Source organism: Dermacentor silvarum, chromosome 3 (assembly GCF_013339745.2).
Source record: "Dermacentor silvarum isolate Dsil-2018 chromosome 3, BIME_Dsil_1.4, whole genome shotgun sequence".
Lineage (NCBI taxonomy): Eukaryota > Metazoa > Arthropoda > Arachnida > Ixodida > Ixodidae > Dermacentor > Dermacentor silvarum.
In genome coordinates this window covers 229,423,830-229,712,187 of record NC_051156.1, presented here as the reverse complement: position 1 = coordinate 229,712,187, position 288,358 = coordinate 229,423,830, and the positions used below count along the sequence as shown (strand labels likewise).

At 49.1% G+C, this 288,358-nt stretch overlaps 2 protein-coding genes across 2 annotated transcripts; both read left to right on the top strand.

Annotated features, from left to right (window-relative positions):
- The first annotated feature begins 77,546 nt into the window (after positions 1-77,546).
- On the top strand, positions 77,547-89,475 carry LOC125944454 (uncharacterized). The gene is made up of 2 exons (XM_049664969.1): positions 77,547-78,021; positions 89,287-89,475. Exons 1-2 carry the CDS (start codon positions 77,599-77,601, stop codon positions 89,401-89,403), a joined length of 540 nt encoding a protein of 179 aa, XP_049520926.1. The 5' UTR covers positions 77,547-77,598; the 3' UTR covers positions 89,404-89,475.
- Positions 89,476-139,157: 49,682 nt separating this feature from the next.
- Positions 139,158-288,032, top strand: LOC119445253 (uncharacterized). Its single transcript, XM_049664964.1, has 8 exons — positions 139,158-139,584; positions 187,485-187,588; positions 187,648-187,706; positions 195,215-195,281; positions 220,216-220,283; positions 227,262-227,345; positions 262,339-262,415; positions 287,816-288,032. Exons 1-8 carry the CDS (start codon positions 139,360-139,362, stop codon positions 287,996-287,998), a joined length of 867 nt encoding a protein of 288 aa, XP_049520921.1. The 5' UTR covers positions 139,158-139,359; the 3' UTR covers positions 287,999-288,032.
- Positions 288,033-288,358: the final 326 nt, after the last annotated feature.

Sequence of the window (288,358 nt, the reverse complement as noted above, 5' to 3'; positions counted from 1 at the left end):
TAGGTCGTCGTATTTGTCGTTAAACAGTGCCAGTAGCCTCTGTGAGCTTACCCCCCTGAAGTGAGTTGTCGCTAGGCCTGCGTTTGGCAGACTTTCCGAACCGCCACTGTTGCTTGCGCAATCGCTCTTCGCACGCAGTAACTCCTTGTTCGAGGCGCCGGTCAGTCCGCGCCTTGTCGCGCTCATCGTCCTCGTGCTTTCGGTCCCTCTCGCGTTCCTCCTCCTCGCGCTGTTCTTTCAGGGGCTCGCGATGCGCAGAAACTCCTGAAGCGCTGCTGTCGCATGGCCCAGCTGCTTCCAGACAGCAACAGAACCGCTCCACTTCCTCGGCCCTTTTATGCTTTTTAGCGGAACGCGTCTGCTCTGCCCTGTATACCCCGTGGTCACGGAAGATCGTGGTCAGCAAGTCCTGTCGTGCGGACGCCAGTTGTCAAAGATTGGTGGTTACCTTACCGCACTCTCTGTTCCGGAGGGGATGGGGTGACAATGAATCCACCCCGCGTGCGTTTAATGGGTGGTTCGACTGCCTGACCGGCGATAATGCCCACGCCTGATCAACCGTGGACCAGGGGATCGATACGAGAGATGGCCGAGGAGGAAGAAAGCCGTTTAATTAAACTAAAATCGTACCAGAACATATGAACATACAATGCACAGACTATACACAAACGAGGCAAGCGTACCTGGCCGACTAGGAGTTACCCACATTACGTATAAACTCTTCCGCGACGCGTACAGGCCGACTCCGGGGGGAGCTACAGCTGTTAACAATTAATAATACAAAAATAACGCGCCAAAGTGAAAAATAAACGCGTCAATACCCGCGCTCAAACTGTAATCAACGCAAATATAACAAAAGCTACGTGCGAGTTCACAGAAACACGTCATTACAACAGATTAGAAAGAAGTCCCGATGGAAGGTGTGAGAGACGCCGAACACGTAGGCTTATCTGCGGAGTGTTGAGTCGGACGTCCGAGCTGGAGAGGCGCCGGGCTGCTGGGTTCGTCGCTCCACAACACCGCTACCGAAGATGGGAATGGACTCGGGCCGCTTCCACGGGGCCCCGGCTATGAGAACTCACGCCACCGGCCACAACTTACTTTGTCAGATGGAAGAGAGGCCAGCTCAAATAAGTGCTGTCCCCTAGTGAGAATTCAGATCTCAGCCGACCATCATCATCCGTACAACCGCCTTTTGCCTGACGTCCGATACCCGTGCCTCGACGGTTCAAAAACTCTGCCCGCCCGCCGCGGTTCGATTCGCCCGACACTCTCTCGCTCTCGGCGCGCGCCATGGGAGGGCTTGCGGGAACCAAGGCAGGCGCTCCCCACAGCCACGCACGCAACTGCGGGATCTCCTGGCGGCGGTGCGGTGACGCCGAGGCGTACACGCACTTTGTGACACACCCACCACTCGGATGACGCGGGTACCCCGTGTCCAACCACGCACAGCCCAGGATAGAGTATCCGTTGTGGGCGTGGGAGGCGTTCATAAAGGTGACCGCAGTATACAATGGCAATACGGGCCCACAGAATTACGTAGAAAGGAAACTGGTAAGAACGTTGGCTAGTTGGTTTGTCATAACTTGCAAACGGCGCCCGAGTTAACAGTACTTTTGCTGGAATTATGACATATCTAGCGATTAAAAGATAGGGAAGGTCTTGTGTTGACATGCCCTCATTATTGGCGAAAGATATGTGCTTCCTATCGCAAGGATGGCATCAAAGTACTGGTTTTGGTTTTATCTTTTTGTGCTATTGGGTACTTGTGAATTATCTTCCCCTTACTGCATGTAAGCCAGCACTCATTGTGCGCGATCAAGAATTAAACTTTCAGTTATTAGCGCGCCTAATTGCGATCGTCGTGCTGTGTGCTTGTATCATTCGTGTTCTCTGCCATGCCGCTTTAAATTAGAGTGAACGGTTGTAATGGAAAGCTTCGGATCAATTTTTACCAGGCCATAGGGTTGTTTAAGCAGCACGTAAACAGAGATGTGGGAAGAACGTTTCTTGAATTCCGCCGCCACTTGAATGCTACTGCCGGAATCGAACCCTCGTGGTCAGCAGCCCCTAAGTCACTGAGCATTTGGCATAAGAAACGGCATAATACAACCTAACTGAACATAATAAAAGGCGTAAGAAAGGGGGCCAAGGACAAGTGCTACTCAGAACTGTTTAATGGCAGGGAAGGATTCTACATATACATCCTCTTGTTAAGCATGCGCATACAAAATATGAACGGGCACGTGTACATCAAAGGCGGTTGCGCAAGAAGTCGACTTCAGAATCAGGCAATGCGATAGACGGCACACTTACACATCGATCTCTGTTCTTGATAAAGAAGGCCATCAGTGCAAGTCTAGAAGAAGCGTTACCGCTCCTGCCAAGAATGGTTGTCACCGACAATCAAACGTCACACCCACACGCGGTAACATGGGCCACCACGTGTGCACCCTTATTCTCCTCTGTTTATTAAGCCTTAGATGGCTCATGGGTTGAAACATACGACGACCATCCGGCGTTATGGCACCGAAATTCAAGTGACGTCTCAGGTGACGTTGTAGATACATTAAAGAAACTTATCATGAGTAAAAGTTCGAAATGACTGTGGAAGCTACGAACATAGCCACATTTGTTGACGCATGCGCCACTGAGCCATCAAATTCTTTATCAATAAAAGAGCTCGATTACCTGTGTCGCGTTGAACCGACACCCTTCTAAATAATCAACATGGCCACAAAAGTGTCGGCGTGTGGTTCTCCCGGTTTTGTTCATATTTGCCTAGTGATGTACCACGTGTCTTATGACGTTTTGACGAGTGTAAATACGCCTGCGACAACTGGAAATAAATCTTTTGTTGAAAGTTAGCGCCGTGTGTTTGTCTAATAAGCCCTTCCATGTCCCTCTAATTCTGCCTGCGCTACAAAAAAAAAGTAGACAAACGAAAAAGAAATCGAAAAGCCACGACTGTTATAACGTGCCATTAACCACCCAGAAGCAGTGGCGATGTCTAGGCGACCGAAAAAAAGAACAAGAGAAAACAATAGGAAGTAACAACGCATTCGAATGAGAATGTCAAAGTAATTTAATGAGTGTCTCGTGAGCGCGCAGGCTTTCGCCTTCATCTTATTTAGTGTATGCTAAAGTGACTTTGTCTATGCGCATGTTCCCTTAGGCGGTCGTTCACAAAACGTTCCATTTGGCCGATATACAACTGCCCACAAGTTAAGGGGATGGCATGAGAACCCCTACAGAGCACTTAACAAAGGACTTCTCATGCCTAGTGTGGCAGCCCCGTCTACTTTCACAGCAAACTCGAAGGCACAGTTTAGAAAGCTTGTTGGGCGCGAAAAAAACGAGGTATAACATGATGGTTGCAACCTTTTAACAGCAGAGCTGTTCTTGGTCGACCCTGTGCCGTCATGCTGTTTGGAGTCACGCTGGCCACGTGACCAGGGAGCGAGAGGGGCGAGAGTGAGACAGGCAGCTGCGCAGCGCCGAGAGGGGCGAGAGTGAGGCAGACAGATGCGCCGCGGCTAGAAGGGCCGAGTGAGTCAGGCAGCTAATAAGCGTTTGCGAAAAGTAGGTCAGTGAGAGGCTCGGTGGGGTATAAACAAAAGCAGTCAGTTCTTGCTCCGTGTTCGTTCTACGAGAATGGCCAAGACTGCTTAAACGCCCGAGGAAGAAGCCGCTCGACGTGAGCGCCAGCGAGAGCTTGCTCACGTCGTGAGGAACGCGCTAGGAACGCCGTCGCCCGGGGACGCCGACGCGTCCCATCCCTCGCAAGTAGCGCCGTTCGGGCCAGCCAAGCGGCCGCGAATGCACAGCTTCGCTGTTCGACCATCTTCACGGAGTGGAAGGGGCAGTGATTTTTAAGGTTGTGTCACACTTAGTGCAGATATGGTATGACCTCTGGCCTCAACTTCGGTCGTTGGATCTCTGCTCTTACTCTTCGTGCTCCAAGCTTTACTTTTTTTTGTGGCAGAGACTTTGCTAGAGCGTTGACGACCGTCAAAGGGAAAGCAGCTGTCAAAAGGCGGCCTACTTGGCTTGAGAAACTAAACCGCATTTCGTGCGTGCACGATTTGCGGAGAGCAGATTACAAGTAAAGCATGCCTACTGCTCGGTTCGCCACCTTAGAATGTGCAGAATCACAAGGCAGTAATGGTTTCAAGGCAAGTGGTTGATAAGCCCAGCAGACGTGACCAACATCAAAAGAGAGCTGTAGAAACGTCTTCCTCGCTGACCTGCTATCGTCATCGGCACTGTTGTTCCATTAAAACGCCATGTTTGCTCATCGATCGCTCTTCCTGGGTGGTCCTTCGCGAGTTTCTACAAAATGGTGCTGAAACCCGGGAGCTGTATTAATCAACGACAGAACAAGGACTGACTGCTGACGGCGAGCCCACGCATGGATTCGCCGGGAAGAGCGGAGTCAACGGAAGCGACTGGCCTCATCCATCCACCGACAGCCGCATGCTACAGGGAGGCCGAGCTGACCATGGATAGGGCACTTATCAGAACGATGGTAAGGCTCGTCTTCGATGATATCGACGCGGCTCTCTCTGAAGCCACAACGCTCTCTCTGAAGCACAACTGCACCTCATGAGCAGCCGGCTCGAAATGCTTCATGAGAGGCTTTGTTTCCTAGATGAAAATATATTTTTTTTTCAATTCAATTCATTAGGTAGGTTACATAGGAATACTGGTTACACTGAAGTTTAAAATGAAACTATTGAGATGAGACAGAGTGTTAACAGTGAAGACGCGTTACAGATCTCTGGAAGCGGAATGACCATCTTATTACTCTTGTGCCGTGAAGCGTTGCAAAAATACAACCGGTAAAAGGTAAAGACCGAAGCTAAAAGCCATGACCGCATTGAAAAAGGTAAAAGAAAAGGACGTGAAAACTTGTCAACGTTGAAGTTCGGGCTTGTTGGTATAGCGTACTAGAGGTTGGATTGCGCAACATTTAGACGGGACACACAGAAGAGAAGCGCTCTGCTGTGTGTGTTTCTCTTCTGTGTGTTTCATCGAAATGCTGCGCAGTCCAACCTCTAGTAGGAGTAAAAACAGAAATCTTAAATGACACGGAAGTACCTACTGAATTGTCTTTTCTAAAACCGGTAGTAACATGGTTAGTGACGTGGATGACGGAACGGAAGATAGCTATCAACCGATGTCATCATATTGAACTTTAGAGACGCATCAACAGCACAAGGATCGATGAACAAGAAGTAGCTCTCTTAGCCACAGGAATACCGAAAGAACCTTCGTACAGTGTGCAGGACATCCGAACGGTTCAAGCAGCAACACGCGGTTCGACAACGTCCCTGATGAACAAACATGCCAGTAGTCCGCGAACGCCTAATTTTCACCGAAAAGTCACAGTGCCGTCCAGGCAAAGGAACGCATACTCATTGTACTGATGACCCCGAAGGCGCACGCATACGCCGAAGCGAAATGAATTCCAACCAGTACAGGTGCCGACAATGGGAGTCCCTTCGTCACTGCGCAAACTGAGTAGAAGAGCGCCTGGCCACTGCCCTGTTTCCCGCTTTCAGAACTGCTTAACTTTTAAAGAATCCTACAGGGCACAAAGAACCAACTTCCGACCATTAAGACTGGCACAGATATCCAGTAAAGCAAGGATAATGATGTATCCGAGACCGGATATCATCTGCGCAATATCAAAGCAGTGCAAAGACTGAAAAGGTGTCAGTTTCGCTGAGTGCTTTGCCGACGCTGCACATCTCTTTCAAGGAAGATCAAGCAACGACCACAGAATACTAAGCGCTAGCTTCTGATGTTCAACGTTGAGCAACGTCGTCTAACACCACTACGTGTGCACACTAGAATTGACACTAAGAAACAAAGTAGAACTGTGTATTCGGTAATACAAAAAGGACAGGGCGCAGATCCTGGTGAATACCCATCACAATGGGAATTTACACGAACCAATAAACAACGCCCCCCTTGCGATGTTTCCTTCGCATTCTCTGGCCTACTGGAACTTCACGGTTGCTATTATGTGGTGTAACTGGACAGTCTCTTTGCCAAGGACACGAAAATAACCCTTCATGTCTGGGTGGGGAGCGTGTAGAAACTTCTTCCTCGCTAACCTGCTATCTTCGTAGTCACTGTTGTTCCATTAAAATGCCATGTTTGCTCATAAACCGCTCTTCATGTTGTGGGGATGCGCGACTCCCACGCATCCCCTGATGTTGTTTTCCCCGCAGAGCTCGCGTCTCCTGTAATCCGGCTTCTTCGCGTGGCTAAGCGCCGGCGGCGGCGGTCGTAGTGGTTGCGGCGCATAGCGAGAGATGGCGCGAGTGTCGCGATGCTAACACCACCGAGCGAAGGGGTGACTTGGGAGAAAAAGGTTGAAGGCGCTTCCTCTTCGGGTTGGGATCGGTGAGCGATGAGGACGTCCCGCGCGTGCGCCGATCCACGCTTCGCGAGACCGTCTCGCGTGGCTAGGGCACCGGTATGCACCAACACGGATCGTTCGAACGCGCCACCGTTCATGTGACCGTACACGTGAACGACTAGGCGATGGTGTCATAGCATGGGGCGAACATATTCGCTCGCTATCCGGTCGCGGTGAGTCGGACTTCCTTGATTTGTCGCGTGCCCATATAAATGTTCTATGCGTAGTAATTCGGCTAGAATGCAATATTGTATGAAAGGTGCAATAAATGCCCTTTTGATTGTTTGCACTACTGTGTAGTTGTTCCTTTGTCACAAGAGCATGTGTGAGACCCCACACTGTGTGGTCGTTCGCGGGTTTCTACAAAAACAGCTTTAAATCTAAGAACTGCAGGCCTGTGGCGTCAGGGAGTTCATGCGTAAAAAAAGAATAAAGCCTTGGCCTTCGTTGTTAAAATCTTCTAAAATCATAGAAGGGGGTGTATGTTCACCTTGTTGGTTCATAAGTACTAAAAAATCACCAACATACCTAAAAACCTTTCCGCGTGAAAAGTTAATCGGAGGTTGTGCAATTATTTAAGTGCAATGACGGCATTACTAACGGTTTCTTTGTTGATGTAGATATTTTCTGCTCTATTCCTCAGGATAAGCTTCTGGTTTCCTTGAAAGAATGTATTGAGTATAATGAAGTGGCCGACTTTCAGAATTCAGCGGGCCTGTCAGTGGACAATTTTTAACTGTGAAACTGTTCTAGCTAACCGTAAAAAGTGGCGCCTGCTGTCACAAAACCTCGCCGAGCTATGTCGTCACTGCGTTGCCTAGCAACCATCTCGCAGAGCGGCGTGTGCCTCACCTCCTCTCCGTGCCGTGCACATGTTGCCTTGACATGGGACGTTAAGGAGACGGAAGGAGAGCATGCGCGCGGCGCGCGCAATGCTTGGGAGAGGGAAAGAGAAAATGAGAGCGAGATAGAGGAATAAATTGTAGCAGCACCAACGAGGCAACGCGCAGAGCTGCTGCCGACGCCGCCCGCGTTGCCTAGCCGCGCATGCGCCGAATCACTAGCGATGACGTCACCTCGCGTTGCCTAGTAATCGCCGGCGCAGGTGCGCGCTCGCTTCGCCCGACACAGGCATGCCAGGAACGCTGTCGCTCGTAGGCGCCGACGCGTCCAACGCTAGTCACGCGAAATGTCGCGAAAGGGAAGGTACCTCCGAAAATGATCGCTCGAGAATACCTTTCCTACATGCGTAGTAAAGTTAAACCAAGTTAAAACCTAGCAAGAGCCAAGTTAATACCTAGCAGTAGCAGCCAGTAAGATTTGAGGATTGACACTTTCGCTCTGCCTAAGCTTTTCACGACCGAGTGTAAACTTGCCCGCTTTTATTTAAACTTTACTTGAGCTTTATTTTAGTGTAACTTTTATACTTTTAACGAGCAGCCGTATCTGCAACGTCGGGGAGTGTGTATAATTATGACATTTGTTTATATTTTATTGATAGGCCTTTCGGCACCCGCTTTTGATGTACATGGTCGACCACATCTGAGGTGAACACCTCATTAGTATTCAAGCCGGTAAAACTACAGCGTTTATCCCACTTCACGAGTGAAATGTTCGTTATACGATGTGTAATCATGGTGTCGATAAATACAATAATAATTTTTTGAATTATGTACTGAACATCAGTTTCTTTGATGTCTTGAATACTAATGAGGTGTTCACCTTAGATGTGGTCGACCCTGTACACGTGCCCTTTCATAATGTTCTGTATGCGCATGCGTGACAAGATGATAAAATCCTTCTCTGCCATTAAACAGTTGCGAGTAGCGCTCGTCTGCCTTTCTTTTATCGCGCTAATTTATTCGGTCAGCTATGCTAAACCAACTAGCCGAGCAGTGAATTCTGCTCGGCCACTGAGTCAGCGCGGCGGAACCACTGCGGCTTCGTGGCCCTTTCTCTCTGCGATTTGATTTGTTGTTCATAAGCGGAAAATGTCTATAACTCCGTACGAATACAGTTGAATAACTGTTTATCATTACTTTTCTCGTACTCCAGACTCTGACACGGACTCATCGTTCTCCTTATCGACCGAGTAAGTAACGCACCGCGTTCGAGCATTTCAGTGCGAACCGGAGAGCATATTTCACCGCATTTTGTAAAATCGCCCTTTATGGCGAATGTGAAACAAAATGATTGTTATCCCTAATTTATTTTCTGATCGGCAAGGGTTTGTCCGGAGAGGAAAGTACAATGCGCTGACTAGCAGTAACCTTATTGAACGAATAGGACACCGCTGTGTAGTACGCGGGCTAATAGCATGAAATGTTAAAGTGTAGGAAAAAGAAGAGAATTACGCTGTCTCGATTCACTGTAGGAAAGCGGCTCTGTTTCGAACAGTTCGAACAGCGAAGTTGGAGGTGCACTGTGGCGTGTATCCCCAGTTCTGATATAAGGTGCACATAACGTCCAGCGCCGTTTCCTGTAGGTAATTTCTGAGCACGCGGCAGGGTCCTATGGATGAGGCGCGCAACATCGCTTACGGGGCGAGGGGAGACCTGAACCGCAACTCCTCCCTCCGCCAGAGAGATACTGAAAGTGCAGCGCGAGAAGACTGCGTGGCGGAAACCATTTTATTGCGATAGCAATTATATGGACATTTCAACCGGATTTCTGCCGTCGGTGTCGCCGTAGCCGTCGCCGTGAGGTTCCGTCTAAAGTCCAAGGGCGATAAAATCGTCGCCGCGCGCCGTATGCGCGAGTGAAAGCGCGCTATCACGAAGAGCGAACGCACGGCGGAAAGCAAACGCGCGCGAAAGGCCTTGAGGGTATGGGAGGGAGGGAGGGAGGGAGGGAGGCGGGGCGACGCTGTGCTGCTTCACCAAATGCTTATCTTGCAACCGGGCGCCAGGGGAACTGGTCACTCAATCTCCCACGCGAAAGCAAGACAGCGGGAAGGCAGCGCGGGGAGGGAGGCGGCAGCTTCTCCTCTGCCAACAACTTCTCCTCTGCACAACTCCTCTGCACTTTGCCCGGCGGTGGCGGTAACCCGCACCGTCTCTTATCTCCACACGGCTCTGACCTTTGTATGCGTTGTGCATTCGCCGCTCAATTTCCGCTGAAGCGATAGAGCACGCGAACCTTCGCCCGCTGTGGCGGCTGCGCTTGCTGCCAGCGTTTTGACAGTCGTTGTCTGCGGTCATTCAGTGTGATCTATTCATGTTTGCTTGTGCGCGCTGACACCACGCTTGTTAATTCAGTTAGTAAGCGAATGTTTCCAAGTTTATGCAGCCGATAAAACTACTATCCCTACTCCGAACAGCTCTCTACTAATTTGCTATCGCAATTGATGCTTCGTCTTTCGGGCGAAACTGCGACATTTTTTTGTGGTCTCCTTTTGCGCAGATTTACTCGGCCACGTTTATGTAAGCTCGTGCAGATGTATCTATATGCTTGAGCGTCGTTTGTTTGGACGTCAAGTGAAATAGCGCTACGGTTACAGCGTCGGATCACTAACAAGTCTGAATGCAAAGGCTTAGGGGAGATCACGTTGTTCCAAAGCTATCCTATAGTGGAAAACACGCTTGCACAAGAAAAGTGTCAAAGAAGAAATGCATTTTGTAAAGGGGATGGTTATTTGCGATCGCGAAGCTGTAGTTGTCCCACGCCTTGGTACCACCTCGAAGTGGCCCGCAGCAACCAGCCATATCGTTTTGTCTGTCAAGGCATGGCGTGCCCCGAGTGCGTTGGCTGGTTGCACCCACAGAATAAGGCCATTCGGAAATCCCCGGAACTCGGGTAGTTCCAAGGCAGCCGGTGATGTTAAGGCTGCTAGCGGGAAACCGGAGGTGGTCGAAACGATGTGGTGTGGCTGCTGCAAACAGCAGCGAGATGGCTCGCATGGCGTCCGTCAAGCTGCCGGCTGAGCCGCCCGTTGAGCCAGGGGTGGAATCCGCGCACCCTGAGGGGGCTTCAACGGCCGCAGTACTCGGGCCAGCCGGACCAGTGGCCAAGGGAACGTGAACGGCATCCGTTGAGCCAGGACTGGTGGCAGTGCCGGTACTCACTGCCGCCGGAAGCATGGCCAAGGGAGCGTGAACGGCATCTGTTGAGCCAGGACTGGTGGCGGCGGCGGTACTCACTGCAGTCGGAAGCATGGCCAGGAGAGCGTAAACGGCATCCGTTGAGCCAGGACTGGTGGCGGCGGCGGTACTCACTGCAGTCGGAAGCATGGCCAGGAGGGCGTGAACGGCATCCGTTGAGCCAGGACTGGTGGCGGTGGCGGTACTCACTGCAGCCGGAAGCACGGCGAAGGGAGCGTAAACGGCATCCGTTGAGCCAGGACTGGTGGTGGCGGCGGTACTGACTGCAGCCGGAAGCATGGCCAGGAGAGCGTGAAATGCATCCGTTGAGCCAGGACTGGTGGCGGCGGCGGTACTCACTGCAGCCGGAAGCATGGTCAAGGGAGCGTGAACGGCATCCGTTGAGCCAGGACTGGTGGCGGCGGCGGTACTCACTGCAGCCGAAAGCATGGCCAGGGGAGCGTGAACGGCATCCGTTTAGCCAGGACTGGTGGCGGCGGCGGTACTCACTGCAGCCGAAAACATGGCCAGGGGAGCGTGAACGGCATCCGTTGAGCCAGGACTGGTGGCGGCGGCGGTACTCACTGCAGCCGGAAGCATGGCCAAGGGAGCGTGAACGGCATCCGTTGAGCCAGGACTGGTGGCAGTGGTGGTACTCACTGCAGCCGGAAGCATGGCCAAGGGAGCGTGAACGGCATCCGTTGAGCCAGGACTGGTGGCAGTGGCGGTACTCACTGCAGTCGGAAGCATGGCCAAGGGAGCGTGAACGACATCTGTTGAGCCAGGACTGGTGGCAGTGGCGGTACTCACTGCAGCCGGAAGCATTGCCAAGGGAGCGTGAACGGCATCTGTTGAGCCAGGACTGGTGGCGGCGGCGGTACTGACTGCAGCCGGAAGCATGGCCAGGAGAGCGTGAACGGCATCTGTTGAGCCAGGACTGGTGGCGGCGGTACTCACTGCAGTCGGAAGCATGGCCAGGAGAGCGTGAACGGCATCCGTTGAGCCAGGACTGGTGGCGGTGGCGGTACTCACTGCAGCCGGAAGCATGGCCAAGGGAGCGTAGATGGCATCCGTTGAGCCAGGACTGGTGGCGGCGGCGGTACTGACTGCAGCCGGAAGCATGGCCAGGAGAGCGTGAACGGCATCCGTTGAGCCAGGACTGGTGGCAGTGGCGGTACTCACTCCAGCCGGAAGCTTGGCCAGGGGAGCGTGAACGGCATCTGTTGAGCCAGGACTGGTGGCGGTGGCGGTACTCACTGCAGCCGGAAGCATGGCCAAGGGAGCGTGAACGGCATCCGTTGAGCCAGGACTGGAAGTATCGGGGTAATCTTTGGTCCACGAAGGTCACCACCGCAACATTTGAGGAGCCCAATTTCCTGACGAAAGCGATTTCGCCCTCCCTCCAGCGGAGTCTGGGCCTAAGTGAAGCAGAGGTTTCGTCCTCGCGGACGCAGATGAAGCCTCTGCAACACTCACCGTTGATTTTCAGATGGCCATGGCAGGAGTACGTCTGTTCGCCAACCATGAGGTCGAATTCCTTGATAAGCTTGTCCGCCACGGGTGTGGTCTGTGTGCCGCAGACGATCACGTTCTGTTCCCAGATGGGCCAGACGCTGTGGTCTCTGGATGCCAGGTCAGCCACGCAGTTAGCTACCGCGGAGCCCACATCACCGTGCTTGCACACCGTCTTCAAATCGAGGGTCCCTCGGGGCTTCAGGACCACGATGAGGTCTTCCGAGCACAAAAGTGGCGTCTGTTTCGGGCGCCACTGCTGTGCCATATTCGTACTTCCCTTTAGCGTCTCAGCACGATCACCGCCAGGAACCCCGCAGCGGGAAATCCCCGCCTGCGTCAGCGCACCGCGTTGGGGTCTCCCTTGGTTGCGTATTCTCTTGTTGCCTGCGTTGCCGTAGTCGCGCTAGGGCTCGCAAACACTCATTTTCGGTGAGCGGAACATCTTCAATTTGGTTCTTGGCGTCGATTTCAGTCCATTACATGGTGGCCGGGTCATACCCGGCGATTTTGGTCGCCGCCACGCCCGCGGAATCCCGGCGCCGGCTACGGTGAGCCTATAGCCGTCGTTAGGGCTAGCTCAGCTGCGGCGTTGCGGAAGCTTCAGGTTGGCGTAGAAGTGCCGAAAATTAGCCCACCTGTAAAAAATAGGTTTCCACAGATTCCTTGTCATGTTAGGCGTCCGATGGCATCAATTTCGTTGGGGTTCAGCTTATAGGTCCGCGGTTTCAGTGGAAAATCGACGGAGCCGATGCACCGCACATCTGATCATTCCGCGCGCTCGCAGCGTTCCCGTGTTTCTTGTGGACGATGCGCGCGGGCGCCCCGACGAAGACGAACTGCCTCTTGCTCTCGCGCTGTCGGCTGAACTAGCCAGCGCTGCAGTTGTCTTGTGCAAATATACTCTCCAGGGCTTAATCCTTCGTTCGTGTAACAGTATCGATGGTCGTGACGCCATGAGCAAGACTTTGAGTTGGCGGTGGAGTCTCTGAACTATGCCATTAGACATCAAGTGGCATTAGAGTATAGGTCGCGGGAATCAGGAGGCCTGAATTGTACCGAGGAGGCCTGAAGGTTTAGCGGGAATCAGGACGCCTGAAGGTACCGAGCGGACTCACTGTGTGGTATTGAGCTTTGGTTTGCTGGCACTTGAGACAAGTACGTGTCCAGCGGCGGACGTCAATGTTCATGCTTGGCCACAGTTATCGTGCAGTGACGAGGTGTTGAGTCGCACGGATGCCAGGGTGCGACAAGGAATGCAAGGCATCGAAGACGCTGCGGCAAAATGATGGTGGAACATAGGGGCGAGGGAAACCGGTGGAGATGTCGCAAACCAACGGTATAGCGCAGCCTGGAAGTTGCACGTCTTTGAATTCGAGGGAGTTGTTTTTCAGTCGTAGGGCCTGAAGTTCATTGTCCTCTCGCTGTGCTGTCGCCATGGCTGTGAAATCCACTGGTGGCCGCTCATCGACAATTACGTTGACTTCTATTCGGAATAGTGCGTCAGCAACGGGGTTGTCTTTGCTGCTCATATGTCGTATGTCGCTCGTGAATTCCAAAATGTAGGCAAGCTGGCGGATCTCCCGTGGAGTGTGGGCAGAGTTGGCAGTGGTCGGTGAGAATGTAGAATTCCCGACCTTCGAGGAAGTGGCGGAAATGTTTCATAGCCAAGTAGGTCACCAGCATTTCGCGACCGAAAGTGCTGTAACAGCGCTCGGATTGCGAGAGCTTCCTGGAGAAGCACGCAACCGGCTGCCCCCCTCCATCGACCAATTGCTGCAGTACTGCTCCGACGGCGACGTCTGAGGCGTCCAATGTGAGTGACGGGGGGGGGGGGGGGGGGGCTTGGGACTTTGGATGCGCGAGGAGTGTCGCGTTGGCGAGAGCTTCCTTGATGGAGCTGAAAGCTGTCTCGGCATCGTCTGGCCAGGAGGTGGAAGCGTTCGGTTTCGTTTGACCGGACGGGAGTGCGTTGAGTGGTTACGAGATGACAGTGCAATGAGGACTGAAGCTCCGGTAATAGTTGGCAAGGCCAAGGAATTCGCGCAGTTTCTTCGTAGTCGATGGTTCTGGAAACTGTATTACGGCTTCCACACGAACTGCAGGAGGAGAGATCCCGCGGGAATCCACGCGATGACTAAGGAAGTCTAATGCAGAAACACCAAACTCGCTCTTCGGTCTGTTTACCACTAGTCCATATTTGCGGAGTCGTGCGTAAACCTGGCGCAGGTGAAGCTCGTCATCTGCTGAACACGAGGCTATCGTCGATGTATGCGAAGCAGCAGGTCAAACAACCTGGTCAACAAATCGTTGAAACGTTTGTGCAGCTTTTCGTAGACCGAATGGCATACGTAGGTATTCATGCATGCCAAATGGTGTTATAATGGCAGTCTTCGCTACGTCGGAAGGCTCAACAGGTATTTGGTGGTATGCCTTGACTAAATATATTTTGCTGAATACGGCGCAACCGTGCGGTAAAGTCCTGGATGTGTGGTATGGGTTAGTGGTCCGGCACAGTCACTGTTAAGAGCGCGGTAGCTCCAGTCACCTGATGGCTTCGGCACCATGTGTAGCGGTGATGACCAAGGACCAGATGAAGGGCGTACGTACCCGAGCTCAAACATATGCTCGAACTTGCCACACAATCTTAAAGCGGGAAGGAGCGAGGCGACGAGGACGTGCAAAAACCGGCGCTCCCACAGTCAGTGTGATGGGTGACATTATGACGTACTGGGTCTTCGAGCGAAGGAGCGCGGAACAGATCGGAAAGTTCCTCGAGAAGCGTAGACCATGGTGGGGAGACTTTGGCATTAGCTTGCACCAGACGCAAGGGTTGTAAACGTGATGTTACGCCTTGAACCGTTAGGCGCGTCTCGGAATCCAGAAGACGGCTGTGTCAGAGGTCTGCCACAAACTTGAAATGCCAAAGAAAATCCACAGCTATAATTGGCACGCGTACATCGGCGATTAAGAAAATCAATCAAGCCAATGTCAAGTGTGACAGACTTCTGTCCATATATCCGTATGGCCGAACCGTTAACAGCAGTGACAAGTGGCGTGGTGTGGCGACGTCGACGGTCCTCCAGCGTGGGAGGAATAACGTACACTTCAGCACCAGTTTTGATGAGATATCGGACCTTTGTGACACGGTCGGTGACGTGGAATAAGCGGCTTGATGTTGTGCCGAAAGCACTGGCCGCCTTCAGTGCGTGGCCCGAGCGTTTCCCGCAAATGCACAAGGCTGATAGCACTGGCGAGTCCGTGCTCCGTAACGGTGGTGGTAGCAACGTACGTTGCGAGAAATACTTGGCGACCTCTTGCGGGTGCGACTGTGGCGCTGGTGTGGGGACGCGCTGCGTCGTTGGTCTACTTTGAGCAAGTTGAGCTCGGCGGTCAGCTGCTCTACTTTTCGGTCGAGTTGCTGATTAGCTTCAAGAAGCCGGCCCGTCGTATGATTAAATGCGTGGTATCTCGGTGGAAGATATCATGGACGCGCCGACATCCATGATATTGTCGGCCATCTGTGCCAAGGAGTCGAGGGATTCGGAGGAGAACACACATAATCATCCGCACCTGCTGAGGCAGCCGCTGCAGCAAGAGTTCGCGTAGAATCGGTGCGTCCAGTGCAGACTTCGATGAGATGCCGCATGCGACGCAGAAGCTCTGTGGGCTTTAGCCTTTCGGTCACCGAGTTCCTCCGCGGTGAGCAGCTGCTGCAGTCTACGCTGTTCTGACTCAGTCTGATGATCCTGCCAAGAAAGGGCGCGACTCTTTTCTGGCGATCTCTATACACTGGCAAACAGGTTACCTTCCAGCCGCCGCTCTTGGTGAAACCTGTTTTGAAGTTCGGTGAGTTGATTGTTCGCCTCTCCCAGGCTCCCATTTCAGGCTTTCAGTATATGCGCGAGAGCCCCGTACAACACACATGTAAATGGGACCGGCCTGTAATCTCGGAGCAATCCGGGGTCATCACCGCCTCTCTTGCGAATGAAGGTGACCTTCCTCTGGAGCCATTCGGATAGTATGTCGTCAACGGCGAGAATTTCACTGAAAAATTTCGCCACCTGTTCCCTCGAGTCTGGCCCCAGATTCTTGACGACTACGGCCAGTAAGCCATCCAGACTAGAGCAATGCACGGGCTCGGGCTTACCCGAAAGCCCGGCCTGGCCCGTGGGCCGGGTCGGTGCGGGTAGGGCAGTTCTTTCACGGGCTCGGGCCGGGCTCGGGCATGGCATGGGCTTTTTGACCCGGGCCCGGGCCGGACTCGGACTTTCTGGTGGTGTGCATGTAACGTGCAGCGAGTTATCCTCGCGCTTCTCGACTCTGAAAAACCTGTTGCCCCAGCGCAGCTGGAAGCTAACAGTGCTACTCCTGTGTACTCCCCTTTTCTTCTTCCGTCGTATTTTGCGCTGTTTGAACAGAATGTAAAAGTCCAGAAAGATCGAAGTCGCCTCAAACCAAAGGATGTCATTGTATTCATTAGCTAATTCAATATAATTAATTCCTTCGGCGCGGTGTAAGCGCGTTCGCGACTTGCTGATTCTTCAAAGGCGAATTGGTAAAACGATTACTGGTAAGATAAGATAATTCGTCACGCGGCTCAAATGTGGCACTGCGTCCATCTATGATTGCACGCATGTTCTCAACCGGCCGCCTAGCAGCAGCGCATTACGCTGCACCATGGAGGAACGAGAACCTTTCTTTCTCCATTTACTCCATCCATGCGCTGCGCTCAGGACCTGTCGTGGCGTGGAGATCAGTGGTCGTGGCTGCGCTTCGGCTAGAGTGTACTAGAATACGGTCGAGTGGGACGAGTGGCTGGGGCGGCGCATGCTTTGCAGTGAGGCGCCCGACGTGGAAAAATACTGTGGCGGCGTGGCGATAGAAGTGGATTCGGCCGCATCAAAGTCGCGCCGTTGGAAAGTGCTGGCGATACTGCTCGGCAGGGTCATTCGTACTACTTCTCGCGCTGGTGTTCGCGTTCAGACCGCTCAAATGGTGTTCATAATTGCATATGACATTTATGCCTTAAGAATAAATTCCTTTCATTCTCTTCTTTATTTTATTTTTTCAATGCCACTCGGTGGTCTTTTACGGTCTCGGGCCGGGCTCGGGCCGGTTTCGAGCCGGGCTCGGGCCTAAGGTATAGGGGTTGCGGACCGGGCCGGGCGGGTAACGTATATTATTTCCGGGCCCGGGCTGGGCCCGGGTCTCGCCATAAAACATTTGGTCGGGCCCGGGCGGGTAGCCCGACGTAAAATCGGGCCCGGGCCGGGCTTGGGCTGAAAAAAATCACAGCATATCCACGAAGTGAATGACGATGAGTGGGCGAAGCACCGGGGGATCATTCGGGTAAACCACAGCTACGGACGAGAGATAGAGCGCGCGTCGGGAACGAGACTCAAGGTAGTTTTATCAGCTGTATAAACTTGGACATGCAGCAGTACCAGCAACGCGCAGAACTTTTGTCGACGCCGTCGGCGTTTTGCCCGCGTTCGCACCGAACGCTCGCAAAGTGGAACCGGAAGTGGAAGCGGAACCGGAACGCCATCTAGTGAACACTTCATAAAACTACAGGTGGCTACATACTACTACTGCTGCTGCTGCTGCTACTACTACTACTACTACTACTACTACTACTACTACTACTACTACTACTACTACTACTACTACTACCACTACTACCACTACTACCACTACTACTACTACTACTACTACTACTACTACTACTACTACTACTACTACTACTACTACTACTACTACTACAACGGAGGGAACGACCCACACCCTAAGGATAAGGAGCTTCGCAGTGCTCTAATCCAGACCACAGGCAGTGCGTGTGTTTATGCGACCAATCGCCCTATCCACAGGCATTCGGCGTACTTGCCAGTCGGTATCTCCTTCTGCAAGCGTACGCGCAGAGATACCAGTGCTGTCCTCTCGCGCTGGTTGTGGCGTTCCGGACATTTGACGCAGGTGAGCAGTCAGCGCCAGCTGAAGACTTGGCGTGCCCTCCCCGGTCTCCTCGTCGCGAATCGTGGGCTCCCTTGGTCTGCTGCCGAGGGATACCACATATGCCCCCAATTTAGGTCCCGCCTTTCTCTTATCCTTATTATTGCGATAGCAATTACATGGACACTCCAAGCGCATTTCTGCCGTCGTCGTCGTCGCTGTGATGTTCCGTATAAAGTCCAACGATGATAAAATCATCGCCGCGCCGTGCATTGTGTGTGCGACTGAAGGCGTGCGAGGGTGAGCCGGCAACCGCAGCTTAATCTCGCGCACGCGACAGAGGAAGGCGGCCGGAAGTGCACGCTCTTCGTTCACGCGCGTGGAACGGGGAGGAGGGGGGAGGGGGGTGTGTTACGCGGCTGCTGCTCACGGAGCTATCTTGAAAGCGATCTGCGACGCGGCTGAAGTGTGCGCCCGCGGCGGCCTCATCTTCAAAGCGATCTGCGATGGGCCAAAGGGTATTCGCCGAGTGCCGGTAGCTTCGTGTATGTGCTGCGCTTAGTTCGCGTTGAAGCGAGAGCCAGCGCGAAGGTCAGTTTGCTCGCTGCCACTGGCGCGATTTCTCACTCCAGCGTTTTGACGAGCTCCCGCGGTCATCGAGCGAGATGTGTTCATGTTTACCTGTGCGCGCGTGACACTGTGCTTGTTTATTATTGAGATAGCAATTATATGAACACTTCAACCGGATTTCTGCCGTCGCCGTCGCCGTGAGGTTCCGTATAGATAAAATCTTCGCCGCGCGCCGTATGCCCGAGTGGAAGCCTGCGGGGACGCGCGCTATCACGGAGAGCGAACCCACTCAATCTCCCACGCGCGAGCAAGGAAGCGGGAAGCCAGCGCCGGAGGGAGCGGGGGGGGGGGGGGGGGGCGCACTTCTACTCTGCCAACAACCGCGCTCGTCGCTCGCCCGCACCGTCTCATATCTCCACACGGCCCTGACCTTTGTATGCGCTGTGCATTCGCCGCTCAGTTTCCGTTGAAGCGATAGACCGCACGTACCTTCGCCCGCCGCGGCGTATGCGCTTTCTGCCAGCGTTTTGACAGTCGTTGTCTGCAGTCATTCAGTGTGATCTATTCGTGTTTGTTTGTACGCGCTCACACCACGGTTGTTCATTCAGTTAGTAATAGTCGGGCCACGTTTTCCAACGCACGCTACACATGCAATGCTGCCCGGATCGGCAGTGCAGCCCTGCAGGTGTGTCCCTTCTTACGCGCTGCCCACGGGATGCGCTTCTCATCAACACCACCGTTTCGCACGCGCCTTCTCCTGGTCATCGAGTCTCTCTTCATGTCGGTCTACTTACGCCGCAGCACACCCGCTTACTTAGTAAGCTAATGTTTACTACAATTCATATTTCTACCAAAGCCGCTCACCTTACTTCGTATGACATTGCTGTGTTGCTATCGCATTCATTGCTTCGCCCTTAGGGCAAAACTGTGACATTTTTTTAGTTAGTAAGCGAATATTTACAAGTTTATATGGCCGATAAAACTACTATCCTTACTTCGTATAGCTGTCTACTAATTTGCGATTGCAATCGATGCTTCGCCTTTCGGGCGAAACTGCGACTTTTTTATGTCAATGAGCATTTTGCGGTCGTCTTCGGGTATTTTGCGTTGCGTAATGGCTTGTGTGTGTTGTTTTCGACGAATATACTCATCCTAAGCCGCCTGAACAGCATCGATATCACCTGCCTTAACTGCATGACAGTGAATGGGATTGGCGGCCTGTCGAGCCTGCAACGCTGCCCGAATGTCGCCATCCCGCCCGCTTTTTCTGGCAGACTGCACCGTTCATGTCTCCGCATGATTAGCTCCGAACATAGCGTATGTGAATGCTGTTTCCCGTCGGTGACTGGTTTCAAGTTCTTGCGCCACAGCTTCGAGCGCCCAGACTAGTAGGATTTTCCGGGCGCATAATCCTTTCGCTCGCACTGGCCTGCACCAAGATGACGAGGCGAAATCCAGTCTTTCGCTGTTGTGGTCGCCGTCAATGCCGTATGCTCCCTCCTCATAAACATTGAAGCTCCGCAGCCCAACATTCCGGTCTTCGGACAGCAGTGCATAGTCAATACTTGTACGACTACCTCAGGCAGAAGTGAGTACACAAATGCACTCTCCTCGCATGTTGGCAATACACAGTGAGTGGTCATCCGAACTCGGGCACTTCGTGCCGTCTCATGGAGGGCGTGACACTTAAGTTAGAGGCGCACCGCCTTCCATCTTGCCCACAAGGCCCCGAAGCGGGGCGGTGCGTTCTACTCCGGGTCGGCTGCGTATGGCACGGCTGCGCGGGCCTAATCTTGAAAGCGATCTGCGATGGGGACAGAGTTTATATCTTCGTGTGCGCAGTTTTATTGCTGCTTAGTTTGCGTTGAAGCGAGAGGCAGCACGAAGGGCACTTCGCTCGCTGCTGCTGCCGTGCTTTCTCACGTCAGCGTAATCTAATGAGTAAGCGAATTGTTACGTTTATACAGCCGATAAAACTACTTTCCTTACTTCGTATAGCTGTGTAATAGTGTGCTATCGCAATTGATGCTTCGCCTTTCTTTATTAAACTTTCGTATATGGTTATTTTCGCGTCTTGACAAGGCTCGCAAATTTGAGCCCTCGTTTCCGCTTTGTGCAGTGGCTTCTGGGAGCGGCGGTCTACGTTTGAGCAGTGGCTGCTGGTGCTGTGCGCCTCGGTTGTCCTGATGACGTGCATAACCCTTACGTATACCTTCTACTATGCGCGTGAGTACGGGAAAGGTCAGTGACCGACAAGTCCATTGGCCCAGGACCCACTGGGTTGAAGTGCATGTTTTCTACGCAGCGGAACGTTTGAAACAGGTCGGCATAGAGTACTACGATTGCCAGACACAGGTGTGCAAAGACGCAGGTGAGAGCGCTGCACTTCTTTGTGCCGTAACGTGGTGATTGCCCCCCGCATAAGGGTCTGGATTCAAGTACACAAGTGATGTGCCCGGACCATGCCTCTTCGCAGCGATCGAGCTGAAAGATACTCTGAACCTAAACCGGGACCCGTGCAAGAACTTCTACGAGTACGCGTGCAGCCTCTGGCCCAGTCGGTACCCGGTACCCGACGATATGGGACATTATTCGGTTCACGATTTCGTCCGAGATGAAGTCGCCAAGAGGATTATTGGTACGCCCCGCAAGCCGTGACCTTTGAATGTGCTTCTGAATGTTGCCGACCATTTTTTTTTCTTGGGATGGCCGGTGCTCGCTTCTTCGCTGTTTCATCGATGCTGCTATAACAATTCTAGGGATGTGCGAAACTTATCAGTATCGAATCGAATAGTATACTATTCGAATCGGTCTTTGAACCGAATAGTTATTATTCGCAAATACGAACAGTTATTGAATATTTGGAAGCGTCAAATGAGTGCAAGTAAAGATAAAATCGGAGCAACAGTACAATAAATTTTAACCTCACGGGCGTAATATAGGCATAAAATTTTATAACTTTGCTATAGTGGGGCAGGCTACGTAGATCAGGGAGCCAGATTTTATCGACTGTATCATTCGCACTTTCTGAAGAGTTTTTTATATGCGAATGATAGATAGATAGAACAACTTTACTGAAGAATAAAACGCTCAATGGGTGGAGCCCCTAGGCAAGGGCCCCACTGGCTTCCGCGCGCCGTCTTGCTTGTCGGATGATGGCCCTTTGGACCTCTTCCTGTGAGCTGGACAGCGCCGCCTCCCATTGTATATGCTCCGTAATTTCTGTGTTTGTCATTTCTGTATATACCGTGCATGCCCACGAGATGTGGTCTAAGGTTGGCGTGGCCCCGCACCATGGGCATGTGTCCGTATATCTTTCGGGATGAATTTTATGGAGAATGTGCAGGTTGTTATATGTATAGGTTTGCAGCTTTCTCCATATAACCTGTTCTTCCTTACTGAGATTTTTATGTGGGGGTGGTAGTTTGATTCTATTTCCTCTGTGATAGTTTAAAATTGCAGAGTAGTTCTGGTCAATCGGGATCAGGTCGTCAGAGGCTGCCTGTGAGCACCCGTGGTGTGTAGAATGCGCACGAGCTACTCTGTCAGCCTCTTCGCTTCCCCTGATTCCCTCATGATTGGGTACCCATAAAAGGTGAAATCTGGCTCGGGGCTTTATATCTCGTATAATCCCATAGGCTGCGGTGCATACTCGTCCCCTGAGGTAGCTTCTGCATGCCGCTTGAGAGTCTGATAGGATGGTTATTTGTTGTTGGTTTGGTTCCGTCGCTTTGATAGCAAGGGCTATTGCAATTTCTTCTGCTTCCACGATAGTGGCGTTGTGAGTGGAGGCGCTAGTGATTTCTCTGCCCAAGTAGTCAGTGACAGCAGCTTCCGCTCTTTTCTGCCTGACTGGATATCTTGCCGCGTCCACGAAGCGCGAGTTTGGTTTGTCTCCGTGCGTTTTCTCAATGTATGCAGCTCTGGCTTCTCTTCTGTCTGCATGTGTAGAGTTGGGTCCATATTTCAGGGTATGGGCGCCACTTTGATGCTGTTTCTGATTCTTGTGGGGATAGGTTTACCTTGGTTGTGTTTTTCTCGGAGCTCGTGATACCCGAGTCTGCCAAGGAGTTTCCTACCCGTGGTCGTTTGTGCGAGTCTGTTTCTTTGAATTATCAGTTGAGCTTCTGCCAGTTCCTCGAATGTATTATGAATCCCGAGAGACATGAGTTTTTCGGTTGAGGCGCATTGCGGAATTTTTAGGGCGATCTTGTATGCCTTCCTTAAGCACGAATTGATCGCATCCTTCTCTGTTTTCGTTGGGTGGTAATACGCTGTAAATGAAGCGGCTAACCGACTTTTTATTAGGCGAAGGGTGTCTGATGCCTTCATCCCCGAATGAACTGCTTATTTGTTCCTAACCCAGGCAGCACAACCAGGCTGGCCCCAGCACGGCAATACCGTGGCAAACACCAGCACAGATATAGACCTCAGCAGCGGCTCATCGCGAGCATGCCACTAAAGGGCCTATTTCGGCCAGCGAGTGGCGGCGCCAATACAGGAAGATAGCCTGCTCTGCCGTTCGTAGCCATTCTAGTGTCCCACCTTGCCTACTGGCAGCGTCGCTATTGGTCAATAGCCGGCTTTGCCGCTTTTAGCCAGTTTAGCGTCCCGCCATACCCACTGGCATGGCCATGTTGGCAGATTGTGATGTACGGTGGTGATGCCGTTATATCCTGTTATATCCTACGATTTTAAATTGCGCAAATATTGCACGGTATCGTGATTCAACATGGCATGCTCTACTATGAAATCAACAAATAATGATACATAGTTTCTTTATTGATCTTAAAATAGGTTTATACAGATTTTCGCGTGTATCCCCAGTCTTAGTAAAACTTTCTGCTGGGCGAGTTGGTTCATACTTGCAAAGGAGATGGTTATGCGCAAAAACAAAAAAACACGGACACAGAAGTAGACGGGGACGAGCGCAAACTTTCAACTGACTTTATTTTTTCCTGCGTTGTCAATATATACTCTGAGCGACGTAGGTACAACAACGGTGATCACATGACACACTTACAACGTGCCGCGCAAGAACATCTCAGTTTCTTTGATACTTCAATTTCTTTGAAAGAAACTGAGATGATGTTCTTGCACGGCACGTTGTAAGTGTGTCATGTGATCACCGTTGTTGTACCTACGTCGCTCAGAGTATATATTGACAACGCAGGAAAAAATAAAGTCAGTTGAAAGTTTGCGCTCGTCCCCGTCTACTTCTGTGTCCGTGTTTTTTTTTTTTTGTTTTTTGTTTTTGCGCATAACCATCTCCTTTGCATCCCCAGTCTTGCCGGTCACCTACGAAAGCTCTGTTTATGACGGCACAGGGGTTGAGGCTGGGCTCGCAGGAGATGCACTTGGAAGATGCTGAACGGGTTGAGCCGCTTCGGCGTAACGCCGCCTTCTGCTATTAGCACAGTCGACAGCGCCTGGCAGCCACATTCTTATGAAGTCTTGCGCTTGATTGATGTCGACCTCTGCGTCTCACAGGCATCATCTGCATACAATACATATACCTTTATTATCCAAACACTGCCAGCAGTGCAGAATATAAGCAAGGGGCACAAAAGTGAGAAATTAAATACGTATCACCAGTTCCCACTCTGCATAGCCGCATATTAAACAGTCTCTTGCTTTTCTTCCCATGCAGGCCGTACGGCAGTTGAACTGCATGGCCCATGATGCCGTTCATTATATTGAAGGCAAACTCCCACACACATGATCCCTCCGTTCAAACAAGTTGTTTACGCTGAAAAAGAAGCACAAATACGCAAAAATTAGGTGGAAAACGCCGCTGCATCAAAATATGCGATTTTTTTAACTAGCCAATTATCGTGAATTATGCCTTCATCACAAGACTTCTCGTAAGTGCTTGTGGCTAGCTGTGCTCAGCCTTTTGCAATGCTTTGTTGTTGCTGTTGCGAAGTTCGCAAACAATGTGCGAACACGTGTTACTACCTTCCTCGGGTGCAAAATTAGGAGGTCTCGGATTGACTTTAGCGCTGCATCCAAAAATGCAATAGAATTAACAGACGCAAACAAAAGCATGTCAACACTACACTGCTTGGTTGGGAAATGATGCAACCAAGGTGAGTGCAACTTTCACTGAAAATTTAATTCCGCGGCCGCTACGATGTTCATGCTCGACTTGAAGGGTGGAATTTATTTGCGTGCATTGTGCGAGAGAATGTTTAACCACTGGGACAATTTTACGCTGCAAAAGTCTCGCCGGTCACCGTAGTGTGTGAAAATAGCGCGAAGAACCTGAAGCTGCATCGACGGAAATTAGATCATCAGAACGAGTGAATGGCCGACTATATATCGAACAGATATATCAAAGAAAGGGTGAATTATTTCATGATAAATACCCAAGCTAAAAAACAACATTCTAGTGATGCAGGAAGTTCTGAACACCAGTCAGCTCGCAAAATGTACTTCCCGAGTAAGGAATTACGGCAATACAACTTTGATCTTCTTGAGTGTCCCAGCCGAAATGTGCCCTGTTGCGTGTTTTCGAATAGATAGTGCGTTTCAGCTTACGCTGAGGCACCCAATTCTTTTTGTGGGCAGGAATTTGCCCCTACTGAGCCAGTTGGTCTGAAAAAATTATCTGACATAAAAAAAAAGAAAATAAAACCGCAAGACAGTGCTTTCCGGGAAAGGCACCTAAGATTATAATAAAGCTGGCCGCAAGAGACATTACTACACTGTTTGATATGCTCTTTATGCAGAAAAATAATATATAGGGAGCAGTCATCCAAAATTATTTGTATTGTGCTAGTAATAACATTTACAGCTGCTACAGAAGTTCAGCTAGCAACGGCATTACTGGCAAGTGGTACAGATGGTTGCACCATAAAGTTATGCACTCTTTTGAAATTCACTACCGGCAACACTATTTAAGCGACGCACATGTAAGCGCACAAGCTTTTTAATTCTATGCCCCCTTGAATTTGTTATTGCGCCTATCGAGGATGCACACGGCAAGTGCACGTTGATGCGTTATAACGCAGTGCCCTTGCGCCGCTTGTAAACAATCTCTGATCGAATTATTCAACACAATAAATACAATGACGGGAAAGTTAACAGCCTTCGCAATAAAACAATAAAATATACAGAAAATCCATAATAATTCAGTGAGAAACAAAAAAATTACCATAGTGATCTCGTTGCAGTTGGCGTGATCGGTAAAAAAATCAAATAAATATTGCGTGCTGTACAAAATATATACTAAGGAATGGCCAGTGAATGTTGCGTGAAGACTAATATTGAAATGTGGTTCTGTTTGACAGGCCGATATTGACGGGCCTATCAGAACTGCTAAACAATGTGGCAATGCCTATAGCTTCGAGCGGACATTGTTAACCAATGTTCAGAGATGAACAGCCAATGACGACACTCTAATGACAAAGCAGGCCCGGGATAGCCAGTTGCGTCGCCTGGCTTTGCCGTTAACGGGCCTTCACCGGCAAGGCAGGGCCAGCGCTGGATGTCTGCTACAGTGGCTTTGCCAGCACTGGCATTATGGAGGCAACGGCGGGCCATCGCGGCCCAGCCAGTGCCGGCTGAAAACCATCGGCCCTCGTTGTCCCCATGTGCTGCCTGGGCATGCTCAATTTGGACGTTTATTAATATACGCCTCATAACGTGGAATAAAGTGACAGAAACTTGCTAACGTCATGAATACTAGTCTAGGATGTGAACTTCACTTTATAATAATTGTGAAAACGGCTGTTTAGTATTCGAAAGCTGTTAGAAAAAGTATTGGATTTGCTTCTGCACTATTTGATTCGTATTCGATATGGTATCAATCATGGCACACCCCTACACAGGTATTTGTCGAAGTGAGGTGCTCTCCTCCAACTGTGACGTTGCAAACTAAAGCGTTGCGCAACGACCAGAGCTTGCTTCTGGAGCGTGGTGTCGCAAGAAGTATCGCTTGAGGCACGGTAAATCCCACGTTCTGATCACGAATGTCACCGCGGAATATCAGCACCTAAACAAGGGCGCTTCTATGGCGCTAATCGAAGAAATTAAGTAAGAAAGTGACGTGATCGCCGTCGCCGACTTTCAGCGCAAATCGGACGACGCCTCCAAGCCTGCTCACTTCTTCGACGTGAACCCGGCGCTACCGCAAGAAAAACAGGAAACGCTAAGGGCTTTGCTATGCCACTACAGCGACTGATTTTCGTCGACTTCAAAGCTACATCAGACGCCCATTGCAAAGCACCGGATAATCACCGAAGATGGCGCGCCCGACCAACGCGACAGTGACCTTACCGCGTGTCTGCCCGCGAGGGCGAAGCGATCAGGAAACAAGTTGAAGACATGCTCGGCGACGACATCATACGGTATATATAAGAGGCCGCCTGCGGCGCAAAAAAGAAGACGCACGGGAAGCACGGCGCAGTCCGAACGGCACGAGCCCTCGAGGCGCGAGCTGTAATCAAGGGAAGAACGGCGCTGTCCGGGTATTATCGGCGTGGCTCTGGGCCTGGAAGGTCGCATCGTCAGCTACGCTCTGGCGACGGGAGACTTGGGGGCCCGGCTGAGTCCGTGACGTTGGCCGTCCAAGGTGTGGCCGTCGACCTCGGCGAAGTTCGAGCGAGGATCCTGGGACTGGCTGCAGCATCTCACGGCGGGACCGGGCACCCCAGAGAGGATCCCCCTTCTGCGGCAGACCGGCACGTTCGATAGTCCTTGGGACGCCATGTCGGCACTCACGAACAAGCTGCGACACACCCCGACGTTAAGCCTATCCAGATGGGCCTAGGCAATACCGTGCCACGTCACCGACGAAGTGCGAGACGCCGGCATCTAAGATGAACGAGGCGACGGGACGACGGAAAGGCAGCAACGATTACAGCATTGACAAGAATACTGACTTCTTCGAAGAAGAGCCGGCAAGCTTCGGACTGGGAAATACGTACGACGACAAGCGCAGTAAGACGACTCCTCTTTGTAGCACCGCAGACGTAGGTCAGGGTTGCCTGACTTTTGAGGATTAGACGCCACAGGCTAACGTGGGCGGAAATTGGAACACGTTTAATGTTTGCTAAGTAGTTTTGATGGTGTGGAGTAGAGGTAGAACACCCGACTTCAAATCTGAAGGTCGTAAGTTCGAATCCTGCTCGATCCCACCACATTTTCAGGCATGGAGTAGTGCCTGACACCGGCTAAAAAAAAATAAAAAGAAAATACATATTGCCGAGAGCTACTGGGGCTGTACTAGTGCAGGTGCAACCAAACTAGGCAGGCCCACTAAGCTTCATCAAAGTCACTCCCTCACCAGAACAGGAATTGGCCTCCCTGGTGCAGTATTCGGCCACTACCTCCCTGATGACTCCGACAATTAACCCATGGCCCTCAGTCCCCAGTGGCTGCGGAGCACCTGACCAAGGCGGCGGTCAGACCTGCGACGTGGCGGAGGGTGCTAAGAATCTCTGGGTCCGGACAGGCCGCCAATGGAAACTTAACCTGGCAACGTTCAACACGCGCACCCTCTCGAGTGAGGCTAGCTTAGCAGGACTATTTGAGGAATTATCAGGCATTGCCTGGGATATTATTGGCCTTAGTGAGGTTAGAAGAACTGGTGAAGCTTACACAGTGCTGACTAACGGCCACGTCCTCTGCTACAGAGGTCTTCCAGATAAGAGAGAACCAGGGGTAGGATTTCTAGTCCATAACAACATAGCGGGCAACATTGATGAATTCTACAGCATTAGTAAGAGGGTAGCAGTCGTCGTAATAAAGCTGAATAGGAGGTACAAAATGAAGGTAGTACAAGCCTACGCCCCAACTTCCAGTCACGATGATGAAGAGATAGAACAGCTTTATGAAGATGTGGAATTAGCAATGAGAAAGGTGCAAACTCAGTATACTGTAGTCATGGGCGACTTCAATGCAAAAGTGGGCAAAAAGCAGGTTGGCGAAAAAGCAATTGGCAACTACGGCATCGATTCTAGGAATGCAAGAGGAGAGATGCTTGTAGAATTCGCGGAAAGGAATAGGCTCCGAATAATGAATACATTCTTCAGGAAGCGCACCAACAAGAAGTGGACCTGGAAAAGCCCTAATGGAGAAACAAGGAATGAAATAAATTTCATACTCTCTGCCGAGCCAAGCATAGTGCAGAATGTAGAAGTGTTAGGTAAGGTAAAGTGCAGTGACCATAGGTTAGTGAGGTCTAGGATTTCTCTCAATTTGAAGAGAGAAAGAGTGAAATTAGTCAAGAGGAAACAGGCCAATCTAGACGCAGTAAGGGCGAAAGCAGACCAATTCAGGCTGGTGCTCGCAAACAAATATGCAGCTTTAGAACAGGAAGATGAAGATAACATAGAGGTAATGAACGAAACCGTAACTAGGCTGATCTCAGAAGCAGCAATTGAAGTGGGACGTAAGGCACCAAAGCAACCTGTAGGGAAGCTCTCCCAAGAAACAAATGACCTAATAAAGAAACGACAAAACATGAAAGTGTCCAACTCAAGAGATCAGATAGAATTCGCTGAACTGTCAAAACTCATAAACAAGAAGAAAGTAAGGGATATTCGAAATTATAACATCGGAAAGATTGAGGAAGCCGTAAAATATGGACGCAGCATGAAATCAGTAAGAAGAAAACTAGGCATAGGACAAGGCAAGATGTATGCACTGAAAGATAAGCATGGTAATATCATCAGCAATTTAGATCACATAGTGAAAGCAGCGGAATAATTCTATACTGACCTGTACAGTTCCCAAAACAGCCAAGCTACTTTCATTCGAAATAGTGATGAACCGGATACAGAAGCTCCTTCTATAACTAGCGATGAAGTTAGAAGGGCCTTGAAAGGCATGATCAAGGGAAAAGCGCCTGGAGAAGATGGAATAACAGTAGATTTAATCAAAGATGGAGGAGATATCATACTTGAAAAGCTTGCGGCCCTCTATACGCAATGCCTCACAACTTCAAGTGTACCAGATGGCTGGAAGAACGCCAACATTATACTTATCCATAAGAAGGGAGACGTTAAAGAATTGAAGAATTACAGACCCATTAGCTTGCTTTCAGTATTGTATAAAATATTCACCAAGATAATTTCCAATAGAATCAGGGCAACACGACTTCAGCCAACCAAGAGAACAGGCTGGCTTCAGGAAGGGATATTCTACGATGGACCATATCCATGTCATCAATCAGGTAATCGAGAAATCTGCGGAGTACAATCAACCTCTCTATATGTCTTTCATAGATTATGAAAAGGCATTCGATTCAGTAGAGATACCAGCAGTCATAGAGGCATTGCGTAATCAAGGAGTACAGGAGGCATACGTGAATATCTTAGCAAATATCTACAAGGATTCCACAGCTACCTTGGTTCTCCACAAGAAAAGCAGAAAGTTGCCTATCAAGAAAGGGGTCAGGCAAGGAGACACAATCTCTCCAATGCTATTCACTACATGCTTAGAAGAAGTATTCAAGCTCTTAGACTGGGAAGGATTAGGAGTGAGGATCGACGGCGAATATCTCAGCAACCTTCGGTTTGCAGATGACATTGTCCTATTGAGCAACAATGGAGACGAATTACAACAAGTGATTGAGGACCAATCGAGAAAGTGTAAGAATTGGGTTGAAGATGAATATGCAGAAGACAAAGATAATGTTCAATAGCCTAGCAAGGGAACAAGAATTCAGGATCGCCAGTCAGCCTCTAGAGTCTGTAAAGGAGTACGTTTATCTAGGTCAGTTACTCACAGGGGACCCTGATCATGAGAAAGAAATTTACAGAATAAAATTGGGTTGGAGTGCATACGGCAGGCATTGCCAAATCATGACTGGGAGTTTACCACTGTCGTTGAAAAGAAAAGTGTACAATCATTGCATTCTACCGGTGCTAACATATGGGCCAGAAACTTGGAGGTTAACAAAGAAGCTCGAGAACAAGTTAAGGACCGCACAAAGAGCGATGGAATGAAAAATCTTAGGAGTAACGTTAAGAGACAGGAAGAGAGTGGTGTGGATCCGAGAACAAACGGGGGCAGACGATATTCTAGTTGACATTAAGCGGAAGAAATGGAGCTGGGCAGGCCATGTAATGCGTAGGATGGATAAGCGGTGGACCGTTAGGGTTACAGAATGGAAACCAAGAGAAGGGAAACGCAGTCGAGGACGGCAGAAAGTCAGGTGGGATGATGAAGTTAGGAAATTCGCAGGCGCAAGTTGGAATACGCTAGCACAATACAGGAGTAATTGGAAATCGCAGGGAGAGGCCTTCGTCCTGCAGTGGACATAAATATAGGCTGATGATGATGATGATGATGATGATGAAGTAGTTTTAGGTTGTACAAGTGTTAGTATTTATTCACTGTGTTTTAGCGTGATCGAGTTTTGTTGAAAGTTTGGGGTTTTGGTCATAATTAAATATCTGTTTGCTGTGTCACCATGCCTCCTTCAGCCCCTTCTGTCGTTACACCTGCACGCCCCCGAGATCGGTGACACCGTAGAAAAGTCCCTGGGCTGCCCCAGTTGTGCTCGTGAAGAAAAAAAGACGGCACTCTGAGGTTCTGCGTCGACTACCGACGACTGAACAAAATCACAAAAAAGACGTATACCCACTCCCACGAATCGACGACGCCTTCGACCACCTTTGCCACGCGAAGCACTTCTCTTCGATGGACCTGACAACCGAGTCAGGTTGCAGATTCGTAACAGTGAGGTGGCAGATTGAGGTGGACGAGAGGGACCGTGAGAAGACAGCGTTTATAACGCCGGATGGATTGGATGAGTTCAAGGTGATGCCGTTTGTACTGTACACGGCACCAGAAACATTCAAAAGAGTCATGGACACCTTGCTAGCCGGCCTAAAATGACACACCTGCCTCGTCTACCTCGCTGACGTCGTCGTATTTGCCCGTAATTTCGACGAAGGCCTTGCGAGGTTAGAGTCTGTGATCGAAGCCGTCCGTACGTCGGAGTTAACACTGAAACCTGAAAAGTGCCACTTCGCGTACGAGCAACTGAATTTTTTGGGTCACGTCGTCAACGCCGAGGGAGTACTGCCTGACCCCACGAAAACTTCAGCCATAGTTAACTTTCCTAGACCGAAAGACAAGAAAGGCGTGCGAAGATTCCTCGGAATGTGCGCGTGCTACCGGCGCTTCCTCGAAAACTTCACAAAAATCGCCGCACAACTCACGCGCTTGACGAAAGACAGCATTCAGTTCTGCTGGGAGGAAGCGCAGCAGAACGCGTTCTGTGAACTGCAAAATCGCCTACAGCGCCCGCCTGTGCTTGCACATTTCAACGAGTCCGCCGAGACAAATGCACACGGACGCAAGTGACGTAAGCTTGGGTGCTGTCCTCGTCCAAAAGCAGAATGACTGCGAAAAAGTAATCGCTTACGCCAGCCGCGGCCTATCAAAAGAAGAAAGAAACTATTCGGCCTCTGAAAAAGACTGCCTTGCCATAATATATATGGGCCATTTCAATGTTTCGCCCGTACGTCTACGGCAGGTCGTTCAAGGTGGTCACAGACCACCATGCGCTGTGTTGGCTCGCGAACTTGAAGAATCCTTCGGGCCGCCTGGGGCGATGGCGCCTGCGCCTGCAGGAATACGATGTCACTATCGTTTACAAATCCGGCAGGAAGCATTCGGACGCCGACTGCCTATCACGCGCTTCTGGGGACCCGCCGCCACAGGACTCCGATGAAGACGCCGCATTTTATTGCGATAGCAATTATATGGACACTGCAAAGCAGATTTCTGCCGTCGGCGTCGCCGTCGTCGTCGCCGTCGCCGTCGATGTGAGGTTCCGTATGACGTCAATGGGGATGAAATCGTCGCCGCGCGCCGCCAAACGCTGTATGTGCGAGTGAAAGGGCGCGAGGGACGCGCGCTTTCACGGGGAGTGAACCCACGGTGGAGAACAAACGCGCGTTCTGCGCCGTGATAAGTGGTTCTTGAGGGAAAGGGAAAGGTTGGCGCTATCTTCTGCAGCCCTTGAGGGAGCACGGCTCAGCGCCAACGGGGAGGGGTAAGTGGGAGCGAAAGAAGGGCCGTGCTCCCTTAAGGGCTGCAGAAGTAGGCTCTCTTTCCTCCTTTACAATCACCATATATGTAGAGCAAACGCGCCTTCTTCCGACGTGCGAAAGGCCGTGTGGGGGGGGGGGGGAGAGGGGGTAGGGAAGGGAGGCGACGTTTAGCTGCGGCACCAAGTGCCTATTATTGCGATAGCAATTATATGGACACCTCAACCGGATTTCTGCCGTCGGCGTCGCCGTCGTCGTCGCCGTCGCCGTGAGGTTCCGTATAGATAAAATCTTCGCCGCGCGCCGTATGCCCCAGCGGAAGCGTGCGGGGACGCGCGCTATCGCGGAGAGCGAACGCACTAAATCTCCCACGCGCAAGCAAGGAAGCGGAAAGCCAGTGCCGGAGGGAGAGGGGGGGGGGGGCACTTCTCTGCCAACAACCGCGCTCGTCGCTCGTCGGCACAGTCTCTTATCTCTCCCACGCGCAAGCAAGGAAGTGGGAAGCCAGCGCCGGAGGGAGCGGGGGGGGGGGGGGGCGCACTTCTACTCTGCCAACAACCGCGCTCGTCGCTCGACCGCACCGTCTCTTATCTCCACACGGCTCTGACATTTATGCACTGTGCATTCGCCGCTCAGTTTCTCTTGAAGCGATAGACCGCACGTACCTTCGCCCGCTGCAGCGTATAGGCTTGCTGCCAGCGTTTTGACAGTCGTTGTCTGCAGTCATTCAGTGTGATCTATTCATGTTTGTTTGTGCGCGCTCACACCACGCTTGTTCATTCAGTTAGTAATAGTCGGGCCACATTTTCCAACGCACGCTACACATGTAATGCTGCCCGGATCGGCAGTGCAGCGCTACAGGTGTGTCCCTTCGCACGCGCTGCCCACGGGAAGCGCTTCTCATCAACACCACCGTTTCACACGCGCCTTCTCGTGGTCATCGAGTCTCTCTTCATGTCGATCTACTTACGCCGCAGCACACCTGCTTACTTAATCAGCTCATGTTTACTACAATTTATATTGCTACCAAAGCCGCTCACCTTACATCGTATGACATTGCTGTGTTGCTATCGCATTCATTGCTTCGCCCTTAGGGCGAAACTGTGACATTTTTTTATATCAGAGGCTCCGGCAACAGTCACCAACGCCGCACGCATTTTGTGCAAACGCGGGCAAAACGCCGATGGCGTCGACAACAGTTCTGCGTGTTGCCGGTGCTGCTGCATGTCCAAGTTTATACAGCTGATAAAGCTACTATCATTACTCCGTATAGCTCTCTACAAATTTGCTATCGCAATTGATGCTTCGCCTTTCAGGTGAAACTGTGACAACTTTTTTCGGCATCATGACGGAAAGCGACCTAGCCGCCCAGCAGCGTGCCGACCCCGAGTTACGCGTCATGATCGACCACCTCGAAGAATGCAACGTCACCGTGCCCAGAGCTTTTAAGCGCAACTCCGCTGCATTCTGCTTGAAAAAATCGGTGCTGGTGAAGAAGAACATCGACCCTACAACGCGAACGAAGTACCTTCTTGTCATACCCGCTGGCGTCCGCGACGAAATCTTGCAAGCGTGCCACGACGAACCAGCATCAGGGCACCTTGGCACGGCACGCACGCTCGGAAAGATCAAGACGAAATATTACTGGCCCCGTCTTACAACCAATGTCACCCACTACGTCAGGAGCTGCCGTGACTGCCAGTGGCGGAAAACGCCGTTGACTAGACCCGCCGGACTTCAGCAGCGGATCGCCGTACCATCGAGGCCCTTCCAACAGATCGGAATGGACCTTCTTGGCCCGTTCCCCACGTCACGAGCCGGGAACAAGTGGATTGTCGTACCCACAGACTACACGACGCGCTACGCAGAGACCGCCGCACTCCCCAGAGGGACTGCGGAAGAAGTTGTCAAATTGTTCATCCACCAAGTGGTGCTACGACATGGAGCCCCTGAAGTCCTAATCACGGACCGCGGAACAAAATTCACTGCAGAGCTTGTGCAAGGGGTCTTGCGCTACAGCAACACGGATCACTGAAAGACCACGGCGTACCACCCCCAGACGAACGGACTAACCGAACGCCTCAATAAGACGATCGCGGATATGCTGTCTATGTACGTCGACGTTGAACATAAGACGTCGGACAAAGTTCCCCCTTATGTCACGTTCGCGTACAATACAGCTATCCAGGAAACTACGCAAATGACTCTGTTCGAGCTTGTCTACGGACGACGGCCGACGATGATGCTCGACGCCATGCTGCCACACGTAGAAAACGACGACCTTAACGCCGACGTCCAAGGGTACCGTGCGGAATAAGCCCGCCAGCTTGCTCGAGTGCGTTTAACGGACCAGCACCTCGTGGATGCCGGACGCTACAACTTCCGACACCGAGTCGCCGATTATCACCCAGGTGATCTTGTGTGGTTTTGGACTCCAATTCGACGACGCAGACTCAGTGAGAAGCTCCTGCGACGGTATTTCGGACCCTACACAATTCATACGACGTGTTGTCTAACTCGTCTACGCGGTCGTCCCCGACGGTGACTCCGGCACATCACGACGACGCACGCGGCCAGAAGTCGTCCACGTGGTTCGCCTTAAGCCTTACTACGCGAGCTGACGGACTCTTTATTGATTGGATTACCGTTTTAGCATCGGGTCGATGCCCCTTTAAGGGGGGGGGGGGGTAATGCCGCGAACCATGCCTTCTGGATTGTTTCCTTATGTGTTTTGTTGCCAGCGTCTGGCCGCGCCGGGTTGTCCTGTCTGTGTTCGAAGCGAGGTACGTGTTTTCCTCCCTTTCTTTTGTATGCCGCACAGGCTGTCTGGTTTGGTAGTAGGAATGTTCCGCCCTGTAGTCACTGGCACGCAGCGGGCCGAGACGCTGACTAGTTTCTCGGCGAACGCTGGCGGCGTCTCGGACACTGGAACGCAGCGGATAGTGGGAGAGGATGCTTCTTCGCCGCTTGTATTTTGACAGCCTTTAATGGCTCATAAGTCGCGGCGTCCGACCGTCCGTCCGTCCGTGCCCTGGAACGGTGCCAGCTGTGGCTGTGGACTCTTCCTCTCACACTTTCTCAGGAATCACGTGTTGGCACAGCGGCGCATAGCAACAGTTGCGCCGCCACAGCTGTGGCCTCTCCCCCTTACTCTCTCAGCAATCACGTGATGGCACAGAGGCGCGCGTGGTAACGCTCCTTCGTCAGACGTCTCGTTGCAGCAGTCGAGTTAGTCGGATGGCTCCCACGCGGCCCGGTGATGATTCCGCGGCAAGCGGTTCGGAGAAGCGCCCCAAGAATGTCGATTCCCCGGATACCAAACGCCAGAAGAAGAATGAGCAAATGCGCATGCGGCGATAATCAGTCGAATGGGCACAGGCTTTCGCCGAACACACTTCGGAATTTACAAAGTGTCCTTCAATTTTTCTTTGAGTTTCTGAGGAGCACAAGTTCGCTCCAATAAACCTTGAGTACCTTTATTCTATGGTTTTCATCGGAGACCGCTCCCGAAGAATTCGCACTATTCTGGCAATGGACATCCGCAAAGCGTATGACCATGTGAGTCACGAAGCAACTGTTTGAATTCTCCATTGGCTTCATTTCCCAAACCGTGTCTGATCATTCGTCCAAGCCTTCCTGCACGCTCGCACCTTCTCCATTCGCCTGGCTGGCCACGCAGCAGGTCAGTTTGTCGCACATCGGGGTGTCCCACAGGATCTGTGCTCGCACCAGTCCTTTTCAACATCTCCCTCCTTCCTCTAGCTTGGAAGCTAGCGACGATACGTAACGCACAATACGTAATGTATGCAGATGACATCACCGTTTGGTCAGTTCATCCTGAAATCTGCCGCCAAGAACAAGTGCTTCAAGAGGCCCTGAACGTAACACATAACTGGTGTGCTCAGATAGGGCTTGAAATTTGCAAGGACAAGACAACGTACATGTCAGTAGCGAACAAGTATGGGCGCCGTCTACTGGTACTCCGGCCTCTTCTGTTAAATCTTGATCAGCAGCCACTACACGAGGCTTCAACTCTCCGTGTACTCGGCCTTGAAATGGATGCCTCCGGATCTGCGGGACCATGGGTCAAGAAGGCAAAGCAACAAACCGCAGAAACGATACAGTTGATACGTCGGATTGCGAAGAAATCTGGCGGAGTGCGCACCGACATGGCTCGCCTTGTCCGTTCCGTACTGCAACCACGACTCGTCTACGGAGCCCAGTTTCAACACTTCTCGAAAACAGAATGGGCTCGCCTTGAGGCCATTAGTCACGAAGCAATGCGTGCCATAACGGGACTGCCACGTGTAACTCCGCTGCCAACCTCACAGGCCGAGTCCCAACTCAACACTCTTGACGAACTGGTGCACCAGCGTCGATGCGCGCGCGCCCTTAAGCCATCGAAGCTATGCTTAGCTGCTGCACTTGCCCGGTACATGGGACATGAAATAGACAACCCAGCTTCTACGACATCCGATGTAGCTCCCTGGAACAGGATACAATTAAGAGACAATAAGCCTCTTGGTCGTCTGCATAGCCCGGTTCCTCGCCAGGCGAACGCTCAAGTTTCCCGACTTCGTCGCACCGATGATAATCAAGACGATTCGACTCTCGTAGCATACACTGATGTCAGTGTTAATGGTACCACGATTCACACAGCTCTCGTGTGCCCATTGATACCAGAGGCAGGCCAGACGGGCTCGTATGTTGCCGATCCTGCACCGCCAGCCAGCTTGCCGAGCTTGCCGCCATACGGAGCGGCTTGGCCGCGTTGCTCCCTTTTGTTCAAGCTGCTGGATATTCTCAGCTCATCATTCGCACGGACTCGACTCAAGCCATCCACGACATACGTAGGGTATCTCGGTCCTCTTTTCTCTCGGATATCGTTCACCGTATTGCTGCCACTACGAATTTAGTGATACGCGTTCAGTGTGTGCCTCGAGCAGCCCTGCCGGGTCTACTTGAAGCTGATTTGGCAACCCACCCTGAGATCATAACGTACCCACTTCCGCATTTTCCTGAAGACGCCTGCGGACAACTGCTCTGGGAAAAAGAAAACCTCCGACGTACCACACGAGCTCTTATACCTCCGTGTGGGTCAGACCTCGCTGGTGGATTAACCCGCCGAGAGGAGGTTAGGTTACGGAGGCTGCGTTTCGGGGTCGCACTCACCCCGTCTGTGAGCGCTCTCTGGGCTATAACAGTACCACGGTCCCTATGATACATCGTGCCCATTTTGTGACACTACGATTCAAAATGTGACAGTGACACACCTATTATGGACGTGCCCAGGACTTCACCTAAGCCGTCTCCGCCACCTACGGGCAATAGGCCTTCGGCCTGGCTGCCCACCCGACCTTGAACGTTGGATTCATGGACCGTATCATCGTTCACTTCTAGATTTTTTTGCATGAATCTAGTCTGTTCGTGTATTTTTGATATGCTTTGTATTATGCCTAAGGGCAAGCTTTCGAAAAAAAAAAAACCTTGTTTACTGAAGGAACCCTGAATTGTCCTTGGCTCCGTGACAATATAATTGATTCATTTCTTAGTGTCCATGAATATCTGTATGCATTGATGTTGAAGTGCTTGTGCAATGTAAGGACTGGGCAAAATAATAGGGGGGAAAAGAAACACTAAAAAGTAGTACAAGTAGCCTAACATAATATCGAATTAGATGCTGAGAAATGGGTAAACATGTCAACAGTGCACTGAAGACGCGCATGCATTGCTGGTTCAGGCACAGCAGTGGGCAGATTCGCAGTTGTGTCATCTATCTGATATTCCAGGATATTTTTCATCGCTTCGAACGACTCAACATGAGCAGCTTCTTGTCATTTTAAACGAATTTCCTGCGTTTTGCATTAAGCTTTATTAGGCCTAACGACCACCGTCACGCACCTTTGCTCCCGTGCCATGTGTCAGCTATACCGAGCGTCGCGTCATCGAGCGAGCAAGTTGAGAACATGCTGACCATCCTGCGGTCCTTCGTCGTCCCCGTTGGTATACTCGTTACGGCTCATTTCGATTCTGCGTCGAATATCGTTGCCTCAACAAGACGACGGGAAAAAATGTCTACCCTTTCCCCTATATTGATGACAATTGTCTGCATGCTGCTGAATTTGTTTTTCTCCCTCGGACTTGCAATCTGGCTGTTGCCAGCTTAGATGGATACGAGTACGATTGTTCGTAAACAGCTTTCAGCACTTTTTATGGCCCGTGTATGGATTTGCATTTAAGACGTTCGGCCTCGGCGACGTGCCCGCGCCATCGGAAATATTGTTACGTGAACGAAGGATTATGCACTGGAGACTATTTACAATGTATATTTTTAAAAAAAGGCAACTGCAGTGCTGGCCAGTTCAGCCGACATCTCGAGAGCAAGGAGCAGTTTGTCTTCTTTGTCGGGGCGCCTGCATGCATTGTCCACAAGAAACACGCAATATGCATGTAGCATTATCCCCGGCGGCAGAAGCACCGTCCCGGTGCGTCTAAGTATCGGTGGTAACAGGATGGTAGTACGGATTTAGACGTGCGACATGCGCAACTCCAGTGGATCCGAATTTGGGGCAGTTGATGCTGTGGTACTGACTGGGGCGATTTCATACGTAACTGGAGTCACGGCACGCAGAACTCGATATGGGCCTGTGTACCGAGACGGGAGTTTTTCTGACAAGCCAACGTGGCGAGTCGGGGACCACAGGGGTACCAGAGATCCAGGCGAAAAGTGGACGTCTCTGTGTTGGCGACCGTACAAACGCCGTTGGTTCTCTTGGGAGGTCAGGAGGCGAGCGCGGGCAATTTCGCGTGCTTCGGCTGCCCTGGTGATGGCGTCAAGTGCATATTCGCTGGTCTCTGCTGCGGCGGATGGAAGGGATGTGTCCAGTGGCAATGTGGGTTCTCGGCCGAACAACAGAAAGAACGGGGAATAACCGGCAGTGTCGTGACGCGAAAATTGTATGCACATGTGACATAAGGTAGGGCAAGGTGCCAATCAGTATGGTCGGACGAGAAATACTTTGCAAGCATGTCTGTCAGGATTCGATTCAGACGCTCCGTGAGACCATTAGTCTGTGGATGGTAAGACGTAGTCAGCTTGTGCCTGGTTGAGCAGGACTGTAGGATTTCGGCGATGACTTTAGAAAGGAATGTCCGACCACGGTCAGTGAGCAGTTGGTGTGGAGCTCCATGCTGGAGAATCACGTCGCGTAAAAGAAAATCGGCGACATCTGTGGCGCAGCTTGTTGGAAGCGCTATGGTGATGGCGTAGAACGTGGCGTAATCTGTCGCCACAACGACCCACTTATTGCCAGACGTTGATAGAGGGAAAGGGCCAAGTAGGTCCAAGCCAACGCTAAAGAAGGGCTCCGAAGGAATGTCGAGTGGTTGAAGGCACCCGGCAGGGAGCGTCGATGGTGTTTTTCGGCGCTGGAATTTCTCACACGCCGCAACGTATTTCCGGACGGAGCGAGCAAGGCCTGGCCCAAAAGAAGCGTCGGCGAATCCGGTCGTAGGTGTGGGAGACGCCGAGGTGACCTGCCGTTGGTAAGTCATGAAGTTCTTGGAGAACAGCTGAACGGAGGTGCTTAGTAACGACGAGGAGTAGGGCAGGACCGTCTGGGCGTGCATTGTGGCGGTATAACACACCATCCCGGAGAACAAACAAGTGAAGGGACGAATCAGAGGGCGAAGATTCCAAGCGATCAATGACGGCGCGCAAGATGGCATCACGGCGTTGCTCGTCGGCGACGTGTAACAGCGGAGAAACGGAGAAAACTCAAGCGTCTGCATCGGTGTCAGGGGCTGGTGGTTCGTCCACTGGATAGCGTGACAAACAGTCTGCGTCCTGATGTAGGCGGCCCGACTTGTATACTACTGCATAGGAATATTCTTGTAGCCGCAGAGCCCAGCGACCAAGCCGGCCGGTGTGACTTGAGTGAGGAAAGCCAGCAGAGCGCGTGGCTGTCCGTGATTACAGAGAAGAGCGGGCCATACAAGTACGGTCGGAATTTGGAAACCACCCAGATGAGAGCCAGGCATTCACTATCTGTAATCGAATAGTTGCGCTCCGCTGCTATGAGGAGGCGGCTAGCGTAGGCGATGTCCCTGTTGGCGTTGGCCTAAGACGGCTCCGATACCGTGACCACTGGCAACGGTACGGACCCCTGTAGGAGAGGACGGGTCAAAGTGGGCCAGTATAGGTGGCGTAGTGAGAATATTGGTCAGGTGAGCAAACGCGGCAGTTTCAGCGGGAATAGAATGTACTAGATTGGAGGAGTGGGTCCAACATGGGCTCCCCGCTGAGGCTTTTTTTATTGAAAAGTTGGTGGCGCGACCGTCGCTTTCTCCCGAATGAGCTAAAGTCCGTAGATATTTTTTTTGCTTGCTTAATAAAAAGAGCAGAAAATCTAGGGACTTTAGAATGAGCGGCCCCACGCACCGGCCGGACGCTTGTCGCGTCGGTGACCCTACCGGAGCTGCATGGAGCTTTGACAGGCGGATACTCGGTGGCGGTAACACTGCTATTCTGCCCCACCGAACTATTGTAAATAAAATGGAAAAAGAGCGACGGAAAGAATGCAAACGACGCAACAACGACGGTGCGTCGAGCAGACGACAGCTACTCGGCCCGTGAGCTCGTCTCAGCCAATGAGCGCTGCCGAAACAGCCGGAGCCAACGTTTATTGGCCGGAGATTAAGAATAAGGCGATGGCAGCGCCGCCACAATTTCAACGTTTTTTGCTTCACCCTCGGCGCTTGCCCAGGCGTCAGCTGCACCCACTAGTACACTCAAGCGGGACCCCACGTAAACGGCACGCCCTTCTTCAGAAGATCAGTAAGTGGTCGGGTAATCGCTGCGAAGTCTTTAACGAACCGTCGAAAGTACGAGCAGAGTCCTACAAAACTTTGGACGTCTTTGACAGACTGAAGTACAGGAAAAGGCGTGACAGCACGAATTTTCTCCGGGTCTGGTTGAATACCTGAAGCGTCGACGAGGTGGCCCAGCACTGTAATCTGCCGACAACCGAACACTTTGAGGAATTTGGTTAGAGCTCAGCCTCGCGGAAGACTTGAAGAACAGCTGATAAGCGCTCAAGGTGTGACTCAAATGTAAGCGAAAATACGAGAACGTCGTCTAGGTAGCAGAGGCATGTTGACCATTTGAACCCTTGAAGCAAAGAGTCCATCATACGTTTGAACGTGGCTGGGACGTTGCAAAGACTGAATGGCATAACATTGAATTGATATAGACCATCAGGGGTGACGAACGCGGTCTTCTCTTGGTAACTTTCATCCACAGAAATTTGCCAATAACCAGACCGAAGGTCTATTGATGAAAAGTAGTTGGCACCGTGGAGACAATCGAGGGCGTCGTCAATACTTGGCAAGGAGTACACGTCTTTGTTGGTAATTCGGTTTAGATGACGATAATCTACGCAGAAGGACCACGTGCCATCTTTCCTTTAGCACAGCGGGCGACGCCCAAGGGCTCGACGAGGGTTCAACAATGCCTTTGGCAAGCATCTTGTTCACTTCATCTTGAATAACCTTACGCTCTGAAGCAGAAACTCGATATGGCCGGCGCTGAATAGGACTTCCATCACCAGTATTTATGTGATGCTTAACAATTCAAGTCTGGCCCAATTGTCGATTGTTGAGGTCGAAGATAACGTGGTAGGAAACCAAAAGGTGACACAGAGCTGCTGCTTTTTTAGGCAATAGGTCCACAGCAATCATGGGACTAAATGTTGGGTCAGGGCAAATAGCATCCTGTGGACATGAAGAATCGCAGCAGACGCCTACGGAAAACGCCGTAACGTGGTCATCTCCTATAGCACGCAGCGTTGCAACCGATATGCCTTGTAGTAGAACTTGCTTTGTCAGACCAAAATTGACGACGGGGAGGCATGTCCGGTTATCAGCGACGGTTACGACTGAGTGGGCACAGTTATATCGTGCATCAAAAGGACCTCAAGAACAGGTTTGGCGACGTAATCACCGTCGGGCGCAGGGAAAGATGGTAGCAAATCGACGAAAGTCAAGGCTTTAGGCGGCAGGCGGACGAAGGCGGTCGTACTAAAGTTGTTCGGCAGTTCGGCACGAATATGCGCGAGTAAGGGAAGTTCGAGGTGAAGAGTAGCGGCAGAACAGTCGATCAAAGCTGAATGTACCGTAAGAAAGTCTAGTCCAAGAAAGAACCCCAGGTGGTCAAAATTAATCCGGAGCCCTCCACTACGGCGTGCCTCATAATCAGAACTGGTTTTGGCACGTAAAACCCCAGAAAAAAAAAGGTCATGGGTCAGCACTGTAAAAAGAACTGGAACGTAGCGGTCGGCGATACTTTTACGGGAAGTACACATTCCAGTGACCGCAACAGTGCTGCCATCGGCGACGCGTACAGCTCGTGTAGCAGCAGGCGTGAGAATCTTCTTCAGTCGACGACGGAGGTTAGAACTCATTATGGACACCTGGGCTCCAGTATATATTAACGCCGTCAAAGGGACGCCGTCGATGTGAATATCAAGTAAGTTCTCGTTCGTTGGGAACGTCAAAGGAGGATTTCGACACGATGAAGATAACGCAGCACTACCCCCAGGAGCTGCATGGCCTAGTTTTTCGTCCAGGAGGGGCCATAATTGGTCGGCGAAGAATAGCGGCGTGGCTGGGGCGACGGGGACGGACGGCGCTCAGGTGAAGGCGAGCGAGCCGGACGACTGTCATCGACGGATACGTCAGAGGTAGCAGGCATACGGTGAGGCGACTAGCGGCGAGGGTCGGCATATGGCGAGCATACGGGGAAAGGTAGCTCGATTGCGGGGACATCCAGGTCGTGCAGCCTACTTTGTCAACCTCGACCATGTTCTCGCCGACTTTCTGGCAACGAGCGAGCACGTCTTGTATGCACGAAACATACGATTCAGTGAAAGACTGTACTCGGGTAGCAAGCTCTTTTCTTGCAGCCAGCTGCCCACCGGTCGGATTTCCAAAGAGGTCGCGGAGCTTCTCCTTGAAAGTATCCCAGCTAGAGATCTCGTCCTCTCGTGTCCGGAACCGGACACGAGGTGTTCCGCCCGAATAAAAGAGGACATTCGCTAGCATTATGGAAGGGTCCTAGCGGTTGTTTCGGCAAACACGTTCATACAAGCTGAGCCAGTCGTCAACGTCTACATCATCTTGGCCGGAGAATATGCCATGATCGCGGGGAGTGGCAACCGTGACGTGCGTTGTTGTTGGAGGCGCAGGATGAGGTGTCGTCACCGGGAGCCATGGTGGAAAGCTGGACGGTGCGGCCGCTGCGGAGCTCCGTGGCGAGGACGGGGAACGGCACTCTCCACCAAAATGTTACGCGAACGAAGGATTAAGCATTGGAAACGATTCACAATGTATGTTTACAAAAGGCAACTGCAGCGCTGACCAGTTCAGCCGACAGCTCGAGAGCAAGGAGGAGTTTGTCTTCTTCGTCGGGGCGCCCGCGCGCATCGTCCACAAGAAACACGCAATATGCATGTAGCAATATGGTCGCGACAATAATTAACATTGGAGGACTCAAGAGGGAAGGTTAGATGTTCGGGCTATTCAGACGAGATGACCGTCACTCGTCTGCGCCAAATTCTTAGCTGCCTTGCCACCACCGTCCTTCAATTGACTTAAATGAAAAGTGTCGCTCCGGGGCCTCACGATCAATGGCTCTGCACTCGTTTCCAAAGATGGCATCCTTCCTGAAAAGTTTGGGTGCTGTCGCCAAACTTGTAATAAAGTTCATTGTCTGTCTGTTGCCAAATTTTCGTAGCTGATTGCAGTTCCGAATTTTCGGTTGCGTTGTGCGTAAACGTGCCTCCATCACAGCGCATGCCGCTGGCGACCTTCGTGACGCAGTCTGCTTGCCTGGCCGCCCGCTTGGCGTCACTTAAGAAGACCACAGTGCTCACACCGAAGCCCCCCGAATGCGTTGCCGCCCTGTGCGACTCGTGCCCTCACCAAGGCCGACAGAGCGTTTTGGGATTATTGCGCTCCTACGTTTAATCGCTCGATCCACAAACGGCGATTTTCTGCTTGAAACGCACAAACACCGGTGAGGGGCCTGCGCTTTCTTTATTTCTCATCGACCCCTTGCGCGACCACACCGGCCGCAGTTTGTCCGATGTGTATTTAGGCACGTTAGCGGAATTTGGTTGACAGTTGTTACTGCACACTCGACGTACAGGGCATTTATAATAATAATAATAATAATAATAATAATAATAATAATAATAATAATAATAATAATAATAATAATAATAATAATAATAATAATAATAATAATAATAATAATAATAAGAACCTTTATTGCGAGTTCTTAGGCACATGCATTTCTTGTGAGGTCTGCCGAAGCCTTCCAAGGGCTTGTGTGACAGAGACTTGACAGTCGCGGCAAAATCACATTAACAGGTTCTCGAGCATAACTAATGCTCCAAAATATAAAATAAAGCTCTTCACCATTTTTAATAACATTTACAAAACAAACTACCAAGAAAGCGCAAAACTGAGTGAAAAAGGTGCTACATGTCATCGTCAAACAAAACACATCACACTATAACATGAATATACACTGTATTAGCACATGTTCTAAACGAAAACCGCGAAATAGACATAGACATAATGTCTAAACCAATCACAATGCTCATACAGACACAAATAAAAGTTAGCTTCATACGAGAATATATTTTATATCCCCTTTTTTAAGGCGTTCTTTAAGCCGGATAAGCTTCGTTGCTCTTAGTACTGAAGTGGGGAGTTCATTAAACAAATTCGGAATATCATAGTGTCGTTGTCCTTTACCATAATTAGTTCTTGTCCGAGGAACAACTTACTTGGAGTGATTGCGTAGATTCATGTGTTTTGTAGCAGGTACGCAAAATTTTGCGTTCCAGAAATATCGCGGCACAACAGAAAGAAACACTTAATCAAAGTTTGGCATTTCCATAGACGTGAACAAGTTAGCCGTATCAATGTTCGTGCTGTAGGCTACGTTTTTAGAATATGTTGTAATAACCTGTTTACCTTGGCTTTCCAAAAGCTGCTGCAATTAAAGAAACAGCAGATACCATATCTTATATGCGAATAAGCTAGCGCATGAACGATCATTTTCTTTATTTTAATAGGAGCATAGCTTCGGACGCCGTAAAGTAAGCACGCAGCTCGTCGAAGTTTTGCACAAATGGAAGCCATATGAATGTTCCATGACAAAGCATTTTCAAAGTGAACTCCTAAATATTTATCACTATCAACATATTCAATCGGTGTGCAGTCACAATTCAAACAATCGGAGCCATGCAAAATGACAGGCAAATTGGCATGAATAACTTTTAAGGGATTTCTAAAACATACTAATTGCGTTTTTCACGAATTACCTCTTATTTTGTTACTTTTACACCAGTCTATGACAAATAACTGCGTCAATTTGAAGCAGAGCAACAGCCCTTTCATATTGTTACGCTGCGCGGCGGAGCCGAAGAAGAGGAGATGAAAGAAGTGCACGCGGTGTAGAAAAATACCTGACTGCTGCCCGCGATCTCGTCTCTACGCCCCCTCGATCATCTTGTAAATAAACTCATCTCACCCGAAACAACTTTGGTGGAGGTGCTGGGTAATCGCTCTGGACAACCTTCTTCTCCGCACCCTCCGACGAAGCCGGCGCTTGGTCGGACTACCACCTGAAGACACGAACATGAACGAACCGCAAGCAGCAGGCGGCAGCCACGACACAAGCATGCAAGAGGATAGTGAGCGCCCCAGACAAGTCATCTGCTGGATCCCTCAGAAAGAACCGCGCACCTTTTCCGGTAATGCTGCTGAGGATGTCGACGACTGGCTGAAGTATTATAAAGGGGTAAGCGGTCACAATGGATGGAGCTCTACGGCGCGACTTGCTTACGTCGTTTTCTTTCCCGCCATTCTCTGGTTCGATAAAACGACAGCTCGATGACTACGTGGGAAAGTTTCGTTGAGGAAATCAAGTGCTGCTTCGGGGACTCACTTTCAAAAAGAAAGAAAGCTGAGCATACGCTTGCGCGAAGAGCACAGTTGCCCGGTGAAATATGCAGAACTTACATTGAAGAAGTATTGAAACTGTGCAGAATTGTGAACACGGGCATGTCGGATGAAGATAAGGTTGGAGATCTCCTGAAGGGCATCGCTGAAGATGTCTACAATTTTCTCATTTCAAAGGAAGACCTGCGTACCCCTTCAGATTTAAGACGTCCCTGCCGTGCTTTTGAGGCGCTGAAGACGCGACGAGTATTGCCAAAATTTGGAAGACTTGACAACGTGACTACTGTCGCAAGCGTGGACATCTCTACCTCCCACGACATCGCCTTGTTAGTACGTCAACTCGTTAAAGAAGAACTGGCTCACTTTCAAGCACAAGGTGGAGGAAGAGACGCACGACGGAAATACCAGCAATCCACGCTTGAAGTGCGCTGTCCTGAACAGCCGGTACTTTGCCAACTTCGAAAATCGGCCCTTGAGTGATGAACGCGTCCAACTTTGAACGCCGCCAAGCCGCACCATCCCAACGCCTTTCTCCTCGATGCAGCCAGCCTCAGACCCTGTGTACCGGGAGCCACCTATTTGCTTTAGCTGCAGAATCCGTGGACATATTGCCAGGTATTGTCGCAGGCGGCAGCAGCAAGTGTCGGCCTTCCCCGATTATCCATCTGGAGGGCACTACAGTGCTCCTCTTCGACGACATACGCGTGAACATTGTATCCCGGCGTGAGTCTCCGGCTTCCGACCGCAGTCTTACTCCACCTCCGACCGCGCCGCTCGCCATCGCCTCGCCGTCGCTCCACCATCACAGCTGGGAAACTAGCTGGTGCCACCGATGGAGGTGAGGTCGCGGGACGGTCGCGTAGTCCTCCCGCCATGCTCAAAAACAAAGTGTGTGTCTGTGTTGATGGTTTAAATACTGATGCCTTAGTGTATACCGGTGCTACAGTTTCAGTAATTAGTGTTTTGTTTAAAAATCGTCTTGGACACTAGGTTATGTTCGCGTGGGACCGAAAGACTACTTTTCGTGGAGTTGGGGGTGAAACCCTGCGGCCCGTTGGTGTTTGCTCTGCTATAGTGAGTGTTGCTGGACAAGATTTTCCATACTCCCCTACCATGTTTAAGAAAAATATTCTGGTTCCTCGATCCATTATAGAATGTTTAGATGGTCGTGCTCAAGTGTGGACGGTGAATCCGTCTATGCAACAAGTGTTACTGCCGACTGGACTGAAGCTGTCCACCTTTGACTCCGAAGCGACTGTCCGTATTGCTGCCGTTGAGGCTTCCCCTGACGCGAGCACAGCAAATCGCGACTACACCTTGGAGTTGTACCGTATGACTACTAACAAGTCGCTGTCCTCTTCACAGCGGGAAGAATTGCAAAGAGTCCGCTATGCGCCAGTATTCGATTTCGCTCAAGACGGGCGACCAATATCGCTTCCTGACTCGCGAACGCAACACCGCATAAACACGGGCCAAGCGACGCCTATTCGCCAAAAGCCGTATCGCGTCTCTCCTGCAGAAAAAAAAAGTAATCGACGAGCAAATTCAAGAAATGCTGCGGAAAGGTGTTCTCCAGGAGTCTTGCAGTCCCTGGGCAGCTCCAAATCAAATCAAATCAGTTTATTTTCATCTCAAGGATGAGGGCAGGCTCGGGATAAAAGTGACATTAGTCACTTGAGGGGAACCCGAGCCTCCCTGATACATGGAAAGCATTGAGGACAGACGAACAAAAATTCATTCATAGCAAGAAAGGGTTAATATTTTACAACTTGTAATACACATAGATTCATCACGAACTGAAAACATAGATACATAGATTCCTTTACACAGTACAATACATGAAGACAAGTTACAATATACGCTGAAAGTTTTATTAGTGATAAATAATATTGCGTTGATTTCATGATAAAAGTGCTTCCCTAATAGCACGTGCGCCACATTCTTCAATTTTTATTCTTTTTTGAATTAATTTGTTTAATAAAACAGGAACAGTGAAGCGAAGCATTTGTCGGCCGAGGTGTGTTCTGCAGAATGGAATGATCCAGTGTTGTTGGTGACGAGTAGGGTATGGGATAATGTATGGTTCTAGTTGAAAAATATCCAAAAAAGCGCGATTGCTATTGAGCAGGGATTTTTTATATCTTATTGCTAGGTAATACTCGTAAAGCTGATGAATTGGAATAATGTTAAACCGTTTAAATAATTCACCCGTGTGCGCATAATAGTCAACATTAGCAATGTGCCTAATCGCTTTTTTCTGTAGTTTGTATAGTCTATTAATGTTCGTTACTGTTGTGCTTCCCCATACCAGAAAACAATAACTGACATGCGATAAAAACAAGCTGTTATAAAGTGTTATCTTAACGGAAACTGGAAGCAAGGAACGCAGTCGTGCAAGTATACCTACACATTTGGAAATATTAGTTATTAACTTACTAATTTGTGCTTCCCATGACATTCTACAATTAAAAAACACTCCTAAAGTTTTAACCGTCTCTACAATTTCAATCGTCGCACTACCTAAGCGTAAGGCATCACCTGGAGAAGTACTCTGCATCCGCGAGTGAAAAATTACAGCTTTTGTTTTGGATGCGTTAATGACTAATGAATTTTGCTCACTCCATGCATTTAGGCTCTCTAATGTAGTGTTGATAAGTGTAGTCAATGCACCCATATCATTACCAGTGAAGAAAATGCTAGTGTCATCGGCATAGATTATATAATTAGGTTTATCACTAATTTTTACAATATCGTTGATGTACAGGTTAAAAAGCAGCGGCCCTAAAATGCTACCCTGTGGTACCCCAGTGGTTATCGGCTGAAGAGAAGTAATTGTTAATTTTTACACATTGCGATCGGCACTTGAGGTATGATTTCAAGAGTGAAAGTGGGATGCCACGAATACCATACATTTCTAGTTTTTCAATTAAAGTGTAATGACAGAGACGATCAAAGGCCTTGGAAAAATCTACAAAGATTCCAATGCAGAGTTTCTTATCTTCAAAAGATTTTATAATTATTTCTTTTTGGGCTAGTAAAGCAGTCTCAGTCGACCTGCCTTTCATGAAACCATACTGTGATTTTGTTATTATGTGAAATTTGGTGCAAAAGTTTATGACTCTCTTAAAAATAATTTTTTCAAAGCCTTTTGAAAATATCGGTAATATAGAAATGGGTCGGTAGTTCGTAAGGTCATTTCTGTCTCCTTTTTTATATAGCACAGTGACAACAGACGTTTGCATTTGTTTTGGAAAACAACCTGTCGATAAACACAGGTTATAAATGTGAGTGAGCACGGGAGCTATAATATGGATTACATGCTTGATCGGAGATATCTGAAAGCCGTCTATGTCACGCGCGCTGGTGTTCTTTAGCGCAGAGAACGTTAAGGCTATTTCTTGATCGTCGGTTGGTTCTAAAAAGATGCTGTTTGTTTCTGTCGTCTCTGCACGAGTTAGCGTTGGCTGTAATTTTTGCGTTGGCTTTACAACGTTTATGAGAAAGTGGTTAAATTTTTCAGCAAGCTCTAGATCTTTAACAATCTGGCCATCTATTTTTATTTCCGTAATTCCTGAGCAAATAGGTGTCCGGTGAAGTAACGTATTAAGCTTCCTCCAGATGTTTGCACTCTCATTGCAGCAGTCTGGATTAAATTGTTGACTTAAATAATCTCTTTTTTCTTTCCTAATAAACGCATTTACTTTGTTGCGGAATTCTTTAAATCTTTGTAGGTCTGACAGGTCTCTAGATTTTAAAAACCTTCTAAAAAGTTTCGTTTTCTTTTTGATCATTTTTAAACATTCATTATTTATCCATGGTTTTCGATTTTTACGGCATTTTTTTACAACCTTTTCTTTAAAATGCTTAAGATAAATTTGTTTAAGGATAGCTATGAATGTCTCGTAGGCTAAATCTGCAGTTAATGAAAGGTAGACTGTACTCCAATCTGTTTGGGAAAGACTCGTGCTAAAAGCAGCTAAGGTAAGAGGCGTGATATCTTGAACTGTTCTAGTCGGTAACTCCGTGGGCTTTTTGGTATCACTGTGATACTAGTCAAGAAAAAGGACAATTCTTGGAGGTTCTGTGTTAATTATCGAAGACTTAACGCAGCCACAATGAAGGACGTATACCCTCGGCCACGCATCGACGATGCTATCGATTGCCTTCATGCAGTCTCCTATTTCTCCTCCGTTGACTTACGATCGGGATACTGGCAAATACCGATGCACCCGACTGATAAGGAGAAAACTGCCTTTGCGACCCCAGACGGACAAAACGCAGGACTGGTTTTAAACTCAAAGAAATGTCACTTCGGTGAGCGCCAGACTCTCGTGCTCGGTTTTCTCGTCGACAAAGATGGTATATGACCTGACCCTGAAAAGATTGCAGCAGTGCGCGATTTCAGCCAACCGAAGACAGCAAAAGACCTCCGATGTTTCCTAGGCCTGTGTTCGTATTTCCGTCGGTTTATCAAGAAATTCGCCCACCTTGCTCACCCACTCACGTGCCTCCTTCAGAAAGACCATCCGTACGTATGGACTAGAGTGCGAGGGCGCGTTCCGTCAGCTGAAGTACTCTGGGCCAGTCTTGCGCCATTTCGATCCCGAGGTCGTGACTGAGCTGCACACTGATGCTAGCGGTGTGGGCGTTGGCGCCGTCCTCGGTCAACTTCACCATGGGCGCCAGCACGTCGTTGCGTACGCAAGTCGGACACTGACGCGAGCGGAGCGAAATTACACTGTCACCGAATTGAAATGCCTGGCAGTAGTCTTCGCCATCCAGAAATTTCGGCCATATCTGTACGGTCGCCATTTCAAGATAGTCACGGACCATCATTCCCTTTGTTGGCTTGTTGGACTGCGAGGTCCTTTTGGACGGCTGGCACGCTGGGCGTTACGCCTTCAAGAATACAACTTTTCTGTCGCCTACAAGAGCGGTCGGTGTCATACCGATGCCGACTGCTTGTCTCCTCTCCCGTCGCCACATACAAACGCTAACGACGACGACTTCAACGACTACCTTGTCAGCATTGCCGAGTTTCCTGACGTCAGTACCTTTAAATGTGAACAACATCGCGATCCTACACTGATACCCCTATTGGAGGCTGCCCGCACGTCAGGTCAGACCACGCCGTTCACGCTGTGTGACGGCCTGCTTTATAAAAAGAATTACTCTGCTGACGGCGCTTCGTTGCTCCTAGTCGTTCCCGAACGCCTGCGTACTGCGATTCTTCGCGCCATGCATGACGACATCACGTCGGGTCACCTGGGCTTTGCCCGGACGCTTCATCGATTACGCCAGCGCTTTTATTGGCCGAAGCTTTGGAAGAGCACAAGACAGTACATTGCCAGTTGTCCAGGTTGCCAATGTCTTAAGCTGGCGTCGCCTCCTGCAGGCTTTTTGAAACCAGTGAAACCACCTACTTTACCATTTGAAAAAGTTGGTATCGACTTGCTCAGCCCCTTTCCCAAGAGCTCTACCGGCCGTCGCTGGAGTGTGCGTCGACTACTTGACATGCTATACTGAGACTGCGGCGCTTACCTCTGCTACTGTCGCCGACGTGTCGTACTTTCTGCTTCATTCTGTCATCCTGCGCCACGGCGCTCCACGTGTTGTTATACGCGGACGCCAATTCACAGCCGACGTTGTTGAGGATCTGCTGCGCCTTTGCGGTTCTACTTATCGCCATTCAACGCCATATCATCCACAAACAAATGGCCTGACCGAACGCACGAATCGTACTCTCGCCAACATGTTGTCACTCTACATCTCAGCTGATCACAAAAATTGAGATGCTGTGCTGCCCTTCGTCACGTACGCATACAATACAGCCAAGCACGAAGTAACCGGGTATGCGCCCTTCTATCTGTTGTATGCTCGCAGTCCACAAACTTTCCTGGATACAATTTTGCCGTTCACACTAAACGAAGACACATCCATTGCACAGATATTGTGTCGCGCTCAAGAAGCGCGTCGGCTTGCTCGCCTAAGAACCCTCTCTTCGCAAGTTTCAACCAAGACACGCTATGACGCCCGGCATATAGTCACTGTCACTTTCGCTTCGGGCGATCACGTTTTACTGTGGACACCTCTACGGAAGAAAGGCTTGTATCGCAAATTTATCGCAACGTATAGCGGTCCATTCGTGATACTCAAACGATTAAGTGACCTCAACTACGTCATAGCAAAACTGACCTCCAATAATCGCCGGTCGCGGAAGACACAAGTGGTTCATGTGGCCCGCCCGAAGCCCTATACGATCATAGGGTTCCCGAATCGAGCGCTACCAACCACGCAGTTCCTTGACTCGCTCGGCGAGTTTCGTCTGCGCCGGAGTAGGATGTTACGCTGCGCGGCGGAGCCGAAGAAGAGGAGATGAAAAGTGCACGCGGTGTAGAAAAATACCTGACTGCCTGCGATCCCGTCTCTACGCCCCCTAGATCATCTTGTACATAAACCCGTCTCAACCGTAACAATATTCCATGCATCTTGAAACAAGCAAAGTGTCGTCCGCATATTGAAAAAAGCGCTTGTGCCAATTACCTGTCCCAAGTCTCACACGTATAAATTAAATAAAAGTGGTGACAACACTGAACCCTGTGGTACTCCTGCTGTGAGATACCGCAGTGTGCTGTGTACATCATTCAAACACACAATTTGAGAGTGATTCAAAAGATAACTATTAAAAAAAATCTAGAAAATGTCCCCGAAAGCCATAGTTGTAAAGTTTACTGCATAGAATACGGTGGTTAACTGAGTCGAATGCTTTTGATATATCGAAAAAGAGTCCACAAGCCACCTGGTTTCGTTCAAATGTTTCGTGTAAAATGTCTGACAAAGTTTCAAGAAGTTTCTGCGTACCGCTGGCTTGAACAAAGCCGTACTGCGAGGGCGATAAAATGTCGTGCTTACGAACAAAGCTGTCCATAGCCTCAAGAACATGCCTTTCTAGCAGTTGTGCTAAGAAAGGAAGTACGTATATGGGGCGGTAGTTTTCTGGTTTTGACGCATCTCCGCCCTTAAATATCGTAATAACACGTGCTCTCTTCATTTAATCGGGTACAACACAGGTGTCTAGAATACTGTTCAAAATAAAAAGAATCGGCCCAACTAGCACACTGATATTACGTATTATATCTTCAGCTGATATTCCATCTAAGCCTTGAGCACGGCTCCTTCGTGACCGACAAAGCAATCGAAGCAAGTCGTCGAAGGCACAAGTGCCGAATCTGATACTGAACTGCTAGCTGCGATAAGGTTCGGCAGATTAAGGGGCGTTCCCATATCGGTTGCAAATGAAGAAAATTGAATTTATTAGCCACCGCTTGCGACGGAGCACCGAAACCTATCGGGTCTAAGTAGGAGCTGGACTTGATTCCCCTAAGCTCATACACTGGAGACCACATCTTACGTGGTTTATTGCGTGAAAAAGAAAATTGACTGCTAAAGTAGCTTTTCTTGGAACAGCGCATCATTGCTGCAACTTTGTTTTGTGCGTTTCGGTAAAGACTCTTCAATGCTTCGTCTTCGGGATGCTTTCGACATCGTTTCCAGAGTCCGTCTTTCTCTTGAATAGCTTTCAATATTCGATTATTTACCCAATGTAAGTGTGTTTTTCGCTTATGTACCAAAACATATCTTTTACACCCTTGCTTCAGCTCAGTAAAAGTGTCTACAAACTTTTTATACGCACTGCAGTCGAACAGCTATGCGCTCACAGTGTCACATTGAGAGACAAGTCTGTCAAAGCTTGCGTAATCATATTTCTATATATTGGGCATCCTTGCTTTTGACTGCATGAGCGCCAGGAGCTGAGATCTGGCAGCCGATATAGTAATGGTCAGCCAGCTTTCTTGTTATTCGAATGGATTTGACGGTCAAAAAATCAAATGAACGTTGTCGAGGCACGAGGAAACAAGGCGACCTGAGAGCACTTCTTATCTAGTTGCTTCATTAACGACAGATTCTATGCCATAGTCTGCTAATATGTTTGAGCAATCGGAAACAATCGTCTTCTCAGAGCTTAGCTAGGATATCTATGTTGATATCCCCGATAATGCACATGTTATTATAGGAAGATAACGTCTAATTTTTTTGTCAGTTCATCGAGAAATGACTGCACGTGTTCTGACGGTGGACGATACACAGCGATTAAAGAGAGGGCAGTGCCAGAACATTCCAGGCGGAATGCAAGGCTTTCAGCAACCGAAATTGAAAACGACATCGGTGTAACTAACCATTTAGTCTTAATGAAGACCGCCATTCCCCGCCTCGTCTACCTGTTCTAGTTATCAAATGCTCTTGAAAGTCGGGTAGGTGGAATTGAAATAACCTATAATCTTGAGCGTTAATTTCTGTAAGAACGAGAGCATCTACTAAGCTCAAAAGGTTAGTGGTATCGACAAGAAACTGATTCCAGTGTATCCTTATACTTCTCACGTTTACATGAATAACTGAAAAAGACGAGCTATCAGTGACGTCAAAGATGTTCCAAGTGAACAAAAATCTGGAAGGGAGTGAAAGTTGACTGCCATTTTCTAAGTCATCTTATCAACGTTGGTGACCATGGCGATTCGGAGCACACGGCCTCCGTCTTCTTTTCGAGCAAAAATCTTGCCATTTTTAACCCACACATACTTATAGAAGCTTTCCTTGCCTTTGGTACGAGCTTTCCAGAATAATTCTTTGTTAGTCCGAGTCAAATTTTCGTTTAGGTACATCATGGGGTAGAGTTTTTTTCTGTGCCAAGTCACGCAGTTTGCGACGTGCTGCCAGCCAAGTGTCCCGTAATAACGGGTCAGAGAACCTAATTGGTACAGTTGGTACTTTATCGTTTCCGGCTGGTAGTCGGTGGACCGCAACAACACCCAGAGGGTTAAGTTCTGTCAAAGCTAGCTTTCTGTGCAAGTTCTGCTATGACAGCACGCAGGTCTTCCCCGGAAGAAAATGGATGTCCGTGGAGTTCCAAATTGGAAAGCCTGCTGTACTGCTTGTCCTTGTTGCGCTCAGCGCGAAATTGAGCTATTTCATCAGACTGTGTTCTTAGACTTTCTGTTAGTGATTCTACTTGAGTTTCAAGACCTTTTATGACTGAATCCGATTCTTTAGTCTGAGCCAGGACTGTGTCATAACCTGTTGCCAGATACTGCACAGAGCTTTGCAACTCCAGTACTGTTTCTTTCAAAGATAACACCTCATCGATCCGTGGCTTTAGTGCGAGTAGCTGATCTACCTTTTTTTTTTAAGGGGCAAAAGAGTAACAACCATGTCATTGATTCCCTGTGGTTGTTCCCGGAGAGAGCCCAACTGAGAGCTAGGGTCATCGGCTTCTGCAGATGCAGTCGAGTTGCGAAGTTGCCCTGAGCGGGATTCCGCCGTAGATGATCTACAGTGCTTGCATTTCCAAGTCTCCCGTTTTGAGGATCCCACTGACAAAATGTGCTTTCAGCAACACCCGAGCATGTTTTCCCCAAGTGAAAGCCATTCTCATATTCCACACAAGGCAAGAATCTTCCATCACTTGGCAGCCTATTTGAACAAACCGGACAAATCGATGTCATGGCGAGGCACAAAACAAGTAAAGAATTTCGCACACAGATCGCGCCAAATATCAATGATCAGCATCAATCATGGCAGCAGCCGGCGGCAAACAAATGAGCTCTAGGGAAGAGTAGCTAGCTCACCTGTTTAGGTGAAAATAGTTCTCGTAAGTGTTCGACAAGACTTTGCCGCCGACTGCGAAGCGTTTGTTCTAAGGGGGCGTCTTTTATCCTTGAACGGACGATCCCAGAATCCAGAGGCAGCAGTATACTTCAATGAATGACGTAGCCTGCCAGCAGGGACAGCTTTCGCAGATGGCCGGTTGTTACTGGGGCCGTCATTCGATCCAGTAGTCGCAGATTCCTCTTTTCAGCTGATCGGCGGCGATACAATCTTGTGCCTGTTTAGATGAAAATAGTGCTCATAAGTGTTCGACAAGACTTTGCCGCCGACTGGCAGTCGGCAGCAAGCCGACTGATATAATAATAATAATAATAATAATAATAATAATAATAATAATAATAATAATAATAATAATAATAATAATAATAATAATAATAATAATTTTATTTCTCATCATCACTTCTCAACGATGGCGGAAGCAGGCAGTAAAAGCCGCCTTACAAACCGGCAGCTTTACAACCGCTTTGGCGATGAACAGCGGGGCACTCGTGCATCATTTCCACGAAAAAAAAATGAAATACAATACTATAAAAGAAATTACACATAAAGTATATCTCCAAAACATTACATTCCTGTGCATACGCATTCTACATAAAAAAAAACGCAGTAGATGCGTCATAAAGAGCAAGTAACAGAATGAGGCCTTCGTCCGGCAGTGGACATAAATATAGGCTGATGAATGATGATGACAGAGCACTATATAAATAAGTAAATATACATAACTTTACAAAAGCATATCAGCTATTATTCAGTCACAAAATAAAAAGTAAGCGAGTAAGTCCTTGTGCAAAAAGTCACTTGGAACAAAACATTGTGTCTAATTCATTCAGCTAACGCGGTAAGTTGTTTTCTAATGTTTGTAATCTGTATGATGTCCTGAATGTTCTTATCATCCACTACTCACTGCTTCTAAACGTATAATTATGATCTTGTGGTTCAAGTTTAGATAACCTGCGCAAAAAAACTATCATTGGCTGTTTCTTTTTTGATTGCTCGACAGAATCGATAATTATATAATTTAATTAATGGAAGTATGCCTTGCCTACCAAAAAGTCCTTTAGTACATGGAGAATTCGCAGTATGAATTGAAATTGCATGAAATTCACAGTATGTGTGATCCAAAGAAAACTTTTTTGTAGTATGAGTAACTTTAGCAGGTTCTCCTGTGTGGTTGATCCCCAGATTAAAATGAAATAATTAGGTTGTGATTGGAACAAGGCGTGAAATATTAGTAATAGCACACTACGTGGTAAGAGTTGTCCATTTGTACATACAAGTCCAATAATTCGAGACAGCCTCGTAGTTATGTAATTAGCGTGATCTGTACAGCTCACTGTAGAATTAAATATTACACCTAGTGTTTTTAAATGCTGGAACTTCTAATAAGTGATATTGTAAAGAAATGTTCCCGGTGAGAGTTACTTGCTTTTTCTTTGCACTAAAGACAACCACTTTCCTTTTTGAAAAGTGGATTTGGAGGACGCTTTCTAACGACCATTCCTCTATCCGCTCCAAAGTACAGTTTGCAATATCAGGTATATCGTCTGTGTCTTGTCAAAAATCTGACATTAAAGAATAAATTCTGGTGTTTTACGCCCCAAAACCAGGACATAATTATGAGGCACGCCGTTGTGGGCGACTTTGACCACCTTTTATCGTGCACTAAAACGCAAGCACACTTTGCAGTGCGCCCCCCATAGAAATGCCGGGATTCGCACACGCGCCCTCGGACTTAGCAGCAGCACAACGCCCAAGGCCACCACGGCTGCTGTAAAACATATGCTGGTGTCGTCTGCGTATATTGTTGTGAACGTTGCACGGGATGATATGGACACAATATCGTCGCGTAGTAGTGACGCTGAATAATACCGTAGCAAAACTAGGAAAACTAAATTTTGATTTGGCGAACTTGTGCCCACAAAAGAAAGTGACACTCGCTCGCTTTTTAATAAAATAAATTCCAAGTCGGTTGTTTGTACACTTTCCCTGAAAGCGAAAAGACTTTACTCAGTAATAGACAGATAAGTGTAGCTTTCATTGCTTTGTTTATTCGTAGTGTTTTTAAAACATCGAAATATTGGAAGGTGATCGCTAATGACGGGAACAAGTACTCCTGACTTTAGTACGCTCTTATCAAAGTTTGTGATAAACACATCTTTGTACGTAGATGAGTGGGTCACAATATGCGTTGGTAGGTCAATAATATTACAAGAACTATCTGCCTGCAACAATGAGCCGAGTTTATTTCTAGAAACATCCATACCTAACATGGCAATAATATTGGCATCACCACCGCACACGAGGGTCAAATTTTCCTCACAAACGTACAAGAGCAAAGATTAAAAAAAACAATCAGCCCTTCCACTGGGGTGGAGATGGAAGACCAGCGAAGCTGTACTGTGGTGGGAATTATGTATTTCCAATTATGACTATTAAGATGTGATGGTGTTTCAACTATTAAAGAATGAGAAATATATATAAGCCGGTGGTTTTCATTTATTTACTGACCACAGGGACCATGACCTTAATGTCGCTACGGTACACCGCCATAGGGTATACGGCAAAGGTTGGCACGTTCTTCATCATGATGATGAAAATGTATTTATTGTTGGATGGCTCGAAGGCCTATTATGTGGAATAGGAAGGGGAGAGGGAAGGAGAAATTAGAGCCGTCCTAGAAGCTGCGGGTCCTTGGCGAAACCCAAGAGCGAATCCAGAATGGCCCTGTCGGAATCCGCCAATCCAGTTGCCAGCCTAATCCACTCCTCGTAGGACGACACTTGCACCGCCCTCAGGTGGTGGTCCCGCTGCTTAGCGTAGCGCTGACACTCCCAAAACAAATGGGCTGCGGATGGTCGCGTGGCCACGCCGCAGTCAGGACACCTGTGCGGCTCCTGGGGTGCTTCTTCGTCCTCCGAGGCTGTCGAGGGGCCAAGTTCCTGCGACGGAAGGGGGTCAGGAGAAGGGAAAGGAGGACGTCTCTCCCTGCGTGGCCGGTACTGCCGCCACCGCTCTAGCACGTCCGGTGTAAGGACGAAGCCGGAACGGAGCCTATGCAGCAGCACCTGCCCCGACCTGGGAAGACCCACGGGAAGTGGGTTTGGGTCTGGCGGGATACTCGCACGGAGTTTCCTCTTGCGTCGGTTGGCTGCTACCGCAGCGATGGCCTAGCGGTAGAGCATCCGCCTCGTATGCGGCAGGTACCGAGCTCAAATCCCGGTGCCGCCGGGAACCCACAGGTTTTTCTCATGGGTAGAGATGTCCCCTGGCCTGGTGCTCGGCTGTCGTGGGGGTCCACATCTCGAAAGAGGGCCCAGTAGAGATTTCAGCTGTTGTCTCTGGGCGCCTCTTGTCCAACCACAGACGGCCTTGTAGACGAGCATCCGCCGCGGCTGTGGGAGGCAAGTGCTGCCGCCGGGTACCTACCGGTAAAATAGGTACAAGCGCGCTCCCGGCCTGGTGCTCGGCCATTATGGGACCTGAACGCTTGGAAAGGGGTGTTTGACCTCAACCCGAAGGTGCCCCCACCTCAATAGGTGCTTGGGGCGCCACATGGGAAATGAACGCCATGGGAGCGGCCCAGACACCACTTGATTTCCGTGCTCACGTTGGTTTCGACGGGAATTCAGGGCGCAGGCTCCTTTCCCAAGCGTATCACCCCTGAAGGAAGCCGAACGCCAGGCCGGGGTACGCTTGTACCCTTTTGAACCAGTGGGTGCCCGGCGGCGGTGAGAATCGAACCCACAGCCTCCCGCAGCCGAGGCGGGCGTTCTACCACTAGGCCACGGCTGCGGTGGCCGTGGTGGTAGAACTCTCAGAGCTCTGTCTGGGTCATACGGTGGTCCTTTTGTCGTGCTAGTTGTGCTGGCGCTGAGGGTCTCTGAAGGATCCCGGGAGATGACGCGGTTGGAAAGAAGGGCGCGCGCCGCCTCATGGGCTCTCTCATTTCCCTCGATGCCCTGGTGACCAGGGATCCAATGAAGTGTTGCAGTGACCCCGCGGACCTCTGCACGCCTGAAGGCCTGCTTGACCAATAGAACTTCTGATGAGGCTGTGTGGCGAGACTTGCAAGCATGCAGAGCATATTGGGAGTCTGTGTATATATCGATGTGTTTTGCATGCGTGTTGCTTGAGACCTGGTCTACTGCCCAGACTATCGCCCGGAGTTCAAGTTCAGTTGGGTCGTCGGCATCAGCAGTTATGAACGTAGAATGGGTCGCACAAGAACCGACTACGTGGTAGGCGACTGCTCCCTCACTGGTGCGTGGGTAGAAAGCTGCGTCAGTGTATACTTGTTCTTGGCTTGGTGGAGCATCTGCCAGACTCTGCGCATGACGCGCAGCAAATGCTGCTCGACGGTGCGCATGTTGTGCGCCCATGTTTCGAGGCGTTGGTGTAGTGTCGACGACAGCAATGTCATCCCAAGGTGGAAATTCCGGTGGCAGTTGGGGTAAAGTTGATATGTCCTTTCCCATGTAGGCCTGTAGTGCCCTGCCTTGTCTGGTGTGCTTCAGGCGCTCCTCGTGGCCTGCCTTCGATGCTTCGATGGTTGCGCGGAGGGTAGGCAACTTCGCATATCGATGTAGCTCCTCGACACGTGTGTGCTTCGGGAGCCCTGTGATGATGCGAAGAGCTGCTCTGTGGAGTACCTCTAGCTTTGTCCAGTGCCGAGCAAGCAGGTCATAACAGCGTGCTCCGTAAATCGCTCGGGATGTCAGCAGAGCACTCACAAGTTTTCGGCATACGTTGGTACCAGCACCACCCATGCGGAAGCAGATCCGTTTTATGAGGTGCATAGTCTTGTGCCACGTCCTGCGAAGGTCAGCGACCCACGCATCCACTGTGCCTGTGTGGTCAATAGGTATCCCGAGAACGCGCACTGGTTTTTCCGATCGCTGCAGTGTTTCGCCTCCGAGAGTGAGCGTGAGGGCAGCTTCATCTTGCGCTGAGCCTCGGATCACCACGTAAGTTGTCTTCTCTGGAGATGGCCGCATACCAGTTTGTGGAAGGTAGTGGTCAATAACGTCAAGTGCCGCCTGCAGGGTCTCTTGCTGATTGTGAATCGGTCGTGACGCAGTCCATAACGTGATGTCATCTGCGTAAATGGTGAAGCCCAGTTCAGTAATAGCCTCTAGTCGCTGAGCCAGGCCTATCATAGTCAAATTAAAGAGCAGGGGTGACAGTATGGAGCCTTGCGGGATTCCCACCATGTTTGGGTAAACCTTCCCGACGTCTCCGTCTACCAGTACGGAAAAAGTGCGATCTTGAAGAAAAGAGCGTACAAAGTTGAGTGGGCGGCCTGTGATTCCGTGCCTCTCTGCTGCTTCGATGATGGCCTCATGCGTCACAGTGTCAAAAGCTTTCCGGAGGTCCACCGCCACGAGGATGCTCGGATGACGATTTCCTCGACCGACCGTCTTTCGACGCAGTACACCTTGCCTCACAAGCAGGAGGCTGTCATGGGTGCCAAGGTTTGGTCGAAACCCTGTCTGTGCTGGATGGAAGCGACCCTCTGTTTCTAGAAAGTGAGATATGCGCGTCAGGGCCATTCGCTCCGCCAGCTTACACGTAGTACGTTCTTCATAAACACGTCACCAACGCAGCGCGCATTCTGTGCGAACGCGGGCAAAACGCCGCCGCCGCGATAACAGTTCTGCGCGTTGCTGGTGCTGCTCCTCTCCCTCCTTCCCGTCCCCCTACGGCCTTTCGCGCGAAAATAGTTGGCGCTGAGCCGTGCTCCCTCAAGGGCTGCAGAAGATAGCGCCAACCTTTCCCTTTCCCTCAAGAACCACTTATCGCGCGAAAATAGCGCCTCTTCCTCTTCACAACCACAATCTCTCTCTCTCTCTCTCTCTCTCTCTCTCGGAAGAAGGCACGTTTGCTCTCCGCCGTGCTTTTGATCCCCGTGAAAGCGCGCGTCCCTCGCGCGCTTTCACTCGCACATACAGCATACGGCCAATGAGAGCTTAACAGCGAAGCTGTTAAGGGCTCAGTCGCCGATGGTCCTTTCCGCGTGTAGAAAAAAAAAAACTAATTTTCCGTATGCTGTATGTGCGAGTGAAAGCGCACGAGGGGCACGCGCTTTCAGAAGCCGTGGCTCTGAAGCCGTGGCTGTCCACAGAGTCAAACCTGGCGACCTCGCCAGCATTATGCGCTCTCGACCACTTTACCACCGCGGAAACAACGGATTTACCCGACCGCCTGACGCAAAATGCCGTTTCTTGGGTGCCCGTGCAAAGCTGCGCTTCTCCTAAAAGGGGGGGGGGGGGGGGGGGGGGGAGGCCTCTAGCAGCCATCGTCATCTTCATCGGCCGCCTTTTATTTATGGGGCGCACAAGTGCATGTGCATGCGCATGCGCCCCGTGCTGCGAGGTTAGAAAAAACTTGGGAGGACGCGCTTTTAAGAGTGGAACGGGATAGCATTCAAAGATCCCTGACTGCTTCTCACGCTTCCCGACAACAGCAGCTTAAGCAACCGTAATGGCTACCGGGAAACACTGGCGGCGAACGCTATGCACGAAGGCGAGCCTTCTGGTAGAAACGTGGCCTCTTGCGGTAGGCGATCCCGGAGATATTGCACATATTGCACAGCCGCGCCAAAAAAAGCATAATTTTCAGGTTTCCGTTTTATTGCGATAGCAATTATATGGATACTTAAACCGGATTTCTGCCATCGGCGTCGCCGTCGCTATGAGGTTCCGTATAAAGTCCAAGGGCGATAAAATCGTCGCTGCGCGCCGTATGCGCGAGTGAAAGCGCGCGGGGGACGCGCGCTATCACGGGGAGCGAACGCACGGCTGAAAGCAAACGCGACCGTCGCCGAAAGGCCGCGGGGGTATGGGACAGTGTTGCCAGGTTTGGCTATATATAGCCAAATTGGGCTACGGAAAAAATTTTTTGGCGTCGACTTGGACGAGTTGGCTATGTGGCTATATTTGGGCTACTGAAAATCTGCGACTTGGCTTTGTTTGGGCTATAAGTGGCGCCCTAATCCACGCTCCAGAGTTGGTTCTGATCGGGTAGAAGCAAATCTCGAAGGCTGTATTTTAGCTGACTGAGCAGGCCGCGTGCGTGTGTGCGTGCGCGAAATGACCCCCCCCCCTCCCCTCCCCCCGCCTTTCCTTCACTCTCTGCGCTGTTGTCTGAGCCGGTGGCTTTTATCTTTGATGCACTTAAACTTACACCCCGCTTGACCGTTATGCGCCAGATCCCCGGGCATCGGGATGAACCTGGGGCTGGTGGGCCTTTCACAGTACACTGTACTAACATGGCTATGCTCAGGAAGGGAGAGCAATAACATAGGGTCGGGGCCATCGGGCGATCGTGACGCCGACATGAAAGAAGGGAAGCACGGGTGTATGACACGCTCCAGTGTGTTCATGGCCATGTCTTTCGGATGAAGTATCGCGCCGGGCACATCTTTCAACCTATTCCACGTTTCTAGCGCGAAGCTTTACTGCCATTTTCCTTTTCCAGCTAGATGAATTTTTCTTCGTGCTTAGATTCGAGATTCATTTCGATAGGTTGCACGCAAGATTGGATCCTCCTCAGAGAGCAGAATACAAGCATGGGGAAGTGGATCAAGTATGCGAGAGCGCATAAAAAAGAATGGGCGCAAGACCCCGAGCCAAAGGTGGGTTCTGGTGCTCTTACTTCTAGATGGTTTGTCCGTAACGTCGTGGATGCAGATACTCATTCTGCAAATATCGAAACATGTTTGCCACGATGACATCAGTGCACCACGTCACATAAACTTCACCCACCGTGTTAGCTTAGCTTGTGAGGTGTCGTGCTGCTGGCTCGATGACGCGGGTTTGATTCCCGGCCACGGCGGCTGCATTTCGATCAAGGCGAAATACAGGAACACCCGTGTACTTAGGTGTACGTTAAAGAACCGAGGTGGCCAAAATTGATCCGGAGTCCCCCACTGCGTCATGCCTCCCAATCCTATCATGGTTTTGGCACGTAAAACCCCAGCAATTATTAGAGATTTAGAATAAGGGCCTCAAACGTATTGGGGCCCCAAACAAATAGCGTCGAAGCCACTGCGAATGCGCAAGACGGAAACTGTGTTTGGATTTTGCGTCGGGTACGCTATTTCATCGATTTAGCGGGAGCTCCAAAAGCTACCCCAAAAGCTTTCGTCAACAAACATGGCGGCGCCCACCGAAGCGACGGCTCTAACATAGCACAAAACTGGGCTCGATTCGTGGTAACGCGTGAAGTTGTAAGCTAGAAGAAGTGAGTGTGGTTATCGCTTTATCTCAACTAACATGTGTAATGAAGATTGATTCATTATACGCCTCTGATTCCGAATTCAATTGTCGATTTTTTGGCTCGTAGGCCTATCACGGATTGACTTGGCTGGGTGAAGGTGCGTAAAGATGGTAACTCAAAACTAAGCGCTACAAGTTGCATGTTGCTAATAAGCTGTAAATTGTAATTAAAGGCGAGAACACGAAAGTCTAAATTGCTTTTCTTATCATGAAATAGTATATTTTATTTTAATATTTAGAACAGCTTTTCTCTGACGCCGTAGTGACGCTGTAAAGGCAACACGCTATCCGCAAACGCAAAACGTCTATTCCAAAACTCATCATTCCTGCATGCCCCAACACTAATACCCGCAAAGCTCTCTGGGGCCCCAAATTTTAGGGGCCCCTATTCTAAAACTTTATTAGCCATCAGCATGTTTTTTTTTTTACAGTAACCGGTTTTCACAGCATTACCACTGTTATCAATTTGTTGTTTACCATTGCTCTTTGTGCGCCGTCGCGGCTTTTACCATTTCGAGCAAGTTCGGGATGTGTTCGTCGCCGAAAATGACTGCGCGCTTCTTACACTAGTGTGCCTCTTTGTGTAGTAATTTTTTTAAAGCTCTGCTTACACCGATTCAGACAGTGAGTGGCATCGGTTTCCTGTCCTATTAACGCATGTTCTTGGCGTGCTAGAGACCTAAGATGGCGGCCAGGTTGATGTAAATTGACACTATATAGGTAGTGTGTGTCCCAGCTAATCCGGGCGAAGCTAATTTAAAAAACGAGAAAACAAGATAGGACGATGAGACAAATAACGCGAGATATCATAGCGCGAAAGACTTGTTTTAGCTCATCAAAAAAGAAGCCGTGAGCACGTCGCCGGTGCAGATCGCCGGACAGCTGAATTTCTACGCCATAGGCAGAGATAACGTGAGAGATCGATGACGCTAAACATTATTTTGTGTTCACGACAGCTAAAAAGCACAGTTCTTATAGTTAATATTACTTTAAACAACTAAAAATAATAACTTAGTACTATCTGTCATAAAATAAAAGCACTGATTTGCCCTCTGCAGCGATTCGCTGGAACTTGAGAGCTTCTGGGGCCAACCAAAAAGTGTTCTGTGCAAGCTTGATGTCGCTGTTGTAGATGTAATGGGCCGATCGTCACGGCGGCACGGACATTTTGTTACGACGGGTTGTGGAAAAAAGGACTGCCGTAGTCGAGGGTGAAAATATATACACAAATAAAATTGCAAATAAAAATGGCTATATTTGGCTACGAAATATTTTGCACTTTTTTTTCTGTTTGGCTACATTTGGGCTACAACTCATCTAGCTTTTGGCTACGCCGCCTCGTCGGACCTGGCAACACTGGTATGGGAGGGAGGGAGGGACGGAGGGAGGGAGGCGGGGCGACGCTGTGCTGCTTCACCAAATGCTTATCTTGCAACCGGGCGCAAGGGGAACTGGCCATTCAATCTCCCAGGCGAAAGCAAGAAAGCGGGAAGGCAGCGCGGGAGGGAGGGGGGGAAGCTTTTCCTCTGCCAACAACTTCTCCTCTGGACAACTCCTCTGCACTTTGCCCTGCGCTGGCGGTCGACCGCCCGCACCGTCCCTTATCTCCACACGGCTGTGACCTTTGTATGCGCTGTGCATTCGCCGCTCAGTTTCCGTTGAAGCGATAGACCGCGCGAACCTTCGCCCGCTGCGGCGGCTGCGCTTGCTGCCAGCGTTTTGACAGTCGTCTGCGGTCATTCAGTGTGATCTATTCATGTTTGCTTGTGCGCGCAGACACCACGCTTGTTAATTCAGTTAGTAAGCGAATGTGTCCAAGTTTATGCAGCCGATAAAACTACTATCCCTACTCCGAATAGGTCTAAACTAATTTGCTATCGCAATTGATGCTTCGCCTTTCGGGCGAAACTGCGACATTTTTTGTTTCGTTGTTTTAATATTTCAATCTGAGAAGATTTAACATAAAAGCATGCGCTGTGGGTGTTTTGTTTCATGACATTTGTTTGTGGATTGTCGTTCTCAAAATTCCGAGGAATAGCTTTGCCACGAATGCAAGACAAGGTATGAGCAACATTAATGATAGAATGGTGTGGCACACCTAAATATATTTGGAGGGCCTGCGTGGTTGGGGATGATTATCCCGGCCGCGGGCGCCAAATGTAGTTTCTTCTGCTCCTGCTATCGGCCTGAACGGTCCCTTGTTCTTTCGCTCGCCGACTCACGCATTGTTATAGTGGACCTAACCTCGGTCCCCATAACGCTCGGGCACATGCGCATGCACATGAACCTGAGCACGCCATAAATAAAAGGCTGCCGATGAAGATCACAATGTCCGCTAGAATGCCAATAAAAGCAAAAATGAAGTTATTTTAACTTTAAAGGGGCCCTCAACCACTTTTTTTGAAGTGAAGAAATACATGTGAAGTGAAAACACGCTATTTCAGAATCATTTTGCCGCAAAAAGTACTTCAATGCGTTAAGCAGAAGCGGAGTTATCGGCAATCAAACACGGCCTCCGTTGTGCACTCCTACCTCCTTCAATGCCTTGCACTGCGAAGGCTATGGCAGAGTGGGGAGGGGCCACAACGCTCCGCCTCCGAGACGTTACTGTGGCGCGCAGTTCAAATTTTATTTTGGACTTGCGATTTTGGTGCCTACGAAGCGCTAAATGTAAGCCAAACGCGGTTGTCCTCAGCGAGCCGCAGTGCTTAGCCAGTGGACTCGTGGCGGCACCTCGCGGCGGCCGCGGTGTAGCCGAACGCAGCGACCAATAGCAACCGCGTATTGGAGTGTGCTTTATTACGAAATAAAGCACACAGAAAAGAGCGAGAATCACGGGGTTTTTGAAACGAGAGCGTTTGAGAGAAAGGTGACTTCGCGCTCCGCTTGCAAGCTCCACGGACCGCGTACGACAGCAGAACTTGGCGGAGATGTTCACAACAGCGTATGCTACCCGCGGACTTTTTCACCAAGCCCGAGGGGTGGTGAAAGGCCCCTTTAGCAACCGCTGACGATTCCCCCGAAATGATAGCAGCTTCCATTTCAACTCCCTGTTTCTCCCTCTCTTATTCCCCCTCTCACCTCGGTCAACAAACTGACTGCATAGAGATAGCCTTGCAAAAATGAAAGTAAAAATACGGAAGCCCTAGTATCAGTTTCTATACTTTGCCTTCGTTCCAATGTTTTCGCAAATCTCTTGGACGACGCGGATCGGTTCGCGTTTGCAAGGTGTATACCAAGCCTCCGCGAGATACAAACAACTAGCGTTCTGTGCACGTGTCCGGCGGTTCTTCCGAGAGAAATGAACGTTTCCGAGCGCCCAGCAGACTTAAATGGTCGCGCCGAGTGGCACGTTGGTGGACGACGTCACGGGTTCTTGATTTGCGCAGGAACAGGAGGGCTAGCGCTCGCACTCATACACACGCACGTACAAAGCACATGCAGTAATACATACATACATACATACATACATACATACATACATACATACATACATACATACATACATACATACATACATACATACAACACAAACAGGCGTACCTCTTCGGCCAATAGTCGACTTCACTCGTTCACCGCTCTACAAGCTATCTGGGTATCTGCACCAAGTACTCAGCCCCCTAACCGGCCACACCACAACACACGTTGAGAACGCTTCAGCATTCGTGGAAACTGTGCGTGACCTTCATCTCAGTGATGACGATGTGATGGTGTCGTTTGACGTAACCTCCCTATTTACGAGTGTTCCTATCGACTTGGCCGTCGAGACGTGCAAAGAAGCCCTTTTCAAGGACGCCAACCTTGCTGACCGGACACCCCTGGATCCTTCAGAGCTGTGTGAACTGCTTAATTTGTGCTTAAGTAACACGTACTTTACTTACAACTCTAAATATACAAGCAGACACAGGGGACTGCTATGGGGGCATCAGTATCCGTTACAACCGCAAACCTTGTAATGGAAGCACTGGAGAAAGAAGTTCTAAGAGAGTTCAAACCTGCACCGAAAGTTTTTCTGCGCTATGTGGACGACTGCTTTTGTATCCTGCACAAAGACGACGTCGACCGGTTGCTACAAAGCCTCAACTCCATACAACCGACCATACAATTTACTCTGGAGCTAGAAGAAAACGGCAGGCTGCCTTTCCTCGACGTACTCGTACGTCGTTCCGACGGCGGCCTATCCTTCTCCGTTCATCGTAAAATGACCCACACCGGTCGCAACCTCCACTTTGCGTCCTGCCACCTGACTGGGCACAAGACTTCCATCGTGTCGGCTTTGATTTATCGCGCCACCCGCTTATGCTCCAGCGAGGACGAACTCCAAAGAGAACTTCTCACGGTACGCCAAGAGCTGTCGAAGAACGGCTATTCGGCTGCTTTTGTCCGCAGAATCGAAAAACGGGTGCTGAATCCTCAGCCATCCGAGAAACGAGCTTATCAAAAACGGGCCAGCATTCCCTACATACCGGGTATCAGCGAAGCGCTTTCAAGGATATTTTCAAAATATGACTTACGCATTGCGCATGTGCCATCTAACAAGCTCCGCAGCAAAGTTGTCAACGTGAAGGACCGCTTACAAGACGAAAAGTTCCCGGGGGTAATCTATAAGATCCCGTGCCAAGACTGCAACTTTTGTTATATTGGCGAAACAGGAAACTTCATTCGACGACTGAAAGAGCACAAGCGCGATGTTCAAAATCACCGCCACGTGTACAACGCACTGGCGGAGCATGTGCACAAGAGTCAGCACTCTATCGCTTGGGAAGATGCTGCAATCATGGCTAAAGAGAAAAATCCGACAACGAGACTGCTGCTAGAATCTCTGCTGATACAGACGACGCCAGATACCGTTAACAGGACAGATGGAAACATGCCTCAAGTTTATGCCCGTTCATTACGTCATATACTGCGTATTTAACTGGACAACGATGCTACGTCCGCTGCATTGTGAACAAGGAACCTGTACAGGTTCCGAAACGTCAAAACACTTTTTTGACTTGGTCAGTGACATACATACATACATACATACATACATACTACATACATACATACATACATACATACATACATACATACATACATACATACATACATACATACATACATACATACATACATACATACATACATACATTTTATCACCCTGTGTCTGGCGCAGCTTAGCCGTATAGCCGCTTTTGCGCCAATAAATCCAACTTAACTAACATACATACATACACAAGCGCGCGCACACACGTACTTACATGGACACACTCAAGCACAGGAACATTGACAGGTTTACACAACGCTCATCTTCGCATAGCTTCTGGACATCGTTTCATATACCTAAATACATTAAAAACTGTAGAAGCATAAGCAGTAGTAGTATAAAACTTTTATTGTGCAGAATATGATGAGTGGTCTTCAGGCTGGTCGGGGCCCCTACTCTAGGACCCCGCTGGCGTGAGCTTTGGCTCGCCTGGAGTATGGCAGACCTCCGGGCCGCCGCCTTCGAGCTGGAGAGCAAGGCTCACCATCCCTCTCGCGTTGTGGTTTCGTGATTGTTGTCTTGAGAAGCATTGGCGTATTCTCACGTGATGTGGTCCAGCGTGGGCTCGGTCCCGAACCACAGGCACTCATCTGGATATCTCTATTTTAACTTTTTAAGCAGGAGACGCAGGTGTGGGTACGTTTTAGTTTGCAACCTCCTCCAGGCATAAAAGAAACAATATGATCTCAGGAATGGCTTCAATATGTGCCAGCAACACAGTTGCACAAAAGAAAGGCTGGAAGCAAGAGAGAAGTGCAATTCTAGAGCAGTCTTCGAATGCGAGGCCATTCTCATCAGTGAATATTTCCGACTGGTATCCTTCGACGGCGATGTATAGGATGGGTGTGATTTTTACCGTCCCTGTACATATTAAATCCTCGTTTGCTGTGCTGCCAGTCGTATCTCTCCTCCATCGAGGGTAACGCCTGTGTGTAACCCTCCTGCTCCCAAGTAAAGGCCGTTTCACATGGTGCGATTTTGCACTGCGATTATCGCACCGGAAGTGCGATTTCCGTCGCATGCGACGAAAATCGCAGTCGCAGGGCCGATTCTGCGATTTTCGGCTGCGACCAACCGGTTGGTCGCAGCGTCGCAACGTCGCAGCAATCGCTGCGATTTTTCCGTCGAAATTGCGCCGAGAGGTATTTCGCGGTCTGTTTTGGAAACTGGCGGCGGTCGCTCAACGCAACGTTTATAGATACTTTTTTGTCTATAAATATTGGATCAACAAGCCTCGAACAGTGCAACTAATTGAGTGGAGCCTTGGATTGCGCAATCGGTACGTAACATCAGCACCGACACGCGAACAGTGCAGATAAAAAAAGTTGTCGCAGTTTCACCTGAAAGGCGAAGCATCAATTGCGATAGCAAATTTGTAGAGAGCTATACGGAGTAATGATAGTAGCTTTATCAGCTGTATAAACTTGGACATGCAGCAGCACCGGCAACACGCAGAACTGTTGTCAAGGCCGTCGGCGTTTTGCCCGCGTTCGCACAAAATGCGTGCGGCGTTGGTGACTGTTGACGGAGCCTCTGATATAAATAGGCACTTGGTGCCGCAGCTAAACGTCACCTCCCTTCCCTCCCCCTCCCCCCGACGGCCTTTCGCGCGTCGGAAGAAGGCTCGTTTGCTCTACATACATGGCGATTGTAAAGGAGGAAAGAGACGCCTACTTCTGCAGCCCTTAAGGGAGCACGGCGCAGAACGCGCGTTTGTTCTCCGCCATGCGTTCACTCCCCGTGAAAGCGCGCGTCCCTCGCCCCCTTTCACTCGCACATACAGCGTTCGGCGGCGCGCTGAGCCGTGCTCCCTCAAGGGCTGCAGAAGATAGCGTCAACCTTTCCCTTTCCCTCAAGAACCACTTATCATCATCATCATCGCGCGGCGACGATTTCATCTCCATTGACGTCATACGGAACCTCACGGCGACGGCGACGGCAACGGCGACGGCAACGGCGACGGCGCCGCCGACGGCAGAAATCCGCTTTGGAGTGTCCATATAATTGCTATCGCAATAAAACTCGGTCAGATTCGGTTCTGTGATTTCTATGAGTTTGTTGACACGCTACGTTGCTAATCTGGCGACGTTGTTTTTTAGGTTGGCTTCGGGTGCTGATAGTACGTACTATTGCGTGATTTTCCGTTATTCACACGCGCTGCGAGTTGGTAAATACTACGAGGTGTCCCTCACGGGAAGGCATGGCCTTCGGATGTCGTCCCAATTTTCTGGTTCTGGAGACAACTCGCGATATACGAAAACGCCACAGTTTTATCGCAGTATGCTTTTACGAACGGAACAATTTAAAGAATATGCAACTACGGACAAATGCCGTGGTCAATAGGTCACGCTATACGCGCGACCATTTAGTTGCGGTCGGTTGTTTAGGGCTTTCATGCGCATTTTCCCCAATGAATTATCTCATTTCAAGGTTCTGTTACTTCCGCTGCGAGACGCAAAGCGAGCGTGCAAACTGGATATCGTAATGAATGTTCTACAATAGCATATTTCACGCTTTGACTGGGAATAAGCAGTATTGCCAATTTCTTTTCGAAGCAATATTTAATCAGTGTATTCTCATTTTTCTGATGCATCATTTTTCCCCTGAATAAAAAAACCAATAAACCTTCAGTGTGTTGCAGACTTTGTATCCTTACTGCATATGTATTCACCCTGACATTAAAAGGTAATTGCACATTTCGCTTACTTCAGCGCATCGAATTACTTTTGTTTATGCTGGTTGTAACATATCACAGTACTCTAAGAAACTACTTAGCCATAAACGTCCTTGCCTTTTCTTGCTTCCCTGTCTCTACTTCCTGTAAAACACATGCAATAATGCGAAAAGCAGGCAGACATCTGGTTTTTATAAGTAGTAGATAACACGTTAAACAAAAGCAGATCAAAATTGTGCAGTGAAGTCAGCCGGTTGCATTCCTTCGTGTGAATGATAGTATCTTTTCAAGTGTGGGTGGCTCTTGCATGTCCACAGCTCATAAAGTGTGCAGACTCATCACGAGGTGTAGGTATTGCCCATCGAGATGAAGGCAATGTTGCTAATGAGTCTGCACTTACATGTATTACTGCATAAACTCGTATAACCATATCCCATCATTACTCAATCGAGCTTGCTCAGTCATATTCACCAAAATTCTACTTATCCTAGCTTGCTCTGACTCATATTCACCAAAATTATACTCGGCCAAGCTTGATCTGACTAATATTCACAAAGATTCTACTCAGGCAAGCTTGCACCGAGTCATATTCACCAAATATCTACTTAGCCAAGCTTGCTCTGACTTATATTCATCAAAATTCTACTCAGGTGAGCTTGCACTGAGTCATATTCACAAAAAATCTACTTGCCGAGCTTGCTTTGACTCATATTCACTAAAATTATACTTGAATCAGCTTTGCCTGACTACCACATGACAATGTTCACTAAAAATTTACTCAACTGAGCTTGCTCTTACTCGTATTCACCAAAATTCTACTCAGTCAGGCTCAAACGAACTCAGACTCACGGTTAATTCGAAGTCTTAGTGAGCCGACGTTTGAGTGAGTTCACCGTGCTATGTATACATTACATTATGTGACCTGTGCGGTGAATAAGCAAACATTGTCTATGAGTGCGTGTTGCATCGGGTGAAATAAGGACAACTGTAAACACTGCAGTTAGTTTTCTAGAGTTTAACTGACCGTTGCGTGAAAGCTTCGCCTCATGTCGATTGAAGCAAGTGCATTGGATCTGCTTCATATTTTTTGCCAATCCTGCTGGCTGTCCTAGCCATTACTGGGTGGCCACGTTTTGTACATTTCAACACAAAGTTTAATAAATAACTGTAGTGCAATATATTAAAAAAAAAGATGCTTGCACCACTGCACGTATAACAATCAGAACATGACACAAACACATGCACATAAGATGCACACAAATGATAAATACATAAACAGATGGAATCAGCTAGCCACCACCTATTGAAAAAAGAAAAAGCACAGGACTACGTATAACCATTCCCCTTGCCAGGTACATGGGCTATAGGAGAAACACACGTGCAACCTAGCAGTTACCTCGGGGTAGCAGCTATGGAAGCGTTTGCATTCGCAGCTGGCCACTCAACCACTCAAGTGTGTTCAGTGTGCACTTGTACTTAGGCACACTTTTTATTGTCTATATCTCAAAAATTTAATGTGGCTCCTCAAAATTTTGAGAATGTTTGGATTCTGAGGCTTGCCAAAGCTAAATATTTTTATTCCATTTTCGTTCAAAGTGAAGGCTTATACAAAAGATTAGAGATATTGTCAGTGCCCCTCACTTTCTCTCAGAACATAAGTAGTCTGTTATTGAGATTCTAGCAGCTTTTCAACAGCAAGAAAGGGAATCAGCTTTCCTTGTTTTCAGCATTGGGTTAATGCAGGCAATTCAGGGAGGCACAAAGTTTTGCTAATACAATCGGTTCGGGAATACCAGATTAGACTGTACCTTGACACTTTCCTTGCACTTTCTTATTTTAATCAAATAACCTAGTTTGAAATGGCTCCAGTTAGCATGCTCTAACATTGGTCTAATATAGGTTAAGTACATGACTAGCTTAACAGACTGGGATGCTGGCTTTCATTTCCAGGAAAGGAATCATAGCACCTGCGCCAGTTGCATATGTTTTTGGTTATCAGGGGTATTCAGCCTCACTTTAAGGATAGCGTGCTGAAGCAGGTAGAAGCACACGCATGCCATTAGCGGATAGTTTCGATAGCTTCTTACCTTACACTTGCCACCATGAATACAAAATTTTAGCGTTCGATTTTGTTATTAAATAAACAAACGTACTCCTAACAAGGTATTTTAATGTTAGCCGTGTGGCTACGCGGCTGCGCTACGTACTGCAGCCTATTAACTTAAGCTTCTTGATACAGATTCACAGCACACTAACAGCGCAAGAAACAGGACGAGAAAATAGACGACGCCCATGTCTGCCAGAATGATACGATACTACGTACACAAGTGACTGCAGCTCCTAAAAAAATGTGGTGTCGGCTTTTACGCCTTTCGAAATATTCAGAGAGCGCTTGTATGAATAATTACAGCACAGGCGCTGAGACGGACGAGCCAGGCTGGCGCTAAGATAAACGTTCACAACACAAATTCCATTGCACGTTCAGTAATTGCACACAGATCATTTGCGGCTTTGTTCAGGGGCAGACGTGAACTTTTGGGTTGGTGCTTGCTGCTAAGTTTCGTGCAAGAATATTGCTAGGAGCAGGAACCGCTAATGCGCAATCACGAGCAATACACACACATCCGTTTTTCAGAAGCTGACGTTAATCACGGGTAGCGCGAGGGTCTCTGCGTTGACATGACGACTCCGCTGCAGCCGAATTCCGAATACTGCATATGCGATGACAACAGCTATAGGGGCTTGTTGATAGGTACTCTTGTAATTTGTTTAACCGCAGGAAGAACGACACAGGCATAAAACACACACGAGACAGCACACAACGCTGAATGACCACCTGCGAACAGCTGTTTACGTCCGCCATTTCTCCTCGTATTGAACTTCACAAACCGCTGTTGCGCACTTCAAAACAAATTAAACTTTGAAGCGTTTTTAAGTTACAAACGCACGTATTATTTGTTCCTAATAAAGAGAGGTCAATTATATTATAACGCGCACGTCTTTTTCATTACATTAAACGAATTTATGCGGCGTGTGCGACAAAATCTGGCAGCAAGCAACCCTGGGCGTCGCATAATCGCATTGTTGACATCGCACCATGTGAAACGGCCGTTGCGAAAATCGCATCTGCGAAAATCGCAGTGCAAAATCGCACCATGTGAAACATAGTAGGTGACATGGTGTCAACGATTCTTTCGGCCGCACGCAGTACGGAAAAAGCCTGGCGCCTGGCATTCGAGATTAGTTTCCGTTACTTGAGGAAGATGTTGCTTGTGTGTGTATATGTCGCCATAGGAGAAGGAGAGGGGTGACGTGGACTTGGGTGGAAGCCACACAGGCCAAGCTTGAAGAAAGTGGCAGTTTCGCCCTAAAGGCGAAGCATCGATTGCGATCGCAAATTACTAGACAGCTATACAAAGTAATAATAGTAGCTTTATCGGCCGTATAAACTCCGAAACGTTCGCTTACTAACTAAATTAACAAGCATGATGTCAACGCGCACAGGCAAACATGAACACATCATACTCATTGACCGGGGACACTCGCTTTCAAAACGCTGTCGTGAGGAAGCGCGGCGAGCAGCAGCGAGCGAAGTGACCTTCGTGCTGTTTATCGCTTCTACGAAAGCTGAGCGGCGAGAACACAGCGCGCACAAAGGTATGAGCCGTCGGCGCACCTAGATCCTGCTCCCAACGCAGATCACTTTCAAGATACGGCCCCCGCGACTAGCTGTGCGTGGCCGTGCCTACAGAGTTGCCAAGGTAAATACATCTGGTAGCGAAGCTTCCATAGAAGCCCATACGTTCAAAACATGGTTGCTTACCGGCGGTTCATGGGGCTTAGCGCCATCTGTGTGAGGAGGGAACACTTCCGGCGGAAGAAAAAATAATTTGACGTCATATCCGTCAAAACCAGAAGTGACGTCATTTTTTTCTCATAGGCGCGAAATTTGTTTTCGGAGGCCTGCCATTGAGCTGTATATTCAAATGCCCCGCCATTAAACTTCATGGGCGCTCCGAGTTTTCAGCGCGAAAAGCGATGCCGGAAAAGATCAGCCGTACGGGTGTTGAAATCGCATCACTGCACAGAACATACTTTCTTTGGAGGCCGACGAACAGTTTGGGCATAGATTGCGTAGACTGCTCGTCCTTTCGGCGGACGCCAAGCCCGTCGGCCAGCGCTGTCGCACGTAAACAACTAAAGTAAACAAGTATCTGACGGTCGCAAACTCACTACTTTTGACTGCAGAGGTTAAGAAACAATAAAACTACCCGCGTCACCTAATTCAGACAAACGTCGACATGCAAAATAACACAACATGTGAGGGGGGCGTATTGTAACAGGTGAACTTTACGAGCGCGCCTTTCCACGCACTCCAAGAGGTGCATTGCATTGCAACTGATAGTGGCGTGAACGCCCGCCGCTATCGATGGGCGCTCTCACGGTGGGCGCTGAAACAAGGTATTTATTGATAATGATCACGTAAAACAGAGTGGTATCTTCTATTCTCGCCATGCGTATATAAAATGGATCAGAAATTTTATTTTAGTTGAATGAATCTAACTGCGTCTCGCTTTAATTTAAAAACGGTTTTTTCTTTCCCAGTGTTTATTCCCTCCAAACATAGTCGCGCTTCAATCGCTGCTCCCATAACCACCCTTGCTGATCTCGGTGACAATTGGTTCTGAACCGCTTTTCGCCCGAAGCTTCGCGACCTATGTGGAGTTGCTGCCTAAGCTGCCGAAGTAGAACCCCTTCCCCCCCCCCCCCCCCCCCCCCCCCCCCCCCCCCCCCCCCCCCCCGGCGCCTCACGCGGGACGGAAGACGGCGCGCTCCCTCCCCGCTTTCAGCCCTTGCGCTAGAGAGATTGATCCGCAACTACTACTAAGTGGTTCATTTGGAAAGGAAAGGGGTTGGCGCTATCTTCTGCAGCCCTTGAGGGAGCACGGCTCAGCGCCAAATCGCAACCGTCGGCTCCCCTCGCACTCTTTCACTCGCACATATATACGGCAAACGGTGCGTGGCGACGGTGTTATCACCCTTGTACTTCGTACGGAACATCACGGTGACGCCGTCGGCAAAAATGCGCCTGGAGTGTCCACATAATTGCTATCGTAATATATAGTTACGTGCGCAAGAAAAGCCGCCTTCCCTTTAATGACACAGGGAACCGATTAGGCAGATGCTTTGGCGGTGCGCTGATTCTGCTGGGCTCATCCTGTGGGTATCTACTGTGACGAATGTGCATTGAAATCTCTCGCAGCGACTCTCCGCAAGGGGCCGCTGGACGTCGACCAGCGGCTGGGCGACGAGATGGCGGCGATGCGGCTCTTCTACAGCTGCCACGACGTGCGCGGCCGCCAGCACGACGCACTGCAGCCTCTGACGCGCATCATGCGGAGCCTGTCGCTGAGCGAGTGGCCTTATGAGCTGGGCGAGCGGCTTCCGCGTGCGCGCTTCGTTCTGCAGCGGCTCAGCGTCGACTACGCGCTGCCCTTCTTCGTGTCGCTACGCGTCGAGCCGGACCCGAGGGACGCACGCGCCAACTTGCTCGCCGTGGACCTTGGTGAGCCGATGCTGCACTCGAACTTCGTGCGCGAGGCGGCCGACGAATACCGGGCGCTGCTGCGCGCACATGCCACCTACATCCGTCGCACCATGGTGCTCATGGGTGCGCACGACATGGCTGCCGCCGTGGCGACCGATGTGCACGACTACGAGTTCGCTCTGGCCGAGGTACACCAATCGTCAGATTTTGCTTCCGTGCATGCCTGCCCATGTACAGTACAGTCTGTTTCACACTTAGGGGAAATCTCGGAGCGCATTGCATCGCGATGCGGCGAGCGCTGGAGTCGGGCGCCGGAAGCAGCTCGCGCAGGCGCAGACGCTCGAGGCGCGTTATCTTCCGTCGAGCAGTCGACGCGGTTCAAGATAACGCGCCTTGAGCGTCTGCGCCTGCGCGAGCTGCTTACGGCGCCCGACTCCAGCGCTCGCCGCATCGCGATGCAATGCGCTCTGAGATTTCCCCTATAGAGTTAAGAAACTGACTCTAGAGGCAAAGCTGGGCCGAAAAGGAGGGGACCGCTAAGGCGCCGCCATCTTGTCGGCACCATCTTGTAGCTTGTCAATGTGGGCAGCGCAATTATTTTTTAGTGATGAAAACAAGTATAGGTCGCCTTATGCTTGTGTCATAAAAAACGAATATCTGATGGCTTTAGGAAGGTGATGTGTGAATATTAAGCTTACAGGAAGCGCTCGCTAACGTAATTTATGCAATTCACGATGTACTTATTCATTCAATAACGCAAGTTTCGGTTTCGGATATTTTTTTATGTGTGTTTTCGGATGCGTGGTAGTTTCGTTTCGTATAGTTTAGCTCTGACACGTGATCGCGTGACGACATCGGTTGACGTGATGGCACCTTCGTGCCTTTTGTGCAAGACTAAAGCTCCAAAGGGCTCTAGCATTTCCCTTCACACGTAAGTAAACGTGCCTGACTTGTTGAACATCATGCGAGTAGACAGCTTTCGCGATTCATCGCAATCGTTCGAGAAGCATCACAGTACATCATTTTTTTATGTATTGCTCGTTAAGTGACACTTGCGACAGAAAACAGGGAAGCCTTAACAGCTATACGGTATTTTCGCTAGTGCGTGACCGTTGAAAACCACACACCGCCGGAAATTTTAACAGGGTTATCCTTGGGTTGCGTACATGCCAGCTGCATGGCTGCACGGCAAACACCTCCCACACCCACGTGCACACGGCTGCACACACACAAGCTATAGGTTGCCAGATTAAAACTGATTACTATCGCCAAGTCTAGCAAGCGTTTCAGGAGCTGGCAACATCAGCGTATCATAATGGCGGCGCTCTTGCGGTGACCGATTTTAATGCATGGGTCCTATGGGCAGCTTGTCCTCTAGAGTCCGTATATTAACTCTGACACTCGGCCACAAAATATTGCGGTACGCGAGCGCGTGGCGAAACGGCCGTCCTCTGCCTCTGGCTGCTCACCCTTGGTGTCGAGACCGACGCTTGCGCGCATGCGCGTCCCTCCGCGACTGCAAGCGTGCATGTTTCCGCGCTTCCTCCCTGCGCGCCAGCGATATCCGAGTGTAGCCACGAGGTGCCCCTCTTGCGATTTACAACTGGCGGCTTCTACGGGCAAAACAATGTGAAGCGTGAGCTGGCGCGCGCCGCAGCGGCTGCTTTTTGTCCAGTCACGAGCGCGGATGCATATCTCCCGGTCGCGAACGCAACAAGTCATTTTTTTTTCTGCGCTGCACCTTTTCGTGGCCAATGTTCGTTATTTCTTTATTTTTACGAACGGGGCGCTCTCCCACAGAAGAACCTGGCATACAAGGCGGTCTATAGAGACAGGCAAGATGCAAATAAACTTATTTCCGTTATATCAGCTAAGTTTTTCCCGTCGAAGCCCCTACGGTGCCAATCGCAAGAGAGGCACCTCGTGGCTACACTCGGAGGGGTGAGCAGCCAGAGGGAGAGGAGAGCCGTTTCGCCACGCGCTCGCGTACCCCGCAATATTTTGTCGCCGAGTGTACATATCACGACGCCATATTGAGTCGAAAACTAAACATCGCACTTTCGCCAATGCGCATTACAATAAAACCTTGGTTCGTGCTAGTTAGTTCATTTCGTAAGTATAGGCAGGCAACATGGACAGAGAAGGGTCACGTAAAACAGGACGGTCGCGGACTTCCAAGCATATTTCAGGAAAAAAAAAAAAAACGACAACAGGCGCGATATTCACGCGATAGCGTTAAGTCCCCCGTGTCGCAGAAAATTCGGCGTCGGTCTCAGCGTGCGGCGTTCGCGGCCAGGAAAATCATCTCGAACTACCCCGACCACACAGGCCCCTCGCGTGGCGCAGAGGCGCTAGTGAACGAATTGAATTTCTTAAAGTAAAATGCGTCAGAAAAATCTCAGGTACGACTTAACCACAACCTACAGGTATGATAGCGTCGGATTGTAATTTGAATATACGAGGAAGTGTACTTCTGTTACGCGGAGACTCAAACACGAACCCCTTTTCCGGCATTTCTTACAGCGGCGCGCCCCGGTCGGTGTTACTTGCGAAAACACCAAGATGGCGCTCGCCTCGTCGGCAGCGTGGCAGCGGCGCGCCGAGGCGAAGGTGCAGAAAAAAGGCTGCAGTTGCCGGGAAGCCTGACAAACAGTCAGAGATCTTTGAATGCTATCACGTTTCACTCTTAAAGGCGAAGCTTAAGCATCCTCCACATTTTTAATGTACCTCTATCCGACATGTGCCACATGAATGTCCGCAAAGAGCGAAATGAAAACGTAATCACAGCTATGTATCTACATTATATATTAAACTGTGTCATCAGTACTTTTGTCACGCTAAGTACAAAGCCAGAAGGGCAGAGAACGGCAGCTCCGTGAAAAGGGCCATTCGTTACAGATGCAATTATTACGCATCGGGGCACGAGTTGCCGTGTTCTGCTTTTTTGTACTTTGCGTGAGAAGAGGTAATGATGACAGAGTTATAGGATATGATGCACCCGCAGCTGTGATTTCGATTTCCTTTCGCTCTTTGCCAACGTTCGCGCGACACACGTCGGATATATGTATATAGACCGTTTTATCGGCGAACCAGCGCGCCACGCCGCTCTATGCGCGGATCGCCGTTTCTCCCAGCGGTAGCCTGCAACGGTAGCGGTGGCATTAGTGCAATTTTAACGTGTTCCCTCTGTGATAGCTGCGATGTCGGATGAGTCAGCGGGCTACTACTGTGCTGCATTCGGCTGCAACCTTTCGGAAGCGAACGTGAAGTGCATCTTCAGACTTCGTGGACTGCGGTTGCAAACAAGCGTCCGCCTATAGGCGGACGCTTGTTTGCAACCGCAGTCCACGAAGTCTGAAGATCTTGTTTGAAGTCTTGTTGAAGTCTGAAGTCTTGTTTGCAACCGCAGTCCACGCAGTCCACGAAGTCTGAAGATGCACTTCACGTTCGCTTCCAAAAGGTTGCAGCCGAATGCAGCGCAGTAGTAGCCCGCTGACTCATCCGACATCGCAGCTTTCTATAGCATAAACAGAAAGGACTTGACGCCATCAGCTTCGTCGCGTGTATGTTCTGGAGATTTTGTTTCCAGTCAGCGCATGGCGACGACCCATAATCAAACTCTGATATGAACGGAAGGTGCGTATACGAGTCGGTCAACTAGTCGAATGGACGAAGTCAACTATTTGTGCACCCACGTTAAAGTTTATCTGTTCAAATGTGTTTTAGGATTGTCATTCAACCAAAGTTCTGGTGGAAGTTGGCCGAGGACGTATTATGAGAGCAGTACGTGCCGACGTAGAAAATGAAGGTGTATTCTTTTTCGTTTTGTAACCAAAGCCATGCCTACCGTGTGCCGGCCGCTCCTAGTTCACGTGGGCTCTCCCGTGCTTCAGAATCTCGCCGGCAAGGCCACAGTCGCGCATAGCGCCCTGTATTGCTTCAGAGAATAAAATTGCTGTTGCAGAGAGTAGCTTGTTCGTTTTTTAGCTCTCTTGAGTCGGCGACGTGCCCTTGCCCAGGCTTACACGAGTGCGTATATTGTTTCAACGAGTCGCGTGCGTCTGGTTGATCGGGGCATATTTCCGGCCACTGTCGCCAGGTCGTTCTATCGAGTATTCCCTCGACGCTCTCGGTGAAGTTATTTTAGTTTCTTTTATTTCGTGAGCCCGGGTGCCAGGTAAACAACATTTAACACATTGTACCACGAAAGATTTAGGAGCAGGAAAGCCACCAAAACTGTTTTCCTCAATGCTTCGTTAGTTACCTGCATTGGGATGCACGCTGGTGCGTCACACTGCATGGCACACGGAGACACCTATGAGTGTGGTCACCTGAGTGATACCGTAATGGAAGGTCAAGGCTAGACATACAATTGACACGTATACTTGTTTATCTTTCTTGGGGGACACCCAGGGCCCGGAAACTCCCTATACCGCCCATGGGACGCTCGGTCCCATGCCGATACTAAAGCCCCTATATATAAAAGGTAGCGCCATTCTTAGATCTTGCCGCCACCGCGCTCACTCCGGCGTTTCCTCCTCGCCGCCTCCGGTCGCCCCAGCCTCCTCCGCTCCCCCATTGGCCAATCCATGTCACGTGGAAGCACGCTTTGCGCTTTTGTATATATTTTTTCTTTCCAGCGCGCTCCGACTGCCATTCTCGGACCTGTGCGACGAAAGTGCTGTACGCACAAACGGATCAAACGTGTTAGGGACAAGAACTTCGTTGTGATGGCATGCTGCTGCGCCTTAAGTTGCCGCAACCGACAAGGCGAGGGCAAAAGGCTTTTTTTTTTTTGTTTACCATCCGGCTTGCGCAAACGCTTGCTGCACATTTGATATTTGCGCCGTGTCGCATCGTCGCGTTGCTACTTCCAAAACGGCATTATTAAGACCAGTTACTGACTGACGAAGCAAAATCGCGCCTCAAAAACAGTACACTCTACTTTTTATATATAGGGGTTTTAGCCGATACTAGGGTGCCTCGATGCCCAGCGCCGCCGTCCCGGGTGGAGACAACCCCGCTGGCGCCGCCATATTGAGTCACACGAGCTGAGACTCGGCTACGCTTGCGTTCATAAATAGTGTTACTCGCGGCGCACTTCCAAGTGTTTTGCCTTGATGAGGATTTTTTAATCCGTATCGCATCTGCACATCTTTATAACCAATAGCCGTTAACTCGTCGAAGGTCCAAGACGTAAATGTATTGCGCCGGGAACATGCCCCAAGTTGCCTAATTTACATTTAACATGCCGTGTGTATGTTTGAAATACGCACTATTTTTTTTTTGCGCTTCGATGCTTGGTATATAAGGTTTGCGACCCCCTGTGTGTGGAAGTTTTTCTTTTTCGCTGTTGTATTTTGGTTTACACGTCACGCCTCCTTTACCGTAGCCAGCCACTCGCGCACGGCGGATAGTTTCCCTTGCGTTGCGCGTGCTCTTCGCGTTCGTTGCAATTATTTGAAGATATCTACGCGCAATTTTGCTTTCGTTTTGCCCACAAAACTGTGTGCTGACAGGATTAAGCTGGTGTAAAAATAACTGCGATGTGAAAATAAGGTTTAGTTAGTGCTGTAGAGAAACATGTAACGTAACTTGTCTGTGTCAATCTTGCGTAGTACACACAAGAAACCAAACGATGCACAAAATACATTTACTTATAATGTCTAGTACAATCAATCATGAAAGAGATATGTACATGAAAAATTATATGTACTGTGTGGCGCCTGATGGTTATGTTGAAAGACGAGATAAAAAAAAGAAATTCGCAAGGTAGGCTCGACACACAATTCGGGATAGTGAGAGTTTTTTTTTAATTTATTCATTACATGGGGGGGGGGGGTGTTCAAGTGAGTACATCAACCTTATTACACACAACATAAATCGAAAACAAGAATGCAAACAAGAAAACGCAACCGCGGGTAATATTAATCAAGATATCCAGCCAGAATACATCGGCTACCATCGAATACGTCGCATCAGCCAAACACATCGATGGCGAGTACAGAACATTTTATAAATAACCATTAGAACACTGATAACTACATTGAAAAATAAACAACACTGCATACATATCACGTACAAAAACCGTAAATGAAACTAAGACAATCAAATACAGATTAGCAATGTTTTTCACTTCGAATATATAGTCCATGATGATGTAGGGCTGTTGACTTTAACAGACGGCGTCCATCCTGTCGATTTCCCTCGTACTGGTCCTCTTCAAAGTGTTTCTAAGTACAAGTAAAACAACAAAAGTGATTATTGATATGAAAAGTTGCCTTGTAAATACAGCTAGAGAAACCATTACAGTGCTTAAAAATAAATTTCCGCAGAAGTAATGCTGTATTACCTCGCTTCACACGCTTCACACAGGCTACAACAGACACCATGCCAGAAAGCGCCGAAACATTTTGGTCCCATGATGCCCCTTAACTTTACTACACCTGGGCATACCGTGCACATGCATTTAAAGACCGTCACAGTACCCACTACGATCGGGAATGAGCACGAATGACCATCGGCTTACGAGCACCACGCTACAAATATATTCGTCTAAAAAATCAGCTATATAACGTAACAAACTGTGATCCGCAAGATATCTGCTGAGAAACCAGAGAAAATCACAATGCTTAGCTTGCCACGTACACAACAGCCGCTCTACCAGAAGAAGCACTGCGTTCTTTAGTCCCAAATAACCAGTAGCGAAAAAAGAAACTGAGGAAAAAAAATAGAAACAGGAGACACACACGATGTGGGCTTCCCGTGATAAAGTAAAATAGGTGGTTTACATGACGATTTGTAGCTAATGTAAGGCTATTGCGCGGTGAAGCATTTTCGTCAGTTCTTAAAATAAGGGTACTACTCGCATAGACTGCGCTGATCAAAACGGCAAAAGCCTATGGGACGCGCGCTCGCAAACCATAGGCTACTCAGCATCGGTGCAGTGCTTAGTTCGTGAGCGAACGTAGGTACGTAAGCGAGGATCAGAGAATACTTTCTTATTTATGAAAAACACGATGCGATAGTCTAAACTTTCTTGACACTTACCTCGCAAATGTAGGAGGTATCCGTTGCCTTCCAGTGATACCACTTTACTTGGGCTTCCCATCTCTTCCTTCGCTCTGGGTCCCGGGGGAAGCGTAAACAACGACAACAGCCCGTCATGTCGACTCGATGCACTTGACAAGCTTGTCATTCATGCGGCTGAGCACTGTCCAGCAAGTAGAAGCGTCAGCGAAGCATCCGCGCGCACTGTGTCTCGAACTAAGCACCGGCACCAAGCACTCGCAACCGCTCGCTGTGACTCAAGATGGCGTCGCAGCGAGAAAGCGGCGGCGCGGGTGCGGTCAAAGGATGGCACGACCCTGAACGGCGGCGCTGGCATCGAGGCACCCTAGCCGATACGCGGCGGCAGCGCCGCTTCTAGCACTGGCGGCTGCCGGATATCGTAGTGGAAATAATTCACAAACAAAACAATGCCTCCATGACGTCACTGATGAGGTCAGAAGGTAGAGGGAGAGGGCGCGCAGCCGGGTGGAGGAGGGATGCCGCTGAAGCACACCTTTCCCACTTCGCATGCAAACGGACTGTGTTCGTGCTGTCTTGCAGGTCCGCTGGTCGTGCGGCGACATTGGTCAAATCGCGGAGCAGAACCCGCTGAAGTGTGTCGTGTATTAGGATGCGCTTTGTTCCTACCAGGTTTACCTCGCAATCTGCTATTCATTTTCTAAACCACTGGGACATTGTTCGTACGCACCAGTGCCAAGCAATTATAATGAAGAATACTTATATAGCGAACCGTTGTTAATTACCAATATTCGCGGTTAATATATTACATTTCGTCATTTCGTGAAAGTAGTCGCTTTGAAAGTCCTAACTTGCGGTAACGTTTAGGGCCACACTTCAACTAGTCCACAGATATAGTGGGGGGTAGCATAGAGAAAATAACTTCCTGGCACCATCAATCGTTAAATTTGGTCGTGTGTTGTGAAGTGGATCAACTAAAACTAGCGGATGTCTCGGCCAGCCAAAACTCAACACAAGTAAAAGTTGAATACATTTATTTTTATTCACACATTCGGTACTGGAAAAAGACTGACCTCCACGCAGTGCGAAAGTGACAATCTACAGAAGCAATTTTCATTCACAACGGAAATTTGTACTTAATGAGTGAAAATAGATTCCAGAAGATCCAAACCAATGCGGAAATTATTAACCACCACGGCTGCGTCTTTCTTTCTTTTCTTTCTTTTTAACCTTTGCTGTGCATGTCGACGAAAAGTGAACAAAATGTATGGCCTAAAAACACGCACTCATGTCCTTCATTACAAGTATTTCACCGGCAACAGATGGGCTGCCGTCATGACGAATGAGTCGAGCTACACTGCTCTTATGTCAGTCCACTCAGGCTTGCACAGAACTGGTTCACTCATGCAAAATGAATACCTGCTCGGAAAATAGTGAAATACTTGTGCTTACCTGTGGTCATTAGGAAACCTGAAAAACTACGCAGAACTGGAATTCCCGGCGTTCGAACACCACAAACCCGCGCAACACATGTGATGCCCCGATTTAGCCATCTTCGTCTAATGCTTGGTTGACCTGCTTTTCTGCGTTGCACGCCTGATCAAGCTTCTCTGTCTTATCTTTCCCATCTTCACACTTGAGACGACAATCGAAGCAGACGACCAAGTGCGATCTGACTTGTGATATCGCTGAGCGAGGGGCAAGGGTGAGCGGAGGCAAGCTCGACGGACGCACGATGGCGATCACTTCCCGCGCTTCGCCCGATTTAAAATTCACAAAAATAGAAATAAAAAAAAATAACTTAGGATGTCCGGCAACCGCTAGGAGCGCGAATGTTCCTTGAAACCGAAACTAGCTTTACTTTCTGGGGGCTGGGACACCTGCCGCGGTGGCTCAGTCAGCTAAGGCGTTGCGCTGCTGAGGTCGCGGGATCGAATCCCGGCCACGGCGGCCGCATTTCGATGAAGGCGAAATGCAAAAACGCCCGTGTGCTTGCGTTGTAGTGCACGTTAAAGAACCCCAGGTAGTCAAAATTAATCCGGAGCCCTCCACTACGGCGTGTCTCATAATCAGAACTGGTTTTGGCACGTAAGACCCCAGAAAGAAGAAGAAGAATCTTGTGTGACCGCGTTTCGCCGTCTAAAGCCGGAACCGCATGGCGCGATTTCAGGCGCGATTGACGCGCTGATGGTGGGATGCGCGCGTCATTTTGACGCATGCCCAGATCCATCAAGAAATCGCGCCGCCGCGTGCTGCAACTTGGAGTAGAAAAAAATGCGGCGCGTCGCGTGCGCGTCCACCAATCAGAGTGCAGTCACGTGTCATTTTGGTTTTGCCACCAGATAGCTCTGCGCTCCGCGAATCTCGGCGGAACCTCTTTGGCGGAAATTTTTCTTTTTTTTCTCGGCAGAACTGGCGCGCGCGTCGAAGGAAACACGTGCTACACGTACGTGTTCGTTCGAGCATCGTGTTCACCCAAAATGGACAAAGCAACCTTCAACGAGGCCCTAAATAGTAGCACTCGCCTCCTCTGCTCGGTAGTAAGCGGCCAACACTTCATTTTCTACGTGAAGTTGTAAACAAGCAGCGGCCGCTTCAGCATGCGGAAGGTACTACATAGTCGCAGTTTCGCACAGAATGTTGCTGCTTGAAATGAAGGTTGATAAATAAACTTTGGAAAAATATCGCTGTCTAATTACAGGAAGGCTATATGTATTGTAGTGTTCTGTAAATTTAAGGGCATATTATATATGCGGTAACAGAGACAATTCATGTCGTTGGGAGTTATGTTGTCTGGCAACCCGGAAAACAAGCGCGAAAGCGCCGCTCCATTTTAACGCGATAGCGTTAAGGGCCCCGTGTCGCAGAAAATCCTGCGTCGGTCTCGGCGCACCAAAGAGCTGTGCTGTGGGAGGATGCCCTGCGCGACGGACCTCCCGAGGTCCGCCGGGCCCAAGTTCAGCGGCCCCGTGCTGTCGCTGAGATCGTTCTAGGGACCCCGGACTAGGGGTCCCTCCCACACTCTTATACTACGTTTGCTTTTTGTAATAAAATGTTTACTCTCTCTCTCTCGGCGTCAGCGCCAGCGACCGCGGCCGAGAAATCACCCCCAACCACGCAGACCTTCAGCATATATTCAGGTATACGCCACGCTTTTTTTTTTTTTCTTTATTGAAGGTATACGCCACGCGTTGCTATACGACGTGCGGCATATGCGGGTTATATTGCCACACCATTCTATCACTAATGTTGCTCATACCTTGTATTACATTCTTGACAAAGCTATTCGTCGGAATTTTGAGAATGACAATCAACAAACAAATGTCACGAAACAAAACACCCACAGCGCATGCCTTTTATGTTAACTCTTCTCAGATTGAAATATGAATAGTGCGAAACAAAAACGGAAATCTGAAAATGATGGAATTTTTTTTTTTTTGCGCGGTTATGCACGATGTCCAAGATCGACCCACGCAAGAGGCCGCGTTTCTACCAGAAAGCTCGCCTTCGTGCATAGCGTTCGCCGCCAGTGTTTCCCGGTAACCATTACGGTTGCATAAGCTGCAGTTGTCGGGAAGCGTGAGAAGCAGTCAGGGATCTCTGAATGAAATCGCGTTCGACTCTTAAAAGCGAAGCTTAAGCTCGTAGTTGGCCATCTTTTTCCTGAAGGCTACCCAATCAATGGCGCGAATTTGCTGTCTGGGTCTTCGCTTGGCGGCTTTAAAAAGGTCGATCCAGATCCGGTAGTTGTCGCTACCCATGGTGTCCGGGTGACATCGCCATTCCCGCACAAGTCCTGGTGGCGCCTAGGTCAGGTCAGGTGTTGTGTTGCGCTGCCGCGGGTGTATTGCATGACGAGTTGGGTAGTTAAGATCGCTCTGCAGAAGTAACCCGGCTCGCTCCGCTGTTGTTGTTAGATTAGACAACGCAGTGAGAAGTGAGAGACAGTCGAAATATATATTTATCGGGGTGTTATTGGACAGAGTGCGGATGTATGCGAGAGCTTCTAATAACGCGATTGTTTCTGTTTATGGCGTCTGTTAGGTTTCACCACACCGGCAGCGGCGATCAGAGTGGCCGCGGAGTCGCCCAACGCTGACCAAAGTTGAACAAAACTTTGCCGCACTGACCGGATGATTAGATATGTCTTCTGAGGTACGAACATTATAAAGGAGTTCGACTGTATCTATATCGCACTTGTTTTAGGCTTTTCTGAGATGTAGTTGGAAGTCTGCGCCTGCCATGTTTTCACGTGTCCAGTCCTTGTGTTTTCTTGCGCGCAGCCCGGCCTATCCATACTTACGCATTATATTACGACTTTCGCCTGGCCGCCTGATCACGGATTTATTATGCTCTCCGGCGGGCGGACTGAAGGCTTCGTAACAGACTGAATTATCGCGCTTCCTTCCCGAATTGGTTCCCAGCTTTCGAACTACCAGAGTCTCAGAGAGCTGACAGAATTCAGCAGCGACAACATCGTCACTTTGGACAAGCTCCAGCAGGGGGCGACACTGGTAAGTGGACACGAGAAAGCAGTTTGATACGTGTAGCTGAAATACGGCTAAACAAACTAGAAAGAATAGGTCCGTATCACGAGTTATAGGAATATAAAGGCTGGGCTGACAGAAACTGCCAGGCGGGTGATGCGCTACGATAGAATAATGTGCATTTATTAAAATACCGTCCAGGTGACAGCAGTACAGCGCTACGAAGCAGAATCTTTGTTAATCTGAGAACTGATTCAGTCAGGACAAACTATGTTGTTCATGCATGCCTATATTGGCGGCGAGAAAGTGGAGTGGCGCCCTCTCGCTGGTGACGTCAGGACGCCACTCGCTGCGGCTGCCGCGCGTGCTCACTCGCTTGGCATCCTGGAGGGTGTTTCAGCTACTTTCTGCTGTCAAGTCGTAAGTGTTCTCGAAACGGCGTGACTCCTGAAAAGTGCAGGCTTAAATATTGGAAGCTATATAAAGGGGCGTATTGCTCTGGCAATGCAGACGTGCGCAGCGAATGCCGATAAATTTTGCTGAAAAATAATGCACGCAAATTTAGGGCGTAAAAATGTTTGTGATTTTACTCTGAAAGTATGAAGATTTCATTTAATGGTTAATTACGCAGACATTACATTTTACACAGAACAGCAACCTTGTCATTTGGTGTGGACGTCGTGAATGCTTATATGTATAAGGCGGATACTGCCTGAAAACCTCCCCTCGAGTGTCTGTTGGTGCGATGAGATGTTCTAATCAAATGCACGCACTATAATAATGCGTAAAAGGAAGAGTTAGGCACGCATTTTCTACAAATTACTTTCTGAAACAACCTCCGTTTCGAGCAACAGCCGCTCAGAAAAAGCGTTGTTCGAGGCTCTTAGTACGACTGCGCGTACTATATACTTGACGAATACCTGGACAGAAATCGCCTCGAATAAAAATTGTGTGGCTAAGAGGAGGCTTGGGGTCAAGTCTGATTTTCCTATTCAAATACATGTAAAGCGCACTTTCATGAGACAAGAGCTGACCTATTTAAGGAAATTTGTTACATTTGAGCGGGAAAGTTAAGCTACAGCAACTTTAGGAAGCAGTAATTTGATGAGTAATTTGATTTAGGACCGCGAATTTTCAGAATGGCCGAACATTAATGTTAAAAAAAAGCCCGAAGTTTACAAATCCACAAGGCCGCACCAATAACAGATATCGCGGTTTTGTAAATATTACATATTGGGGTATTTTAAGCGGACAAATTTATGAAGGAGTTTATAAATTACGTGGTAGTGCTAACGAGGGCTTCTCAAAAGTCATATTAACAAATTAGTAGTATATTTCAGAGCGGTGTAAAATACATCACATTTGTACACTTTATTATTAAGTGCAGTGTACAGAATTCTGATCCTCTCTTTTATTGCTGAGTTAGAGTTGAAGACCTTGTACATGATGTTCATGAAATTAGCTAAACTGAAAATTAGCTACCTACTGTTACTGGCTTTGAACGTTCTCTGTTGAGTGCAATGATGCTGAATAAAATCGGTGAATTGGGTGACGAAAAATACGGCTTCTTCGTTCTCATACATTTAGATAGGTACTCCCGAGCTAAAGCGTCCTTTTAGTATCAAGACATTAAAGGAGATGGGATGCCTTCATTCGACGACAGGGCACACCCCTTTCACAACGCCACCAAAGGGACGTCTATACGGCGAGGTGCCCATCTGTTCATTGAAACTTTGAATTGGAACGACGAAGCAGTACTTTACAGCGCCAGTTTGAGTGCCTAGGTCATACTCTAGGTAGTAGAGCCGAGCTTGTGTTGCCTTAAAGACGAAAATTAAAGCAGCGTGATGTTTCTAACCATCTTTTTAAGTACGCCTTCGCTGAAGTGCGCTGCCCTTCGTCAGTCCACAAAGCACGTACGCTGATAGAAGACACTACAAACCTCCTATGGGTGATATTAACGCGATAGCGTTAAGGGCCCCGTGTCGCAGAAAATCCGGCGTCGGCGTTGATGTCGGCGTCCGTGGCGGATAAAATCATCCCCAACCACCCCGACCGCGCAGGCCCTCCACGTGGTGCAAGGTTTTGGTGAACAAAAATTAAATTTAGCACAGTGAAATCCGTCAGAAAATGGTAAAGTACGACTTTACCATTCGGCGTCGAATTCGGCGTCGGATTGTAATTTGAATGTACGAGAAAACATAATTCTGTTACGAGGAAACTCAAACACAAACCCCTTTTCCAGCATTTCTACCATACCAACCCTGTGCGCTCGGGTAATTCACTTGCGAAAATGCTATCCAGATGGCGCTAGCATTCTCGGCAGGTCAAATTGGGACTTGGCCTGGCTAATGCGTTTTGGACACCCGCGTGCGTCGGGGCAAGAGCAAACAATTAATATAATAATAAAAAAGGTGCTAGGGCCTTCACATTTTAATATAATATTTTTTATATAAATAAATACATAAATAAATAATATAAGACGACTTATATTGCCCCTGAGAAGACGTCTTCCCAGCAATTCATTTCTGTATAAAAGTGAAGCCGACTTTAAGGGGATCGGTGTAAGCTTTGTTTTGTAAACTTGCTTTCCCACGTTCTGTGTGGCGGGGAAGCTCACTGAAACAAAAATGCGATGCGAACGGGGCCCGATAACGCTATCGCGTTCCACTCTTAAAGGCGAAGCTTAAGCGTCCTCCAATTTTTGAACACCTCAGTGAATTATTATAATTTCACTGTGTCCTGTGCAAGTAATAAAGCTTGAATTTATTGTCCGCAATCGCATGGTCGAAGGCATATCTAGGCTAAAGAGTTGGGCTGAGCAGCTGTGTCAAATTGGCAAAACAAAGCTGTCATAACTTCTCCTCAATAAACATAAATGTGTAAATGGGTGCCCTGAGTTTAACGCATAGCATTAAAAGCGAATAAATACTGGTCACTGCCTTTCCGCTTACTGAAAACAACTGACAGTCAACTCGTATCACTTTATAGTTACTGCATCTTATAACCGGCTTCAAACAACCTGTCGTTGGTAAGCATGCAGTTGACATAACAAATGGAACCGTCTGAATCTCGATTTCAATGTTGGTTCAGTACTCATACTACTACCGGAAGTCGCCAAATACAACAACTGGATGCTTTCCATGTTTGTGACAATGTAAGTTCTAACGGGTTGAAATTATGGTAAGTGTTGTGTAACAAGCGTCTATTACATGCTCCTTTCGCCGCAGGAAATATGTGCCTGTTGTCAGATATTGGATGCAATTTCTCGCGTTTGTCTTTTCATTATTCACGTGAACTGACCCTCGAGAGTTTAAAACCGCGCATGAAAACTTTCCAACGCGTTGAACCGAGCTCCGTCGGCCGGCACTGTATATGCTGCAGCCTATAAGAAATAGAGTGTTGAACCGTTTTTATAGTGTTGACACACGAAAACAACCGAAACATTTATTTGAAAGTTCCGTCAGAGGTGTACTAGCATACAAAAGCAGGCTGAACAAAGGCAAACACTGTGGGCGGCATGCGTACGCTATCCGGACTAGTAGATGATAGACGCCAGTTGTTAGCCCAGACGTCACGCGATCGGCGCTCGCAGCTAAACTGAGCAGAACCCTTTGCCGAAGGACATGCAAACATTTCATCTCCTTGAATGACACTGCGACACTTTGGACCAGTGTATAGCGTCTACCAAAAAGGGTCGCGGAAAATTTGACTGGCACATACTATTGCGATAGCAATTATACGGACATCCCAGGCGAACTTTTGCCGTCGAAGTGATGTTGCGCATTAAGTGCAATAAGAATAAGTGCGCCGCTTGCTGCGGATGCGAGGGTGAGCCTAGAACGTGACTAATGTGGCAGGTCACGTGGTCGAGCGTAGGAGAGCACGCACCGTATGTTGTAATCAGCGGCGGGTGCCAGCACTGTCTTTCCGTGCGCCTATTAGCGGTCGACGCATCTGTGTTTTAGAGACCCGGCCAGGGACTCCGGACCGTTTTGGGGAGTGGGGGGGGGGGGGCAAGTATTGTCGCCTTTGTATGTTGTGTTTATTATTCATTTTTGTCTCAATATTTGTCAGTTCGCATTTATTTACATTTTATTATTTTAATAATTATATTATTTTAATGACACCAATTATTAATGTCTTAATTTATTTTAGCCGTATTAAATGTTACATATTTGCACCCTCACTTAATATGCATTGGTATATGCACTTTAAAAATTGTTGGAAATTTCAGAAGTATACTGAAAACCTGCGCAGGCCGTGCAAATGATAAAACGAGTTCGAAAGCTGCGAAAAATCATTTTTAATATTTCTGCATTCGCTCCCGCGGTGAAGCAAATGTGATACAAACAGACAAGAAAGTAGGCACTACTTTACAAAGCTATTATCGCAGATTGACGAGCTTCATGGCTGGCATGACAAGAGGGCGTTGGGCAGGAGAGGTTGTCAAATGAGGCCGAAGGTCGCTGTTCGTTCTGCCGTTCTAGACACGAACTCTTTCATAACGGCATCCATGCAAGTGTAGTCGCGCAGCGCTCTTCTTGTGCACGTGGAGGAGGAGAAGGTGTGTCTGCGTCATTCGAATGCGCAGAGGAGGCTTTCGGAGGAAGTCTTTCGGGCTGCCCCTTCTGGAAAATTGTTAGGGAGAAAGGCGACCCCCCCCCCACCGGTTCCGCAGTCCCTGGACCCGGCACAGTTGAAATGGTGAAGCGAGCGGCAGCACCAAGCTTTCCCCTGTGCGGGCGCTTCTCATCTCACCAGCGTTGTGACAGCGAGGGCTCGCCGTGATCCAGCGAGGTGTGTAATGGGGAAGGTTGGGCTATTTGGCGACTAATCATCATACCGCGTGGGTGAAGCAGCCCACTGAACAGGACAAAGCGGAGAAACAACACACAAGGAGACACCTACGGCACGCGACTTCACAAGTGCTTGTTCTGGAATAACGTCGTGTCTCTCCGCTTTGTGGACCCTGTTCAGTGCGCTGCTTCACCGACGTGGTGTGGTGACGAGCGAGATCTGTTCTGTGCGCGCATGACACCATGTTTGTTTAGTTAGTAAGCGAATGTTTACTGCTGTATACGGACTGTAGAACTAGGAACCTTACTTCGCGTAATTACCTAATACTTTGCTATCGCTATTAATGCTTCGCTATTCGGGCAAGACTCCGATGTGAAGGAAACACGTGGAATTATATGCTTCTATCGATCGTGCACGCGACCACTATATAATCCAAGATAATTGTTTTGCCGTTACTGGCAATAACTTTTTTTTAATTTCTTCCATTTAGGCCATAATTTACCGCATCTGCTTTCGATATGTAAAAATTATGCCGTAAAATATATGGCAATTGAGCCGTATGGCAGATTATTTTCTTCCTGTATGACATATTGCCAGAAGAGAATAAACTTTTGCAGGGGCACCAGGGTATTGACAATGCTACGTCTTCCGAACCGACAAAGGTAAGGCAGTGCATGTCAGTTTTGTTGACTTCGGGTTACACCAAATAATTGAAAGGAATAACTCGTAGCCGAAGGTGGCACAAAATGAGTTTAAGAGAAAGCTTTACCAAGGGCACGACTTGTATTTCCTTACTCGAGCCTCCATAGCTAAGACGGTCCATTTCGGAGAAAGCTTGCTAGAAAAAGAAAATAACGAGCACATTCTTATACGTTGGAACGAAACATCATTGCAATTTATTTGCCGACAATTTGCCAAAAAGTTTGTTTTGTAGGCTATAACTGCCGACGAGTTTCAATCATGTTTCAATCAATCAATGCAAGGGTGGATGAGCGCCCGCCAGTCGATTTTGCAGCCATGGCTACTGCACAACGCGAGGACAGCGAACTTCAAGTTCTACGACTTGTACGACAAGTTCGAAGATGTCCAACTTCCAGGCTGCGCAATTCCACTGATTTGTGACACCTTTACCGGACGTCCTCGCCCGTATGTTCCAGCGCCATTTCGCCGCAGCATCTTCAACGCCTTGCATTCCTTGTCGCACCCCGGCATACGTGCGACTCAACGCCTCGTCACAGAGCGATATCTATGGCCACGAATGGCGTCCGCCGCTGGAGACGTGCTTGCCTCAAATGCGAGCAAAACAAAGTCCAGCGCAACACAGTGAGCCCACTGGGTACCTTTACGCCTCCCGACTCGCGGTTCAGTCACGTGCACCTGGACCTCGTAGGCCCTTTGCCCCCATCGAACAATAGCCGGTATATGTTAACGTGCGTTGATCGGTTCACGCGGTGGCCTGAGGCACTACCGCTCACCGACATCACGGCAGAGTCAGTTGCCCGCGGACTCATCACCGTGTGGATAAGCCGTTACGGAGTTCCCAAGACCATCACAACAGATAGAGGTCGTCAATTTGACTCCGCGCTCTTCCGCACTTTGTCCCGGATGCTTGGTGTCAACCACATTAAGACGACGGCCTACCACCCGATGTCGAACGGCATGGTTGAGCGATTTCACCGCCAACTCAAAGCCTCGCTCATGGCCTCACGATCACTGATACCCTGGAACGGAGCGACTACCACTCGTCTTCCTCGCCCTTCGCAGCACGATACGTACGGACGCGTCCTGCTCCTCAGCTGAGCTCGTTTTTGGCACGACCTTAAGGCTTCCTGGCCAGTTTTTCGAGCCGTCACCTATACCACCACTGGACGTTGCCGATTATGCCAGCCGCCTAGGGAATGCCATGAGAGACGTGTCTCCTATTCTGCCGCGTCAACACTCACGCCCATCTTTCACCAGTCCTGCTCTCCGCGATTGTACACACGTATTCGTACGGCACGATGCAGTCAGACCATCACTGCAGCCGCCTTACGACGGGCCCTTTAATGTCGTCAAGCGTTGCCCGAAGCATTTCGTCCTGCTTCTTAATGGACGCGAAGACAGTGTCTCCGTTGACCGCATAAAGCCGGCCTTCCTTGACACCGACGCCGTTCCTGAAGACGAAAGGCCATCCACAAACACCAGACGAACGCGCTTCGCAACAGCAGAACCTACCAGCTGGTCATAGAGATCGCTCCTTCGCCCACTGGCTACATCGCTAGAGTGGGGGCCCTATGGCGAGCCGTCAGCGTCTCGACGACGACGACGATGTTGCGCCTCGGCTGCTCCGCACGTTCGAGCTGAGCGCGAGAGTAGAACGGCAACAAGACGGCAAGAACGGCAGCAAGAGCAACAGCGTCCGTGATAGTGCATAAATAAATGTGGGCAACCAAACGCCATCACGTCTTCCCACATGTCCTTAGATCGCTTCTGGCATGCTTGCTATTTTATTGCGATAGAAATTATATGGACACTCCAAAGCAGATTTCTGCCGTCGGCGTCGCCGTCATCGTCGTTGCCGTCGCCGTGAGGTTCCGTATGACGTCAACGGCGATGAAATCGTCGCCGCGCTCCGGACGCTGTATGTGCGAGTGAAAGGGGGCGAGGGACGCGCGCTTTCATGGGGAGCGAACGCACGTCGGAGAGCAAACTCGCGTTCTGAGCCGTGCTCCCTGAAGGGCTGCAGAGTTAAGCGTCTCTTTCCTCCTTTCCATATATATAGAGAGCAAACGCAACTTTTTCCGTCGCGCGAAAGGCTGTGGGGGGACGGGAGCGCATTTACATTCGCACGCCCGTACAGCCGGTCGATTGCAGCGCGCCCGCGCGGCGCTAAAGGGAACTACAGATCTAGGTACTTGCTGGGGACGCGTCTCCGCGAACGCCCCTAGCTCTGTGAGTCCCTGCGCCCTAGCGCCGCCGCCTCCCCAGCTTTTGCATGGCTTCCCGGAGCGCGCCGCGCTAATGGCCAGGCGGGCGCGTCGCCGTGGTCCGTCAGAATGATGCATTGAGTTAACGGTGTTTAAAACTGACTGGACACAATTTGTCACTTCGCTTGGATCTCAATTTCTTTCCCCTTTTAATTTTACCATACGTTACCGCATACGGTAACGTGCGCACCATGTTTTGCGAGCCGAGCCGGACCAAGCCTAAACATAGCGAGCAAGCAGCGTCGGCCACAGAGCCCACGCCGTGCATGTCCGCGTCTCGCGTGCGTTTTTCACCATGGTAGGACCATGGGACGAGTTAAATTTAATTCACCTTCTGTGACGTGGCGAAGGGGCAGCAAGTATGACAGTCCCTCTAACCGGAAGCATAACCTTGAGCCGAACTGAACTTGTGGCCGTACCCTTCGTACAGGCGAGTAATATTCTCAGGCCGAATGAGAAAGAAAATTCAGATAACCGAAAATCAACCCAATAAAGAAAAAAACTGAACATAAAGCGTGGCAGAAAAAAAAACACTTCAGGTTGGTGGCGCCATCTAGTGACGTAGACTTTACTTAGAGGGGGCGCTGAGTTTTTATTGCAGTAACTAACTATATTCTACTTATCTGCTGGTGTAAAGTGTCGACAGCGGTGCAATTTACAACAAACAGTCCTATTTTTATATATTGCTTCGACAAACACACCTAAGTAACAAAAAAAGGTTACAGGTGTTGTTGGACAAAGCGTCACAAGATGTCGCCGCCAGCTTTGTGAATACCGTCCACATTTGCCGTAACAGGCAATTCCGTAAAGAATAATACGTGTATAGACAAGCTAAAGCTTACTAGTATCTGCCAAATTTAATATTTCGCACTCAGCACATAGTTCTTGCATGTTGCAAGGCCTGAATGTTAGCCGTTATCATCATTATCAATTAAGTTACCGTACGCATCGAGCACACGCGCAGCCCAAACGTATTCGGTCATCGCGGTACGTTACCGCACTTACCGTACCGTAACACGGCACTACTAAAACTAATTGACTAAACAGTCGTGACAGGAGTAGAGCAGCAATGTATTGTCTTCTTGCCTGTTTACTAATGGCAAGAAATTAGGCTCTAGCACTGTGGCATAATCAGAGAATAAAAGTTAAAGTTCTTTCAGGTATGACTCCGAGCTTGATGCTCTACCATTGGTCCACGATCGCATGCATACTTCCCTCCGACTTCATGATCGGCCAAATGTAATCACGCTGTAACACTTCGCCGGCGCACAAATGCCATCGTCGTTTTAACATTGACCATATGACACAAACGTAAGGCCGTACGGTTGTATACACTGTCGCTAATCGCGTCAAAATCCCTTGTTTCTCTAGGTAATGCGCGTTCAATACCTGCGCTAGAACCCAACAGTCGGCTCGCCACGGCCGCACTAGAATACGATCGTCTTCTCAATGTGGTCGTCGTCGCGCTGTTTGCACACGCACAGCTCCGTTCGCGCAAACGCGTTGTTCCACCTTGTATCGCTTCGTTTTATCAAAAACAATGCAGGATAGACATCGATTCCCGCAGTGTGCGCACCACCTGCTCGCGGCTTCTAGTACACTGTAACTAGGGGGCTGACCATGGGTGTACCATGGGTTGACGGAGATAGGTACGCGCGACCCCTAGGGCCGAAAAGCACCTAGATGCGTAGTTTCCGTTGGTGCCGCGCGGGTGCGCTGCAGTCAACCGGCTGTACGGGCGCGCGAATGTAAATGCGCGGGACGGGAGGGAGTAAGGGGAGGCGACGTTTAGCTGCGGCACCAAATACGTATTTATATAAGAACACCGCGCGCGTTCGGTGCGAACGCGGGCAAAACGCCGACGGCGTCGACAACAGTTCTGCGCATTGCTGGTGCTGCTGCATGTCCAAGTTTATACAGCTGATAAAACTACCATCCTTACTCCGTATAGCTCTCTACTAATTTGCTATCGCAATTGATGCTTCGCCTTTCGGGTGAAACTGCGACAAATGTTTTCGTCCATGGATTTGCGCAGTGGATACTGACAGATTGAAGTTTATGAGCGCAACCGTGAAAAGACTGTCTTTATTACACCAGACGGCCTGTATGAGCTTAAGGTCCTCCCATTCGGGATGTGTTCTGCGCCTGCAACCTTTCAACGAATGATGGACACTGACTTATCTGGCCTAAAGTGGTAATCTTGTTTCGTGTATTTAGATGACGTCGTAGTCATCTCTACGACGTTTGAACAACACATCGAGCGACTTAAAACGGTCCTTCAGGCCATCCGTACCGCTGGTCTCTCCCTTAAAGGGACACTAAAGAGAAACCGGAAGTTCAGCTTTAATGGTAGATTATCCTATCACGATCGCAGACATACCATTTTTACTGCGAACAGAGGTTTAATAAGCGAGAAATTAGCAAAAAACTGAAGGATAGGTGCTGACGCCCCTTCGAATTTCCCGCACTACACGTTCGTGACGTCGGAGATCACAAACACAGCCCAGCCGCGATTGGTCGAGAGTTATTTATCGCTGTTAATAAAACGCAAAATGAAATACACCTTAAACGCACATAAACAGCATTTGCCAACTTTTTAAGCCGTTTCAAGCGAGGACGCACAAGCTTAGCGCAAAATTAAATACGGAATAAGAAAAAATGGCGTGGCGCTACGTGCGGTCGTGATAGTTTCGTAGTTTCGTTTTTGATGCTTACATCATCGCACCCGCCTGTTCCGCTAGAGTGTACTAGAATATGGTCGAGTGGGACGAGCGGCTGGGGCGGCAAGGTAAATACATCTGGTAGCGAAGCTTCCATAGAAGCCCATACGTTCAAAACATGGTTGCTTACCAGCGGTTCATGGGGCTTAGCGGCATCTGTGTGAGGAGGGAACACTTCCGGCGGAAGAAAAAATAATTTGACGTCATATCCGTTAAAAACAGAAGTGACGTCATTTTGTTCTCATAGGCGCGAAATTTGTTTTCGGACGCCTGCCATTAGAGCTGTATATTCAAATGCCCCGCTATTCGAATTCATGGGCGTTCCGAGTTTTCAGCGCGAAAAACGATGCCGGAAAAGATCAGCCGTACGGGTGTCGAAATCGCATCGCTGCACAGAACATACTTTCTTTGGAGGCCGACGAGCAGTTTGGGCGTAGATTGCGTAGACTGCTCGTTCTTTCGGCGGACGCCAAGCCCGTCGGCCAGCGCTGTCGCACGTAAACAACTAAAGTAAACAATCACTACTTTTGAATGCACAGGTTAAGAAGCTATAAAAGTACCCGGGTCACCAAATTCAGATAAACGTCGACATGCAAAACAACACGACATGTGAGGGGGGCGTATTGTAACAGGGGAACTTTACGAGCGCGCCTTTCCACGCACTCCAAGAGTTGCATGGCATTGCAAGTGATAGCGGCGTCAACGCCCGCCGCTATCAATGGCTGCTCTCGCGGTGGGCCCTGGAAAAAGGTATTTATTGATAATGATCTAGTAAAATACAGTTGTATCTTTTCTGGTCATGCGAATATAAAATGAATTAAGAATTTTATTTTCGTTGACTGAATCTAACTGCGTCTCGCTTTAATTTAAAAACGCTTTTTTTTCTTTCCGAGAGTTTATTCCCTCCAAACATAGTCGCGCTTCAATCGCTGCTCCCATAACCACCCTTGCTGATGTTGGTGACAATTTGTTCTGAACCGCTTTTCGCCCGAAGCTTCGCGACCTATGTGGATCGACCTTGGGGGCGGCGCATGCTTTGCAGTGAGGCGCCCGACGTGGAAAAATACTGGGGCGGCGCTGCGGTCGAAGTGGATTGGGCCGCATCAAGGTCGCGCCGTTAGAAACTGCTGGCGATACTGCTCGGCAGGGTCATTCGTACAACTTCGGGCGCTGGTATTTGCGTTCAGACCGATCAAATGGGGTTTATAATTGCATATGACATGTTTTTATGCCTCAAGAATAAATTTCTTTTCTTTCTCTTATTTATTTATTTTTTATTATTTTCTAATGCCGCTCGGTGATTATGCGTGCATTGCGGTCGCAGTGTCGGCTTTCATTCTACTCTGTTATTGTACGGTTGCCTTTGGAGAAAAAATATTTTTTCTCGTTCTTCAAGCAGCATGTATCTCTCGTGTGTATTGTTGCGCATATAGTTTTCCATCAGTAGGTCTCGTGAAACGCAGACGGAGAAATACATGTAACCTTCCTGCTTGTCGCTTCAAACAAGTAAACAGCATGTATCTTCCCCATGCGGCGCTTTGTACTCAGATTTACGGGAAGCATTGTTATAGATAAAAAAAAAGAGTAACCTGCAGCGCAACATTCCATTCAAGTTTCCGCCTTCCTCGCGTAACAGAGTGCGGAGTAATAGGTACGGGGTCGTTTATTGTAGTAGGACCTCGAGCGCCGAAAACAGTTTTTGTTAGTCATTCTATATGCTCATCTTTGACCATATAAGCCGTACGTGGAAATTGTTTTCCTTGTCAATACTTCAAAAAAAGAAAAGAGAGAGAAAGAAAGAAAGCGGAGTAAACAGAATGCGGAGTAATTGGTACGGGGTTATTTATTTCAGTCGGACCTCGAGCGCCGAAAACGGTTTTAGCTAGCCATTCTATATGCTAACCTTTGGCCGTAAGCCGTACATGTAATTTTTTTTCCAGTCGATACTTCAAAAAAGAAAAAAAAAGAGAAAAAGAAAAGCCTGCGCGGTAGCCTAATTATGCCTATATCGTGGATACGGTTTTGCGCTGCTAAACTGGAGCTCGCGGGTTCAATCCAGGTCACGGAATTCGATGGGAACGAAATGGAAAAAAGACTCGTGTACTTATATTTAGGTGCACGTTAAAGAACCCCAGGTGCCAAAAACTAAACCGGGTGCCTCATAATCATATCGTGGTTTTGCCACGTAAAACCGAAGAAGAAGAACGTAAACTTTATTATCAAATCGATAAGATTTACGATAAGATGTTGTTTACACCCCCAGAAATAAGCAGGTGACTGCGTTCTTCGGCTTATTTCTGGGGGTGTAAACAACATATATTATTCTCCAGACTTATTTCCGAGAAAAACATGCTACGCTTATCCTATATTTCATGCATAAATGTATAATGCCGTTCCCAAATGTATGACCGCTCAACTCTGCAGCTTGTATATTATAAACGGCTGCGTTCAGTTATATATATGCGTGCGTGCGTGCGTGTGTGTGTGTGTGTGTGCGCGCGCGTGCAAGTGTCATTGATATACTGTACTACGCCGAATAGTAATTTCCGTTCGAATGTAACGCATAACAGCACTATTGAAATCTCAAAGGTGAGTGACTGCATGCAAGTGAGGAGTGTTATTCCGAATGATTTTGCTGCCGGAGAGTCGTGGCTGTTGCGCAGAGGCGCAGTTCCTGAGAGAATTAACGGACGGGTGTTAATAAGTCCTGCTTAACAAGTTCCTAGCTCTCATTCAATATACACGCCCCGTTTTGGGGCAGCCTGTAAATCTGCTAACGTAATTCCGAGAAGGAAAAATTTTTTGACAGTCTCACCATGTTTGCAACCCATTAAAACTGGGTGCCCCATGTGGTACGTACTTCTTCAACAAACGCAACAGATCTGCACATATCGCTGCGTGTATGTGAAACATGCCGTTCCTTTGTTTCATTATGGTCGTTAAGATAGTGCACCGGCTAAGTGAACGCAGCCGTTCAGTTATATATATATATATATATATATATATATATATATATATATATTGTAGTGAAGACGAATGCCCGGCGCTGCAGCCACATCGCCAGTTATCCGGGAAGCGCGAGCTCGAGATTGCCTGAGCCGCTCTGGTTGAGACACGCTGCCAACGCTGCCCGCTGCTCTCTTGTACTGTGTTCACATTAGATTCTGGTGGAGGTGCTGCGGTTTCCCCCAACCTGGAATTACGCACCCGAACTCTGCCGTCCGTCATGCCTGACGACCCCAGCCCGACATCCCCACCGGTTACTCCAGCCATCGTATGTGCCGGTGCCCAGCGTCAGCGGGATCCTGACATCTTCTGCGGCACCGATGAGAAAGACGTTGAAGATTGGCTGGAATCGTATGAACGCGCCAGCAACACTAACAAATGGGACGACACCCAGAAGCTCAACAACGCGATGTTCTATCTGTCGGGCGTCGCCAAGCTGTGGTTTCGAAACCACGAAGCCGATCTCCGCACATGGGCTCGCTTCAAAACCAGCATTGCAGACGTTTTCGGCCGCCCTGGCGTGCGCAAGCTTCGCGCTGAACAACGCCTGCGCAGCCGATCCCAGCAAACTGGTGAAACGTTCACCAGCTACATAGAGGACATCGTCGACCTCTGCCGGCGTGTCAACCCGACGATGGCGGAGGGGGACAAGGTACGTCACATCATGAAGGGAATTTCCGACGATGCCTTTCATATGCTGCTGTCAAAAAGCCCTGACACAGTTTCTCAGGTCATTGAGCTTTGCCAGAGTTTCGACGAGCTCTGCAGGCAGCGTCTTCTCACACGGCGCCCACCTGTGTCCGATGAAAGCCTCGCGAGCGTGGCCGTGGCTCCTGACATGGACTCCCTGCTTTGCCAAATTAAAGAGTTCGTCCGTGCTGAGGTCGCTCGCCAGCTTTCGCTGCTGTCCTCAGCGACGTCACCACCCTCGTCTTTGCCGGCCAACCTTCGCCAGGTCATCCAAGAGCAAGTTTGCGCAGCTCTCCCTTCTGCCCGCGAGACTCCGCCGGTGCCGACTCCCGTTGCTTTTCCCGAGGTGACTGCACCTCTTAGCTATGCCGAGGCTCTCGCACGGCCACCACCTCAGACCTTTGCGCCATTCCCATCAGCCGTGCCACTGCGTCCAGCCCCTCACTTCGTTCAGCCGCGGTACCCACACAGCAGTGGACAATGGCGCACTCCTGACAACCGCCCAATATGTTTTGCATGTGGTCTACCTGGCCACATTGCACGATTTTGCCGTCGCCGCCCAACATCCTACCGCCGTAGCTTCGACACCGAACCATACGGTTCACCATACCCGTCGTCCTCCGTGCCTCAGAACCCTGGCCAGATGTCTTCTTACTCGGACCACCGCCCTCTTGTTGACCGCCGTTCGCCATCGCCCCGACGTCGCTCGCTTTCACCGATGCGTCGTCGTCCTTCTACACCGGAACGAGAAAACTAATCGCCGCAGTTCCAGAGGCGAGAACTGCGTCACCGACGAACAGACCAAGGCCTCTTCCTTCTCCGACTAATATTATTGATGTATATGTGGACGGCGTCGCTGCACTCGCCCTCGTTGACACTGGTGCCGCAGTTTCGGTTATTAGTGCCACACTTTGCCGTTCGCTCAGGAAAGTTACGACGCCACTGTCAAACGTATCCCTTCGTACTGCCAGCGCAGACCGCATCACGCCTGCAGCTGCGTGTACTGCTCGTGTTGTGATCAACGGCCTCCTCTACATCGTCGAATTTTTGGTGCTGTGTTCTTGTTCCCATGATCTTATTTTGGGCTGGGACTTCCTTTCCGCAAATAAGGCCGTCATCGACTGTTCTCGTGCTGAGGTGGAATTTCAAACGCTGTGCGACGCCCCGCTCCTTGACGCTCGTGAACCTGACGATAAAGTTTTTGTTGCCGAATACGTTACCATTCCACCGCACTCTTCTGCCCTAGCCACGGTGTCATGCAACCTTGTTGCTGATGCCAGCGCACTTTTTACGCCATCCGCCATTTTCGCTCGTCGCAAATGTTCCCCGCTGCCTTTCGCTGTTTTGGACGTTCATGCCGGCATCAGCAGACTGCTCGTCTCCAACCAATTGTCCTGTCCTCTCACTTTGCTTCGTGGGGAATGCGTTGGCCGCGTCCGGTGTGTCGACCCTGCTGCCATCATTGACATGCCAACTGGTTCCACCGTCACTCATGAGGTCGCCGGAATGACCTGTAACCCCGCGCAGGAGCCGACTTCGCCCGATGTTCTCCATAGCTCCATCGCCGACACGTTGACTGTTTCCCAACGCGCCCAGCTTCTACGCCTTCTCGACAAGTTCCGTTCGTCTTTCGACTGCCAGCATGTTCCCTTGGGCCGCACGTCAACTGTTTGTCATCGCATCGACACGGGTACTAGTGCGCCACTGCGAAAGACCCTATCGTGTATCCGCGACAGAGCGCCGTGTCATCGATGACCAAGTAGCTGACATACTGAAGCGCGGCGTCATACAGCCTTCGGATAGCCCCTGGGCATCTCCCGTTGTTCTTGTTAAGAAGAAGGACGGATCGATTCAATTCTTTGTCGATTACCGTCGTCTTAACAAAATAACTCGTAAAGATGTTTACCCTCTTCCGAGAATTGACGACGCCCTTGACTCTCTCCAAGGCGCGGAGTTCTTCTCTTCTATCGACTTACGTAGCGGCTATTGGCAAGTCCCCATGGCACCCGAAGACCAACCTAAAACGGCCTTTGTAACACCAGATGGCCTATATGAATTTCGTGTCATGCCTTTCGGGCTTTGCAACGCCCCAGCCACATTTGAGCGTATGATGGACAACCTGTTGCGTGGTCTCAAGTGGAAAACGTGCCTGTGCTACTTAGATGATGTGGTTATTTTTTCGCCCGATTTTCCCACCCATCTCTGTCGGCTGGAGGAAGTGTTACAGTGCCTAACTGCCGCCGGCCTTCAGCTCAACCTGAAGAAATGCCACTTTGGCGCAAGTCAGCTCACCATCCTTGGCCATGTCGTATCTAAACACGGTATTCTTCCTGACGCCGCCAAGCTCCGTGCAGTTGCTGATTTTCCCAAACCTTCCTCCGTACGAGAACTACGCAGCTTCCTTGGCCTCTGCTCTTACTTTCGCCGCGTCATTCGGAATTTTGCGTCCATCACCGCTCCCTTGAATCAGCTTCTACGGAGCGACTTGAACAATTACGCCTGGTCCCCTGCCTGTGACGATGCCTTCCAAGAGTTGCCTCGTCTATTAACATCGCCGCCTATACTGCGTCACTTCGACCCGAGTGCTCCGATCGTAGTACACACTGACGCCAGCGGTGTTGGGCTCGGCGCTGTGCTCGCGCAGCGCAAATCTGGGTTCGACGAGTACGTCGTTGCATACGCAAGCCGCACCCTCACCAAAGCAGAGACAAATTATTCTGTTACGGAGAAAGAATGTTTGGCCATAATCTGGGCACTTGGTAAATTTCGACCCTACCTCTATGGCCGCCCCTTTGACGTAATTACAGACCACCATGCACTTTGTTGGCTGTCCACATTGAAGGACCCTCAGGTCGATTAGCTCGCTGGGCTTTGCGGCTGCAAGATTTAGACGTGCGCGTTGTCTACAGGTCTGGCCGCCGCCACACCGACGCCGACGCGCTTTCCCGTTCGCCCGTGCCAACCGTAAGCGATGCCTGCCTCTCTACCGTTGACCACGTACTTTCGTTCCCAGTAGGCTGCGACATGGCTTGGGAGCAACGCAAGGATGCCTGGATTAGTGCTCTTATCCGCTTCCTTTCTAACCCGTCGACTGTTCCTCCACCTTCTCGAGCTTTGCGCCGTCAAGCTTCGCACTTCGAAATGCGGGATGGACTTCTCTATCGCCGGAATTACGTCTCCAACGTCCGCAAGTGGTTGCTCGTCATACCGCGACATCTTCGTGGTGAAATATGTTCTGCCTTCCACACTGACCCGCAGTGTGCACACGCGGGTGTCTTCAAGACGTACACCCGGCTTCGCTCCAGGTTTTATTGGCGTGGCATGTACACCTTTGTGTGCAAGTACATTCGGTCGTGCCCTCAGTGCCAACGCCGCAAGGTTCTTTCTCAGCATGTCTCTGGTCCACTACAGCCAATCCCGTGTCCTGCCAGGCCCTTCGATCGCATTGGGATTGACCTGTATGGACCCCTTCCGAGCACGGCTTCCGGAAACCGCTGGATAGTCGTCGCCATCGACCACTTGACGCGATACGCAGAAACAGCCGCTCTGCCTGCTGCCACAGCTCGTGATATCGCATCCTTCCTACTGAAAAACTTTATTCTCCGTCACGGTGCACCTCGCGAACTTTTGAGCGATAGAGGACGTGTGTTCCTCTCCGAAGTCGTAAACGCGCTCCTTACTGAATGTCGCATCGTTCATCGCACCACCACCGCCTACCATCCTCAAACTAACGGTCTGACGGAAAGATTTAACCGCACCCTTGGCGACATGCTCTCCAAATACGTCGCCTCTGATCACACTGATTGGGACCTCATTTTGCCATTCATCACGTTCGCCTACAACACTGCACCACAGGCGACCACAAACTTTTCCCCATTCTTCCTCTTGTATGGCCGCGAACCTTCGACTACCCTCGACACCATTCTTCCGTACATACCCGATTCATCCGAATGTACACCAATCTCTGAAGTTGCCCGCCGCGCCGAGGAATGCCGTCAACTCGCCCGTTCCTTTACAGCCGTCGACCAATGGCAACAAAAATCTCGACGTGACGATGATCACACGCATTGTCACTTTCTTCCGGACTCCCTTGTGTGGCTTTGGGTTCCTGCCGTTCCTGCTGGCCTCTCATCCAAGCTTGTACCAAAATATCAAGGACCCTACCGTGTTGTAGCGCAGACATCGCCTGTGAACTATATTGTCGAGCCTGTCACGCCACCTACGGACCAACGCTGTCGTGGTCGTGAAACCGTCCACGTACAACGCCTGAAGCCGTATTACGACCCCTTGATTCTATGTTCACCATGAGTCGCCAGGATGGCTCCTTTTCCGATGGGGGGTGATTGTAGTGAAGACGAATTCCCGGCGCTGCAGCCACATCGCCAGTCATCCGGGAAGCGCGAGCTCGAGATTGCCTGAGCCGCTCTGGTTGAGACACGCTGCCAACGCTGCCCGCTGCTCTCTTGTACTGTGTTCACATTAGAATATATATATATATATATATATATATATATATATATATATATATATATATAAACATGGTTTTGCCTGCTATGAATATTATTGCTGCGAATGAGAGTTTTATTTCCAGTATTCACTAATAAGTGTGTTTGTTAATGCAAACACGTGCGCTTATTCCGGTCGGGAGTTCTCACTTTTTAAATTATTGCATTTATAATATTTGTAATTTTTCCCTTACATATATATATCGTAAATATACATGTCTATGTACCCTTTGATTTAATTACCTAGAAATACATTGGTCATTCTTGGCGCCACGCAGTTAATAAACCTGGTTCATTTCACTCTAATATTGTTTTCTTCGATCATTGTCCCTGATCAATATCCACCAAGAAGAAGCGCGTGTAAAATGACACGATACCAATAATAAAATTTTCTTACGTAGCCTTCATGGTGCGGAGATACCATTTACTTTTAGAAGGCAGTGGTAAAAACAGCAGTTCACCTGGCTAAAACTACATTTGGCACCGGCCGTCAAGAGTCATGGGCGCACCGAAGCAACTAAACCATTAAAAAATGTACTGCACAGAGGTTCTGCGAGAAAAACTGAGCGTCCGCCAGCGTCCGCGTAGCGAACGCGCGCTCGCTAGCAGACGACGCACTTGACAACGACAGCAAAATTGAAGACGTCGCGTTGTATAATCTATGCCTCAAATATATATGTTTGGCAAAATGGTGTAAACATAAATTTACAGTTGAAATAAAGCGCTATTTTAAGAGCGTACTATGCGCAATCGGCCTCGGCGCCCGCTGCGAAAGTACGTTGAATATGCCGCGGAGCGCGTCTCCGCCCCAATCCAGTTCGCTCGCAGCGCCCTCGTACTATTTTAAAGACGATAGTCTTTCTTGGGGAACTTAAACGCTGAAAATTTGGTCTGTCTGTCTGTCTGTCTGTCTGTCTGTCTGTCTGTATGTCACCCGATTCAGCCACCCGGCCAAAGTTGGACCACTTGCTTACCGCCCACACTACTTAAACTGGTACGGCTGTTCATACTTGTGAACGTTATCGATCACAAAGTAAATATTACGCATATCTGAGGCGCAACATCACTAGGTAAGTATTAGGAGGTGTGTTCCTTTAATAAAAAATACATAGATACGTAACTCTAAAGACCCTAGTTTCTTAAGCTGCGCTGAAAATGTCATGCTATGCGCGCCGACGAAACGTTCCCCGACTGCGCGCCGACGAGCGCCCTCTGCCATGGAGGAAGGAAACCCTCTGCACAAGCTCATGTTTCCCGATGTATTGCCAGATGGCGTCCATGTCTCACGCAGCGCCTCCTCAATTTTATCAATGCCAGCCAGATGCGGCCGATTCAACATAAAGGAAGCGCTGTCTGAGGCAGGGCAAAACATAAATGGCCGCTTGATGAAATAATGCGGTAAAATGAAATCTGTTCAAACAAACCTTCATGCCAGGACGGAAATGGTACGAGAACAGCATCACGGGTGGCCGCGGATCAGACCAGCACTCATGTAGTACGGCCGGCAGAAGACTATCGTCTTTCGACGACATTTGCAGCGAAGCACGCAGATACGCGGCAAATTTTTTCCACACGCGGCGCCTCAGCGGCAGAGCGCCGTTCGGCCCACTCGACCATTGTCTAGTACACTCTAGTTCCGCTCTACAGTGGTGCAGTGTTTGGTTGCGTGTTGCGTGGGTCGAAAAACGTTGACTTCGCGGGAAACAAACAGAAAATGCCTCGTTTGAGTAGTGTTGAGGGCTGTATCAACGGCGCAAGGCGCTTGCTCAGGGACAGCGGCAGTGTTGACCCGACTGTGTCCCTTCATGTGATGCAACGCGATGAGCCCCGGCGTTCGCAATGGCTTAGTGATCTGCCGATGATAAAACGGCAAAAGAGCCAGAGAAACCGATGGTGTGCTCTCTGCATTTCTCGCCCTCGGATTATGTATACGATCCTGCCCTCGGAAAGTATCTTGGCGTGCCCCAGACGCCACTCCTTTCTCGAGCAACTGTCCCATCAATGTCGCCTTTATCGAATCCCCTACTGATGCCCCTGCAGCAGCAAACTGGCGGCTCGGTGAGTGCTGAACGTCATTAAAAAAAGACACGAAAAAACCATACCGAGTACACGCGCAACTTTCTACGCTTGTTCTGTCGGCAACATAGTCGCCTGGCGGACCAGCCGCCTCGCCTTCCGTCGACGAAAACGAGGCTTGGCTGTCCGTCGGCGCGGCCGGCTGCTCACCGCCATCGTATGCGGGAACACCTACCGCGCGAGCACGGAGGATCATTTTGTGCTCTGTTTCACTGAAGTCGCTCAAATGCAGTCCTGCTTCCCTGGCGAGCTCTTCGTTGCAAGGTTCAGCGTCAGCAACGGTATCCATCGCGGCCACAGAACACCTTAGCAAAAGTCGCAGCGAACGCAAACGCAGCGGCCATGCAGCCTATGATGGAGCGAGCGCCTCGGCCGTTTACGCAAGTGGTGACGTTTCATGGCGCCCTCTGATACGCTGAGAGCAATGAAATCCGAGACGACACTACTTCAGCACCGAATCTGTGGTGAGAGGAGTTGAGGAAGAGATATTTGGTCTTTGTTTACGAATTTCTCTGCTAATAACTCAAATTTTTGCACTCGACAAAAACTGCATGCATTCCTGAAGGTCCCTCTTTTATTCCAGCTGAACTTCCTGTTTGTGTTTAGTGTCCCTTTAAACCCGAAATATGCCACTTCGCTTACGACGAACTCAAATTCCTTGGCGACGTCGTCAGTAGCAATTAGACCCGACCTAGAGAAAACTACGGCTGTTGCCTATTTCCCGAAGCCTGCAGACAAGCGGGAAGTCCGACGCTTTCTGGGACTTTGCGCCTACTACCGTCGCTTCGTAGAGAATTTTTCACACCTCGCTGAACGACTAACTCGGCTTGCGAAGGACGACGTCTCTTTTGCTTGGGCGCAAGAACAGCACGAAGCCTTTCGCGAGTTCCAAGACGCCTCCAATTCTGGGCCACTTTGACGCAGATGCCGATACGGAGCTACACACGGATGCACGCAACGTTGGCATTGGTGCTGTTCTTCTGCAGCTACAACAAGGTGTCGAACGAGTATTCCGTACGCCAGCCGCACTTTATCATCTGCGGAGAGAAATTATTCTACTACCGAAAAGGAGTATTTGGCTGTCGTGTGGGCCATCAGGAAGTTTCGACCTTACACGTACGGCCGACCTTTCCGTGTGGTAAGCGACCACCATTATCTGTGTTGGCTGGCGAATATAAACGATCCCCTGAGGACGCCTAGCTCGCTGGAGTCTTCGATTGCATGAGTTTGATGTTACAATTGTGAACAAGTCGGGGCAGAAACAAATCGACGAGGACTGTTGGCACTGGCAGCACCGATCTCGAAGAGGACTGCGGTTTTCTTGCTGCTCTGGCAGTATCTGACCTAGCCCAAAAGCAGCGAGAAGACTTACAGCTACTACCACTCATCGACTACCTTGAGGGATGCACCTCGCAACCTCCTCGAGAATTCGCACGTCACGTGTCTTCGTTCTGCCTCCGAAACGACGTGCTTTACAAGTACAATTACTAGCCAAATGACACCAGCTACCTCCTTGTTGTCCCCCCAGGGCTCCGCGAGGAGATCTTACGCGCCTGTCATGATGAACCTTCTTCTGGCCACTAGGGCTTTACGTACACATTGACCAGAGTTTGCCAGAAGTATTATTGGACTAAATTACCGAAGAATGTGAAGCACTATGTGAAGACGTGCCGGAATTGTCAACGCTGCAAAATTACACCTATGCGACCAGCCGGTTTTCTCAGGCCCGTTAATCCTCCAAAGGTTCCCTTTGAGCAGGTCGGTATGGACTTACTCGGTCCATTTCCAACATTTTCTGCTGCCAACCGATGGATTATGGTTGCCACTGACTATCTTACTCGCTATTGCGAAACCAGGGCAGTTCAGCGAGCCACCATCTCCGACATTGCGCTATTCGTCGTTCACAACATCGTTCTTCGCCATGGCGCGCCAGCCGTGGTCACCATGATCGCGGCACAGCCTTTACAGCACAGGTTGTGCACGAAGTCATGCAACTAAGTCGTACTGCGCGTCGAAAAGCTACGGCGTACCATCCCCAATCCAGTGGCCTAACCGAGCGCTTAAACAAGACAATTGCTGACATGCTGTCCATGTACGTCGCCGATGACCATGAATGACCGTGGACGATGGTTTGACACTATCGGTGGCAGATGACCACAAGAACTGGGACGGAAGAACTAGAAGCACTGCAAACCACAGGATTCAGCCCTTTTCGCTTACTGTACGGTCGCGAAGTTACCACCACATTGGACGCAATGCTACTACCTGATAGTACATACATAACTGCTCTCCCGGATGCGGACATCTTCACCGAACGGGCAGAAGCAGCTCGTCAGCTCGCACGACTGTGTATTCAGTCTAAGCAAAGTTATGATGCCCACCGTTACAACCTTCGCCACAGAGAGGTCCTGTATGGCCCTGGTGATCACTTCTGGGTGTGGAGCCCCATACGTCAGCGATGCCGCTCCGCAAACGTCCTACGCCATTACTTTAGTCCATACGTAGTTTTACAAAGCCTAAACGATGTGAATTACAGAGTGATCTCAGCAGACTGTTCATGGCGCTCCTGCCGTAAGCCTGTGCCCGAAATCGTGTACGTAGTTCGGATGAAGACCTATTACTCACGATGACTTACCTGTTCTGTACTCACGTGTTGACGCTACTTGTGTGCTTCTTTCCATGCTTTCTTTTCGTTGCTATAGCAATTATATGGACACTGTAGGCGAATTTCTGCCGTCGTCGTCGTCGTGAGGTTCACTACACCGTCGTCGCGCCCTACGCTGTATGCGCGAGTGAAAGCGTGCGAGGGGAGCCGACGAGCACGGCTCAATCTCGTCCGCGCGAAAGGGAAGAACGCGTGCAGGAAGTGTCGTCTTTCGCCGCGCGCGCGAGGCACCAACGTTGCGAGGCATCGGGGGGAGGGAGGGAGGGGGGCGTCGCCATTTTACTTTGGCTGCAAGTGTGTGTGGCGGCTGCTCGCGGCCGCGCGGCCGTATCTTGAGAGATCTTCTTTGGGGGCAGAATCTATAGGTGCGTCGGCGGTTCACAACTTAGTGCTTGCTGTATGTTCTCGGCGCTCAGTTTCCGTTGAAGCGATAGACAACTGCACGAAGGTCACTTCGCTCGCTGCTGGTGCCGCGTTTCCTCATGCCAGCGTTTTGACAGCGAGTGTCCGCGTTCATCGAGTGTGATGTGTTTATCTTTGCTGTACGCGCTGACACTATGCATGTTAATTTAGTTAGCAAGCGAATGTTTACAAGTCGACACGGCCGACAACAGTACTATCCTTACTTCGTATGGCTCTCTGCTAACTTGCGATCGCAATCGATGCTACTTCTTTCAGGCGAAACTGTGACTTTTTTAAATTTATTCTGCGCTTGTCTTTTTGTGACCTGGCTCAATCGGGTTTTGGCATCGGGACAGTGCATTTTCATTGGAGGGAATAATGTCACGTGTGTATTAATTCCATAATCATTATCATCATAAGATCGGGCGCCCATTTTCAGACTGGCTGTATGTTGAAGACGACGGAAACGACGTTGGTTGCTGTGGCCGCTTCAGTACAAGTGGACTTCCCTCGACTTTCCTCTCGCGACAATATAAGTAGTCTAAATCAATGCTGCTGGCCAGCCAAGTTAGCGCGCCATGCACTCTGGTCTAGCGGCTTCGGTGTGAGATAGGACATGCTCTATTTCCCCACCGGCCGCGCCAAAGCGCGCCGAAGTCGACCGGTCACGCCGACTGCTCCAGGGGCTAGACTATATGAGCTTCCACTTTTCGCTGACGTAGCGGAACTGCGCTACGCGTCTGCGCTACGCTTACGCGCACTGATACCGCGTCACGCTAGGGCTTCCTGAAAGCTGTCAACAATGTATAGATCAGCGAGGCCGGTGCTCCGCTTTCGCCTCCGCACTCGCTCAACGATGACAGCGCGCATCTCCTCCAACTTTGCCTACACCTTGCCTTCAAAAACCAGGCGCGATATACAGAACACTATGACAGCGCTCGCTAAGACAAAAAGCACGCTGGAGCGAATAAAAAAGTCGCAGTTTTGCCTCAAAGGCGAAGCATCGATTGCGATAGCAAACTACACGAAGTAAGGATAATAGTTTTATCGGCTGTATAAGCTTGTAAACATTCACTTACTAACCAAATTAACAAGCATGGTGTCACGCACGCACGCGCGCACAAGCAAACATGAACACATCTAACTCGATAACCGCGCACACTTGCTGCCAAAACGCTGGAGTGAGTCAGCGCGGCAGCAGCAGTGAGCATGTCAGCAGCGAGCAGCAGCAGCATTCGTTCCTGCGAATGGTAGCATCCTTTTAAGTACGGACAGTTCTTGCACGTCCACGGCAAATCATGTGTGCGGACGTATCACTAAGCCATGCCCAACAAGAGAAAAACAAAGTTGCTTATAAATTTGCAATTACATGTCATCATCAGCATCATCATCAGCCTATATTTACGTCCACTGCAGGACGAAGGCCTTTCCCTGCGATCTCCAATTACCCCTGTCTTGCGCTAGCTGATTCAACTTGTATTACATGTATTACTACACAAACTCGCATAACTATTGTTACGCGTTTATGCCGAGCAGTGCCGAGATGCGGACCGGCTCTGTGGTCTCCGTCAATGGTTACTCCCAAGGAACCAACGACATATACAGCGCGACCGTACATCTGAGGATCGCACTTGAAACAACTGATCCCGTGTTTTTAGTCTCTGCCTGTTTCTTTGTGGTGTCCCTGTTTGGAGGAAAACGCCTGTAGAATTTCACAAGCCCCATGAAGTGTTGGAGTTCCTTGACATCAAGGGGTGCAGGTGCGTGAAGGATGGCAACAACCTTGCTCATGCTTGGTGATAGTTCTTCTTTGCTCATGATGTTCCCTAGGTATACTCAATCTGTGGAACAAGAAAGTGACACTTATCGGACTTCAACACAAGTTCAACGTCGCGAAGTCAAGACAGATCAGCACTGAGGTTGCGAAGGTGCTCTGAATCATTCAGGCCAGTGGTAAGGATGTAATCAAAATATACTGCAACATGCGGCACTCCTCAAAAAAGGTTCTCCGTTCCGCTTTGGAACAGGGCTGCTGGTGATGAAACGTGAAACTGAAGACGTGCATACTGAAATAGCCCCCCCCCCCCCCCCTATATGTCTGGGAATAGTAACATACTTCCTAGAATCTGCGTCAAGAACTACTTGCTCAAACTAAATGCATCCTATAAGCCTAGGCTGCCTGCCTAGGCTTAAGGCAAGGCAGGCAGGCAGGCTTAACACAACGCAGCACAACACACACCAGCAGCAGTAACAGCGAGAGGAACATTATTATTATTATTATTATTATTATTATTATTATTATTATTAGTATTAGTAGTAGTAGTAGTAGTAGTAGTAGTAGGAGTAGGAGTAGGAGTAGGAGTAGTAGTAGTAGTAGTAGTAGTAGTTAGTAGTAGTAGTTAGTAGTAGTAGTTAGTAGTAGTAGTAGTAGTAGTAGTAGTAGTAGTAGTAGTAGTAGTAGTTAGTAGTAGTAGTAGTTAGTAGTAGTAGTAGTTAGTAGTAGTAGTCAAAGGAAGATGCAAGAAGGTCACAGGCCTGCGCGGCACACGCAGCACAGTCACTGCGTAAGCCGGTGGAGCGGCTCAAGAGTAGCTCCAATTTCGGCACCACGCACACCAGGGTCTTCGCGAGAAAGTCTCTTCGCCTCGTTTTGAAAAGAACGATCTGAACTACAGTATCTGAACTGTCCGCCGGGCATCGATGGCGAGCTGCGCACGATGCGTTTGCAGGCACGTTAACTAGATGGCGCCACCATACTTGCGAAGACTGGGGATCGCGTTTTTTTTTTTTGCGCGCCTCATTTGCATGGCATCTCGTCGTCTGGGCCTCAACTAGATGGCGCCACCATACTGGCGGAGGCTCGGATCGTCTGCGTCTGCATTTATAGGTTTTTTTTCTCTATCACAAGTGTTTGCGTGGCTCAGTGGTAAAATATCCGACTCGCGCGCAGCGGTTCTGGGTTCGATTCCGACGGAAACCGGGTATTTTTTTCTCATTTCCAGTGATAGCGGTTACGCGGCGGCGGCGGCATCATCGCGACCCGAAACAGCTAATGGAATGAGCCCATAGCAGCTTACGCTGTAAAAATGATTCGTTTTGAAAACAACGCGGTGATATTTACATGAATGGCAAGATAGCAATTAGAAAGACAAATCTGTACGATAATATAAAGGGCAGAGCCTTTCTATTGAGGCTCGTGTTGGTCGCCTAAGAAAAAAAAAACAGAACATGCCGGAGCAAATATTCACAGCAGGATGAGGCAGTAGATCCGGAGACATCTCAGCGCATCCTAATGTAATGCGAAGGTATTGACCCGGTGAGACCCGTAGGCAATTCTCACCTTCCATACGCGTGGGTATTCAAAGTGGATGGAAGTATTATGGGTCATTAGTCGAGATAAGCAAGAGACGTTTAGAGTATTGGTGGAAAAATGGCAGGAAAGAGGCCTTTACCGGACCCGTTACAGGTATTGGTATATAAAGGCAAGTTTAGAGGTCTTCCACAAAGAAATAAAAGATTGAGGAGATGTAGGCAAAATGTTAGGCTGATAAGCATGTAGAGATTATATGATTGCGTTAAGAACGCTAGGTGCCTATTTGTCACCGCCCCGTTTCAATGAAGATGGATGTCAATAAATAATGATCACCATTATCATCATCATGCATGTCCGGATTTCCCGTGCTTGATATTAGTGAGCAGTCGCACGGGGCACTTTCGATCGCGGTAGAATGGGATTGAATTTCTTCGATTTTGATCGGGATTGAATTTATCGATCGCGATTGACTCCCTTGCGGAAGGTAAGGAAAGGAGCTAATAGTTAAGTGGAAAGTCGGAATCTGCACAGCAACAAGACTGGATGGAAATAATGAATGAAATACCAGGGAGATTTTGTGGATTTAGGCGTGGAGGCAACTGGGAAGTCAATATCGAGTGGAATTTTACCATAATAATACAGTCCAGGTAAAATGGGAAGGACTAACTAATTTCGCGAAAATAGCTGCTGAGGAAGGAGGGCGTCAGTGTTTCCCGTTATCACAACTCATATAAGTGGTATAAATGAAAATGAGGCAAGTGACACTGGTGTCTGACAAAAGAAGCTTCGCAGGCGACGAGAAATTTGACCTGTTCCGCCGGATCGAACCTCGGACCAAAGCATATCGGCGGCTCGATCCCCGGACCAGGACGAATTCTTCAATGGCGAAGCTTTCGTTCTGTGAAGCCGTATCCTTGGTGTCTTGGTGGTACATTCGGGTGGATGACAATTTTAGAGAGCTAAAATTGTCATCCGCCCGATGCGCTCGCGGTCCCAGCGAGCGCAGCTGGTACCGCAACTGCGCTCGCTCGGAGCTTCGCCGCTGCGGTACCACGTGAATAGACGAGGGTTTAACGGCTGCTTCGCCGGGACTTGGTCGCACAGTCTCTCGATGGATGGCGCGCCGGCTGGGCCGTCTGTGCGTGTGCTTTAGCGCAAGCGACAGGCTGCATTCAATCATCCAGTTGAAATAGCTAGACTGCAGGCTGCGAAATCTCAAGCAAAGGCAAAGTTGGCTGCTTAAACACCGGGGCAAAGGGAGGCCAGGTTAGCACGCTATAGAGAAGCTTACCAAGCGTGGAATCGTGCATTAATGAAGCACTGTGTGCATAGTCTTTGCAAAACCAAGCCAAAAAGACCTTTCGCTTGTGATAACTAGGTTTACAAGAGTTAAATCTTTTTCTTTTATTTCTTCGTGCTCAGTTGTTACAGCTTGCTTCCCATGCATTAGAGCAAATGAGACCCGTGGAATTTACGAGAGCCTTCAGCACTTTTTAGGCGTTCGTTTACGAGCTTTCAAGTCATGAATCGTGAATGTCGAGTCGGCGATAAATGGACAGGTGAAACAGTTTTATACTAGTATTTGTGGCATTGAAACATTGTGGCTTGAAGCGTGTAAGCTAGACACACAACGTTCTAACGCGAATAGCGTTCTTGGCATTGTCACACCAGTTTCCCTTCCGGCTATCTCGCTGTTGACCCTTTTCGCGGCGATCTCCTGGGCGCTGTCATGTTTGATCACGTGGTGACGCGTCCATTGCTTGCCTCAGCGGCCTCCGTGTTCACAGTGGATGTACATGACCTCCGGCGCGGCTCAGGAAACCTCTGTTTCGGGAGATATCGTAGACGCTGACTGGGTGGTCGACACAAAGCTTTGACCACAGCTTCAGAGGACATTAAAATCACTTTCGAAGCTCAGTAAGCTTCGTCCAAACGGCGCGAGCAGCATATATGGCGCTGGTTCTAAAAACGAGGTTAAAATGTATTCCAAGCTAACCAAGCTTTCCGCTTATGAATTGCATCAGGATCAGTATGTTTTGCTCTTCGTTCTTTATTTGGCAAATACATTGAAGCAGGGCTTTTCACGTTTCTGACTCAGTGAAGTTCGTCGGTGCGGTCATTATCTGATTATTTGCTGCCTAATTGCTCGCGGGTGCGCGCAGTTGCAATTGATTTGTTCTTGCTGTACACAAGCCTTGGAACGTAGCCAGTGGCGCACCCAGGATCTCTGTCAGGGGGCGGGGGTGGGATGGGGGGGGGGGGGGGTAGGGGGAAGCAAGCATTTTGCATATTATGCAATTTTCTTGCTTTAGCTAGAGGAATACAACAACAAATAAAATGCTTAATAATTGTAATAATATAATGACACCAAGGATGATGACGATCTTTATTTCTTCAGCGTTTTACTCAAAGTAATTTAAGAGCGAATGAATACATACAAGACAGTGATACAGTGTATTTGTTAATCAGGAAAATTCGACCTCAAGCCACCTCCTGAACTGTAATGACAATGTGAACGGAGCAATGAAGGTACACGTTGGACTGGTGGAACTGGACGCGTGGGTGGGAGGGGGGTTACAACACCCGAACCTCCCCCTCCCCCGTTGGTGCGCCACTGAACGTCGCTGTTCTATTCTTTGGAATAGCTTGTAACAAATATGTAGTATCGCTAATAACTCGCTTACTCCTGTGGACCGTCACGAAACTTTCAGCTTCGACCGTTCGTGTCTTGACGACAGGGGCGGATCCAGGTCTTTTCTGAGGGGCGGTCAGCTTTTGTCAATGATGATGATGATGATGATGATGATGATGATGATAGTAGTAGCATTTCTTATTTACCGAAATTTACCGTTTTTCCTGACGATAAACCCGCGTTTTATGCGGCTAAAGCAACACCTGTAGCCCTCCGTGGTGGCTCAGTCAGCCATAGGCTTATCTACCGGAGGGGCAAGGGGGGCACTTGCCTCCCCGTTCTCAAAAGTGGGGGGGGGGGGGGGGCAAAGGATGCCATTTGCCCCCCCCCCCCCCCCCCCACTTTTGAAAGCAGGCACTTTTGGCTGCACGCTGGAGAGTCCAAGAAAACCACAGCAGAAGCTAAATTTTCTTTCTAAATAGAGTGGCCACGTATGTAATGCTTTTATTTACTGCGTATCCCCTGCTTGGGCAGTGAGGACTGTCTTTTATGCCTCCTTGGGACACGCTGTAGCGGACGACACGCGCGATTCGCCATACACGCTCGCGTTGCGGAGAAGGCCTGGCGCTGGGCAGTTCCCGCCCTAACAAATGTCAGCTTGTGCTACTTGCATCGTGCCTAGCTTTGGGGGCCGATAAGTCTGTATTTGAAAACACAAGAAGCTTGCCATATTTACCTTGTTGGCGAGGGGTAGGTCCGTATAAACAATTAAAATCAGCCGCACCCAACGACTGATGTGCCTTACACGAAATCGTTGGGTTATCAAATGCTGGAACTATTTAATCTCTGTCCAGAAATAGCCTACCCATCGTTGCAATCTCAGTATCTTATCACCATCAAAAATATAATCAAACCTCTTACAGCTATAACTGTAGAATTTCACTGTGTGATCACGACTTATTGTAGACTTGTTCGTGAAAATGACCTTGGTCGAAGGGCATTTCAATACCAATAGAACACTGACTTTAATTTTTTTCTAAAGGCTTGTGTCACTTCTCACCTTGTCGATATCATTTTTAGTATGTTTCCAAATAAGAGCTACACTATTACTTGTTTCCCGACAGCAGCAAAACAGCAGATGTTTCATATTGTGAAAGAATTAGGGCCACTTTTTGGTGGCGTGTATCGAAATTTTGCACTGTGTAGGTTGCTTATGTGCTCCCGAAGACAGTTACTGAATAGTCTCTCCCAATTTTTGTGCGTTATACACGGCATTCAGTTGTTTCCCCCCGGTATTCTAGGTAAACTATGCGGAGTACTATGCGGAGTTATTTATTCGGAGTACGGAGAAATGTTCTGAGTGACGAGCGATAAATGTTTATTCTGGGTAGGTTCTTTACAGCCTTTGTAGAAAGTTACTAATTGAAGCGTTCCAGGGTGTCATGCTGTTGCTAATTGAAATGTTTCCCAGACTCCTAAAGCAACAGCACGAGAAACGGTCGAAATCCCGTCAGAATAGAGAAAATTTTAAGCGCAGTGCGTTGCGAAACTTTCACTTTCCTGGTTTAAAGCAAGTGATGCAGATAATTACTGAACCCTCGTTTTTCCATGTGTTTTCGTGCATCATACGATATTCTTAGTTTGTTTCTCCACTGTCCTCTGTGAGCTAAAAAAGGTATCTTGTTTACATCTGCGGATAATTAGGGTGATGGTATGGGTAATATGTAGGCAACGTTCCAAATGTGTGGGTTAAATGTGCATTTACCAGTAGAACGTGTATGCAAGTGGTCCATTTCGTTATTGGTCTGTTTTACGAGTGGTGTAAAACTAAGACGGCTGTGCTGGCATAATGACAAATACAACTGAGATGAAATTTTGCGAATATAAGTGAAACAAAACGCCAAGTTTATGTGCGATGGTAAATGCTTGTTGATAAAATAGAGATTAAAAAAAATTGTAACCAAGTGTTCGAAAGTATCATGCTGCTGCTAGGTTTCCCAATGTCCCAAAAGAACTCTGCGTTTCAGATATTTTATACATTGAAGGAATAGACAGGTTTTAAGTGCAATGCGTTGCGTACTTGAAGGTCTCTGGCTTATTTAGAAGCATTACCAATAATTATTGTACCCTCATATTTTATTTCTTTTTACATTGTCTGGCGTGATATACCAGGTTCGCCTGGTGTCCTCACCGAACTGAAGGCGGCAGCTTCATTATGTTTGGTGACTGTAAGGACAAGTTAATAGGTGATGTGTAGGGGAAGTTCAGTGTGGATGGGTAATTGTGGCTTTCCCAATAAACTACGTATAAGCTTTCTAGAGTGTTATGAGCGTGTGTAACGAGCGGGGAAGAATTGAGCCCGCTGCCCTGGCAGAACTATAAAAGCCATCAAGACCAAATTTAGTGAAGATTGGTGGTATGCTATGGAAACTCTCTGTGCGAAGTTAAATGCGGTTGGATCAAACACAGCCTTTGTAAAACATTTCTTATTCAAGTGTCAGAGCGCGTGATATGAGAGCTATCAGCTGTGCTTCCCACTGTCCCGACGTAGCTGTAGGTTACAACAGGTTTATATTTTGTGGAAAGGGGAGGAGGGTGGGCATGGCAACTGCATGGTGCGACAAAATTTTTACATTCCTGGTCCAGTTAGAAGCGTTGGAAATAATTATTTAGCTGTCTTTTTTCTGTCTCTATTTTCAGGCGACATAATACGTTCAGACTTGGTTTCAGCGATGTCCTCGGTGAACTAAAAAAGACATTTTGTTTATACTTAGCAAAAATAAAGGACACGTACGTTATTGACAATATGTAGGTAAAATTCAAAGACAGGGGTCTAAGTATGACATTTGCAGTAAACTAAGCTGTACAGTAGCCAAAACAGCCAAGCTTCTTCCATTCGAAATAGTGATGAACCGGATACAGAAGCTCCTTCTATAACTAGCGATGAAGTTAGAAGGGCCTTGAAAGACATGACCAGGGGAAAAGCGCCTGGAGAAGATGGAATAACAGTAGATTTAATCAAAGATGGAGGAGATATCATGCTTGAAAAGCTTGCGGCCCTTTATACGCAATGCCTCACAACTTCAAGTGTACCAGAGAGCTGGAAGAACGCCAACATTATACTTATCCATAAGAAGGGAGACGTTAAAGAACTGAAGAATTACAGACCCATTAGCTTGCTTTCAGTATTGTATAAAATATTCACCAAGATAATTTCCAATAGAATCAGGACAATACTTGACTTCAGTCAACCAAGAGAACAGGCTGGCTTCAGGAAGGGATATTCTACGATGGACCATATCCATGCCATCAATCAGGTAATCGAGAAATCTGCGGAGTACAATCAACCTCTCTATATGGCTTTCATAGATTATGAAAAGGCATTCGATTCAGTAGAGATATCAGCAGTCATAGAGGCATTGCGTAATCAAGGAGTGGAGGAGGCATACGTGAATATCTTGGCAAATATCTACAATGATTCCACAGCTACCTTGGTTCTCCACAAGAAAAGTAGAAAGATACCTATAAAGAAAGGGGTCAGGCAAGGAGACACAATTTCTCCAATGCTATTCACTGCATGCTTAGAAGAAGTATTCAAGCTCTTAGACTGGGAAGGATTTGGAGTGAGGATCGATGGCGAATATCTCAGCAATCTTCGGTTTGCAGATGACATTGTCCTATTGAGCAACAATGGAGAGGAATTACAACAAATGATTGAGGACCTTCATCGAGAAAGTGCAAGAATTGGGTTGAAGATGAATATGCAGAAGACAAAAATAATGTTCAATAGCCTGGCAAGGGAACAAGAATTCAGGATCGCCAGTCAGCCTCTAGAATCTGTAAAGGAATATGTTTATCTAGGTCAATTACTCACAGGGGACCCTGATCATGAGAAAGAAATTTACAGAAGAATAAAACTAGGTTGGAGTGCATACGGCAGGCATTGCCAAATCCTGACTGGGAGCTTACCACTGTCGTTGAAAAGAAAAGTGTACAATCATTGTATTCTACCGGTGCTAACATACGGGGCAGAAACTTGGAGGTTAACAAAGAAGCTCGAGAACAAGTTAAGGACCGCACAAAGAGCAATGGAACGAAAAATCTTAGGAGTAACGTTAAGAGACAGGAAGAGAGCGGTGTGGATCAGAGAACAAACGGGGGTAGACGATATTCTAGTTGACATTAAGCGGAAGAAATGGAGCTGGGCAGGCCATGTAATGCGTAGGATGGATAACCGGTGGACCATTAGGGTTACAGAATGGATACCAAGAGAAGGGAAGCGCAGTCGAGGTCGGCAGAAAGTCAGGTGGGATGATGAGGTTAGGAAATTCGCAGGCGCAAGTTGGAATACGCTAGCGCAAGACAGGGGTAATTGGAGATCGCAGGGAGAGGCCTTCGTCCTGCAGTGGACATAAATATAGGCTGATGATGATGATGATGATGATGAAGCATGCAAGCGATCCGGAGCTTTATGAAGGTGTTCTGCGAACAAATAATTTATATATATATATATATATATATATATATATATATATATATATATATATATAATAGAGAGAGAGAGAGAGAGAGAGAGAGGGAGGGAGGGAGGGAGGGAGGGAGGGAGGGAGAAAGGTCAGATTTCTTGCTGTTTGCCCCCCTACTCGAGAAATGGTTGGTACGCCACTGCAGTCAGCTCAGGCGTTGAGCACGAGATCGCGGGATCAAATCCCGGCCGCGGCGGCCGCATTTCGATGGAGACGAAATGCAAAAACGCCCGTGTTCTTGCGTTGTAGTGCAGGTTAAAGAACCCCAGGTGGTCAACATTAATCCGGAGCCTTCCACTACGGCGTGCCTCATAATCAGAACTGGTTTTGGCACGTAAAACCCCAGAAAGAGGAAGGAGACCTGTAGCGAAGCCAGGTATCGGTTTCTCCGAGCTTATAGGAAAAGGACGTTACCCAATACAGCCATGTGCTTGGCGGCTGCGCCTGATAATACAGGGTGTTCAAAACTAAGCTTTATGCTTTTCTTAAAATTAGGCACTGGGAGGCACGCGAAGACCACCTGTGCAAATAAGTTATTAGGCCAGGGGGGCACAAAGTGAGATGATAATTATCGCTGTGAGCAGCCCAATTAACTAAAATTGAACAATTATTTTTTGTTGACTGCAGTAAGTGGGTATGTTTGTATGAAAACTTAGAGGACAGTCGAGTTTCTACACAGTATCAGTCGGAAGAATTATTCTAGCGTGTCCGTGCTCCGAGATATCAGACTCCAAATTTCAATTGTCGTACTGCGCAGAATAATCGAGAATAAAGACGCGACAATTCTCATGAATTCCCGTGAATGATAATGAAGCTCAGTGACCACTTCTGTGGAGGAATGGTGGTGCCATCTTCTCTCTTGAGTCGTGGTGGTGTGTTGACTAGAGGAACGTTCTTGAATACGGGCGTAACGCTCCGCTCCAACGCAGCAACCACTACGCTGGTTGTTTACGATATGCGAATCACCGCGTATGAAGACTCACGATGCCACCTACAAGAATAACGATGTGGCGTAGTAGGCGAGAGCGCGAGCCAGCGTCTTCATGTTTTGTTTCCCACGCGACGCCATCCTAGGCCCGCGCGCTGGCGTTGGCCGCTGACGTCACGCTCCCCCACTTCGCAGCCGCGGCTCGAGGCTTCGCCCCGCTCCGCGAGAACGCCCACTCAGATAAACGGATCCGGCGGGCTTGAGCCTCCTATGCTTAATGTACGACAATAAAACTGCGAAGTTACAATGAAAAACTTGTAGCGTACAAACGGTACTGTGCTCGTACTGCATGGATATTGTCAACGTGTAACTGTGATCACAATGAGTGCTACAGTTAAAAAAAAGTTGCCTATGCGTAGTTCTTAGTTTAGCTGTTAGTTGTTATTATTTATATATGAACACTTCAGCAAGAGATCTCTTTCATTAAGCAGGTTGGTCGCGGAACCGATGACAGACAATGAGGCAACCGTTGACACCCCAAGGGGAAACTAAGTTAATCAGGCGCGAAGGCGCTCGAGCGGACCTCGGCGCGTTTGGCAAAAGGGACGTCCCCTCGTTCATTCGACGCCACCGACGGGACGAGTAAGGCACGGCAGGCTCCAGGAGGTCCAAGGTGTTCATGAGAAAAAATAACTACGGCAACTTCGCGACACCACACTCCTACGGAATACAACTAAGCTTGTGAGCGAGCTAGCTTTACTTCTACATGGCTGATACCACTGGTACTCGCGAAAAATACTTTTGAAGAATGCTGGTGGCCATATTTTTTTTTGCGACAGGGCCGTCCCCCTGTCAGCTAGGGGGCGATACAGAAATCTGAGGGTAGGGGGGTCAGGACATCCGGACATCCCCCCTGGATCCGCGCCTGCTTGACGATGTAGTCGCTGTCACCCATGCTTTGGCGCATTGATTCAAGCGTGCGCCCATTCACATGTATATTCTTCATACGTTTGCGATGGAGTGTCCGTAAGTTTGCGTGCGAGTTGGGGTAGATGTGTGTATAGATAACGTGCGCGAAACTTACCACGCCAGGAAGCGGCGCTACTCCCTTTGTCATTGTTTAACGAGCGGTGCTCACTCTTGCCGACGTTCCGGGGTTGAAGTCTTTTCTTTGGAGGTTAGCGATACAACGCTGGCGGGTAAGTGATTTTTTTTTTATCCACGAAGAAAGCCGTACATTGAGACGGGCCGGCAACAGAGGCTATCCGTATGTAGCAATGGTCCGTAAACTTGGTCACACATATTAATTCCATTCCTTATTATGCCAGTCACTATTTTTGCAGCCAACTACTGCAGACGTCTTCAATCCACCGCTCCACAATTTGCAGCATGAATGGAGCACAGTGCGTGAGCGAAAACCCAGCTGCATTTCCGACAGCTGATCGCACGGAAACAGGGCAGAAGCGGTAATGGTTTCGTATTCGTGCGCTTTCGCTGAGGCAACGTATGGCGCGCCGCCGAAAGCGCCAGCTCGTTTCTCGAGAACAAACTGGTCCGCGAAAAGGGTCAATATATCTAGCTATTCCAAGAAAATGCGGGTGCCGAACCCGGAGATAGTGCAGCGTAAATTTTGGGCCGCTCTAGTGGGTATGTTCCTCTGGGTGGGCATGCGTGGACTTAACGCCCCCAGAAGGCCGATAGGGAGGAGTCAGGGTGCAGTGCACGCCTCATACATTGATGAATAGTTATCGTAGTGGGTCCTGCTTGATTTCTTTTTCACGTACGCACGGCAGTTTTTAAGACACGTAGGACGTCCGTGAACAGGAACTCCTGGCGAGCATCGTGCGCGAAGTCTACCAGCGCGGCGGCGTGGCTGCGCGTAGCGACGAGGAGGTCCTCGTGTGGAACGTCAGCACCCTGCGGGCGCTCGACAAGTTCCTCGCCTCGGAGAACCGGTGCGTATATGCATCATCACATTTAATTCCTGCTGCGCCTTGCAGGCACGCGAGAACGGGCATCGGATTACTTCACAATAACGTTGCAAAGCGCATACCTCGCTCACTGAAGCCAGCTACATTCAAAGACCCGTTCCTGAACAGCTGATGGATTGGCACTTGGCTTTGATGCGAGCTATGCAGTTATTGGTTTTGTGCTCACTGTGAACAACAGTTACGAAGTGGGGTCCGACAATCGTCATGCGTTCGTCACGCTCAGGCACGGCACCAATTATCACGTAAAAAATACACATTCCGAGTTGGTATCCAAGCAACTGCTTTAAATTAAGCTGAGTTGTTTTACGCCAAGGCTGCTTGGCCGGATCAGCAGGTAACACTCGCATTTTAAATTCGTACCATAGATAGGAAACTTTTCAGGATTAGGAAAATTGATTGCTTCATGCAAACTGACATTGTATGTAATCACGTAATAGAATCTGAAATAAATACTGCTGATGTCGTCAAATAACAGTATCGCGAAAGTAGCAGTGTCTGGAGCAGAGGAGGTTTGGCGTCTAGAATAGAGTTAGTGTTTATTAGTGCCAGAGCATAAAGTCTCCCTTGAGTGGAGGGGGGGGGGGGGGGGGGCACATTGGGCTGCAACCAGTATAGCACGCGCACACTCGCAAACGCTCAGATGCCGGGTGTTTTGAGCGAACACTTAAAAAAAATTGAAGGTTAATTGCCTGTGGGAGATCGCACAATTCTAGTTGATAAGCTGATCTACTCGAAGAGGCGGACATGCACAAAAATTTAAATACATGATCGACTCATTAACGAAAATGCACTAATTAAGTATTTAACTAATTACCTTATGGCCCATATTGCAATTTACAAATTCCAGCCGTGGAGTTCGCAAGGAGGATCCACTTATTGGAACGAATTGTCAGGATGACACCAATTTCGAAGAATTAATTCCCGAACTTTGCGGAGAAATGCATTGGCGTACCAGTTACTTTTGTGCTTCGATGCATGAAACGATGTTTTAGTAAGAAAGTAACTGGAACGCCACTGCATTTCTCCTCAAAGTACACGCTACGAATTGTGAGATGCCGTATTTCGTTTTTTTTTTAATCCGGATGCTTGGATGGGCACGTTTACAGCGGTGCGCATATCGGAATACCATGAACAAAACGTCATTTTGTGCATTGAAGCACGAAAGTAACTGAAACGCCAATGAATTTCTCCGCAATGTTCGGGAATTCATCATATCTCAAAGCTGCTGTCATCCTGAGAATTTGTTCCAAGTTGATCCGCCTTGCGAACTGCATATATATATATATATATATATTATTCGCGTTCACCTTTTCTTTACTTTATTGGCACTGACAAAGCCAACTTCAAGCAGTGTAGTGCAGCCAACTTTCTCAAGAATTAATTTTTTATGGGTGTTCTGCAAATAAATACATCAGTCTGAGTGTATTTTGGGCATATATTTCATGAGGCGATTCAATCAAGCAAGTATAAATATTGTCATTTTGGAAAGTTTTTTTACAAAAATGACACGGGAGGTAAGTATTTAAACTTATGTGAACTCAAAGCAAATTAGTGTAGCTGCAACAAAGAACATTAGTCGCCTTGCGCCATTAACAATCCCATGCACTACAACAATATATTTTACGGTTTCACACCTACTTATCTATAAAAGTGGACAAAATGCATGCGTCTTTCGTATAACTGAACACTCATAATGCACAACTACACGAAAGAAAATTAACTGGTAACCTAAAGAAGCCAAGCTGAGCCTTCACTAATTCACGAGCAGGTAGCTTCATGTTCAAGTGGCCCATGACGTTGCGCCAAGAATCTTAGTCGAACGATGGTATTGACCGTCATCTGCAGTATCTCGGAAAAATACTTGCAGCAGTACGACAGTATCTGCTTTCCTGTTTTTGCTTATGCCACATCAACCGATTAAACTACGATGAAATCATTAAGCGCAAAATTGGAGATTTAGAATTGCCCAGGCACTACTGGTAATAAAATCACTTTGTGTGCCGCCGTGCTGACCTGCCGAGGGAGCCATCCTGACTTTAGGCACTTTGCTAAAGGATGACGCCGCGGTGCACCTTTGCCAGCTTTTAAAGAAATATCGATGGGTAATTCTCGATGCCACGTCATAACTGATGTTGCAGTAATTAAGGGAGTCTCTGTAACATGAGATTTCCCACTTTTCATGTCTTATGTATAGTACATGCGGTGCGGCTGCTTGTGTTCGGAGCGCGTAATGGCTGCAGGCGCATGCTGCTCAATTATCTGGGCTGGCGGGTGGTGGCGCTTCTGGGTCCGGCCACCACTGTGGATATGATGAACGCCCGGCACGCGTTCTACATGGCCAAGTTTGGCGCCGAGGACCAGCCGCAGCTGCTGGGCTTCTGCTTCGAGCAGGCGGCCCGAATGCTGCCCGTCGCCGTGGGCCGCATGGCGTACCGGGCCGTCGGCGGCGGCGGCGATTCCGCGCAGGTCAGCTCTTGTGCTACGTTTGTAAGGAAGGGGAAAAAATGTCGCAGTTTCGCCCGAATGGCGAAGCATTGATTACGATAGCAAATTAGTAGACAGCTATATACGAAGTAAGGATAGCAGTTTTGTCGACCGTAGAAGCTTGAAAACATTCGCTTACTAGCTAAATTAACAATCACGGTGTCACACGCGCACAGGCAAACATGAACACATCTCGCTCGGTGTCAAAACGCTGCAGTCGGAACGCGCGGCCGCAGCAGCGAGCGAATTGAACTTCGTGCTCTGTCCCCCTTCAACGCGAAGTGCATGTGGAAAGCACAGCGCATACAAAGCTACCGGCGCACTTTGCCAACATCGCAAATCGCTTTGAAGATGAGGCCCGCGCGGGTGCGCACTTTGCGTCGCCGATCGCTTTCAAGATACGGCGCCCCGCGCGGCCTCGCCGTAAGCAGCAGCCGCCCGAGTAGAGCGCTCCCCCCTCCCTCACCTACCCTCTCGCGCTCGACAGAAGACGGCGCGCTTCCGCCCCCTTTCCTCCCTCGCGCGCGCGAGGTTGAGCCGCGATCGTCGGGCTGCGTATTTCCAATTGCTAGTAGGTACATGATGATGATGATGATGATTTATTGGCATCCCCTTTGAAACTGGGCGGCGACAAATAGTCACCTAGCCTGCTCGATTTAATCAGGTATACTATACATGTTCTTTATCTAGCATTTTTGTATACCTCTCATTATTTTTCTTTTTCAAAAATTTACCTTGTACCGCTGCCTATGATTTTAAGAGATCAGGTCGTATCCATCTTTTCCCTGCTTTTTTTTCCACCAGTACTCTAATCGTCTCTTGCTGATCTCTACGGCTGATCTGTTTACGTTTCCTTCCACTTTAAACCCAAGCGCTTCTGGGAGTTGCACGTTACCTACGGTTCTCGCTGGGTGGATCCCGTCGCATTCCATTAGGATGTGCTGAGTGGTCTCTGGATCTTTACTGCAGCATACACATGTCTTATCTAGTTCCGAATATTTGTTCCGATATGTTTTCGTCCTTAGGACGTACAGCGTTTGACCGCTCGCGCGTACCATGTTTATAGCCGCCGCCGTTGGAACGGAGGAGGCGTTGACGGAGAAAACGCTGGGCTGGTGGTGACTAGCCTGCTGTTGGGATCGGTGGTATTATAAACGCATCACTGTTTTGATGATCCAAATATAATCTCACTATCAGGGAGGGAGCAGTCTACCTGACTGGAGCAGTATTTCTTTATTTGGGGTGTTGCTACGCTGCGCTCCGCAACACCCCAACGACCGCCGCTTCGCGTCGGCGCCCGGTACCACGGCTGCCGCCGTGGCACCGGGGTTCAAACGATCACGCTGGCAAACAGAGAGGGGAAAAAAAAAAGAAAAGCGTGATATTAAGAAAAAAAATCTTAGCCCGAGCGGGATTCGAAACAGCGTACGCATGATCCCAAAGCGGGCGCCGTAGCCACTCAGCCATACAGCTACGCTTCCAAGGGTTGCATTCATGCGAACCATATGATTGCGTTCCAGCGCCCTCGGCGAAAGAAACCATCTAGAAACGCGGTACGCGCGAGCGGCGCAGCGTGGCGCCAGCGGTCAAACGCTGTAACTACTAGCAATTGGAGTGTTGCCGTCGGGCTAACGCTCGCAAGCTTTCACTCGCGCATACTGCGTACGGCGCGCGGCGACAATGTTATTGTGTGTTGGACTTTATACGGAACCTCATGACGACGGCGACGCTGGCGGCAGAAATGCGCTTGGAGTGTCCATATAATTGTTGTCGCAATAATAATTGGGAGAGAGCAACGGGGGTCCCAGCCAAACGTCTCGGTCCAGCACGCTATCGTGGCTAGGTCACAGCACCCGGTATGTATTATTGCAATAGGAATTATATGGACACTCCAAGCGCATTTCCGCAGTCTTCGTCGTCACCGTTGGCGTTGGCGTCACCGTGATGTTCCATACAAAGTCCAAGTGCAATGACTGCGTGGCCTCGCGCCGTGGGTGCTGTGGGTGCGAGTGAAAGCGTGCGAGAGTGAGGCGAGCATAGTGGCTCGATCCAAGACCACCTAGAACAAGTTAAGGCTGTAGCACTGCTGCCGTGAAGTCGCGCGGTGGCGGCGAACGCGCGCCGGAGATTTAGCGCCGTGCCGGAGGAACTACATAGACTTACGGTTGCAGTAACTCTACTTCAAGAAGAATACCCAGGCTATTTGCAATTGTGGGACCGCCAAGCACAGTTCAAAACACTGGGGCTTTATTTGTATGTCCCTTCACTTGATCTACTGCATCGTTTCTTCCTCTTCTTCATCGCACTCAGCCGTCTCCCACTTATCGCTCATGCCTAAACCGGCGATGCCAGAAGAAGAACAGTTTGCCACAGATGAGTGCCCCCCCTTGCGGACAAGTGGCCAAGGTCACTTGTAGAGGTGGTCAGACGGATGTGTTGATAATGGGAGCCGGATTGATCCTTGTGATAGCAACTGTCTCCACGCCCATTGCGCAGGATTGTGAAATGGTGTTCAGAACGTTTGATGGCTGGAAAAGGACCGTCATAGCGTGGCTGAAGAGAACGACGAGGCGTGTCAACACGGACAATAACGTGTGCGGATGTTTGCAGGTTTGAGAGTAGGAAAACGTCGTGTTTATTCGTGTGAGCAGAGGTTGGCGATGGTGCAAGTGTTGCATGAAAATCCGTAGACGCTGGACGAAAGATGGATCCGAAACATTCGGCGTACATACTGGGTTGAAGAGGTCACCCGACAAATGGAGGGTGCAGCCGTAAACCATCTCAGCTACAGAGCAGGCGAGTTCTGGTCGGAGTGTCGATCGAAGGCCGAGCAGCACGATCGGAAGGTGCGATACCCAATCCTCAGCGTGAGGCTGAGCGGCGAGTGCTACTTTCAAGTGGCGATGTAGCCTCTCTACGATGCCGTTGAATGCAGGATGATAAGCAGTTGTGCGAATGCGCGCACTACCCAGAAGGGATGTTACAGATGTGAAAAGTGCCGACTCAAACTGTCCGCCTCGATTGGTGGTCACCGTTGATGGCACACCAAAGCGGCTAATCCAGATAGACAGAAAAGTATGAGCAACTGTCTCCGCCGTTATGTCAGGCATTGAAGCTGTTTCAGGCCACCGTGTGCAGGGGCGTAGCCAGGAGGGTGGGTTGGGGGGGGGGGTTCAACCCTCCCCCCCCCCCCCCGGATTTTTTTGGGCGAGAATGTGGCGGCCGCATTCCGAAGCAACAAATGCGCAACAAATGAAGCAACAAATGCGGCAACCGCATTTTAGATGATGGCGAAAACGCTCGAGGCCCGTTTACTTAGATTTAGGTACACGTTAAACACCCCAGGTGGTCGAAATATCCGGTATACATTTCCGCCGCTTCCCTTCAGGTGCCGGTTAGGCCGCGCTCGCGCAGGATCTTAGGCTACGTTCACACTTGGTCTCGAAGCTGTCGGAAGCGGCAAAATCTTGCAAAAATTCGCCCGCCTAGGCGGCAAAACAGGCAGAAAAACAGGCAGCGAGCCAAATCGGTCTCGGGCTGACTTTTTCGCTATGGCGAAGCGGAAACGCGGCGGATAGTCGGTCTGCTTCACTGGAAGCTACAATGGCATGTAAACAACCGGTCGTGAAATTGAACATGGCACCAAAAGTGTAGGCTGTAATGCTGATCGACGCGATCAAGAACCAGCCCTTGCTCTACGACAAGAGTGGCACTAAAACGTACTTTCTTGTCTTCTGGCATAGCGGGGTCGGCGTTCCGGAATAATCGAGTCATTTCTTCAGTGTACATACCGATGCTCTCATTCGGGAGCTGTACACGGTTTTACAACAAGGCTGCAGCTCTTTCTTTACGGACGACGCTCGTGAAGGTGTCCAGAAATGCGGCTCGGAACAGGTCCCAGGTTGTTAGTGCACGCTCCCTATTCTCGAACCAGGTTCTGGCGCCGTCTTCAAGCGAGAAGTAAACATGGCGCAGCTTGTCGTCGCAGTCCCACTTGTTGAACGTAGGGACCCGGTCGTATGCCTCCAGCCAGCTTTCGGGGTCTTCACATGGCGATCCGCGGAAAGTCGGTGGCTCCCTGGGTTGTTGCATCACGATTGCAGATGTTGGCACAGGGGCTGTCATGGTAGCTGCTGCCGAGGTCGTGACTTTTGTCCTCTTGGTCGCTGTGGTCTTCTCGGGAAGAAGTCCGTACTCCGGCAGAAGTCCTTGCTGCCTACGGCTAGCTCGCTGGTCCTTGGCGACGTTGGCGCTGTCCTCCGGTTTCGGGCTTGGATCACGGCTTTGCGGGGACGTTCGCTGCATGAACGCACTAGCACCTCCACCAGATGTCACGTAGTAGTGACGCTGAAGTAAACAGTCCTAAAACTGTGTATGACGAAACTGGTTGTTTATTGGGCGAACCTGTGCCCACAAAAGCAAGCTGCACTCAAAGCACAACGATAGCGGCGAACACAGTCGGCGATCGTCGAAATCTGATCAGCGGCGAGACGCGTCGGCTTTTATACCTGAGTCATCGAAGGTTCCAGATTAATCCCTGATGCCCGCGTGTCTTTCAGAAAGTTCTAGACAATTCGCGTCGGTCACACAATCAGATAACATAAGCGTCGGTGAAAACAGGCAACGAAAAGAAGCATCGATAACGTTCTAGAAACTTCCGATACAGGCGCGTCCTGCGCCGAGCGATAACGTTTAACATTTGTTAGCCGGTGGAAAGCGGCCACCGGTGGAAAGCGGCCACCGGTGAAAGATAAACATGTATACGTGTCAATATCAGTTATTTCTGCCACAATTTTTGGGAAACACGAATATAGTATTTTATGAAAAAAAAAAAAACATTTTACTTGTCTTGACATTGCGTAGCGTTCAAGAATTTGTTTGCAGCATCTAATATAGAATGAGATTGGCAATGACAATGCAGTTATTATTCATGTATCGGGTCCCTTGACCAATTCTATAAGGAGACCGCGCTGCAACGTGAGCGCCCCGAACAAAATTTCTGGCTACGTCATTGCACCCTTGGACCTAATACGGAACGCCAGGGCGACGGCAGAAATGCGCTTGGAGGGTCCATATAATTGCTATCGCAATAAAAAGCGGCGAGAGCGAAGAGGCGCGAGGGGGAAAATTAAGCGGAGCGGAGGGTGCATGAAGCGTAAAGCGGAGGAGGGTATGGCGAAAGCGCGAGTGCGTCGAGCGGCGACGTGGCTACGAGATTGCGGCAGAGTAGCGCGCGTCGTCCACGCTCGGCGAAATACCCGAGTACCGCTCGTCTGGGAGGTCTGTCGGCGGCGGCTGCTGTGAATCGCGCCCACGCGTTCCTGACGGCTCTGACGTTTCTGACGTTCCTGGTGGCTCTGACGATCTCCAGATTAGTGAGGCAGTCGCGCCACACTTCGCTCCGTTTGCAACGTGCTCCACAAGACCGACTGTCCACGCCAGTCAATATATGTACAGCGAAATGAAAGCAAGTATAGAGCTGCGCTCAAATTTTTCATTAGGGAGTATCGTAATGGTCGGTGAATTTTTTTTATTGTCCAGCCACTTCGTCCTCTCCAGCTTTTCGACATTGCCCCAGCGTGAAGAAAAATGACGCATCTCTACGCCCGCCTCCACTGGTATTTGAGCCCATTACAGTGAACTAAAGTGCATTTGGAAATGGAGCGTGCTATTCACGGAGCTATCGCGCAAGAACAAGCCTAGGAAATTAGTTCAAGGTTTTGCGCTCCAGACAGATTTTGAGAGCAATAGAACTTTTAAATGTATTTCGGAGGCCAGATCTAGCAATATTGAAGTGGGCGAGGATTGCATTATGCGCATCGCATAGAAAGTGTTCTTAACAAGATGGCAGTGTGCTTACGTGCAATTCGTCGTTGCCATGGTCTTTAAAAAATGAGTGGTGGCACAAAAGAGGCGTACATGACAATGTTGATGATGATAATCGCTAAACTTGGCACATACCCAGGACAGAGGATGCGCCGATAATGAGGTTGTTGGTGTAAAACAACGTCGAAAGCATCGACAACGGCAACGCCAACATTGACGTTGTTGTCAATGTTGGCGTTGTTGCCGTTGTCAACACTTCAAACTTGAAGGTCATCTGAATTTCTACGCTGCAGTCATGAGAGGCAATTACGTCGGGCTTGTATGTTGTCTTACTGAACGATGGAAACAAAGAAATGGAACTGTTTTACATAAAACAAACAAACAAACATGGTGGTCCAAGATTATCCGAATCAAATATATTTAAATAGTAAAGTTTTGAACCGACGCGAACAAAAAAAAGTATTACCTTTATTTCCCAGAGGTAATGAATGAATTAATTCTGGGGTTTTACATGCCAGAACCACGATTTGATTATGAGGCACACCGTAGTGGGGGACTCCGGATAATTTCTGACCACCAGGTGATCTTTAAGGTGCCCCCAATGCACGGGACACAGGCGTTTTGACAGCGAAGCTGTATACCTCTACCAGCCGAGGAAAGTTTCGTGTCGTTGGCGTAAGCAAAAACGCCAGGCTAAAAATTGAATACAATAGCATATCTCCTTTGAAATCAAGCATACAGCATGCAGCTCAGCACTCGTTTTCAAAAGAAAAACCACAAAACCAGCATCAAAACCACATGATGGATGATAAGGCGCGTGCTAACAATGGGAACACCCTCCGACGCGTTCCGGTAAATATTAGGTTAGCGACTGCTTCGTAAAGGGTTGACGTCATTCAAAACCCTCGTGTGAAGTGCAAACCGTATAATGTATGCTTATGACGTCTGCGAATAATGCGAAGCACGTTGCTTCTCCCGCGTGTGTTTCCCGGTAAAGATTACGGTTTCGTAAGCTACTGCGATTGGGAAAGTACCCAACAGCATAGAAATCACGTAGTGACGTCACCACGGCCTAGCAACTCATTCAGTTCATTCCAGTCTACCATGGGTAGACCACGGAAAGTAAAGACACCCGAAGAACAGCGTGAATATAATGTTGTTGTGAAGTAATAAAGGGTGGGGTTAAGTACATTTCACTTGTCCCTGGTTTCACTCTTTGTAGAGCCACGTGTGTGCATTCAAGTGACGTCGCAATGGGTGATCGTTGTGGGTGTCGTTTACAGCTTCGCTGTCCAGCCACCTTCACAGCGTGGATTGGAGCCACAGTTTTTTGCATTTCGCCCCCATCGAAATGCGGCCGCCGCGGCCTGGATATCATCCCGCGACCTCGTGGTTAGTAGCGCGACACCACAGCCGCTAAGCCACCGCAGCGGCTTTTCCAGGGGCAGTCAGATCGTCCCTGAAATGAGCGGTAACCATAACAGTAATAATGTTTTTGTGTTGCGTGAATTACGTACATGAATTTCAGCAAGACGCCGTAATTGCCATAGAATGAAACGTATGGGCTGATAACACACGCCGGTGTTTCGCAACGAATGAAGCGCTCTCACGTACTCTTAGAGATAACAAAGGCGCTCATGAACATCTCCTCTGGTTACATGCAACACGCGCAAGTTTGCATGTTTATTAGGCCGCGCATGCTCCAGGGCACGCAATTTCGGACTCGGCAACCGCCGCCAGGTGTCGCTCCGCAGAGCAAAGACGGCCGTTCGCGCGCTCTACACAGCCATGGACGGCACTGTACATGGATTTGTCTAAACGTTGTCCTTTTAGCTTCAAACGGTTTCGTGACTTTGTAAACCCATAAGTTTCAACAGAGTACTGTATAATAATAATAATACATTAAAAATGTTCGAAGGCAGGATTCGAACACAAGACTTCTTGTACAGGAGCCCGATACTGAAATCATTACGCCACGGATGCATACATCGAGAAGTGAACGCCCTCATAGTCATCGAATATGTGGTTCGGATGTTTGTTTTGCGCTTGATTTTTATTGAAACGAATGCTGTTCTGTATGTTGTGTGCGTGATTCCAAAGAATGTATGCACTTTGCGCTTCACTTGGCTGAGTGCTTGAAGCCTGCTTCACCTCCGCCGCGGGTCGGCCTGGTATTGCACTGCCTCTGGGATCCGCCCATATTTTTGCTAACGGAAAGTGGCGACCAACTACTCACAGCTTCGCATCTTACATGCCTTCCTATAATTGAGCACTTTATTGTGTATGCCCGATTTCAGTATAATCACGTTTCGCTATAGATAGAATGTACAGGTGCCCATAATATAAATCGGAACCTCAGACCTGTGGCCGCTCGTCAGCGAAGCACACCCGCGGAAAAATACAGCCTTAGTCTGCGCGTGCGCGGCATCCCTAGCAAGCAAGCCTCGCTCCCTAGTGCATCTAGATAGGCGTTGCCTTGAGCCAGAAACTTGCGGTTTGTCCCTCTTAGCGCTGCGACAACACATCTGGGGGGCTGTACGCTACAGCGTGCTCGCGGGCTATGCAGCGTAATCTCTTAACGCACGCGTAATCCTTGTGGCGTATTCTCGTCGGAATCTGCATTCATTCTCAGAGATAGTCATGCTTTCTGGATAGCCCATGAGCGTTTATAACTTTTAATGATACCTAATGTCTTGCATATCCGAGTCAATTATTTCGCCTAAAGAAACTATGAATTCATAGCTTATCTTTCATGTGGGCGAGCGCCACGGCTCGCCTATAATAGCACTGTATAGCGCACATTTCAACCGGATTATCGTGTTGCGCGATGTATTTTAGTTCATTGTGCAATTATATTCCGAGCCGCATTTACTACTTGATAATAAGAACAGAACTTTTACTTTGACAGAACACGACGGCTCCTTCAACAAGGATGACTGCGTGTAATAATAAAGGTTTTCAAAATGACATCAAATGGCGTATTCCAACACGCCGATTTCATGCACAGGAATTAATTTTGTGCGTGCGGCATTATAATAAAGGTCTCTTCAATGCTCCGCAGTCACAATGAACATAGCACACATATTGTGCGCTATATATTTACGAAATCTGGCCGCTTTGCTGCAGTTTTAGTACGGAGTACTCTAATATTTATTTGATCGCGTGTCTGCGTTGGTTGGCGCGAACATTCAATTTTTCGTTCAGTGTGGTGATACGTTGCTAATCAAGGGAGTGTTCAGCTGTGCGAGTTGAATGCTTAACAAAAAAAAAAACCGTTCATTGGGGTCTTATATCTATTGCTAAGACGACTTTGACGGCAAAAGCTTTAATGTGTTGCGTCGCTTCATTTGCGATTGTTTGCTTATGTAGGTTAATTAATTGAATAACTACTATTTGGTTGTATTTGGGTTTATTGTTTTCTTAGTTGATGTTACGAAGTCTTTAATTGATCCTAATCAGTATGTAACTGCTCTTTGAAGCTCTTAATTAGTCTTAATTTGGCGTGACCAGTCTTAACAGGGAGCCTCGAGTTGATGTTAAGTAGTCTCTATTATTGTTCGCAACCCTTAATTACCTTTAATTTATCGTAATTATTCTTGGTTACTTAGTAATTCACTTTAGCACGCTTTAAAAAAGGTGTCGTATAATGCCCGTGTTCTTGTCTTGTTAATTACCCTAATTACATTTAACTAGTCTTTGGGACGCTTTAATTACTCTTAATTACTTTTAGCTACTGTGTGCGTAATTCAATTTTACACGCTTTATTGAACGGTAGAGGTGGAGTATGCCGCTTTCAGATTTTGGCTACCGCAAGTGTTGTCCACGATGGTCACATTCCGTGAAGCCAGTTAAGCGTTTCGCTTTAAAAGGTGCCCAGTAACGCGCACGCACAGCAAAGCTCCATCGGGTGCACACGCGCGCACACAGCGCTTTAGAGACCGCATCCGCACAGCCCCCCTGTGACAACGCCAAAAGGCACCCAACGATATTCCTTTGGAGCAAGGCAGCACCTATTTAGATGCACTGGGGAGCGAGGCGAGCTTGCTAGGGAGACCGCGCATGCTAAGACCCTGGCACTACTTTTTCACCGGCGCGCTCTGCCGGCGAAAGGCCACCGGTCCGGCGTTCCGAGTTATTTTGTGGGCACCTGTACCTAAACTATCGCGTCGCTTCTGCACGACGGCTTGTTATGCTGCCATGTCGAGGTAAGCAGTCACGTGCTTATCAGATTCGTCCTGGGTGTCCTACTGCGCACCGCCAAATTATTGCCAAGTGATAACGTGTTTTCAGCAGGCCTGCCAGAGCTGACATGAGGGCGAATTTTACAGCGTCGAGAAAACGTTTGTCTCCGAAACCTGACTGTTCTGCCAGACATGGATTTCGAAGCAGCAGAGAAGCCTCGCAGAGCAGCGCACGATCATGAAATCTCGATGGCCAACGTCGGTTGAAACACAATTTCTTGCAGCGTCTCGTGTCGCGGATGGTGGAAGAGATTAGGGCCTCACTGCTGCTCTTGCTCCGGGGAAGCGACGTCAGCTGGCTCAACGAGCAGTCCAAGGAGATTGCCATCAAAAAGGTGCGCACTTTGTGTCGGGCTGTGCGCATGTTCTCCATCGGAGACACCGATATTGTACCGTTGCAGATCAGGCGGCTGAGACTAATCCAACAGCCCATCAACAGCACGACGCTGGATTGGGAGCCTCCCGTGAGTTGAATTTTATGCTGTGCTTCAAGCACTATAGCGCTTTGTATAGCGGAATAGAAAAAAAGAAAAGCACCGCAGTATGTAACTGCTTTACCATACCAGTGGTCCTTGTTCAGCCAAGCTCAGCCTTTTTCCCATTGGCTACGCTAAGATTGACGTCAGAAAAGTATAGTTTTGCGCAGGCAGGCGGCACACGTCGTTCCTTGCTTATATGCTCTAAAAACTAGAGAAAGTATCGCAGCAGTAAATTAGTCGATTTACTCTTCAAGGCATCGTTTTACTCTCACAAAATGTCGGGTGGAGTGAAATGCATTGTTCATTCTGTCCGCAGCGAGAGAGTGAAATTTTCTTTATACTCTGCCCTTCTGAAAGAGAGTAGAATGCCTGTTCCACTCTTGCGGCAACAAAGAGCAATACGTAGCGTATGCTGCTGCTTAAACTGCAGGAGGCTGGTCCGGAACATGGTGATGCATCGCTCGCGCATGCAGAGCAAAGAGCGCGCCGTTTTTCTTGTAAGAGAACAGAGCGCAAACGGGTGCGGGGATCAGCGCACTACTTTTTTATTCAGAGTTGCCCCACCGCGTGCCCGCACAACTAGCCCTATTATTCTAGGTCACTCTAGCACAACATCGAGGAAGAGCGCAGCACCGAAGAAAGATCCGTCCAGCGGGCAAGCGGCAGGCGCCAAAGCCATGCAAGAGAGATCTTGTGTCAGCCATCTTTCGCCGCCGCGAAAAAAAGGACAGTCGTTCATCGTTTGTTGGATTGAGCAACAAATCCTCTACGGTAAGTGATTTCTAATTTACGTGGCACGTTCTGCGTATATGACATGCTATCGCCAAGAAGTGATCGCGAAGTTTAGCGGCCGCGATTGACAACGGACTAGGTATGCGCGCTGCGTCATTCATTGTCAATTGAAAAAGCCAGTCGTCGCGATGACTGCCTGTGATTTTATCACTTGCCGCTCGCTATCCGTAAGAGCTTTGAAAATCGCGAACGCTGAATGAACCACGGAGTGTTCATTAAGAACTGAGGTACGGGGCCGCATAAAAAAAATCACTCCATCTCCCACTAAAGGGAACCATGTGTGGATGCGAAGCAGCGGGGAGATGGTTAGCTTGAGAGGGAGATGGTTTCGCGGCAGCGGCCCGAGCGCTCATCGCGGCGCTGCACAGGAGAGAGAATGAGGCACGCGCGCTCCGTCATTTTCATACCGCGGAACTACCATGGCGACCCCAGCGGAGTATGCAGCTGTCGCACCACCTGTCGAGCGCGCCGCTCTTGATTCCTAAAGGAGAGATAGGGGGGAAGCGTAGGACTTCATCATCATCTTCATTCTGGGGTTTTACGTGCCAAAACCAGTTCTGATTATGAGGCACGCCGTAGTGGAGGGCTCCGGATTAATTTTGACCACCTGGGGTTCTTTAACGTGCACTACAACGCAAGCACACGGGCATTTTTGCATTTCGCCTCCATCGAAATGCGGCCGCCGCGGCCGGGATTCGATCCCGCGACCTCGTGCTCAGCAGCGCAACGCCTTAGCTGACTGAGCTACCCCGGCGGGTGGAAGCGTAGGAGAGGGGAGAGAGAGGGAGGGGACGCGCATGCGCTGTGGGGGTGTGGCACACGGGTGCCGCTCCGTAGAGTATTCCTAGAGGAGAGAAAGGGGGGGAGCGTAGGAGAGAGATGGGGAGGGGATGTGCATGCGCTGTGGGGGTGTGGGAAGCGGGTGCCGCTCCGTACAGGATTCCTACAGGAGAGAAAGGGGGAGCGTAGGAGAGGAGAGAGAGGGGAGGGGACGCGCATGCGCTGTGGGGGTGTGGGACGCGGAACAACCGACGGAGCCGCCGGCAAGAAATGCTTCGCATTTAAAAGGTTCGTTTACCAGCCCATGATTCCGCGTCTATGCGGAGCGTGCTTAGCGTGCGTTTTATGTGTTTGAATTTATTCAGTTTGGCAGTCTACTGTGTGCGGAGCGCTGTTTAACTAAGGAGCTATACATAACAAAAGGCGTCAACTTGCTGGCGGCATGCTTTCGTTATATTAAGGCGCGCGCTTGACAGTGTGTTTCGCCCATGGGTAATCTGCGGCCACTGAAGTTACGTGCAGCGCTAGCGCCAGTTAGAAAATTGCCGCAGGCATACAGCTGCACGCTGCGTTTGGCGCGTAATCTTAAACTGCTTGAAAACGCATTGGGAATTCGTGTTGAGGGCAGAATAGGACTGACTTCTTTTAAGCGAAGCTTTATAGGCTCACAAGTGTCGGCGGTGGCGGTGGTTTCACGCTGAAAAGTGGGCCGATCCTGGTGGTAGTGCAGAAAGGGTTCAAGCTCAATGGCACATACCAGGGACAAGAAAGAAAGAGAGAAAAAGAGAGAAATATAGAGAGAGAGAAAAAAGGAAGGAAAAGAGTAAGAAAAAGAGAGAAGGAGAGAAAGAAAGAAAGAGAGAAAGAAAGAAAGAAAGAGAGATAGGGGAAGAAAGAGATAGAGAAAGAGAAAGAAAGAGAGAGAGAAAGAAAGAAAATCACCAGCCCTTCCCCTGTCGAGAAAATGGGGGTAAGCGAAGCTTGTCCTGTGTTTCCCTTTCGTACAACTTTTCCTTCCTTTGCGTTGTACGTTTCCTTCCTTCGATGTATACATTTAATAAACGTTTATGTCTTATTACAGTGACATGTCGTGAACTTTACGTCACACTGACGAAGGTCAGATGCACACACGACAAGCTTCGCTTACCCCCATTTTCTCGACAGTGGAAGTGCTGGTGATTTATTTTTTTTTGACCATGTATTAAAATGATGTGATTTTATGTCTGATTTTATGTCTCGTGTTGCGGTTTTCGAGCGCGGTGCGAATGTGAACGGGCGCTTATGTGTATGAACTCGGTGACTGGTCAAGCGGCGATTTATGCACCGGAATCGAATAAACGGCTACAGCGGCAGGGGCGTTCTGCATTGTTGCTATTGGCTCGGTCTCCACGTTTACTGTTTTGGATATGCCTGTGCATTTGCTAATATGAGTTGGCACTTAAGAATTAGGTTGTACGAACAGCTAAATCAATCTTCCTCTGGCGTTTCCAAGCGTAAGCTGTGCATTTTGCTATTGCAGGGCAGATTGAAATGTAGTTACCGCTTTAATATTTTTAGAGGATAAATAAAGTATCAAAGTAAAATGTTACCTTGCATGTTGCAACTTACCAGTCGTCTGTCATACTCATACTAAGAGTTGGTCTAATAAACTAATAACGTTGGTTTAATTGAAGCTTTTGCACGCCTTCAAGGATGTAAAATGCTAGATTTCAAACTGCAGCAAGAGTCGAGTCTGTTAAAATAAACTCCAATGCGCACCTCATAAATTAAAATAAGTTCATGCCTTTTAGAAAGCTTAGATGCAGGCTGCAGTGAACTGTTCCTTGTTAGATTTAAAATGTGGGTGAGCTTGCCATAGCAACCTTTGCTACCCCTTATGAGCACACCCAGTAATATCCATTGAATTAGAGGACAATATTTTCATCCCTACTGAGAATCATGCTTGCGGAGATGATCATCAACTTATGGCTTGAGCAGTGGCATAACGAAAGGGATCACTGGGCTTGTGCCCACGATGTGTTCACAAGCGGTGTTTGTGACACATCTGAGTTCGTCATACACTTTTGCGCTGTTTGCTTTTTGGTAGGTTACACAAAAACTACATACTCCGCTGTTCACAGTTGAATGACTGCAGATATGACTACTTCATATTGTAATCCAGCTTCAAGTGCAGCATAAGCAGAGCACACATAATTTGGCCTCATAAGTTTGGCATGTTCCTTTAAACGCGGTTTAACTCATCATGTCATCTGCGCTCATTCTTCTTCTGGCAGATTGACGTTATTGTTGGCCGCTTGTGTACGCCGAGTGTAGTCTTTATACTTTTCCTAACTCCACTCGGTATGTTCCCTTTACTTTGGCGGCTGATTTCTTTTGTTTTACATGTGTTGATAACATCAGAAATTAGATGCGCACCATACCACCACTGCCCCTCATCCATCCATACTCCAGCTCCCTCCCCTAGAGGAGGGGATGCGTTTACGAAGTGTGCCAACAATGATGAATATTATATTTTTTAGTACAAGTCTTATAACATTGGTGGGGGACTGAGGAGCGACTGCCACTTATTTCTTTTTTTCTTTAAATCTAAAAATTTTGATTAGTTTGTCAGTTGACTATTGCAGTCATTTAGAGGTTTCTCGTGCATTTCAGTAGAAATAATAAGTGCTAAGGCTTATTTTTAGTGCAATGACCCTTTTCCTTGACTGTGTTGATGTGGTTTTGCAATATTTACTCGTGTTCATTCCTGCCTACAATATTTTTCAGGCACCCGTTTTATATAACTCAAGAAGGCAGCTACAAGGACACAATGGTGTCAAGGAGCCAGCTCAGCATGACTCTACATGGTGCAGAGGAGCGCACTCCAGAGCATCAAAATGCGTTGCCATGCCATTTGGACGAGAAAACTAAAATGTGGGTATACTGGGTGCACCATGTAACTTAATGGCGCCCAAACTTTCAAAAGACAGTATGTCACACTAAGATGAAAATTCTCTCGAGCTCTTGGCAGTCATCTTAGTAATTTTGTAACGTCTTTGATGGGCAAATCAAGATAAGGTATTCTCTCTGGAGACATACACATAGGAAGAAAGTATCATTGTAAAATTTGAAATATGTTTTGAAAAACAGCTGATTAGTTTTGTGACAAGTGACTACTTTTTGTCTGGCCTCTCAACAGATATATCCACGTGACGAAATCACGGGACCAGTTCATTAAAACCGCTAGCGCCTCCAGAAGAGGGAGCAAGGCCTTTGACGGTTGCATACATTGTGGTGCGCACCCTACGTCCGTCTTAATTAGAAGCCACAGAGTCACTTTCAATCGAAAAATTATTTTGAGACTTGTAAAATTGTGGTATCTCCTTCTATGACACACTCAACTGTGTGCTTCTGGTGGGTATTCGAGATTTTGATGAGGGTGACTAAATCTACTTGCCAGCCAAGTTTGCAAGTAGAAGCAGGGGTGTGTTAAATACAAAGAACTGTGACAGTATCAGCGTGGAAAACTTGTTGAGCAATTGGTGGATGTGAACATATATTTGAGGAAAAGGAAAAAAAAACCCTAGATTGATGGCTTCTGCAGGCAAAAGTTTTATAAGGCAAAATAAAATTATAGCATTTTTGTACATAGCAAAATTTCCGGATTTAAGATAGAGTGCACAGTGAGGTGAGAAAGAATGCAAGGGGTGTTCTCGGTATCGTAGAGAGCAGTGGTGACTGTATTTTCATCCGAAGATTGATGGTTTCCGCAGGCAAAAGTTTTATGAGGCAAAATAAAATTAAAGAATTTTTGTACATAGTAAGTTTCTGGACTTAAGATACAGTGCACAGTGAGGTGAGAAAGAATGCAAGGGGTGTTCTCGATATGTGAGAGAGCAGTGGTGCTTATATTTTTATCCAATTCTTTGCCAAGTCTTATGCACTCTAACTAGCATGACTGTCAACATCAGTCATAGAGTCGTGACCTGTTATGCTTATATTTCCATTATCCAACCAAAAACGCACTTGTTGAGCATTCCATAAATCTTTAATGACCACTGGAAGAACTCATTCTGCCATTGCAGAGTATAGCCCTATGGCCACTGAACAATTCCTGTGTTTCCTTGAAGCTGTGCAACGCTTACAACTTGCACTCTTAGTCTCGCATGAAAGAAGAGTAAACTAGCTGAATTAATAAACTGAAATGCCTGCTTCATGCTCTTGTTAAAAAAAAAAGAAGAGGCGTCTAATACACAAGTTGAAAGTCAGTGCTGTATGTGACACCTTCCGCATTGTGACCTTAGTTATAGTTGAAATAGCCCAGAGATAAACGTTATTAACATATGTAAAATCCCAGTAGCTATGGAGTGAAGCTACAATTTCTCGGTACCTGAATAAAATTTCCTAGTGTGACAAAGTAAAATTAGTTAATATCCGCATAAAGGGCGGCATAGGTTCCAATGGGATGCATGTTGCCATTTGCATCACCAAATTCATTGTGATTGTCGTACAACACTAATGCCATAAACCAACACCAAGCACCGGAAATATGTAAATCGGTCAGTGCAATGCTGTGGACACTTAGACGATGAAGTGACCATGCTACCAAAATAAACTACAGTGAGCATTTTAGACAATACTAAGAGAATGTGAGAAAGGCATTCTTTGTTCCGTGATTATTGTCAGTAGAGGATCAGGTCTTTTGCTTGTCAAACAAATAAATTGCACAATGTACAACTTAAGAATTTACCAGTGCACTCCTATCTTTTGACAACAGTTATGATGCGGCTTCAGGCACTTTACAAGTCTGCCCACTCGCAAATATACTTGTTTTAAGGGGGCGACAAGATTCCGTCGCCATAATGTTTTTTTCTCGTTTTTTTTTTTTTTTGCTTTAGTGCACTTTTACCACTTCAGTAGGAAAAAGCTGTAGTTTCTGGTATTTGGTCCATTTCGCAAGTATAGGCATAGCGGCATGCAAACTCCATGGGCTTAGAGGGGATATGTAAAACAGGATGGTGCCTTTCCCGATTTATGATTCGCTTCTTTGTTGGTCTTCTTTGTGCACTGCCCTGCCTGTGCTTATGCTTCAGTAGCGTTTGATGCAATCAATTCATCACATTAGATTTTTGTCACGTCTGAAGCCATGCCAAACTTCAGGTATAATGCAATTTTAACTGGACGCAATAAATGATCATCTAATTATGCCGGCTGCGCTTAAGAAGGGTAGCGATCATACCGTAATACGGAGCGAAAAGCTACCAAAGAAGGCAAGAAATGTGACGCGCAAGATGTTAATGCTAGTTCTCCTTGAATTTTATACACATTTTGCCACACAAAAACTGATTTTGTAAATTTAATTCTAGTTATTTGTGCGGTCAAGGCATACCATTAAAGAGGAGAGTGGGTCCACAATCCAAAGAATTGTATTACTGACGACAGCAGAATACGAAAAATAGGCTCGGAAGAATAGTAAACTCAGATAGTCAGCACTTGTTCATAATTAACAACAGCACAATAAACAGGGACTGAGAAAGACACAACAGGAACATGGCACTGACTACCAACTGACGAGTTCTTTTGTGTTGCTGTCCACTTTTATGGTTGACATGCTACTTCATGGTGCACGTTGTTGACAAAGAAAAAGAAACAATTCACAAGATAATGTGAAAAATACATTCAAACAAGCAAGAAACCACTTCTTCACATAGCTGTCTTCATTTCAGCAGAACATTTTTTTATCAGTTAGGGCAATACATAGCTGTATGCTTCAACTTCATTCTTCTTTATGAAGAATGCTCCCATAATTTCTCCTCTCCCCAGGTCACGACGCCCGTAGAGGACCTGCACCTTCTTAATCAGTGGTTCACATTTACAGGCCCAGCAGTGCACTGCCAACTGCGAGCACATTGCTGCCTTGATGTACTGCTGTTTGCTAAGGCACTTAATAAATCACCTCCCGCAGTCTACCTGATGTTGATACACCTGCCGACAAAGGGATCTCATAGGTGGCGGAGCATGTGCATATAACAAACATGGTGGCAATCTTAGTTGTGCAATGTCTTTGTGAAGTTCCTTCAGTCTGAATGTCCCTCTTAACTTCTGCAAAGTGCGACTTAAGTCATTCCTTGCTGAGAACATCAAGTCCTTTCTGTACCTTGCACGACATTCTTCAAAAAATAGGAGAAGCCATGAACATACTGCACCACTGTCGTCTCTTTAAGTGTAGTAACCATATGTTGGACTGAGTACTCACATGTCACACTTACAACTTTTCTACATCAACTTCTAAAGCACCGCTCAGCACGCGCTAAACTAGTGAAAAGTAATATTGCCAAGCCATGAATAGCAGCAACCTTGACAAGATATCATGTCCACCTGGTGAAATTCAGTTGCGTGGAGCAGATCACGGAACCTGAGAAATCCAGGTATCCAGAGTAGCTAATAAGTACAAGTTTGGAGATGATGTTTAAACAGTTGAAAGTGGCATGTGCCAGTACTCATCCCAACACTATAGTTTCCTTACGAAAAAAGGGGGCAATGGTGTCGTACATTCATGGCCTCTCTAATTACTTGAAGATAGTCGTAGCAATTGAGGTACCAAATGGATTTGATGTTCTTAGCAAGAACAAAATTCGTTCTTAGCAAGAACTAAAACATTGCCCAACGAGGCAGGCCACCATGTTATTTACATGCACATGCGACTTAGGGAGGTTACTTTCTCCTGCAGGTGCATCTACATTGGGGAAACCGGAAGGTATTTGAAAAAGTGCTGCAATGAACAGCCATGCATTATTGGGGCAGCAATGTACTCGCATTTGGCAGTGTACTGATGTAGCTGGAGATGGTGCATGTGCTTTACCCGCATCGCGACCCAGTTGCACACGAAGTTATGGAACTGTCACAAAAGAGCGCGTAATCCAAGCGCGCGCCGCGTATCACGCAAGCCAGCGAAAGAACACGCCGGCCCCGCGGCAACTTCAACAGAGGCGGACAGCGCATACGCCTCAAACAGCAACGCTAACAACGGCGCCGAAACGTCTGGAAGAGACTCGACGGAGCGACGTTAACCGGAGAGAGAGAGAGAGAGCACACGCGCGCGCCGAGACACCTTCTCACCCGGCGAGTCGACAGCCATTACTACCGCGTGAGCGTACACCAACAGGATGAGTCATCACCCCCCCCCCCCCCCCTCGAGAATGCTCCGATGGTGGCGGTCGAAGGTACGAGAAAAGAGTAGAAGCTTCCCAAGCTTTGGCCATGCTACGTGATCATGACACCGATAGGAATGTTCGAGAACGCCTGTGGAAGCTATATAACCGCCGTGCGAGAATAGTTTAGTGGAATCCAGGAATCCAGGATTTCAGGAATTCAGGAGTTCAGTCCGCACCGGTGAAGTGATGTAACGTGAAGACCGAGCGTCTGCGGAAGAAGGGAATTCCCCGGCAAGCTAGTCGACGGGTTCATCGAGCGTCTGCATTTCAGGAAGAAGTTTTTTCTTCGAGATTTGCTCGAGTTACGCCGAGATCGTCTGACTTCAAGACCATCACGGTGAATACGATTGGACACTTAGTGTTCCTTTTTACCCGCCGCGGTTGCTCAGTGGCTATGGTGTTGGGCTGCTGAGCACGAGGTCGCGGGATCGAATCCCGGCCACGGCGGCCGCATTTCGATGGGGGCGAAATGCGAAAACACCCGTGTACTTAGATTTAGGTGCACGTTAAAGAACCCCAGGTGGTCCAAATTTCCGGAGTCCCCCACTACGGCGTGCCTCATAATCAGAACTGGTTTTGGCACGTAAAACCCCATAATTTAATTTAATTTTTTAGTGTTCCTTTTTATTTTGTGTTTTACGTGTTGGACTCTTAGTGCTTGTCGTTATTTTCTTGTGGTTGTTAATACCCATCTGATTTGTATTTTGTTGTGTCTAGCCTAAGTGTGCAAGTGTGTGTGTAACTGCGTTGTGTGAAGAATATATTTTGTTGTGTTTTGACAACTCTGGGCTCTGACTCGGTCTTTGGACAGCAACCGGCGTTCGCTGGCGCACCAGAGGGCCCACTCTTAATTGTCCTTGCTTTCGTGGGATTATTTTCGGAAGCTGATAAGTCGGCTTTGGAATTTGGTCCGGCGTCTGCGCCTCGTTCACCGGGGTCTGTGACAGGAACCATTCATCAGAAAAATGCAAGATGTATCAGCCGGCCTCCATTGTCCTCATTGATACCAGAATGACGCTGCTAGAATGAGGATAAATGTGGGAAGTGGTGTTCTTTGCTGGTGCGACTTTTCCTTTGTTTTCTCGCATTTCTCCTTTGTGTTTGGATACGAACCATGAAGTAGCATTTCAGCTATAAAAAGGGGCAGCATCACAAGTATGTTTGCCTGGTGACAATCGGCACCATTTCTGTCTTTTAAATGCGAATGCATTTCTTAGTCGGGGCATGTCAGGCGTCTGTCGGTGTCCGCGCGCCGGCAGGTGTTATCTCTCCGCTCTCACTCCCTCTCCCATAGCAACAACTGCGGGCGCGCGCGCTTATCCTCGCCCCTAGAAACCGGAGCAAGTGATGCGGGTGGAGTAGTGGAGAGTGAGTGGAGAGGAGGAGCGCGCTCTGGCGTGTGAGGGCGCTCGTATCGCGGGAACTCGGCGGAGCTCCCGCGTGTGTGGAGAGAATGTAGGAGAGGGTAGGTGCAGTGCTTCGCCGCTCCTTCTCTCGCCGTTCGCTCTCTCTCCTCCCTGCGCCCCACTCTCCCGTTCGCTCGCTCGCACGTATATATAAATGGAGTGAAGCGCGCGCCTCACTCTCGACCGTTCGCTGGCTGGGCGCCTCTCAAGGAGATGGCAGAAGTCGGTGAAGGCGAATGTCTGACGGCAACGGTACCCCTAGCAAGAAGTGTAATGCAATCCAACCCGAGCATTACACCTCTCGCTGGAGGTGACGTCACTGCAGTAGCTTCAACGTCATCATCAACCGGAGGAGAAGAAGCGGAAGACAAGGCTGCGAAGCGAACAGCGCGTGATGCCGAACGCAAGCGAGCGAAGCGAGCTGCCGATACCGAACTCCGTGCTCAGGAAGCCGCTGCGAAACGCCAACGCCGAGCCGAAGATCCGGAAATGTGTCGTTAAAGAACATCGTCTTTGAAACTGCGTTGAGAGCAATCGCCAACTGCAGAGGATCAACACAAACAGGTGCTGATGAATGTGTAAATAAATGGTTACGGTACAAATCCTCGTCTCGTCATTAATTTAGCCATTAAAATTACTACGCCGTGTACTCTCGGCTCAAGAAATGAATTCGCATTTCCTCACGATTCCCTTCGGGGAGGTGGGGGCAATTTTTTTCAATCCTTCTTTTTTGTGCTGGTATGAAAATAAACTTCTGGAATTTAAGTATACAAGAGATCTTCATATTTAGATAACAATCAAAAGAACATGAGAATGTGAAATTATTGCTACTTCATTTGTATATTACATACCAGTGGCAGAATGAAGCAGTGAAACATCTTAAATTGTAGCAAAAGTTCACAGGAAGTAGATCGAATCATGGGATATGTGTGAAAGTAATGAAACAGGAAAGATTATTGTTTTACAAGCAATAATCCCCACTTCCCAGGTGAGATCGTGAGAATATGTATCTGTGTGCAATGAACAAACTATCGCGTAATATCATATGAGAAAAAAATTAAACAACGTACAGACAAGTTTACCACAAATAGTTGTGCAATGCGGCAATAGCTGTCTACGAAAGACAGTGCGTGAGAAAGCGTGACGGCACGATCCCGACAGCACCAGGAAATTATTTTCGTAAGGATGCCAGCAGTGAAGTCAAGCTTTCTGCCAAAATACTATCAGCTTTGGATCGAACCGAATAGGAGATATGCTATGCCTCTGTACCGTGTTGACGCCGGTCGGAGATATTGCTGCACAACCACTCCAAGATGCGCGCTTAGAAAAAAGGGGGTGCAGCCCATACATGAATAATTATGCGAAATATTTATAGCCAATACTTGACGTGTGGCTTAACATGAAAATATTCGACACATTTCTAAATGCAATGTACTCTCAGTCAGGAGCATTCATACGTTACATAGGATGTTATCAAATGAGCTGCTGTCTTATAATATGGCATGAAAAGTTTCTTCCACAATTTACTTACCAGCCTCATGCTTAGCATCTCATCTGGTAACCTCCGGTACATAAGTACACAAGTTTGGTGCTTGAAATGCGTTTTCTGGCCAGTAATGTGGTGCATCTTTCTCTTCAATCGTAGTGCCAATACTTTGTGAGTTTGCGCACGTTTGTTCTTTGTTTGATTTTCCATTGTATACTTTGATTTAGAAAAAAAATGTTGCCAATTGAAAATAAAGAATATTTCTCACTGCATTAGTGATGAAATTTTAGAAAATGTTATGTATTATTGCAGTATGGTGTTGTAAAGTTCATGAACATATTTGTAATCGGATTTTATGTGTGTATCAATATGCTTCTGAAACTTTACTCAGTTTGTCTTGTGTCTGTTTGATCAATAAAGATTTTGACCTTTTAAGAAAAAGATGTTTCATTCGAGTGACTCGGCGACTGAAGATCAAATCCTTTACACCAGGCATAAGTGCAGGAAGTGCTTATGAAGGAATCAAATATCCCCGTAATGTAAGTGTTGTCAATCGCCTCTAACGTGACCATGACACTACATCGCGGGTAAACGGAAAATGGAATGGAAAATGCTGCAAAGAAAACCCGTACGGGTTTCCGTTGCAGCATTTGCTACGATTCGGTGGATGTCTCATTTTCCATTTAATTCTCTCCTCCTTGCGGGTTTCCGTTCAACTATTACGTCATACGTCGCGAGTGATTTCGCACTATTGGGAAGATCGAGTACCAGTACTCTGTTATGAAGGAGTACAATCACTCTTGTTGGGAGGAGTACAAGCACTCTGTTTGGGGGAGTAGAAGCACTCGGTTTGGGGGAGCATTAATACTCTTATGCAAGGAGTACAATGACTCTGTAAGGAGGAGAACAAACACTCTGTTTGGGGGAGTAGAAGCACTCGGTATGAGGGAGTACTAATACTCGTGGGGTGAAGTATTCGTACTCAGCAGAGGAGTTCTGGCACTCTGTTGAGGAGGAGTGTTAGTACTCTGTCCGGGGGAGTTGCTATACCCTATCTGAGATGGAGGTGTTTTACTCAGGAAAAGGGAGTTAAATATGGGATAAGCAGATACTGCCTCAAAGAGAGTTCCCGGAACTCTCTTTGTTTTTAGAGTGTAGTTATACTCTTGACCTATGCGCTTGCCGTCTCCGACCCCCAGTCTTCTGTTCTCGATCGGTAAGTCCCTTGCATGAAGGCAATGTCACCTGTGGTTTCAAATCGTATGAATCATTACCTGTCAGAAAAAAAATGTCGCAGTTTCGCCCGAAAGGCGAAGCATCAATTGCGATAGCAAATTAGTAGAGAGTTATTCGGAGTAGGGTTAGTAGTTTTATCGGCTGCATAAACTTGGACACATTCGCTTACTAACTGAATTAACAAGCGTGGTGTCAGGGCGCACAAGCAAACATGAATAGATCGCACTGAATGACCGCAGACAACGACTGTCAAAGCGCTGGCAGCAAGCGCAGCCGCCGCAGCGGGCGAAGGTTCGCGCGGTCTATCGCTTCAACGGAAACTGAGCGGCGAATGCACCGCGCATACAAAGGTCAGAGCCGTGTGGAGATAAGAGACGGTCGCCGGGTGAAGGGCAGAGGAGTTGTGCAGAGGAGTTCTGCAGAGGAGTTGTGCAGAGGAGAAGTTGTTGGCAGAGGAAAAGCTGCCCCCCCCCTCCCTCCCGCGCTGCCTTCCTGCTTTCTTGCTTTCGCGTGGGAGATTGAGTGGCCAGTTCCACTTGCGCCCGGTTGCAAGACAAGCATTTGGTGAAGCAGCACAGCGTCGCCCCGCCTCCCTCCCTCCCATACCCCCACGGCCTTTCGCGGACGGTCGCATTTTTTTTCCGCCGTGCGTTCGCTCTCCGTGACAGCGCGCGTCCCCCGCGCGCCTTCACTCGCGCATACGGCGCGCGGCGACGATTTTATCGCCCTTGGACTTTATCGGAACCTCACGGCGACGGCGACGCTGACGGCAGAAATCCGGTTGAAGTGTCCATATAATTGCTATCGCAATAAAACATGAAGAACGAGAGGTGAGCGAGACAACCGAATTTTACTGGCTCTTTCTACAAAATCGTACCTCTCGCTTTTGATGGATTTTGAACAGCAACAGCGCGTTTATACAATTTCGCCCGCACTGTTTCCCGCTCCGTGCTTTTTGCTTTTGTGTTCGTTTAGCATGTCAAGTCTTAACAAAAAAGTCGCAGTTTCGCCCGAAAGGCGAAGCATTGATTGCGATACCAAATTAATAGAGAGCTATACGAAGTAACAGGCATGGTGTCACACGCCCACAGACAAACATCAATACGTCTCACTCGATGAGTGCAGACACGCGTATTGAAAACGCTGGCGTGAGTAAGAGCGGCTGCAGCAGTGAGCGAATTGACCTTCGTCAATTTCGCCGCTTAGTTCACGCTGAGCGAATCCGCCTTTTGCATGTCCCGAGTGCGCATGCGCTGTACCGTAGCGGCGAGCGCCGAAAACGTTTTGTACGGCGTCGGTGGTTCGTGCAGCTGACGACGCACGCGTATGCAAATAGTCGTCGAGGACGCGAACTCTTTATTGTCGGCGCTGTATTTGCGACGACGCGGTATTTGCGATGTGTTTCGGTAGAAACTTCAGCTGTTCACAGCGATATTCGGTTAACGTCCGGTACATCACAATATATGCTGACACGACACCGATGTCGGTGTCGACACCGATGGCGCCAACGCTCGGTCGGCGGTAGTTGTGATACTGTGCCAGTGGGATACATATATTGTCATACAAGTATGACGAAGAAGCGACCGACGACGCCACCGACGACAGCGAGTGATCGTAGTGTGATAATCTTGCGTGCCGACGACGCCGACAAAACCAGTCTGCTGATTGCCGTGCGAGCGGCCGCCGAGTGAGAACATCGCACCGACAACGTGAATATCGCCGCAAATGCGCTCGTGTATGTATTTATTGACGCTCAAATTGAGTCGGAACGTGCTTCCGACGCTGATATGCACGAGTTCCAGCCCTTTACAGCCCTCCACATCAAGTTTGCATGAGGCGGTGTCGTTCTCGTTCAGGCAGCTTCATTAGGCCTAACACAGCCTACGAGTTCGTCCGCTACCGGCGGACCTGAAATGTAGGATAAGCAAGTACGGCGAAGGAAACTGCTTATGTAGTTCGGTATTGACCTCCGACTTGAAGTGAACCACTCTTAGCATAGTACGATGCACACACAGAGAGTGGGAAGCGGCGACACGGCGCAGTGCTAATACCGCGGTACAGGCACCGTTCTTGAACGAAGGCTGTCGGTGGCAGTCGCTGACGCTTCCATGAACGAAGTGCAACTACGGATAGTGTATTTGTATGCTGCCAGATTTAGTAGTTACCGAAAACACAGTTTGCCTCTTATGCTAAACAGGCAACAAGTGATGGCCCTTTCGATTCTGCATCGTAAGCAACAGCACCGCTCGTTGCCACGCGAGTACGGCGGACATCGGCATTTTCGCGTGCCATTGCGGCTAAATGGTCGTTGTCGCCGTTTTCGATGTGCCCGTGAAGTTCATGCCTTCTCGTCTCAGTGTGATGGCTTCTGATATGTGCATGAGAAGTGTTCATATATGCTTTCAACATTTCCTCATTATTTCGTGGGAGCGTGCACAGTTTCTACTGTACTTGAAGCCAACAGCGAGCGGTGGCCGTACGCGTGCCGATGTAAACAAATGCGCCGTTCTTGCGTTGCATAAATACTTTGGGCGCAGTGTCGATCGCCCCTTCAAAGAGCTATGGCCACTGTGGTCAAGACTCAGCTATACAAGCAGTTTTTATCATCCTATTAGCGTACGTTCAGTACATGTCTAACAGTGGAAAAGGCATGAACTCGGCTGCTGTATACGATACGGCTAACCTCCGCTGAGCGGAATCGACCCCAGCTTAAACTTGATGTGGGCGGCTGGCGAGTGCTCACGTTCGTGCATTTCAACTTCCGAAGCATGTTTGGACTCATATTCAGTACGAATAAATATGAATAACAGGAATAGAAGCGTAGGTGCTGTGTCAATCGCGTTACGGTGCGATGTATTCCTTCAGAGGCACATCGCACGGTGACTGGTTTTGTCGGCGTAGCTGCACGAAATGCCGTCATCATATTTCGATGACTTGCGGTTGTAAGTCGCACCAGAGTCATTGCCGGCCTAGGCATCCTGTCCGACAAGCGGCCACTCACACAAAACGAAAACTACGACTGACAAATGAACGAACCCATTTCAGCTCGCTTCTTGCTGCGAGCCTCAGCTATATACCGCGGGGCCCCGACGCCGTACATATTGGTTCTCGCGGAGCCCGCTTAGGTGGCGCCACAGCGCAATGCAAAACGCGGATTGACCTTCGTCAATTCGCTCAGCGTGAACTAAGCGGCGGAAACACAGCGCACACGAAGCAATCTGCCCTCGGTGGACGTAGACTCTGTACTCATTGCAGATCGCTTTCAAGATAGGGCCCGCGCTGCCGCGTTCAGCCGTGCCCGTACGCAGCCGCCGCCGGAGTAAAACTCCCCCCTCCCAGGTGCATTGCGCGCGGTGTAAGACGGCGCGCTTCCTCTCCACCTACTTCCCTTGCGCGCGTTAATCAGAACGCAACCTCTGGGCGGGCGTCACTGGCTTTCACAAAATTGTCATCTCTGTTGAACACCGGAAATCAGTCATGCTTCGAACAGCCATTTTACGAGCAAGTTTTACTTCGGGAGTACCCATCTAAACGCATATTTCTGAATAACTTCTAAATGAGGCAAGAAATAAGAAAACAGAATGCCTTCGCAGACGTGTGCCAATCTGAGCGCATAAAACACTGTTTATCGACTTGTTGCGCCCTTTGCAAGTGGTCTGTTCTACCACTGCCCGAAATCTACTCGGGGCTGTTGAAACACCTGTATCATGTATAGTCGTAGCGTCGTCAGCTACACAGTGCGGCGCATAGAAGCCGACGGGAAAGGTTTGGAGGAGTGCACGTGGCACTTGGAATTCGGTGCATGGGCACAAAAAAGGAAACGAAGAAATGAAAACCTGAAGACGAGGTGGCGTATTGTCTCTTTGTATCAAGGCTTGTCCGTCCCCGACGACGGAGCCTGCTCTTTCCTTGGAAAAGGCTCTCGCCTTTACATTTGGTGCCGAAAACCCGGGAGCAGGACTTCGACTTGGAGGGGCCATGGAGCGCTTGAAGAAGATGCGTGCAGCTCGAAAAGCTCAGCAGACGCGACTTGTGAAAGAGATCAGCGACCTCATTGAAGCCAACGAGTTCAACCTGGCAGTGCTACCGACTACCCTTCAGCGTCTTGAGAAGAGCACGAATGAGCTCAGGAAGATCAACGGTGAGCTTCATGCCGAGACTTCCGACGATGAAGTCGCAGCTGACTACGATTCCGTACTGGAATATGAAGATCAGGCCGCAGGCGCTCTTGGTCTGCTGTGACACCATATTTTGGAGCTGTCTAATCCTCCGACTACCGGTACATATGTTCGTGTAGAGCCGCCGCCCATACAACCTACCGGTGCGATGCCTTCTGGCGAGAACGGTACCCAAGTGAATGCCCCTGCCGCACTTGGACCAAGACTGCCCAAATTGGACCTGCTGAGGTTCGATGGATCAACGATGAAGTGGCAGTCGTTTTGGGACGTGTTCCTGCCACAACGTGCATGAGAACTCCCGTCTCAGTGACATCATCAAGTTCCAGTATCTCCGCTCTCTTCTGGACGGCCCGGCAGCCAAGGCTATCGCAGGGATCCTTACTACCGAGAACAGTTACACCGATGCCATTGAGATTCTCAATGAACGTTCCGGGAACGCCAAGATCATCGAGGCAAAGTACCTTGAGAACCTGCGTACCCTCACTCCGGTGAGCTCTTCGACCCATGTCACGGGATTTCTGAACCTGTACGACTTGGTACAGGTGAATATAAGGACTGAGAGGTCTCGGAGATCCTGCATGGTCATATGCAGCAATGTTCGGCGAAGTGTTAACGAAAGCCATCCCTCAAGATGTCATGGTAAATTACCATAGACACAGAAGCCTTAACGCAAATAACGATCAGAACTTAAGGCCAACAGCGGAGGAAGACCTTGAAGATCTCCTGCAGTATTTTCGCGTCGAGGTTGACTGCAGGGAGAGAACAGGACATGGTCCACTAGAGGTGTCCAGCAGACATTACCTGCTCCCTGGATCCAGTCGCCGACAGACACCAGCGTCATCGGCAGCACTGTTTAAGAACAGTGCCACTGTAACGTGCGTCTTTTGCGAGAAGCATAATGCAACATCAGAGTGTGACTCCGCCTTAGACCACAACGAGAAATGGCGTCTGCTCACGGCAAGTGGCAGCTGTTTCCGGTGCACTATCAAGGGACATCGAGCCCAGGATTGCCGCTGCAAGGTTAGTTGCAACCACTGCGCCGGCAGACATGCCTCATATATGTGCTATAAGAACAGATAGCAGGCTGTTACACCTGAACCGAAGCAGTCTCTCAGCAGTGCGTCGATGCATGCTACGCAAGTAGGCAGCAAGAACCGTTGCAGAGTTGACACTTCTCTACTACTTCAGACGTTTAGAGCATGGATGCGGGGCCGCAGTCTTTGCTGCTATTTAAGAAGCATTCTTGATAGCGGCAGCCAATGTACTTTTGTTAGCCAAGAACTGTCGCGGAAACTGAAGCTCGAAGTCATAGTTGAAGTTGACTTATGCATACGCGTCTTTGGCCATCAAAGTCCCAGCCGCACTGCACGATGAAAGATAGTTAAATTTGCACTGCAGAGTCAGTTTGACGGGACCCTTGTGGAAATTGAGGCTATTGAAATCCCGCAGATTTGCGAGGACATTGTGGAGATTCCGCATGACAACGACTTTGTCAAGAAAATAGAGAGTCGTTGTAGGCTCCTAGCTGACGTGGTTGCTTATCCTGGAACGCTACAGGACAGGAACCAGGAATTAGCGTGCTAATCGGGGCAGATCAGATCTGGGAATTATTAAGAGAAGAAATGACATGGGATGAGGCCCACAAAGAACTGGTTGCTAGGAGCTCGGCACTCGGATGGGTATTGCAAGGCTAAATTAGCAACGACAGATGTCTCAATCGACGGACGCAGACGATTGTGTGTGTGCTTCGTACTTCGTGTTGCATGTTCGACGATCTGTCAACATCACTGCAGGAATTCTGGCAGCTTGAAAATATGGGTATAACTGATCAGCCAGATTCGTCTGAACATGATAATACTGTTCATGAGCTAACTGTCGGCGCTCGTTAGTGTCACGATGCAGTGCTTTGCTTCACCGCTCCTAGATGGCAGCGCCATGCCCGTCAAAAAAGCATATTATTCTCGTTGGCGCCAAACGTCACATCAGTTACAGGAAGTTAATCGTGGATCCCGGCATAAAACAATTTCGTGTTAAAAACGCGCTCCGCCCGCCTGCTTCCCTTCTTCAGAGCAAGGCTTCGTGGAGCAAGTTGGGATGACGTTTTAATAACGCGGTAAGCTACCACGTTACTTTCTTTTCTGCTAATGCAGCTCAAGGCTTCGCTTTTGATGTTTCACGTAAACTTGCTATCATGGCTACATTGGATGGCGTCAGCTTTATCTCGTCGACATAGATTCGGGATGAGGCACAAAACACGAAAACTAGGCCGAGGGCGCTGTGAGCGAACTAGATAGGGAGTGTCTATTCTCCCGGCAGCCCAAGTTTCAGCTTTTGTCTCCCCGAGGCGTCTCTTTGCATGCTGAATAATGACACGTTCTTTACACTTCGTTAGAAATGAAAACAATTTGCTTTGCGGAAGTACTTATCACAAGCGTGGTAGCCGCACGCGGTAGATGCCTGGCTGCTTGCAGTTGGTAACGTAATGATTTTGACATAGAGGCAAGGGATTGAACGGTAAACATTATAAAAAATTGCTCAACGGTAGAAATTACCTAAAATATTGACTATACCATATAAGGTTAGAACCATAAAAATAAGGTCCAGCAAGATTTAAGCTATATCCGAGCTCGTAAAGACAGCGCAATACAACAAATGGTCACAGTCATGTGAGAAGTTTTGCGGGAGCGGCACCAGAAGTTCTAAAGAGTCATTCCGGCTGTATATCAAATGATTTATGCCGAACGCGTTCAGCGGTTTAATCATGTGTACTACACTACTTGACCGTAACTATAGCTGATCTCAGAAGCAGCAATTGAAGTGGCAGGTAAGCTACCAAGGCAAACAGTAGGTAAGCTCTCCCAAGTAACAAAGAACCTAATGAAAAAACGACAAAGCATGAAAGTGTCAAAATCGAGAGACCAGACAGAATTCACTGAACTGTCAGCAAACAAAACATGAACGTTACTCACTAAATACCGTGCAGTGTCGTGCCGGCTGATGTCAAAACTGATGAAGAAGAAGAAAGTAAGGAATATTAAGGAACTCCTGCATGGGCCAGTATGTTGGCCTGCAGTATAAATAAATAAATAAATAAATAAATAAATAAATAAATAAATAAATAAATAAATAAATAAATAAATAAATAAATAAAACGTGGAAAACTTGAGGAAGCAGTAAAATTTTGACGCAGCATGAAATCAGTGAGAAGAAAACTTGGCATAGGACAAGGCAAGATCGATGTATGCACTGAAAGATAAGCAGGTTAATATCAGCAATTTTGATGACATAGTTAAAGCAGCGGAAGAATTCTATACTGACCTGTACAATTCCCAGAGCAGCCAAGCCACTTTCATTCGAAGTAGTGATGAACAGGATACAGCGGCTCCTTCTATATCTAGCGATGAATTTAGAAGAGGCTTGCAAGACATGACTAGGGAAAAATCTGCTGGAGAAGATGGAATAACAGTCGATTTAATCAAAGATGGAGGAGATATCATGCTTGAAAAGCTTGCGGCCCTTTATGCGCAATGCCTCACGACTTCAAGTGTACCAGAGAAGCGGATGAATGCCAACATTGTACTGATCCATAAGAAGGGAGACATCAGAGAATTGAAAAATGATAGGCCCAATTGCTTGCTTTCAGTATTGTATAAAATATTCACCAGGATAATTTCGAATAGAATCAGGGCAACAGTTGATTTCAGTCAACCAAGAGAACAGACTAGCTTCAGGAAGGGATATTCTACGATGGATCACATCCATGTCATCAATCAGGTAATCGAGAAATCTGCGGAGTACAATAAACCCCTCTATATGGCTGCCATAGATTGGAAAAGGCATTTGATTCAGTAGAGACAACAGCAGTCATAAAGGCATTGCGTAATCAAGGAGTACAGGAGGCATACGTGAATATCTTGGCAAATATCTACAAAGATTCCACAGCTACCTTGGTTCTCCACAAGAAAAGTAGAAAGATACCTATCAAGAAATGGATCAGGCAAGGAGACGCAATCTCTCCACTGCTATTCACTGCATGCTTAGAAGTATTCAAGCTCTTACACTGGAAGGATTAGGCGTGAGGATCAACGGCGAATATCTCAGCTAGAACACTGCACGGGCTCGGGCTTACCCGAAAGCCCGCGCCCGGCCCGGCCCGGCCCACAGCCGGGTGGAGCAGTTTTTTCATGGGCTCGGGCACGGCGTGGGCTTTTTGACCTGGGCCCGGCCCGGGCTCAGGGTTTTTGACGTGGGCTCGGGTCGGGCTCGGGCTTTCTGGTGGTGTGCATGTAACGTGCAGCGAGTTATTTTCGGGCGTCTCAACTCTGAAAAACATGGATTTTTTGGTCTCGGGCCGGGTTCGGGCCGGTTTCGAGCCGGGCTCGGGTCGGGCTCGGCCCTAAGGTAAAGGGGTGGCGGGCCGGGCCGGGCGGGTAACGTAGATTATTTCCGGTCCCGGGCCGGGCCCGGGTTTCGCCATAAATGTTTTGATCGGGCTCGGGCGGGCAGCCCAAAGTAAAAACGGGCCCGGGCCGAGCCCGGGCGGAAAATATCGGCCCGTGCAGTGCTCGAATCTCAGCAACCTTCGGTTTGCAGATGACATTGTCCTATTCAGCAACAATGGGAACGAATTACAACGAATCATTGAGGATCTTAACCGAGAAAGTGTAAGAGTGGGGTTGAAGATTAATATGCAGAAGACAAAGATAATGTTCAATAGCCTGGCAAGGCAACAAGAATTCAGGATCGCCAGTCAGCCTCTAGAGTTTGTTAAGGAGTACGTTTATCTAGGCCAGTTACTCGTACGTGACCTATATCATGAGAAAGAAGTTTATAGAAGTGAAAATGAGAGCGAGAGAGAAAGAAATTGTGGCAGCACCAACGAGGCAACTCGCAGAACTGCTGCCGACGCCGTTCGCGTTTAGGCCGTTTCACATAGCGCGATTGGGGGCGAAAAAAATCGTTCTGTCGCGCACGTCGCAGAGCGATTTTCGCTGGCAGCTTTCACATGAGTCTTTGACCGCGCGATTTCCGTCGCAGCGACGCCCAAGGTTGCTCCCTGCTCACAAAGTATCCATGCCTGCAACGTTAAATTAAAAACAACATGGAAACTAGTCAAATATTACAATTTCATTTTATTTTTTGAAAATAGAATATTACACAATTTTTCAGCCTTTAAACGCGTTCAGACTGCGATCGCTTAGTCCGCAGTTGCGGCAAGTGAACATGCTGCACAAACCGCATAAGCGTGCGGCGTGGTGGGGTGGTTTTGTTTTGTACGCTCTTGTTCTGTTGTTGGGGTACGATGGAAGCCACAACTCTTCTCCTGGAGGAGTATTTGCCTCTCCAAAAGAAGTAGCTACTATTAAGTGTGCAAGTGCCTGGCACGGTTTGTAGCAAAGAAGACGTTGACGACAGCGACGATCGTGAGGGTGCGTGCCGTATGTTGAAGGCGGCGTCAGCTCCCGACCTGGATAGCATGCAGCTTCTCCTTTTAAATGAATTCTGCGAGCTGGAGAAAACAAAAATTGTTCATGAAGCTCCTGAGCCACAGGCGCTGGTGGGTACGCTTTGTTAAAACATCATTGAAACTGCATGGTGCGCGACATTGCTCTGCTGAGCTTCCAACACGCGGTAAAACAGAAAAGTGCCTATTTCGACGGTGCTTGCTGTTACGTCACGTTGCTCCGCCCACATCGCGCCGATCGCTGCGACTCAGCGACGGAAATTCCAACATGTTGGAATCCCGTCGCGGAGAGCCTGCGACGTCGCGGCGGTCGCTGAGCGACGGAATTCGCTGTGTCGCTGTGTGAAAATCGCGCCATATGAAACGGCCTTTTCCCGGTTTTCCCGCGTTCGCGCCGAACGCGCGCGGTGTCCGTGACTGCAGCATGCGCCTCTGGCGGCGGCTCGGCAGGTTTCGACCGGCCACGCCCTGACCAGTGCGCAGGCACAGCTTGGCCGTGACGTCACCGGGGAGATAAGGCTCGGAGCCCCCGCGACGGCGGCAGAACTCTCGTTGACTCTGTGGCGAGTACATGTAGCCTTGACATGGGACGACAAAAGAAGATCCGGACACCCGAAGAACAAGAAACACCGGTGCAGCGTCGAAGTGAGCGGACGCACTCGCATCGGTTCCGTCTTTTCCGAATGTTTCCGCGGGTATTTGGTCATTTTGTGGCGCAAATTTGATATCATCGGATCTGTGAATCCGAGAGGATTCGGCGGATACCTGATTTTGAGGTGGGCCACCCCTTTTAGAGGCGAAGCACCTTACGGCCGAGCCTTGTCTCTCGTTGTCCGTGGCTCTGGTTTGTATGGAGACCGCTAGGGGCGCTGCGGTGCACAAGGGCTATATAAGCGCTGTATATACTGTACACATGTACAGTATACAATGTATATATATATATATATATATATATATATATATATATATATATATATATACGCCAAGCTCCGGCTTCCGGTTTCACTTCCGGTTCCGGAAGCCGGCTTCCGGAGAACTGTTTCGGCGTTTTGCCCGAATGATCCCCCGGTGCTTCGCCCACTCATCATCATTCACTTCGTGGATATGCGGTGTTTTTTGGACTTTATTGGAACTTTTGTGCTCACGCCACGCTGGCCAAGAGCTTGCGTCTGGTAGACCTAGCGCGGCGGGACGCGCGCGTCCGGCATGGCAGCAATGCAAGTCCAAGGGGAAACGCTCCTGGCGAAGGACTTTACTGAAGACCTGGGATGGCGGACAGTGTCCAGCTGAAAATCTAGAGTTACCACGAAGCCTGGATTGGGTGATGGCGGTACACGAAGCGAGATGCCTGAACGAAGGGGCGCAGGTGAATGGCGCGGTGGCTTGGCAATCAAGAATCGCATTGTGAAGGCATCGCGCATGCCACCGATGCCAGAACTCATCAAAATAGTCATTCGCCCACGGGGTGGATTGAATTTGGAGAAAGTTAGCCCTCCAACGGTGGGCAGGGCTATTGTAGAGGCTGCAGGCCTCAGTACTGAGCAGACTAAGGAAGATGTTATCTGCCCTAACTTTATGCAAAATATCTTGGTGGCTAGTACGCCAGAAAGGAGCAACGCTGAACGACATGTGAGACTCAGGTCAATCAGAGTGGTGGACAAGGATATTGAAGTGAGTGCGTACGAGACGGCTCCACACACTACGTGTAAAGGTGTCATTCGCAATGTGGACACTATGGATGGCCCTGCGGCACTTGAGCGGAACATTGTTAATGATCGCAATCCGCTGGCTATGGCGGTCAAAAGAATCAAGAATAGTGGATCTGTTATCATTGTTTTCGACGGGTTAAGAGTGCCCAATTTCGTCAGATAGGGGCAAACCCTAGTACGGTGTTTCCTGTATCGAAAGTAGGTGGATATATGCTATGTGTGTGGCAAGCTTGGACATCAGGCGGATGTCTGTCCGGCGCCCGATTGTCTTGAGTGCCGAGGATGTGGGGTTCGGAACCCCGAAGAGGATCATAACTGTGTGCCTGCTGTAAGCTTTGTGGCGGCGGACACCTTACGGCGGATGAACAATGCAGACAACGGTACCAGCTTCCCTACGTGGTGCGTGTTCGACGACAGGAGAGAGCCAGAGCGGAGCTAGCGACGGCGGCAGCCGAGGTGGCGCAGCTGGCGAGCGCCCCCCATAGAAGCCCCAGGAGGCGCTCGCGCTCTCGCAGCCGTTCAAGGTCGAGGCAGCGGCCCTCGTCTGGGACTCCAGCCACCAGGAGCCGCTCCGTGTCTAGGGAGGCTAGGGTGCCTCGATGCCCAGCGCCGCCGTCCAGGGTGGAGACAACCCCGCTGGCGCCGCCATATTGTGTCACACGAGCTGAGACTCAGCTACGCTTGCGTTCATAAAGTGTTACTCGCGGCGCGCTTCCAAGTGCTTTGCCTTGATGAGGATTTTTTTATCGGTGTCCCATCTGCATATCTTTTTAACCAATAGCCGTTAACTCGTCGAAGGTCGAAGACGTAAATGTATGGCGCCGAGAACATGCCCCAAGTTGCCTAATTCAATCACATTTAATATGCCGTGTGTATGTTTAAAATACACACTTTTTTTTGCGCTTCGATGCTTGGTATATAAGGTTTGCGGCCCCTTGTGTGTGGAAGTTTTTCTTTTTCGCTGTTGTATTTTGGTTTACACGTCACGCCTCCTTTACCGTAGCCAGCCACTCGCGCACGGCGGTTAGTTTCCCTTGCGTTGCGCGTGCTCTTCGCGTTCGTTGCAATTATTTGACGATATCTACGCGCAATTTTTGCTTTTTTTGCCCACAAAACTGTGTGCTGACAGGATTAAGCTGGTGTAAAAATAACTGCGATGTGAAAATAAGGTTTACTTAGTGCTGTAGAGAAAAATGTAACGTAAATTGTCTGTGTCAATCTTGCGTAGTACACACAAGAAATCAAACGATGCACAAAATACATTTACTTATAATGTCTAGTACAATCAATCATGAAAGAGATATGTACATGAAAAATTATATGTACTCTGTGGCGCCTGAAGGTTATGTTGAAAGACGAGATAAAAAAATTAATTCGCAAGGTAGGCTCGACACACAATTCGGGATAGAGTTTTTTTTTATGTATTCATTACATGGGGGGGGGGGGGGGTTCAAGTGAGTACATCAACCTTATTACACACAATATAAATCGAAAACAACACTGCAAACAAGAAAACGCAACCGCGGGTAATATTAATCAAGATATCCAGCCAGATATTCAGCCAGAATACATACATCAGCTACCATCGAATACGTCGCATCAGCCAAACACATCGATGGCGAGTACTGAGCATTTCATAAATAACCATTAGAACACTGATAACTACATTGAAAAAATAAACAACACTGCATACATATCACGTACAAAAACCGCAAATGAAACTAAGACAGTCAAATACAGATTAGCAATGTTTTTCACTTCGAAAATATAGTCCATGATGATGTAGGGCTGTTGACTTTAACAGACGGCGCCCATCCTGTCGATTTCCCTCGTACTGGTCCTCTTCAAAGTGTTTCTAAGTACAGGTAAAACAACAAAAGCGATTATTGATATGAAAAGTTGCCTTGTAAATACAGAGAACCCATTACAGTGCTTCACATTGATATATAATGTCTATTGGTGTTTTGTGGCTAAAGCGCCCTTAGGCTATAGTGCCTAGAATATACTTACTAGTGTGCCGACCGCCGGGCGTTTCCAATGGGAGACGCTGGCACCGCCGGTGATGCCTTCCGCCGGAGGCCACCAGACGGGGACACTGTTTGGGACCGTGCTAACGGAGCGGCGCATCACGCGTCGCACCGCCCCGAGCAAGAGCGCGGGCACACGGAGGAGTGTTAGATATATAAGGCGCGTCTGTGTAGCTCTCTGCAAATGCGTTTGTGGCGCAATGGGTTAAACGCTCGGCGATCTATCGTCGCGGACCGAGAGGTCGTGGGTTCGATTTCGAAATTTTGCATGTTTGTGGAACTTTTTCTTCTGGTTTCTTTCTTTGTATTATGTTCTATGACGTATTTCCGTGACGGAAATACGTCAGTGAAGTCTTGGTGGACCCCGGCATAAAACACTTTCGTGTTAAAATAAATTTTAGCAGAAGCAATGCTGTATTACCTCGCTTCACACGTTTCGAAGAAATGCACAGGCTACAACAGACACCATGCCAGAAAGCGCCGAAACATTTTGGTCCCATGATGCCCCTTAACTCTACTACACCTGGGCATACCGTGCACAGGCATTTAAAGACCGTCACAGTACCCACTACGATCGGGAATGAGCACGAATGACCACCGGCTTACGAGCACCACGCTACAAATATATTCGTCTAAAAAATCAGCTATGTAACGTAACACCCTGAGGTCCGCAAGATATTTCCTGAGAAATCAGAGAAAATCACAATGTTTCGCTTACCACGTACAAAACAGCCGCTCTCCCCAGACGAAGTACTGCGTTCTTTAGTCCCAAATAACCAGTACCGAAAAAAGAAAGAAAAAAAAAAGAAACAAGAGACACACACGATGTGTGCTTCCCGTGAAAAAGGAAAATAGGTGGCTTACGTGACGATTCGTAGCTAATGTAAGACTATTTCGCGGCTAAGCATCTTCGTCAGTCCTTAAAATAAGGGTACAGACTGCGCCCATCAAAACGAAAAAAGCCTATGCGACGCGCGCTCGCAAACCATACGCTACTCAGACAGCATCGGTGCAGTGCTTACTTAGTTCGTGAGGGAACGTAGGTACGTGAGCGAGGATCAGAGAATACTTTCTTATTTAAATGAAAAACACGGTGCGGTAGTCTAAACATTCTTTACACTTACCTCGCAAATGCAGGAGTTATCCGTTGCCTTCCAGTGATCGCGCTTTACTTGGGCTTCCCATCTCTTCCGTCGCTCTGGGTCCCGGGGGAAGCGAAAACAGCGCAGTCCTTTACGCGTCGATCCGGCGCACTTGGGAACACAACAGCCCGTCATGTCGACACGAGGCACTTGATAGCTTGTCAGTCATGAGGCTGAACACTGTCTAGCAAGTAGAAGCGTCCGCGAAGCATCCGTGCGCACTGTGCCTCGAACTCAGCACCGGCATCAAGCAATCGCAACGGCTCGCTGGGACACAATATGGCGTCGCAGCGAGAAAGCGGCGGCGCGGGGGCGGTCAAAGGTTGGCACCATGGAGGAAGGAAAAAGTATTTTTTACCTCCATGGTTGGCACCACCCTGAACGGCGGCGCTGGCATCGAGGCACCCTAAGGGAGGCGCGGGTGCGCTTTCCTGCAGCTGGTGGAGGCGGCGGCGCAGCTGGAAGCCAGACCACCCGCATGGGCTGACAAGGCCAAGGGCTGCATCAGCACCGGCCGAGCGCGTGAGCAGTCCCAGGAGCATGTGTATGGTAATAGGGATAAGGATAGGATTGCGCAATTGGAGAGAGAGATTCATAGCTTAAACGCAGCCGTTGCCGGGCTTATAAAAGAGATAGCTGAACTTAGGAGGGGCTTACCATCCGGTAACAGCGGTAGCTTAGGACAGGCTAGCAAACATGATGACCGGGTTGTAGTACCAAGGTCTGTGGAAGCTGCAGAAGGGAACATGGCTGACGAGGAGACGCCGGCTTCAAAAAAGAGATCCTTCTCCTCGATGGTGCAACCTCAGGGCAAGGTCCGTTCCGAGCTTAAAGAATTGATAGCGACATTCCAAGAAAGTGTAAATCAGGTCATTAGTAGACTGGAGCGGATAGAAGAGAGGGAAAATATCACGGATCAGAGATTAGGCAAAATTGAAGTATATCGATACGAGACGGTGGTCCCTGTTATGGAGCGGGAGTGCTCTCGGACGCTGGCCCAGCAGGGTAAGTCGTCGGGTGGAATGAAGCTCAAATTAAGTAAACCGAACTTACATGGCCAATATGGCTCTATTAAATAGTCCATTTAGTATTTGGCAGTGGAATTGTAGGGGGTTCAATCACAAGAAAGCGTCCCTGCAGCAGTTTGTTAAAAGTCATGGTGTGAAACCTCAGGTTATCATATTACAGGATACTTTGACGTCTAGCATGACCTTAACGGGTTTCGAAGCAGAGGTTAATGGTAATGAGCAGGGCAGAGGACTCACCACTCTCAGTAATAGGAGGTTGGCGTATGTTAGGCATGATCTTCACATGGCGGATTGCAGAATTGAATATATTATGGTGGAGGTAATTTTATGTCGCCAAGGGGCATGCCAGAGGAGCGTTTACCTGCTTAGCCTGTACAGTAGCCCCCGGGACACGAAGCAGAGTTTCAAATCTCTCTTGACCAAGGTAGCCAGTCTGGCTAAAGATGCGCCGTTGCTCACTGGAGGAGACTTTATTGCACCCTATCATGTGTGGAAGTATGTTTATAGCAGTACTAAAGGGGAGAGACAGCAGGCACTAGCCTTGAATTCATCTCTGACCCTTCGTATCCCACAAGACGCGGCACGTCGACATGCAGAGATTCGACACCGGATCTCACTTTTGTTCGGGGGATGGTGGATTCGTCCTGGTCCAATTCTAATATAGATTTTGGTAGCGATCATTACATTCTTATGATTACTTTGGTAGTGGCTAATAAAAAGGAGCGCACATTCCGGGTGGTTGACTGGGATGCATTTAGGAAACGAAGAGTGGAGCGAATCGAACATAAGAGGAGTCAGTTGACCTTGGAACAGTGGACTAGGCAGCTTAAAAGTGACGTTGAGGCGACCACTAAGGAGGTTAAGACCGATATTGACACAGAGCGAATGGATAGTCGCCTGGCGCATTTGTTGGAAGCGAAGCAGCCAATGTTAGTGAAATGGAAGGGTCAGAGGTTGAATAAAAGGCTCAGAAAGCGCATAGCAATGATTAATCGGGAAATTGAAGACAATTGTCGGGTACTGTGCAAGCAGCAATGGGATGAAATATGTAATTCAACTGATGATTGCATTAAAAGGGGAGGTGGCTGGAGTTTTCTCAGAGATTTACTAGATGAGAAAAACACTAAATCTAATCAGAGGACGTTGATAGGTAAGCTGGTCCATCAGGCGTGTCGGGACTCCACGGAGGAGGAGTTGCTGAAGGTGATATATCACTGAAAGTGATATAAGGGTGGCTCTGCAGGATCTTAATGGTCGATTGGCATCAGGGCCGGATGCCATCACGAATAAAATGTTACGGAATTTAGATGAGGGGTCCATTGAGTTCCTTACGCGGGAGATTAACAGCCGATGGAAGGAAGGCTCTTTCCCGGAAGAGTGGAAACTTGCAACTGCTGTTCTGATACCCAAACCGGGGAAAGTTATAGGCCTTGAAAATCTCAGACACATTTCCCTGACATCGTGTTTGGGGAAAGTCGCTGAGCATGTCATTTCAAGTAGGCTAAGGCGATATGTTGAGGGCAAGGAGGTCTTTCCGCACTCGATGATAGTATTTCGGCCCGGCCTCTCGACTCGGGATGCTATGATCAGGATTCAGCATCAGCTACTTGATCGGCGGACAAGAGATGCTAAGGTACTACATGGACTTGATGTAGAAAAAGCTTTCGAAAGTATCAGACATTCTTTCGTTCTACGGGTGCTATCGGACTTGAATATGGGGCAGCGACTTTTCCATTTTGTCAAGGATTTCGTTATGGGTAGAAGGACATGTTTTAGCTTAGGGGAGATCAAGTCGGAAGTCTTGAAATTGGGTTGCCGTGGTACGCCGCAGGGATCCGTACTCTCGCCTATGTTATTCAATCTTGCGATGTCAAAGTTGGCTAATATACTGGACACTGTCCAGGGTATTGGCTATACTATCTACGCGGATGACGTTACTATATGGAGTGTCGGTGGTAGTGACGGAGAGCTTGAGGCTAGGTTGCAGGAGGTGGTAACACTTACGGAAGAGTATTTATGTCTTATGGGGCTCAAGTGCTCCACTAAAAAGTCGGAGTTGTTGATCTTCAAATCTAAGAAGCTGGGTCGCAGCCGAAGGATTGGGTACCGGAAGTTGGGACTTGCATTAGAATCCATACTAGGGATGGGTCGTTGATACCGAAAGTTGAGGCTGTCAGGGTCCTGGGTTTGGTAGTTGAAGCGAATGGATCGAATAACAGAACCAATCAGCGTATTGCCAAGAAGACGGAGGCGGCCATGAGACATATCAGAAGGATCTCTAATAGACATAGGGGTTTAGGCGAAGAGGGTGCGATGGGACTAGTTCACGCATTTATTCTGTGTCATTTCTCGTTTGTGGCAGCTATGCTAAATTGGAAAATGGGGGAGAAAGATAAGTTGGAAGCTTTAATTAGAAAAGCCGTTAACGCGGCGCTGGGTCTGCCTATGAGTACGTCAAACGATATGTTGTTGCAACTGGGCTTGCATAATACTTAAGATGACATTGCCGAGGCTCAGCGTACGGCACAGAGAGAGCGGTTGCTAGGTGCACCAGCGGGTAGGTATATCTTAGAGTTAATTGGAGAATCGCTGACTGTGTGGCGCGATGGGGCGCGGCTACACGAGTTGAACGTGAACCTTCGGACCAAAATCATGGTTCGTCCGTTTCCGCGGAATGTGCGCCCTGTGCACAATGTAGGGAGGCGGATGGCGAGAGCTAGGGCTGTGTTGCGAGAAGCATATGATCAGGAGGAGCAGTCTGCGTTCGTTGACGCGGCATCAATTAATGGGAAAGATGTTTATTCGGTTTTGGTGGTAGATGGAAAAGGGAGCGTTCGAAATGCCGCTTCCATTTATACAAAGGATCCGGGGGTTGCTGAGCAGGTGGCTATTGCTTCAGCACTAGAGTTTCGGTGTTTAGTGACTCGCGATCTGCGATTAAAGCCTGCTCGAGGGGACTTGTTGCGGAACTAGTTTACAGAGTGCTGCAGGGTAGGGGTATCACTCCGCATACAGTTACTTGGTTTCCGGATCACATGGGATCAGTGGAGAGCAGTGGCGTAGCCGGAAATTTTGTTCGGGGGGGAGGGGGCTCAAGTTGCAGCGCGGCCTAGTCCCTATAGAAGTTGTCGAGGCATCAAATACATGAATAATAACTGCATTGCCATTGCCAATGTCATTGTATATTAGATGCTGCAAACGAATTATTGAACGCTACGCACTGTCAAGACAAGTAAAATATGTATTTTTTTCATAAAAGACTATATTCATATGTCTCAAAAGTTGTGGCAGACATAACTGATATCAATGCTTCCGCGTTTTTTTTTGTCTATTTAATAAGTAAAGAAAATATCACGCGAACTTTATCAGTTCGAAACCAGCAAAGCAGTGCATGCAGCTGATATGAAAAACGTAAAGGCCATAAAATGAACAGGTTGCGGACACATGTTTTGATGAATCTTTGTCATTCAACAACCTTGTTTACATTTTTGTACATATGCAACGGCCAGGGAAAAACCTCAATGACGTTGTCCTTCGTTGCAATGGATTGCGCAGGAGCAGCTGTTACCGGTCGTATATTCTGAGTAATTGCACCGAAATTATAGTCGCAACAGTGAGTACATCTAAAAAGCTGGACTTCAGCAAAATATACATTAGAAATGCGAAGATAGAAGGGAATATACAAATGCAAAGATAAAGGGCGAAAAAAAGTGTCGCTGGTAACAAAGTTCACTGCTTGTATGCACAAAACCTCGCAACAATATATTTAAGTATACGCATAAGTCTGCAATAAATCTACGTATTTAAGCAAACGTCACTATATATAACGCGTCAAACAAGACAAATAAATATGATGCGCAGTCACAAATAGTGAACTTCACGCATACGAGTACAGATACAGACGATCCAGGCAAGAACAGAAATCGCAGAAATGATCCTCAGAAATATGCTGCCTGATATTGACACGTATACATGTTTATCTTCATCTGGTGGCCGCTTTCCACCGGCAAACAAATGGTAAACGTTATCGCTCGCCGCAGGACGCGCCTGTATCGGAAGTTTCTAGAACGTTATCGATGCTTCATTCCGTTGCCTGTTGTTACCGACGCTTATGTTATCTGATTGTATGACCGACGCGAATTGCCTAGAACTTTCTGGAAGATCCGCGGGCATCAGGGATTAATCTGGAACCTTCGATGACTCAAGTATAAAAGTACTGTGTTCGCCGCTTTCGTTGTGCTTCGAGTGTAGCTTGCTTTTGTGAGCACAGGTTCGCCCAATAAAGAATTAGTTTCGTCATGCACAGTTTTACGACTGTTTACTTCAGCGTCACTACCACGTGACAATATGATCGCAGAAATCGTGATATGCATTTGGGCCATGCGGCGGTCACGACAGCACCTTATGGGTAGAATAATCAGTACGAAAGTGTGTAATTTAACTGCCTGCAGAGCGGCAACAAGTATTCTCCACCCAAAATTAAAGAAGGGTATTGCTTCGGTTCAAAAAAGAAGTAAAAGCAGGTAGCTAAAAAGGAAAGAAAAGCCCAAACGAAAGCTACAGATGATGCGTTAAGTTTAAATACCCAATATTCAAGTGTGTTTGTTGGAAAACGCCGCGTGGGCCAGGCTTTCAATGAGCAAGGTTGGTCAAAATTGGTTATTGATGTCCTCGTAATTTTCGTATTCACATGATAATTTTGATCATGATGCTAACTGCTAGGATAAACGGCGAAAATTTCTGCAGTTTTAAAAGCTAATTAACAGTCATACGTTTTCATAGTTACGAGCTTATATAGGAACGTGAAGGAATGAATGAATGAATGAAAGAATGAATGAATGAACGAATGAATGAATGAACCTTTATTTGAAACAGTGAGTTAGTTGGCAGTCGAGGTGGGAGGGTCCCTTATTCCAGGAACCCTCTGGCTTGGATCGCCCTCAGGGCCCGGGCGACGAGTTCGCGCTGGTCGACCAGGTCCGGCTTGGAGATCGCAGCCTCCCACGTCTCTGCGAGGAGGGTTGGGTCTGCATCTGCTGCTATTGGTTGTGTCGTTGTAATGCTTGCTCGGGTGTGCTTGCATTGCAGTAGGAGGTATGCCAAGGTGTCTGGCACGTTGCAGTGTGGACAGGTGTAGCTGTATATCGTCGGGTGGAAATGATGCAGTAATTAAGCTTCCGTGGGTGAAGGTATTGCTCTGGAGTCGCCTGTAGTCGGTGCCTTCGTTTCTCGTTAGTTTTGGATGTGGTGGGGTGTATACCCTGCGTCCAAGCCGATAATGCTGCAGTAGCGCTTGATAAGTTAGTGGTATTGTTTCCGTTTCCTCCGATGATTTGGGTGGGTGGGACATGTCGAAAATCTCGTGCGGGGAGGCCCGGTTGACGCTTGCGCGGGCCGCGGTGTGTGCCGCTTCATTCCCCTCGAGTCCCTCATGTCCCGGAACCCACATGATGCAGGTGTAGGGGGGAGGAGTATCGCCACGTTTCAGTATGTTTATCGCTTTGACGGAGATCCTGCCCTTCATGTAGTTGCGTGCCGCTGTTTGAGAGTCGGTGAAGACCACTATGGCATCCTCGCTTGTATGGGTGGCGAGTGCTATAGCGGCCTCCTCTGCTGTGTCCGCGTGTTTGGCGAGAATTGTAGCCAACGCCAGTGTCGTTCCCCTGTAGTCTGTGACGCTGATGGCGAAGGCGTTTCGGCCCGGATACTTGGCTGCGTCCACGTAGCGCGCCTGCGGGTCGTTACGGTGATTGTGTCTGATGGCGTTTACCCTGGCGAGCCGTCTGCCTAGATGGTGTTCTGGATGCATGTTCCGAGGGATCTGATGAACTTGTAGGCAATCTCGGAGCTTCGACATGATCTTTTCCTTACGTTCGCCATCGAGTTCTAGGTTGGTTGCGTATCCTGTGCGTCGGAGGACTGCTCGGTCTGTGGTTGTGAGCTTGAGTCTCTCGATCTGGTTGATGAGGTGCGCTTCCGCGAGTTCTTCCCAGGAGTTGTGAACTCCCATGCGAAGCAATCGGTCAGTGGAGGCGGTTGTTGGCAGTCCTAGGGCGAGCTTCGTCGCCTTTCGTATTAGGAGGTTTAGCTTTTGTTTCTCGGCTGTCTTCAGGTTGAGGTAAGGAGTTCCGTATGTAATGCGGCTGTAAAGGAGGGCTTGTACCATTCGCAAGGTGTTGTGCTCTTTGAGGCCATTGCGGCGATTCGCCACCCGTCGTATCAGATGAGTCAGCTGTGCCACAGTGTTCTGTAGTCTAGGGAGTGTGGCGGAGCCGGACCCGTCCTTGTGTATATGGACTCCGAGGATTCGAAGTGAGTCGACCTTCGGTATCGGCACTCCCTGAAGAAGGACTTGTGGGTCCGTTGCGTCGTGGCTTGGGGGCCGGCCCCGCGTGCGTGCCGCGAGTACTAATAGCTCGGATTTATCCGGGGCACAGGGAGGCCGCAGGTGTTCAGGTACCGTTCGATGATGTTGACCGCCTCCTGAAGACGTTCCTCCTGTTCACCCGTGCTCGCGCCTCTCGTCCACAGTGTGATATCATCTGCATATAGAGCATGAAATATCCCTGGGACGGTGTCTAGGAGGCGGGGAAGTTTGAGGAGGGCCACGTTGAAGAGGAGTGGCGAGATTACCGAACCCTGCGGCGTCGCCCTGTTAGGTAGGTGAAATGTCTTGCTCCAGAGATTGGCAATTCCCACCGTGGCCGTACGGTTGGTGAGGAAAGCGCGTATGTAGGCGTATGTTTTGGCACCGCAGCCGATATCTTCTAGCTTACGGAGAATGGCTTCATGGCTCACGTTATCGAAGGCGCCCTTTACGTCTAGAGCTAGAATGGTTGACTTGCTGTGTTTGCTCAAATGGTCAAGAATGTCTTCCTTTAGCTGGAAGAGGACGTCCTGCGTGGAGAGCATCTGGCGGAAGCCGAACAGGGTGTGTGGATAGCGATCGTTGTCCTCGAGATGTGTGGTGAGCCGCTCGTTGACCATGTGTTCAAACAGTTTCCCGGCGCAAGACGTAAGGGAGATGAGGCGGAGATTTGCGATGGGGATGGGTTTGTTCAGCTTGGGTACCATGGTTACCTCCGAGTGTTTCCAGGCTGTTGGTAGCTCGCCTTTATTCCAGCAGTTGTTATAGTACCGAAGGAGAGCCGCCAACGCCCGAGCTGTCGAAGGTGCTTGTTGGTGACTCTGTCTTTGCCCGGGCTCGTATTGTGTGTTAACCTAGAGAGGGCCGCTTGTAACTCTGCCTGTGCGAAAGGCCGATCTAGCTCTTCGTTCGACGCTCCTTCGTACTGCCTGGTGGTGGAAAGGTTGGTGGCAGTGGTTTGCGGGTGAGCTGAGCCGTGTAGCTTCGTCTGAAGTTCTTGGAGAAGCTGATCCTCTGTGCCGCCATAGTTGTGGATTAGTCGGTGAATTGTATGTCTTTGTTGGGTTTTGGTGTGGGTGTCGTCGACCAGGGCTCGAAGTATATGCCAAGTCTTCTTTGTGCCGAGCGTCCCTTGAAGTTGGTCGCAGAAGGATCGCCAGTTCTGGCTCGCTAGCTGTTCAGCGTACTCCTGTGCCTGCGTGCTATTAAGGGCAATTCGGCGCTGGAGCTTGCGGTTGAACTTTTGCCGTCGCCATCGTTTGAGAAGCGATCGCCGAGCCTCCCATAAGTGCAGTAGGTGATCATCTACCGCTGGATTGTCCTCGTCTGGATGAATCGTCCTAGTGTGGCCGTCAGCCGCACCCACGATACCGTTTGGCCAAGCTTCAATGTCTTCAATGTCCGAAACGTCAAGCCCATTCCTATACGCGTTCCAGTCAGTGAGTCGCGCCTTTCCTGTCTTGGTCGCGCGGTGAGATTGTTCAACCTCGATTTGAATTATGTGGTGATCGCTCCCTAGCGTGTCTTGGAGTCGGGTCCACGTGACCTTTCGCACGTCTCGGGTGAACGTGAGATCAGGATTGGTGTCCCTCGACACGCTGTTGCCCACTCGTGTTGGTTGGAGCAGGTCATTCCATAGCGTAAGGCCGTGCTGTTGTGCCGCGTCGTGAACCCGTGCCCCTTTCTTGGTGGTATTGGGGTAGCCCCAGGCCGCGTGTGGGGCGTTAAAGTCCCCCACTACAACAAGCCGGTTACCGTTAACGCTCTTGCGAAGCTCCCGGACGAAGTGGTCGTAGTGGAGTAGCTGCTCTCGCGGTGGGCTGTAGAGGTTGTCCAGGTATAGGCTCTGTTGATTCTTGCGAGTCGGCAACACCTCCACTATGGTGTGTTCGATTTCAGTGTCTTCAATTTCGTGCGGCTGTGCGGTTAGTGTCTTCTTGACAAGAATTGCGGTTTGGGAAGTGTGTGCCATAGTGGTGTAGCCGGGGAGCTTTATTTTCTTGGTGTTGGTTTCCTGTAACGCGATTATATCAGGATTGTTTGTTTTGAGATATTCTTGCAGGTTGGCCGAGCGGGGTCTATAGGATCTGCAATTCCAGTGCCAAATGCGGAGGGTGGGAAGCGACTCGGTGTGTCTACGTTTGAGAGCCGCCATGTTGGTGGTTGTCCTCCACCTGGAGTAGGTGGTTTGGTGGTGTCGAGCTAGAATCCTCTGCGGATTCCACTCGCACTGTCTTCCGTCCTTTGCGTTTGGTTCCGAACTGCTCCGCCAGATGTTCATGAGTCACGAAATTCTTGTAAGCATAGGTCATGAAGTTGTGTTGTTGTGCCATGAAGCCATCCAGTTTCGCGTCGAGAGCGGTGACCGTACGGGTTAGTGGCTCTACCTTTTCCATGATTTTAGTTATCACTGTCTGTATGGTTCTGTCTGCTGATGCGAGAAGCTCCGTAGTGAGGGTTTCCTCGAAGACTTGAAGGCGTCGTTCAACAAGGTCGAGAATCTTCGCTTCATATGCTTGCAGCCGTTCGTCTACCCGCTTCATTATTCTGGTTTCTACATGTTTTAGTATGCTTTCTTCTACTCTCTTCGCTACTCTGTCCTCGAGTTCTGGCGTGTTGCACTCGGCTACCGGTTGTTGTTGTATCGTCCTCTGTAGATCCTGTACTTTATGTTCGAGGGTCCGTATAGTCGCTGTCTCGTCCGAACTGCTCGTGTTGCGTGAGGAATTCGAGGCGCCGCTTCCGTTCGCCGCGGCGACGTAAGTGATTTGCCTAACGGAGCGAGACCGTGACCGAGAGCGGGATGTAGAGCGCGATCTTAGGATAGAGCGAGAGCGTCTACGGCCAGGTCTTTGTTGAGGCGAGGGCCCCTGTGAGCTGTCCGAGATGGTAACCAGCGCGGGGAAGTCTTCGGTGCTTGAGCTCCATTGATTCTCTCGGGCGCGAGCGTTATCAAGCTGCTGTCTTCTTACTTGGTAGGGGGGCGGGTTGTTACGGAGTTTCTTCTTGCATTCCTTGCCTGCCGTTTCGTGGTCTCCGCCGCAAATCTTGCACTTCGGGTGACAGTCATGCTCTCCCGTGACCCCATCGCGCCCGCATGTGTAGCAGAACTTGGCCCTTGGCTGAGGACAGATATCCTAGCGGTGTCCGATGGCGCCACAGGTTCTGCAGTATTGGACGGATTTTCGGTAGGGCTTGCATCTGTAGCCACCGCTCTGGTATGTTATGTAATAAGGGACGAGCTGTCTATCGAAGGTGATAACAGCGGCTGTTGAAGATCCTAGCATGCGCGCGCCGAGAACCGTGTATCTTGAGTCGACTCGAAGGCCGGCAACAATCTCCGCGGGACTTGTACCCGGTTCGAGGCCGTATATTACTCCACGGCACACATCGTCTGGGTGTCGAATTTGGGGATTTACTTGATAGACGGTTCCGCCGAGTTGTATGGTGTTGATATGCTGCAGTTTGGAAGCTCGTTCCGTACTTGCCGTGCTCGCGATGATCACATTCTGTAGTTTCTGCACTTGTATACGGACGTTATCGTGGAAGTCTTGCTGGACCAAACCACTGGATCTTCCGATGGCATGTGTCACTGCGATGAGTGTATGTTTCGAGAGGTCAAGTCCTGCTTGAGGGCGGAAGACGATTTTGAAGTCGTCAGTAGGAAAGGGTCGCATCCTCAGAATGCGTTGACGCTGTGGCAGCGGTTGTTGTGCTTGAGGTTTGGGGTCTGGGTTAAGGACTTCTTTTTTCGGTGGATTCATTGTCTTCTTTGGCTGATCTGCCTTTAAGACCAACTTGTAACCACTCGATGTGGGCTTTACCCGTCGTTTTGCCGCTATTGGCGTCGTATGTCCACTGTGGTATGGTGTCAGAGTTAGCCCCGGTCAACTCCATTCGCGTCGTAGTCGGCTCTTCTTGTAAAGCGTTCGCCATCTGTGTTTCCAGAAAAGCGTGGGCGTTTCGCCTCAGACGCTGGTTCTGCGTGATTCACTCCTACTGCGCGAGCACCGCGGGCCTGCAGGCGCGAGCCGCTGGTCTCCCGCTCGCGCCACGGCCACAGAATGTTCACAGCGCACGGTCAAAGAATGTTCAGGGTTAGATTATTCGAGTAAAGATCTACTCACTGCGTCGTGGCTGGCGTCAAACGATGCCTTGCAACTTTAGGAATCCGAGGTTACCAAATTCACTGAGTGTACAAGCAATGTTCCACACAAAATAGCGAAAAAGCAGGAGCCTATGTGAGGTACGACTGTGCTCTTCGGCCCCCTAGCGGTATTCCAAAAAACATGAAGGAACAGATATTTTACATGCATTGATACATGCATTTAGCTTTATGCACGGGTAATGTAGTTGGAATTAATACTCTACAACGAACTCAACATATGATGTTGTGGTGAGGCCGAGGTGAGGTCTATGGCGGTCACTGAAAGTTGAGGTGAGGTCTCCAATGCAGCGCAACCTCTTTGGAGGTTGAGTGAGGTTGCCAAATCTAATTGGAGGCCGACATGAGGTCAAGCATTCTGAGGCCATTTGCCCACCTCTGCTCATCAGTCTAACTAAACAATAGAAAACGTAGCACTTTAGATCTGTGCAGGAGGCCAAATACGACTGTAGAGGAAGTAGAAGTAAGGTGCCCTCCTAACTGCGTATCTCCTTAAGTTTCTTGAGCTTCTCCAATAAATTCCATGTAACGCATCCACATATTGAGACGGTATTGGTGTATTTCTGCTAGCAAAGCTTTGGAACATTGAGTTGCTGTGGCAAGCGTCCACAGGTGCTTTGACACGATCGGGAAAAGTTGACATGTCGAAGCAGGAGCACGGCTTGAAAACAACTTTGTACGTGGTAGAAATTGCCTGGATTGCAGTTTCGCTGTTCACAGGGGTCGATCGTTTCTACGCCGCACCAGACACCACTTGACTTACTGGCGTTCCATTTGCCGGTTCGGTGTCTTGGCACAGGTCAGTTGCGGGATCTGTGTTCCATGCTGTCAGTATCGGACCTCACGTCGTCAGAGCCATGGCAGGATACTCGATGCGCCGTCGCAGGAGCGCACGTTGCGACAGGGAGGGATTTTAGACGCTCGTCTCCACGCCGGCGAAAGCAGCGCAGCTACGCCGTGCCGATGCGGTGCCACGTTGCCCTCTTTTTTGAGGCCGTGCAGCAGCACCTGACGATGGGCGAGAGGTTGAGCAATGAGCGCGCAAGGGACGACGTACATTGTGAATTGGCGCCAGGAGGAGTGAGCCCTACTTCTGAATCACACTATGTCATCGCAGAAGCTGCGGCCGCTGATTGCCGCAGTAAAAATAGTCATAAACAGATTTGCAGGTATATGACATTGAAATGTGTTCACCTCAAGGAGGTTTTCAAGCTCCTTGGTTTACCCAACATCTCTACATAAAGAGGTTTTCAAGTCTCTTTTATTGCGATAGCAATTATATGGACACTTCAACCGGATTTCTGCCGTCGGCGTCGCCGTCGTCGTCGCCGTCGCCGTGAGGTTCCCTATAGATAAAATCTTCGCCGCGCGCCGTATGCCCGAGCGGAAGCGTGCGGGGACGCGCGCTATCACGGAGAGCGAACGCACTCAATCTCCCACGCGCAAGCAAGGAAGCAGGAAGCCAGCGCCGGAGGGAGCGCGGGGGGGGGGGGGGGGGCACTTCTACTCTGCCAACAACCGCGCTCGTCGCTCGTCCGCACCGTCGCTTATATCCAACGGCGCTGACCTTTATGCGCCGTGCATTCGCCGCTCATTTTCCGTTGAAGCGATAGACCGCACGTACCTTCGCCCGCTGCGGCGTATGCTTGCTGCCAGCGTTTTGACAGTCGTTGTCTGCAGTCATTCAGTGTGATCTATTCGTGTTTGTTTGTGCGCGCTCACACCACGCTTGTTCATTCAGTTAGTAATATTCGGGCCACATTTTCCAACGCACGCTACACATGCAATGCTGCCCGGATCGGCAGTGCAGCGCTACAGGTGTGTCCCTTCGCACGCGCTGCCCACGGGAAGCGCTTCTCATCAACACCACCGTTTCACACGCGCCTTCTCGTGGTCATCGAGTCTCTCTTCATGTCGGTCTACTTACGCCGCAGCACACCTGCTTACTTAATCAGCTCATGTTTACTACAATTCATATTGCTACCAAAGCCGCTCACCTTACTTCCTATGACATTGCTGTGTTGCTATCGCATTCATTGCTTCGCCCTTAGGGCGAAACTGTGACATTTTTAACAGCGAAGCTGTTCTAGCTAACCGTAAAAAAGTGGTGCCTGCTGTTGCAAAGCCTCGCCGAGCTATGACGTCACTGCGTTGCCTAGCAACCACCTCGCGGAGCGGCGTGTGCCTCGCCTCCTCATCGTGCCGTGCACATGTTTCCTTGACATGGGACGTTAAGGAGAGGGAAAGAGAAAATGAGTGCGTAATAGAGAGAGAGAGAAATTGTAGCAGCACCATCAAGTCGACGCGCAGAGCTGCTGCCGATGCCGCCCGCGTTGCATAACCGCGCAAGCGCCGAAGCAGTAGCGATGACGACACCTCCCGTTTCCTAGTAACCACCGGCGCAGGTGCGTGCTCGCTTCGCCCGACACAGACTCGGCTCTTGCCTGCCTGCGTTTGTGGCATGCCAGGAACGCTGTAGCTCAGAGGTGCCGACGCGTCCAGCGCTAGTCACGCTAAAGGGAAGGTACCTCCGAAAATGATAGCTAGAGAACTCCTTCCCTACATGCGTAGTTAAGTTAAACCAAGTTAAGACCTAGCAGCAACCAAGTTAATACCTAGCAGTAGAAACCAGTAAGACTTGACGATTGACACTTTCGCTGTGCCGAAGCTTTGCACGACCACGTGCAAACTTGCCCGGGTTTTTTTTCTTTCTTTTTCTTTTTTTACCGCGAAGCTGTTTAAAGCCAGCCGTAATTTATGGTGCGTAGCAAGACACTACCAAGAAAGAACAGAAAATAAACTTTCTTGCCGAGGCGGGATTCGAGCCCGCGTGCCCTCGGTCCCAAAGCGAGCGTCGTAACCACTAGGCTATACAGCCACGCCTGCACAGCGTGCATTTATGCGAACCATATGATTGCGTTCGAGCGTCGTTGTCTTCGTGTACTGCTGGCGCGTTTGCACGCTCGTGCCACAGAGAAAGGAATTCAACAAGAGGGGACACTCCCATAGGGCCCAGCGGCCGAATTTGCTGCAGCGTGCCAAGCGGTCGGTGTCGATCACTTCCGGTTTCGGTTTTGAGCGCGCGCATTTTGAACGCAAGCTAGCACGCCGGCTGCGCCCCCCCCCCCTCCTTTTTTTTTTTTTTTTTGCTCTTCGTGCAGAATCGGTTTATTATTTAGTAAAAATGATTGCGAACGATCTCGTAAAGTCCCATTGAATCTGTGCCACGTGCAATTTCACAAAGTAGACGCAAGACCTTTTGTGCAATGAGGAAATATTTATTTTGCTCTATATAAAAGCTCGTTCCGCGCTTTTTGTGCGTTCATCCAACGTTGTGACACCAGCAGATAAGGCAATAGTTCCTGTATGAAGCTCCACCGGACGGCACCAGCTGAAAAATAAAGTAAATTACAAGCATGTTACATTTGCAAGCAAGTAACAGCATGTTACAAGCATGAGTCATTTTGGTATTTAGACATAGGAATACTGCGTGTAGAGGCGAAACGTGCGAAAGCGGTGAATGGGCGGCCTTACAAAAAGCAATTCGCTTTTACATACATGGCGTAGAAAATACCCGACTCATCCCAAACATATATGAAAACATCTGATTTCCAAGCGTTCCCCCATTTCCGGGAATTATTTCCTGCACTTTGGCAGCACAAATACGCGAGCGACTTCGCGTTTCCAAAACTTGGCTTCGGGCGACGCGACGGTACGCTACATACTTAGAGACGGACGCAACAGGATCTCAAGACAAATGCGTGGGTGCAATGCCTTTTTTTCAGTCCTTTAGAAGACGTAATTTTCGAATTACAAGTTTCTGATATGTTCGTCGTTCGCGCGTTCTGCCGGCGCCAGCAGAACACCCCATGTTATCACTCTTGGCAATCGGCCATCGCGTTTTCAACAGGCGTGAGTACCGAAAGAAGGTATATGTTGTTGCGGAGCCACAAAAAACGTCACAGACTTGTCCCTCTAAAAGATTCATTACACGCCAAACTTTTATCACCACGGCCGAGCTGCTTATCGCTAACTGCGTCACAGCGCGCTGTGCGGCCAGCGTGCCTCAAAAGTACCCCAGAAAGTAACGAAATTACTTTTCAGTAATGTCTTGCGTCAGAGAAAGCGGCACAAACTACTCCTAGCAAGATGAACTAGACTACACACCTCGGCTGAGTTCTCGCTAACTGCGACACGGCGCCTTGTGCGGCCAGTGTGGCTCAAAAACCGAAATAAGTTACAATAGTCCCATAGGAAGCGTCGGAAACATGTCTTAGCACGATTCATTAACTCAAATTAACTGCGCCAGGATGTCCGAGCTGTTTTTCGCTAACTGCGTCTTAAGTCTCGGTTCCGTGCCGTAAGCCTAATTGCGTCGTAGACTGTGAAACAAGATTTCTCACCTTGCCGTAGTCCAATAGTGCAGTGGTGTCTTGTCCCAGTGCAGAAGGAACGCAAGAATACGCCGAGAGCCCAATAAACCAGGTTACATTTAAAAAAGAAAAAAGAAGGAGACAGACGGGTCGCCGCGCGCGAGCGCTCAAACGCGCGCGCAGCCATCCTCGCTGGCTTCGGGGGAGTGTCTGGCGGATGACGCATGTATCTGGCGCGTCACTGACCTGTGGCTAGGTAAGGCAAGGAAAATAAGTCGCAAAGCTTAAGTTCATTTATACGCAAAACGTTTTAGTTTTCGCGGGAAAGAATTAAAAAATAAATAAATGCCTGTTAACTTAAGTTCACTTTCTTTTTTTTTTTTTTTTTTCGATGCTCGCGGCAGCTAACGTTCGGTGTCAAAAGTATAGCGTGACGTAGGGTGACGTGCTTCCAGTTGCCAGTTTTTGCCGAGTGTCCCCTCTTGTTGAATTTCTTTCTCTATGCTCGTGCTCTGCGAGGCGAACAGGTTTTGCGCGCTATGAGAGCAAGAGAGAGACGCATTCACGGAGCGGATCTCTTGGAACGCGGTGTCGGTGTTGCAAGCTGCGCTATGCAACGCGCAGTGACGGCCGTAAATCCGAGACGCGCGAAAAGAAATTATCATCTTCATGAGTAATAAGATGAACAGTTCGCGCGCACTTCCGGAAAATGCTAGGCTACGATCGCCCAGCTTCGCTGTTTCAAACGTTGCGCGGCCGAATGCAAGGTTTCTTTTTTATTATCAAGCTCCTTGGTATTAACCATGGAAGAAGAGTACAGTTCGGAAGCATGGACCAGAAGTTAAGAAAATACGTAGTGGTGGTCACCACAGTGACACCATCGATCACGTCATCTCCGGATCACTCCAGAACTAACGCCCGACAGTTGGCGTTCGACAACAAACTCGGCCCACCCGCCGTGGCTGCTTAGTGCCTGCTGAGCACGAGGTCGCGGGATCGAATCCCGGCCACGGCGGCCGCATTTCGATGGGGGCGAAATGCGAAAACACTCGTGTACTTAGATTTACGTGCACGTTAAAGAACCCCAGGCGGACCAAATAATTCCGGAGTGCCCCACTACGGCGTGCCTCATAATCAGATCGTGGTTTTGGCACGTAAAACTCCTTTAGTTAAAAAAAAAAAAAAAAAAAAACTTCGGCCCGCAACTGGGAGCACGTGTCCTTAGCGGATTAAGTCCGAGCACGAAAATGGGCGAAGAAACCAACGAAAGCCATTAACAGAAAATGGCATAAAGAAATTAACTCGGTTTATTAAGGACTGTTGCGTTTGAAGACATATTTGCTGCAGTGAGGATATTTAAATAGCGTTTCTTCTTTCGATCGTCGCGTAGTAATGTAGATAGTAAAAATTTTACTGCGCCTGCGCGAGTAAGTATATTTTCAAACCAATAACCTCGACCACAGGCTAGCAGAACGAAGTATTGTTTCCATACAACACTCGTCCCTGCCTTTACTTTGTTTCGTTTCTCCCTTTCTGTCTGTATACCGCGGAGCTTGCAATGAGGAGGGAAATTCCCGCAGAAAGTTTTTGAAAAGCCTTTTGATTTGGTGCTCATGCGCCTTCGCTGGAATATGCAGGGGTGAAAACGCCTAGAGCACAAAAAGCAGTCTGTGAACGAGAGTTTTCAGTTGGAATAATGTCCATTGATCCGGCAAGCGGCGAAAGTGTGTACTTATACGTATACTAGAAATGCACTGCATAAGAATAGCGATGTGGGCGAGTTGGTTAAAGTTTATGTGTAACTTCGGCAGCGCGAAGCGCTGAAGTGCGGAAAGAAAGGTAAAACGACGAAGGAATAGCAAGACAAGGACAAACACGAGCGCTGACTGACAAACAAGAATCATCGCTCGTGTTTGCTCTTTTCCTTCGTCCTTTCTACATTTGTTTCCGCACTTCAGTGCTTCGCGCTGCAGAAGTTACACCGCATACGTATATGCCAACTCGATATATGGGTTCTGTTTTGTGTTTAACTACGGCCGCTTTCACGCAAGAACCGTTGTTTAGCCATGTCGTGCGGTGACTATTATTGTGAAAAGCCAACCTGTGAGAAACCGCCAAGAAAAATCGCGGGAAAAAAAAAAAACGCTGTTGGTAATTAGTTTTTTTTTTTTGTCGGTTATGGTTCTCTCACTAGGAAACTCGTGCTTTCAGTGAAAAACCTCGTTATCACGAGCGAAAGGTCCGTTTGGCTTAGTTTTGCAAAGACACAGTGCTTCATTAATGCACGCTTCGACGCTTGGTAAGCTCCTCTATAACGTGCTAATCTTGCCTCCCTTTGCTCCGATGTTTCAGCAGCCAACTTAGCCTTTGCTTGAGATTTCGCAGCCTGCCGTCTAACTATATCAACTGGTTGATTGGATTAAGCCTGTCGCTTGCGCTAAAGCGCACGCACAGACGGCCCAGCCGGCGCGCGATCCATGGCGAGACTGAGCGACCAAGCGTCGGCGAAGCAGCCGTTATTGGTAAAGTTCCTAGATGTTCTGCTAGCAAAAAAACAAACAAAATCTAGGGACTTTAGTTATTGGGGGCGAGGAGTTACGGAGTCGCCATCTGTCGGAAGCGCCTCGCATGAGTAGTATGATGGATAACGCGGCGCGCTCATCTTAGGTTTGGCTGTCGGCACTCAATAAGAACACCACGCGGGAGCCCTCCTGGCCATTTCTGTGAGTATACTCTCCAAACGAGGGAAGTTTCTTACAGTCAAAATAATAATCGCGGGCAAACAGAAAGCGCAGAATAGTTTGCAGGCGCTATTTCTCTACAAAATACGTACAGTGAACGCCCATTGCACGCGGTCGACGCGATGGGGTCCCCCGAACTAAAGTCCCTAGATGTTCTGCTCTTTTCTGAAAGCAAAAGAAAAGAAATCTAGGGATTTTACCCCGAACCAGCTTCTTCCATGAAAGGTAAGCAATCGCTGATAGCTATGTGAAATGTGCTCTTATAGTGAGCTGTCCGTATAACCAAGTGGAGCATAAGAGAACGAAGCCTCAATGCAGCGAGCGATCGCACGGGTTCGCAGCGACTGACGGCGCGTCTGCATACATGTCCGCGCACAATGTTTCGCTTTCGCTGCGAGCGCGTTTTCGCACCGTGCCGTGAGCTTTAGGCCGCAGCATATGAACATATAACAGTACACAAGCAACCATTGTTGCGTGGACGCTATCAGAGCTGTTCAAAAATGATTTCGTTATAACTAGGGACTTAGTCAGTATACGGCGACTCGGGATGTGCCATAGCGGCGATTCAATCATTTGTTTTTATTTTCTTGTAAATTATTGGACGTTTCAATATCGTTATTTCTCAAGTTGCGTCGCACTGTATGTTTAGCGGTCTTCTCGGCGAGGAATTTTCCGCGGCGTTTTTTTGCTGATCCAGTATACATTCATTGTGTGGTGCTAACACAAACATGACCGTATGCCATGCCTTTTTTGAATGTGTTGAGTGTGCTTCTTACCGTTCCCTTTCCATTCTGGTGAACATACCAGTATCTAGCATAAACCAGTTTACAGACCAAATCTTCATGACATTAACCGGGCAGCGCGCGCGGGCAAGCTTCTCAGTGCGTGCTTTCGGCTATACTCACCGAACATCGCAGCCCCAACACTGTAGCAGAAATCTTGCTCGCGGAAGTGCTTGCTAGTTGTAGCCGATGGCTGCTTGCCGGTTCTAAGCAGCTTGGCCTGCGGGTACGTGTGAAGGCTGACACCGTTGCGTACGCGTCCGGCACTGCGGTACCGAGCAATAGCCTACCATGTAGGACGCCTTCAAAGGCAGCCACTACTTACTATATAGTGCTTTCAAGTGCAATCACGCAGACACACGAAGCGGGAAAACATCCCCACTTAATCAGAACCGTAGCGCAGGTGGGACTAAACCTTCGTTTTTAGCTCGCGTCGGCGCTTCCGAAGCAGATGACGCGGCCGCTGTGCCCACGTGATCCCTCATACCACGTCACGCCGACGGTGGCGCGAGATTTTCTAGTGGTGGAGCTCGCCCCCAATACCCTCGCGTAGTCACGTGGTACCGCAGCGGCGAGGCTCCGAGTGAGCGCAGCTGCGGCTCCTCTCCGCAGTGGATCACGTGGCATGACGTCACACATGCCACACTCGCGCTTCGGCGTCTCAAAGTCATTGCGACGCGATGAAAGACGCTTTCGCTCTAAAAATGGTTGGCAACACTGCCTTCGTGTTGCTCATTCCAGCGACAGGACCATTCTTCCCTGCTCCTCAGCAGCTTTCCTCAGGTCTAGAGTAGGAATCAGCCGTTCGCCGTTGTACAACACGACACATAGCGGCAAGGCAGGAGGTTCCCGATGGCGCGTGACTAGAACGTGGCAGTATAAAAGTAGACGCCTTTTCTCGTGCCTTTTGACGCCTCTGTTGTCCCTTGGCTTGCCGTTAGCACTGACGTAGTACTTTATAGTCAGCCACAAAATAACCAACATGTGTTGAAATGTTTGCCTTTCTTCTGCTATAGGTGCTGCACCCAGAATCGAGTTTTGGCTCTAATGTCGCCATACTTCTGTCATCGAGAGCAGAACAAAACTGGAAGCGCCTCGGGAGATACAACTACTTCGATAGGTGAGTTGCGCGTGGAGCTGCACGGAGAAGGAAAGCGGATCATCGCCGTTTTCTTGCAGCGTGCCAGTTCCTCAGCTACGGATGGGCATCTCGTACGATGTCTACCGAAACGCTATCGGTGAGTGTCCTTTATACGAACGCTCACGTGTCAAACCTTATAATCTCACTATAATCTCCAATGTTCAGTTCACAGGCAACGTGCACTCTAAATATATAGTGTCGTAGTAGCGTAGATACAGCATCCAGTCTAGCACAAATGCAATTGCTCTTGAACACCTCTTTTATAGCGGTAGAGCAGAGGGCCATAGAACACTTGCAGGAAATACTCTATTGAACGCCCAAATGCTGCGAGAACTGTGCGATATCCTCTGGTAGTAGGTTAATTTCATGGCAGGGAAGCCATACACCGACATCGTGGCACAAAGCGAGTGCTAAATGCCACGATTTTCGCACTCCTTTGCTCTGTGTGGTTCGCCACCTGCGCGCACACCATCCACAGAAAAGCATTAGTGCATACGCTTACCGTAAAAATTACTGCAGAAACTCCCTAGTGGGACTACAGAAAAAGAAACCCAACGAGAGCAGGCCACTCTGCGAAAATTTTAAACAGTAAATACGTCGCGCCTATTGTTAACAGCCGTTAGCTGACGGGAGCATCGGAAAAAACAATGCGAAATGAAGTTAACAGACAATGATGTACTTTTTGTTGTTTGTTTCCCACTAAAGCTAAAAAAAAGTTTTGCGTACTAAAGAGGTTATACTTTGCGACTTATGTTTCTGCGTTACCTAGCGCCAAGCCAATGATACGCGAGATGCATGCGCCATGCGCGCGACACGCTAGCGAAGCGAGCGAGGCCGACTTTACATGTGAGCATTCGCCTGTTCGGCGTACTATTTATTTTTTATTGCGATATCAATTTTATGGACACTCCAGGTGCATTGCTGCTCTCGGCGTCGCTGTCGTCGTGAGGTTCTGTATAAATTCCAAGGGCGATAAAATCGTCGCCGCGCGCCGTATGCTGCATGTGCGAGTGAAAGCGTGCGAGGGTAAGCCGGCGATCGCGGCTCGGAATATAGGGAGGGGTGGGTGTCGCGTTCTACTCCGGGCGCGCTGGGTGGGCGCGCGCCGCCGCCCGGGCCGTTGTATCTTGAAAGCCATCTGCGTCGGGGACTCAGTCCGCCGTGCGCTGTGTTCTTGCGGTTTAGTTCGCGCTGATGCGAGACGCAGCGCAAAGGTCAATTCACTCGCTCCTGCAGCCGCGCTTACTCATTACAGGGTTTTGACAGCCAGTTTCCGCGGTCATCGAGTGAGATGTGTGCTTGTGCGCGCGTGATACCATGTTTGTTAATTTAGTTAGTATGCCTATGTATACAAGTTTATACGGCTGATAAAACTACTATCCTTACTTCGTATAGCTTCGTATAAAACTACCATCCTTACTTTGAGCTGTTTTTCGCCAACTGTGTCACAACGCCCACGCACCGGGCGTTGTGACACGAGTTGGCGAAAAACAGCTCGGCCGTTGTGGCTAAGTTTGGCGTTTACTGAACCTTACTGGGACGCGTTTGTGACACTTTCTGTATTCTCCAACATTATTGTAACCGATTTCGGTACTTTTGGGGACACAGTTCGGGCACGCTGGCTTCACCGGGCGATGTGACGCAGTTAGCGAAATACAGGTTCTGGACGTTGTGGCATATTTTGGCGGGTACTGAATCTTACTGGGACATGTTTGTGATGCTTTCTATGGGACCCAACGTTAACTTATTCCGGTACTTTTTGGGTATGCTGGCCGCACAGGGCGTTATGACGCAATTAGCGAAAGACAGGTGGGCCGCTCTGGCGCAGTTAGTTTAACGTTGGTTATCTTCGCATTGACTGAATCTGACGGGGCCGATGTTGTGACGAATTTTATGCCGATCCCCCCGTGCCCTCCAAAAACATATACCTCCTTTCGGTACTCACGCTTGTCCAAAACGCGACGGGTGATTGCCAAGGGTGATTTCACTGAGTGCTGCTTGCACCGGTAGAACGCGTAAACGATAACGCCGAGGAGCTCAATAACCAGGAACTTGTAACTCGAAAATTCTGTCTTCTGAAAAACTGAAAATGAGCTTTGCACCCACGCATTTGTCTAGAAGGCATTCTGCGAACGTCTAGCGTGGTCTGGCTGGGAGGCTGTGTTGTGGCCACCTCTGCATTGTCGGTGGCGTACCATCGCGTCGGCTGAGGCCAAGTTGTGTCGAAAACATGCAGTCACCTGTATATTTGTGTTGTTAAAGCGCAAGAAAGAAGGCCCGGGAATGGGGGATTGCTTGGAAACGAGATGTCTTCGTCATATTTTATGTATAGTATAGTTCTGGACGCGTCAGGTGTTTTCTAAGTCATGCTTATAAAAGCAAATTGCCTTTGTAATATCGTCCATTCACCACTTTCGCACGTTTCGCCGCTACGTACAGTTTTCCTATGTAGTCTAAATACCAAAATGACTCATGCTTGTAATTTGCGTATATCAGCTGCTGCCGTCCGGGGGTGCTTCGTATTGAACTACTGCTGCTTACCTGGGGCCACAACAATGGAAGAACGCACAAAACGGCCGAAACGAGCACTTTTATAGAGCAAAATAAACATTTCCTCATTTCACAAGGCTCCTTGCGCCTACTTTACGAAATTGCATGTTGCACAGAGGACAGCTTTGATGATGCCTGTAAATATCTCTCGCAATGGTATTGATTTTACTAAATAACAAAACGATTCTGCACTAAGACAGCGCGCTGTTGAGCAGTATAAGCAAAAAAAAAAAAAAAGAAACTCAGAGCCCTTCCCCTGTCGAGAAAAGGGGGGTAAGCGAATCTTGCGGCAAGACAACGCTGTCGCAGGCGTTCCGCTGTGTTTGCCCTAAACTCAGGGTCGGCGGCTCTTCGCTGGCCTTTGGCCTTAACATCGCGCTCCCGCAACTCGGGGTCCGCGGCTCTTTGCTGACGTTTCGCCTGGTCTTCGGAAGCCCTCACGCTAGAATCGCCACGTCGACGACGAGCCCTTTCCTGAGCGAGTTCGTGGCGCCGTTGCTAAAACGCAGCCTGTTCCTTGTCGGAACGCACCACGCGCGGTCTTTCCATCCGGTCTCCGAAACTGATCTGAGGCGAGCGAAGCCCGCCGGAGCGCGTGCCAACGCCCTTTCTTTCACTTTCCCTCCCCGTGACACACTAAACCACCCTGAGTGGTCGCACGCGTCACGTGATTCGGCGCCGGCGCAGCTTTCACCGCACCTGCTCCTTCTTTCTCTATTTCTTGTCCCTTGTTCATAACGCATATCCCTGGCCCATAGGTGCATATCCAATTCGGGTTTGCGCCACACGTGACTTTTTGCGTCACTACGCCACCACCGAAATCTTTAACGCAATACAAGCTTCACTTGAAAAACAAATGCCGCACCGATCAGTGCAGCCGGTGTAACACGTACTAGCCAGCGTTCAAACTGCGCACGCCCGAAACCGAAACAGGAAGTGTGGTTCAGGTATTCACATTAGCTGCTTGGTGCGCTAGTCAATTCAGCCGCTGCGCTCTATGGGAGTTTCCCTTGCAAATGGGGATATGCGTCTGTAAAGGTAAGTTTTGTTAATGTGTCATCGTTATTAATATATACATAGATTATATATAAGCCAAAAGCCCGTAGCTAAATAAACATTCAATTTTCATAACGCTAAGGTTTGAAAATAAATGAGGTGTGTGACCGAGATATGGTGCTTCGGAGAATGGACGTATTGCTCTTTTATGCAACACTGCCAATTTTATACTGTTGAAGTTGTTACCCAGACGAGAATGCCGTTTGAATTAAAGAAGAAAACATATTGAATTATATAAAAGCATATTAATGGAGATAATTAGGGGCGACGCATAACACCTATAGCTCTAGACAGCTTACTAATTAAGTGATCTACATGGCAGTCCCACGTAATCTTCATCATCATCAGCCTATATTATGTCCACTGCAGGAAGAAGGCCTCTCCCTGTGATCTCCATTTACCCATGTCTTGCGCTAGCTGATTCCAACTTGCGCCTGCAAATTTCCTAACTTCATCACCTCACCTAGTTTTCTGCCGTCCTCGACTGCGCTTCCCTTCTCTTGGTATTCCTTCTCTAACTCTAATAGTCCACCGGTTATCCATCCTACGCCTACGCCAGGGGCGTAGCCAGGGGCGTAGCCAGGGGGGGGGGGGGGGGTGGCTCCTTATACGTAACGTATAAGGAGCCCCAGTCGAGCACAAAGTTTCAAGGGCTTTTCGATAGCGAGCGGGCGCGTCGCGGCATCTCGCAACGGCCCCGGAATCTACGGAGCACATGGATTTCAATTCCGAAACTTGATGGGTATAAAGTTCTCATACACTTTTGACGCGAAAGGTGCACTGACATTTCCAAAGGCGTGCTTCCAATTTTTAATTCTGGAACTTTATGGGTTTAATGTTCTTATAACTTGGGCCAACATGCGCGCACTCGAACGCGCGTGTCCAAGCCGTTCCAGAAATGGAAGCACGCGCTCGCAATCTTCCACACACAGAGAAATATTAAATACCACCGTGATGGTCAGCTGGCATCTGATAATTTTCTCCAAACATTTTCAGAGAGCACGCCCAATGGGATTGATCAGCTGGACCAGGGCAGGCAAAGTAAAATGAGAGAAAGCAGAATAAAGTTAACGGCCTAGTCAATTTGATAGTTTTTTTTTTTTTTTTTTTGCCGGCGGCAAGGTCAGGCTCTTCGTGGCGATAGGGACACTGGTCCTCTGGATTTAAGCAACGCCCCCGCTGAAAATACTGGTATTTCCAGAGCGCTTCTTCGCAAGCGAGCTGATTGCGGAGATACATATCTGAAGAACCATTTGGAAAGTTGCCCCAGTAATGCCTCGTATTTAAACCAGATGTACAAAACCAAATTATAGAAATTTGCGGTGAAATTATCGAAGAAAGCCTAGATGCAAAAGTGAACGCTGCAGGCTACTTCTCCGTACTTGCTGACGAAACGACGGATATTGCTGGAATCGAACAGCTTACTGTTTGTACAAGGTACCTAAACAAGGGTGTCAACGATTTCGAAGAAGCGTTTTTAGGTTTTAGCACAGGAATAGATGCCCTCTCTCATTGAGACTGCAGGTTATATGTACATGTGTACAAACTGCTGCAGATTCTAGTCACCCTTCCAGTGCCACTGCCAGCGCAGAGAGATTTTCAAACATGACATTACTAAAAAAACTACTTGCGCTCTACAATGCCTGAGGAACGCATGGTTATGCTGGCGCTTCTATACGCCCACAGAGACGTCGCAATCAACGTGTCCGAAGTTATTGAACGCTTCGCTAAACTTCCCCGCGGAGTGATGTTTATCGTTTAGATAGCGAAGCAGCAAAAGTCAATGCATGTAAAATTATCTGTTCCTTCACGTTCCTATATAAGCTCGTAACTATGAGAACGTATGACTGTTCATTAGCTTTTAAAACTGCAGAAATGTTCGCTGTTTATCCTAACAGTTAGCATCATGATCAAAATTATCATGTGAATACGAAAATTACGAGGACATCAATAACCAATTCTGACCAACCTTGCTCATTGAAAGCCTGGCCCACGCGGCGTTTCCCAACAAACACACTTGTATATTGGGTAGTTAAACTTGGCGCATCATCTGTAGCTTTCGTTTGGACTTTTCTTTCCTTTTTAGCTACCTGCTTTTACTTCTTTAATTTTGGGTGCAGAATAGTTGTTGCCGCTCTGCAGGCAGTTAAATTACACATTTTCGTACTGATTTTTGCATTATTCCTCTATTATTCTACCCATAAGGTGCTGTCGTGACCGCCGCATGGCCCAAATGCATATCACGATTTCTGCGATCATAGTTTTGTTCTTGCCTGGATCGTCTGTATCTGTACTCGTATGCGTGAAGTTCACTATCTGTGACTGCGCATCATGTTTATTTGTCTTGTTTGACGCATTATATATAGTGACGTTTGCTTAAATACGTAGATTTATTCCAGACTTATGCGTATACTTAAATATCTTGTTGCGAGGTTTTGTGCATACAAACAGTGAACTTTGTTACCAGCGACACTTTTTTTCGCCCTTTATCTTTGCATTTGTATATTCCCTTCTATCTTCGCATTTCTAATGTATATTTTGCTGAAGTCCAGCTTTTTAGATGAATTCACTGTTGCGACTATAATTTCGGTGCAATTACTCAGAATATACGACCGGTAACAGCTGCTCCTGCGCAATCCATTGCAACGAAGGACAACGTCATTGAGGTTTTTCCCTGGCCGTTGCATATGTACAAAAATGTAAACAAGGTTGTTGAATGACAAAGATTCATCAAAACATGTGTCCTCAACTTGTTCATTTTATGGCCTTTACGTTTTTCATATCAGCTGCATGCACTGCTTTGCTGGTTTCGAACTGATAAAGTTCGCGTGATATTTTCTTTACTTATTAAATAGACAAAAAAAAAAAACGCGGAAGCATTGATATCAGTTATGTCTGCCACAACTTTTGAGACATACGAATATATTCTTTTATGCAAAAATACATATTTTACATGTCTTAACAGTTCGTAGCGTTCAATAATTCGTTTGCAGCATCTAAGATACAATGACATTGGCAATTGCAATGCAGTTATTATTCATGTATTTGATGCCTCGACAACTTCTATAAGGACTAGGCCGCGCTGAAACTTGAGCCCCCACCCCCCCACCCCCCCCCCCCCCCTCACAAATTTTCCGGCTACGCCACTGTCCTACGCATTACATAGCCGGCCCAGCTCCATTTATTAATGTCATCTAGAATATCGGCTATCCCCGATAGCCCCGAACGGCGCGGTATCCACGCATGGTGTGCCGAGACGGCGCCTATATGCAGGCGGGGGTTATGTTACGGCGCAACCAAGAGTAGTGCCAGTCCGAATTAAGAAGATGATTTGACTTATAGAGGTAGAATTGGTCTCGCCAGCCATCTTGTTTATGTATCATTGCCTCTTTGTACATATTGCAGTGGCATCGAGACGATGCCTCTTTTTTGAAGGGAGGGGTAATGCCACGCGTTAGTAACGCTAGGGGACGAGGACGAACAAGTGTTTTGGCTGCTGCGGCCGAAACAGTAAACAGCCGTTCGCTCGGAACTGACTGCCTGCCTTTTCCTCTCGCGACAATATTATACACCTGTATATGTTACTTCCGCAACGTAACAATATGGTATGAAAACGGCATGGGATTACGATGGAGTCAGTGTGTATGGGCTTAACATTGTGGTGATAGGTGGAGAAAATGAAACAATTATCATCGATAATATGAAAATCCTTGCACCTACAAGCACGCTTACTTATTCGTCTAAATGGTTACGTTTATTGGGGCAACTTAGCTGCTTTTGATGCAATAACATGGGCACTGCGAAAACATGTGGTGTCTCGAAAAACAGCTACGTTCTCACAATGATGTTATCGCGAGCTGTTGGCAGTTCAACTTAATCCTCGTACGTGACGCGCTGGTGCTATAGTAACCGATGATTCCTTAAACACAAGAGCCGCAGTTCATGAGATATGGTCAAGCTGAGTGCAGCGCCGTTTCTTTTGTATTTTTCGACACGCAGTTGTGCCTGCCATACTGACTGGATTGGGTCTTTCGACGCCCGGTATCCTGGCCCTTGATCTCAGCCCGTGAGTTCTTGCATGGCAACGCTTCGTGCGAATGCATGCCCTTTTTGAAGTGAAACCTTCCTGGCCTCCCTGGTCTCGTTCGTCGGTTTCGCGCCTGACAGGAAGTATGTTGATGGACAATGGACAGTCGACTGACGTTGATTCCACCTCGGTTAATTCGAGTTCTCGCTCAATTAGAACGCACTGAAAGTCCCGCCTAGAAACTATATAGAGACTGCGATGGATGAAAACGCGGACAATGAAGGACGGGCGCTAACTCGATAACCGCAGGCTCACCTACACACACCACAGCTGAACTTTAGAGAATGCGCGCGAATAAGGAATATGGCAACGATGAGTCCCTTCGACTTTTGTGTTTTTTCCGCTCTTCATTCTGAGGCACAGCTCCGTTGTGTGGCCTGCAGTTGTGAGTGAGCGCCCGGCCTCGTCGCGTGTTTTGGTCTTAGTAAACGAAAGTAGTTGCGAGCACCGCTGTTCTGCGTAAGAACATGATAAATCACTACGCAAAAACTGGTATTATGATGCTCATAAATATACACACACACACCTTTTAACGGTATAGCTCATTATGGTCAACTAAACTTTTTTTATTTATTTCTTTTGTTTTTACGATAGCAGTTATATCGTCTAAACGCCCAGCTGGTACGTATGGCGCTATTTTGCCGCGTTCTGCTTAGCGCCAACACGTCGCCCTCGCTGAACGCCCGTCCGAAGAGCGTTCGCGCAACGCTCAATACTTGCAGCGCTTTCAATGCTGCACCCTTTGGGCGAAACTGGCAAAATTTTTCAGAGCCCTCTCCATTCTTGATAAACGAGGTACGTTTCGTATGCTCCAGCTTACAGACCGCAGAATCTTGACTGACAAAGTAGTGTCAGTGTATTAAAGCAATGATTCGTGACATAAAACCTGTACGTATGTTGTCGGCTCATAGGTATACCAATGAGTGTAAAGCACACAGGATGGAACAGCGTGTCTATTCAACGGCGATGTTGTTATGTACTGAGCCACCTCATACCCTTAGGCACGTGCCAGTGGGCAGCCAACTCTCGCGAATGAGACAGAATTCAGATGGCGCTTCCTCGTGTGTTCTTCCCTCGACAAGCTTCACAACGCGGTTACTATATTACATTCAAGTGCAGCGAGAGCTTCGAGCCTGCTCCTCGTGGGTGGTGGTGGTGATGAAAAACGTTTAATATTCGTACAAGAAGTACAAGGAGGTATGCTCTGGACGACCCTGAAGAGGCCGCCCCTTACAAACACTAGGTGGTGTCCCTAGTACGGGACCCCAGTGGCGGTAGCCGCTGCCTGGGTGCGCTCAACTAGGGCCTTTTGGGCCCTTCGGTCTGAGCAGCTAAGCAGGGCAGCCTCCCAGTCTTCCCGGGTAGGGTTGGGTAAGTGGGGTAAAGCGGGGTTGGATGGGCAAGCCAACACCATGTGGTAGAGGTCTCAAGACTTCTCGGCACAGTGTGGGCAAGCTCCAGTAAAGGCCGGATCGAAATGTTTGAGAGCCGCCGGGCACAGCATCCATAGTGTTGGTAAAGAGGCGGAGCAGGAGGCGCTCCTCCTCCTTTTTGAGGCCTCTACACGGGCGGGGGTAGAGTTCGTGGCCGGATTGATAGTAGGCTGTAATTTCTGTAAACTATTACATTATGTTGGTGGTGGAGTCCTGATCGGCGGGGTAAAAAGGAGCGCGGTGGGAAAGCGCGCGGGCGACAGCATCCACTGCCTTCATTTCCCTCTAATCCCATGTGAGCAGGAGCCCAAACGACGTATCGGGAGTCGGCAGCTAGGTTGAAGGCCACGATAGGCCAGGAATGGAATCTGACCCTGTTCGTAGTTACGACAGGCCCCTCGCGAGTTGGTAATGATGGTTTGAGAGCGAGAATCGGATGCAGCCAACGCGAGGGCGACTTCCTCCGCATATGTTATGTCTCTAGCGTGAAAGCTAAGGCCGTTAACTGAGGACCACGCGGCCGTAAACCATCCCCATGGTGTGGGCTGGAGGCGTAGAAAACGACGGGTTTGGAGTGATAAAGGCGCGCCAGGGCCTCCGCCCGAGCCAGGCGTCTGCCATCATGGTGTGTGCGCGCCATGTTCTGGGGAAGAGGACGCAGGGCATAGCGCCATTCTTGTGGCGTTCGTACGCGCTCTTCCATCTGTCTGGGAGGTTGGAGGTGTAGTCGGGCAAGAAGGCGGCGACCCGACAGTGTCTGAGAAAGACGTGTGATTTGGTTGGTAAGATGACCTTCCTTGAGATCCCCATCATATTCACCATCCCCAGGCCCAGAAGGCGCTGGTTAGAGGTGCTGACCGGGAGATCAAGGGCCCGCTTAACTATCTTGCGGAGGATGACCTCAAGGCCGCCCTCCTCGTGCTTGCGGAGATGGAGGTCGAATACAAGATTAGATTAGTCACAAATGCATTGGCCAGCCGTAAGGCATCTTTGCATCTGAGACCCCCGCGCTTGTTGGAAACCCAGCGGACCATGCGGCCCACCTGGTCCCCCACCCACTGCAGCTTCCCTAGTGTTGTGTCGGACCGGCGGTGTTGGTTGATGAAAAGTCCGAGGACTCTATAATCTCAGGTTGTTCAGGCGCCGCATACTACGCAATAGAAATATGTAGTTCCATTCTTGGGCGGCGATTATCTTGCAGATAGGTATGGATTTAGTATAGTCAAATGATACGTAAATGTTTTCCAAAGTCCTAAATAACTAATACGTTCCTTTCTTTTTTTCACAAAGTGGTAGTGTTATGAACGGGTTGGCGTTTCATCTCAGCGCTGCCATCCGTTGTTAGGGACGGGTTGGCGTTTCATCTCAGCGCTGCCATCCGTTGTTGCGGGTCGGAGATTAATCCGCCGCTGCTGCCAGTTTGTTGAGACTCGGGTAGCGTTTAGGCCGGTGATCCTTCAGCCAAAGGGATGAGTACGTCCGGGAGTAAGAGCGAGAGAAGAAAGGGTTTATTTTACATATTTACAGTGGCTCCAAATATCGAAGCCCACTCCATGGGGGAGCACTTTGAAAGTCTAAGCTCACTACATGTCTGAGCACATATCAGAACTCGTCAGGACACACCACTGCACGCAAGGTATCTCCTTATAAAACATCGGTCTTCCCTAGTTGACCCGACTAGGGAATCAGATGACCTTGATGCGGCCAATCAGACGGGCCGTCTTGTTCGCTGAACTCCGCCTCTAATGTTGCACCTTCGAAGCAAGGACGAGGCAATCCGGAAACAGGGGGTTGACACTCCTTCTACGAAAGTCGGTGACCTGTTTCTTGCCCTCCGACGGTCAGCTTGCCCGGGTCAGGAGAATGGCCTTTGCACTAATCCCCGCGTCTAACGAAGGGGGGCAAGCTTCGTGAGCTTCTTTGTCATCGCATCCCAGCCGGTGTCGCGCCGCGTCGCCAAGTAGGCGGCTGCTGATGAAGGGGGTGGCATCGAGGGAAGCACCTAAATAATGCGCACTGCTTAGTTGGGGCGCTTGTTTGCCTGTCTCGTCGGTGTCTGGCACTGTCGCCGTCTCGGCGACGCTCATGAAAGGGCCTGCCTCGATGGGAAACAATCAAAGAATGCGCCCGGCAGATTCGGGACGCAACAGACTCCTCCCCCGCCGGAAGATCCGACCTGAGGGTGACCAGCTGTCAGGTTGCCCGAAGCGTCGGTGGTCGGTCGAGAGCTCGTGGTTTCCTCTTGTAATGATGGCCGATGACACACTCGAGCATGAGGTCCCAGCATTAACCTCGTTGTGGCCTTCTCCCTGGGAATACACAAGCACACACACGACCACAGGGCACAGGAAAGCGCCGTGCTCGCACCGAGAGCCATCGGGTCTAGCGAGCAAATCAACGCGCCTGCCCTTATCTAATAAAAGCACCAAAGCAGCCATCAAATCACTGAACCTTCGCTGAAGCCCACAATATTAAGATTAGACCAGGATTCACAATCTTCTCGCAACCTCCGACAGAGAAGAGCAGTCCCGGTGACAAAGCACCACATAGCGCTCAAGCGCCCGAAATCCGTTTAAATCCACCAGGCCTCGCTTGTCCCAATAATTTGGACCCAAAATTTTGTGCCGCCAAAGCGAGCTCTCATGAACCTCTGAGTTCACCAAAACTAGATCGTCGTGCTGCAGAGAGCAAAGGTAGAATACTTGAAAACGCTCTAAATAAATGATAAATGAAATATCCTACGCAGCACAAACGCGATGAACTGCCTTACATCCGCTATCATCGCACGTACTAGTGCCACTCAGAGCCACATTAGCATCACGGTGCACTGTCAGAGTCGCTTCAACTTTGCGGAAAACTCACATGCAAAACGTGCGACTCACGCACTAACAATTTCTTTCTTGTCCGTATAGGACACACACTAAAGAAACAACAACAAAGAATATTGCGTAAAGTACGCGCTAACATTACCGAAAAGTAAACTGATAATCAAGCGTGCCACTACAGGCTTCGAACAAATAGCCTGGACTTGACACTGCAAGCGTATCTCCTACAAAAAGAAGCCTATTTGCCTAAAAGGGAAGGACACGTTGAAAAAAAAAGTTTCAGAAACATTTAGGCGCGCGCAATCTATCTCTTTCGGTATCTCGCTAAGCTTCTGAAATAAACGAACAAAAACTAAGCTCGAAATGTGCTTATCCAAACGATCTCAAGTCTCGGAGATCTCGAAACATTTAACCAAACATACAAAAAAAGTAACAAACAAAATCATGTTCCACAAAACCTGCGTCGTTTTTCATTCCGAGTAGCTTATGGTGGCGCCATATCTTTAAGCCTTACTCGAGGCGGGCGCGGTCTAAAAACTTGTCTTGTTAATGAGGGAATACAAAGGGCACGTAGGTTAATCTCCTCACTGCCCACCCTCGACACTGTGCAAGCAGGCATCATGCCTTCTGAGCGCCGTGCGACTACTTCGCTGCCGCGCGTGACCGACTCGCGTCGCCGTACCGGCTCGCTCTGTTTGTCGCCGCCCCGTTTCAAAGGGGATGCCAATAAATCATCATCATCATCATCATCATCATCTCCTGTGTCACGCCTAACACACCTCGAAAAGAACCGAAAGAGGGGAAACATAATTGCCCCCTCCGCACCGCCTTCGCTTTTGTCAACTTTCGCGCCGAACGGCCCTTTCCCTTCTTCGTCCTTCGGCGGTTCGGACGCGATCTCTCTGAAAACATTCCAAGGAACAAACGCGCCGTTCGAACTCTTTGACTGCGCTCCCCACTGGGTTTGGCGCCTTTATTCGGCCGCGTTGCCCTGTCTGCCGCATTCCTGAGTTTGCGACGCCGCTTCATCCTAGCACGCTTTGTAGTGCTAATTTTCAAGCCTTCCGCCTGAATCTCGTGCTGACTGGCACTTATTTCATCGGTCACTATTTCTATCTCAACCGCACAGTCTGAATGATTTGAGGGTAAATCATTCGTTTCAATGCTACCTCGACTGGCGGAGAGCTTCAAACACTCAGGGACAATGCAGCTATTTTCATTTGTGCAAAGTTGCTCGCATACTTGGGAGCTGACCACAACTGCACTGCCCTGCCTACATTGTGCTTTCGAGCACTTTTCTGACAACCGATTGGACTCTGCACAGGTGCTCTTGTCTGACGACTCGGGGCCACTTCGGGCTTCTGCAAGAGCTACCTTCGCGACGTACTCCCTGGATAACTGTGCCAAATAGTCCACAGCTGGCCTAGCTGCTTCTCTAGTATTCCATTGGCACAGTATCTCGTCGCGCTCAATACGGTCCCCATTAATGGGCTTCTCAAGAACTACGTCACGGTCTACGGATCTGGCCTCACCTGTGAACGTACCATTAGGCTCACGGGGATCAGCCTTTCTTTCTACTATCGGTAGAACCGTGCGTGCTACTTTTTTGCACTTTCCGTGCTCTACTTCTACGGGTGCCTGACATTTTTGTTCCTTCACTTCAAAACCCTGTTCCAATCTTTCAACCTCTTGACTGAGAGCTTCTATCTCTTCGTGTTGTTGCCTTATCCAATCCTGTCTTTTCAACTCCTCCTCATTCTCAATTGCTTCCTGTTCCTGCTCTTTTAGAATTGAGTTGCCCAAGTATTCAAAGTATTCCTGATCACTGTTGCTTTCTAAAATTGCTCTAATTTCTGCTTCTGATTTATCATCCTCTATTTCTACGTCGAGCTCTTCACACAACCGCAACAAGCTAGCTCTAGTCAAACTCATGAGGTCCATGGTCACTACTTTAGGCTTTGACTCAGCTATTCCACAATACTTGCTGCGAAACCCGCACAAATTGCAATGCAAGTAAAAAAACTACCAGCGGTTCAATTCTGTTTTCCCAAGAGAATTTGAAGCCTGGAAAATATAGCAGATACCAAACGCCTACACACAGAAGTAGCACCAAGTCCCCAAGTTCTCCTCCACCGCATCTAATCAATCCAAAGAAGACGTAAATCCTGGGCCGCCTTTAATTGATAACAATTACGGTAGTTCTTCACTTCCCGATTACTCCCACACAAGTATGAGGTCTGGCTTAAGTAGCTGGTTCAGATCTATGCTGAAAGCTGCTTTCTGCTTGGATGCGCAACAACCACAGTATCAAATGGGCAGTTGTACACGCTTCGTCGGTTTTTAGAAAGTCTAGGGTAAAAGATCCGATGACTCAAGCGCAAAGCCAGGCACTCACCCTGTACCGTGCAGTCATGATGAGCTGCATTCATCCAGCCGCTCGCGAACCAGTTGGCGATTGGCTTTGGCTGCAGGTTCCATCTTGCCGCTGTCATCCTGTCGCTCGTGAATCAGTTGTTGGTGACTGGCGTCGGCTGCAGCGTCCATCACACCACGGCCATCCAGTTGGTCGCGAACGAGATGCCGGCGACTGGCGTTGGCTGAAGGGTCGATCTCACCATGGCCATCCAGTTGCTCGCGGCTCGGGGCTAGGATTCATCCCACCGCTGCCATCCAGTTGTTATGAACGGGTTGGCGTTTCATCTCAGCGCTGCCATCCGTTGGTAGGGACGGGTTGGCGTTTCATCTCAGCGCTGCCATCCGTTGTTGCGGGTCGGAGATTAATCCGCCGCTGCTGCCAGTTTGTTGAGACTCGGGTAGCGTTTAGGCCGGTGATCCTTCAGCCAAAGGGATGAGTACGTCCGGGAGTAAGAGCGAGAGAAGAAAGGGTTTATTTTACATATTTACAGTGGCTCCAAATATCGAAGCCCACTCCATGGGGGAGCACTTGGAAAGTCTAAGCTCACTACATGTCTGAGCACATGTCAGAACTCGTCAGGACACACCACTGCACGCAAGGTATCTCCTTATAAAACATCGGTCTTCCCTAGTTGACCCGACTAGGGAATCAGATGACCTTGATGCGGCCAATCAGACGGGCCGTCTTGTTCGCTGAACTCCGCCTCTAATGTTGCACCTTCGAAGCAAGGACGAGGCAATCCGGAAACAGGGGGTTGACACTCCTTCTACGAAAGTCGGTGACCTGTTTCTTGCCCTCCGACGGTCAGCTTGCCCGGGTCAGGAGAATGGCCTTTGCACTAATCCCCGCGTCTAACGAAGGGGGGCAAGCTTCGTGAGCTTCTTTGTCATCGCATCCCAGCCGGTGTCACGCCGCGTCGCCAAGTAGGCGGCTGCTGATGAAGGGGGTGGCATCGGGGGAAGCACCTAAATAATGCGCACTGCCTAGTTGGGGCGCTTGTTTGCCTGTCTCGTCGGTGTCTGGCACTGTCGCCGTCTCGGCGACGCTCATGAAAGGGCCTGCCTCGATGGGAAACAATCAAAGAATGCGCCCGGCAGATTCGGGACGCAACAGTAGCCACCGTCGATATCCGCACAGTGCGTTTTGTTGAAAAACAGGGAGTGGGCGCAGTCTGTTCAGTACCTTGGCTCAGTCGGCTCTGCAGCCGCGTTCTGCCTGCCAGAATGAATTGTGGGCAGCACCGTGGTCTGGCCCGGGTTGCAGCTACGACGGCGCCACCATCGCATGCAAGGTCGCTGGCGCTCACGCCGTTCCGAAACGGGTGCGGTCCGTGCTATACGCGTTGCGCAAGCACCCCGGGCATTGTTGAATGCCATTCCAGATGCTGCATCAACTGCTATCGATTTTAATGCTGCGCCCTTAGGGCTAAGCGTAAGGGATGCGTCCGACACGTTTGCGCTATCGCGCACGTGGTGCGGCTCTGAGCGCCGCCTTGTGCATTGGCGCGCTTGCACGGAGTATGCACCATCTTTGCATCTCCGTCAGCGCTGGCTATGCGCAGGCACACCACTCCCGCCGTGTGCTGCTCAGAGGCGTGGATTGATAGGCTGGTCGGCTCACACAACCCGTGCACCAAAAGTTGGCCTTATTGGCCGCTGATTCACGACTCTAGGCGCCGCTGCACTGATTGCGAGATGTCATCGCCTCGCGACATCTCTGCGTCTCACACTGCGCGCGCTCCGCATGACTCGGTGTTTGCATTTCCCCATATAGCTTGTGAACGGTGTAGTGCGTCACATTTAGTCAATACCGGCCCAAAGCAGCGCATATAACGCAGAAAGTTTATCAAAATTTCGACGCTTATACATGGATCACAGCAAGTTGCCTACTGAGTATGCGATCCAGTAATATATACGCGGCGTATTTTATGCGGTCTGCATTTAAACGGCCCCATACGTTGCAGAACTTAGAAAACAGCCCGCACAACGCTAAATGTTTATGTCGTATTGCAGATCAAATCGATCTTGTTTACTAAGTGCTCAGTGTTATGTGGCTCAAGATTATGTGGGCCAATGAGACATTTTTCATGGAAAAAAATATTTATTATGGACTGGTGCCGCCCATAATCATTTTGCGCGCGCGCTTTCATACCCACAGCGTAGAAGAAAATGATCACGCGCATCACACAAGCACTGGGAATCGAACCCGGCTACATCCCGAGACAACCAAACACTCTAAGCAATTAACCACATCATCATGCTTGCACACAGGATTCGCATAGCTTATTTGTAAAGACATTTGTGCTTCTGACGCTGTCGATGGTTCACCGTCTGCTATCGTGTGTAGTATACATAGATCGTCTGACTGTTGCTGATGTTGTTGGTGATAGTAAAGGTCTATTTATAGAAGTAGGAGTATACAACTACAGTGGAATCTCGATGATACGAATCTCACGGGGTCACGAAAAAAATTCGTATTAGCCGATATTAGTATCATCGAAACACAATTAAAACTAGCTAAATTAAACAGACGATAGGTGAACTCACTCAGGCACACATACGTAAAAAGCATTTACAGTATAGACCACTTATAACGTAACCATTTATAGTACAGAACTGGCTACAACGCCGCCTTTTCCGACTCCCGTTTACCCTCCCATAGAACTCCATGTATACGCATACCGCTTACAGTGCAGCCACGTGAGACGAAATTGCGGCTTCCACGGGAAAATCTCGCCGACAAGGGCGGTAGCGAGCACGAGGTGCGCCCACCTATGGGAGAGGAGATCAACGAATGCGATGCGGAGGAGGAGCATGCGACGTGGAGCACGAGTCCAAGGGCGATAAAGTCGTCATCGCGCGCCGTATGTGCGAGTGAAAGTAGTAAGTGGTTCGTGTGGAAAGGGAAAGGTTGACGCCATCTTCTGCAGCCCTTGAGGGAGCACGGCTCAGCACGTGAAAAGACGCGCGCCTTCACGGACAGCGAATGCACAGCGGAGAGCAAACGCGACTTCCATTGCGCGAAAGGCCGTGGGGGTATGGGAGGGGGGGAGGGGGGGGGGCGACGCTGTGCTGGGGCGCCAAATGCGTATCTTGCAACCGAGCGCAAGGGTAACTGGCGACAAAATCTCCCCACGCGAAAGGAGCAAAGCTGGAAGGTAGCGTGGGAGGGAGGGAGTGCGGGGGGGGGGGGGGGGGCCTCCTACTCTGCCAACAAATGCGTTCTTGTACTTTGCGCCTGTGCCGGTTGTCGGTGTTGTCGCGCGCACCGTATCTTGAAAGCGATCTCCGCACGGCTCTGACCTTTGTATGCGCTGTGCTTACGCCGCTCAGTTTCCGTTGAAGCGATAAACCGCACGAACCTTCGCTTGCTGCGGCGGCCGCGCGTGGGGAAGCGGGCAGCGCGGCCGCCGCAGCGAGCGAAGAGACATAAAGAAAAGCACAAAAGCAACAAAAGCGCCACCGCTTCAAACTCTTCGCGCCCAATCACGGCTTCCGCACTGTCCGGCGTCGCGTCCGCACCTCCGCACCAAAAGAGAAAGGGAAAACGCGCGTGTCGGCGCGCTGTTCTCTTTCGCGGCCGTCGGTGGGGCGGCGTTTATTCGTATCAACCGACGCGGGTCGAAAATCGATTCGTAACAACCGTTCTCTAGCACGTTGCAAAGTAATGGAGCTCGGCCGGGACCTCAAAAAATTCGTATCATCCGGAAATTCGTATTAGCCGTGATCGTATCATCAAGATTCCACTATCGCTTTCGACAGCTATCATGTGGGGGCGGAAATGGTAAAAAAAGGTTCGATTTCGGAGCATCAGAGCAACCCGAAAATAAAAACTCCTTCGCCAAGCGAATGTTATTCTCCAATGTTTTGCTCTTTGCTATACTGCGTAGTGTTCACGGCAGTCACTTCTTGGAATTTTGCTTTGTCTGAAAAACCACGTTCTCAAGGGTTTAGTTAAAAATGATTCGCCGCCAGCATGCACATATGCAAACTATAGTGTTCACGGCGGTCACTTCTTGGAATTTTGCTTTGTCTGAAAAACTGCGTTCTCAAGGGTTTAGTTAAAAATGATTCGCCGCCAGCATGTACATATGCAAACTATAGTGTTCACGGCAGTCACTTAGAATTTTGCTTTGTCTGAAAAACCGCGTTCTCAAGGGTTTAGTTAAAAATGATTCGCCGCCAGAATGCACATATGCAAACTATAGGTAACTGCACATCTAGTTAAGGCGCCTGCAAACGTATAGCTACGTGCGCGGCTACAACCAGGCATCATCGGGCTCAGCAGACTGCTGTGCAGAGAGCATTACAAGCCGCAGCTCGCCGTCGAGCCGGGCGGACAGTTCAGATCGTTCTCATGAAAACGAGGTGAAGAGACTTAGCCGCGAAGGCCCTGTTGTGCGTGGTGCCGAAATTGGAGCTACTCTTGAGCCGCTTCACCAGCTTACGCTGTGAGTGTGCTGCGTGTGCCGCGTGTGCCGCGTGTGCCGCGTAGGCCTGTGACTTGTTACAGGCCCCGCACTCACTCACGTTCACAGTCACCTCCACTTACACTCACAAGCACTCACTCACGTTCACACTCACCTCCACTCACAGTAGCGCACCCAGGATCTCTGCCAGGGGGGAGGGGTTGACAGTTTGCCAATACCATCTAAACAGACCTAATTTCGATTTATTCACGGTAAATTGTAAAAACAATGCGCTTTTTGCGAGTGTGCAGACGATTGCGCATCTTACACCTTAGTTGCAGCACTCAAATGCGTAAGAAAAGGGGTTACACAAAAGGGGGGGGGGGTTAAGTCGGCCTCAGGGGGGGGGGGGTTACAACCCCCGAATCCCCCCCCCCCCCCCCGTCGGTGCGCCACTGACCACTCACACTCACTGGCACTCATTCGCACTGACCTCCACTCACACTCACTGGCACTCACTCACCTCAACTCACTCACACTGGCACTCACTCGCACTCACCTCAACTCACTCGCATTCACCTCAACTCACACTCACTGGCATTCGCTCGCACTCATGTGCACTCACACTTACTGGCACTCACTCGTACTCGCACTCACCTGCACTCACACTCACTGGCACTCACTCACCTCAACTCACTCTCACTGGCACTCACTCGCACTCACCTCAACTCACACTCACTGGCATTCGCTCGCACTCACGTGCACTCACACTTACTGGCACTCACTCGTACTCGCACTCACCTGCACTCACACTCACTGGCACTCACTCACCTCAACTCACTCTCACTGGCACTCACTCGCACTCACCTCAACTCACACTCACTGGCATTCGCTCGCACTCACGTGCACTCACACTTACTGGCACTCACTCGTACTCGCACTCACCTGCACTCACACTCACTGGCACTCACTCACCTCAACTCACTCTCACTGGCACTCACTCGCACTCACCTCAACTCACTCGCACTCACCTCAACTCACACTCACTGGCATTCGCTCGCACTCACGTGCACTCACACTTACTGGCACTCACTCGTACTCGCACTCACCTGCACTCACACTCACTGGCACTCACTCACCTCAACTCATTCTCACTGGCACTCACTCGCATTCACCTCAACTCACACTCACTGGCATTCGCTCGCACTCACGTGCACTCACACTTACTGGCACTCACTCGTACTCGCACTCACCTGCACTCACACTCACTGGCACTCACTCGCATTCGCATCCACTCACACTCACTGGCTATCACTCGCACTCACCGACACTCACGCTCACTGGCATCACCTGCAAGCTGGGAAAGTGTTTTGTACAGGATATTTGTACAGGAAAAACATTGATTCACAGTGGAGGATAGGAACTAGGAAGCTTACCAGCAAGTATGTGACCGGTACGGTGAGCAACATGGCAACAAAGAACGTCAAGCGGGAAGTCAGAGAGGCTTAGATAATCTTATGGGTGGCGGCAATGGAAAATAAACCTTCTATGAGCAACTACTTAAGAGGAAAAAACGATCTCAAGAAAGAAACAATTCATGAAAACTCAAAGGGAAGCTCTTTACTTTTCGAAGCGAGATCGCGATGCCTTAGAACACGCACTTATAGAGGGATATACAACAAGGAAGAAGAAGCATGTGCTTGCTGCGGTAAAATTAGGGAAACGAGGGGGCATGTTTTACTAGAATGTCTGCCCAGCGGTCAATTTAGGCACCATTGGCCTCCTTGGGTTCAGGGATAGCAAGAGGAAAGTAAAGATGTCCGCAGTGGAGATTAGTGAGAGGAGATTGAAATAATAGTGAAAGAAAAATAGGGCAAGCAACAGAGGCGCCCAAAAACAAAGTTCCCATTAGGGGTTCAGAAAGTTTGGTGAGAGAAATTCTTCGGTAAGGGCCCCGTGACGCAAAAAATCCGGCGTTGGCGCGGGCGCGCCGGCGACGTTGGCAGAAATAATCATCCCGAACCACCCCGACCGCGCTGGCCTTGCGCGTGGCGCAAGGCGTTAATGAACAAAATTGAATTTCTTAAGGTAAAATCTGTCAGAAAAGTCGTAAAGTATGAATTCACCACAACCTACAGATGGGATAGCGTCGGATTGTAATTTGAGTATACGACAAAACAATATTAGTTGCCTGGAAGGCTCATAAGAAGCCAGGAATCTTTGAATACTGTCGCGTTCCACTTTTAAAGGCGAAACTTAAGCGTCCTCCCAATTTTTTTTAAAGATTGATAGGGCATTTTAATAACATGAGCTTGGCGGCGCAACCCACCGCCCCGTTCCAAAGGGGACGCTTCTAGCATCCATCCATCGATCCATCCATGTTGATCTACATCCGGTCTATCTACTTCCGTTGCCGGACGCGATCTCCTGCAACCTAGCCTATAACAGTGACAGCTTCTGTGAAGACACGTCTCACTTTCGCGTTATACCGATTCTTACGAAAGAGGGATCAGGCATAATTTTTTTTTTATTCTCTGTTATCCTATTAAAGCGAGGCTTTCTATGTCTCATTGATTCGTCGTGTGCGCCGAAAACGCATACGACATACGTATCGTGGAACGCTACAGTTTACATTCGCAGATGGACCAATAAGAACAATGTGAACTGCAACGTCACGCTACCCAGACGAACTGTATATATCTGCATTGCATTACGCGCGTCACGCAATGCATTCCCGGCCGTCACCATGGGTAGGCCGCGGGAGCAGCGCACAGCAGAAGAGGCTGGCGCACGCGAACGTAAGCGCGAGCGCGGTCGTGCCCGTAAGGCCGATCGGCAACGGCAGAGCCTCTGACCGTCTACCACAACGATCACAAGGCAATACTGTGGAAGGGTAGAGTGGTCCGTGAAAGTGTGAGTGTGTGCGTTTAATCAACGGCTACATGATATAAAATAAAGGCTATGCAACTTAACGAAATGGGTCTTCATTCATCTTCAACGTCCAAAAAATACAATCCTAAACAAGCAATCAAATCACATATGCATCGCATCTGGTCGCTCAGTATTTCTTGGGTTTGTTGCGTGGTCGTTGGCTTTGGACTTTGACTTTCATTCAGTTTGCATGCGAGAAAGCTTCGCGTTCAGCCATCTTTCTTTACGAAAGGGGCTTTGATTTTTCTCTTTCATTTCCTTTATCCGCATCTAATAGCACAAAATAGCTTGCTTTTATTTACAATGGCTAACCTGCCTGTCTTATCTTGCTTCCTCCTTCCTCTAAGAGCACGTCTCGACGTTATAAAAATAGGTGTCGATGATTTACTACAGGAAGCAGAACCATATCCATTTCATATCATACACTTCACATGTACATAACTCAGGATATTTTGAAAGACATCCGAATGTGTCCGACGTTTAAAATTACAGCGTTCTAGTTTAAGTTTCACTGGCATTATCGCCAATCAAGTCTATACCTACTTAATCTGAATGCAATGAGCGCGTACATACTGTAAACAAAGTCATAAAGCCATGACAATAAAGACGAACGGACGTAATGTTCTGAACAAGCAACTAAAGCACGCAAAATGCGTTCAGCTGCGTTTTCCACGCTATGCACAAACACATTTCACATATGCTTGGCTTCTTCAAAATTTCCTCCAATCGCTTGGGCTTACGCTTTATTTCACAGCCACATTTCTTCACATTCGCAAGTAATCGGTTGTCAGCTGGCACTCATTTATGACTTAACGACATTCAGCTGCACTTGTGTCCATTCACACTCCCCTAAACTAACTCAGTGACTTCCCACTCTATAGAATTGAGCACAAACATCTGAGAGGGCTCTCGAGTGTGGGTCTACCTGTAGTGATATTACAGCACGTGTAAGCGCTTTAATGTCTTCCGCATGCGTGCAATCTGCAAACAGGTGTCGCTTGCTCAGACCCACCCCCACGTATGTACTGGCAAAATATGAGCTCTTCCTTCTTCTGCTTCATCACATGATCTTTGCGCACTGCAATGAACTGCCATTCTTGGCATGATTTTTGCTTACCAGTACTTCCGTCTACTCTATGTAGTTGCACCCCGGAGGTTCTGCTTTCTTTTGTGCGTTGGTATTAGTGTCGACATTTGCCGCTTTATTCCTGTGTAGAAAAAAATCACTAAGGTGAGGATCAAGAAATTTGTTCAAATTTAATAGTTTGAGAACCAAAGATTTTATTAAGGCCAATTTTAGGGCTAGTTGGTGCCGCATAGACGAAAATCAACACTACATAGTATCACAAAAGCAACATGTCCGTCTATTTGATATTTTGGTTTTGTTTTTCATATTTTCAGCGAAAACTTTATAGGCTCACAAGTGTCGGCGGTGGTGGTGGTGTCATGCTAAAAAGTGGGCGGATCCTGGTGATTGTGCAGAAAGGGTCCAAGCTCAATGGCACATACCAGGGACAACAAAGAGATAAAGAGAGAGAAAACGGAAGAAAGAGAGAAAGAAAGAGAGAAATACAAAGAAAGAGAGAGAGAGAGAGAAAGAAAGAAAATCACCACGAAGGTCAGACACACACACGACAAGCTTCGCTTGCCCCCATTTTCTCGACAGGGGAAGGGCTGGTGATTTTTTTTTTTAGCTATGCAGCGCTGCTTTTCGACAACATTACGAGACCACGCAAGCACTGAAAATCAGATTTCTCAGTTTGCAATAAAACTTGAAACTATTACGCTCTACGTGAGATATCAGGCTGTCAAAATTTCGCCAGTGGCATAGAACTTCGTCCCTTCTACAAGTAACGAGTGCACTGCTCATTTCGAAGTCCCACTGTGCGAAATTCTGCTTCTAGCGCAAACCGACTCATCGGAGCTGCTGCGTCCAATTCTTGTGAACTCGGCACACTGTACAGGAACGCGAGGAACCTGCGCAAATCCACACACTACACAGAGGAAAGTGCCTAACTCACCAGAACATTGTTCGAAACATTACCGTCTTTCCACAAACTTCTAGCACGAAATGTAATGAATTGATTTCTCAAATTGCAAGAAGGTGATAAAATAAACGGAATATTTCATGGTTAGAACGCTACACACGAGCTTACTAGAAGCACTATGAAATGCAAGCACTACTGAAAGTTCGCGCATGCAGTTTTGACGATTGAGTTACCTGACTACGAAAGAAAAAAGAAGTAGCCAGCAATAATTCAATTGGAGGAACAGAAACGGAACTACGCCTGCAGTTACAGCTCACACTCCAAAACCTCGATGCGCGCGTCCGCATTAGTACACGCACAGTAGTTTAAATCGCCGAGATTCGTTATCTCCTGGCTCATAATAATGCAATGCCAGAAATTAAGCATTTACTAAGCTTAGCCTATGGCAAGCAAAAATCGACCTACTGAATCGGCAGAGGTTCCCAGCTGTACAGCACGCCAATATGCACCCGCCTGCACATGGCGGCCCACCGCCGCTGACCGCCCTTGTGCGACTGTCGCATTCACACGAGTTGTTGAAGTTGCACTGGTTTCTTGCAATTTCCGGTAACATCGATGGAATTAAACACCACTGAGATGACTGCGAGCGTTCATCGACGTCTCCAGATGACTCCATAACACGAACACAGTCGCGTAACGTCGCCGGTAGAAAGAAATGGCGATAATTGCCACCGAGAACAACCGACTCTTTCGCCCAAACTTTATGCTTCTGCCGGCTCACGACATGTTTTTGCGCCTTCCGCAGTATTTCCTCATCTGCTCCATCCCGTGATCGCTCAAAGCAACGCAGAGAGGCCACCACTTATATCTCAGTCTGTTCGTTGTCTTCTTTCCCCTTTCGCTTTTCTTTCACTTTTGAGACCGCACTCCTCAAAGCAGCTCCGCGCCTTACAGCTTTTACTTTGTAACACTCTCTCAAAGCTTCTGTGCGTTTTTTTTGGCGCCCATTTGGCAGGGCTACAAATGGACGGCTGACCCGACCAGGGGGTCGCAAATGACCCGACCAGGGGCGTTTTGTCACGCATGCTCTCGCTTGAAAGTACGTTTATGTGTGGTTGTCTAGGTTGGCTGAGAACGTGCACTTAGACCGTTATGTAGCACTAGACTAAGTGTTGCCAGTGACGCACAGGGAGTACACCGACCTCCTCCCTGCGCTTTTATTGCGATAGCAATTATATGGACACTCTAGGCGAATTTCTGCGGTCGCCGTCGCCGTGAGGTTCCGTATGAATCCACAGGCGAAAAAATGTCGCAGTTTCGCCCGAAAGGCGAAGCATCAATTGCGATAGCAAATTAGTAGAGAGCTATTCGGAGTAGGGATAGTAGGTTTATCGGCTGCATAAACTTGTACACATTCGCTTACTAACTGAATTAACAAGCGTGGTGTCAGCGCGCACAAGCAAACATGAATAGATCATACTGAATGACCGCAGACAACCACTGTCAAAACGCTGGCAGCAAGCGCAGCCGCCGCAGCGAGCGAAGGTCCGTGCGGTCTATTGCTTCAACGGAAACTGAGCGGTGAATGCACAGTAGTGCACTGCACGGGCCTGATTTTTCGGCCCGAGCCCGGCTCGGGCCGGCTTTACGATGCCCGAGCCCAGCCCGGGCCCGTCATACAAAGCTCGAGCCCGGCCCGGGCCCGGTCATACGTGTATCGCGTGACGCGATAAAGCAAGACGACCGCCTCGGGTTGCTTGAGAACGAACGACTGCCTTTATTCGAGTGCGCTTATATACATGTCGGTGGCAAGGGTGATAGCATGCGCGGAACACCGTCTGCGCATAGCGCGTGCTCGGTCCAGATAACACTCGATACATCCCCCTCTGTTTGAAAGGAGACAACACAGAAATTAACATAACACACTCGATACATCCCCCTCTGTTTGAAAGGAGACAACAAGGAAATTAACACAAGAAACTGCACTGCGTAGATTACGTGGATGGTTCATCTGTATGACAGTCCCGACATTGTTAACACAGGTTACACATCTGCTTCACGGCACTTGCACAAAGTTTCGGTTGTAAGTCAGATGGCGAGGGGGTCTACGTTGCCGTAGCGACCTCCTGAGAGCCGGAACAGGTGACGCACAAGTTGGGGCTTCGGACACAGTAGGCGTTGCGGCCCTTGGCACTGGTGACGCTTGTGTTGAACTGCCTTCATCGTCGCATTCGACAAGCTCTGGAGGATCTCTATGAAAGGCTTCTTGAGTGGGTAAAATGTGTTGCCGGTTACGTCGCAGAAGCCTACCTCCCTCTGTGAAGACGTTGTAGGACCGGGGTTGAGCCAACGGCTGTATGACCTTTGCTTTAGTAGTCCACGTCCCGTTCTTCACTCGTACGACGTCTCCTTTCCTTAGAGGAGCCAGTGGGCGCCTGTTGGTCTCCATTTGACGGTGCTTGAAGACCGGGTTTCCGGGCTTTCTTTGGATGCATGGCAACGTCGAGCGCAGGATCCGACCCTGGAGCAGCTCCGCAGGCGATCGGCCGTCGGCTTCCAGCGGTGTAGTCCTGTACGAAAGGAGCCCCAGCCAAACATCTTGTTTAGCTTCCATGGTTTTCTTTAAGATTCTCTTCACTATCTGTACGCCTTTTTCAGCAAGTCCGTTGGACTGCGGGAATCCTGGGCTGGAGGTAACATGCCGAAAGTCGTATGCTCGTGCAAATGCAGCAAATTCCTTGCTTGCAAATTGTGGGCCATTGTCTGTACACACCTCCATGGGGATACCATATCTGGCAAAGATAGCCCTGATTGATTCAATGACAGCTCTCGCCGACGTTTCTGTGAGCATATCTACTTCGGGAAAGTTTGAGTAGGCATCGTAGGCGCAGAGGTACGATTTTCCGCCGTAGTGAAAGAGGTCTATACCAACCCTATACCAGGGTTGGTCTGGCCCAGGACGCATCTGCAGTGGCTCTCGCGGCTGGCAGTACGCATACTTTTTGCAAACTGCGCAGGTCTGAACAAATTTGTCAATATCGGAATTCATTCCGGACCAAAACACTGAACGCCGCGCTCTTAATTTGCTCTTATTCAAGCCAACGTGTCCTTGGTGGATCTTTTCCAAGATTTCCCTTTGCATGTTTGCTGGTATTATAATCTTGCAGCCTTTAAGAAGGACGCCTTTGACTTCAGACAGCTCGCCAGCAAATGACTTAAGCTGTCCTTCGATAGGCAGGCCGGTAACAACGCTGTTACGAACAGAGCTTAAGTACGGGTCTTTGCTTGTTTCCGCTACAAGCCGGTTCCACGTGTCGTCACTGACAAGTGACGATACTAAACTTACAGCGTGCACGTCTGCGTCGTCAGTCGTGATGTCAGGCCCGTCGTCTTTGATTGAAGCCCGTGATAACAGGTCGGCGAGCACCAGCTGCTTCCCTGGAACGAAGCACAAGTCGATGTCGTAACGCAATAACCGCAGGAAAAACCGCTGCAGCCTGGGCGGAATATCGCCTATTGCTTTTTTATAGATGGCAATCAAGGGGCGATGATCAGTTTCTACTATGACCTTGCGTCCGTATACAAAGTGGTCAAATCGTTCACAGCCGTACAGAATGGCCATTGTCTCTTTTTCTATTTGAGAATACCGCTGCGCCGTATCCGATAATACCTTCGACGCATATGCCACGGGTTTCCAATGGCTGCCATGACGTTGTAGAAGCGCGGCGCCCATTCCATTTTGTGACGCATCGCAGGACACTTTAGTTTCTTTTTTGGGATCGAATATTGCTAGCAATGGGTGTTTGCTTAAGGAATCGCACAGTTGTTTCCACTCGTTCGCGTGGTTTTCTGACCATTCAAAAACCGCGTCGTTCTTGATCAAGCTTCTGAGCAGTGTTGTTTTCTGAGTGAGCGACGGCACGAACTTGGCAAAATAGTTTACAACACCCAGCATTCGTTGGACTGCCAGTTTATCGGCAGGCGGCGGCATTTCTATCATACCCTTTATTAGGGAAGGGCTGGGCCTGATGCCTTCAGCACCGATAACGTCGCCCAGGAATTCGATCTGTTCGACGCCGATTGTGCACTTTGCTCGATTGAAAGTTAAGCCCGCCCGTTCTGCAGCCTGTAGTGCAAGGCGCAGACGTTCGTCGTGCTCTCTCCTTGATGTACCCCAGATTAGTATGTCGTCAACATATACTTTTACACCAGGGACTGCTTCAAAAATTTCATTAAGCGTCTGCTGAAAGACCTCTGGCGCCGACGAAATGCCAAATGGCAACCTCAAAAAACGGTAACGTCCAAACGGCGTTGAGAATGTACAAATCCTCGACGTTTCTTCGTCTAACGGGATTTGATGAAACCCAGAGTTCGCATCCAATCGTGTAAAGACTACGGCGCCTGCGAGTTCTGCTTCGATATCTTCGCGTCTCGGCATTTCGTAGTGTTCCCGCTTTAGATTTTCGTTAATCTTTCGGGGATCAATGCAAACACGGAGCTTGCCGTCCTTCTTTCGTACAAGAACAAGTGGGCTCACCCAATCTGTAGGTTCCTTGACTTTGACGGCTATTCCTGCTCGCTCCATGCGCTGTAGTTCTTCCTTGAGTGGTTCCTGCAGGGCCAGGGGCACCCGGCGAGTTGTTTGGACGACTGGTTTTGCTCCCTCGCGAAGCACCATTCTGTAGCGTCGCTGAACGCAGCCTGTGCCAGAAAACAAGTGGGGAAAGTCTTTAATTACTTTCTCTGAGCTGTTTTCAGATACACTGTGGACTTGTCGGGACAGAAGTCCTGCTTGTTCACATGCTTGCAGGCCAAGTATCGCTTGACGTCCGTTGCGCACAATGAAGAAGTCCATTATGGTTTTGCGACTGTTAATTTCGACTTCTGCCCTGATAACACCCAAGTGTTTAATCAGACCCCCACCGTATGAACGCAAGATCGCACTGCTCGGTTGCAGTGGTGGCTTCGGGTGCATTTTTTTATAAGGTCCGAAGGGCAGCAAGTTGGCTTCAGATCCCGTGTCCACTTTGAGTTGCACTGACGCATTGTTCACGCGTGCTTCTACAGTCCAGTCGCGTTCACTGTTGATCTTGTTAACCGAAATATCTAGGACGTCAAAGTCGTCTTCCGACTCTTCCAGTTCGTCGACATTAGCACTCGCCCTACAGCAAACGGCGAAGTGGTTCTTTTTTTTGCACTTTCTGCATGCCTTTCCGAACGCAGGGCAATTACGCGGCTCGTGTGTTCGCCCGCATTTCCGACACTTGTAGTTTCTGCGGCTTTCAGTACGTGCCACAGGTCTTTGATTGCGCACCGGGTCAACCTGCTTTATATCTGGATCCCAAGCTTCTTGGTGCGAAGCGGATATTTCTGCCGCCTTGCAAGCTTTCTCGGCATTTTCCAAGGTAAGCTTGTTGTCTGCTAGCAGCTTCTCTCTTAATTTAGTATCCCTAGTTCCGAAGACAATTTGGTCTCGGACCATTGAATCAATCAATGCGCCAAAGTTGCATGCTCGGGCTTGAGTCTTCAAATCCCTCAGGAAATGTTCGAAAGGCTCACCCGACTCTTGGACCCTTTTCCGGAAGACGTACCGCTCGTAGACTTCGTTTTGTTGGGTGTCGCAGTACTCCTCGAACTTCTTGACCACCGTAGCGTAGTCAAGGTTGCTTTCGCCTTCCGCAAAGGTGAAGGTATTGTAGACCTCGATGGCTTCTTCGCCTGCGATACTCAGAAGAAGGGCACCTTTCGCACACTCCGGGCGAGGCTTCTTGTCGGTGGTTTCGGCCGACGCCAAGAACAGGTTGAATTTCTGTATGAACAACTTCCAGTTCCTACTGATGTCCCCTGTGAAACGTAGCGGGTCCGGTGGCTTTAGAAATTCCATCGCTGTTGTTTTCCAGGCACTTCTGACACCATGTATCGCGTGACGCGATAAAGCAAGACGACCGCCTCGGGTTGCTTGAGAACGAACGACTGCCTTTATTCGAGTGCGCTTATATACATGTCGGTGGCAAGGGTGATAGCATGCGCGGAACACCGTCTGCGCATAGCGCGTGCTCGGTCCAGATAACACTCGATACAATACGTGACCGAGACCAGCTCGGGCCCGGCCCGGGCCCGGCCCGGGCCCGTGGTTCTAAGCCCAGGCCCGTGGTTCTAAGCCCAGGCCCGTGGTTCTAAGCCCAGGCCCGTGGTTCTAAGCCCAGGCCCTAACCTGGCCCGTGTTACTGAGCCCGGGACCGGCCCGGGCCCCAGCGTTCATTACTAAGCTTAGCTAGGGCCCGCGTGTGCATGATCTGGCCCGGCCTGTAAGAAAAAAAAATATATTTTCTTTACTTACATATTGTACCGTATCTGTCAGCCTCACCTTCTCGAGGTTTAATCAGCTGCAGTATGTGAGCAATAAATGACCGAAATCTTTGTTTCTCCCACGGGAACATCAGTAATCCGGCCCATTGCCTGTGCTGCTATTTTTCCGCTGGTGCGCATGCACTTACCTTGATTTGTACGATATGGTTCTATGATGACATTTAGCGTGCAAATATACAGGGTGTTTCATTTTAGCTGAACCAAATTTTACAAATTGCGTGCGGCAGAATGCACAATTATAATAGTTTATCTAAACTACTCGATCAGGTGGCCATTACTTCCACGAGAAATCAAAACGATTAATTGAAGAATTAACCTAATTACGCTAATTAACTTTTATATTAATTATTTTACGGCACATCTTTCAATCTACGAATTATAGCCGCTGAGTTCGCAAGGCGTATCCACTTGGAACGAATTCTCAGGACTAAAACAGTTTCGAGATTTTAATTTTCAAAGTGTCCGACGAAATCAACGAAATCAAATCAATTTATTCTCCAGTTTACATGCTGGGCGGTCATTTTGTCTAAAAGCTACATACGTAGCTTGACGTGACCCAAAAGACCAGGCAAGGTGATAAATAGTACAGCAAACAGTGCGCGTACATGTACAATAATTCAGATATACTTCCACCTATCGCAGGAATTATTTATCGCAGGAAAATTAATTTATTATTGATAAATTATCGATTAGCTATTGATGGGCTATCGATTGTCCATCGCAAGATATTGGCCACGTATTTGGGCTAGGCTAAGCACTACCAAGTCATCCCCAAAATTTCCCGGAATTTATTGATTATTGATCGATTATCGACTGGCTATTGATTGGCTATCAATTGCCTATCGATGACTGACTATGTTTAAGTAGTTCACACTATTCTTAGCTATACTTATCCAGGCTCAGCTTCGCTAGTTAACAGGTGTATGTGCCATTGCGCTTGGACCCTTTCTGCACTGTTGCAAGGATCGGCCCACATTTTTTGGATTCAGCAGACACATTACGCCCGGCTGAAACAGCTTGCACGTGTCACTTCAGCTTGGCACAGAATGCATTGAGCCATGCAATGCATAACGGTCGCGTGTGCTCTAAGCCTACTTAGGCCCTTTAATGAACGGGCCCGAGTTTGGTCCGGGCCCGTGGCTTCAGCCCGAGTCTGGCCCGGGCCCGCGGCCTCGAGCCCGGCCCGGGCTCGCGGCTTTAAGCCCGGGCCCGGCGCGAGCCCGCCGACAAACTCTTCGGACGGCCCGGCCCGGCCGGCGGGCCGGGCCGGGCCCGGGCTTTCGGGTCAGCCCGGGCCCGTGCAGTGCTCTAATGCACAGCGCATACAAAGGTCAGAGCCGTGCGGAGATCGCTTTTAAGAGACGGTGCGGGTGACCGCCTCAGTCGGGCAAAGTTCAAGCGCTGTTGTTGGCAGAGTAGAAGCTGCTCTCTCCCTCCCTCCCTCCTGCGCTGCCTTCCCGCTTTCCTCCTTTCGCGTGGGAGATTGAGTGGCCAGTTCCCCTTGCGCCCGGTTGCAAGATACACATTTGGTGCCGCAGCACAGCGTCGCCCCGCCTCCCTCGCTCGCATACTCCCACGGCCTTTCGCGCGGCGGAAGTCGCGTTTGCTTTCCGCCGTGCGTTCGCTCTCCGTGATAGCGCGCGTCCCCCGCGCGCTTTCACTCGCACATACGGCGCGCGGCGACGATTTTATTCCCCTTGGACTTTATACGAAACCTCACAGCGACGGCGACGCTGACGGCGGAAATCCGCTTGAAGTGTCCATATAATTGCTATAGCAATAAAATCGTCGCCGCGCGCCGTATGCTGTATGTGCTAGCGAAAGCATGCGATGGTGAGTCGGAAATCGCGGCGCGCGCACAGAAGGGCGGGAAGCGGGAAGGAAGCACACAGTTTTCCAGTCGTGCACAACGCTCCGGAGGGGAGGGTAGGGAGGCGGAGGGGCCGTGCTTTACTGAGACCGCGCGCTCCCGCCAGGCCGGACGGCTCCGAAGGGAGGGGGTGGCGTTCTGCGCCGCGAGCGGCCGCCCGCACGGCTTGAAAGGCATCTGCGGCGGGGGCAGAGTCCGCCCTCTCTGTGTTTTCGCGGCTAAGATCTCATTCATGCGAGAGACGCCACGAATCTCAATTCGCTCGCTGCTGCTGCTGCGCTGACTCACTCCAGCGTTTTGACAGCGAGTTTCCGCGGTCATAGAGTGAGATGCGTCCATGTTTGCATGTGCGCGTGTGACACCATGCTTGTTAATTTAGTATAGTGTGCTTATGGTTACAAGTTTATGCAACCGATAAAACTACTATCCTTACTTTGTATAGCTGTCCACTAATTTGCTATCGCAATCGATGCTTCACATTTGGGGCGAATCTGCGACTTTTTGTATGCCCAGGCTTCCCCGTCCCGCCCCCCCCCCCCCCTCCCCGAAAACGTTTCTTACTATGCTACTGCATGTTGCGTAGGATGAAAATAAGTATGCATCGTAAAACTAAGTGAGCTTCACATACGGATTCCAATGTGTTCTTTCCTTTCTTTCTTTTTCACTGTTGCAGCTCCATCAACTTCGGCGCATTCGGTTACCTCGTGGCCCATGAGATGCTGCGAAGTATTATGTTTAGTGGTGAGTGCGCCCCGTCGACACGGGGTTTTGTGCTCTGCGTGCTTGCTAATATTTTAAGACATTCAAAAGGTCGGAAAGCTCCTGGGCTTCTTATCACAGATCGCGTACATTAAAACATATGTTGCAGTATTCTTATCAAAAAGAAAAAAAAATAGCGCTCATTAGTCCGCACAGCGCTGTTTGCGGCAGTTAATTTGATCCTGGAATCTGTGTTGTCGCGTGGTTGCTTTCAGGCAGCGTCATAGACGTGGACGGCAGCTTCCGCAATTGGCACTTTCGGGACACTTCGGCCAAGTTCCGCATCCTGGTGAACTGCTTCGAGTCCATGCTTCGCCGCACCATCACAAATGAACTTATGAGAAGGGTACGGAGCACCTCATCATAACGTGGGACATTGTATGCTTAAGTCGATGCGCATTCCTACGTTCACTTGTGCAATAGGATGCGAGAATGTTTCTTCCATGCAGACGACGCACTTTTGTTCAGTCGAAGGAATCAATCGCGTGAGAGCTCGCCGAGCGGGAACACTGGCTTGCCGCCATGAGATGTGACAGCCCTGATTGGATGCTATCCAGCATGGCTGTTGAAGGAACGTTTATCCAACTAAGCCATGTATAACAGACGAGCAGTAATATCGCAAGAACCTCGGGAATTCACGTGGCTGCTTGCCATTTCCGGTATTCAAAGAACGAAGCCAGTACGGTGGCCTGATATCTGAAGATGCAAATCAGCCACAGTCACAATTGACTCAGGTTACTCTTGTTACGCCTTATTGTCAAATTCTTTAATTGCGGCATTTTGAGCCAATCGGAGAGGACGTCCTTTGGGCCATCTGACAAGGTGGCGAATTCGACCATGTCCACAATAGCACCCTCCCAAGCAAACGTTGAAACTTGGCTGTTTTTGCGGCAAGGCCTCGTCCGCTGAAAAGATGCCTAAGATCAAGGCTAGCAGTGACGTCAGATCTCATGCACGTTCTGCAGAGGTTGTGGAAAAGAGCGGGATAAGTTCCAGTTGAGTGCAAACCGAATGTTGACCTGGGAAGCAGCTTCATGCAGGCCTTCCTCTGCTTTGTGTATCTACTTTACTGCAGGAGGACATGTTGTTGGACTAGTTAGTGCTTGCCTGGGAAAATAATATTTTGCGCAGTGGCATAACCGCAAAGGAAGACACGCAAGCACATGTCACAGCGTGTGTGTTTGTGTGTGCTTTTATTTTCCAAATAAGGCGGCCTTATTTAGGGCTATTGCAGGAGTGGGATACAAGTGCAAGCACAAAGAAAGAAGAAGCAACACAGTATAAAGAAGTGGTAAAATAAACATAGGTTGGTATATTGTCAGTGCGGTACACTGGAGTGCCTTTACAAAATCTGACAGCGGCAGTTCACAAACAGAACCGGGAATCTCGTTCGAGCACTCGACACCATGCGGGAAATAAGTATGAAGCGCAAATAAATGTGGCATCCTTGGGAAAGCACAGACAGGCGGCGGACAAGCTGAGTCAACTAGGAGTTTCGTAGAATCAACGTTGCCTAGTGGATATAGCAAAGGAAAGTTCAAGGAATTCAGGGAGGACGAGGGCCAATCGTAGCTGTGACAAATGAAACCGAACCGCTTTACTTTGCACAGATTCAGTTTTGGTAATGTCGCACTGCTTATATGAACTGCAGATGCACGAAGCGTACTCTAATACAGGGCGATTAAGTGTTTTATTAGTTAGAAATTTAGTCTTCGGTGTTTTGATTGACGTTCGTCTTACATAAACTACTTTTTTAGTGCCATTGCTGCAATGTGATCCATATGCCTTTACCATTGCGTGTTTATTAACTTATTACAAATGGTCTCAAGACCTGAAGGCGCTAAAGAAATAAAGACATATGCATTTATCATATGCTTATATCATAAAGACATATGAATCATCCGCCCCCAGCGGGGAAGCGCGACGTTGCATACGCCATCATCGCCCTTTACTGCCGGCCGTCGGTGAGTAAAACGGCTCCCGGCAGCCGAGGCTGCGGTTTCTTGCACAAAACGAGAAAATGCGGCCAGAAACCGAGCCAGGATAGACCCGACAGTGCGAAAAAGAAAGGGAAAGCGCGAGCGGCATAATAAAGCCGAGCTTCGACGCTTGTCGCAGCTGGCCTCGTTCTCTCCTATTTTCGGTTAGTGTGAGTTTCGTGGGCCAGCAAAACCAGCGCAGCATTACGTGATAGCGAAACTGCGGAAACGTGAAAACGCGGGCGGCGCAGAGTGGAGAAAAAACGAAACCTTTCGACCACCAGCGTCGTTGTCCAAGGTAACGCCAAAAATGTCTTTTATTGCGATAGCAATTATATGGACACTTCAGGCGGATTTCTGCCGTCACCATGAGGTTCCGTCCAAAGGCCAAGGGCGATAAAATCGTCGCCGCGCACCGTATGCTGTATGTGCGAGTGAACGCGGGGCGGAGAGCAAACGCGACCGTCGCGCGAAATGCCGTGGGGGGATGGGAGGGAGGGATGGGGGCGAGGTTGTGCTACGGCACCAACGGCGCAAGGGGAACTGGCGACTCAGTCTCGCACGCGAAAGGAGGAAAGCGGGAAGGAGACGCGGGAGGGATTCTACTCTGCCCGCAACTACGTACTTGTACTTTGCCCGGCTGCGGCGGTTGCCCGCACCTTTTTTTGAAAGTGATCTCCAGACGGCTCATAGCTTTGTATGCGCTGTGCATTCACCGCTCAGTTTCCGTTGAAGCGATAGACCGCACGAACATTCGCTCGCTGCGGCGGCTGCGCTTGCTGCCAGAGTTTTGACAGCGGTTGTCTGCGGTCATTGCAGTGTGATCTATTGTGTATGATGTTCCACAAAACGGTTAACATTCCCTTAGTGCTTAGCTATGAGAGACATTGCATTTTACAAGGAAGAAAATCTTGGTATTGGTATTTGATGTCAATATTATAAATGCGTGTTAGAAGGAAACTGCACAGCGAACTTTTTATAATGATTCTCATTACTATGGTAAGTTGTTCTAGTCCAATATGGCTACTTTATTAATGCGTAAAAGGAAGATTTAGGCGCGCATTTTGCATGAAAACGTTTCGAATACTTTCACCGTTCTCTGAAACAGGCACCCAGAAAACACATTGTTCATGGCTTTTAACACGACGGCGTGTCATGTATAGTATGTATATACATGACGTATACCATAACAGAAATCACCTGAAAGAACAGTTTCGTGGTTAAGATCGAGAGCCTATCAATTGCACACGAGAAAATGTTTCATAGTGACCCTCAGTTGCCTTTATCGACATCATGGTACCGCCCTTACGCAAATAAATCTACCTACTGTCGTTATGGCGAGGCATGCATTATTCGCGAAACCCATCAGTTCAGTGCAGCTTCGAATTGAAACCATGAAGCAGTTCTTTAAGCGCCAATTGCAATACCTAAGGTATACTCGAGGCTATATACAGCGCAGCTTAGGTTGCGCTGAAGAGGAAATTTCAAACGCCTTCTGCCTCACCATGTCTCGATCCTGCGTTATTTACCTACACATACTGAGTACACAAACTGAGGTGCTGGGCATGAGTCGAAGCCCCACGAACGAAAGCCAGCGTAGCCCCGACCACCAGCGAGTCCATCCCGTGGAACTGACACCTATGCACCAGCGGACCAGCCGCCGTCTTCGAGGTGACTCGCCCGTTTTGGCCCTCTTCTGTTCACGCCAAGGGAAACTCGGACAACGGACGCCGCCACAATGACTAGCCAGGTAACACCGGCACAGCTGGTCGTAAGCCAACCTCGCAAGCCTTGCCAACATTCCATGGTGACTCGTTCGAACACGTGGAAGACTAGTTGGAACTGTTCTAGAGAGTGGCAAGTTTTAATGAATGGTATGAGAGACAGAAGCTCCGTAACGTATATTTCGCTTTGGAGGACTTCGCAAAAACATGGTATGAGAACCACGAACCCTCTTTGTCCTCTTGGGACGAATTTCGACGACAACTGCTAGCAACATACGCCAGCACGGATCGTAAAGAAAAGCCGGAAATTGTACTTCAAGCTAGGAACCAGCTCACAAACGAGAACGTGGCGATGTACATCGAGGATATGTCCCGCGTGTTCAAGCGTCCTGATCCCACCATGAGGGAAGGTAAGAAGCTGCGCCATCTCATGCGTGGGGTAAAGCAAGAACTCTTCGCAGTTCTCGTCCGAAACCACCGCGCACGGTCGCAGAGTCCCGAACCAAAGCAACGACCATCGAAAAGACGCTGGAACGGCGGGCTCGGCAATACAACCGGGAGGCAAGCTGTGCACCTGCCCATGTCTTCTCTGGAGGCGTGCCGAACGACCTTGAAGCCCTGCGGGAGCTCATCCGGTCAGTGACCAGGGAAGACCTCAACAAGTTGCAGACACCTCAGACTATAACTGCACTATCTATCGTCGACGTTGTCCAGGACTAACTGAGGCAGGTCATAAGGGATCCAGAGCGTGAACCACAGCTGATGCGGCGCACCCCGATGTACGCCGACGTACTCAGGCAACCCGCCGTACACAGTAGTGGAGCAGTTGCCACGACCGTTCCCTACCCGCCGACAGCACGCAGTGCACCTCGTCTACTGGAACCACCGGCTGCCTATCCACCTCCAGCACGTAGTGCACCTCGTTTTGTGGAACAAAGGCCCCGGAAAAGGGACATCTGGCCTGACCATGAGCGCAGACCTCAGTGTTGTCACTACGGAGCAGAGGGTCATCTGTATAAGTTCTGCCCGTACTGTCAAGGTGGATTAAAAGGTTTTCCCTTAAGTGCACCATGCCCCCGAAACGGTGAACGGAAAACTGAAGCAAGCGACCTGTGGAGGTGAGGTAGCTGAGAACCAGAGTTTCGAAGATCCTCCAACACGGTTCAAGTGTGATGACGACATAATTCCAGTAAACAGGTGCAGGAACGAAACGATTACATCAGATTTGCGGTTGATTATAGACGGATGCGAGCTGAATGCCTTAGTCGACACCGGCGCTGATTATTCGGTAATAAGCTTCAAGATGGCGAAAAACTTGAAAAAAAGTTGTGACACAGTGGACTGAACCGCAGATACGCACGGCAGGTGGTCATCTTATTACCCCCCTTGGCCGATGCACCGCAAGACTTACGATAAAAGGCTTCACTTACATTTCTGACTTTATTGTACTGCCAGAATGTTCACGGGAACTTACATTGGGAATGGATTTTCTACAAGCTAACGGCGCCATAATTAACCTGCGTCGGCCCAGTGTGTCTTTCTCGACAAAACAAGCTATACCTGTGGAAGAATCGGAGGAGCGACGTCTTGCTGCACTGCGCGTCGTTGATGACGTAACTGTGCCGCCACGCTGCAGTATAATGGTTCTTGTGGAGAATGAAACATTTTGCGACCGCGAAGGCATAGCGGATGGAAACATAGAGCTCTTTTTGAACAAAGGTATTTGCGTGGCTCGGGGTCTTGTGTACTTAAGCAATGGCCGTGCAAATGTCGCACTTAAGAATTTCGGAAATGAATTTCAACACATCGCACAAGGAACAGCTATTGCATTTTTCCACGAGTTCTGTGTAGTGACCGAATTATGCAGCCTAACGACAACGTCAACTGCTCTGCCAGGAACCTGCAGTGTCGACAGATCAATTACCGTCAACCCAAGACTTCCGGAAGCCCAAAAGAAACAGATACATGCCCTGATAATGGATTTTTTTTACTGCTTCTCTACTTCGTCGAAGGTACGGCGCACGTCTGTTGCAAAGCACAGAATCATAACAGAGGACGCCACAAGACTGGTATGCCAGCACCCGTATCGAGTTTCACCAAAAGAAAGGGAGATCATCAAGAGGCAAGTAGAGGAGATGCTTTCAGATGACATTATTCAGCCTTCCAGCAGTCCATGGGCGTCTCCCGTAGTGCTCGTTAAGAAAAAAGATAACACACTTCGATTCTGCGTCGACTACCGTAAATGGAACAGGGTAACTAAGTTCTCGGTTCCTTTAAGCATGGCGGCCGGAACCATTTCTTGCTCAGATACCCCCGAAAACAGGAGCTTTCCAAGCGTAGCTAGGTTATCGACCACTGCTGCTTGGGAGTATCCACGAAGATGATCGACCGAAAATATGGTGCCATGGGTGGTATCCTCGGTAGGTCACTTCCGGCAACTTTCGCGAGATTTCCCGCGACTGGAGCACTGGACCTATTGGCGCCTACGAGCGACAGCATTCTTGGCAAAGTGCCAGTAACTCCGTTTCATCTATATCAGCAGGCAACGCTACTCAGGCAACACTCTGCGCCTTGTTTCTGCGCAGTTTTATATGTACGACAGTTTCTACGAAGTAACTACTACTAGTACTTATATTGCAACAACCTGTGGATGCAAGGTTACGTCATATGTCGGATTATCTACAGGTGTGTGCTTTTGCACTCCCACTATGCGAAGCTACTACTATGTTTTGGTTGCGAGCGCTGCATTGTGGCCGCGCTGGTCTCAAAAACGTGTTGCTCCGCTCTTTTGGTGCTAAATAGGTTCACATATGCGACATTGTACATGCGACGCCTTCCAAATGCAATTAGTACGCCATATTTCGGGGCATAAAAGTACGAGAGTTAATGTCGATTTACATGATGCATAATTTCTTAAGACCTCATGTGACGCACCATTTCTAGGTGCTGTCCAGCCTTCGGTGCATGCGATGTTCCAAACGCAGTTCTCACGAAAGTATCCTCGAAAATCATAGACCAAGAATACGCACCAAGTACGTGCCTACCAGTGAACAGGGACCGAAATTGGTAGCGCGTGCTCTTGTTTTGCCCATCGGTTCGGACACCGATGCTCGGGATGGATGAATGAAATGGTGTCATATACTGTATATAGATCGAGAGGCGAGCATCGCGAAAAAGACTTGATAGAAAGGCAAGTAAGGCAAACACAGCGCTGACTGTCGTCTTATATATGTTATATATATGTCATACATACGCAGGTTCGTGCCAGCAGCTTGGCGCTGTCGCAGATGCTCAGCCGGGAACTCGTCATCGGTTCGACCGCTCTGCCGGCCGCTTTCAAGGTCGGTTCCTTCTTTTCGCGGAGCCATGACGTCATCTCATGGCTAATTCTGGATTTCCATAGTGTAATGGCGTTATTCTCAAGTTCAAACTCGCGTCACGCAGCTGGTCACCTTCGAAAGTGACCGATCGTGCAATCATTGCCCTAGTTGCAGGTTGCTGCAACTCGTAGCGTATGACGGTGTGCTCCACACTAAGTTCCATACAATGCTGCACTCTGGTGGCGATGCAATGCGCTTGTCTATACCGGACTTTTTTTTTTGCGCGTGTTTAAGACCCTAGATGGTCACCTCCACTGCTTCATAGCCACTGTATTAACGCGATAGCGTAAAAAGGCCCCGTGTCGCAGAAAACCCGGCGTCGGTGTCAGCGTAAGCGCCGGCGTTCGTGGCGGAGAAAATTATCCCGAACCACACCGACCACGCAGGCCCTCCGCATGGCGCAGAGGCCATAGTGAACTAATTGGATTTCGCAAAGTAAAATACGTCATAAAAATCGCAAAGTACGACTTAACCACAACCTACAGGCATGATAGCGTCTGATGATAATTTGAATATACGAGAAAACATAATGCTGTTACGCGGAAACTCAACCACAAGCTCCTTTGCAGGATTTCTACCACTGATAGAGTGGCGTGCCGCGGTTCTCTCCTTGCAAAAATACCATCCAGATGGCGTTCGCCTCCTCGGCAGCCGCATGCGGAGGCGAAGACGGGCGAAGTTGGAGAAAAAAGAAAGCTGCAGTTGCCGGTAAGCGACTTTACAATTGCTAGTAGGTACAGCGGGGGCGTAGCACTGCGGGTCCCTTGACATCCGCTTAACACGTGTTGCCATGGCAATCGTGGAGACGCAGCGACAAAGCGACCTTGCCGAGCGCAGCTCCTAGGTGTATAGGGACCGAATCGTTTAGGGACTTTTTACAAGGCGCGTTGAATGTGTGGCGGTGTCTATGCCCCGTCGCCCGCGTTTTATTATTCTAGCGTTTGTTCTAGCGGTGAAAAGCCGTGCAGTAGTGGTGGTGTGGCATGTAGGCTTTTGAACGAGACTGTCTTTCGAGGGACCGCCAATAGTTTGTGCGCAGGCGCGAGTACAAGCGGGTGCGAGAGAGAAAATTTGGGGGCTTTTTTGCCCCTTGCATATCTGACTTTGCCTAGGTACTACGGCGGAGAACTTCCTTTGCTCGTTTTGTATGCGTTTGTCCCTAGGCTAGCCGGCATGTGCGTTTGCGTTGATTTTGCTCTTGTGCTCCTACGATGTTTCTGGTGAGTTGCGTTGTTTGTTCCAACGGTAGCATAGAAAATCGTGCGATAGTCGCGAGGGGATCACTGAACCTGTGAGATTGATGACGAATCTGATAACTAATTCCAAAGCACTCCGTGCTCATGTATTGGTTATCAGTGCATACTGCACCGTTCAGGAGATTCGCGTGAGCGAAAGCACTTCTACGTGTTGAAACACATTTAGCACCCTGTAGGTGGCTCTGTCTGCGCAAGCAGATACTGCTCTCGTTTGTGCCCCGGTGCCGTGACGGAAGCCGCGGTGCCGGGCACCGACGCGAAGCGGCGGTCGTTAGGGTGTTGCGAAGCTGCAGCTCCGCAACACCCCAAATAAAAAAATACTGCTCCAGTCAGGTACACTGCTCCCTCCCTGATAGTGAGATCATATTTTGATCATCAAAACAGTGATGCGTTTATTTAGGAATAGCATCGATCCCTTAACAGCAGCCACAGTTGTACAAAGAGGACCAAAGAAGGTTCTCCGCCGTAGTACCTAGGCAAAGTCAGATATTCAAGGAGCAAAAGCCCCCAGATTTTCTCTCTCGCACCCGCTTGTACTCGCGCCTGTGCACAAACTACTGGCGGTGCCTCCAAGCGGAAGTCACGGGACCACGCACCCGCTGTACCTACTAGCAATTGTAAAGTCGCTGTCGCGAAGCCTGACAAGCATTCAGGGACCTGTGAATACTATCGCGTTCCACTATTAAAGACGAAGCTTAAGCGTCCTCCAATTTTTTTGTTTTGTTTTTGACTTCGTCAATGAACTCACGCAGCGCAACGCTAGCATTTTAGCTAAGCACATAGTTTCTTCCTTCAGTACAAACAGCCACTTATACGCTTCTACGTCAGTACGCGATTTGCGTAGCTCTTTGCGTCCATCAGTTTTCCCTATTTGGGACTCACATTGATCACACAAGTTGCGCGCAACATTCGCAAACTGCCAACAGACTTTTACACCCGTGCTGCCCATCCGTCCCTTGCGCAGGCGTACCGCACGTTCATGGCCCGCTACGAGGGTGAGTCCGAGTTCAGCTCGCTGCCCCGGGTCCGCTTCTCTCAGAACCAGCTCTTCTTCCTCTACTTCGCCAAGGTACCTGAGGGTGATATTGATGTGGTCGTCTTGTTCGAATAGAAGCCAGTTAAACAAGTGCAACTAATTACACCTTGCACTTACAGGGCATTATGTAATGTCCCTTATGTAATGCCCAAACCCAGGGCCCTTAAGGGACAATAAAGGATGATGATGATTATTAAAACGAAGGTTGCAGGGATGTGTAGAGTGCGTTTTCGTGCAGGGTCGGAAGCCACGGCCAGCCGCGTGCGTGCAAGCAGACAACCCAATTCACTTGCCAGAACTAACGACATTTAGAAGAGAGACACAAATTCAGACATACGCAGATGAAGTAGACCGGACGAGCGTCGCTACCAAATGTTTTATTAAGCCTTCAAAATTCGCCTGCATATACTGCACACACAGGCACACGCAGAACCGCACATGGAAACAGATGGAATGGTTTTCAAGTTTCATGCCACAAGTTCCAACAGCCGCTTTCTGTCCGATACACGGTTATATATATCTCCACCCGCCGTGGTGGCTTACCGGCTATCGTGTAGCGCTGTCGCGGGATCGAATCCCGGCCGCGGCTGCCGCATTTTGATGGGGGCGAAATGCAAAAAACGCCCGTGTCATGTGCATTTGGGGCACGTTGAACATCCTCTGGTGGTCGAAATTAATCCGAAGGCCACCACTAAAGCGTGCCTCGTAATCAAATCGCGGTTTTGGCACGTACAACCCCAGAATGCATTCACATCTATCTCCGCTTTCTTTATGTGGTAGGCTTCTAAAATATACCTCGCGATCATGTTCTTGCTTTTCCCAATAATCTTTATATCTGAGAAGCACTGCTCACATCCGCAGGAAGCACAATGTGCGTGCAAGTGCGCAACATTTTATTTCTCATTGCTAAAGCATGTTCCCGTGCACAGTCGTTTACGCATCGGCCAGCTTGCAATATGTAGCACTTGCCAGAACAAAGAGGTATACGATATTGTCACGTTGTAGTGACGAGGAAGAACACAGTAGCAAAACTGTGCATCACGAAACTAACATTTTATTGGGCGGACCTGTGCCCACAGAAGCAAGTGGCATACGAAGCACAACGATAGCGGCCAGCACAAATATGATCTGCGGATGACACTGGATGAGACGCGTCGGCTATTTTCATATGGCTCAATGAACGTCACGCAAGTTCTAGAACGTGTCTTTCGCTGTGCGATAACCTTTGTTATACGGCGAAACGCGGTCACCGGATAAACAAGGATGCGTGTCAATGTACCACACCTACGGCGCAATCAACAAACCACGTGGTTCTCGTGATGTCCACGATGCAAGTGCAGCTTTCTTTGCCTACCCTGGTTGTCATGCGGAGGAACAAGTACGATGACGACGAGGAGCACACGGCGTTCCAGGCGCGTGACCCGAGCCGTGAGAAAAAAATCACCGCATATGCACGAAGTCAGTCATGATGAGTGGGGCGAAGCACTGGGGACCGTAAAATCACCCGTGGTGCCCCACTCGCGCATGTAAATGCGTCACAACGCCGTGTACAGTATATACAATGTGTTTTATTGCTCATAACGCGTACATCGTGTTGAGTTCCGGGTTTATTACTGCTTTATGGTCGGTGAAATGCAGAGCCAGCTGTTCTTCTAGCGGATACATCCTAAAGTTTGCAAAGACGAGGTCTATGCGCGTTCCCCTCGTGGTCGTGAGTTGCTTGTAGTCGTAAGAGATGCACCGTAAGAGAGCAGCTTGTTGTCGCCGTTGCCGTTTTGCCGTCGCTACCCTCGCTCTCGCCTCCAGGGTAGTTTGCTGTCGGCGTTGCCGACGAGCCGCCGCTTCCCGCGCCCTCAAATCCGGGTCCGCTTAGCGTTTTTGTTGCTTTGCCGATGTTTCCCGCGCCCTCGCCGCCGGAGTAGCTTGCTGTCAGCGTAGACGCTGAGCCGCAGCATGCCGCGCCTTAGTCATTCGTCCATGGCACAAAGAGATTGTGTGGTCTGGAACGCGACATACACAGCAGCACCATCTCGTGTATAGACGTTGACCCGCTGCATGCAACGTTTCATCCATGACAGACAGATGGCGCGGCAGTCGATGTGAGCACGGACAACGTCGATGATGCTGATGATGGTTTATTGGCATCCCCTTTGAAACGCGGCGGCGACAAATAGTCACCAAGCCTGCTTGATTTAATCAGGTATACTATACATGTGCTTTATCTAGCATTTTTCTATACCACTCATTATTTTTATTTTTCAAAATTTTACCTTGTACCGCTGCCTATGATTTTAAGAGATCACGTCGTATCCATCTTTTCCCTGCTTTTTTTTCCACCAGTACTCTAATCGTCTCTTACTGATCTCTACGGTTGATCTGTTTATGTTTACTTCCACTTTAAACCCAAGCGCTTCTGGGAGCTGCACGTTACCTACGGTTCTCGCTGGGTGGATGCCGTCGCATTCCATTAGGATGGGCTGAGTGGTCTCTGGATCTTTACCGCAGCATACACATGTCTCATCTAGTTCCGAATATTTGTTCCGATATGTTTTCGTCCTTAGGCAACCGGCTCGAGCCTCAAATAGCAAGTCACTGCCCTTTGTGTTATCGTACAGATTTTCCCTTCTAATTTCTTTCTTCTCATTCTTGTAAATCTCCATTGTCCTTTTCGTTTCCATTCTTTGCATCTAATTCACGGACTCTATTTCTCTCACTTTCTTTCTGATGACTCCTGGTTGTCTATTTACAGTTTCGATTATCCTGTACGTGGTTGTTGCTGCGCGCCATACCCTCCCAGTCTCCCTGAAAGCTGCGCGCCATACACAGCAGCGCCATCTGGTGTATAGACGTTGAGCCGCTGGATGCAACGTTTCATCCATGACAGACAGATGGCGTGGCAGTCGATGTGAGCACGGACGACGGCGGACGGACAAGGCTATAGATCCTAAGGCATAGGCGGAAAGTTTTCATTTGTCCGGGGGGGGGGGGGGAGGGGGAGGGGCTGGGGCCCGACCAGCTTTCCGAAACCTACCCAAATAAATAAATAAATAAATAAATATATCCTCTGCCAACAATTTTCTATTTCTAGCTTTATGGCGAATTCCAGTATATCGACACTCCAGGCCAATTGTCGCGGTTGTCGTCGCCGTGATGCTCCGCATTAAATCCAAAAGTCATATACATGAGCAACCCATAACTTTAGGTGCGGGAAAAAGCACGTAACAGTGAGCGCAAAGGATGGCGGCTTGATGGCATTATTTCCCACGAGCTCAATATTCGGGTTAGTTGTAGGTCGCGTAATCAAACGCGAATGGGAAGGAGAGCACGCGTCTTCTCCTCTGGCCCTGCCGTAGCTGTGAATGACTGTGCGCGGCTGACGCTTATGGGGCCCGCGTGCCATATCTAATTGTTGGTAATCATTGGTGGGCGCAATGATAAAGGGCGACCAGGGATGGCTGCTAACTTCATGCGTGCTGTCTTCCTTGCCGGGATGTCTTTCTGCGCCCCTAATGTTCGCCTCCGCTGCCGTTCGCCTCCGCTGCCGGCGTTCTTCACAGTGCTTGCGTTGTGAAAGCGATTGGTCGAGGTCATCCGGCGAGATATTTACAGATTTGCATGGCCCGTGCTTTACTATGTCCACTATGTCCACTATGCTTACTATTTTAATTTTAGGTGAATGTTTACTACAATTTATATGGTCACTATAACTAACGTATAGACTCGTGTAAGGGCCACACTTTTCTGTCGCGATTTTGACGAGCCTTTCATGGAAGCCATTTGACCTCATTTTTCCAACTACGAGTATCAAATCCGCCGTAGGCCTCCGCGATCGCCTCCTCTCGACATCCAGTAGCGACGCGCGAAAATACGCTGTGCGCGACAATTCGCTGTTGAGCCCGATCAGAATCAGCGCATGGAACGCGATTGCTTCTCGGTTGCATGTCTTTTTTTTAATATTGGCTGTCAAGTTATGGGTGCGGCCCTTACACGAGTGCGAGCCTTACGCGGATTTACACGGTAAGATGTTTCCTTCGTGTAATTGTCTTCTACTTCGCTATCACTAATACTGCTTCGCCTTCCCGGCCAAACTACACTCTTATTTATTTTTTTAGTACTTTGAGTCCGAGTATAAGCGCCGGTGCGCATGACTTCTAGACTTCTATTTATGTTGATTTTGAGTGAATCCGGCTTGGCATCATTTCGGTTACTGAGTGAATTCTTTATACAAGGTGTTTCAGCGAACAGTTTCTAAAATTCTTAAAGGTGGCCTTTGGCAGATAGTACAATTCTAGTTCATGAGCTCGTCTACTCGAAGAGGCGGGCATTACTTGCACAAAAAATTGAAATGCATAATCGACTAATTAACAAAATTAACCAATTAAGTTTTTAGCTAATTACCTTATGGCTCATGTTGCAATTTACAAATTCTAGCCGTGGAGTGCGGATTCACTTTGAACTAAATCTCAGGCTGACACCAGTGTCGAGATATTAATTCTCTAACTTTGCGGAGAAATACATTGGCGTGCCAGTCACTTTCTCAACAAAACGTCGTTTTATGTATCAAAGCACAAAAGTATGAAAAGAACAAATTATGCGATTTTACGTGCCAAAACCACGATCTGATTATGAGGCACGCCGTAGTGGAGGACTCTGGAATAATTTAGACCACCTGGGGTTTTTTAACATGCACCTAAATCTAAGTATACGGGTGTTCTAGCATTTCGACCCATCGAAATGCAGCCGCCGTGGCCGTGATTTGATCCCGCGACCTCATGCTTAGCAGTCCAACACCATATATCCACTAAACAACCACGGCGGGTAAGCGCAAAAGTAACTGGAACGCCAATGCGCAATTTTCGGGAATTAATATCTCGAAACTGGTGCCATCCTGAGAATTCGTTCCTAGTGCATCCACCTTGCGAATTCCACGGATAGAATTTGTAATTTGCAACACGGACCAAAAGGTAATATGTTAAAAACCTAATTGGTGATTTCTTTAATTAGTCGATTGTGCATTTCAATGTTTTGTGCAAGTAATGTCCACCTCTTCGAGTAGGCCAGCTCATGAACTAGAATTATGCTATCTGCCACAATCAACCATTAAAAATTTTTTGGTAAGTGTTTGCTGAAACACCCCGTATTTATGGCCTCTGCATGCAAGATGCGATGTTTCCATCCCTAATGCGTAAATGTTGTAAATAATTAGTAGAGCATTTTTTTCTTTTATTTTGTCGCCAGTCGTTAGCATTGCCTACTGGAAAGAGAATAAATATTGAGACACATATTACTCACGTGCTTTTCACACGCCGTTGATAGAAAACTCTGCCGAAGGGGTCACTGAAATCTGCAGGTTTTTTTTTTTTTTTTTTTGAGGATCCAAAATGCACGCAATGTAATTTGAAGTGAGGTGAACATACATCAACATATTCATTCTCTAGGTATAGGCTATCCATTTAGTTGGCTACCTCCTTCTCTTTAAAAAATATAATAGACTTTGTCCTTTGTATATATTTAAATATATTGTGTCTATGCGTGGTGTTCTCAGCGGAAATTAAAAAAAATGTTAAAGTGAGGAAAGACGGATGAGGTAGCCGCCGCTGGTGCTTCTAATGCACTTGTTCTCCTATTGTCAGGATTTGCCGAAATAAAGCGAAAGTATAAATTAAAAGCCGTGCACGTCCGCGCCAACAATGCTGCCGCAAGCTTTTAGCCACCACAAGAGTGAAAATGTGGAGGCAACGCAAGAGAATCCTCAAATTATGTGGGTAACAGAACTCCGGTAATGACATTTTAGGGGCGGGGTAGGCTACGGATCTCCGGGGGGGGGGGGGGGGGGGGGCTCCGGGAAAATTTCGGAGGGGGCTCGAGCCCCGGAGCCCCCAAGTAGTCGGCGCCTATGCGAGCCTAAGGAGCTTCGCCCCTAAAAGAGAAAAATGCAGTTCCACTCAACCTGGAAGCTGTGGACGTGCGGAGCAGTGCATCACCGGTGTTTCCTTTCGGTTTTCCTTGGGTTTATCCTGTGTTTCGCTATTCTTTTCACGATGTTGGGATTAGCTTGCCTGCGCTGGCGAGCTTGTCGGCCGCGCGACGCTTCGTCTTCCACGGGCGAGCGCCAAGCGTGCTTGCTGCTCGGCGTCCATGGCGGGAAAGAGCGCCCCGGAGTGGTGGTGGTGAAAAACATTTATTTGTCCGGCTCTCTTTCAGCGCGCGCTCGCAGAATCTTTCCATTTGTGAGGCTGTTGACTAGTTATGTCTTACGAAGACCTTGTGTTATTCGTGACACCCACCGACGAGGGACGACATCCCGGGCCCCTAAAGCGCTCCGCACTTTAAAGAGCGATGAGCTGTCATTGTCTGCGTGGCTTCGGTCAAGGAAGACCGGCTCGCCAGCACCGTGCTGGCGGCGGGAGCAGCGGGTGTTCGGTTGCGGAGTCCGTGATGCTGGCATTCCGAGGCTTGGCCGTCGACCTCGGCGACGTTCGAGCGAGGCTTCTCGGACATGCTGCAGCCTCCCACGCTAGTCCCGGGCACTTCAGCAGCGATCCCCCTTCAAAGACAGCCCAACGAGGTCACGCAAGACAGTCCCCGGGGCGCCTCGTCGCCACTTGAGCAAGGCAGCGGACGGAAGCAGCGGCCGAACCCGTCGCTAGGCCTAACCCGCCGGACCTCGCTTCCACGTCATCGACGACGACCAGGACACAGGCGGCTATTAAGGCGAAGAAATTTACAAAATCGGCAGGAGTAACGATCCAGGAAGACACGTGACCAAGCCCGGACTTTGAACCAACAACTCCTTCGTGCAGCGACGCAGCCAGGTTGGTGTTTGCTCCTAATTTATATCATATCGAGAACGCTGGCTGTTTGTAGAGTTATTTGTTGTCCCTTCTCTGACTTGTTCATTTGTGTGGTATAAATGTTTTTCTTCAAGTGTTGGAATCTTGTCTCCTCTCTGTTTCTATCGTCATCGTCATCAGCCTATATTTTATGTTCACTGCAGGACGAAGGCTTCTCCCTGCGATCTCCAATTACCCCTGTCTTGCGCTAGCTGATTCCAACTTGCGCCTGCGAATTTCCTAACTTCATCACTTCACCTAGTTTTCTGACATCCTCGACTGCGCTTCCCTTCTCTTGGTACCCATTCTGTAACCCTCATGGCCCACCGGTTATCCATCCTACGCATTACATGGCCTGCCCGGCTCCATTTTTTCCCCTCTTAATGTCAATTAGAATATCGGCTATCCCCGTTTGCCCTCTGATCCATGCCACTCTTTTCCTGTCTCTTAACGTTAGGTCGAACATTTTCCATTCCATCGCTTTGTGCGGTCCTTAACTTGCTCTCGAGCTTCTTTCTGAACCTCCAAGTTTCTGCCCCATATGATAGCACCGGTAGAATGCAATGATTGTACACTTTTCTTCTCAACGACAATGGTAATCTACCAGTCAGGATTTGGCAATGACTGCCGTATGCACTCCAATCCAATTTTATTCTTCTGCAAATTTCCTTCTCATGATCAGGGTCCTCTGTGAGTAATTGACCTAGATAAACGGTACTCCTTTACAGACTCTAGAGGCTGACTGGAGATCCTGAATTCTCGTTCCCTTGCCAGGCTATTGAACATTATCTTTGTCTTCTGCATATTAATCTTCAACCCCACTCTTACATTTTCTCAGTTAAGGTCCTCAATCATTTGTTGTAATTCGTCCCCATTGTTGCTGAATAGGACCATGTCATCTGCAAACCGAAGGTTGCTGAGATATTCGCCGTTGATCCTCACTCCTAAGCCTTCCCAGTCTAAGAGCTTGAAACTTGTTCGAAGCACGTAGTGAATATAATTGGAGAAATTTTGTCTCCTTGCCTGACCCCTTTTTGATGGGTAACTTTCTACTTTTCGTGTGGAGAACCAAGGTAGCCGTGGAATCCTTATAGATATTTGCCAAGATATTCACGTATGCCTCCTGTACTCCTTGATTACGCCATACCTCTATGACTGCTGGTATCTCTGCTGAATCAAATGCTTTTTCATAATCTATGAAAGCCATATAGAGAGGTTGATTGTACTCTGCAGATTTTTCTGTTACCTGATTGATGACATGGATGTGATCCATCGTAGAATATCCCTTCCTGAAGCCAGTATGTTCTCTTGGTTGACTGAAGTCAACTGTTGTCCTGATTCTATTCGAAATTATCTTGGTGAATATTTTATACTGAAAGCAAGCTAGTGGGTCCATAATTCTTCAATTCTTTAACGTCTCCCTTCTTATGAATTAGTATGATGTTGGCGTTCTTCCAGCTCTCTGGTACACTTGAAGTCGTGACGCATTGCGTATAAGGGGCCGCAAGCTTTTCAAGCATGATATCTCCTCCATCTTTGATTAAATCGACTGTTATTCCATCTTCTGCAAGGCCCTTCTAACTTCATCGCTAGTTATAGAAGGAGCTTTTGTAAACTGTTCATCACTAGTTCGAATGAAAGTAGCTTGGCTGCTCTGGGAACTGTACAGGTCAGTGTAGAATTCTTCCACTGCTTTTACTATGTCATAGACATTGCTGATGATATTACCCTGCTTATATTTCAGTGCATACATTTTGCCTTGTCCTATGCCAAGTTTTCTTCTGAGGCTGATTTCATGCTGCGTCCATATTTTACTGCTTCCTCAATCAGTGATCAGTTTTGACAGTTCAGCGAATTCTATCTGATCTCTGGAGTTTGCCACTTTCATGTTTTGCCCTTTCTTTATTAGGTCCTTTGTTACTTGGGAAAGCTTACCTACTGGTTGGCTTGGTGTATTACCTCCCCCTTCAACTGCTGCTTCTGAGATCAGCCTAGTTGCGGTTTCATTCATTAACAATATGTTGTCTTCATCTTCCTGTTCTAAAGCTGCATATTTGGTTGCAAGCACCAGCCTGAATTGGTCTGATTTTACCCTTACTGCGTGTAAGTTGGCCTGTTTCTTCTTGACTAATTTTATTCTTTCTTTCTTCAAATTGAGAGAAATCCTAGACCTCGCTAACCTATGGTCACTGCACTTTACCCTACCTAACACTTCTACATCCTGCACTATGCTGGGATCGGCAGAGAGTATGAAACCTATTGTTTCTTCATTAATGATTTTACAGGTCCACTTCCTGTTGCTGCTCTTCCCGAAGAAGGTATTCATTATTCGGAGCCTATTCGTTCCCGCGAATTCTACCAACATCTCTCCTCTAGTGTTCCTAGAATCGACGCCGTAGTTGCCAATAGCTTGCTCACCAGCCTGATTTTTCCCCACTTTTGCATTGAAGTTGCCCATGACTACAGTATACTGAGTTTGCACCTTTCTCATCGCTAATTCAACATCTTCATAAAACTATTCTATTTCTTAATCATCGTGACTGGAGGTTGGCGCGTAGGCTTGTACTACTTTCATTCGATACCTCCTATTCAGCGTTATTACGACGACTGCTACCATCTCATTAATGCTGTAGAATTCATCAATGTTGCCCGCCATGTCCTTATGGACTAGAAATCCTACCCCAAATTCTCTCTTATCTGCAAGACCTCTGTAGCAGAGCAAGTGGCCGTTAGTCAGCACTGTAAGTTTCACCAGTTCTTCCAGCCTCACTAAGGCCAATAATATTGCTACGAAGTTACCACAACCCGAGAGAGACACTCTGCCTGAAGGAGACGACAAAGAAGACGGGCCTGTCCGGTGCTGGGGGCTGTCCACCATCTAGGCTACTGTGTATCTGAGTGTAAATACAGTGTAAATAGTCCCGCCTTGTGTCGTTTTACGTAACATCTTTGTGGTGGGGGTGGTGTTTGTTCCCTTTACCCGTCACGGAGCTCCGCAACGGCCGCCTCATCACGGTTCTGACCATGTCAGTCTGTGCAGGCACATCGTCTTCACCATCTGCCCCTCTCGTGGCTCCCACCTACATCGTTGTGCCTCCCGCTCGTGATCCTGGCGTCTTTTCCGGCAATGATGGGGTTGACGTCGACCAATGGCTGAATCTTTGCGACCGGGCTCCAGCTACAGGTGGGACCCGACCCTTATGCTCGCCAACGTGCTTTTTTACCTCGATGGTCCTCCGCGGGTGTGGTTCGAGACGCACGAGGCTGACATTACAAGCTGGGACTCTTTGATCCGCGACCTTTTCGGTGACAGCACTGGTCGGCAATTTGCTGCGCGGAATGAACTTGCGATTCGTGCACAGACATCCTCCGAGTCATGCGTCCCTTACATTCAGTACGTTATCGCTCTTTGCCGCCGGGTTGACGAGCACATGCCTGAGTCCGAGAGGGTTTCTCATGTGCCGAAATGCATCGCCGACGATGCTTTTAACCTGATCGTGTATACCAACGTTGTTACGTCGACACAATCATCAAAGAGTGTCGGCGGTTTCAACTCGCCAAGCGCCGCCGTATAACCCAGAGATTTACCCGGCTGCCCAATACGGTTGCAACGTCATCGTGTGATGCCATTCGCCAGCCGCCCACCTATCACCACGTTACGCGCATTGTTCGTCGCGAGATTGAGGCTGCCTGTCCTGCACCTATTCAACCTCCCGTATTCACGACCCACGCCAGTGACCCATCGCAGCCAACGGTGTCCCTCATTCAAGCTGTAGTCAGGCAGGAGTTTGCCAATTTCGGCCTTCCATCAGCGTGCCCACTGACTCGTCCTCACTCTCGGCCTTGTTCCTCTGGCCCCGTCCGACGACCCTACACCTCTCCTTTATCCTTCCGCAATCCTACGGAATGCAGAACGCCCGACGATCATCCCATCTGCTTATCCTGTCATCAGGTCAGGAACGTTGCACGTTATTGACGTCACCGTTGGACCTACGCATCTCGCCAGACCGTCCCTGCCTCCATGCACCCTACTCCAGCTATACGTTTAGCCGCGGCTTCCCCTCCTTACTAGTCGCCGTCCTTCTCTAGACGCTCGCCGCCCGACAACTAGATCGTGCAGCTTATGGAGGTGAAGCTGCAACGCCATCGTCTCCTGCAAATCATCTACTGACGCTTCCCACTCACCATAGCCTCCTAAACTTAAAAGCCGACAATGCTCCTGTGACCGCCCTCATCGACAATGGCGCACTATTATGAGCGCCCCTTTACGCCGCCGCCTGCAGAAGATTATGACGCCGTCTACGACACAGACAGTACGTGTTGCCGATGGTGGTGCTGTTCAAGTGATCGGAATGTGCACCGCCCGTGTCAGCATTGCCGGTCGTCACACTGTTGTCCTTTTTGCCACACTGTTGTCCTTGCTCGCTGCCCACATGACCTTATACTTGGCCTTGACTTTCTTTCGGCACACTCGGCTTTAATTGATTGTTCTTCTGACACAATCTGCCTCGATCTTCCTCTTTTATCAGATGCCTGTGAAACGCCCGTGAGCCGCTTGAACCCCGCCGCTTTTGTTCGCCAACCGCCTCGAGCCGTCACGTACGTGTGTTTGTCATCGACCCCTCCCGTTCCTGACGGCGACTATATCGTCACTCCGATTACTGACGTACGCCTGACGCGCAATGTTACTATGCCACATAACATCGCCACATTAGTAGATAACTGTGTGTTCCTCCCGCTACTAAATTTTGGTCTGACCGCACAAATGTTGCTCCACAAGATGTTGCTTGCCCAACTCACCGCTATATAACAGACCATGATGTCAAGGTTGTCGCCATAACTGCTCCCGAAGAAGCTGAAGTTTCTCGGTCACCAAGTTCAGACGATACCATTTTTCGAAAAAATTATTGGATCTGACCTTTCGCCTGACCAGGCCGACGCACTCTGCAGGGTTTTGGCCTGATACAGCGACATTTTCGACATCTATGATCGACCCCTGGGCCAGGCTAACATTGTCACCCACCGAATCAACACTGGGGACTCTTTGCTCATTCACCGTCGACCTTACCGTGTGTCCGCATCAGAACGCGAAGTGATTCAAAAAGAAGTGACCAAAATGTTTGCGAAGGACATCATAGAACCATCATCTAGTTCTTGGGCCTCTTCCGTCGTATTAGTAAAGAAGAAGGACGGCTCCTGACGTTTCTGCATTGATTATCGGCACCTCAACAAGATCATCAACAAGAACGTATACCCTCTTCCACGTATTGATGACGCCCTCGACTGCTTCCATGGTGCCACCTTCTTTTCATCCCTGCACCTTCGATTTGGCTGCTGGCAAATCGCTGTAGACGACATGGATCGCAAGAAGACCGCCTTCGTAACCCCTGACGGCCTTTACCAATTCAAGGTCATGCCTTTCGGTCTCCGCAACGGACCAGCCACCTTTGAGAGAATGATGGACACACTGCTTCAAGGATTTAAATGGTCGATGTGTTTATGTTACCTGGACGACGTGATAATCTTCTACCCCACTTTCGCAACACATCTTGAGCGACTTTCGACCATTCTGGCAATTTTCCGACGAGCTGGCCTCCAGCTAAATTCCTCGAAGTACCACTTCGCTCTTCGTCAAATTAATGTGCTGAGCCACCTTGTTGACGCTTCCGCCTTGTCCAACCAGACCCAGCGAAGGCACGCGCTTTCACGAAGTTCCCCGTTCCACGCTCTGTCCATGATGTTCGTAGTTCCGTGGGGCTGTGCTCCGACTTTCGCCGTTTCGTGAAAAACTTTGCGGCACTCGCACGTCCACTCACTTACCTTCTCAAGCAAGACGTACCGTTTTGTTGGGGTCCTCTACAAGCTGACGCCTTCTCTGAGCTCATCGCGCTGTCCTAACGACTCCACCTATTCTTGGCTATTTTGACCCAGCTGCTCCCACAGAAGTGCGCACAGACGCTAGTGGTCACGGCATCGGTGCAGTTTTGGCCCAAAACCAACGAGGCATTGATTGTGTTATTGCCTACGTAAGTCGTCTCTTTTCAAAATCTGAACGCATTTACTCTATTACGGAACGGGATCGTCTTGCCCTTGTATGGGCAGTTTGGAAATTCCGTCCTTACTTGTATGGCCGCCCTTTCCGTGTTTTCACTGATCATCACGCTCTCTGTTGACCTTCTCCACTGAAGGACCCTACTGGACGACTTGGGCGTTGGGCGCGGTGCCTTCAGGAGTACTCTTACTGAGTTAGTCTGGCCGCCTCCATCTGGACGCAGACTGCTTGTCCCGCTACCCTGTTGACCAACCAGACGGATCAGACATCGAACCTAGCCTCTGCGTTATGTCTATGTCCCAGTTTCTCCAGATTGGTGACGAACAACGTTGTGATGCTGCTTTGCGATCGCTCATTGACCGTCTCGAATCCGCACCTAACGACGCCTCACTGCGCATGTTCGTCCTCGTGAATGGCACGCTTTACCGTCGTAACATCCAGTCAGATGGCCCTTAGCTGCTTCTCGTTGTGCCTAAACATCTGTGTTCAACGGTCCTGCATGAGCTTCCCTACGAACCAACTGCTGGTCACCTTGACGTATCTTGCACGTACGACCGTGTCCGGCGCCGATTTTCTTTGCGCGGTCTCGCCCGGTTTGTTCGACGTTACGTGACCTGCGATAAATTCCAACGTCGGAAACGACCTGCCGCACCCCCTGCTGGACTGCTTCAGCCGCTCTCTATCCCGACCGAACCATTCTTCCCTGTTGGTTTAGACCAACGCTCTTATATTCTTTCCAGTTCTCAAACTGCTGAGCGCCGCCTGACCCTTTTCCGTAGCGCGCCGCGAGGGGGCGCGCGCGACGGAGTTAACCTAAAGCCCCCTGAGTTAACCCGGCAAGGCGCAGCGTAGCAGCACGTTTTGGGCACGCGGCCGCTGTGTGTTCTGGTGTTCTGGGCCGGTATTTTATTGCGATAGCAATTATATGGACACTTCCACCGGATTTCTGCCGTCGTCGTCGCCGTCGCCGTGAGGTTCCCTATAGATAAAATCTTCGCTGCGCGCCGTATACCCGAGCGGAACCGTGCGGGCACGCACGCTGTCACGGAGAGCGAACGCACTTAATCTCCCACGCGCAAGCAAGGCAGCGGGAAGCGAGCGCCGGAGGTAGCGGGGGGGGGGGGGGGGGGGGGGGGACGCACTTCTACTCTGCCAGCAACCACGCGCGTCGCTGGCCCGCACCGTCTCTTATCTCCACACGGCTCTGACCTTTATGCGCTGTGCATTCGCCGCTCAGTTTCCGTTGAAGCGATAGACCGCACGTACCTTCGCCCGCTGCGGCGTATATGCGCTTGCTGCTAGCGTTTTGACAGTCGTTGTCTGCAGTCATTCAGTGTGATCTATTCATGTTTGTTTGTGCGCGCTCACACCACAGTTAGTAATAGTCGGGCCACATTTTCCAACGCACGCTACACATGCAATGCTGCCCGGATCGGCAGTGCAGCGCTACAGGTGTGCAGCGCTTCTCATCAACACCACCGTTTCACACGCGCCTTCTCGTGGTCATCCAGTCTCTCTTCATGTCGGTCTACTTACGCCGCAGCACACCTGTTTACTTAATCAGCTCATGTTTACTACCATTCATATTGCTACCAAAGCCGCTCACCTTACTTCGTATGACATTGCTGTGTTGCTATCGCATTCATTGCTTCGCCCTTAGGGCGAAACTGTGTCATTTTTTTTTTGTAGCGATGCCTTTCCGATGCTAATGCCTTTTCGCGCTTGGTCAGTGGTCAGGGCGATGGTCCGCTCACGTTATCAACGGGATCAGCCGGCCGTGAGCGGTGGATGATAAGACTAGTGCAGAATAAAGCATAACGCATGGCTACAAAATAACGGCTATGTGTGTAGTCGTCGTTTTCTCACGTTAGCGATCGCACTCGCGGTATTTAATGTTTGTGCATCGCGCTGCTAATTGCATGGACCATGCTACGCTGCTTCATTCCAGGCTATAAAAGCGTCTACGGCTCCGCGCGAACCGTGGACGACAAAAGACATTTTTTTCAGGGCACCTCGCAATGCTGAGCGCCTTCAACAGTGGGAGCGTGCCGTACCACGGCTGGACAGTAAGCTTTCAAGCTCGTGTTCCGTCTGCGACCTCCATTTCCACTTTAATGCGTATATTTTTTTCTTTCAGTGGCATTTTGGTCTTGCACATTCGTTTGGAAGAGATGAGTCGCACCGCACCGTCTTGAATTTCTCGCAGATATTTCGTATGCTGAGCCTCTACACACCCATCAAAGCAGCACTACGTGGTAGTGTACAAGGCGATCCGAATGCTGTACTTGTCAGTGTGGAAGAGGCATTGAACACAGCTCGAGCGGTCCGTCGCTTGAACAGAGCTAGTTTGAGAAATGAAGGCTGGCTGTTAGTAATTACTTCTCGTCCTTCAAGCTCTCTTGAGCGAATGGACATCGAACACAGCTATTTCAGAGGCGGTATAGACGATGCTGTGACTTATGTGGATATGTCATTCACAAAATGAGCAAGCACACAGAGTGTGAGTTGTGCCTGCATGACATCAGCTCAACTGTTCCACTCGTCTGTTCCAATGCATACTTGACAACATATCCGAGCTTTAAGGAAGGAAGCCTCAAGCATCCAACAATCAAGATGCTACAGTTCGTAAGAATTGCAAATGAATCCATATCATTTTCCCTTGATCAGGCAGGTCTGTGGGGTGAGCTATTTTTGAAAGTTCTGGACGAGCTGGATAAGTGCAGTCTTGCGCGGCTGCGTTGCGATGAGCACATGTGAGCGCTCACGTGCCAGATACTCAACTTTTTCATTGCCACGCGGAGGCATTTCTATGCGAGAGACGCTAACCGCCGCCTAGAAACACGAGAGAAAGTAGCCATCGCTAACAAAAAGCTCGTTATTGAAAAAATTTTGTAGAGTTTTACGTGCCAAAACCACCATCTGATTACGAGGCACGCCGTAATGAGGGACTCCGGATTGATTTCAACCACCTCGGGTTCTTTATCGTGCACCTAAATCTAAGTACACGGCTATTTTCTGCATTTAGCCCCCATCGAAATTCGGCCGGCGTGGCCTGGATTCGATCCCGCGACCACGAGCTCAGCAGCCCAACACAGCTTGTCTTTTGTAAAGCCATGCTGCAAATTCGTAAGCCGTATTCGGCTCCTGTAATAAAAGCTTTTGAACTCATTGAGAGAGGCAAAGCTCTTCTCTTATTTCTTTCTCTTTCAGTTACTAGTAACTCAAGCCACGGCCGCTGGATAAAAAGCGGCCGTGCTCTAGCAGACGCAAACGGCGGTCGCAGTGAAGGGTGGTTCGTCGCAGCTTTGGGCGCAAGTGCTTTCCTCTGTTCAGTTGACTAAGTCGTGGCCTTTTTCCAACTTCGGAATAGGTCCGTAATAAGCTGGAAATAGATTAGGGACGCGCTGTGCATATTTGGCGATTTCAACTTAAAAAACGCCACTCACTAGGCAAACTACCAGCGCTTCGCTGGCTAACAAGGCTAACAGCGGCCGCCGCGCCATCTGTTGAGTGGAAACGAAAAGGGGCCGCGCATCGACGGCCGCTGCAAGGGGAGTTTGACAACTGAAAGGATCTATAGTAACGTTGGTTTAGACCTTCTCGGTCCTTTTCCTGAGTCAAGATCCGGCAACAAGTGGGTCACCGTTGGTATCGATTATGCAACCAGGTATGCAATCACTCGAGCGCTCCCCACCAGCAAGGCTACTGACGTTGCCGATTTTTTGTTCCCCGATGTTATTCTACACCATGGCGCCCCTCGCCAATTGCTCACAGATCGAGGCTCCTCAACGCAGCACAAGTTGACCGCTGCCTACCATCCCCAAACAAATGGTCTCACTGAGCGCCTAAATCGCACCCTCATGGACATGATCTCAATGTATGTTTCATCTGATCACCGTGACTAGGATCTGGCGCTACCTTACGTGACCTTCGCCTACAATTCATCGCGTCATGATACCGCCGGTTATTCACCGTTTTATATGCTCTTTGGCCGTGAACCGCCGTTACCATCCATGGAGGAAGGAAAAATATAGGAGGGAGCATACCGCAACGTGATTGTCGCCGACTGTGGTGGCCCGACACGTGATGAAAATGTCATAGCACGGAGGATACGTCAGAGCGCGCGGTAGGTTTTAAAAATCCCGGTAGATTTTTTTTTCAATACCCATTCGAAACCATTTGAAACTGTTGAAATAAACAAAAACAATAACAAGGAAAAAAAAATGTCACAGTTTCGCCCTAAGGGCGAAGCAATGAATGCGATAGCAACACAGCAATGTCATACGAAGTAAGGGAGCGGCTTTGGTAGCAATATGAATTGTAGTAAACATGAGCTGATTAAGTAAGCAGGTGTGCTGCGGCGTAAGTAGACCGACATGAAGAGAGACTCGATGACCACGAGAAGGCGCATGTGAAACGGTGGTGTTGATGAGAAGCGCTTCCCGTGGGCAGCGCGTGCGAAGGGACACACCTGTAGCGCTGCACTGCCGATCCGGGCAGCATTGCGTGTGTAGCGTGCGTTGGAAAATGTGGCCCGACTATTACGAACTGAATGAACAAGCGTGGTGTGAGCGCGCACAAACACGAAGAGATCACACTGAATGACAGCAGACAACGACTGTCAAAACGCTGGCAGCAAGCATACGCCGCAACGGGCGAAGGTACGTGCGGTCTATCGCTTCAACGGAAACTGAGCGGCGAATGCACTTAAAGGTCAGAGCCGTGTGGAGATAAGAGACGGTGCGAGCGAGCGACGAGCGCGGTTGTTGGCAGAGAAGTGCGCCCCCCCCCCCCCCCCCCCTTGCTCCCTCCGGCGCTGGCTTCCTGCTTCCTTGCTTGCGCGTGGGAGATTGAGTGCGTTCGCTCTCCGTGATAGCGCGCGTCTCCGCACGCTTCCTCTCGGGCATACGGCGCGCGGCGAAGATTTTATCTATAGGGAACGTCACGGCGACGGCGACGGCGACGGCGACGACGACGGCGACGACGACGCCGACGGCAGAAATCCGGTTCAAGTGTCCATATAATTGCTATCGCAATAAAACAAAGCAAGGCTGCATGTGAGCAGCTGCCGGCCGAGCGCGCACCGAATAAAAACTACCGGTAACCAAACGTCTAGGCAAGTCTAGATTCTCCGTGATCTCGACGCAAGAGGTCACGTGTTGGGCCACCGTTGCTGGCTACACGAAGCGTTCGCTTGCCAAGGCTCGCTGCGTGACATAATGCTCCCTCCTGTATTTTCCTTGTTCCATCTTACCACCGGACACCCTACTTCCGGCTGCTGCCGCGCCGCCTAGCTAATATGCACGTGATGCCATCGCGCGTGCCAATCACGCGCGTCAGACCGCCCGCTCTAGACTGTCGGCTTCGCAAGAGACCCAGAAGCGCCTTTATGACAGCCGGAATCACGACGTTCGCTTCTCACTCGGTGCCTTAGTTCGCCTGTGGTGTCCATTCCGTCGTATTGGCTTGTCCGAGAAGTTATCTCGGTGCACGGGTCCTTACCGGATCGTCCGCCAGGTAACGGACGTCACCTACGAGATAGTTCCCTTCTCTTCTCTTCTCTCAGTCAGAAGACTGAAAGCATACCGCCCTCCTTCTAATATCAATGTTTCAAGTGCACCGAGACGGTGCTTCTACCGCCGTGGGTAATGCTACGAAGTTGTCACAACCCGAGAGAGGCATTCTGCCTGAAGGAGACGACAAATTTAAAGAACACGTGCCTGTCTGGTGCTGGGGGCGGTCCACCATCTTGGCTACTGTGTATCTGAGTGTAAATACAGTGTAAATAGTCCCGCCTTGTATCGTATTACGTAACAATATTTTTACGCGAACGAAGGATTAAGCACTGTAGACTATTTAAAAAGTATATTTACAAAAGGCAACGGCAGCGCTGGCCAGTTCAGCCGACAGCTCGAGAGCAAGAAGCAGTTCATCTTCTTCGTCGTGGCGCCTGCGCTCATCGTCCACAAGAAACACGCAATATGCACGTATCATTATCCCCGGGGGCAGAAACACCGTCCCAGTGAGTCTAAATATCGGTGGTAACAGAAGAGTAATACGGTTTGAGGCGTGCGACATGCACTACGTCAGTGAAATGAGGCACTGGTACTGACTGGGGCGATTTCATAAGTAACTGGAGTCATGGCACGCAGCACTCGATATGGACCTGTGCACCGAGACGGGAGTTTTTCTGACAGGCCAACGTGACGAATCGGGGACCACAGGAGTACCAGAGATCCAGGCGAAAAGTGGACGTCTCTATGTTGACGATCGTACAAACGCCGTTGGCACTCTTGGGAGGTCAGGAGGCGAGCGCGGGCAATTTCGCGTCCTTGGGCTGCCCTGGTGATGTCGTCAAGTGCATATTCGCTGGTCTCTCCTGCAGCGTATGGCAGGGATGTGTTCAGTGGCAATGTGGGGTTTCTCGGCCGAACAACAGAAAGAACGTGAAATAACCGGCATTCTCGTGACGCGAGGAATTGTAGGCAAATGTGACATAGGGTAGGGCAAGGTCTCAATCAGTATGGTCGGACAAGACATACTGTGGAGGCATGTCTGTCAGGGTTTGATTCAGATGCTCCGTGAGACCATTAGTCTGTGGATGGTAAGACGTAGTCAGCTTGTGCCTGGTTGAGCAGGGCTGCAGGATGTCGGCGATGACTTTAGAAAGGAATGTCCGACCTCTGTCAGTGAGCAGCTGGTGTGGAACTCCTGCTGCAGAATCACGTCGCGTAAAAGAAAATCGGCGACATCTGTGGCGCAGCTTGTTGGAAGCGCTCTGGTGATGGTGTAGCGCGTGGCGTAATTTGTCGCCACAGCGACCCACTTGTTGCTAGATGTTTATAGAGGTAAAGGGCCAAGTAAGTCCAAGCCAACGCGAAAGAACGGCTCCGAACAAATGTCGAGGGGATGAAGGCACACGGCCGGGAGCGTCGATGGTGTTTTTCGGCGCTGGCATTGCTCACACGCCGCAACGTATTTCCGGACGGAGCGGGCAAGGCCTGGCCAAAAGAAGCGTCTAAGAATCCGGTCGTAGGTGCGGGAGACGCCGAGGTGACCTGCCGTTGGTAAGTCATGAAGTTCTTGGAGAACAGCTGAACGGAGGTGCTTAGGAACGGCAAGGAGTAGAGCAGGACCTTCGGGGCGGACGTTATGGCGGTATAATACACCATCCCGGAGAACAAACAAGTGAAGAGACGAATCAGCAGGCGAAGATTCCAAGCGATCAATGATAGCGCGCAAAGTGGCATCACGGCTTTTCTCGTCGGCGACGTGTAGCAGCTGAGAAACGGAGAAAACTCAAGCGTCGGCATTGATGTCAGGGTCGGCGGGTAGTTCGTCCACTGGATTGCGCGTTAAACAGTCTGCGTCTTGATGTAGGCAGCCCGACTTGTACACTACTGCATAGGAATATTCTTGCAGCCGCAGAGCCCAGCGACCAAGCCGACCGGTAGGATCCTTGAGTGAGGAAAGCCAGCAGTGCGCGTGGTGGTCCGTGATTACAGAGAAGTGCGTGCCAAACAAGTACGGGCAGAATTTGGAAACCGCCCAGACGAGCGCCACGCATTCACGATCTGTAATCGAATTGTTGCGCTCCGCTGCTGTGAGGAGACGGCTAGCGTTGGCGATAACTAGGCTCCCTAGCGATAACACGATCTTGACCCTGTTGGCGCTGGGCTAATACGGCTCCGCTACCATGACTATTGGCATCAGTACGGACCTCTGTAGGAGAGGACGGGTCAAAGCGGGCCAGTATAGGTGGCGTGGTGAGAATGTTGGTCAGGTGGGAAAACCCGGCAGCTTGATCGGGACCGCTTTATTCTATGGGGACCCCACGAAAACGGCACGTCCTCCTTCAGAAGATCAGTAAGTGGTCGGGAAATCGCTCCGAAGTCTTCAACGAGCCGTCGGAACTAGGAGCAGAGCCCTGCAAAAGTTCGGACGTCTTTGACAGACTGAGGAAAAGACGTGACAGCACGAATTTTCTACGGATCTGGTTGAATACCGGAAGCGTCGATGAGGTGGCCCAGCACTGTAATCGGCTGACGACCGAAGTGACACTTCGATGAATTTAGTTGGATCCCAGCCTCGCGGAACACTTCAAAAACAGCTGATAAGCGCTCAAGGTGTATCTGAAATGTAGGCGAAAAATTGGGAGGACGCTTAAATTTCGCTTTTAAGAGTGAAACGCGATAGCATTCATAGATCCCTGACTGCTTCTCACGTGTCCCGACAACTGCAGCTTAAGCAACCGTAATGCATGGTTACCGGGAAACACTGGCGGCGAACAATATGCACGAAGTCGAGCTTTCTGGTAGAAACGCGGCCTCTGGCGCGGGGCGATCCCTGAGATATTGCACAGCCGCGGCAAGGATATTGAATAATTTTCAGGTTTCCGTTTTTGTTTCGTGCTTTTAATAGTTCAGTCTGAGAAGATTTAACACAAAAGGCATGCGCTGTGGGTGTTTTGTTTCATGACATTTGTTTGTGGATTGCCATTCTCAAAATTCCGAGGAATAGCTTTGCCAAGAATGCAAGACAAGGTATGAGCAACATTAATGATATTTGGAGGGCCTGCGTGGTTGGGGATGATTTTCTCGGCCGCGGGCGCCAAAGCCGACGCCGACACCGACGCCGCATTTTCTACGACACGGGGCCCTTAACGCTCTCGCGTTAAAATACGAGAACGTCGTCTAGGTAGCAGAGGCATGTTGACCACTTGAATTCACCCTTCAAGTAAAGAGTCCATCATACGTTCGAACGTTGCTGAGGCGTTGCATAGACCGAATGGCATAACTTTTAAATAATATAGACCATCAAGGGTGACGAAGGCTGTCTTCTCTTGGGCCTTTTCATCCACAGAAATTCAACCACAATAACTAGACCGAAGGTCTATTGATGAAAAGTAGTTGGTACCGTGGATACAATCGAGGGCGTCGTCAATGCGAAGCAAGGGGTAGACGTCTTTTTTGGTAATTCTGTTCAGATGACGATAATGTACGCAGAACGTCATGTGCCGTCTTTCTTTTCAACAAGCACAACGGGCGACGCCCAAGGGATCTACGAGGGTTCAACAATGCATTTGGCAAGCATCTTGTTCACTTCATCTTGAATAACCTTACGCTCTGGAGCAGAAATTCCCCAGCTTTCACGTTGAGTGGAACTGCATTACCGCCGAGTTTACCAAGGCCACTGTCCCAGACCGGTACCCAATTTCGTTAACTTGGCACGTACCGAAATTGGCATAGTATGACAAGAGTTTATGAGGAGCATAAATGATAGGTTGTGACATAAATGTCATGACATACGTGTCATGTAGGTCATGAAAGCCGCCTAAAATGATAATGACACAGCAAAAGAAGATTAACACTCAAAAACCACTCAAATGGGTTAGGACGTGAGTACTAAGTGAAGTAAACACTAAAGGATGATGGTAGAAGTCATAGTCATGAGCATGACACAAAAAATCACAGTGACTAAGCGATAAAAGATGAACATTCAAAAACAACTGAAATGGGTTCGGACGTGGGTACTCAGTGAAAGAAACACAAAAGGATGGTGGTAGAAGTCATACTCATGACAATGACTCAGCAAAAATTACAATGATTCAGCGAAGAAATTAACACTAAAAAACAACTGAAATGGGTTCGGATGTGGGCACTAAGTAAAGGAAACACTAAAGGATGATGGTAGAAGTCATAGTCATGACAATGACTCAACGAAAATGACAATGACTCAGCGAAAAAAGATTGCCACTCAAAAACCACTGAAATGGGTTCTGACGTAAGTACTAAGTGAAGGAAACGCTAAAGGATGGTGGTAGAAGTAATAGTCATAAGCATGACTCAGCAAAAATTATAATGACTCAGCGAAAAAAAGATTAACACTAAAAAACCGCCGAAATGGGTTTGGACTTGGGTACTGACTGGAGGAAACACCAAATGATGGTGGTAGAAGTCATAGTCATGACCATGACTCAGCGAAAAAATTAACACTAAAAAAACAATGGAATGGGTTGGGACGTGGTAATAAGTGAAGGACAAGGCTAAAGTTTGATGGTCGAAGTGATAGCCATGAGCATGAAAGGCTTTCGCCTTAAGGTCTCTTAGGCGTAGCGGAAGGAACTCCTGAGGACTCATGACATGAATGTCATGAAATGCGTGTCATGTAGGTCATGAAACAGCCGGCGACTTCTCGGTGCTCTCATGGTCATTTCGTTAACTTGGTAGGCTCCCCGCAAACTGCTTCGCATAACATCGATTCCCCCAGGCGTGGGATCTGCCGGCTTTTTTTTATTTTCATGCGGGCGGACGGTTAGTCACCAATATTTTGCATTTTTCGCGGGCTTTCTTTATCAGGGAAAAAATTAACCGGGCAAAAAAGTACCTGCCTGAAAACGTACCAGTTTTAACGCGACAGCGTTAAGGGCCCCGTGTCGCAGGAAATCCGGCGTCGGCGTTGGTGTCGGCGCCCGCGCCGGCGTAAGCTTCGGCGTCTGGCGGAAATAATCATGCCGAACCATATCATCCCGAACCACCCCGACCGGGCGGGCCCTTCGAGTGGCGCAAGACGTTAGTGAACAAAAATTGAATTTCTCAAAGTAAAATTCGTGAGAAAAATTGTAATTACGACTTTACCACAACCTACAGACGTGATAACGTCGGATTGTAATTTGAATATATGAGAAAAGAGCCTGATAAGCAGCCAGGAATCTTTGAATGCTATCGCGTTCCACTCTTAAAAGCGAAGTTTAAGCGTACTCTTAAGTTTTTAAGTTTTTTTCTATTTTCTATAATTCGTCATTGATGACACACCATTCAGAGCAGTAATTAAGAAAGAGCTAATTCCAACTAATTGCTTAATTGAGTGACACCAACAAAAGAAATCGCTTGCGGTTGCGCTACTCGACTGGGAACGATATGCACTTGGTTGTCGTTGCGTAGAATGGTCCGTCTTTTTTAAAAACGCGATGCATGACAGCTGGGACAGCCTGTATTGGGGATGCTGTGTGGTATAGCAGGCCACATTGATGACTTCTACAGCACTAATGAGAGAGTAGCAGTCGTCGTAATAAAGCTTAATAGGAGGTATAGAATGAAGGTAGTACAAGCCTAAGCCCCAACCTCCAGTCACGATGATGAAGAAATGGAACAGTTTTATGAAGAGGATGAATTAGCCATGAGAAAGGTGCGAACTACGTATACTGTAGTCATGGGCAACTTCAATGCAAAAGTGGGGAAAAGCAGGTTGGTGAGCAAGCAATTGGCAACTACGGCATCGCCAGTCAGCCTCTAGAGTCTGTAAAAGAGTATATTTATCTAGGTCAATTACTCACAGGGGACCCTGATCATCAGAAAGAAATTTACAGAAGAATAAAATTGGGTTGAAGTGCATATGGCAGGCGTTACCAAATCCTGATTGGGAGCTTACCACTGTTGTTGAAAAGAAAGTGTACAATCATTGCATTCTACCGGTGCTAACATATGGGGCAGAAACTTGGAGATTAACAAAGAATCTCGAGAACAAGTTAAGGACCGCACAAAGAGCGATGGAAAAAAATGTTAGGACTAATGATAAGAAAGAGGAAGAGAGCGGTGTGGATCAGAGAGCAAACGAGCATAGCCGATATTCTAGTTGACATTAAGAGGGCAAAATGGAGCAGGCAGGCCATGTAATGCGTAGGATGATTAACCGGTGGACCATTAGAGTTACAGAATGGATAACAAGAGAAGGGAAGCGCAGTCGAGGACGGCGAAAAACTAGGTGGGGTGATGAGGAAATTTGCAGGCGCAAGTTGGAATCAGCTAGCGCAAGACAGGGGTAATTGGGGATCGCAGGGAGAGGCCATCGTGCTGGCTGCAGTGGACATAACTATAGGCTGATGATGATGATGATCATATGGTATACCATACGCGGAGAGTTTTCATTTGTCCGGGGAGGGTGGGGGCCTGTATGATCTTTTAACCTCCGCTCCATCTGTTTCTCTTTCTCTGTCTTCTATTATATATTGTAGCGAAGCGTTGGAACTCTGAAGTGGGTCGTCCGCTCCAGCGCCTTGAAGTGGGTCGTCCGCTCCAGTGCCTATAAGGGCAGATGCGCGAACACTGTCTACAAACACGTCTATTATGTTCGATGGTCGCTCTTGAGGGCTTTCACAGTTCGATAGCGTCGCAGCCCTTGCCTCGGGGGCTGCGACGACTAGTTTTCCCGATCCCGTGCGACCTGACGTGGCCGCATCGGCGACAATGAGCGACGTCGTGGAGACGGCGAACGGCGGGTAGAATGAGCTGGGCGGAACGTCGGTGACACAGGCGGCGGTGGTTCGTAATTAGGGCGGCTGGACTGGCTCATGACGGGTGATGCGACTCGAGGCGACTGCACGCGATGGCAAAAACGTGCAACATGGCCGGCGTAACCTCACGCAAAGCATATGGGACGGTTGTCGGAAATGCGCCAACGGTTTGCCGGAGAGGGTCCCACCCATGGTTCAGGACGCGATGGACGTAGCGGCTGCTGATATGGCTGCATGGTGGGCTGCAGACGGAGCCTAGTGACATCGGCGTACGTAGGCGGCACAAATGCTTCGAACGACTGAGGCCCAGGGACGGCTTCGGCGTAACGAAACGGAGCAGCCGCAGTGATTGGTTGGGCTGGCCTGGCGACAACTTGAGCGTAGCTAAGTGGCGCTGGTGCCGGAGGGCGCTGGTGATATTCGGGCATGACTTCGGCGATTTCCTGCTCAATCACTCGGCGGAGGGGAGGCGGGAGTGTGGTTGATGGCTGTTCCAAATGCTGCGGGTGAGCAAAGGGCAGCAGAGAGAGCTGGCGTGCGATTTCTTCGCGCACAAATGTCTTCATTTCTGCCAGCAAGGAGGTGTGGTCAGAAACGGTTGACAAGCCAGCGAGATCTGCGTCCCGTGCTGGCGGCCGATGGGTCAACGACCGCTGCCGGCGTAGCTCCTCATAACTCTGGCACAAATTTATTAGCTCTGCCACCGTGCCAGGATTTTTGGCGAGGAGCATGGTGAAGGCGTCGTCGTCGATGCCCTTCATGACATGTTTAATCTTATCCAACTCGGACATGGTCGCGTTTGTTTTCTTGTACAAGTCCAGAATGTCCTCTATGTAACTGGTGAAAGATTCCCCGGTCTGCTGAGCGCGTTCGCGCAAACGCTGTTCTGCTTGCAGCTTACGAACAGCAGGGTGGCCAAACACGTCGATAATGGCAGTCTTGAAAGCGGACCAGGTCGGGAAATCGGATTCGTGGTTGTGGTACCACAGACTTGCTACGCCCGCCAGGTAAAAGACCAAGTTGCTCAATTTGGCTGCCTCGTCCCATTTGTTGGGTACACTCACCCGCTCGTAGATAGCGAGCCAGTCCTCCACGTCGGTGCCATCCGCGCCAGTGAAGATAGGTGGGTCGCGTTGACGAGGGACACCGGGACAGGCGGGGGGTGCGGGAGCAGGCGTTTGCTGGGAGGCGTCTTGCGGCATGGTAGATGGTAGTGCACGGGATCGAAGCTCCAGGGGCATCGAAGGGGTGTCGGAGCGGTTGTGAGGGTACAATATATATATATATATATATATATATATATATATATATATATATTTGAGGACCTTCGTACGATAACTTTACTTTATGACGTATCGGCCGGTGTCTGGCCTGCGTCAGGAATCTTCCATTGTCAGACGTTTTTTTTACGTATGTCCTCTGCTAAGTGACTATCTAGAAAAAAAAACATTCTATGGATTGGACACATATATGGACACTCCAAGCGGATTTCTTTCGGCGTCGTTGCCATCGCCGCGAGGTTCTGCATAAAGTCCAAGGGCGATAAAATCGTGGCCGCGCGCCGTATGCTCTATGTGCGAGTGAAACCGCCCGAGGGACGCGCGCTTCCAGGGAGAGTGAACACGCGGCGGAGAGCAAATGCGATGTTTTAGCCGCAACGCCGTGGTGGGAAGGGAAGGAGGGAGGGGGGGGGGGGGGGGCGCAGTCTGCGCAGTCCACTCATCAAGGCGACGATTATTTCGTTGGCTTTATCGACGTGACGTAGTCTGACGCGGTGGATCAGCGTTCTCTCACGGGACCTGGCATTACCGAGCAGTCTGCGCCTGGTGCCACCCATACAAGCATATATAAGGACGCCACAAGTACCTCGTCTACATTGGGCAAGCAGCAGTTGCGGCTGGGCGACGTACTTCTAAATACTACGCATTCTTTGTGCAGGTTTGGGGCGTTCCGTTTGCTTTTATATTACTGCTTGACTTTATAGCCGCAGCTGCTGCCCCTGCGTTGTTCTCGTAATTAACATGGCGGACACTTGCATTTCTTGTCATGAATCTGTGGGGGACACGACATATTTGTCATGCTCAGAGTGCAAACACAGGTATCATCTAGGGGCGTGTTCAGGGGTCACAGAAGCAGCATATAAAAAGAAATCTGCAGCAGCGAAGAACTCGTGGAACTGTGCAACGTGTAAAACGTCAAAAGCTAGATGCGGTCAGAACACCGAACTTGAAAATGTGGAACCCGGAATGAACCTTGCGAAAGAAATAGGCGAAATTCAGAGAAAATTGTCTTTACTACTTACAATGAAATCACAAGTTGATGCTCTGGAAGGCGTTGCCGCCACTGTGTGCGACATTGAAAGATCAGTACAGGAAATGTCAAGCAAGTATGATGAAGTGCTTGCCGAAATGAAGCAACAGAATGCTGATATAAGCAGTCTAAGAAAGCGGATGGAAAAACTCGAAGCGCAGACAAATGAACAAGAGGTAGAAATGCTTAAGCAAGAAGTTAATAACCTCGATCAATATAGCAGACGTGTTAATCTAGAAATCCATGGACTTGCCGAACAAACTAACGAGAAAGTGATAGAAAAGCTGAATCTTTTGGCTGATGACCTGGAGCTTCCAAGGCTATCTGAGAAAGATATTGAAGCCGCACACCGGCTTCGCCCAAGAGCAGGCGCACTCGGGACCGATAAGCCATCGCCTATCATAGCGCGCTTTTCATCCCGCTGTACTCGTGACGCTTGGCTTGCAAAAAGAGGTGAACTAAGAAGAAAGCAGTCAAAGGTTTTTATCAACGAAAACTTGACTGCTCCGAATAAACGCTTGTTCTGGCAGATGAAAACAAAGGCAAGAGAAATGGAATACCAGTTCGCCTGGGTCAAGGATGGCAAATTCTTTGTCCGACGCAGTCAACGCGATAGAGTACTGAGGATTAAGACAACAAGTGACCTAGACCAAATAAGATAGCACCAGGATTTTCAGTAATTTTCTACCGCCATATGAGCATATGGCTGCGCATGATAAAACATGTAGTTACCATGATGCTGCTTCATTTAGGCGTCTTAATGCCTTACGTGGCACCAAGCAATTTTCTTTGCTGCACCTTAACGCACGAAGCTTAAGAAACAAGCATGATTCTGTTAACCTTTTTTTAGACAACTTAGGTCATCAATTCGACGTCCTGACATTCACCGAAACCTGGTTTTCCAGTGATTGCTCTGTTGTAAACTTTTTAGGGTATAACTGCATTTCAGTGTCGCGATCTAACAAAAGAGGAGGGGGCGTTGCCATATATATCAAAAGTAGCTTCAATTATGAAGTGATCTCAGAATACTCATTAGCAGATGTTGACTACGAATGCCTGCTTGTGAAGTGCCTCAACACGATGTTGGTAGTTCTTTATAGACCCCCAAATGGTGCTATAACCCCATTTATTGAATTTTTGGAGCGTATTTTAGAATACTGTTTATGCATTGGTCTGCCGATCATAGTTAGTGGTGATTTTAATATTAACCTGCTTTCGGTGGAGCCATCTGTTCAAAAGCTACTTGATGTTTTTGTTTCTTTCGGCTGTCGAAGTATTATTGACATACCAACAAGAATAACAAGTATGTCTGCAACATTAATAGACCTATGTTTTTCAAACTATGAAATTGAGCAAACTGATGTCGGAGTGCTCATATCAGACATAAGTGATCACATGCCGTTCTTTCTCTTTTTTACACCCTACATGACCCAACGCAAACAGCGTGCAGAACACGAACCTATTCTGCTTAGAAGGATATCTGCAGAAAAGATTGATTTTTTTAGGCAGTTGGTTGAAGAAACTAGCTGGGACACTTTAATGCAGATACACGATCCTACCGTTTGCTACGACTTATTTCTTAAAACATTTAAAGAACTATATGATACTGCATTTCCCATAGAACAGCTGAAGAAACATAAAAAATCCAGAAAACCATGGATTGATACCACTTTACTAAAGAGAATAAAAACACGTGATAAATTATTTGCAACATTTATACAAACAAAGAACCTTAACCAACTAGCTGAGTACAAAAAAATGAGAAATAAATTAACATCCGATATTAAACGCGCACGTAACTTGTATTACGAGAATAAGTTTAATAGTATTTCTAATGATCCTAGGAAAGTATGGAATTGCGTAAATGAACTACGGAACAAGAAAGAGAGAGAATCAATATCAGAAATATTAATTGAGGGCATACCATACTCAGGCGTTTCCCTGGCAAACAAATTCAATGAATATTTCCTAAAGGCAGGTCTCTGTACCCCTTTGCCGACCAATGGTATTAGCTGCACATCCTACATTAACAGTTCAGACGCATCTATTTTTATGTCACCTACTACAACACAAGAGATATGTGGCCTATTAAAAAAACTAAAAAATAATAGTGCTTGTGGTGTAGACGAAATCAAGGCAGCGCCTCTTAAAGCAGTCGCCCATGTTATCTGTACACCTCTGTCACACATATGCAATCTTATATTGAGCTCCGGAATTTTCCCTAACCAACTTAAGATCGCGAGAGTAACAGTCATTTTCAAAGGAGGAGATAAAAACGATCTTGGTAATTACAGACCAATTTCTGTTTTACCTATGTTTTCTAAGGTTATAGAAGAAACAATAAACTCACGACTTACTCATTTCTTGCAGCAAAAGAACACTATCGTAAAAAATCAATACGGTTTTCAAAAGAAAAAATCCACAGAAATGGCGTTACTCGATATTAAAGATAAAATAATTGACAATATGGAAAAAAAGCTACTTACTGTAGGGTTGTTCCTTGACTTTAAAAAAGCCTTCGATTCTGTCAAACACGAAATTTTACTGCTCAAACTATACAGATACGGTATTAGAGGAGTAGCTTTAAACATCTTGAAAAGTTACTTCGAAAACCGTCTACAATACACCAAAATTGGAAGTGCGAAATCTCACTTCGGTGAAATTATATGCGGAGTGCCGCAAGGTTCAATCCTTGGTCCTCTATTATTTATCATATACATTAACGACTTAGTAAACATACCGCTAACACCCGACATTATTTTGTACGCTGACGACACCAATGTATTTTTCTCTGGGCCAGATATTGATGTCCTTAAGTCACAGGCCAATCTGTGGTTAGAAAGTCTGTCTGCCTGGCTAAGGGCAAATAGGCTAAACTTAAACGCTAAAAAAACTAAGTACATTATATTTAGACCCCGTAATAAAACATATACAAGCGAAAAGATTATTAGCTTTCAGGGACAGCCTATTGACCGCGTTACGTCGCACAAATTCCTCGGTGTATTCTTTCACGAAAACTTAGACTGGTCTATTCATATCAACTACCTACGAAAAAGCATCGCCCGAGCAGTTGGCATACTATGCACGTTACGTCACTTATTACCAGTATGGCTAAAAAGACAAATTTACTACACAACAATACATTCGCACCTTCACTACTGCCTTCTTATCTGGGGGACAACGACAAAAACGAACCTCAGCTACTTATATTTATTGCAAAAAAGAGCTCTACGTTTAATTGAACTGCTTCCCTTTCGTTCACATACAGCTCTACTCTTCAAAAAGCATGAACTCCTAATAATTAATAACATCCGATATAAAAAATTAGCGACGGTTGTGTACCACGAAGTTAAATCCAACCCAACTGGATTTTTTAAGACATTTCTCGAAAAAGATCACAGTCACAATTTAAGACACATCATCTACAAGAAAGATACGCTTCGTACCAACTACGGTGCACAAAAATTAACATACCAAATTCCTGACTTCCTTAACGACCACCCCACCGCAATGACACTAATTGATGAAAGCTCTTCCATTCATGTCTTTAAAAAGAAGATGCGTGCCTACCTTCTAAAAATCCAAAGATAACTTCACACCACTTTCAATTTCTTCTTATATTATGTAACTTGCATATGCTACGCTTGTTTGATTTCTCTTTTTAAGCTCTGTATAAGATACTCATTTTTCTTCCGGGTTAATCACCTCAATATGTATATCTTGTATCTAATGGCATGACTTAGTTAAAAATCGCGACGTGTTTTGTTTTCCAGCCCATGTTCACCTACTATGTATGACTGATTATTCATGTGTGTAAGCGGGTGATCGGCGCTCTGTCAGGCTTTCTGAGCCTTTACGCCGATCCCCTAGGCAACTATGTAGACTGGTTGTCTGAAATAAAAACATTTCAACATTTCAACAACGTTGTGCTGCGGCACCAACTGCGTATCTTGCCACTGGGCGCAAGGGGAACTGGAGACTCAATCTCGCACGCGAAAGGAGGAAAGCGGGAAGGCAGCGCGAGAGGAAGGGGTTGCAGCTTCAACTCTGCCAGCAACTGCGTACTTGTACTTTGCCCGGTTGCGGGCGGTCACACGCACCGTATCTTGAAAGCGATCTGCACACGGCTACTACCTTTGTATGCGCTGTGCTTTCGCCACTCAGTTTCCGTTGAAGCGATTGACCACACGAACCTTCGCTTGCTGCTGCTGCAGCGCTTGCTCACACCAGCGTTTTTACAGTGGTTTTTCGCGGTCATCGAGTGTGATCTATTCATGTTTGCTTGCCGCGCTGACACCATGCTTGTTAATTGACTTAGTAATTGCGAATGTGCCAAGCACAGTACACACACATTAACACCACGACCCTGTCGTCGAGGTTGCGTGAGGCTCTGCGGAGCTCCGCCCTCGACGACCAAACCTGGGCGACCCAGCACGCCCGTGCGGCGGCGGCGAGGCAAGCCCTCGACGTCCCCTCATGGGAGGCTTAGGCCCGGCCATCTTAAAGTGCTGGTTCCGCAATACAAGTTTATTCCTCCTCCTCCAAGTTTATACAGTTGATAAAGCTACTATCCTTACTCCGTATAGCTCTCTACTAATTTGATATCGCAATTGATGCTTCGCCTCTCGGGCGAAACTGCGACTTTCTTTATTTATTAGCATCATTCCACCAAATATTTAATCGTGATAATATCTTGTGTCGATTTCAGCGCAAGACCTGCGAATGCATAAAACACTACATCTCAAACTACATAATTGTTTGAAATATGCTGAGAAGCCTGAGAGATCAAAATTTACCATAAAAACGTTTACTGGAAAAAAGAAGAAAATGTCTTCTCTAATAAGAGCGCCGCAGGACCCAATGAACTCTCAATACAGCTAATCAAAAACCTCGGTCCAAAAAGCAAGGCACAGCTGACTAATGCAATTGAACAAGTGATTAAAACGAAAGAAAATTCCAGTTGGGTGGCGCGAAAGCAAGATGAACCTATATTTATTGCTGGTGATCTACCCAATCTTCTCTGTGCATAGTATGTTGTCTTGTTTGGTGTTCAGATTTGCCGTACCTGTCCAAAGTGCGGCACGAAACGATAGCTACCTTTTGCATCCCTTTGTGAGCATTTCTCAAAATGTCTGACTAAAAAATGAAATGTCATGTGATTTTTCTTTTGGACAGAGCTGGTGCCACACCAGACGTCGCATTTACGAATCGTACTACATCGAGGATGCCAATCAGCCGCCACCCGAACTCAGGTGAGAGGCCCAGCTGCATTCAAGTGCAACCGGTTTGGAAGCAATTTATTACATGTGACAGAAAGGATATGTTTAGGCGCTCCCTGCTTTTACACAGATATACAAAAAACGGTGAATTAAGAACATGATAGTTTAAGAGTGGACACCTTCTCTTTCGTATTTGCCCGAGCGTCGTGTGCAAGTTGCGAGAGAGACATCTGGGAACTTTCGCTTCTGGGAATCTGCGTTTCCATAGGCACTATACCGTACCACGGAGGAGAACGCGCTTTGCTCCGTTTGTCCCTAACCGAGCTGCACTAGGCGACCACGGAACATGCTCTCTCTCAGGTTTCGTGGCGGTCATTCATTTTTCGCTTCTCTTCGGGAGCAAGATGCTTCCGCGCAAGATGCTGTTATTATTGCGATAGCAATTATATGGACACTTCAACCGGATTTCTGCCGTCGGCGTCGCCGTCGCCGTGAGGTTCCCTATAGATAAAATCTTCGCCGCGCGCCGTATGCCCGAGCGGAAGCGTGCGGGGACGCGCGCTATCACGGAGAGCGAACGCACTCAATCTCCCATGCGCAAGCAAGGAAGCGGGAAGCCAGCGCCGGAAGGAGCGGGGGGGGGGGGGGGGGGGGCACTCGTCGCTCGCCCGCACCATCTCTTATCTCCACACGGCTCTTACATTTGTATGCGCTGCGCATTCGCCGCTCAGTTTCCGTTGACGCGATAGACCGCACGTACCTCGCCCGCTGCGGCGTATGCGCTTGCTGCCAGCGTTTTGACAGTCGTTGTCTGCAGTCATTGAGTGTGTTCTATTCATGTTCGTTTGTTCGCGCTCACACCACGCTTGTTCATTCAGTTAGTAATAGTAGGGCCACATTTTACAATGCACGCTACACATGCAATGCTGCCCGGATCGGCAGTGCAGCGCTACAGGTGTGTCCCTTCGCACGCGCTGCCCACGAGAAGCGCTTCTCATCAACACCACCATTTCACACGCGCCTTCTCGTGGTCATCGAGTCTCTCTTCATGTCGGTCTACTTACGCCGCAGCACACCTGCTTACTTAATCAGCTCATGTTTACTACAATTCATTTTGCCACCAAAGGCGCTCACCTTACTTCGTATGACACTGCTGTGTTGCTATCGCATTCATTGCTTCGCCCTTAGGGCGAAACTGTGACATTTTTTTCGATAGCGATTACATGGACACTCCAGGCGCAATTTTGCCGTCGGCGTGGGCGTGGCCTTCGCCGTGATGTTCCGTTTGTAGTCCAAGGGCGATAAAACTAGTATCCTTACTTCGTATAGTTGTCTACCTATTTGCTATCGCAATTGTTACGATTCCCTTATAACTGCGATGCCCGGACCACGTGTAGTGAACTCCGCTTCACTGTGAGCGGCCATGCTCGGACCACGTGCAAACGCATGGTAATCGGCGTGCCTAACGATCTCGCTTGTCAACATAAATAGACGTGTCTGTCGCGAGGGTCAGAGACGAAACCTGTCGTGCCGCCCTGCGACCCTTCCTCCCCCGCTGAGGACGTTCACCCCGCTACGGTCACCCACCATCTCTACTTCGTCTGGTTTGCCCCATGTCCTGCAGTGGGGGAGAGGGGGATAGTGCCCGGATGGTGGAGGGTACTAGAAAGCCAGGCAGCAGCCACGTGAACTTTGCCCTAGCGTGCAGGTGAATGCACGCTGAACTTTTCTTGTATGTTTTCTTTGGAGCACACCGCTCACCCGTAGCCATGTATTAAACTTCTGTTACTTATTTTTACGTCGCCTCGTCTTGTCTGCCGGACCCTCTCCAATGGTCAACCTGGTTCGAGCTCCAAGCAGACGCTGTTGAAGGTTCCCCAAACCCCGGCCCGTAAGACAAATCGATGCTTCGCCTTTCGGGCGAAACTGCTACTTTTATTGCGATAACAATTATATGGACACCCCAAGCGGATTTCTGCCGTCGTCGTCGCCGTGAGGTGATCTATAGAGTCCAGCGGCGATGAAAGCGTCGCCGCGCGCCTTATGCTGTATGTGCGAGTTAAAGCGCGCGAGGGACGCGTGCTTTCACGGGGAGCGAACGCACGGCGGAGAGCAAACGCGACTTCTTCCGTCGCGCGAAGGGCCGTGGGGGGACGGGAGGGAGGGAGGGAGGGAGGGGAGGCGAAGTTTAGCGGCGGCACCAAATGGTTATCTTGCGAACGTTGCGAGGCGAGAAGGTCGCAAAGACTACCGACGCTGCTCGACGAGTGTCCCGTTCTGATCTTGTCGAAAACCTCCGAGCCGCCCCCAGAGGCACCGGCAACAGTCACCAACGCCGCGCGAGTTCCGTCAACGCCTCCTTTGGTTCGGTGCGAACAGAAGCAAAACGCCGATGGCACCGACAGTTATGCGCGTTGCTGGTGCTGCTGCATGTCCAAGTTTATACAGCTGATAAAACTACTATCCTTACTCCGTATCATGATGATGATGATGATGATGATACGGATACGGATGGATGGATAGTATGAGCATCCCCTTTGAAACGGGGTGGTGGGTTGCGCCACCAAGCTCTTGTTATTATTTTGCCTAATGTCCTACTTTCATTTTTGAGAAACACACAAATACGAAGAATTCCAGGCATCAACCTTTTTGAACCATTACTGGGAACTCTGTTCCTGTATGTCTCCGTTGTTTGTGGTCTCCCTACTTTTCTACCACCAAACCTCCAACCGCCTCTTACTAATCTCTACAGCTGACATGTTTACTTTGCCCGTGCTATCCCTGAACCCAAGGACTTCAAGGAGGTCAGAGGAGCCTATACTTGCAGCTGGGTAGATTTCTTCACATTCCAATAAAACATGCTCCACCATTTCTCTAGCTTTACCACAGCAAGCACATGCGGTGCCGTCCCAATTGATTATTTCGCTTTATAACTGCGCGTTCTAAGGCATACTGATCTCGCTTCGAAAAGTAAGGAGCTTCCCTTTGAGTTATCATAAATTGTTTCTTTCCTGATTTCCCTTTTTCCTTTGAGGTAGTTAGTCATAGCAGGTTTCTTTTTCCATTGCCGCCACCCATAACCTTGTCTCAGCCTCTCTCACTTTGCGTTTGACGTTCTTTGTTGCCATGTTGCTGGCCATACCGGTCGCATATTTGCTGGTAAGCTTCCTAGTTCTTTTCCTCCACTGTGAGTCAATGTTTTGCCTGTACAAATACCTGAATACTCTTGCACCTCATCTACTTTCTTCCATTTCCCTCAGTCGTGCAGTAGGTGCAGGCGGAGGTGTAAGCATAGCTCCGCCTGCCGTCGCCGCAGTGAATTCGCGTTCCACTGCAGCACTCGAGGGCGTCGGCTGTTCCCTCGGCCACTAGCCATGGTGGTTCTTGTCTCTCTGCAGTCCTCCAGCCTGGAGGCAGAGGGTTTTCAGCAGGCTGTCCACTGGGAGGAGCTCACCCACTGCTCGGAGAGTGAGCTGCACGGAGGTGATGATGGCGTCCCTCGGGTCAGCGGCAGGAGTCGCCAAGGGCTCTGCTGCATTGGCTGGTGGTCGAGCAGCAGGGGTGGTAGGCTGCTTAGAGGGGGCCCCGGTGGACTGGAGTGCCGGGGGGGGGGGGGGTGAGGTTGGTCTCCGGGGGCCAGCAGCAACTTGAGCATAGGTGCTGGCAGGCTTGGTTGCAGGGGTGCCCTCTCGTGCCATCGTCCGGATTGCGTGCCTGGACAGTGGGACTGAGGAAGTCGCCAAAATGGTGGCCACCCTGCGTTCCTCCTGCCATCTGGGGCAGGCAGGAGTACAGGCAGGATGGTTGCCTCCACAATTGGTGCAGCAGGCCTGGTTGCTGCAGACTTCTGTAGCCGGGTGTGTGCGGCTGCAGTTCTTGCAGCTGTTGGGCCATTTACATGTGGCTGTCACGTGGCCGAGGCGTCCACACTGCTGGCACTGGAGCGGACGGGGGCGGGCCGGGCGCACTGCAAAGCGGAGCTTGAAAATGCTGACGCTTTTAGGAGGCAGCGGGCCGGCGAACCGGAGGACTACCGTGCTCTCCCGTCGGGTGGCAGCAAGGACGGGAATGCTGCTCTGGATGCCCTCCAGTAGCTCAGTCTCGCTGTGCGTTCCATCGACTCCGTCAACGAACCCTGTGCTCCGCGTGCGATCCGCGGGTAACCGGGCCGCAACAGGGATGCCACGGAGTTCAGTGGTGGTCAGCAGCACATCGAGGCAGCTCTGCATCGCTGCGTCCGCGGCAACCACATTCCTTTTCGCGTTTACGCGCACCGCAGTCACTCCCTGGTGATATAATCTCGACCGGGTGAGGTGGGTCGTCACCACAGGAATCAGGAGACGACCATGAAGGCGGGCATCGTGATGATGAAAAATATAAAAGATTGTATTCACTTCATTGGTACATGGTTTTGACTCTATCCGAGTCTCGAGCGGTTCTGATTAACACGGGGGCCAGGACGGCCTTAAATCCCCTCGTGGTGGCCGGCATTTCCTTCGGGGAAGTCCTCTCTCCGGTGGTCAAGTTGACGACCTCCTCGCCCTCGGGTCCTCCTTCTTGGTAGCTCGCCGTTTTCGTCTGCTCCGTAGAGGTGAGAGCTCTCTCGGGGCTGAAGGGGATTATCTCGTCACGGGAAAAGCGCTGGGCTTGCTTCCCACATTGGAGAGATACAGATTCCAGGCATAACCTGCCGATGACTCCTTCGGGGAACTTGTGGAAGTGTCAGACCTCTGTCGGGCGGTCAAGTTGACGACCTCCTCTCCCTCGGGTCCTCCTTCTTGGTAGCTCGCCGTTTTCGTCTGCTCCGTAGAGGTGAGACGCTTCCTCGAGGATGTGAGAGGTTTATCTCGTCACGGGAAAGGCGCTCGGGCTTCTTTCCCACATTTGACAGGTGCAGTCCCAAGCCGATCATAACAGCCCGTCCACCGCCACAGGAGGTCTCGAAGGGGTTGCAGCATCCAAGCACCTCGAAGAGACCGTAGACCCCGTGCCTCTGCTTCGTTTCGCCGTTTGTTCCAAGGCAGGCCAGGTGACACCCTCTGGAAATAGACCACGCCAAGCCCAAGGCACAACAAACCGAGAGCACCCAACTGACCATGAGAACTGCCAGGTTCACACATTCTTCACACAATACCTTATCAGAATTAAACGTACAGCCCTCGTTCGAGCTTCCCGAAAATTAACAAAAGGAAAAAACTAGACTTAAGTGCATATTTCAATTAACCTAATACCTAACGTTCTTGTTTCTTCTGCCCGGGAAAGCCACATTTATTGAGAGACTGAGAGTGCATTGAAAATGATCAGACGGATAAATGCTGCGCAGTGAGTTAGTTACTCGTTGGGTCAATAGTATCTGCCAGTACCAGCGCTTCTAAGGCAAAATGTACTGCGCTCTGATGACCGCTTGAACTCCTAATTAAGCTGATTCATAAAGTGGAATTTAAAGCCAGAAAACCAAAATCCATACTCTATCTGCAATGGTAGCCGATAAACGCACCTACCCTGTAAGCATTGAATTACCCAAAATGGTTTGTTTCTACAAACCTCCAATGTCAATGCCTATCTACAAAAACAGCGCGTTCACGAGCCACCACCGTCGCAAAACCTGCTTCGCAGTTTTATTCGCGTAACTGGCGCGCATAACAATCATCACAACGAATCACCGAGATTAGCGCGGAACCTTTGAAATTAAAAGAAATAAGGTCTTAATAACTAACAAATGAAAAAAAAAATGCAACGTGCTCTATTTACAAACGGGAACCTTATGGAGGCGCCCAATTCGAGAATTACTACCTCCTAATGCGCACTCGATTAGGTCGCAATCTGAAAGTTATTGGGCCTCGCCATGGGCAATAAAGGGTGCCAGACATACACTGCCCCCTCCCGTCACCTGTCAATTCGTGTGGCCGCGGCTTTCTTTCGCGTCTCAGAGAGGGAGGCCGTAAACGAGAGGAGAATCGCCATTCTTCCTTTGTGCGCGCTCTCGCGGCGCATTCCCCCTCATTGACTGTTTGACTGGCCCTGTGCGTGCGCGCGTACCTCAGCCAGGTTGCCCCTTTCCGCCGCAGTCCTACTCGCGGAGACGCGCCCTTTTCTGATGTCATCCGACGTCTCCGTTTTCTCAACCACCATAACCAGCCCTTTGACGTTCTGCATGATGGCCTGTTCCCTTTGCTTACGGGCTGCGGTGTGGTGTCTTTCTCGAATTTGCGCTGCGCTAAATACTTCGCTCGTTTGCGCCGTCTGAAAAATTTTTGCATTGCCAGGCGGCCACTGAATGCGCCTCTGCAATCCCCGATCGTCCGGTTCCTGCCCTGTTTAGCCGCCATGTCAGTCTCCTCTCCTTTGGACGATTCCGGACCGTCGTTCAAATGCGTAGGTACAAGGGAGTTTTTCATTGCCTCCTTGACCTTTTTAGGGCTGCTGAAACAAGCCTTGTCTCCGCAAGGAACGGCCTCCGGAAGAGCCACTGTTTCCACTTTCGTGGCGCAATCGTTCTCTTCTACCGCGATTTTCTGAGCCGTGTTACGCGGGAGAGCTTGGACCGTAGGGTCGCCAAAACTCAGACCCTTCTTCTTTAACAGCATCTCCGAGCGATTTGAAAATAAGTAGGGGTATTGCTTGGACAGATTTTGTGATACTGCGGCTTCAGTCAGCAATACTCCGAATGGCCCCTCGATCTTTACGCTAGCTATGGGCAAACAAACACTATTTTCCTCAACTACCTGCCGGATCCATGCACATTCCCCGGTGAAATCCTCAGGTTTCACATACGCGGGGTGGACAATGTCCATTGTCGCAGCTGAGTCCCTAAGTACCCTACATGGCGTTCCATTCACTCTGAGGTCGCGAATGTAGGGTTCTAAGAGCGCCAAGTTGTCGCCGTCATTCATGAAAGAAAAAACAATTCTAGGCTTTCTACAGCCGATCGCAAGGTGTCCAGGCTCCTGGCAACGGAAACAGACGACCGGTTTTCTAGCCTCAAACGCCTTTTTTGTTTTTCTTTCGTCTTTCATTGTGGTTTCATTCTCTCCGGAATTATCTGTCGGCACGTCTTTGGTCCCACTTTCAGCTTTCTCTTTGTGAAAGGGGCGCTTGTTTTCCTCTTTGCCGAATTTAGTCAACGGCCTGACGCGCGTTTTCTCGGATTCGCGACGTGCGGCGAATTCATCTGCTAGCACTGCAGCACGTTCTAAGTCCTTTTCGCCCGACCTATCTTGAATCCACAGGCGCATCTCTTCGCTCAAGGACCCATAGAATTGCTCCATGCAGATTAGCTCAACAACCTTGTCGTGACAACCGAACGCGTCTTTTCCTTTTAGCCACTCAATTAAATTGACTTTCAGTTTATAAATGAAATCCTGAAAAGACTCGCCCGGTGTCCTAACTGCCTCCCGAAAACGGCGGCGGAAAGCCTCCGCTGAGAACCGATATTTTCTTAGCAGCGCAGCTTTTACTTTCTGATAATCCTCTGACTCGTCCTTCGTTAGCCTTGCAATTATTTCGGTTGCTTCGCCAGGAAGAACGGTCAGAATCTGTTGCGGCCAACTCTAGTGCAAACCCGTTTCTCTCGCAGGTTCGTTCAAAAATAACGAGAAACAATCCCATGTCATCGTTAACCTTGTACGACTGCATGAGATCCCTTATTTTCACTCTTGATTCACCTGAATGTCTTTAATCTATTGAGAGGTTATTTGCTGATTGCCTGGCCAGATCCCGCTGCACGTCTAGTTCTTTTAGCTTTAGTTCGTGAGCTCTCTGTTCCTCGCGTTCCTTTCTCTCTGCAGCTCTCTGTTCCTCGCGTTCCTTTCTTTCTGCAGCTTCCCTTTGTTCAGCTTTCTCAGCTCTTTGCCTTTCCTCTGCAGCGCTTTGCTCAGCTTTCTCAGCTCGTTTCTCTATTTCTTCCCATGCTTCTGAAATTTCGTCCTCAAGAGCCCCGCACTTCTCAATCGCCTCAATAAGCTGCGGCTTTCTCTGACTTTTCCCGACCTCAATTCCCAGCTCTTCACAAAGTAATAACAACTCTGGCTTTTTCCGTTTGCCCAAATCCATGGTCAATCCCGAACGAGGACTTTCTTACTCTACTGTGACGTGAGGAAGCTTTCAACAGGAGCCTGCACGTACAGAAACTAATTCACCGTTTTAGAAAACACACAAGCTAAAACCTGGCAAATTCTCAAAGAAAGTCAAGCGCTCACCATTCTGCTGAAGCCAGGACGAAGGGTGGAGTATCCCATTGCTGCCAACCAGCTGATATAATCTCGACCGGGTGAGGTGGGTCGTCACCACAGGAATCAGGAGACGACGATGAAGGCGGGCATCGTGATGATGAAAAATATAAAAGATTGTATTCACTTCATTGGTACATGGTTTTGACTCTATCCGAGTCTCGAGCGGTTCTGATTAACACGGGGGCCAGGACGGCCTTAAATCCCCTCGTGGTGGCTGGCATTTCCTTCGGGGAAGTCCTCTCTCCGGTGGTCAAGTTGACGACCTCCTCGCCCTCGGGTCCTCCTTCTTGGTAGCTCGCCGTTTTCGTCTGCTCCGTAGAGGTGAGAGCTCTCTCGGGGCTGAAGGGGATTATCTCGTCACGGGAAAAGCGCTGGGGCTTGCTTCCCACATTGGAGAGATACAGATTCCAGGCATAACCTGCCGATGACTCCTTCGGGGAACTTGTGGAAGTGTCAGACCTCTGTCGGGCGGTCAAGTTGACGACCTCCTCTCCCTCGGGTCCTCCTTCTTGGTAGCTCGCCGTTTTCGTCTGCTCCGTAGAGGTGAGACGCTTCCTCGAGGATGTAAGAGGTTTATCTCGTCACGGGAAAGGCGCTCGGGCTTCTTTCCCACATTTGACAGGTGCAGTCCCAAGCCGATCATAACACTGGAGAGACGATAGTGCACTAGCCAGTGCAAGGCGCGATTCCTTCGCGAAGGAGCCGCCCTTCTCGGAGGGCCGGAACAAGAGCGTTCCTGCCACGGCAGGATCTGAGGCCAGGGCCATGGTGGCTCTGGTGCGACGGCGGGAGGTGTACGACATCACCAAGCTGCAGTCATCAGCAACCTCAGGGGCGCTGCCAGCAGGCTCGTGGGCCCTCGCCCGGCTGGTCATGGCCTCAGGCGTCGGCTGTCTGTGGTCATCCTGCCCAGCTGGGGGGGGGGGGGGGGGGTTGCTGGTGTAGACGTTGAGGCGTCCTGCAAAGAGCTGGAACCAGCAAGGGGTGCGCCAGCCGGAGGGGAGCGCTTGGCCTTTGCTGTTTTCTTTTTCTTATGTTTTTTCGTTGCAACATTTGTGGCTGGCCGCTCGTTCGCCAGCAGCAGAGCCGGATGGAGGAGTGAAAGGCTTCCGCTTTGAATCGGGAAGGGCACCGAGGCCCTTCGACTGCTCGCTGTCTCGGCCACGCTTCCGGGAGGTTGACTCGTCCATGACCTTCTCGTCGGAGGTCACGGGGAGCTCCACCGTGACTAGCTCGAAGGTATCCGTGGGCTGCAGTGCCGCGGGAGCTGGAGGGGTCAGGGGGAGATCATTTGGGACCTCTCCCGATGGGACCGGAACATCGGCGACAGACGCAGCCAGGGCAGATCGGCGCCGGGTGGCCGCGCCGCGCTTCGCCAACCACTGGTCGACGATATCCGCAGCCCTTGCCCGTGCGGCATCGCGATGCCGACGCTCAAGGCCCAAGGGCTGCGGCATGTGGACCGTCGCACTTGCCGAACGCCGATGCCCTTGCTGGGAGGTCGGCAGGAGGGAGCCGCGAAGTCCGCCATGTCGCGTGGGCCCTGTGGGACACGGGAACGGGCTACCGCAGGCTGCACTAACACCGCGCGACTACGTTCACGAGAGAAGGCCGTCGCTTACGTAGTGCACAAAATGGGGCCGTATTCTGAAACGTTCCACTTCGGCGAAATTTCTTTTTTCTCTTTCAGGCGCGCGCTGATTGGCTGGTTGAGCAAAATTGAATGACGTCGGGCTCGACCAGCCAATCAGCTCATCCAATTTTGCTACAACAGCCAATCATCGCGCGGCTGAAGGAGAAAAAGAAATTTCGCCGAAGAGGAACGTTTCAGAATACGGCCCATGCACGCGGTACAGCACGGGGAGCAAGTACGACACGCACCCGCGGCGCGCGGACACCTGACACTCGAGGCGTACGCACAGCGGCCAACACGTGGCACGTGTAAATCGCAAAACACTCGGGCATGTGCAATTCCAGCAGGCCGGCGAGCGCGTTGCTCGCGGATAATCCAAGCGCAAGCTTGGAGGTGATGGCCGAAGTCTTTCTCGTGCCACGGCCGCTCGATGAACGTGAGGCCTAGCGGTCCGCGTTCGGCTCGAAGCAGGAAAGAGTTCTGGACTTGAAGATAGGGCCAGAATTGGCCGTGAAATGGTGGAAACGGGTGTAAAACACCTTCACTGACCGATTGCAGCTGGAGTCAGATCATTCTGGGTCGAAAAACCGCCTTTCCGAGTTGAAATTTGCGGGGCCGATGTTGAAGGCGTCCGCTCGCTCCGCCGGTCCTTCCTGCCTCCATATCAGTCTGCACGGTGATAGATCAACACCACCTAAACTAGGAAAAGGCCTGCGCAAGTCCTCATCTCCACAGCGTCTACGTCACCACTATGAGATCTCCGGGATTTCGGCGACAGCGCCGGCACAGCGCACGCACCAGCGCAGTCCGGCACGACTCGGCATGCATGTGGTAAGTACACTGTGGTAAGCACACGTTTTCGCTTGCTTCCCGGCAGGCATGCTTCTCGCGAGAACAGGGCCTACTTAATTGTATTACATGATGATTACAACCGTTACAACGTGCTATGCGCTTCAAGGAGCGAAAGCGGAACAAATGACTCTGATGCGCTGTGCTTCCGTGTCATTTGTTCTGTCTTCGTGTCGTAAAATGAGTAGTGCACTGCAAGCCCCAATTGTACTTCTGTTTAACCAGAAATTGATTTATCGCCATGTAGTCTCGAGTAAAACTGTCTCTACCGAACAGACGATGTGGATGGCGTAGTTACGATACGACATGTGAAGCGTCCGCCATGCCTTGAGTGCAGAACAAACAATGGCTTTGCAGCACTAATTCACGTATATGCCGCGCGTGTTCGGTTCGAACGCGAGGAAAACGCGGACGGCGTCGACAACAGTTCTGCGCGTTGCTGGTGCCGCTACAAGTTCTTCATTCCACGACATTTTGCATAGTTAATGGTACAGTATGTGCGGTTTAACGTCCCAAAGCGTGATCTACTATGTAAGCCAGCATTATTGATGGCTGTGTAATCGTGGTTGCCGTACTGAACCAGAGAAATAGAGCAAAAGCCACTGCCTTATCTGTATAAGCGGCTCGCTGCGATCTTATTGTGCAAAGCGCCGCTTTCGTCTTATACTGCGTTTTTTGTGCTTTTATTACAGGTCTGTGAACATCACTTCCTTGAAAGTTACTTCGTAGACTCCGCGAGCTACACCAACAGCATGACTGGGAAAGTGCCCTTCAAGCTGAGGTGATTGAAGTCTGCTGCATTCCCAAGCGTATTTCCCAATTGCCCTGCATACTTGTCTCGCCAAGAAACTACAGCATGGGAGAGCCCAGAAGAAAAGCGCTCTCGTCTGGACACCGAATCATTACAGGAAGCAATACTATTGTCAGTGCAGTCCCACGCAACGGAAGAAAAGAAGAAAGTCATCGCCTCATTCAAAGACCTGTTGACAGCAGTAAGTGGACTCTCTGTTACTGATTTCTGGACCAAGGTGGTCACTCAAAGACAAGTACTCTTCCAGAGCTTCAACGACCAAGATTCCCCAGTTGTGCGTTGTGCAGTCACAGTGTCCTCCGACCTTTCTTTAGCAGTGTACGTTGGTGAAATGAGGTTAGAAAACCTAGGTTCGTTTGTGCTTCCTGCGACACTCTCTGACTTGAGAACACTTTACAAAGTTATAGGTGACATGGAAGATGTCATGAAGAATTCTGCAAAGAATGCTGCAAGAGAATTCTGCAAGAGATTCTGCTGAAGCGTGTTGTAGCCCTCCTGGAGCAACTGTCGTCTTCAACTCTCCCGCACGAGTGGCAAGTGCAAGTGGTCAGATTCGTGACACAGCAACTTCAGGTTCTCCGAAGCAAGGCATCGACTTACCCAGCTGACTTTCTTGTGTTCTGCAGCCTTATGTACACACTATCACCACATGCATACAGATTTATCAGACGCACGGTAAAGCGAAAGCTCCCACATCTCAACACAATTAGACGAATTTGTGCTTCTTGCCATGCTAGCGCATCCACAGAGCAGCAAGAGGCTTCTTTCCTTTCTTACGCAAGGAGGCTGGCATCAACACTGAAAGACCATGAGTGCTTTGTGACGCTTATGATGGACGAGATCCAGCTGCAGGCATCATTTCAGTACAAGGGTGAATATGTGACAGGTGCGGCGGCGAACAAAGAAAACGCAGCAAAGATAGCATATGTCTTCATGATACAGAGCTTATTATCATCTAACAAAGACGTTGTGCATATACTTCCAGTGGCACAGACAGAAGCGAAGCAGCTGCATGAATTTCTCGATCTGCTGATTAGGCACTTGGAAAACATTGGAATACGAGTGGTTGCTGTGGCGTCTGGCAACAACTCGATCAACCGCAAAGCCATGTCATTTTTTTGCTGATCCTCCTAAGGTGAGCATTGTTTACCGGCACCCATCAGACCCATCAAGGCCCTTCTTTTTTTATTTTGGATGCGGTTCATATCCTAAAGTGCATCCGAAATAACTGGCTGGATCAGCGTAATTGTCTAAGGCGCATCTTCTTTCCAGATTTCAGTGCCTTCTCGGAAAGCCCATCTGTGCTGACAGCCTCCTTTAACACACTATGCAAGTTGCATGAAGGAGAAAAAAAAAGAGTTCTTGCGACTCGCTGCAACTTTGTCCCTCAAGGCACTAAATCCATTCAATCTACAGCGGCATAATGTAAAGCTTGCACTCAGGATCTTCAATTGTTCGACTAATGCAGCACTAAGAAGCACCAAAGTAGCACTTGAGCATACAACTGGAACATTAGAATTTATTAACATTCTCTTGACATGGTGGAATATAGTTAATGTCAAGACACCATTCAAAGGCCAGCTCCTCCGAGACTCATTTCAAGAACCCATAAGTACACTGAATTGCCGCCAGATTGACTATCTGAACAATATTGTGGATTTATTGAACCACTGGCAGAGCCTGAAGCATGATGCTGGCAAGTTAACTCGTGAAACGCACATGGCACTGCGTCCTACCTACATGCTCTTGTTGATGTGTCCACATACTGCACTGAGGAACTCGGGTTCAAATATGTGGTACTAGGGAAGTTTCAAACCGACAGCTTGGAGGACCGCTTTGGCAGATACAGATAGCTGTCTGGTGTGCAGTATCACGTTTTAATGTAAGATTTATGAACCTGAGCAGAAACTGAGACTCCAAAAGCTTCTTGAGCTTCCCGACCTGGTTTCCGTTGCACCTTGTGTTCCCACCGCTGATCTGCAAGTTCTCGTCAAGCAATTTGATGTTGCAGTGACGAACGATGATGTGAAGCAAAAGGAGGCACTGCTGCCAGCTATCACATATGTAGCTGAATATTGTGCGCGCACTGCAGTGAATAAACTTGTCTGCTCTTCCTGCCGAGAGAGAGAGAAAGCACTTTATTTGCACCCGTCAGAGAGTATGGGTGATCGGGGTGAGACGCAGCTCCCCCGTTCACCGTCTACCTCCTCCCTAGACGTCGGCCGGAATCAGTTGGCTTCCGGCGGCGGCCTGGGCTTGCCGAGAATACTTGATTGTCGAGAATCGGAGCATTGAACTCGAAGTTGATGTGCTCATAGCAAATGCAACCCGAGGTGGACTGAAATTTCCACAAGCAGTAGTTGTGCATGCCGTACTGACCATGGAAATTGTACTTGATAACCTGAGAAGTGCGAAGTACACATCAAAATATTTTGCTTATCCAAAACAAAAAGAAATTCTTTTAGGCCTCACGACTTCCCTTGTCGAATGCAATGAAGACCTGGAACTAAAGTTTCCTTCTCCCCTCTTTAGATTTGTTTTTAGCACAGAGTGCTCCAAGCTCGCGTGACCAGCTTACTTGGTTCGGAAACTTCTCTTCAGCTGCCGCCGTCGTCGTTTCTCCTCTTCCATCAGAGATGGGACGCCATAGACGTTTGCACTTCGACTTTATGTACATATTTTATGCACCGACAGTTATTTACAGGGAGTCTGACGTAACACTCGACATGGCCGATAGTGCATAACACCGCTCGTACGTCCAGACCCTTAGTTTACACTGGAACCGGCGCCTTAACTCGGCAGAGCTGACAGTGCAGAGCACCTTTCCTGCGTCCAGAACCATCGTGAGGGGTCGGGAGCCCGGTTTTAACCTTTCGGCTGCTCCTCCCAAATCCCCTCACGACAAATCACGACCCCACAGTGACCTGATTGGGTCAACTGGGCTGTCACTCACTCGTCACTACTTTTCTCACTCTCTCCCTGTGTTTCTCGAAACATTCAGAGAGAGAGGGAGAAAAAGAAAACAACAAACAAGAAATAAACAAATAACGCACAAACACTTCCACTCCGCGACATGTTAAAACATCCCGGCGCTTCCCCCAGAACACTGTCGGTGAAAGAAGCACCCGAGTCGCTCCGTTCTCGTTCCTTAATTGGAAGTTACACACGGCATGCCGTAAAGGGCACCGCGCCGAAGCGCGCCCATCGATGCACAATACCGTCCCGCACGCGGTACATTTCCGGCGGGCCCATAAAACTGTCATCTCAAAGACGGACTGCGCCTCTGATGCCAGCCCGTCGCTCCCAAGCCCGCGCGTCGGGTTACTCGACAACACCGGAAGTGGCTTCCTTGCAACCGAGGCATGCCCATTGACACCCTAATGATGTTTTGCAGGCGGTCCGCCTAAAAGCTCCGCTGTTAAGCAGCGTCTAGGCGCGGAGTCTTGCGTAGCTATCGCACAGCTGGTATGCGGTTGCTAGGCAACGCAGTGACGTCATAGCTCGGCGAGGTTTTGCGGCTCGCGGCACAACTTGCGGCCGGCTTAAATAGCTCCGCTGTTAAATACGATAACTTCGTCCAGGTAGCAAAGGCATATGGACCACCTGATACCTCGAAGAAGAGAATCCATCATGCGCTCCTAAGTAGCAGGAGCGTTACATAGCCCAAAACAGATCATTTTAAATTGATAGAGGCCGTCAGGAGTCTCATATGCCGACATATATGGGAGCGCGTGCGCGCTACTAGTCGCCACCCTTTGAGCCCCCCCACACACACCCTCCACTGAAAGGATACTTTAAAGGGACACTAAAGAGAAACAGGAAGTTCAGCTGGAATAAAAGAGGGACCTTCAGGAATGCATGCCGTTTTTGTTGGGTGCAAAAATATGAGTTATTAGCGGAGAAATTCGTAAACAAAGACCAAATATCTCTTCCTCAATTTCTCTCACCCTAGATTTGGCGCTGAAGCAGTGTCGTCACAGATTGCATTGCTCTCAGCGATTCAGAATGCGCCGTGATACGTCACCGCTTGCGTAAACGGCCGAGGCGCTGGGCTGGATGCATCATGGCTGCATGCATGGTCGCTGCATTTGCGTTCGCCGCGATGGATACCGTAGCTGCCGCTGAACCTTGCAACGAAGAGCTCGCCAGGAAAGCAGGACTGCATTTCAGCGATATTCAGTGAAACGGAGCGCGAAATGATCCTCTGTGCTCGAGCGGTAGGTGTTTCCGCGTGCGATGGCGGTGAGCCGCCGGCCGCGCCAGCGGAATGCAGAGCTTCATTTTCGTCGACGGGAGGCGAAGCGTCCGGTCCGCCAGGCGACGATGTTCCCGACAGAACAAGCGTAGAAAGTTGTGCACGTACTCGGTATGGTTATTTCGTGGCTTTATTTAATGACATTCAGCACTCACCGAGCCGCCAGTTTGCTACTGCAGGGGCACCAGTAGGAGGTTTGATGAAGGCCGCATTGAGGGAAAAGCTGCTCGAGAAAGGACTGGCCTCTGGGGCACGCCAAGATACTTTCCGAGGGCAAGATTATACACATAATCCGAGGGCGAGAAATGCAGAGAGCACACCATCGGTTTCTCTGGCTCTCTTGCCGTTTTATCATCGGCAGAGCACTGAGCCATTGCGAACGCCGGGAAGTCGGGGCTCTCCGAGCGACGCCACATGAAAGGACACAATCGAGTCAACACTGCCGCTGCCCCTGATCAAGCGCCTTGGGCCATTTATACAGCCCTCAACACTACACACACGAGGCATTTTCTGGCTGTTTCCCGCGAAGTCAACGTTTTTCGAGCCACGCAACACGCAACCAAACACCGTAGAGCGGAACAGGCGCGCGCGACGATGCATTGACCAAAAACGAAACTACGAAACTATCACGGCCGCATGTATCGCCATGCCATTTTTTCTTATTTATTTAATTTTCTGCTAAACTTGTACTTCCTCGCTTGAAACGGTTTAAAAAGTTGGCAAATGCTGTTTATGTACGTTTAAGGTGTATTTCATTTTGCATATTATTAACAGCGATAAATCGCTCTCGACCAATCGCGACCGGCCTGCGTTTGTAATCTCCGACGTCACATCACGTAGTGCGGGAATTTCGAAGGGGCGTCAGCACCTATTCTTCAGTTTTTCGCTATTTATCTGTTTGCAGTAAGAATGGTATGGCTGTGATCGTGAAAGGACAATCTACCATTTAAGCTCAACTTCCGGTTTCTCTTTAGTGTCCCTTTAAGCACTGGTTGCGTGTGCTCTTTTCAACGCCAGTGGTCCGCGAGTTCCGCGGCGCGGGCTTTGCGCCGCCTGCTTCGAGAGATGGCGCCACGCTGTGTGACCAGGCCGGAAGCGCCCCGGCCCGCCGCGGATGGTTGTGTGGCGTGGTGTGGTGGGGTGTGCCCTTGCCAACTTGCACTTTACCCATTTTAAGATTGTGGCTAGTATCATCTCCATCCAATCTGCTTTCCTGGTAGCCATTTCATGCTTACATCTACCCTCGATTACGGGAGAACCAACATTTATCTTGCATCTTTTCGCAAGCCCTCCCCTACTTTCCTACATATGCAGAAGGTAACGACTGACAACTGGCGTATCTGCCGTTGTCGTTAATTGCTGAGAGGTGTTCTTATGTGCTTCTTTGTGGCCAGATCCAGCGCCACAGCTTGTACGCTCGTAAGATTACATATCCTCGTCAAGAAGTACAAAATAAACAAATTTGCAGAGCGCTGATTCTCTTTAGGTGAACATTTTCAATAAAATTGTGTGTGCGAATGAGAAAACACTGCACAACGGCGCAATGCTCACTGACGGCTTCGCTGACAGCCAGCGATAGGGCCGTATACGCCTAGCTCGGCGGATGCCGCGGCCGACGGCGCTTGCGATCCAGCCCGAGTTCGTCGAAGAGTGTTTATTTTTGCTAACACGATTAACGCTGTACAGTCCCAGCGGAAAACGATCAGCACAAATGACTGGTGGCTGGAGCGGAAAAATCGCGACACGCGGCGCTGTTCCCGAGCGCGCCGATAGCGAGAGTGCAAGGTACATGTGCCTTAGTACTAGGCGCACCGGAATCTTTGAAGCACTAGGCGCATAGGGTGATAAACTATTGCGCCGTAGTCAAGGCGTGATCGTATCAGACTCTTATACAAGCTCAGGAGGCATCGCCTTTCACTTCTCCAGGATGTGCATGACAGAAACTTCAGTAGATTAACAGGTTTGAGACATTTCTCTTCAACATGTTTCAGGTGAGGGATGAAAGTTAGTTTAGAATATAAGAATATACCTAAACATTTATGCTGAGAGCTTACAGATAGACATTCTCCATTGAGAGAAATATCGGGACCCGGTAATATTCCTCTCTTGTTTGAGAAGAGCATGCAGGTATTTTCTGTGGGTTTAGACTAAATTCATTCTTATCCGCCCACTTACATAGTTTGTTTAGGCCAAGCTGTACCTCCACCTGAATCACTGAATCCATGAACAGCAACAGGGGCGTCAGGTACGGGACCAGGAAGACAGCAGTTTAGGCAAAGTAGCTGCATAAACAACCGTATACGATTAGGCATGTTGTCTATCCAGCCGCTGCCTTGCCTACTGAAGATGGGAGCCGCGTTAAGCCCATTTGAGTATTCTATGAATGTCGTCACGGGCCAGCGACAATCCATGAATGTATCCTTCCAGGTGACGTCATAAAAGTGAGAAGCGACCAGTGCATCGACAGGTATGCTGCCGCATTCACCGAGGCTCTCACACTCTTGGGTGACAGGGCTGTCCATCAGCTAACAGTCATGAGTCGGTGAAGACGAATATGGCTTTGTGCTTTTTGCGGTTGCGTGGCGCGTGGAATCGTTGAAGCCGGGCAGAGCAGCAGGGGCGTCGAGCACGGGACCAGGAAAGCAGCAGTTTAGGGAAAGTAACTGCGTAAACAACAGTATACGATTAGGCATGTTGTCGATCCAGCCGCTGCCTTGCCTACTATTTTGTAAAAATAAAACACAACCTGCTGAAGTGCCGACCACGCGGCTAACACAAACGCTGTACCTTTCGCTGAAAGGTTAAACCATGTTGACGGTCTTCCTTTCCCACTCTACTTTTGTAGCCTGCACGGCTACAATGCCCAAGTTCTTCTTCAGCATCAACCACTTCAACTGGTACTGCCTTCTCTTGCTATCGAGGCCTCGCACGTTATGTGTGACAACTCATAGGGGGTTGCGAAGTCAGGCCGTCATGAATGTGAGAGCACGCCGACAATGGCGAGCTTTCCGGCCCGGAACTGCCTTGATGCCAGCGCCGAGACATGGTATTGGGGCACCCTACCCGGTACAAGCCCTGCCGTCGAATCCTCGACGGAGCGGGAAAGCGAAGCTGACCAGAATACGGCAGCGTATACTTCCCTTTTTTTCCCGGTCGTAACTTTTCACTCTCGCGCTCCGACCGATTCCGCCGCTGGCCACATGGTGCGTCCTCCTCCTTCTCGCGACCTCTTCGGCATACACCACGTCGCTTGACACCTCGGCTGCTGCCGGCATTTTACTGGGGTCTTCTTCACGAGCGTCCTCTTTCTTCTCTTCCTGTGTGGTGGTCGTAGGGACTTCAGCAGCGTCGCAGTCTCTAACTTTGGCTCGACTTTGTCATCTTGACGGGAGTAGCATTTGCGATGAGTTCGCTGTCTTCTATGCCTCTTCTTCGCCCATAAGGTGGCTGGCATCCGCTTCGTTTCTGCCAGCCACTCTTGCGCATGGTGCGAGGTAGTCGGCGACACTTGTTGCACTGCGGCGTTCGATATTCGCAACGCATGTGTCCCTTGATCTTGGAGGGAAAACACGTCGGAGCTCGACCTGGGACAACCAGGAGCGCAACTCTATCATTAAACTTGAACACGTCCGGCACTGATTCAAGGGTAACGAGATCCCGAAACACCATCCGCATGACACGGGTAGTGAATTCCACCAGCTCGAAGCCAGCAGCAACCCCCTACGGATGTCGGTAACCTCGCCATACTCACTTAACGCCTTGTGTAGATCTTCATTGGTCTCGTAGAACTGGATCCAATCAACCTTTGCGGTGACCTCACAGAATCTATCCAACACCTCCTAGGATAGAAGGCATGTGCGTGGCTGCGTGACGTCACCGCAGTGAGATCAACCTAAAAGTCGGCTTCATCGAACGTGATCGCGGTTTTAACGCGAAAGCGTTAAGGGCCCCATGCCGCAGAAAATCCGGCGTCGGCGTGGATGTCGACGTCGGATTATCTGCGGCCTCCGGGAATCGCGCCGCTTGGCCAAACAAGAATACAATCGCCGGCGTCGAGCTGATCCTGCACAGAGAGCCGAGGAAGCCTTAGCCAAGCGACGGCGCAGAGTCGAAGATCCCGAATACGCCGATCGAGAAAGGGGAGGAAGGCGGATCTGTATGCGGAACATGCGCGGAAACCCAGAAAACAGAGAAGCCGAGGTTGTGTCCTCTCCGAGGTCCTGTGTTGTGTCTGGTGTTTCGCAAGGAAGCGTGTTAGGTCCTGTTTTATGCTTGATCTTCTTAATTACTTGCCTAGTAATATTAGTGCTCCTGTCAGGCGTTTTGTTGATGATTTTGTGATGTACAATAGAACTCTAAATGGTAATGATCAGTTCGATCTACAGTCTAGTTAGCAAAAATTTAAAAAAAAGGGTGTGACGACTGGCAGATGCAACGATGCAACTGAACGCAACTAAATATGTCATGTACATAACCAGAACGAGAGAAATTTTGGAATATCCTTACAATTTAACTAGTGCAACCATTAGCAGAGTCGATAAACCTATCTAGGAAAAACATTCACTTCGGACCTCAAGTGGATTCAACACGTTGACCTTGTATGACGCTCTGGAGACTTAGGTGGAATATAAGTGGGTCGACACCTTAGGTAAAAATCCTTGCCTATAAATCTTTTAACACGTCATATCATGGACTATGCTATAATTGTATGGAATCCCTATACTAAATCCAATCCTAAAAATTTTGATAGAGTCCAGAGGTTAGCATCAAGGTTCATATTTTACAAGTATCGTTACAGCCAATTTCCCACTGAACTATGTAAGCTTGCCGACTTACCTCCGTTAGATTTGCGTACTGGGTATGAGCTACTGAAATATATTTACTTCATCATTAATAGGAATTCCATTTTCAGGTATGGAGTGGCGCCTGAATCGGCAAAAAAATATCGTCGAGAGCTAGTAGGGCTATACTAGTCAAGGTACAACCAAATTAGGAAGGCCCACTAAGCTTCAACAAAGTCACTCCCTCACCAGAACAGGAATTGGCCTCCCTGGTGCAGCATTCGGCCGCTACCTCCCAAATGACTCGTACAATTTACCCATGGCCCTCAGTCCCCAGCGGCTGCGGAGCACCTGATCAAGGCGTCGGTCAGACCTGCGACGCGGCAGAGGGTGCTAAGAATCTCTGGGTCCGGACAGACCGCCACTGGAAACTGAACCTGGCAACGTTCAACACTCGCACCCTATCGAGTAAGGCTAGTTTAGCAGGGCTATTTGAAGAATTATCAGGTATTGCCTGGGATATTATTGGCCTTAGTGTGGTTAGAAGAACTGGTGAGGCCTATACAGTACTGACTAACGGCCGACAGAGGTCGACAGAGGTACTGGCTAACGGACTGACAGAGGTCTTCCAGATAAGAGAGAATTCGGGGTAGGATTTCTAGTCCATAAGCGCATAGCGGGCAACATTAATGAATTCTACAGGATTAATGATAGGGTAGCAGTTGTCGTAATAAAGCTTAATAGGAGGTATAGAATGAAGGTAGTACAAGCCTACGCCCAAACTCCAGTTATGATGATGAAGAAATAGAACAGTTTTATGAAGATGTTGAATTAGCAATGAGGAAGGTGCAAACTTAGTATACTGTAGAAATAGCGACTTCAATGCAAAAGTGGGGGGAAAGCAGGCTGGTGAGCAAGCAATTGGCAACTACGGCATCGATTCTAGGAACACTAGAATAGAGATGTTGGTAGAATTCGCTTAAAGAATAGGCTCCGAATAATGAATACCTTCTTCAGGAAGCGCAGCAACAGGAAGTGGACCTGGAAAAGCCCTAATGGAGAGACAAGGAATGAAATAGATTTCATACTCTCTGCCGATCCCAGCATAGTGCAGGATGTAGAAGTGTTAGGTAGGATAAAGTGCAGTGACCATAGGTTAGTGAGGTCTAGGATTTCTTTCAAGTTGAAGAGAGAAAGAATAAAATTGGTCAAGAAGAAACAGGCCAACCTAGAGGCAGTAAGGGTAAAAGCAGACCAATTTAGGCTGGTGCTCGCAAACAAATATGCAGCTTTAGAACAGGAAGATGAAGACAACATAGAGGTAATGAATTAAACCGTAACTAGGCTGATCTCAGAAGCAGCAATGGAAGTGGGGGGTAAGGCACCAAGGCAACCAGTAGGTAGCTTTCCCAAGTAACAAAGGACCTAATAAAGAAAGGGCAAAACATGAAAGTGGCAAACTCCAGAGATCAGATAGAATTCGCTGAACTGTCAAAACTTATCAGCATGAAGAAAGTAAGGGATATTCCAAATTATAACGTGGAAAAGACTGAGGAAGCAGTAAAATATGGACGCAGCATGAAATCAGTGAGAAGAAAACTTGGCATAGGACAAAGCAAAATGTATGCACTGAAATGTAAGCAGGGTAATATCGTCAGCTATTTCGATGACATAGTAAAAGCAGCGGAAGAATTCTACACTGACCTGTACAGTTCCCAGAGCAGTCAAGCTACTTTCATTCGAAGTAGTGATGAACAGGATACAGAGGCTCCTTCTATAACTAGCGATGAAGTTACAAGGGCCTTGAAAGACATGACCAGGGGAAAAGCTGCCGGATAAGATGCAATAACAGTCGATTTAATCAAGGATGGGGGAGATATCGTACTTGAAAAGCTTGCGGCCCTTTATACGCAATGCCTCACGACTTCAAATGTACCAGAAAACTGGAAGAACGCCAACATTATACTCATCCATAAGAAGGGAGACGTCAAATAATTGAAGAATTATAGACCCATTAGCTTGCTTTCAGTATTGTATAAAATATTCACCAAGATAATTTCCAATAGAATCAGGGCAACACTTGACTTCAGCCAACTAAGAGAACAGGCTGCCTTCAGGAAGGGATATTCTACGATGGATCATATCCATGTCATCAATCAGGTAACAGAAAAATCTGCAGAGTACAATCAACATCTCTATATGGCTTTCATAGATTATGAAAAAGCATTTGATTCAGTAGAGATACCAGCAGTCATAGGGGCACTGCGAAATCAAGGAGTACAGGAGGCGTACACGTGAATATCTTGGTAAATATCGACAAGGATTGCACAGCAATCTTGGTTCTCCACAAGAAAAGTAGAAAGACACCTATCAATAAAGTAGTCAGGCAAGGAAACACAATCTCTCCAATGGTATTCACTTCATGTTTAGAAAAAGTATTCAAGCTCTTAGACTGGGAAGACTTAGGAGTGAGGATCAACGGCGAATATCTCAACAACCTTCGGTTTGCAGATGACAATGTCCTATTCAGCAACAATGGGGAAGAATTACAGCTAATGATTGAGGACCTTAACCGAGAAAGTGTAAGAGTGGGGTTGAAGATTAACATGCAGCAGACAAAGATAATGTTAAATAACCTGGCAAGTGAACAAGAATTCAGGATCGCCAGTCAGCCTCTACTGTCTGTAAAGGAGTACGTTTATCTACGTCAAAACTCACAGGGGGCCCTGATCACGAGAAAGAAATTTACAGAAGAATAAAATTGGGTTGGAGTGCATACGGCAGGCATTGCCAAATCCTGACCGGGAGCTTACCACTGTCGTTGAAAAGAAAAGTGTACAATCATTGCATTCTACCGGTGCTAACATATGGGGCAGAAACTTGGAGGTTAACAAAGAAGCTCGAGTTCAAGTTAAGGACCGCACAAAGAGCCATGGAACAAAAAAATTTAGGCCTAAAGTTAAGAGGCAGGAAGAGAGCGGTGTGGATCAGAGAGCAAACGGGCATAGCCGATATTATAGTTGACATTAAGCAGAAAAAAATGTTGTCGCAGTTTCACCTGAAAGGCGAAGCATCAATTGCGATAGCAAATTTGTAGAGAGCTATACGGAGTAATGATATTAGCTTTATCAGCTGTATAAACTTGGACATGCAGCAGCACCGGCAACACGCAGAACTGTTGTCGACGCCGTCGGCGTTTTGCCCGCGTTCGCTCAAAATGTGTGCGGCGTTGGTGACTGTTGCCGGAGCCTCTGATATGATGATAAGTGGTTCTTGAGGGAAAGGGAAAGGTTGGCGCTATCTTCTGCAGCCCTTGAGGGAGCACGGCTCAGCGCCAAAATTGGCGCTGAGCCGTGCTCCCTCAAGGGCTGCAGAAGATAGCGCCAACCTTTCCCTTTCCCTCAAGAACCACTTATCATCATCATCAGCGCCAAAAGCCTCTGATATAAATAGGCACTTGGTGCCGCAGCTAAACGTCGCCTCCCTTCCCTCCCCCCCCCCTCCCCCATGGCCTCTCGCGCGTCGGAAGAAGGTGCATTTTCTCTACATATATGGTGATTGTAAAGGTGGAATGAGACGCCTACTTCTGCAGCCCTTAAGGGAGCACGGCGCAGAACGCGCGTTTGTTCTCCGCCGTGCGTTCATTCCCCGTGAAAGCGCGCGCCCCTCGCGCCCTTTCACTCGCACATACAGCGTTCGGCGCGCGGCGACGATTTCATCTCCATTGACGTCATACGGAACCTCACGGCGACGGCGACGGCAGAAATCTGCTTTTGAGTGTCCATATAATTGCTATCGCAATAAAATGGAGCTGGGCAGGCCATGTAATGCGTAGGATGGATAACCGGTGGACCATTATAGTTACAGAATTTGTTCCAAGAGAAGGGAAGCACAGTCGAGGACGGCAGCAAACTAGGTGGGGTGAAGAAGTTAGGAGATTTGCACGCGCAAGCTGGAATCAGCTGGCGCAAGGCAGGGTAATTGGAGATCACAGGGAGAAGCCTTCGTCCTGCAGTGGAAATAAATATAGGCTGATAATGATGATGATGATGATGATAATGATGCTTGTCGACTAACACATGTATTTCAATATATTAACAAATTAACCGTCCAGACACCGCCATAGCCAGCCACCTCAGATTAGAAATGATTGTTTTAAGTCCAGCTTTGTTCCTAGAGGTATTAAAGAATGAAATGCGCTCCTTGGCTGTCATATCAGCCTCATGTGTTGAAGAATTTTGGCAACGTGCGCACGATATTCTTGTTTGCGGATAACTAATAAGTAAATCCTAACTTTTCCAAAAGTGTAGCTATTTATTTTACTTATTTATTCTTGAGAGTAATTTATACAGTCCTTGGAATTTAAACTGATTTGCTTCTCTCCTAAGATGTCTGTGTTGTTCATTTAGTTGTTTTTTACCACACTGTATTCATTGTATGTGTTCGTACCTTCCACACCTGTAACGGCCCTCGGGCTGACAGTATTATTAAATAAAAAATAATAATTATAATCTTGACCTACGTTTTACCGCACAATCCCGAATGCCGAGGCCAGGCTGTGCTCTCAAAAAAATGTGACAGAGTATAAGGACGTTCCTAGCGTGTGCACGCTCAAGGTTTACCAAAAAATCCCAGCATTTCCTGGGCTAATCTTCTCAATTCGCCGAGCTGCTTCGTTGTGTTTCAGTTGAACGAAACTTGTTTTATTATACAAATATTGTGCCAACAAGCTTTGTTTTTTATGGAGCGTGCTTGCTTGCTTTAATAATGTTTATTTGTGCCATGTAGCCACCCTTACGAAAGCCCTGCTAAAGGGCTGCAGTATGCAAAAATAAATGCATAAAAATAACAAATTCTGCATTTACTCCTGTAGGGTGAACCATATCCTAATGGACTTCGAAAAATTCGGCAAGACATTCGACTGCCAGCTGGGCGATATTATGACGCCCCACTTCAAGTGCAGCACATGGTAGAAAAGAAACATGAAAGACAGACGGAGAAGGAAACACGTCGACACTGCTCTCGAAAACGCATGAAAAGAAGGCTACGTTCGTGAGATATTATTATAGCCTGTTCAATGCCGACTGCTTGTTGTTTTTCTGACTATGCACAGGGTACACAAAGCATGCACACTTTAATATCCAAGGAAATAAAAAAAAAAACGCTTAGCCTTACACTCGGCCGCGCAATGCTTGAAACAGCTAGCGAAGCTGGGCGATCGTAGCCCAGCATTTTCCGGAAGTGCGCGCGAACTTTTCATCTTATTACTCATTATGATGATAATTTCTTTTCGCGCGTCTCGGACTTACGGCCGTCACTGCGCGTTGCATAGCGCAGCTTGCAACACCGACACCGCGTTCCAATGCCGACACCGCGTTCCAGGAGACCCGCTCCGTGAATGCCTCTCTCTCTCTCG

Coding starts and splice junctions, on each gene's coding strand:
- LOC125944454 (XM_049664969.1), top strand. CDS start 77,599: ATGGCGGCGATGCGGCTCTTCTACAGCTGCCACGACGTGCGCGGCCGC. Junction 78,022..89,286: donor ACGAGTTCGCTCTGGCCGAG/GTACACCAATCG, acceptor ATTGGTTCCCAG/CTTTCGAACTACCAGAGTCT.
- LOC119445253 (XM_049664964.1), top strand. CDS start 139,360: ATGGTGGAAGAGATTAGGGCCTCACTGCTGCTCTTGCTCCGGGGAAGC. Junction 187,707..195,214: donor TGTCTACCGAAACGCTATCG/GTGAGTGTCCTT, acceptor TTCGACACGCAG/TTGTGCCTGCCATACTGACT. Junction 195,282..220,215: donor CTGGCCCTTGATCTCAGCCC/GTGAGTTCTTGC, acceptor TCACTGTTGCAG/CTCCATCAACTTCGGCGCAT.